The sequence below is a fragment of the Melozone crissalis genome, unplaced genomic scaffold, assembly GCF_028551555.1.
Source record: "Melozone crissalis strain CALT ecotype California unplaced genomic scaffold, PUWL_Pcris_2 ptg000045l_1, whole genome shotgun sequence".
Lineage (NCBI taxonomy): Eukaryota > Metazoa > Chordata > Aves > Passeriformes > Passerellidae > Melozone > Melozone crissalis.
The window spans coordinates 30,603,127-30,888,767 of record NW_026535823.1 but is presented as its reverse complement, the minus strand read 5'-3'; the positions used below and the strand labels follow the sequence as shown (position 1 = coordinate 30,888,767).

The window sequence follows — 285,641 nt, the reverse complement described above, 5'->3', positions numbered from 1 at the left end:
TCTGCAGCTTCCATTGGTTCCCAGAGAGACTTGGGGAAAGTACATCATTCAGACAAATAATTGTTAATATTTGTACCATCACAACATTTACCTAATGAGTTAACAGCTCAGAGGATGGGCATGCATTGGTTATTCCATGCAAATGAGCAGGGAGGGTTCTGAGAGGCTCAGTTGCAGCAGGGCCTCTCTGGATGATTGGAGGTCTGATGAGTTCAAGAGCTGCTGTCAGGGAGTGAGTGATCCATGTGATGAGCATCACCTACAGATGCCTTGGCTGCAGCTCCAGCTCTGCCCTTGTGGCAGTTGCTGCAATTCACTGGTTTAATGTTGTCCTGAGAGCTACTGCAGGGATGCTCAGCATGTGCTTGGCACTGCTAATGTGACCTAATAAAAAAGTGTTTTGTAATCTCAGGCCAAAACCAAAACCCACCCAGAAAGGAACCCAAGAGGGAGGGAGATGTTTTATTGACTCCCAGTCTTGGCAGCAGAGTCTTGGGTAGACCTGGGCAGTGTGACCCACCCAGGCACCCACCCCTGGCTTCTCAGTGACCTCCATGGGTACCTGGAATTCCTGGCTGTGATTCCTGCTCTGATGAGCTTTATTTGGTGGGGGTTTGTCCTCTGAGAGTCAAAGCACATTCTGCTTGGATAAAATCATGGCAGTGCACTGGGCAGAAATGGAAGAGTTGCTGTTGGAACAGGGGAAGAACCCAAAAGCTCAGCTGGGAAGGACTGAATTGTTTTTCAAGTAAGGATGCCAACAATTTCCTCTTAATCCATCCCATTGGAGGGTCCCAAGTCCTCTGGCAGCCTCCAGGGGCACAAACCCCAGCTCTTGGAAGAACTGCTGAACTGACTTGTGACATTCCATCCTTTTCTTCCCCACCCCAGGGGAAATAATCTTTATGTCCATCTCTGCCTCCAGTTTCTTTGTAACCAAAATGTTTTTGAGGCAGAGAAATCCACCCGTTCAGTAATTCCTTTAATGATATTGGAAAGTGATATTGAAAAAAACCCACTAGCATATTCTGATTTCAAGCTTATGGCATAATTTATGTGTGCTAGACTGAGGAAGTCAGGTGTGAATTAGAGATAATTTGCACTTGTTGGTGGAGCTGTGATGGAAATGCAGACATCCAGGTGAGGATTGTACAGATCCTGTTGTTCAGCTCTCAGGAAATACAACCTAGCAAGGAAAATGCATTCCTCCTTTTTTTTCTCTTCCCTTCCTTTATTTGCTGCTAGCATTCTATGATTTTCCCATGTCTGGAGCATCCCTCTGTGGTAACTTTAGTGCCAGGGTATGGTAAGAACAATTAATTCTAGCTGTGATCCCAGGAACTGACTTGGAGTGAGTATTGCAGGGAGCCATGCCTCTACCCATGTGTGTGTGTGTAAATACAGACCTGGTGCCTTTTGGCACCCAAAAATTTGTTAGTCAAAGAGATCTGCTCCTGTCAGCCCAGCAGGCAGCCTGTTCACTTGCAGGAGCTCTCACACTCTGGGGAGCTCTGAGGGCCCCACTTTCCTCACAGAGTTGCTGTGTGAAGACACTTGGTTTAGTCAGGGTTAGAAAATTGTTCTCCAGAGGTGCTCAGGATTGTCCTGAGTTGCTGTTTTGGTTTTCCAGTTAATCATTTTATTACTCCAAGCCAGTTCCTGCTCCAGCAGAACCACTGGCCTTCAGCCCTCGTGTTCCCGGCCTGTTTTTAGCTTGGCATCACAATGGCACATTTTACAGCAGCTTTAATTGGCTCTTGATAATCCTCCTTTTGACATCACCCAGAGTGGCTTTATAGATGAACAGAGTCACATTGTAGTGCTGGAATAGTGGCTGTTGGATGATGCCCCAGCTCCAGTGGAGCTGACTGGAAATTGTGTTTGCAGAGAGCAGCTCCTGCCTCGGGAGCACCCACGCTCACAATGCTGGGTTTGTTCTGGGGTCAGGGTCAAAAGGGCTGCTGAGAACGTGGTTGAAATTCTCTGTTTGCAGATACCACAAGCTGGGAACTGGGTTCAACCCCAACACCTTGGACAAACAGAAGGAGAGGCAAAAAGGGCTCCCCAAACAAGTCTTCGAGTCTGACGATGCTCCTGACGGCAACAGCTACCAGGATGAACAAGTAATGTGCCTTTAAAAAATCCCTGCTGCATAAAACCTAATTTATGGTGCTGCTTTAAAAGTGCAGTCCTTTTCCCATTAGAAGTTGTTTTAATTTGTTGGCTCTCAGGACGACCTGAAGCGCCGCTCAATGTCGATCGACGACACGCCCCGGGGCAGCTGGGCCTGCAGCATCTTCGACCTCAAGAACTCCCAGCCTGATGCCCTGCTCCCCAACCTGCTGGACAGAACCCCCAACGAGGAGATCGACCACCACAACGAGGACCAGAGGAAGTCTGGCAGGCATAAGGAGCTTTTTGCACTACACCCAGCACCCGATGAGGTATTTTTGTGTGAAAGCTGCCAGCCTGCCAGATTTTTAAAGGATTTAAGATCACCTGTGTTTAACATGCAGAACTGCAGCTATTTTGTGTTTTTCAGCATGTTGTGTTGCCCATAGATATTACTTTCTGAAGATTGGGTTTCCCTTCTGGTTATGCAATCCCCAGTAATGTAGGAACATTAAAGGGATTTAATTTAGCATATTTATAGCTGCTGATGAATGCACCGTGCTGGGAAGCCTTGGATTAACTTGGTGCTGTGTCTTAAAAGGAAAAAGTGATAGGTGTGTTTGCCTCCTGGTTCTGCTGGTGGTTTGTACAGGGCTTGTGTCTCTAATTCCAGGAGGAGCCCATAGAGAGACTCAGTGTCCCTGAAGTACCCAAAGAACACTTTGGCCAAAGACTCCTGGTGAAGTGTTTGTCCCTGAAGTAAGTACCACTCCAACAGACACAAATTCAGAATTAAAATCTGCTGCTGTATCCACGTGCATCTGACATAACTCCACTGTCTTCTTTATTGCCCTGGAAGGGTCATTGCATTGTTTGGTCCTGGGCTTCCAGGTTCATTTTGTAAAGCTTGAGTAACACAGTTGTACCTTCGAGACTTCCTGCAGGTTGATGGGACAGGAAATCTCCTCCTCCCTTGGCTTTTCTCCCTGCTGCTTTCCAGCTCTGCCTGTTCCCTGGCACTGGCACATGACATGAGGCTTCACCACGCTCCCCCAGGGCTCTCAAGTTGGCCACTCACTGGTATTCCCCTCCCTAACCAGGAAATGTCAGATTAAATTTAAAGATAAAAAATGCTCGAGCCTTAAACACATAAAGACAGCCAAAGATTTGCCAAAGTTTAGGCTCAACAACCTTGACTGTGTCCCTTTAAGAGTGAAGACTTTATATACTTAGTAAGCATTAACTGGAGGAATAGAAACCTGTTAAACAAGTTTAATGAAGTGGAGCTCCTGAATATAGGGTTACCTGCAGCTGGTTCATTGCCTATAACTCTTCTCTAATAACACAAGGTAAAATTTTACTGTTATTCCCTTGGAGAAATAAAGTACAAAACTGATTTTCCACACTGCTGTATTCATCTTCTGTGTCCTCAGTTAGGTCAACCCTTCTTATTAGAGAGCTCCAGTTGCTGCTCATAACTGAGATATATGTGTGGGACATTTCTCCTGCTCGTAGAGTACTCCAGGACCTAATATAGCCATAGAGATGAACTGATTTTGCAGCCTTTTATGAACTGGAACAACATAATATGCAGTAGCAGTGCAGCTTTCCCTCCAAAGCAGGGTGTCTTTAGCATAAATAAGTTAGATGCTGGAAATTAATGTTTTCTGCTCTTTAAGCATCTCTTGCTGACTGCAAATTTATAGCAAATCTGCCCAGCTCCATGTTTACTTGTGTACCTGGGAATCTGTGAGCCTGTGCTTGAGATGTAATCCAGGATTGTGCCATCTCAGTGGCACAAAACAAGGACATTTTCCCCAGGGAGGAAGCTCAGATGACCTAAGCAGGGTTATTTCCAGGTTAATCTCAGCTTTGTGGCAAAACTGGAGAAAACACCTGTTTGGTTGTGTTGTCCCTGCTGACAGGAGGAGTTCCAGGCTGAAGCTGAGAGTTCCTGCAAGGACTGGGTGTGGATGGGACATGGGTTTTGTGAGGAGGACAAAAGTGGCAGACAAAAATGGCATTTCAGCCACTGCTCACTGCGGGGCAGGGACAGGTTTTGAATGTTTTTAAATTCCTGTAACTCCCCAGGTGTTCTGACAACAGGTTCCGCTCTGTTTGGTGGGTCAGTGTTCCTGTTGGGAGTGTTGGAATTTGCATAAACACTGGATAACAGCCTCTGTGAAGAGCTGGCACATTTCTAAGGGGGGTTGGCTCAGTGCCCATCTCCCAGGGAGGATCTGGGGACAGGGTTGGTCATTCCTTCTGACAAAATGCAAGTCAAACTGATTCTGTGTTTCCTTCTTTCAAGATTTGAAATAGAAATTGAGCCCATTTTTGCAAGTTTGGCTTTGTATGATGTCAAAGAAAAGAAGAAGGTAGGTTTTTAATTACTTGAGTGTGACATTTCCACTGAAATTTAAACACAAGAAATGGAGGAATTAATTGTGGTGGCAGAGCTTTAAGAGGACAGTGACGTAGAGGTTGGAAGAATGATGAAGGCATTTCATGAACCATCTTGTGTTCTCCTTGGTAAAGCAGTTGAGGTATAAAAATTTCCTAAAAATACTATCTAATATGTGATTTAATACATTCCTAAAAATGTTATCTAATATGTGAGTGCCTGAAATAAGAATATATATATATTCTTTTATATATATATATATTCATATATATATGAAAGAATATATATATGTGTGTATATATATAAAAGAATATATATGTGTATGTATACATACATACATACATATCTTTACATATATATTTCTATATATATTTATTTTATATATATGTCTATATAAAAAGAAATATATGTATGTATATACATATATATTTTTATGTATGTATATAAATAAATACATGTATATACATACATATAAATACATATATGTATGTATATGTATGTATATATATGTATATTTATTATATAAATAATATATAATATATATAATATATAAATATAAATATATAAATATAATACATATATATGTAAATATATATATTTATATAATATATATAAATATATAAATTAAAAAATATATTTATATAAATATAATACATATATAAATATATAAATATAATACAAAATCAAATGAATATATAAATAATAAACTAATACATATTAATATAAATTTATATTTATATTATATAAAGATATAATAATATATTTTATATAAAATATGTATGTATTTATATGTGTGTATATACATATATATTTTAATATATGTGTATATACATACATATTTTTATATATATACATACACATACATTTTTTATATTTATATACACACATATACATACACATATCTATATGTATGTACACACACACACACACATATATATACATATAAATGTATGTATGTATGTATGTATGCATATATGTATGTATGTAGTCCAATTTTGGCTTTCAAAAGTCTTTTCCCCAGAGAGAACTTAGGTAACTGAAACCTTTTATTTGGATTAGGTTTTTATGACTTTCTTAATCTCTTTTTGGCGATTCAGCATGGCATGGGTCCAAGCAACACTTCAATAATGCACAGAAAGTCACACATGCTAAAATTGCTAAAATCAAAACAAAACCGAGGAGTCTTTTCAAGATCTAAGTTATAGGAAATGGAAAATACATTTGTTCACCTATTTATGTTCTGTATTTAATATTTAAAGACTCTCTTAGTTTTCCTTGTTCAAGATATTAGCAGTAGTGGAGAGAAAAATGTTAAAAATATGCATTTTGACATTTATCTCTTTGGGACTTGAATTTAATGCATTGAGATTTAAGTTATGTAGATGAGAGTATGTGGAATATTATGTGAACTTTGTTTAATATTTAAATCACATTTCATAAGCCAATTTTATCATCTCATTACTCCTTTTTTTGGCTCTAATGTAGTAAGTTCTTTAGTGACCTCTGGTGTTGGTAACCTGCTCACATCTTTTTTGGCTCTGAAGCTTTGCAGGCAAGGATTTGCTGTTTCAGGGTAGAAGGCTCAGTGTTTGTATTCCAAGGGGTGTCATTTTGTCTTTTTTGTTTATATTTTGATATTTTGATGTTTTCAGTTTAGCTAACAGTGGTAATTTCTAATCCTGTGATGGAGCTGCACACCTTAGAGGAGCTGGAGGAAATTTTATAATTTTATTTGTGGTGTTTCCTCCATTTCCTTTCTCACTGTCCTGCCTTGGTTTTTAATGAAAAAGGCTTTTCTTTTCTATCCATACATGGTTTAACACAAGGAGTTTTTAACATGTATTTAGAAACAATTTTAAATTATTCATGAAGAATTTACAAAAAAATAAAGGTATAACTAATGCTTGAAACTACCCTTTCTTAAAATTTTTCATACATGGTTTGACATGAGGAGTTTTTAACATGTATTTAGAAACAATTTAAAATTGTTCATGAAGAATTTACAAAAAAATAAAGGTATAACTAATGCTTGAAACTACCCTTTTTTTTTTTTTTATTTTTCATACATGGTTTGACATGAGGAGTTTTTAACATGTATTTAGAAACAATTTAAAATTGTTCATGAAGAATTTACAAAAAAATAAAGGTATAACTAATGCTTGAAACTACCCTTTTTTTTTTTTTATTTTTCATACATGGTTTGACATGAGGAGTTTTTAACATGTATTTTAAAAAACTTTAAAATTGTTTATGAAGAATATACAAAAAAAAAAGATAAAACTAATGCTTGAAATTACACAAATTTTTTTCTTATTTTTCCTACATGGTTTGACATGAGGAGTTTTTAACATGTATTTTAAACAATTTAAAATTGTTCAGGAAGAATTTAAAGAAAAATAAAGATATAACTAATGCTTGCAACTACCCAATTTCTCCCTCAGATTTCAGAGAATTTCTACTTTGATTTAAACTCTGAGCAAATGAAGGGAATGCTTCGGCCTCATGTGCCCCCTGCTGCTATTTCCACCCTGGCCAGATCTGCCATCTTTTCTATCACCTACCCATCCCAAGATGTCTTTCTAGTAATAAAGGTAAGAAATGTCAGGGAAATTGAAATTATGAAATTATTGTGGTCTCTTGTTTTTTATTTAAAGTAAAATAGAAATTCTGTTCTCAAAAGTGTAAACAGTGCTGCTTTATTTCCAATATTCTCACTTCAGTTCCTTTGTAAGAACCAATTCAGTGCACTGAAGCTGGAGAGAGCACAAAGGTTTGCTTGGTGATATAAATCAGTTTTCTGGGGCTTGACCTTGGTTTTCATATCAAACAATGTGCTGACTCCTTAAAATGACAGATAAGTCAGTGATTTAAAAATATCTATTGATCTGAATCTCATTTCAAAAAGGATACACGCCCCTCAGCCAGATTTTCAGATGTGTTTAAGGGCAGAAATTGCCGAGAGAGTGAGATCCATAACTGAAATAAAATGCAACATTGGTCCCTCCTGGGATAAAGTACACAAAGATAAAAGTTATTTTCTGTTCTCTCCTTTGGTTCAACGAGTGCACAAATGCTGCTCCTTCAGGTGGGTGTTTGAGTCAAGATTTTTGGCTGGACCCTGGGTAAAAATCACCCTGTGGTCAGAAGGGGAGTTGAAAGCAGATTTTCAGATCACGGGCATTGTGAAGGTTCTGCAGGAAATGCTTCTTACACAAGGAATCATCAGGCTGCAGCTCTTGTGGAAGAATTTTATTCCTTCCTTGTGCTTGTTGAGTTTATTAATCCTTGCTGGATCCACGTCCTTATAATGGTTCATTTTCCCTTCTCAGCTGGAAAAAGTGTTACAGCAGGGAGATATTGGGGAGTGTGCAGAGCCTTACATGATTTTTAAAGAATCTGATGCAGCAAAGGTAAGAATTTTTTTGGTGTTTGGCTAAAAAAATTAAATGTATTTTGTTTTACCTTGGATGGTTTATACTGTTCCTGTCTTTAAAAGGATCCATTTTAAATTAGGAGTTTAATCCCACTCTAAAGGCCAAAAAAGAACCAAAGACCTTTGAGTCTTGATGCCTTATTGGGGTGGGGTAGTTAAAGGTCAGCAGATTTTGAGGCTGTCAGGGGAGATTTGTGGCTCCCATCAAACTCAGTCATCTGTGATTCCCTGTCCCAAAGGATCAGCTGGGTCAGGGAAAGGCAGCCTTGGATGGGAATCTGCAGTGAAAAATTCAACTTTTCCACTGCTTTTGCAGTTTAACCCCATCCCTTCTGCCTGGTTCTAAAAGCACCTCCAGAGTGGTTCCTAATTTGGTGTGCAGGTGGGCTGGGCCAGGTGGGGATCAAAGGGTGATGGTGAGGGCTGGGTGAAGGGCAGAGCAGAGGCTCCAGCCCTGCCTCTCCATTTCCCAAAAGCTTGGATCATTTGTTAATTTTAATCAACCTCTTAATAAATTATTTCCTCCCTAAAGCTCTAAAAATTGCTCTTTAATATGCAAAGCTATGGAAAAATCCTCTTTTATTCCCTTTTTTCCTTGACAAAATGAGAATGAGTATGATAGTACTTATTTGAGGAGTGTTTTGAGTTTCCCACACAACTCCAGATGATCTGAGCACCTCCTGCATAAAATCACATCAGGAAAGGTCCTTTCAGTCTTCAAGGGGAAAATTCAGATTTTCTTAAAGGATCACTGTGGTTTGCCAGGCTGTTCAGGAGGGTTAGGAGCATAAAAGACTGTTCTGACTGTCCTCTGGTGGCCTCTTTTGGGAAGCAGAAGTTGCATTATCCCAACACTTGGTGCTTCTCCTCTGGAAGGTGCTACAGAAACACAAATCATTGGGAGTTAGAAAGGACACCATCATCCCTCACTGATTTACTGAATGAACCTCTGACCTTGTTCCTCTCCTTTTAACCTCTTGGAGTGAATATTTTCTTCACAGAACAAGGAGAAGTTGGAAAAGCTGAAGGGCCAGGCAGAGCAGTTTTGCCAAAGACTGGGGAAGTACCGGATGCCTTTTGCCTGGACAGCCATTCACCTCATGAACATTGTCAGCAGTGCTGGCAGCTTGGAAAGAGATTCCACAGAAGTTGAAGTTGGCACAGGAGGTACTGGACTAGGAGGGAATGTGCAGGAGGGAACCAATGTGGGCAAATCCAGAGGTTTTGATTCATGTCCTGTAGCTGCTGTTGCTCCTTTTATTGCTTTCCTCCCCCTACTCTGATGGTCTGGGGTCATGGTTGAACTAAACCAGAAAAGTCCATGATGACAAATGGATTTATCTTTCAAGGATTTTACTAGCAAACCATCTGTTATATTATTTAAAACCAGGCTTGTGAGACTGAGGGAGCATTACAGGCTGATGAACATTTTCCAAAGGAGTGGATTAATCTTTGCGAGCCACATAGCTCATCCGAAACTGCTCTTCAGCATCCCCAAAACTGCCAACTTCATCATCTTTCAGAGCAAGGGAAATACATAAATCTCAGCATGATAAAGACTTCTATAACAGCAGGAAGGCACTGGGGTGAGGTGGCTGGGAGGGGAGCAGGATCAGCTGTGCTCCACAGCCTCCGGAGCGGGATTGCCTGAGCAGAACCCCCTCTTGTGTCACCTCATGGCATCATTCCCTCTCTGCTCTGTAGGAAGGAGTTCTCCTTCCCCAGGAATTCTGCTGGGAAGCAAAGTAGGCTCTTGGACTGTAGTTTTCCTGCTTTATTTTTGATTCCTTCTCACTGTTGTGTTTGGCAGAGCGCAAAGGGTCGTGGTCGGAGCGGCGCAACTCCAGCATTGTCGGGAGGCGCTCCCTGGAGAGGACCACGAGTGGGGACGAGGCTTGCAACCTGAGCAGCTTCAGGCCAGCCACCCTGACAGTGACCAACTTCTTCAAACAGGTCTGGCAGGGCAGTGTCCCACCTAGGAGTTATTTCTGCGACAGGAGGATTGGATGGTGTGAGGTCACTGGGTGATTAATTCGTGATTAATTCGATTTCTGCTCCCCAGTCACAGGGGGACTTTAAGCAGCATTGAGTTTGTTATGTTATTTATCAATCGTCATGGAATAACAGGCTGGTTTGGGTTGGGAGGGAGATTAAAACCCATCCAGTGCCACCCTGCCATGGCAGGGACACCTTCACTGTCCCAGGGTGCTCCAGCCTGGCCTTGGGCACTGCCAGGGATCCAGGGCAGCCACAGCTGCTCTGGGCACCCTGTGCCAGGGCCTGCCCACCCTCCCATGGAACAACTTCTCCCTAATATCTAATCTAAATCTCCTCTAAATTGTATATTGCATAATTCTATATAATGTATATTAATTCTGGTAGTAGTGACTCCAATTCCTAAGTTATACATTACATAATATTATATAATATATTAATTCTGGTAGTAGTGACTCCAGTTCCTCAGAGTGATTTAAGGTTGACATCAGTTCCCTGAACACATCCAGGGATCCCTGAGGAGAACAAAGCATTCTGCTTCTGATGCTGCTTTGCTGAGTGGCAGCTCCCCTTAGCCAGAGCTTGGGATTTTTCTGATCAGTGGAAAACATGAATAAAGGGAACAAATTTTTAGTTAAGCTTAGCAAAAAGTAATGAGCTGAAAATTTTCTAATATTTGCTCAATGTCACACCTAGTTAAGGAAAAGCTGGTCGCTAAGTTAGTAATGATTTACAAAGGATGTATTTATTTACTTTGTTGAGGTTATTTTTACTTTGAAGCAGCTCATTTTATTTAATTTGTCCTTTAAAAACTGCCAAACATTAAATTAAGATTTAAAATTTCAGATTCTTTATTATCTTCCTTTTCTCCTGTTCAGTATAATTAATTGAACACTACCCAGTGTTTTTCTCCTTCCATTAGCTTCTTTGTTTTCCTTTATGTTGTGGTTTCTTAGCTTTAAAATCAGGTATCTTCTGCTTTTGGGTGGCAGAGTCCCATTTTCTGTAATATTTCCAAAATTAGCAAAACTCTGAGCTATTAGAGGGGGCATGAGGAAGACTGACAACAGACTCCTTGCACTTCCTACTTTTCCTGAAAAACAAGGCTGTTGTGGGCTCATCCCAAAGGAAGGCAGAGGAGAAGGATTGAGCATCACCTCCTTCCTGAGTGACAGATACTTTTTCAAACCATTACACTTGCTAAAAAATGGGTATTTTTGGGAAATCTCTTAGCAGCCATTTCCAGTTTGGAAAAAGATAATATTGATGGGGAGAGAAAAGGCTTTCAATTAAAAGTTCCTGCAGCTGTCAGGGTGATGAATAAGGGATGAAGGAAGGGGAAAGGAGGGAGAAATGAAGTCTGATTTAACACGTTAATGGTAACACCTCGTTCTGGGAGGGCACAGGTGGGTGCCAGAGGGAAGAGCCTGTGGGGTGGGAGGCTTTGCTCACTCTGGCAGCCCTGGAGGGTGTGTGGGTGACCAAATCTTACCCCTGAGCAGGAGGGGGATCGCCTGAGCGACGAGGACCTGTACAAGTTCCTGGCTGACATGAGACGCCCCTCGTCGGTGCTGCGCAGGCTCAGGCCCATCACAGGTACCCAGCTGCCACTGCCTCTGCTTCTAGTGAGGGAATGGGGCCACCGTGGGGCTAAGAACCATTTACTGCCCAGATAAACATCAGCCTCACAGCTGTGAGACTTTAAAGGAGCAAGCTGTTTGCCATAGCTCAAAGTAGTCACAAGTTCTTTGTTACAAGGCAATAAATAACTTTCTAACCCAATGGACAGTTGCCACAGGGTGTATTTTGCTTTTCTAACCTATCACCTTTACTTACTTCTACTGCACTGAAGTACTTCTACTTTTACCCAATGGGCTGCTATCTGTACACACAAATACTTCTGTTATATCTTCTAAACTCTGCTTACTCTGTACAAGCACACCCCTGCATTATAAACCCTTCACCATCTTATCATTACAATTTCTTACTTAAGGCATATTCTTTCTTACAACTGTAGAAACGTAAGTCCATGAATTTTCCATTTAATGTCTTGTGTGTTGTAGCTTCGCATCAATCCAAGCTTCTCCCAAGGCTGCAAGGACACAGTCTCAAGCTGTGTCAAGGGAAATACAGGTTGGATAGCAGGAAAAAGCTTTTTCCAGAAAGGTGATAAAGTTCTGGAATGGCTGCCCAGGGTGGTGGTGCAGTGCCCATCCCTGGGTGTGTTTAACAAAGCCTGGATGTGGCACTGGGGGCCGGGATTTCGGGCTGGGGCTGGGTTGGACTCGATGGTCTTGGAGGTCTCTTCCAGCCCAGTGATTCTGTGATTCTGTGTAAATCAAACCCTTCAGTGTCTGAGGAAGTTTCTGGTTTCCAGTTCCCACAGAGCCAGCCCTTCTGGGCTCAGAAGTTGAGGTGTTTGGTTAGTTCCTCCCCAGGCATCCCAAGGGAATCCTTGAGCACAATCCGTGGGCAGCAGGAGCACGGAAGGTGGGATGGGGCAGGTTTGTCACTGGCACACTCAGGGTGGTGTCTGTGAGGGGGGATGCAAACCCCAAACCCCCAAACACAGGAACCTCTGTTTCTCACTCTATCCCAAAGGAGATCTCTCTCCTGGGTAACAGGAACAGGCTCCACCTCTGTTTGAGAAGGGGGAATGGGCACCCTGGCACACCTCAGTGGAGCTGGTCCCTGACCTGTGCTATCCTGACAATATTTACTTTACTTAACCTGCTCTTAAAGCTCTCCAGGGACAGCAGTCCTGCCTCTTCCTTGGATCATCTCCCCAGCTCTCAGTTTGCCTTGCAGCCAGGTTAGGTTTTAACAAAACTCTGCAAAATTAACATGCTGCAAATTAATGTGACTGGGGCACGTGACCACAACCTTCCAAGCACTTGAGTGTTGTGATCAGTTCACCCAGTTCACCTCTGGTTTGTAGCCTGACCAATCTCAGGGTTTTTCAGCCTTTCCTCTGATGGAGTTTTGTGTGTAACAATAGCTGGGCCTCACAGGAGATTTATCTGGACTGCATTTCGCCAGTTTTCTTATGAAAAAAAATCTATGCCTGTTAAAGTGCATATTTTCTGTTGGTTCTTATTATCCGGTCCCCAGTGGCCTTAGATACCAGCTGGATCCACTGACACTTGCTAACAAATCCACTTCAGCTGTAATTTATCATTTGTTGATTCATTAAATTCATATATAGGATGTCAATGAATGAATATATAGGATATTAACCTGAAGAAACAAAGCGCAATTATGCTTTTAAAAATTAATTTCTATTTATGAATGAATAAAACCCCTTTCTTCTTGCAGCTCAGTTGAAGATAGACATCTCTCCAGCTCCAGAGAACCCCCACTACTGCCTAACCCCAGAGCTGCTGCAGGTCAAGCTTTACCCAGACAGCAGAGTCAGACCTACACGAGAAATCCTGGAGTTCCCTGCCAGGGATGTCTACGTCCCCAACACCACATACAGGTCAGAGTTTTGAAATCCATTTCACTTTCCAGGGCCGGACACTGGCAAGTGTAGAAATTCCTGCCTTATCAGCAGGCTTGTTGCAAAATCTGGTGGATGGGCAGAGGAGCTGTGCCAGAGGCATGGGAAGGGTTCAGGCTGACACAGGGAAAAGGCTCAGCTGGGAGGGACAAACAGGTTTGCATCAAACTTGGCTGTGAATAAGAACACAGGACAGGTTTCTCTATTTGGTTAAATTCTTTCCAGTTGTATGTAGTCTTTTTTTTTCTTTGTTAAAGTCACCATTCTCCTACTGGCTTTATTAATTTATGTCACTTTCAGTGACTTGTTTTTTCCTTAAAGTGAGGGATAGAAATAGAGAAAATATATAATCCTTTTGTTCATATTTCCATTTTGGTTGCCAAGCAATTTCTTTGTTTACAATACTTGACAAAAAATCCCCTGAAGCCCTGAAAAATAGGAAATTTCTCTAAATATTTTGGGAAACAATAATCTTTCTATAACAAAATCCAGGCTGGAACCAGATTTCTTTTCATTATGTGCCATTATTAATTTGAAGCTTTTTCACAGTATCTTTGAGGACATTACATGGCTGGGTGGAATTGTCTTCATCAGCTGAGTGATTTCACCAACTTAGCAAATCCTTTATTTAAATTTAGATACAAACCAGGTTTTTACAAATCAAAGCTTATAAGAAGGGTTTGGTTGAGTTCCATATCCTGTATTTTGAAAAGTCTCAGCTATTTATTTATTGGATAGGTAATTTAACATTACAGGAAACAAGTACAAATAAGCAACACTGCACGATCTCATCTCTGTTACAAACCCACGAGAAGGAAAAGGATTTTTATTGTAGAATTTCTGTAATTAACACATTCTGTTCATGGGGTTTCACTCTGATAAATGACAACCAAAACCATTTCCTGTGCTGAGATAAAAAGCCCACACTGTACAAGGGTTGGGGAAGATAAACAAGTCAATATGACTCAGGGGAGCTGCAGGACTGGGGCTTTGTCAGTCAGCACTTGCAGGGCCAGCCCAAGGCTGGCACTCTGTGTTCTGCAGCTGAAGTTCAAGCTGTGAGTGTCCCCAGGAGCTGGAGCAGCCCTGTGCCATGGGTTGTGCCTACTGGGTTTGTGGGCTGCCACCCTTGACCCCATTGGAGCAGCTGTTCCCTAAGTGAAAGGTGTTTTGGTGTGTGCTCACTTGCTTGTTTATTTAATTCCGTAGCTGGTTGGACTGAAAGGTCACAGGGCTTGGCTGTGATTCATTTCAGGTGAGGAGAGCAGATCTCTTCCTCCTTTCAGTGAGTTTGGCTCCTCACTTGCAGTGGGCAGCCCCAGCTGTGCAGTTCCCTGTGGGATCCAGGGGAGCAGGGCTGCTCTGACCCCCTGTGTGCACACACCTGCACAGAGCTCCAAAGAGCATGGACTGGCCTCAGCTACACTCCTGGAAATACCCAGAGCCCTAAAACAAGGAATTACCCATCTTTCATTTGCTCCTGAAACATTCCACAACAAAAACATGAACCAAACATTCAATTAGTTACTTCAAGAAACAAAATTTCTTTTTTTTTTCTTTCCCTAAATGTTTTCAGTAGGGTTTTGCCAGCCCTTTGTTCCCAGAAAACACTTTTTTGTTTTCCCTACTACACAACCCAGAAAGGAATGCACAGTCTGAAAATCCATTCCCCCAAACAATATTAACCAATATGTGACAGGTTGGCTCCTGGGCATTAGAATTTCACTGTGGGGAAGGAAAAGCTCCACAAAAAGTTGCAGCATGTTGACATTGGGGCTTGAGGGAATGACAATACTCACCAGACATTTTGTAAGACCATCTCAGATGCCTCAGGTTTATGTTTTAGAGGAATTCCATGCAGGGCATGGATTGGCACTTGGCATCTGTTGGTAAACACAGCATCAAGTCCTTTGGTGTGGTGAAGTTCATTGTGTTTGTTCTGAGTTCCAATGCAGCAGGTTGAGCACTCAGTCAAAGCTTTTTAAGTCTGTTGGGTGGATCATTATTTTGGTTGACTTGAGCAGGTAGTATCTTCCTTTCTTAGGCTTCCAGTAGAGACCTTTTCCTCTGTCCAGCCTCCCCCTGGACCGTGGTGTGACGTAGTTCCCGTTCAGGTTGGTTTCCTCACACTCACTGTGCCACCAGCCTCCTGAGGAGAAACGTGGGCATGTCAGTCTGGGCAGAGTAAACAGCTCCTCTTTGCAGCATAAATCTGCTTCAGACCCTAAATTCCAGCCCAATTGGCATCTACCCAGGATTCCCAAATCACTGAGTTGTTTGGGTTGGGAAAGTCCTCCAAAGTCACTGAGTGCAGCCATTCCCCAGCACTGCCAAGGCCACCACTGATCTATGTCACCAAATGCCACACCTGCCTGGATTTTAAATCCTTCCAGGGATGGGGACTCTGCCACCAAAGGCTGGACAACCCTTTCCATGAAGAAATTTTCCCAAATATCCAATCTAAAGATCCTCTGGTGTAACTTGGGGCCGTTCCCTCTGTTCCTGTCCCTGTTCCCTGGAGCACAACCTGGATCCCCCCTGGCTGTGCCCTCCTGTCAGGAGCTGTGCAGAGCCACAAGGGCCCCTGAGCCTCCTTTGCTCCAGGCTGAGCCCCTGCCCAGCTCCTCAGGGATTCTGCAGCCCCTGCCCAGCTCCTCAGGGATTCTGCAGCACCTGCCCAGCTCCCTCAGGGATTCTGCAGCACCTGCCCAGCTCCCTCAGGGATTCTGCAGCCCCTGCCCAGCTCCTCAGGGATTCTCCAACCCCTCCCCAGCTCCCTCAGCTGCTCCAGATCCTTCCCAGCCCCATTCCCTTCCCTGGCCATGCTCCAGCCCCTCAGTGTCCTTGTCCTGAGGGGCCCTTCCCTGGACACAAGATGCTCCTCTTGGCATTCTTTGAGGCATCCACAATTTTTAAGAATGCCTAGGATGATGTACAAAGTGTTTCTTGCATGAAGCAGGTGGCTGGAGGACAATTTTGTCTCCTGTGGTTCAATCATTTAATTGCTTCTTCAGTTGTTTGCTTTCTGCTATAAACTGGCAAACATAAAAGCTTTGTAAATCAGAGATTTACAAAGGGTTTAAGGGTTCTTAATTAAGAACCCTTTAACCAAATTATCTCCAAAGAGAAACCGCCTCAGCCTTGCCTCTCTCGCTCTTTTGGGAGTGATTATATTATATGGATATGACAAGCAGCTAAAATCTGCCTTTGAATGGAAACTCACTCATTATTAGCTTTAGGATTGTAGCCTAAATGGAGTTAGAAGTCAGTTTGTCTTTAAGTTTTTTGCAAAAAGGATCAAACAACCCAAACTGGGGCTGCCACACCAGACCAGGCATCAGAGGAGGGCCAGCCCTTTGCTTTAGAGTTTGGAGTCTCATCCGGGGGTTATTTCATCCTGGGCTGTCTGTTCTGTTTCTGGTGTTGGTCGTTTGCACAGGAGGGCAGGATTAGATGGGATATTGGGAAGAAATTAGATTGGGAAGAAGTTCTTCCCTGTGAGGGTGGTGAGGGGCTGGCAGAGGTTATCTGGATAGAATGTGGATTCCCCATCGCTGGAAGTGTCCAAGGCCAGGCTGGATGGGGCTTGGAACGCCCTGGGATAGTGGAAGGCATCAGGGTTTCACAGAATCACAGAATGACTGGGTTGGAAGAGACCTCCAAGATCATGGAGTCCAACCCAGCCCCAGCACCCCAACCAAACCCTGGCCCCCAGTGCCACATCCAGGCTCTGTTAAACACCCCCAGGGATGGGCACTGCACCACCTTCCTGGGCAGCCATTCCAGAGCTTTATCAGCTTTCTGGAAAAGCTTTTCCCTGCTGTCCAGCCTGTATTTCCCTTGGTGCAGCTCGAGGCTGTGTGCTCTGGTTGTGTCAGTGCTGCTGCAGACAGAGCCCAGCCCCAGCTGAGCTCAGGCACCTTTCAGGAGCTGTGAGAGTGATGGGGACACCCCTGAGTCTCCTTTTCTCAGGCTGAGCCCCCCAGGATGAGCTTTAGGCCCCCTTCCCAGCAGAGCAGAGAGCTGCCATGCCCTGGGCTGTACCTGGGTGCCTCTGGGGGCAGCTGGGGCCCCCGGCCGTGTCCCCGATGGAGAAGCGGAGCCGGGCGTGCTCGGGCAGCGCGTTGGGAATGCTGCCCGACGTCCTGGCCAGCTGCAGGGTGAAGTTGGTGCTGGGGCCCCCCAGGCTGAAGCTGTACTCGATGTGCCTCCTGTTCCCCCTCCAGTCCTGCAGCTCGATGCGCAGCAGGTAATTCCCCTGCTGGGTGATGGAGTAGATCTTCTTCAGGCCCAGCCAGAATTCCTCTGCAAAGTTGGAGGGAAGAGATGGTTTTAGGTAGTGTGTGTGAAGATACAGTATTTAAAAGGCTTTATTAATTGCTTTAATTAACTCAGTGATTTGAGTCTTGGGGACCGTTGATCTTTGCAGAGGTCTGCTGCTACATTCTTTTTGTTTACCTCTGCTTAATTGCACACTGATGATCAATAAAAGCAGGAGTTCTAAATGAACTGGAGCTTCCCCCTTTTAAGTTTCCCACCTCGTGTGGAACTCTGAGAGGGAGCTGGAGACATTTAAGAGGTGTGTAATTGGAATGTGTGACAAATGAAACCGGTGACATACATAAAACCTAATGGCAATTGTTGCATTTTGGGAGGAAAGAGCTGCAGAACCAAACTGACTTCCTGTACAAAGGGAATTTTTCTTTTGCTGGAATTTCTGATCATTAGTTTAATTGGTTCCATATATTATATTCATTAAGTAGCTTCTAATCAGCACAGGTAATTGCCACATGTACAAAGTGGGGCTGAATGTGAGTGCCATCCACACAGCTGGCATTTAAAGCCATAGAGCACAAGATGCTTGAAGAAAATACTCCCTAATTTCCAGGTTAGGAGCTGTAACCTGGTTTATTTTATCTCCTCAGAAGAGCACTGAATAGGACATAGCTGAGAGCAGTGAAATTCTCTGTAAAATCCAACACTGAAAACATTTTGCTGCTTTTTGGTGCAGTATTTGGGAATTGGGAAACCAATCAAGGAGCCACTAAAGCATCCAGCAGGATCAGATAAACTTTACAGCTGGGAACTTCTATCCCAAAGCTGAGGGGAAGGTTGAGATCCAGCAGCTCTTTATTATAAAAGAAATGGAAATAAGTCAATATTGCTGCTCGCCTTAGTGAGGTTTAGATCTGTGCTATGCTTAGAAAGTCAGACTATTTCCCAAACAAGAGGTCACTCATTTTGGACAAGAAGAACACGGAGAAGATTCTGGATGAGGAGGCTGTTGGGCAGCACTTGGTGCTACAAATTCTTTGGAGTTGATGATTAACAGGGGAACGTGGGTGTTTCCTCACCCTATCCAGCCATGGAGGGGATTGGCCACTCTGGAGAAGCCTGAGGTGTTTGCTCAGGGGAGCACACACAGCCTTGGGCTCTCCTGAGGCTGCAAAAATTGATGTGGTTTTAAGGGTAGCAGGATTGCAGGAAGGCTCAGAGAAAGTAGTGACAGCAGCTTCATGAAGTTTTGCCTTTGTGTGTATTTGAAATGCTTTGGGAGATGCTTTTATAAGTAGCAAAATCTTGGTGAAATAGTGTTTAAAGCATTCTGCCTTTGATTCAGTTTCTAAACACACATTTGAAGGGATGTCTTTGAGAATTTCACAAGCTATGTGTTCTAGTAAGCACTTCCTGCTATTTCCAATAAATCAGTTAGCTGCTATTTGCAGGTTTAGTCTGCTTTCCTTTCCATAAGAAGATCCAGCTTCTCAAATCAATTGGTACACACAAAAAAAAGGAGTATTTACCATTGAGGTCACCAAAACCATTTGTGTAGGCATCCCAGGTTTGGTTGAAGTCCAGCGATCCGTCCACTCTCTTCTGGATTACAGTCCAGGATGTGCCTGTGAAAAGGGAAATAAGTCACAGCTGGGCCTTGGCCTCATTCCCTGTCCCTGAGTGTGCTCTGGGGTGCTCCCATTTTGAGGTAGAATGAGTTAATGGAGGTCTTGATGAAGGGAATTCAAATGAGCCCAACTGGAGAGAGCCCAGGGCCCCTCAGGCGTCCTTGGCCACACCCGGGGTGCCTCCTCTCACAGAGTTATTCTGTCAGGCTGCCTCAACTGGGTTTCACTTGTTTATGAGGGCTGAGAGACAGAGAAGCTGATAAAGAAGAGATAAGAGCCGCAGACGCTGGCTCAGAGGGTCAGAGTGCTGATAGTGGCTGGCAGGGCAGGGCAGGGCTGAGTGCTGGGGCTGTGTCCAGCTGCAGCTCCAGGAGGGGCTTCCCTGGCCAGGTCATGACACCCTCAGTGCAGCTGTGCAGCAAATGGCAGCAGAGCAGCTTTGTGCAGAGGGCAGCCCTGGGAGCTGTGTGTGCTCACCCAGACACGTGAGGCGGCCCCACACGCTCCCCAGCTCTCTGAGGGCATGGAAGGGATGGGGGCAGGCACAGAGCAGCTCTGGGGGTGCAGAGCAACCAGGGAACGAGGGAACTGGCCAAGCTGTGCGTGGCAAAAGGAACAAATTTGGGTTCCTTTAGGAAGGTGACATGGCAGTTGTGTTCCTGGCTGCTGAGCCACCCAATGGCACAGGAATCCCATCCCAGGACTCTCTTCTTGGGTTCAGTTTGGCTCAGCTCAGTCTAAAGCTCGGCCTGTTAATGAACAAAATGTTACTTTTGTGAAGGCAAATTGTTTGCTATTTGCTTTTCTTTGGGAAATGCATTCATGTTTGCTCTGCAATGGGTTTTATAATGACCATTTTCATTGACTACAGCTAAAGGGGCTTGGAATTTGGATATCCTTAATTTATGTCACACGATTGAATTTCATTTCCTCAGTATAAATAGGAGGGGAGTAAAGAATGGGAGCAGTGATAAGAGATTGCAGGATATGGGAAACCTGATTTAGAGCAGACAGGCCACGAAGAGAAATCAAGAAGATACATGAATGATAAGTTTTTGTGTACTTTGGGAGGACACAAAGTTGTTTGGCTTAGAGGAAGATACTTGTGTGAAAATTAGACTGTTGCTGGCACAGCTCTTACCAAATTTCGTTTCACAGTAGACATTGAAAGCTTCTGAGCCATTGGGCTGAATAGTGTAGACCCCACTGGTCTGCACCCCAGTGTGGTAGAGGGCAGTGCAGTCAGCAGCAGAACCTGAGGAGCAAACAGCCTGTTAGAAATCCTGCTTGGGATGTGCTGAGCTGCGAGATAAAGGAAAAAATGGGAATGATCATAATGGTAATTGTATTTTACAATAAACATCATGGAATGGACAAACTGCTTTGGACATAATAGTGCAGCTGCCAAGGTGTGCATAGGTTGTGGTTTTTAAGTTAGGCAGGGCTTCAGTTTGGAGGATTTTGGAAAGTTTCTAAGGCCTAAGACTAGACTCTGGCAAATGGGCTTTCCTACCCCTTGTAAAGCTCCTAGTAAATACCATGCTCACTGCTACACTTCATCAGTGCCTTTCAACTTCAAAGAAAGGACTCCTAAATCTTGTAATTAGCCAATGTGGAGTAAATGAGTTCTCTGCTCAGGCTCCACAAGAGAGACATGGGTAAAAGCATGGCCACAGCATGTTTACAAGAGGGGAATGGATCCTGTTACTGCATTCTTGGACATTGTTCCTGTGTGTCACCCCAAAGAGACAAGCACAGCTGGAGTGGGCCTAAATAGATAATGACATTTTTTCCAAAGAAGGAAATCTAATTCCTTCCCACAGCCCAGTGCATAACATAAAAATCTTCTCCTTTTAGTCTTTGGCTCCTACAAAGCAACCCAGGGCTGTCCCAGGGGTGGTGGGAATCAGCACATGCTGCAGTCAGTCTCAGATGGGGTCTCACCAGCAGCTCTGTATGTCCCAGCCGTGGGCCTGTGCACAGCAGAGGGGATGGGCTCTGCCTCCTGCTGCTCCTCCAGGAAGGAATTCTCCAGCAGCTCCAGGAGCTCGATGTGGTTTAGCTGGAAGAGCCACAATTACACTGTTAGCTTCCCAAGGCTCTGGAATGATGAGGTGCATGGATCAAGGCAGTGTCATGCAGAGAATAATTTTTCTTGTGAGTGTAACCCTGTGGAATGCCGAATTTACCACATAAAAATAGCTGCAGCTCCATGCTGGTGGATTTTAGGTGTGAGAATGCCAGCTGTGCCACTGCTCTGGCAGGATGCATGGAGGGAGGAAATGACCCCTTCTCTTGTGGTGCACCTTAATGGCCAAACAGATTTAACTTATTTAATAATAATAATTAATGGGCAAACAGATTAGCTTATTTCCTCAGGTGACATCACTTAGACAAATAATGCCAACAGCTGAGGAGGACAGAACCCACAGTTCCTCAGGCTGAAATGCATTTTCCTCTCAGAATAAATTAAACCTGATCATGCTGGTTGTACTGTATTACAGTGATGCAAACTTCCACTCTGGGAGTGGATTTTGGAAATTAAGAAAGAGGTGGAGAGCAATGAGACTTCCAGACCAATGGAAGAGCAATAATGTGGTAAATAATAAGAGGAGAAAACCCCAAATGAGCAGTCAGAAATGCAGCAGCCTGGTGTTGAGAGACAAGGTCTCAAAGCTGTTGTTGGCCACAGCTCCAGCCTGGCAGCACTGCAGGCTCTGCCCAGAGCAGGTACCTCAGAATGGTGCCACCTTCCTCTGCACCCCAAACTCAACAAGGGGTGCCCGACCCCAGGGTGGGAGCTCAGCTCCCTCAGTGCCAGAGAGATGGAAGGGGAAGCAGGCTGGCTCCTGTACCTTGTCCTCCAGCTCCATGATCTGGTTGTGCTGCCTGTCCAGCTGCTCGTGCTGGTCCTCCACGATCCTCAGGAGCTGCTTGATGTCGTTGTCCTGCTGCTCCACAAAAGCCTGAGGGCAGGATGGAGGAGGGTTAGGAGCAGCAGAAAACCTTCAGCAGTGGTGCTGCCTCTGTAACTCCTGTCCTGGAGCCAGTCAAACCACTGAACCTTCCCTTCCCCCCTTCCCTTTCCAGAGAATCCTAGAATGTCCCTAGCTGGAAGGGACCCACAAGGATCATCAAAGTCCAGCTCCAGAGGTTTGCATGCTTTGCCTCTAAAATGACAAAATGCTTTGCTTCTGGAGTGAACACCCATTTTATGGAGAGAAACTATTGGCAGCTTTGTAGACTCCTTTTTTAAATTGCTCTTTTCTTTTCCATTTCACATCCAGAACAATTATGTTCTGTGGAATCAGCCCTTGAATCAAACTGGATCAAAAAAGAGAAAAATTCCCAGCGTTAAGGGTATCAGCTTGGGATTTGAGAGATCAGAATTAATTTTTTTGCTTTGACACAAACATCTAGTATTTTCCCATACAAATTGCTTGGCCTTTTTATACTCCTGCAAAATACAGTTAATATTTCCTTTTCTATAAAAAACCTTATACCCACCTAACTGCTTGCATGATTAACATATTGATTTTATAAACACCTGTAAGGTTCTTTGGTTCTGGAGGTCCTACAGGTGCTATAAATGCCCTTCTCTTAAATGTTTAAGCTCCCTGTTTCTGCACTGGGCAGGCAGTTCCCACTGCATTGGTTTGGGATGAGCTGATGATGTACAAACCCATGGGCTTGGGAATCTCATGATTTTCCCAATTGCAAAACTTTTTTATCATTGTGATGACAAAATTCCTTAAAATCAATTTGCAAATCAATACTGAAAATAATACAGAGCTGTATAATTTCACAGTTTTTCACTGATTTCTCTGGGGAATTTTACAGCAAAATTAACGCTGTATCAGAGTAAGGCAGTGATTTTTTTTGAGGTTATTACAGTGATTTCTTCCTCAAAAAATCAGACTAGTACTGCAGCAAGGAGCAAGGGGAAGCAGGAGCTTCTGTTGCACAATTTCTGGTGATGGCATTGCAGTGTATTTTGGCTCAGTGTGTCAGGGCCTTTCACAAGTCACTTACTTTGAGTGAAGAAATTTCTTTTGTCTCTTGCACCGAAGGCTGGAAAATGGCCAGTTTGGTGACCTTGTCCTCCAGTCCCCACACTTGCTCCTGCAGCTGGATTTTGTTTTGGATGAGGTCTTCAATCTTGAGGTTCATCTCCTGTGAGAGGTTCTTTATCTCCTCGTTGTTGATTTGCAGCCTGGCCGTGGTTTGCCGGAGCTGTTCCTCTTCCTCCTTGATTTCGCTGGTTTGCAGGGAGAGCTCATAAAAGGACCTGTCAAAGATGTAGAGCTTCTGAAAGATGTCATTGATCTGCCCCTTGGTCTTGTGGACAAAGTCTTTGAGGCCGTGGCCCAGCTGGAGGAGCCCGTTGGCCAAGATTCGGACGTCGTCCAACATCGCAAATCGCGATTTCGTTTCGGGAGATGCCGCGGAACCCACAGAGAAAAAATCCTTGTCAGCTGCAGCTGGGAGAGCCAGCGGGGCCAGGAGCAGTAAAACTGCAATGATCTTCATCATTCCTACTCCTGGCTCTCTTTGCTCAGGATGCAGAGGCTTTTCCCAGTGACAGCTCGTGCTCCGTGGCTGCTCTGGGTTGCAGAGCTTGATCTATTTATACTCCTCTTCATTTTAGGAGAGGCAGAGCACGGGTTGATCATTAAGCTGTGTGTGTTTGAACGAGTGTAACCCCTCCTGAATGTAGGTTGGCACCTGGGAAGATAAAATTGAGAGACGGGCACGTTGCTGATTAAACTGGTTCTGAACTTTTCCATCTGCCAGGCCTTCTGGTGTAAAATGTTATTGATGACGCGGTGTTTTTCACACAACTCTTTCTAATAGGTTAATTTTGGGTCATAATCTGGGTAAGGGCTTAAAGTGCTCCTTGTTTGTGTTGTTTGGTTCGCTTTATTGCCTCAGGAGTGTGAAAGGATTTTTCCCTGTTTGAGAGCAGTGGATGTTCAGGTTGTGAAGCTCCTTGATGAGCTGTGGAAGGGCAGAATATTCCCAGATGATTCACACAACTTGATTTTCATCTCAGGCCGTTTTCTGATGTAACTCATTGTGCTGCAGTGGATTTACTTGTCATCGAGCCCAGATTAAGTGAGAAAGAGGGAATTAGGTCCAGAGATTGCCTGGATGTGATTCTGCTGTGTTAAGGTTTGTGCAGTAATTTACACCATATAAAACTTATTTTTTAAGAGCTGCTTTGCAGAGGTGGGTGAGATAAATAATACCTCGCTTGCATTTCTCACCTTAGCATTCTTTTTGCTGCTTAAGATTCATACTGCATAAAGAAAGGCTGCAAGTGCTCTGAAATAAATGCCCAGTTCTGCACTGGGTCTCTGCATGAAAACAAGGAGTTTTTTGGGTAGTATTTCAGTGTGAGTCAAAGGTATTTCTCTTTCTGGACTCATTCATAGCAATCCAAGAAATCAAAATCAAATATTGCACAATATGCTTTGGAGAGTTTTCAGGTTTTTGCCAAATTGTTGTGTGTTTAGAAATTCTTCCCCTGGACTTCTTGTTATGTTGTTGATGTACACATGCATGTATGATATGAAGCATCCATAGAAAAAATGTTTGAAAAATGAAATTTTTACTTCATATGTTAGATTTTTTGTATGCTTAGGAGTTGGTAATATCCAGATGACCTTCCCATTCACAGTTAAATACTGTGAAAGTATTTTAGATCTCAGATTGATTGCTGGGGAATATTTTGTGCCAGTATGATTGGGATCAGAGTTACTGGAGTACCTGGAGTTTGGAAAAAGAGCAGAAACAGGGAGATGATCAGGCCCAGCTCTGGGCAGAATAGGGAGTCCTTCAAAAAAACCAATTCTGAATTGTTTCTCTGACACACGGATTTTGGGCTGCAAAACTTGAAGAACTGGTTGTAAAATTAAAAAAAAACAAAAAACAAACCAAAACCAATGTATAGGCATTCTTCAGTCCACTTCACAGTCCTTAAGTGGCTCTGGTTTTGTGTGGTTTCAAATGAACCATTTTCTTTTCTAACTATTTAAGGTAAGAAATCTTTCTGGTTTATTTTGAATTCTTCCTAACCCCATCACCCCCCAAAAATCTTTCTTCTTGGCTTAGTCTTTCTAAAAATGTAGGGAGTTACTGAAGAAATAGCAATGACCAAACAACTGAGGATCAGACATTGTACCAGGTTTCTGCAGCTTGTGTCCCTGTGCTGGTCAGGCATGACACTACCTGAGAAAGGTTTGTTTTCTAAAGGGAAAAGGCAGCCAAAGGCCCTGATGTCAAATATTAATGAAGCACTAATTAGCTGCCAAGCACGTTTCCATATTAATGCCAAGGCCATGAAGTCAGACAGTGCTAAACTCACTGCAGAGCCCCCCTAGATGTCACAACAGTCCCAGAGTCCAGAAGAAAAGTGGGACACAGGAAAGCAGAGAGGAGAAAAGCTTCTGGCATGACTAAACCATAAAATTCAAGAGCCTTGGAAACCCTGAGAGGGAATCCTGCCTCTGAGAGTTGTCAGGAAAAGATGTATGTAACAAACATGATCCTGAAGATCTTTCATGCACCTGGGTGACCCTGATTATATGGGCTTTAAATGATTTTTATAGTAGGAATAAAGCAAGGAAAAAGGTCTCTGGGTTTTACTGAAAAGGGAAATTTTCATAATAAGAAAATTCATTTATAGAAAGTTTCATTGTAAGAGTTAGGAGCAGCTCTTAATGTTTTAATACCTTTGTGAAGGATTTTGGAAAAGGGCTGCAATGATATTGCATAAATATTTAGAGGAGTGCCTGGTGCCATTATGTCCATGGCTTGGGAAGCCTTTGCACTTGAGCAATTTATTTTATGGAAGTAGAAGTACTTTTGAGATCTGTTTGAGATAATAGGATAAGCTTTGCATATATTTGGCGTGGCATTTTAGTAAAAGCTCCAAACACAAGCCCTTGGGTTTACAGCTCCTGCCTGAAACTTTTATTGATGGAAATCAAGACATTTATAATGTTCTGTCACTTTTTCAGCCTCAGTCCCTTTCCATGGCTGTGTGTAGATGGGAAGATCTGAGGTTTTTAGTGATGTGGGGTAGAAGAGAGGCTGGGAGAGCTGGGGATGGAGAAGAGAAGGCTCTGGGGGGATCTTAGAGCTCCTTCCAGGGCCTAAAGGGGCTCAAGGACAGCTGGAAAGGGACTTGGGACAATGGCCTGGAGTGACAGGACAAGAGGTGATGGTTTTAACCTGAAAGAGTAGGTTTAGATGAGATTAGATATTGGGAGTAAATGAATTTCTGTGTGGGCGGTGAGGCCCTGGCCCAGTTTGCCCAGAGCAGCTGTGGCTGCCCCATCCCAGGAAGTGTCCAAGGCCAGTGGGACAGGGTTTGGAGCAGTTTGGGACAGTGGTACGTGTTCCTGCACACACAGGGGGTGGGATGAGGTGATCTTTACCTCACTTCCAGCCCAAACCAGGGTTCCAACCCAAGTTGACCAGTGGTAAGGTCAAGCAGGATTTTTCCATTTGGGGTCACGTTCTGATTTGCTAGCTGGTCTCTTTTTCCCCTTTTTCCATGTAAGTTTTCCACAAAGGGAAGATGGCTGTAATAGGAAACCCTCTGGAGGGAGGCTGCCTGAACAGGGGGAACATCCCCTATCCCCTGTTGCAGTGGGATCTGTGCATCTCAAATCCCATAAGCACCAAGAGCTTCTTCCCAGTGAAATGCCCTTAATGAGGGCTTGAAAAGCAGTGGAGAGGGGAGCAACCTGTCCCTTTCCTCAGCATAAATCAATCCTTTGCATAAGCCTGCCTTTAATATAGGGATCCTGTAGCCTGGCTTCACAAATACCTTAAATCTTTCTCTTAAGCACTAATAATACTTAATAAAAGTTTTATGAGCAAGGTACATTTTAGAGTAAATTTTCATATCCATTTTCATTTTAAAAGAACATCAAGCAGCAAATGTATTCATGGCAGAACAAAGTAATTTAGGAGAGTCACAAAAATGGCCCTGGCCTCCTCTGAAATAGTAGGAGAGCGTTGATTTGGCAAAGTGACCAGTGGGGATGGGATTCCAAAACTTAATTCACCATGAAGGACTTGAGAGGGAAGAAATTCCCACTTGCCTGCTAAGATTATTCCTCTGCCTGCAGGGGTGAAGCAGAGCCTGGTTCATGAGGCTGCCCCAGATGTCCCTGGAGCTGCACTGCTCTTAGGGAGTTCCTTAGGATCAGCATTAGCTGGGCTGTGTAGATGGGGCTGTTGGGGGAGCAGATTTGAGGAATTGCCATCAGAACCAAGGCCTTGGGTGGGGTCCATTGGCCAAAATCTTATCAGTAGTGCCATTTCAGGCAGGCAGGGGCAGCCTCCCTTTGCAGCTGCTCCTCCAGGAGTGTGTCCCACCAGTGCAGGTGTTTTGGAAACTCCTGGCATCTCAAAGGCACCAGGTACCTTCCCTGAGTTACTGCCCTCCTGAGAACTCAAAAAAGTCTTTTTGTTACCAACCTCCTGCTGCCAGCGCTCGACAGCAGCTGCTTTATTACCCCTTCAAAGTTGTCCTGCTGTGCTCCTCGCTTCGCTTCTGAGCCCATCTGGCATCTGCTGTCTCTGTGGGACAAGGAACAGTTGGAAACCACTCACAAATTGTGTTCAGACCCACGGAACAGTTCCCAGAGGGAAGGGAACCTCTTTTGCCTCTTGCCTCACAAGCCAGGGCTGCCAGAGGGCTGGTTCTGCAGTGTTTGGCCAGAATGCAGCGTGCCAGTCCTTGAAGCACTTGAAGCCCTCCCTGAGCTCCCATGGAACCATCCCTGCTGGAGCCCCTGGTTGACCAAGGAGGATGATGCTGGTGTGCTGGGCAGGGCCGGGTGGGAGATGGAATGGGGATTGCCAGGCTGGTTTTTTAAAGATGTGCAACAATTCATACATTTAGACTTGTTTACCAGCAAAAGAATGTTCATTTCCTCTGAATAACTGAGTGTTGAGCTGGAAAAGTCTGCTTTTTTTTGTCTTTAAAAGAACATCAAGGAGGTTTGTGTGGATTTAAGTTGCTTGCACAAAGGACAGGTAGGGGTTTGTAGTAGACAGTTTTGCTGATGAAGTGTGAATCCAACTTTCACCTTGTTGGCAAGGGCCCAGCAGGGCTCAGAGGACAGAAAATACTGCAGAATTTTGCATTTCTCATGGCTATGAAAGTATTCAGGGACTTGGAGAAATGGGACTGGAAGGGTTTTCTAGAAAGTGTCCCCTGCCCAGCAAAGCTTGAGGTTGTCTTTAAACCCCGCTGGAGAGTGTCTGCCTCACCTGGCCTGAGAAACCACCAGAAAATGGAGGTTTCACACCCTCCAAGGCAATTTGTTCTACTGCTTTAGCTCTCCTTACAGCCAGAACATTTTCCCTTGTGCCTCACCTAAATCTCCTGTGCTGCAATTTCCTCCCGTTAGGCCCTGCCACACTCCCTGTGGATGTGATGAGCACTTGACTACTTCAGCCTTTGAAACAGTTCTTTAGCTACCTGGGAGTGCTGTCATTACCTGAAGCTACATGTATCCATGCAGTTTAATCCATTCTCAGAGGAGAAATGGAACCTGAAGTTATCCTGATGTCAGGAGATTTAAAAAAGAAAAGAAAGAAAAAAAAAGAAAGAAGGTATTTAACAGAAACCAGCTGCTCTGTGTTGAGCAAATAAAGTATATGAAATAGAAGTAAATAAAACTTTTGCATCAAAGGTTTCTTTCCGCTTGAACTTAGATTGTAGAATCACTAGGAAATTTTTGGATGGATTTTACAAGTACTCTTCCAAACAAGAACTGTTTCAAAATGTGATGAGAGTGTAAAAATTATGTCTTTTGATGTCTGCAATAAGAGGTCATTACTAAAGACAAATTGTTTGTCTGGGTGTGCACTGCATCTCATGGAACAGAAAATGTCAAACCCTTCACTGTTTGCCTTTCCACAGAGGTTTAAATAAGAGCATTAATGAAGGTGTGAGCCCTCTCATCAGCTGCTGCCTTTGTCTCTTGCAGGAATCTCCTTTATGTGTACCCACAGAGCCTTAACTTTGCCAACCGGCAGGGATCTGCCAGGAACATCACAGTGAAAGTGCAGTTCATGTATGGAGAGGATCCCAGCAATGCCATGCCGGTGAGGGGGCCCTGTGCTCCACGGGAGGGAGCAGTTAGAGCTCCTGTCAGGCTGTTCAAACCTCACTGAAATGCATTTCAAAATAACAGCTTGAGAGGAATCAAAAATTATATTTCAGAGCAAAGAGTGCGGTTGTGTAGAGTTTGCAAGGTGACAGTGGAGCAGCTGAATTTTAACGTGAGATTATTGATTATAAGGGTGGTGAGGTCCTGGCAGAGGTTGTCCAGAGAGATTCTCCATCCCTGGAAGTGTCCAAGGCCAGGTTGGATGGGGCTTGGAGGAACCTGGGATAGTGGAAGCTTTCCCTGTCTCATTCCTGAGGTGGGATTTAAATTCCCTTCCAACCCAACCCATTCTGGGATTCTGGAATTCTGGGATTCTGTGTTTGCAGCAGGCACTGCTCGTGGTTGGAACAGAAGTTTTGCTTCCATGACAAAGGATTAAAGGTGACAGCTTTGTTCAGGGCCAGCAGTGATCCCCACTCAGAGGATCTGTGTAGGGATGGTTCCATCCATCAGTTCTTCTGCCATGTCTGTGTCCATGTGTCACTGGAGTTGTTAAAATTGTGCCTTTTCAGTGACTGGGTGAAGTGCTGCCTGTAAGGGAAGGGGCAGAGAACAAGGAGCAGATGTAACTGTACAGGTGCACAATAAACAGAGCTCTGAATGTCTCTGCAGGATTATGGAACAGATCTTGGCACAGTTTTATAGGGGGGTTCCTGTGTTTTTTTCCTCTTTTTGCAGGTCATCTTTGGCAAATCCAGCTGTCCTGAGTTTTCCAAGGAAGCATACACAGCTGTGGTGTATCACAACAGGTAAACACAGTGTGGAAGTGCAGTTACCAGTGATTAATTATGGTGTTAATTATTTAACAATCAGTGTCTGGACAGCACTCACAGTGACTGCAGTGCCAGTTGATGCTGTCCTTAGAGTTTTGTGACAACTGGGAGACAGAGTCTTTGTTTGCTGTGGTACAGATGAGCTTTGTGTGATCCTGAGCACGTAGCCCAGCTGAGCAGATGCTCCAAGCACAGCTCCAGTCAGCACTCATGAAGATTTATGTTCCAAACTCACGGGAGCAGGTGCCCCCATTGTTTTCTTGGAGCCTTTTACACATTAGGTACAAATTGGAGCTACTTGGTCTTGAAAATAATTCCATTGCAGCTGGGGTGAGGGGTGCTGAATCCAGCAGGAAACGTTTTCCTGGCTTTGCAGCTGTGCCAAGGGAGATTCCTGTCCTGCAGGTCAGGCTTGTGGCAGTGTCCACATTGAGACAGGAGTTTATTGCTCATGTGGTTCAGAGTGCCTGTGTGAGGAGGAGGAGGAGGCTGCTGCCCATTTTTTTTGTGGAGTAGAAGTTTTTCCAGCCTTTGGTGATCAGAAAGTGAGCTTTAATCCCTTGGGGTAGCCCATACACTCCCTTCCCTGCAGATCCTTTAACTCAGAGGGTTCAGTCTGGAGCACAAGGTAGCAAACCACAGTGGGTGACTCAGCTGAGGCTCTGCTCTCTGCACAGATCTCCTGATTTTCACGAGGAAATCAAGATTAAGCTTCCAGCCACTCTGACAGACCACCACCACCTGCTTTTTACTTTCTACCACGTCAGTTGCCAACAAAAACAAAACACACCCCTGGAGACTCCAGTCGGCTACACCGTGAGTGTCTTTCCGTCCTTACATTTCTCAGGATTCATTCAAATGCATTTGCTGGCTCTTTGTTTAGCATCCCTGTGAACTCGTATCCCATTGGAGAGCTTTGGAAATTGGCAAAAGCTCCAAGAAAGCCTTAAGAAATGAGTGGTTTTGTTGTTTTCCTCTCTTTGCAGTGGATCCCGATGCTGCAGAACGGCCGGTTAAAGACGGGTCAGTTCTGCCTGCCTGTGTCATTGGAAAAGCCACCCCAGGCTTATTCAGTGCTTTCTCCAGAGGTGAGCTGAGTTCTGCCTGCTGGAAACCAGCACAATACATGGGAGAAAAAATGAGAGGATGTATGTGTACACATCTCTGTGTGTACATTTATTTATTTCCTAAATACCATTACATTTAGAATTTTAGTGTTTGTGTGTGGCTATGTGCATGTGATCCGGCCAAAATAAATGTAATTAGCAGAGCCTAAGCTCTGCTCTGTGTCACATCCTCTCTGATTCTTCCTCAACCTGCAGGTTCCTCTCCCTGGGATGAAGTGGGTGGACAACCACAAAGGGGTTTTCAATGTGGAAGTTGTTGCTGTGTCATCTCTCCACACTCAGGTGGGTGTTGAGAGCAGTCACTGGAATAAAATAATCTTCTGACAGTTAACACTGTCAGAGTTGATGCTGTGTGTGACAATCCCTTGTAGTGAAATTACAATCTCATTTTCAGTTCTGAGCCAGCACACCCGTTTTTCCACATTCTGCTGTGAGTATATTTGAGAAGTTCTGCTTAAATATATGAGTGGTTTGGCCTTAATTCACAGGGGGGTGAATGGCCAACAGTGTTTTCAGCCTGTTGTGTTTGATACAACAGCTCTAACACAGCCCAGGCAAATGATGTTTTCTTGTTCTTGTTTTCTTGTTTTCTTGTTTTCTTGTTCTTCCCTTTCCCCTCCTCCTCTTTTGTTTCTTCCCTGTATTTTCCCTCTATTTGCCTTTGATCTGAAAATAAAGATGACAATCACTTTGTTTAATCATTTGAGCTTTTGTTTTATTAATTCCCACTGTGTCATTTTGATGGGCTGTGTGTATTTTATTTGTGCTGTAAGTAGTAATGTGATTTTAGTGCATTTTTGTCTGGTTTGTCTAAGAATACACAGTCTGTGGGTCCTCTAGTTTTGCCTTGATAACTTTGAAACTAGAATTAGAATTAAATATGGACAAATCTCTCAAAGATGTTGAATTTCTACTAATTTTGTGGGATTAAATGACCAGATAGAAAAATGAGGGTGAGAACCCATCCATGAGACACAAGTCCATAGAAAATGAAGATATTTTGGGGATTCTTGCTGATTATTGGATTTTTTTGCTTGTTGTAGGACCCTTACCTCGACAAGTTCTTTGCACTTGTCCATGCTCTGGATGAGCACATGTTCCCTGTGCGAATAGGAGACATGAGAATTATGGAGAACAACTTGGAAAATGAACTGAAGAGCAGCATTTCAGCTTTAAATTCCTCTCAACTGGAGCCGGTAGTGCGATTTCTTCATCTCCTGCTTGACAAACTGATCCTTCTGGTAGTAAGACCTCCTGTCATTGCAGGCCAAATAGGTATTTTATTTAAGTTTTATAGAGAATTACATAGCTGAAAGTTTGACACTTCCAATTTTATCATATTTATGTAGAAGTAAAAAAGTCCATTTTTATGCTTTATTTTAGTGCCACTAATATACCAAGTGTCTCCCAAATAAAACATGCTGGCATCCAGATCTGGGGTGATATACACAGGAGCAGTATTTAATATTTAATGGAAAACTTCTAAAAGGACTGGGAATTTGGTGTCCAAATTGAGCCAGCAGAAAAAGAGCCTGATTTTCCTGGATGCTCAGCATGTTTTAGCACTGGAGCTTGTTAAGGTGTCTCCATCCTGACAGAAAATAGGGGTTTCAGCCTTATTGGTCACCTTGGAAAATCTGGTGAAGTAGGAAATTACAGATGCTGCATGTTCCTGTTGTGGATCTGATACTGCCAGCATGAATAATCCCTTCTTTTGCTCCCTGTGAAGGGCTAAGATCTGGCAGTACAGAAAATGTCAAGTTTAAGTCAGGATTAGATCCTTACTATTTAAAGTAGCAGTTTTTGCTGATTTTCTTTTGTAGGAAACCTGAGTTTGGACATAGTGGAATATAAGGATCTAAGACTGCTTTAAAAATACTTCTAAAAGTATTTTCTTAGCTGTATCATTTATTTGTTTAATCTTTCTAGAAAAGAATTTACCTGCATTTTAATTTTATATTTTAATGTTCTTTCACTCTTTCAGTGTTCTGAATTGGTTTAGTTGGTTTGTATGGAATATTATGGACATTAATGACTGGATTTATTTAAAATAAAATTTTAATTTTCTAGCTCCTGTCTTCTTCATCCTTAATTTTTCAAGTGTGTAGTTTTTTTGTGCTCATTTTCTGAGCAGCTTTTTTCTCTCAGCAGAATGAAATTGTTCATTTGATACAGTTTGTATTTTGGCTAAGGCTTAACTAAAGGAAATAATTAACTGCAATAAAGCATGATAAAAATCCAAAGGGTATTACCCATCAGTTAAACAAAGACTTGCTCTTGTTACCATTGCAGTTGATGACAAAAGTTGGGCTGGTTCCAGAAATGGAGCTTAAATTCATTAAGTTTATTATTAATAAAAGTGGCAGCAGATCACTGGAGAGCTCTCCTGCTCTCAGGCTGGTCAGACCTGGTTCAAACTCGAGGCTGTTTGGGATGAGAAAAGCTTGCTGGGCACCTGTAGGAGGTGGATGAACAGCACATTTAGGATTTTCCCTGGGTCCTGCTGCCCTCTAAACCAAACTCCTCCCTTTTTGCTTTCAGTGAACCTGGGCCAAGCATCTTTTGAGGCGATGGCATCGATCATAAACAGACTTCACAAGAACCTGGATGGCAACCAGGACCAGCATGGCAGGAACAGCCTGCTTGCTTCCTATATTTATTATGTTTTTCGCCTGCCCAACACCTACCCCAACTCACCATCACCAGGTAGCTCTTTTGTTTTTTCATTTTATTTCAAGTTTGGTAAAAGAAGGCAGAAGCCACTTGCTGGCAGGTGCTCCTGAGCTCCAGCTGTGTGACTGCTTCCCTACAGGGCTCTGTTTTTAATTTGCCAGTGTAGCCCCTTAAAAGATGAGTTTAATTGCTGTTGTTCAGAGATTTAATCATTTGATGATTTTAAATAAGTGTCACTGTTGAAGGATCGTGAATTAAGGCAAAAAAATGGATTTTAGGGTTTTTCTATGAGACAGGTGTGATGCACTCCTGGGCTGTCGTGTTTCCCAGTCTCCTTGACATGAACTTTTATACTTTAATCCAGTTCTAGCAAAAGTTTAAACACTGGTTGGGTGGAATAGATATCCAAAGGGTATTATCCATCAATTATCAATATCCAATTGCAATTTATGACCAAAGTTGGGCTGATTCCTGAAATAGAGCCTAAATTCATTGAATTTATAATTTATATAATATTCTACATATTTTAATGTGTATATATATACATATATATATGACATGGTTTTATTTCTATGTATACCTATAAAATATAGACATTATGTATTTAAGGCAGGAGTGCAAAATACTAGAAAACACATGTCTGGGTGCAGGAGGGAAATAAATAAATAAATAATATTAATAAATAAATTAATCCTAGCTAAGAGCAAGGGATGGGAAAGAGGCGGTGTGAGTGACAGCCATGGAAAACCAAGTTTTGGAAAGAATGTTCATGCACAGAGTGGGGGACCTCTGAGAGGTGTTGGGAAGGTTTTGTACCTAAAACTGTGCCCACCTTGGGTGGGTTTTGAGTGTGAGGTCTGGAAAACATCCTGTTAGCTAAAGACAATCCCACAGGGAGCCTTGTGCTTCCCAGTGGGTAAAACAGCTTTTAATTCCCACGCTGGAGTGACTGGGCAGGGCTGGGTGTTCTGAGGGGGTCTGGGTGATGGAGGATGGCCAGAGTGACCAGGCAGGGGAGGCCTGAGTGTCCTGAGGGTGAGGGGTGGCCGCGCTGACCTGGCAGGAGAGGCCTGGGTGTCCTGAGGGGGCTGTGGGTGATGGAGGATGGCCCGGCAGGGCTGGTTGTCCTGAGGGAGCCTGGGTGATAGAGATGGCCAGAGTGACCAGGCAGGAGAGGGCCTGGGTGTCCTGAGGAGCTCTGGGTGAGGGATGGCCGGGCTGACCAGGCAGGGCTGGGTGTCCTGAGGGTCTTTGGGTGAGGGATGACCGGGCAGGGCTGTCCTGAGGGCTCTGGGTGAGGGATAGCTGCACTGACTGGGCAGGGCTGTCCTGAGGGTGAGGGGTGACCACACTGACCAGACAGGGCTGTCCTGAGGGGGAGGGATGCCTACACTGACCAGGCAGGGCTGGGTGTCCTGAGGGCTCTGGGTGAGGGATGACCAGGCAGATCTGTCCTGAGGGGCTCTGTGTGAGGGGTGGCCACACTGACTGGGCAAGGCTGGGTGTCCTGAGGGGTCTGGGTGAGGGGTGGCTGAGCTGACCAGGCAGGGCTGTCCTGAGGGTGAGGGGTGGCCGGGCTGACCAGACATCCCTGCAGGTCCCGGCGGCCTGGGCGGCTCGGTGCACTACGCCACCATGGCCAGATCGGCCGTGCGCCCCGCCAGCCTCAACCTGAACCGCTCGCGCAGCCTCAGCAACAGCAACCCCGACATCTCCGGCACCCCCACGTCGCCCGACGATGAGGTGCGCTCCATCATCGGCACCAAGGTACAGCTGTCCTGCCCTGTCCTCTCCTGTCCTGCCCTGTCCTGCCCTGCCAGGGACCCCTCGGAGCCCCAGCACCTCCCACGCCTTCCTGAATACCAGGGAAACCCTTGGGGGTGTCCCAGCCCCTCAGCCCTCTCCCGGTAGTTTTTGTTAGCACCACAGGAATGCTGCTCCTTAGAAACGTCTCTGACTTTGGAGCCATCCTGGATGGCCTTTCACAACTGTGAGGGCTGAGGGCAGGAGCCCTTCTGGATTTGTCTCCCCCTCACTTTTTGCATGGCCAGCAGCTGAATCCTGAGCCCAGCTCTGTTGTGTCTCCTCAAACCTTGCAGCCTCTTACCCCATTCTTCCCTCCTAGCCCCAAACTCCCTCCTCTCCTCTGCATTCAGCTGCTCAGGTTTCTCTGCTCCTCGTGTCTAGAGTGGATGTCCTGCACACAGCAGGAATATTCCTGCTCCCTATGTGGCCCAGAGAGGATTTGGGATGCTTGATGAGAGGCACAGTCTGGCCAACTGAGCACAGGGGCACTGACTCCCACTGACTGTCCACCACAGAAATGACATTCCAGTGTGGGTGCAGAGCATCCAGCATGGCTGTACTCTGGCTCTTGAGTAAAGAGTAAATGCAGTAAATTTCAGTAAATCCATCTCCTCCTGCTGACTTCTAGCTACACAGGACCACCACAGTCTCAATCTGAGCCCTTCATTTTGTGCCTAAAATAGGTGGGATGAGCCAGGACGAAGCAGTGTTGGTAATTCCTTCCCTTGAGAGGGGTGCCTGAGCTGCTTTGGGGTTTTCTCTTTTCTTTTATTTTTTTTTTTATTCCTCAAACTGTGATAACTTCACCAGGGTGAGACTCTTTCCCACCATGACCTTTCATTCTTCCAGCAGAGGTGAATTCCTGAGCCCTTCAGGGAGCTGTTAAATTCCTTTGGAAGTTTAGGGAGCAAGGTTGTTACCAAAGCCACCCCCCTGACCAGGCAGGTTGATGTGGCTGATGCTGGGTTTTGTAAGAGCAAGAAAAACACAGTTTGAGGAAGAGGTTACCAATTTTAAATTAATAACATCATTTACTGACCAAATAAGAGGCTGAAGAATTGTGGGTAGGCAAATGACTATTTCTTACATCAAAGTCCGGACTTAGAAGTCTTGAAATATTTTAAAGACCACTTCAGTATCTTGCTAATTAAACAAGCCTGACCTTTTGTGAAATGCCACAGGCACTGATGTGCATATGGAATTTACCCAGGCTATCAGAAGTTTAACGTGTGCTGGCTTGGTGAATAATGTCACAGTACAAAATGGAGAGAGATTTTCTTCCAGAGGTGTACTCCAGGCTTTAAAGGAAAACCTGTTCTGCGGAGGGAAAAGTTTCCTTTAGGGTAGTCTAAGCATCAGGAATTAACCTCAGTCTGGCTATACAGACTTTTGGTTGAGTGTAATTATTTCTGTTTCTTAATAGACAAAAGTAAGACACTTCCTGAGATGCTGACATGAGTAAAAGGGTGCAGAAATCCCTGTTGTTTCTCCAAGTAATGCCTTAAGGAATAGATAGATTCTAATTTCAAGTGCAGATTCCCTATCACAGGAAGTTTTCTGATTTAAAACAACTCAAATTGTGAGGTTTTTTGTTGTTTGAGGGAGGTCTTCAACGTCCAGTCTAGTGTTATTTTTAATTTAAGGTATTTAGAGGTGTGGTGTAAGTAATCTTGTTTTGCTTAATTTTGAAAACTCTTTACAGGATTTGGAAGATTTCTGTTTATTGTCACAGCAGAGGAGGTCTTAGGTCTGTCATTTGTTTTGCCATCCTTTTTGAATTGAAACCATGTAAATTTTATTCCCTACTGAAGAAAATGTATGAAATGTCTAAAAAGACATGTTTAAAGTGATCCTGGAATGCTGGAGATGTGCTGGGAAAAGCCCAGAAGACATTGTGGGGTTTCATTGTTCTGCCAGTGGATTTTCCCAGGTGTGGGTTATGTTCCTGCACAGACTCAGCTGCAGGTTGAACCCCAGGGGCAGCACAGAATTCAACAACAGCTCTGTGAACTTTGGAGTGACTCTGCCAAGCAGTAAGGAGCTCCTGTACTCTTTTGTTTTCTGAAGAGGAAAGAATCCTTCCCTTTCTACATTTTTGCAAAATGACTTTTGCTTCTGCAAACACAGCGTGTGTCTAATTGTTGTCCTCAGAACCAGAATGTCAAGATTAGGAAACCCTGAGAGAGAAATGTGAGGAGGATAAAAGTATTTTCAAAATTAGTCCTGATTTTACAAAACAAGAGCTTAGTTCAGCATTCTGCAGAGCCCTCTCGACTTTAAATCACTGTGAGCAAAATAAAGCATGTTTATGGGGCTGAGCAGGGCACAGGGCTTTGATTTATTCCTGCCAAAAAGTAATTGAGATTAAAACACTCTCCTTATGTGTTCAGTATTTTTTTTATTGGACATCTTAAGCAAAATTACAGCACTGCTGAGCTCTGCCTCAAGGAGCTCGGTGGATTAATGGTTTGAATCCCAGGTTACAGCTCTCACGCCAGGTTCAACCTTGAGGTGCATTTTAGTTTGCTGAGAGAAATAGATGATTTAGCTTGGTGAATTTTGTAGCTGATGCTGATCACTGGGATGAAATGGGCTGCACCTTTGCTTTGTGTGTTGGGAAAAAGCCCTAAGTTGGAGCAGAAGTGGGGATGGAAGCTCTCGCTCAGGTGAGGGTTGGCAAAATCAATGTGTGCTATTTAGAAGGAATTGTGTCTGTCAGAGCTGCTTCCTGGGACCCAGGGAAGTCCACTCCATCCCCCTGACTGTTCCTGATTTGAGAGCAGCCTGGGTAACAGCACAAGTTTGAATTTTTCCTTCTTTCTGAGTGTCCCAAGGAAAAGAAAGCAGAGAGAGGAGGGATCCACAGTAATTTTGCAAAAAATGATCCATTGCAGTAGAATTTGGAGTACAGGCTAGATTGAGGTTTTGAAAAGCAGGATGGTTTTTCAACTGTTTTGCTTGGAAAATAGGTTGATTCCAGAAGAGGTACGTGCTCTTCCCTCCCTTTGCCACAGTGCCCAGAGGAAATGGCCAAGCGAAATCCTGTCCACAGTTACTCTGCCAGCAGTGCTGCACTTTCATTCCATAGGCTGGGAACTCTGTGGGGATTGACAGTCAGCCTCTTCAGTTTCTCAGCATTTCTGTAAGAATTTAGAGTTTATAAACTCTGGGCTACCCTGAAGGTGCTGGAAACCTCAGAGAGCATCCTCACATCTCAGCACCAGTTTTCCTCTGTCACAGTGTAAATCTCACCTGGCTCCATGGGAATGGGTTTAAACTGAACAAAGTGGGATTTTTCAGGAGGAGGAGAGTTTTTGAATGTCAAGCATTCCAGACAGGACAAGCCAGACCAGAGCTGTTGACAGGATTAATGTTCTGTATGTATGTGAGATATAAAATAATCCTCTGGACTCGATGTCTCGACAGGCACCCGAGAGCTCAGGTTCTAAGTTCTGATGTGTTTGCAGTGTACCCACTTTGATTGCTTGTAAGCACTGAACTTTGACTACTGTATGGCATGCAACATGTAATATTTCTTTCCTTTCCCAACTGCTTTCTGTCACATGCCCAGGGCTTGGACCGCTCCAATTCCTGGGTAAACACTGGTGGTCCAAAAGCAGCCCCATGGGGATCCAACCCCAGCCCAAGTGCAGAGTCAACACAGGTGGTGTCTTCGGTAGAGGTTTTTCTGCCTTTGTTTTCCCTGATGTTTCCCTGTAGAATATCTTCCTTTCAGTGCATATTCCAGTTTTGGTGGTTTCTTTTTTTTTTTTTTTTTTTGAAAACTTTTCAGTTTGGTTTTATAAATTCTCATCTTATCCCCCACCACCCCACCACACTGCATGAAAAACCTCCGATCGCGTGAACGTGTCCCCTCCTCTCATTTCAGTGGTTGCTGGTCTGTGAAATGTAAATGCTGTGACTGCTTTTGTTTTCTTTTTTTTCTCTTTCTCTCACACTAGTTTCAGCTTCAGGTGGAGCACATTTCTAAGTGGGAACATTAATCACAGCTTCATAGTTTTGTCCATGTTTGCCATTCGTTTCGATGTCGTGATCCATTTTGCCATTCTCATCAAGCATTTAGTGCTCATCGTCCAGTAATCCTTCATGACTTGTTTGAGTGGAGTATTGTGAACCCAAATTGATTGCCACATATGAAATTCTCTCTTAAAACATGTCAATTTGAGTGCTGGAGGCAGTGATTTGCCAGGGCCAATTGTATTGTTCTGTGTTGCAAAGTATGAAAACTTTACAGCAGCTTCAGTCAGGAAGAGTTTATTTAGCCCCTGTTGCCTGCTGCTCTGCACTGCATGGTTGCCTTGAACGTACCTCTCAACTGCTCCTCATTCCCAGTTTATCAGCCTTCCCAAAATATTCAGTCCAATTCACTTGCTCTCGTGGCAAATTATTTCCATCAGAAGCAGAACTTGAATGATTTTCCCCTTGCCCATGGCAGCAGCAGCGTGGCTGTGGGTACATCCCCCCACGCTTGGCCTCTGGTAGATTGAGAGGTATGGGCTGAAATTCCAGATATTACCTGTGCATGTTGATGAAATGCAACAATGGAAAAGTTTCATGCTTTGCAGCATTGTCTTTGTGCATCAGAACATGCAGTTCTTTAAATAACCTCTATGTCTTAAAACCAATCAGAATTGCTGTCGTTTTGTTTAGACCCAATCTGTAAATGCCTAAGTGTTTGAGAATGCTTAAAAAGCTGTAAAAACCCTACAGTTGGAAGAGTATTTTTGTAAACGTTCGTTGTCCTTGAGCTGCAAAACCCATCCACGGCAAACTTTAATGTCCTGTCATCATTCATTCATCTCCACTCCGTAGGCTACGGATCGAAGTTGTAATCGTATGTCTTCGCACACTGAGACGTCAAGTTTCTTACAAACATTAACAGGACGATTACCAACCAAAAAGGTAGATTTCAGTGGAGACAATTGATATTGTGGGGCAGGGAGGTCAAGTCATTCTGAAAACGTGATGCAATTTATTCTTTTATTTATAGCCTGATTATTTTTTTTTTTCCCTCCCGAGGTCATTAGGAACTGCTGGTGCTTAACACCTCTGAATATCCAGGCTGTAGGGAATGTGAAGTATTTGGAGTTGAATTGGGAAGAACTAAATGATCAGGAGTTGCTTGTCTGATTTAATGGCCATAGTGTTTGGGGCCAGTTTATTACTGGCTTTCAAAAAATATGAATAGCACTGTCTAGACACGTAAATGATGCATTTTGTGTGCAAAATGAAAATGTGTTGGATGGCTCAGTGTGCTGAGCTCACTTATCCAGGTGTTAATCCAGAGAGACTCCAGAAAGGGAATGGGAGTCACTTTGAAAGTGAACTCCCTTAGAGGAAATGAGGTAAACAATGTCAGAAAGGCAAAATGCCAGAGCTTTTGTGTAAAGAAAACGTGGCCACTGCCACCGTCAGTCTGTGGGTTGGTCTTTTCCGAGAAAAGAAATCCAAGAGTTGTTTGAGCCCCGTGTTTCTTTCTTATTGTTTTAAGTCCTTTCTCACAGTAAATATACATCTTTGTACAAATCACTTTATATGTCCACTTTTTACTCCTTTTTCCTGCGAAAATCAGACCAGGCAGAAAGGTAGACTTTTTAAACTAAACTAATTTGAGCACCAACCTTTTCTTTAATTATAATTTCTTGGGGGCGGGCAGAAAATTCTTTTGACACTCGAGATTCAGTCCTGGAGCGAGATGCTGTGAAACATTTCTCACATCACATGTCATAACCTCATCCCTCATTGTTAGCTGGGGATTTCTTTATGGGATGCCACCACTGCTGTCATGTCCTCAGTTATTTAGTTTGCTTAACTCATTGTTTGCCACACTTGCCGCGGACCGTGCTGTCATTTCTCATGGGGGCTGTGCTGGGAGCTGCTCTGGAGGCTCGAGCTGACTCTGGGTTTGACTCTGTAGCTTTTCCATGAGGAGCTGGCCCTGCAGTGGGTTGTGTGCAGCGGCAGCGTGCGGGAGGCGGCCCTGCAGCAGGCCTGGTTCTTCTTCGAGCTGATGGTGAGCAAACACCTCCCTCATCTCTCCCAGCCCCTGCTTTCAAACAGAGCCAGCCACAGCTGCAAGTGGCTCTGCTGTAATTTATATCCCCGTAGGTGAAGAGCATGGTGCATCATCTGTATTTTGCTGACAAACTGGAAGCAACGAGGAAGAATCGTTTCCCGGAGCGCTTCATGGATGACGTGTCTGCACTGGTCAGCACAATCGCTGGTGATATAGTCTCCCGCTTCCAGAAGGTGATGGCAAACAATTACACTGAGCCCAGCTCAGCCACCAGCCCTCCTGCCTCTTGTTTGCTTGAAAACACACAGGGCTCTTCATCTGCTTTCTGGTTTTTCTCTTCCTTCTCTCCAGGACACGGAAATGGTGGAGCGGCTCAACACCAGCCTCGCGTTTTTCCTCAATGATTTGTTGTCCATCATGGACAGAGGATTTGTTTTTGGTCTTATTAAGACCTGCTACAAACAGGTGAATGCAGATAAACATTGTGGCTTAACTGAAGCGTGGCAGAGCCTGTTACTGTTAGATTTCTCTGGACAGACAGTAAAATATGGACACAGAGTTCCGCTGTTCAGGTCTTAGAGCAAGGCATTCTCAGAGGTGATTTAGGGTTTACGCCTCTCTGATTACTCTCTTAACTGTTAATTAGGAATCACTCCCTGGAGTGAATGGACAGGCAGCAGGAAGGGAGAATTATTCCCTCTGCTCACCACGTTCAGAGTAATTGAACCAAAAATTAGTGGGAGGTTCTGTGAGGGAGCTCAGACTGTCATGGTCTCTTAAGGACACGGTGACCCTGGATGATCATGTTGTTCACTGAGCTCCTTTTCCATCCTTTGGGGCATGCAGGGTGTCCTTTCCCATAAGGAGGACTCCTCCCACATTTGCAGTGTGACTGGGAAATCAGCCTACACCACAAAGTTTTGTTTGACTACAAACATCCATTCTGATGCTGTGTACAGAGGAGATAACAGGGGATCAAGGAGAAGTGGGCTAAGCTTAGACTCATTTTCCCTGTAGAGTCTACAACATTCTCTGTAAGGGGCAGAAAAACAGCAAGAGCTTTTAAGATTTTATGCTGCCTGCTGTATATTACATATATTATGTGTCATTAATTATATTTTTATATATAAAAGATATATGTGTAAAAAACAACCTGCATCTTGCAGCTATTAGTGCATCACACTGGTTCTCACAACTGCCTGCTGAAATCAATAGGATGTGGGAATTATAGGATCAAAGAATGGTTTGGGTTGGAAAGGACCTTAAAGATCATCTTGTTCCAGCCCCCCAACAGGTGTAGCTCACAGTTCTTCATTTGGTTATTTGAATACTACTGATGTATAGATCATGGATTGAGAGATACGTCTGGGATGTGTGTGGCTCCTGCAAATCAGGAACGGAATTTGTGGCACAAAAAAAGTGCTGTGGATGTGGGTGGGCCAGGGGGGCTCACCTTGCAGTTACACTCTCTTTGGTGCTGACTGCAATGCTGTGGCTGGATTTTCCAGGTGTCTGCAAAGGTGTATTCCTTAACAAATCCCAGCAACCTGGCATCTCTGAAGCTGGACTTCCTGCGCATCATTTGCAGCCACGAGCACTATGTCACCTTGAACTTACCCTGCAGCTTGCTCACACCACCTGCATCTCCATCACCATCTGTGTCTTCAGCCACTTCCCAGGTACTGAGAAATTTGGGAAATACAAGTTGAGCTCGGAGCTGAGAATGAATCCCTCTGAGGCAGTTGTGTCACTGTACCTTCAGTCCCCCTTGGTAATATTTTTGGAAGTGTTTAGTTAGAAATCAGTTTTTCCTGCCACAGAGGTTCTGATTTCTTTTGAGCTTTTATTATTGAGGAAAGAGTGCCCATATCTCTCTCCTGGTAGTGACCACACACTGTCCTTAGGGACCTGGTCCCCTCTTGTGTTGGACAAACACAAATATGCCATAAAAGAAAATACTTTGTAAAGTGTTACCCTTTTCTGGCAACACAAGGGACTTCAGAGCTCTCTGCAGCTTAGTCCTGGCCTGCTCAGAAAAAGTAATTTGAATTAGTGTGTCATTCAGGTGGATTAATTAGTTGCAAAATCACATGAACTAAATCAATTAAAGCCTTCTCCAGCCTGGATAAGAGCATCTTTGAGTTAAAAATTTAACCAATCCACTTTAAAGGTTATTTGGTTTAACTTTCCTAACAGGGGAAGACAGTAACAACAAACAGAATTAATGGAAGGGTTACTGAGCTGGGATGGAATTTAAGTGTAGATGTGCCTTGATCCAAACAGAAAAGGGAAAAGGCATGAGATTGTCTTTAATTCTGAAAACTGCTTCATGTGTGTTTCCTAAGCTTTGACTCTGTTCATTATACAGCTTCTGAAACTTGATTTTTTCAGAGTTCTGGGTTCTCCACAAATGTCCAAGACCAGAAGATTGCAAATATGTTTGAGTTGTCTGTGCCTTTCCGCCAGCAGCATTACCTGGCCGGGCTGGTGCTCACAGAACTGGCTGTCATCCTAGATCCTGATGCAGAAGGGTAAATCTTCACAAAGTTTCATTTTTCAAAGAGCTTTCTGTAATTCCAAGCAAATGGTGGATGCAGAGCAAGTCCTGGCATGACCAGAATTTACATAAATTAGTGAGCTATGATAAGAAAACAGTGGTTTAAGAATCTTCTTTCTTCTTATCCCTTCTGTTTCTTCCTTATCCCAGACTCTGTAAATCTGATTTCAATCACATTTTTCCTGCTGAGAAGAGGGAAAGAGGTTCCTGCTGGAGCCCCCAGATGCCACAGGGGCACTGCTGGAGCTCTGAAAGGAAAATAGCTTTTCTCAAATGTAACAGGAAAATAATTTCCAACATTTAGGAAGCCTCTCTTACTGGTGGTTTTAAATGTTACAATATATTTTGCCTGTGGTTCTCCCAGCTCTTTTTAACTGTAAATTATGCATTGATGAGGCCCCTGTGGGTTACACAAATAGACAAATAGAGTCAAGCATGCAGAGTTTGTCAGTGACTCGCCTGGCTTGTGCAGCAAATAATTTTCTGCTCTAGTCCTGACACCCAGCCTGTTCCTTGTGTTATTTAGGGCTGTTTTCTGCCTTGCCTCTTTAAAATGGGTTGCAATGGAAATTATTGATTGCTTCCACAGTCCTGAGTTCCCTCACAGACATTTTTCTCAAGGTGGACTCAGAAATATCAGCCGAGTCGACAAATGCTGATGATTCATGGTTAATTCTGCCCCTTTGCCAAGAGGTCTCTGGAGTTAAACATTCATTCTGTTTCCTCTTGGAGAAGAAAGTGATGCCATAAACTGGAATATTTTCCTGTATATATACATAACACACTGCAGTCCCATTTGTTTGGCCTGAAATGGAAAAAGCAGCAAGTCTTTACCCATATGTGCTGTCTGCAGAAATCTTTTTTGTGCCAGAGGAACATCCTGCTCACTGATTAGAAGTCAGGCCCTGTCTCTGAGTGGGTCTGCCCTTGCTCTTCACAAACTTTCTGTTCTCTACCTGCCTACCCAGCCCCTAAGCCTGGCCCAGGATGGTAATCTGTGCACAGAGGAGCTTGCTGGTGACCCCTGGGGACACAACTCCTCTCTCAAACCTTGTCTGGCCAAAAAAGGGCCCCTGGTACCAGTTCAGCACTGGAGATGCATTTGGATCCAAGCTCCTGAATTTGGGGGCAGATGTATACCTGTAAAACATTTACTTTTTACTGCTTTCCAGAAAAACCTGGAGTTTCAGGTTTGTTGATTTCTCAAGCTCAAACCCCCTGCATTTCTCCTGGTAGATCTATCAGATAAAGTAAACCAAGTGTGTTCAGATCTGCTCTTGCCATGCTGTGAAGACTTTTAACAGTCATACATGATCACCAGGAGAGAGTGCTGGCACTTGCCTTCCATAAAATATTGTGGCCACCCCTGGAGAAAGCTCAGGATTGCTCTCAGTTCATTATCCTGCAGCAGGAGTGGAAAGGGCTGTTCATCTAATTGCTGTTGTGTTAGAAACCTGCTTTAGGCCTTGATAGGTGATCCAGAGCCTTAAATGTGTTCTGGCCTTGCTCTTTTTGCTCCTTTAGCAGGATATGTTTGATTTTAGCTCATTTTATAAGAACTCTGTGGATTGAGTTGGACAGAGAAGGAGTCAGCTCCCTGGTACCTGGAGGTGTGTGTTGGATGCATCCCTCAGTGTGACAGGGTGCAGAGTGACAGGGCGCAGAGTGACAGGGTGCAGAGCAGCCCTGCAGAGCACCTGCAGCCTGAAACCCAGGACAAACAAAGCGTGCAGGGGAAGGGATTCAGCTGAACGTGACAGTCCCAGCAGCTGGGCCCTGCACAGTTGGCTCTGCAAACACTGCAGGGGTGCTTTGGCCATCACACACAGTGCCCACGCTGCCCATCTTGGCTGAGGGTGCAGGCCAGAAGTGAGAAAATGAGAATTCAGCCCTCAGAGTTCGGTGTCAGATTCGGTTTTGCACAAGAGTGGGTGGGTGTTGACAGAAATCCAGGCCAGGGCTGAGATAAGGGAGGGGAGGGAGGCGAGATCGATTCGCTGCCTTATCAGGCAGGAGGAGCAGGGGGCTGCATTTCCTCCTCTCCACCAGGGATTGATCCACCACAGCGCCCAGCCAGCTCTGGGAAAGTGACAAAGAAATCCATGAATCCCTAGGTTGGAATGACACAGCCTTGCTTGGATGTTTTCCCCATCTGCAGTTTTATGGCCTCTGGGATAGTTTCCCTTGAATTTTTAAAAACACAATTTAGGTGCCACTCCTTCAAAATAATACAAAGACTTTTCTTTATCCTTAATCTGAAGGAACCAGTCACTTAAATAAGTGTTTCCTTCCTAGTTGTTAAGGCTCTCACTAATTACACAAACAAGCAATTGTAGGATCTCATTATGGCTTGATTAAAAGCCACAGGGAGGACCTGCAGCTCCAGTAGCTGATGTCCTCCCAAGCTGTACTGCTGCCTTATAGTCAACTTCAAACCCCCAAAAATCCAGTCAAAGGCTCTTTTTTTAACCAGAACTCACCTCTACTTTTCAGGTAAAGTGGATACTGCCTGAAATTCAGCACTTGTTTTAATACCTCAGGTCTGAACATTGCAGCTTATGTTTTGCTACTGCCTAATGTCTGAGCTTCCTTGGCTGCTTCATGCATGGGGTAAAGTGTCTTCTTGGCTGGTTTGCCTACAGAAGCAAATAGCTGCAGAGAGAACCTGCTATTTGCTCTGGGAGAGTTTTGCCTCTGCGTGGTGGCTGAGGGGATTGAAAGGAGCAGAGTCCTTGAGAGATTCAGGGGAGGTTTTGTGTTTTCAAGGAGGGTCACACATGGTGCTCTATAGAAGGGCTCTGCCAGTGTTTGCATCTGAATAATGACAGAAGCCATTTTGGCTATTTTTCCTTCTATCCCTTCATGTCTTTGCCACTTTTTGTATTCAGAATTTTGGATCTGTAGTCTCCAGTTTTGGTTTAATATTTGCATGGGGTAGGGTGGGGAGCTGAAGTAGAAACTTCCTGATCATTTGATTAAAGCAATGTTCTGGTTTAGGAGGGTTTGTCTCTCTGTAAATAGTGTTTAATAATGACAAAAAAAGAATACAATGAATAGTTTTACTGAACCCTCTGTCCTCTCAAGTTTCTCTCCCTGTTTTCCATATTCCCTAAGTTTTTCTAAGAGATTTAAGTAGATTCAATGCGTCAGCATAGCAGTAACTGGGACTTTGGGGGTTTTAATGGAATATATGAGAGTGTTCACATTATATGGGTGTGCATTCCATGAGATATTTTTGCCCATTTTACAAGGCCCAGTGAAAAACCAGCCAACCATCTGTAAAATCCATGGGAGATCAAAAAAACCCCTGCAGCAGCAGTTCGCCTGAAGTTAAAAATAAAAAACGGGATTTTTTTTTTTCCTTTTTGAAGCCCCTTAGTTACAAAAGAGAGTTTGCTTTGAAGATATTAACTAATGTGCATGACCCAACTGTCTTTTAACAGATTATTTGGATTGCATAAGAAGGTCATCAACATGGTACACAACCTGCTGTCCAGCCACGACTCGGACCCGCGGTACGCTGACCCCCAGGTAAAGGCCCGGGTGGCAATGCTGTATCTACCTCTGATTGGCGTGATCATGGAAACTGTGCCTCAGCTCTATGACTTCACAGGTATTTGATATTCTCTGCCTTGCCTGTCTGCTCACCAGGCTTGGGTGTTTGGGTTCTGAATTGAGTTATGAATGCCTTTGCTGTCGGACGAAGTTGTTTCTGAATTGCAATGTTGGCATGTTTTCGTGTTTGTTTTCACTTGCAAAATGTGCCTTCAGTGCCTGTTAACACTCAAAAGTTGCATTTGCCCACCTGTTGGCATGCAATTAAAAAAAAAAAAAAAAAGCAGTGCACTTTAGTTTACATCCCACTGGCTGATGTAAATGCAGAGCCAGCTTCCATCTATGTCTCTGACCTGCTTAAAAAGTCACCCCACACTGTACCAGAGTCCCTAAATCCAAAGGATAAGCAGAGTTCCTAAATCCAAAGGATCCAGATTTCCTAATTCCAAAGGATAAGCAGAGTTCCTCTTCTTTCTCCTATCATGTGCTTCATCAGCAGTTCATTTTCAGGGGTGCTTTGCAAAGTGTCCCAAAGAGCAGCAGAGGTGGTTTCAAATCAGGGCAGGAGTCCAGTCAGGAATAGTTTGGAATTTAGAGTTCTCCTCTCCATCCTCTGAGCTTCATGACACAATTAAGCTGCAAGAAGGGATTTGGAGTATTCAAAGGGACAAAAGGTCTGTTGTCCCTTGTTAGAAGGGTTTTAGGCACTAAGGTTGTGTAGGTTGCATTTGGGAATTGCTTTATTTGCTTTCATGGCCTCAAATCATTGTCCTGTTCTTTGCAGGACCCCTCGAGTGGGATGGTTTTCAGTTTGAATTCTCATTCCAGTGAGACCAGCACTGTGGATGGAGTCTGGGGGGTGAAGCCTTGATGTGGGGTCTGACTAAAATCCTGTATTTCTCTGCAGAGAGCCACAACCAGCGGGGGAGGCCGAGCTGTGTCGCCGTGGACGATTACGAGAGCGAGGGTGGCAGCATGATCAGCCAGACAGTGGCCATGGCCATTGCAGGGACTTCTGTCCCCCAGCTCACCAGGCCCAGCAGTTTCCTACTCCCTTCTTCGGTATAAATCCATTTCCCGACCCTCAGTCTATGTCAACCACCAAATATCCAGCAGGTTCTGTGGGGACCCACATCAGTTTGTAGTTGGGTGTGCAGAGGGGCAACAAGGGGGGACAAAGCACATTGGCATGTTGCTGTGTGTGTATCACATAAGGGGCATAAGAAAATGCCAAGGAGGGATAGGAATCAATAAACCTCACAAAGTGGGAGAATTCTCTTTCCTGATAAATAACCAATCTTATAAAAGCTCTGTGAAGTGCAGTAATCACTATGAGCTTTAAACCCTAAGAACAAATTCTACTCCAGGTAAATCCCACCTGTCTGGAGACAAGGAGGGGCATTTTCCCTGTTCTCTGCACAGAGAGGGAATCCTGATCCTGGTAGCAGGCAGACTCTCCCATTTCTGCCTTCTCTTGCCTTTACTCCAGGACTGTGACCCCATTTTGCTGGGGTTTAGGTGCACTCTCAGTGAGACCCTGATAGATGCATGAGATATTGTGCAGCCCCTCTGCCTAACCCCTGAGCTGCTGAGGTTATTGCAGTTATCTCAAGGGAAGAAACTCCCTCTGTGGTGATGGGAATGTGAGCCCTGTCCTGACCTGTGTTTCAGGGTGGCAGGCAGCACTCCACCTTCTCAACAGAGTCCAGCCGCAGCCTCCTCATCTGCCTGCTGTGGGTGCTGAAGAACGCGGACGAGAGCGTCCTGCAGAAGTGGTTCACTGACCTGTCAGTGCTGCAGCTCAACCGCCTGCTGGACCTGCTCTACCTCTGTGTCTCCTGCTTTGAGTACAAGGTACTGCCCAGCTGGAGCCCCTGCAGTCCCTCCTGGGCCCTGCTGAGGACCTTTATGCTCCCATCCTTTACACGACTGCAGAAAGGCATTTCCTGCCCTCTCCAAAGTGTTTCCTGTATTCACAAACCCAAGGCCAGGCTTTTCCCATGTTTACTTCCCGGCCATGTGAGTGTCTGTGCCTTGTTCCACTTCTCAAGCAGTTTGTGCTGCTTGCCCCTCATCTGGGAACTGCTACAGTGCCACTTTGAAAAGAGGGTTTTCTGTAGCAGTGCTGGAATTTGAGTGTTTTATCTACCTACCAGCTTAATCTGTATTCCTTTCTTACTGCATGTCTTCACATATTTTGAGTTGTTAACTCTTAGCAAATATCCCAAACTGAAGGAGTCTTCCCTCATGGTTTTGTTTGTAACTTGCAGGGTAAGAAAGTGTTTGAAAGAATGAACAGTCTGACATTTAAGAAGTCAAAAGACATGAGAGCCAAACTTGAAGAAGCAATTTTGGGCAGCATAGGGGCAAGGCAGGAAATGGTCCGAAGAAGTAGAGGACAGCTGGGTAAGTAAAGGAGTCCTCTGAGCCATCCCTTTTCTTCCAAAAGCTGCTCCTCCCATCCCCAACAATTATTTGCACCCACCTGTGGCGTGGGATACAAAGAGGCCCTTAAGAAAGCTGTTTACAGCATCATTCCCTGGGTCTGCAAAATCTCAACACCTTTCCTAAATTGCAGGCACTTCATTTGCTACTTGATTGCCTTTTTAAGTGACATCACATCTCATTTATGGGGTGTTCTTGCTTTAATTTTTTCCAGTGTAGCATCTTCTAGAGTGTCCTGGAAAACAAACTGCCTGATCTTGCTGACAGTTCTGAAAGTTCCTGGGCATTTCTGCTGACTTAAGGAGACCTGAAGTAGCTGTAGTTGGGCTAACAGGCTCCTTCTGATGATTTCTACTGTTTGTAAAACCCAGTAGTTTTTAGGAGCACCCAAAATTCAAAGGGTGGCCCAGGGAACAAGAATCAGAGCTGTGGTTTTGTCTCCTGCTCTGCCACACGAGCCTGTCCTTGTGGGCTAAGGTGGAAAAGTAGTTTAGAGCCATAATGAAGGAATCACTTCAGAGATGGGAACTTTTATTTTTTTTCTTAATGTGGCCAGATTACTTTTATTACCTGAAATTTCCCTGCCCTCCCAGCAATGAGAATAATTGTGAGGTGGAAAGGGGGGTCTTGGCACCACCCTGAGAACATTCCTGGGTGCCAGTCAAGGACAGCAGTGTTGGAATGCTGAGGGTTGGCACTCTCAGGCTCCTTGTGCAGTCCAAGGAAGGGACTGCTCTCACCAGTGAGTGCCTCAGCTGCCTCTCTGTGTCTCATGCCACTCAGCAGTGACAGAACTGGGGCCATGTAAACATCCTGGGTGAGTGCCACAGAGCCTCAGGCTCCAGAAAATCATCTTTGTTGCCACCTGCCACTTGTGAGCAGATCTGAAGCTGCTGCTCGTGCAGCTGAAGTGAGCACCAGCTGACTGCTGTTGTTTTGCTGTTTCCCTGCAGAGAGGAGCCCTTCTGGGAGTGCCTTTGGAAGTCAAGAGAACCTGAGGTGGAGAAAGGATATGACTCACTGGCGGCAGAACACCGAGAAGCTTGACAAGTAACTCTGCCTTTTCCTTCTGCTCTGCCCCTGTGCCAGGCCTGTGAGAGCAGGGTTCCCCTCCCCTCAGAAGGTCACTGCCAGCTCAGCTTTGAGCCCTCAGATGCACAGGGCTGGCAGTGCAAAAAAAAAAAGCAAATAGCTTTTACTCCAACACTGCCCTCCCCACTCTTTGCCTTTCTGCTGTTCCTTGCTTCCTTAGACTTCCAAATCAGATTTGAAGAGATTTATACGATCCATTACTGTCTTAAAACCCTGCCCTAAGCTGTAATTTAGAGGGAAGATCCATTAAGAGTTTCCACAGATAGCATTTATATCTCATGTCATATTTCCTTTATTCCATAAGAGCATTCTGGAGTTCTCAAAGCTCGCTTTCCTTTCCTGTCCTAATCCATCACTTTGATTGTTTTTCCACATGTGCTGTGCTTTTAGAAGCCACAAACCAGCCAGGTACTGTAGCATTGGTGTGCAGTTCTTACAAATTGCCATTTTGTACATCTGCAGACTCAATCATCACAGCATTGTTTGTGATGCTTGACAGAACTTCTCAGTGTGTGTGTGCAACTTGGAATGAGCTCTTTTGCCTTATTACACCCATTTCCTTGAAAATTCCCTCTCTTGGTGTGGTTTAATCCAGAGGGCTCAGGAATTGTGTTTGAGCTTTGCTGTGCACATTTTCTGTCTCCTCAAATTGCAGCCTATAGTCTGCAAAAGAATTGTTCCTTATCCTAGGGAAGCAACCTCAGCCCAAGTGAAGCTCTGAAGAAACTGAGGAATGGGATCCTCAGAGCCAACATGGAGATCAGGCCAAATTTTATCCTTGCAGACATTGACTCTTCCTGGACTAGAAAGCAATTCTTCACAGCCTTTAGTTGTTTTGTCCCACAAAAAATATAATTTCTCCTTATGACAAGTAGTGGCTTTTTGTCCAAGGCTCCAGTCCTGTTGAGTCATTGGGAAAGCCAAATGCCCAGGGTATATTTCACCCTGCTGATGAAGTGATGTAGACAGAAATTCTAGAGTCACATCAGATTAGAATTTGGCCTGAAAGACTCAGCAGCTCACTGGCAGCACTGGGTCTGAGTCCTGTCCTTCCCAGAAGGACCTCAAGTACACATCTAACAACTGTGGAATTCCTTGATGGTCAAAGGATGGTGTCTCACCTCACATAATGAGCTGCTTTGATAAAATAAAACTCTCTAGAGCTGCTTTCTAACCCCTGCTTGCTGTGACTGGCTCTGCTGTGTCCTGTGTGTGTAGGTAGAGCCTGGCCCTTTGAAACCCCATAAACAAGACTTTTCACTCCAAGGGTTGTGCACAGCTGTCTTTTTATGCAGATGGTATTATTTTATGGGGGATCAGGTTCCTGGAGATGTGAGCCAGCTCCCAGAGGACGTGGAGTGTGGCAGGGAAGGGCTGCTGCAATACAGCTCCAAGAGCCAAATAGTTTCTCCCTCTTTTCTGTGTGTTTTTCTGGGATTTTGGTCACCCTGCTGCTGGGATTTGGCCTGGCACAGTGTGTCAGTGATGGCTCCTGAGGCAGGGCAGGCCAGGGTTGGGCTCTTTGAGTGCAGCCCTGGCTCTGTGCCCAGTGCAGCTGGTGCCACTGGAAGGGGCTGGGTGTGCTGAATTCCTGGAGCCACAGGTGTGAGTGGGTGTCTGGACCCTGCAAGACTTTCCAGGAAAACAAGTGCCTGGCATGGAACAGCAAAACCTTGTCCTTCAGCTGAGAGGGGAAGCTGTGCTTCAAGGATTAAACGCAGTGTAGCTTGGAGAGATGAGATTGCAGCCTGGCAGGCTGCAGTGTGCTGCTCCCAGGGGGAGTGCAGGTTCCCAGCTCGTGTAGCACCACCGTGTGTCCACAGCATAAAGCCACATGTCCTGTTCCTGGTCGTGCTGTCGCATGCCTGACAATGCTGCTGAGCCAGTTTGGAGTTGGACTGGGCTTCTAAACTGTTGTTGTGTTGCTGGGAGAGTAGTGAAGTGTCAGAGAGCAGTGTGGGCTCTCCAAGCATGATGAACGTGAAGCCTCTGTAAGTCTGTACTTGTAAAAAAACTGAGTTTTCCTTCCTGTCCTCTCAAGGGGTGCATTGGAATATCTTTGTGGTGTTGTCCAGTGATAAATATGCAAACTGTAACTGGGAGTTTCCTGCTAGTGAGAGAACATTTTTGACTGGAAAATATGTAGGTCTGTTCCTAAATCAGGAAGTAATTTTATTTCTTTGTTTTCTCTGATCAGGTCAAGGGCAGAGATAGAACACGAAGCACTCATTGATGGGAATCTTGCAACAGAAGCCAACCTGATAATTTTGGATACTCTGGAGATAGTTGTACAGGTGAGGCTGATAAGAAAATGGAGATGTAATGGCATTGCAGTCACCTGGCCAGGCAGCACTTTGTTAAACAGAACTGCCTCAGTGCTGAGAGAACTGTTCAGCTGCAGCAGCAAGGGGGTGATGCCTCTCCAAATCCCAGCCTAGAACAATCTGGTTTTACATTGCAATACCTTCCTTCAGTCTTGAAATTGAGAATTTAAAGATTCTCCCTTCCTTGTAGTATAAGAAATAGTTATTCAGGAATGAACTGTAAAAATCTCCAAATCTTGCCCTATTCCTAACATTTCCTCCAGTTCTTCCCAAACCTGCCTCAAATCACTGGGATCCAGGTCAGCCTCCTGGACCTGTACTCAATTTGTCCCCTGATTTCTGTACAGATGAACCTGGGCACGGGCTGGGAGCAGGCAGGACCATGCTTCCCAAAGCCACCTTTGATCTGCAGAGAGACCCAGGAATCCCAGGGATTGAATTTGTGCCTGAATAACCCAGCTAGAGCCCACCTATGGGCTTTCCCTCTAGCAGAACAATGTCCCCAAATGCCTCACTGGGGACAAAGAATCCCCATTCCGCCTGCTTTATCCATGGATCAGGTGTTCCTCATCTGGGGGCTGCCTCAGAACGGGGCTGTGTGGCAGGCCCAGCTAAGTGGGTCATTTCCCCATGCAAAGGGCTTTTGGTCACAACTATTTGCTCTCTCCCACATGGACAGGCACACAGGAGGTTCATTTTTCTCGTGGAATCTCTGTTCCCATTTTTCTCATGGAATCTCTGTTTCCCATTTTTCTCATGGAGCCTTGGTTTCCCAGTTTTCTTATGGAATCTTGGTTTCCCTTTTTCTCATGGAGCCTTGGTTTCCCATTTTTCTCATGGTATCTTGTTTTCCCTGTTCCTCATGAAGCCTTGTTTTCCCTGTTTCTCATGGAGCCTTGTTTCCCTTTGCAGACCGTGTCGGTGACGGAGTCCAAGGAGAGCATCCTCGGCGGGGTGCTCAAGGTGCTGCTGCACAGCATGGCCTGCAACCAAAGTGCCCTTTACCTCCAGCACTGCTTTGCCACACAGAGAGCTTTGGTCTCAAAGGTGAATCCCCTGTGGGGGCACAAATCCCCCCTGAGCAGCACTGAGGGAGGACCGTGCTGTTCCTTCCTTTGTATGGGGCCACTTCCCCAAGCAATTATTATTTTGTGCAGTGTGAATTTTCTGGCAGCATAGCCTGGCCTGGTTTTCATGGGCAGTACCTGCATTTCTGCATTTTGGGCTTGGCTGCACCAAAAAGTGCAGCTGACACACCATGGATGGGATTTGGGTTCCTGCTGGCTGGCATTGAGTGGGAAGGGGGGAGCTCAAGGCACAGGTGGGTTTAAGCTGGACAAATCTCACTTTAAATGGATTTGTTTCCCAGTTTCTGTAGGTGTGTGGGGAGAAGCTCAGAGTTTTAAGCCTGAGATTTCGGGAGATTTCGGGAGTGATGTAAATCAGTGTGAGGGTGTAGATGTGGGAGCAAGTTGGAGGGGAAGGTAAAATGAGTTGCCTTCCAGTGCTGCCAGTTTTGTAAAGTGATTGAAATGAGCATCATTCCCCCAAAACAGAGGGTTGGGCTCCCTCTCATTGCAGTGCACCCTCACTGCTGCCTGTTTGTCTGAGTGCTCCTTCCTGCCTGCTCCAATTTCCTCCCCTGCTGTTTTCCAGTTCCCTGAGCTGCTGTTTGAGGAGGAGACAGAGCAGTGTGCAGACCTGTGCCTGAGGCTCCTGAGGCACTGCAGCAGCAGCATTGGCCCCATCAGGTCCCACGCCAGTGCCTCCCTGTACCTCCTCATGAGGCAGAACTTCGAGATCGGGAACGTGAGTCCTGCTGCTCTCCCTGGGTTCTTGCAGACAGTGGGGTTGGGGCTGCTGGCTGTGGGTGCAGTCCCCCACAGAAAGGGGGGACACCCTGCTTCTGGCCAGGGCCTGTGAGGGGACTGACAGCACAGATAAGGGATTCCAGATTTTAAGGCTTGACCAAACCAAAACCATCTGGGATCAAGGATGTTTCATGAGAGTGTCCTCCTGTTCAGGGTGTGTGAGAGGAGACCATGTGCAAACAGACAACATTAATATTTTTGCAGGAGAGCCTTTATCTGGAATTAAATAATCATCAGATTTTGATGTTTGGCTGCACCAGGTTGATTCTAATCACTGCTCTGAGACAGCCTTTCTTGAAAAGCTTCAGTTTTCTGTTCTCTGTCATGTCAGGAGGAGGGTGTCATGACCAAAGCACTGTCTCCAGGCTGCTGAAATACCATAACAACATCTCTGTTGCAGAACTTTGCCAGAGTGAAGATGCAGGTGACCATGTCCCTGTCATCCCTGGTGGGGACATCCCAGAACTTCAATGAAGAATTCCTGCGGCGTTCCCTCAAGACTATTCTGACATATGCTGAGGAGGATCTGGAACTTAGGGAGACAACATTTCCTGACCAGGTAAAAGACAGAAACCACAAGACAAGCAATGAGTAATTCATTAACAGGCTGTGCCTAAACCTCCATCTAGAACTGGAATTTGCAGGCATTCCCTGGAAAGGGTTTGGGTTTCATTTTTTTAATCTTTAAATCACATAAAACTCAGGTCTTTGATTAGTTCTGACAAGATGCAAAGATTCAGAGTGCCTGTGTTCCTCACATAACAATGTGTAGCTCAATTCCCATTGCCAGTTCTTTACAACAGCTTACTTTTCACAGGTCCAGGATTTAGTGTTCAACCTCCATATGATCCTGTCAGACACAGTTAAAATGAAGGAGCACCAGGAAGATCCAGAAATGCTGATTGACCTGATGTACAGGTAGAGTTGGCACTGTAGGGACAGGAGATGTCAGTGCTCCACGTGGGTTTGGGCTCAGATGCTGCACGTGTGGTCACTTGCAGGACTTGATTGTGGAGCAGGTTGGGTCTCACTGCTCACAGACCAATCTGTGCCTGTCTGCTGTGTTTGGCTGTGGTGCTGAGAGGTTTTGTTTGGCATTTGGGCACCTTATCTTGGATAAAAGTAGTTTTCATTCCCCAGCCATCCCTGGAAATCTCATCTTTCACCTGAGTAGGGAACTCTCCCTGCTTGCTTTAGGGAAAGCTTGAGGGTCTTCCAGCACCTGCTTGCCCAAAAGGTTTTTTGGTGGTACATACAATGGTGTCCATAGAAGATATTCCAGAGCCAGGTTAGGCTCCCAAGTGCCAGATTTCATGGTGCTGTCTGCACAAACGGCCCTGAGGGCTTCTGAGTGGCCGGCAGAGGTTTTGTTGTAGGGAGCCAGGCAGTTGTGCTCTGATTGTGCCACACCTTTGGATTGCCACCAGTCTCAGGTGAAACATGGGCTTTGGGCAGGAGCTTCAGCATCACCCACTGCTCACCCACCACTACCTGGCTCAGAAATCTGTAGCTCAGGGTGACTTCCCATCTCAACAGCTTGTCTCAGGGATTTCCACACAGCACCAAGGGGGTTGGTGTTTAAGCAGAAGTGACTAAACACAGTGTGAAAAAGCCATGCTGAAGGGCTGTGCTGGTTCAGAAGGAAAGGACATGGAAGCACAGATGTTTTGTCTCCCTTCAGGATTGCCAAGGGCTACCAGAATTCCCCTGACCTGAGGCTGACGTGGCTGCAGAACATGGCAGGGAAACATTCTGAGAGGAGCAACCACGCCGAGTCTGCCCAGTGCCTGGTGCACTCTGCAGCCCTGGTGGCCGAGTACCTGAGCATGCTGGAGGACAGGAAGTACCTCCCTGTGGGCTGTGTGACATTCCAGGTGGGCATCACCCTCCCTAAGGGGTGTTTGGGCTTTGCTGCTGAGCTACAAAGTGTTTCCATGTGCTGGGAGTTCTGTGCCTACATCCTCAGACCATGCTCGCTGTTTGTTGCATGAATGAGATGCTGCTCTGTGAGGAAATGTGTGTTTTATACAGATCCTCTACAAAAATAGATGTATTTTATATATGCACTACAAAAATAGCAATGTTTTACACATATACTCTACAAAAATAGATATATTTTATGTATACACTACAAAAATAGCACTATTTTACATATATACTCTATAAAAATAGAAAGCCGTATTTTACATATATACTCCATAAAAATAGAAAGCCATATTTTACGTATATACTCCACAAATATAGAAAGCTATATTTTATATATGCATGTATATACTCTACAAAAATAGAAAGCCACCTCTACAGAAATTCCAGGATTTGACTGCAAATCAACTGCCTTTCAAAGTATTGAAAGTGTTGGGTGTTGTTTGAATTGAGTAAATGTATTTTTATCTCTTGTATCTCCCCAGAACATATCTTCCAATGTTTTGGAAGAGTCAGCAGTTTCTGATGATGTTGTGTCCCCAGATGAAGAAGGAATCTGTTCTGGGAAGTATTTTACAGAAGCTGGTCTGGTGGGATTGCTGGAACAGGCTGCAGCATCTTTCTCCATGGTAGAAGACTTTCATTTCTTTACCTCCCTTCTCCAGTAACCTCACACTGCTGGGCAGTAGGAAGAAAAATGTTTTCTCTCTGAGTGTATAATTCTATTGTAAATGCTTAATTTGCACAGAACAATTGGAGTTTTAATTGTTTAAGACAGCTTGGCTTGCCCTCTGGACTAAACCAAGGAAAAGGAGTGAATTAATTCCCAAGACACAGCATGAAGTGTTATTCAGTGGGGTTAAGCAGAGGTAGCAATAAATCCAGAGCAAAACCCTGGAGTTCCTGCTCAGCCCCTCTGTGCAGTGACTGCCCATGGTGGGCTGGACCCTCTCCATGAGAGAGATCCTGAGGATATTCCCAAGTCCATCTCCATTTCTGTTCTGTCCAGATGTGCTGAACAGAAAAAGCTGAAATGTGCACTTCAGCTTTTCCATATTTAATGCCCATAGGTTTGGTTAGGATCCTGTTTAGCTTGTTCTGCTCTTGTGCCTGTGTCCATCCAGAATATCCCAGGGTTGGTTATGTTAATGATCCTAATTACTGACAGCAAGGTGTAATGCACCAGGCTCTTGATTTCAGGGGTAACTGGGGATTTTATTCCATTTATCTCTGGGTACATTTCAAGAAATGATGTGATTATCCCACAGTGGAGTCTCAGCCACCTTTTCATTTTGCAGTTTTATCATTTAAATGCTGTGTGTGTAATTCTGGCTGTTGAATTGATGGAGCAATCTGATGGGCCTTATTTTTGTAGGCTGGCATGTATGAAGCAGTTAATGAGGTTTACAAAGTCCTTATTCCTATTCATGAAGCCAACAGAGATGCCAAGAAGTTGTCTACTATTCATGGTAAACTGCAGGAAGCATTCAGCAAGATTGTTCACCAGGTAATGGTTTGAATTTTCAGCTGCAGGGTGAATTGTGAAGAAACTTCAAATGCTCAGTGCAAGGAAAATGAAAAACCATTATTCTCAGATTCCAGAGAATTGTCAAATGATGATCCACAGTAAATACAAGGATCATTAACAGGGTTTTTTCCCTGGAATTTAATATGAGAGAACATGACAAACCAAGATTTGTTGTAACTTCAGAACTATCCAAGACTTAAAAATTCCAGTTTACCCCTTCAGATGTTCTTTTAAACTGTGTTTTGCATGCTGGGAAAACCCACTGTAGCTTGCCTTTAGCCTGGTAGGTAACATCCAGAAATGCTGGGGGGTTTATTTGTTCATTCATGTGGTGGTTAAAGAATTGAAGGAACCTTTCCAAACTTGGATGGTGCAAAAGCCACCAGCTAAATTAAGGGCTGTAGGGCCTGGCTGTGCCAGGCCAGAGGAGGCTGCTTTGGCTGCATGATGACTTAGAACCATTGAAACCATTGCAGGCTTATTGCTGGTCATGTTTTGGCCTTTGAAACTCTTTTTTTTTGGTTTCTGTGACATGCCCTTTTTACTTTTTATCACACAGAGTACTGGCTGGGAGGTAGGTAACTCCATCTTAGTTAGCAAAGAACACTAATTGAGTTTCCAGATGACTCACGCCAACGCTTGCCCACATGTGCTAGCTGTGGGTGTTTCTGTTGCTGTCTGCTGTTTAAAACAATTCATTAACCAAAGAAATCCCAATAAACCGTGGTTGTAGTAGGAATTTCTTCATAAGCAGCTGTAGGTAGTGCATGGATGCTGACGTGTTCCACTAATGAGGTTCTTTGGTGAATGAGCCACTGTATCATCACTAGTTTGTTTTTATAATTTGTTTATATTTCTTTCCATCAGCATTGACACAGAAAATCATCCCTCCATACCATATTTTCTTTCACCCCACCCACAGGGGTCGATTTAAGCACCAATGCTCAGAGGTACCAAACACAAACCTGGTTTGCTGCAGGTGCACCTTTGATCTCAGAGGAGAAACTGCTTCCTTTTGTTCTCACTCAATTTATGTAGGGCTTTATCTGGCAGTAAAAGGGCTCAGTTGTGTTAACTGGGGCCAGTTTTGCTGCCTGGGTTTTTGAGGAGGCTGTGTGCTCACAGTTCTGCAACACACACCACGAGAACCACGCTTTTGGGTTAAAAATGGACAAAGCAATTGAATGATCTGCAGGGCCACTTTGACTCCAGCCCCAGTCCAGTTGGCACAGTGGGTGCATGAGCATGGAGAAGTCTCAGAAAGCACTAAAAAGCTCTGTGAATATGATGTTCTTTGTTTAGGCTTCATCTTTCCAGTTTATTTTTGCTTTTCTGTGGATCAGGCAGCTCATTTTGGGCCACCTCCCTCCAGGTTTCCACTACACATTTACTGAACCGAGGCTGAGACAAAAAAACCTTTGGTGTTGTGGGACATAATTAAGGCTGGTGATGTCTGAATGTCAGCTTCAATTCCAGCCTGGCAAAAAATGGAAATTGAGCAGCTTAAAATAAACCCTGACACTTCAGGGCTGGCCCTGGAAATCATCCCCTTGTCCCCATGGAAGGTCCAGGCAGACACAGCCCAGCAGAGAACCTGTGCTAGGTGTGGAAATTATGTAAATGTGTTCAACAAGGCCTGTGAGCATCTGTTTTATTATTCTGCCCCTAAATCGACCCCTGGAGAGACTCCTGCCATTGGTTATGATTCTAACACCACTTGGTCATGTTTTACTGCATGGTAAAAGACACCGTGGGTTCAGCTCTCGTCTGTCATCGTGCTCCTTCATTGCCACACTTTTTCTGACCTTTGTGCTTTGTAGCTTTCAGGTTTGTTGCATGTTTTGCCCTTTTTTCCCCTCCCCTTATTTTAAATATTTTAATGGATGCTTGCCCCCCCCCTTTTTTTTTTTTAATTTAAAATTTATTTGCTGCCAATTTGCTGCTTGTTTGTTTTATGGAATTTCCCTAATTAAATACTTTCTGTTTTCTCCTCTATCGCCCTGGTTGCTGACCCTCCTCCCCACTCTTACTATTGTCTGTTGTGGTAAGTTCCTACTTGTGGAATTTTTTTTCCCTTTCTCTGCCCCTTTTCCCCCACCTCCCCTGTTTGTTTTTGGTTTGGTTTTTTTTTTTGTTTTACACTGTGGAACCCCCAATTTCATTTTAGCAAAGAGCTATGCCAACAGCAGCACCCCCCTCATGGCACAAGGAATGTGGTGTTGCCAACTACAAGCATTGCTGTGTCCTGGGTCTGGCACCAGAGCACTCCTGAGCTCTCCTTAAACACACCAGCTGGTGGGCTTTGTGTGTTTATTCATAGAATAAATGTTGAATTAATTCTATTTGTTTTATTTCCAATTAGGAAAATTAATAAAAAATCATTTCATGCTGTGCCGCAAGAATGTAAAACTCTTTTAAAGCTGTGCATGGGGAGGTTGCCAGTGGATAACAGGGCTCCAGGAGCTGATTCTTTCCCAGAAAATCAATAAAGGAAGACTTGGAGTAGTTGGCAACACTGCAAAGGACCTTGGGTTAAAATTGAGCAGGAAAATAACAGTGCTGGGTTTGGTAAAGATGGGTTGGGTTCTGCATTTTGAAGGAGTTGCTTTGCTCCTGCACCCTTCAGGCAGCTGCTGCTGTCCTGGAGGAAGAAGTAATGATCCCTCTTGCATCTGATTTATGTTTTATTTCCCCCCAAATCTTGTTGGCAAAGCTTTTTGTGTGCGTGCAAGAGATAACCCCAAAACTTTATTCCCAGCAATTTGGAAAGGTATTTACCATGCATAATAACAAATCATGAACCTTCATAAGTCATGGTGGCTGTTACCTGCTCTGCCAGTTGTGTGATGGCTATTCAGTGTTCACCTTCATTCTCTTCTTCTCCCAAAATCCTATTATTTTTTGATAAAATAATAGGAGATATGATGCTTTTAATAATTCCTCCCTCATATCTGCATTTTTAGCTCTTGCCAGAAACAAGACCACAGAGCATTTAACGATTTGTTCAGTTTTCCCTGCAGTGGCTGGGAAGTGGTTTGGTGTTGGCTGAGTTTGAGATGCCAGTGCAGAGCCATCCCCTGTCCCCAGTGCCAGGCATGGAGCTGATCCCAGGGAGGTGGCAGCTCCTGAATGTCCCTGGCAGGCCTGGAGTGGTCTGGAAGGGTTCCCCCAAAGGGATTTGCTCCATTCCCTTGTCTCCAGGCACAGATTCCCAGCCCCAACATCAGGGGCTCCTCACTGCTGTCTCTGGGGTCCCTCTAACTGGGATCCAGCATCTGGATTGACCAGGGAGAGCCAGAGCAGCACGGGGATGAGCTGGGAGCTGTCCTCACACAGGGACAGGGAATCTCACCAGGCTTCCCTGGACCTCTGCCACTCCTGGGCTCCCCAAAACTCTGATTTTATGCATTTAGTAAATGCCAGCAGGACTGCTCAGGGATTTATGCTGACCAACAGGCAGCATTCTCTTCCTCCCTTATCATTTTTACCCTGCCTGTAACAAGGAGCTGCCTGGGCAGGTGTCCATGGCAAAAACTCACTTGTAGAAATCTGGTTCTGCAAATGCTTCCCACCCTGGAAACCCCTGGCCAGGTGATTAATTAGAAATCAGTGTGTCCTCAACCACCCAGTGCCAGGGCTGGGGCAGGATCCCACAAACTTTGGCTCTGGGGAGCTGATCCATGTGGCAGCTCCCCCCAGGCAGAGTCATGGAATGGTTTGGGTTGGAAAGGACCTTAAAGAGATCAGGTTCCAACCCCACCTTGCCCCAGGTGCTCCTTGGGAAGGACTTTGAGAAAGGAGCCCTGGAGTCAGAGCCTCCTGTCTGTGACAGTGAGGTGGAAGCTGGAAATGCTGAATATTGAGGGATTTTAGTGTGGATGATGTTACCCAAAACTGTGGCTTTGAAAAGGTTCAGTAGCTCAGTCCTGCATGGATCCAGAGGGCACTGCACAAAGGCAGGGAGTCCAGGGAAATGCAACCTCCAGTGAAACAGCAGCAGCTCTGCAGCTCGAGTTCCCACCCTGGGAGGGCTCCTGGGTGTGCTGAGAGCCCTGGGCTTCCAGTGGGGCTGGAGAAGAGCCCCTCTCTGCAGCAGGATTCCCAGAGGGACAGGCTCTAGAGCAGGGTCCAGGGAGCCTGGGCACAACCAGGTGTTGCTTTGAAGTGGAAGTTTTTGGCCCTCAGGCACCTCCAGGGGGGTGCTCCAGAGTTTCCTCCAGCCAGGAGAAGGCAGTGGCCACGCCAGTGATTTTTGCAGACTGGAGTTTGCCTGAAGGGTTTTTTATTTTAGTTTGGCTTATTTATCCTCTTTGCCTTCCGTAGATCGTGTTCACTATCACCACAAGAGATCAGTTTTGCCATAGCAAAGTACTAAAATAAAACCTGGCAGCCAGGACACCTGTAAGGGCTGTTTGAAACCAAACCCTAACCCAGCTCAGGGACCCTGAGTGTCCTTAACTGCATCACATTTGTCACGAGAGTAAAGGTGAACATTTTGGAGTTTCTTGCTGAAAGGCACCCCTGGTTTGTGCATGCAGCGTGAGTTCTTTAACACAAGCAAGGTGTGTTTAATTTTTAAAGCATTTTTCTTCTCTCTCTCTCTCTTTTTTAATCAGATTTTCTCCGTTGCCTTTCCAGCAAAAAATCTTTCTTGTTTCTCTCCTTTTGTTGCGTTTCGGGGCCAAATTCACCACTGGCTCCCCTGGAAGCAGGTACACGGCACAGGATTGCATCTGCTTTCACCAGGAGTGACTTTGGCCCTCTCTCCTAGGCAGTTCCTAGAGAGTGTAACACTCCCAGCTGGAATGCTGGTTCAAGAGCACTGTGTGTGTGTGTGAGTGAACTGGACATTGACTTGGGCCCAACCCTGCAATTCCTGGAGGGTGGATTTGGGGGGAATCCATGCTGGGTGATTCCAGGGGTGTCTGACCCTGCGCAGGCTTTGGAGAGCCTCAGATAATGATCCCAGCAAAGGGATTTATTTGCCTTTGGCTGCCTCTCAGAGATCTGATGCTTCTTAAGCTGAAAGAGAGTAGATTTAGGTGTGATGTTGGTAAGGAATTGATCCCTGTGACGGTGGTGAGTCTCCAGTTCCCAGAGCAGCTGTGAATCCCTGGAAGTGTCCCAGGCCAGGCTGGACAGGGCTTGGAGCACCTGGGACAGTGGGAGGTGTCCCTGCCCATGGCAGGGGTGGCACTGGATGGGCTCTGAGGTCCCTCCCAACCCAAACCATTCCATAATTCCATGCTGGCACCTCCAGGCTCCTCCTGGGCTGGGAGAAGTCATTGCAGGGTTGGGCCAATGGTCGTAACTGATCCATAGAATTCCATGTTAGTTTATAATTCCATTGTGGTGTTTGCTGCTAAATGCATCCATGCTGAGTTCCAGGTGTGTTTATTTTTCTTTCTCTTCTTTCTTTCTAATTTTTTCCCTTGTTTTTGAATTTCTTTTCATTTTTTGCATAAATTCAGGAGCCTGCCTGCAGCTGTGCTTGGGGGTGTGGATGTCTCCACCCTGAAATAACCTCTTGTTTCTCCATCCCTAGGATGGAAAGAGGATGTTTGGCACCTACTTCCGAGTTGGTTTTTATGGCACCAAGTTTGGAGACCTGGATGAGCAAGAGTTTGTTTACAAGGAGCCTGCAATAACCAAGCTGGCTGAAATCTCCCATCGGCTGGAGGTGAGAGGGTCCCACTGGAAGTTTGACTTCCCATCAGTTATTGCACAGGAACAGCCCCTCAGAAAAGCAGTTTGGGTGTCTGAGAGCTGGGGCTGGTGTCCCCTGCCCTCCTGCTGGTGCCACCAGCAGCAATTCCCTGATCAGAGGCTCTCCCTGAAAATTTGTGGTGTTCCCATTATCTTTCTCCTCCAGCAGGGTCTTCCCAAGGCATAGACTGAGTCTTTGTTCGTCTCTTCTTTGTCTTCTGGTTTCTCCAAGGTGTCCTTGTGGTCCATAAGTTCTGCATTCCCGATGTCCAACCTCAACAGTCCATCTCTCTCCCCCAGCCTTTGTTCATTGAAGCACAGCAGAGTTGGTTGAACAAAACTTAAAGCTCCATTAATTTTTCCAGGCTGTGCTCCCACAAAAGTAGGTTATGACAATGTTGCTAAATGCTGGCTAAGAGTAATTTAGGAATATCACAGTATTTATAATTTGTATACCTATATAGGTTATGATTAAAACAGTTAATTTAAATGTTGATTAAAATAAATAACTGAAATTCAGACATTCTGTTTCCAACACCAGTGGATCCCAAACTGACCTGTTTTAGTTGCACACAGACACAAAACAAACCCAAATGCCTTGTTCAGAACCAGGCGCTGTTGGAAGGCTCTCCTGCTTTCCAGGGCTTGTTTCTTCCCATTGCCCTGGAATGTGACTGTTGGAATTCTCCTGGGTTCAGCAGATCACATTCTGCCAAAGGCATGTGGAGCTTCACATGCCCTGAACGTGCCTTTGCCCCCCAGCCCCCACCAGGGCTGCATTTGATGTTTTTTTCCTTTCTCCTTGGTTGTAGGGGTTTTATGGAGAACGGTTTGGGGAAGATGTGCTGGAAGTGATCAAGGACTCAAACCCTGTGGACAAATGTAAACTTGATCCCAACAAGGTAAGGGCACAAGTGCAGGTGTAGAGATACTCCGGGTGGAGTGGGGCAAATTCTGCCCTGAATTTTACTATGTAGGCAACAAAATCCATGTACTGAGCATCTTGTGGCTGCTTGGGACGAGAGTTTGGGAAAATAATTCCAGCAAGGGATGCAGGATTGGCCATTCCCTTCCCTGGCCTGGTAGTGGTGGGTGGGAAGGGAGGAGGTGAAAGGACAGAGGCTGTGCTGGCCTTGCTCTGCTGGGTGCAAGGCAGGAGGGGCTGGGCCATTCCCTGCAGCATTTTGTCACCTTTGTGCCACGTCCTTTAAGAGCAGCAGAAAGAGCAGGAGCAGGCCTGGGAAACAGGGCAGGGCATGACCTGCAAGGAAGGGTTTAGATTGGGTACTGGGGAGAAATTCATTGTGAGGTGGTGGACACCCAGAGAAACTGTGGCTGCCCCTGGATCCCTGGAAGTGTCCAAGGCCAGGTTGGAGCCACCTGGTTTAGGGGAAGGTGTCCCTGCTTGTGGATCCCTGGCAGTGTTGGAGCAGGTTGGAGCCCCCTGGTTTAGAGGAAGGTGTCGCTGCCTGTGCTAGGGGTGGGCTGGATGGACTTTAAGCTCCCTCCCACACAAGACATTGCGTGATTCCATGATGTGAAAGGCATGAGAAGGGAAGGACAGCGAGCTGTGCTTTACCCAGCCCACAAACCAGTGGCAGCACCTCAGTCCCTCCGGTGTGAGCGGGATTTCTGAAGGCAAAGCCCAGCCCCAGTTTGTGCAGTGGTGTTGGGAGGACACAGCTCCAGCTGAGGAGCACATTCCCTGCTGCAGGCCTACATCCAGATCACCTACGTGGAGCCCTACTTCGACACGTACGAGATGAAGGACAGGATCACCTACTTTGACAAGAACTACAACCTGCGGCGCTTCATGTACTGCACGCCCTTCACGCTGGACGGGCGCGCCCACGGCGACCTGCACGAGCAGTTCAAGCGCAAGACCATCCTCACCACCTCCCACGCCTTCCCCTACATCAAAACCAGGATCAACGTCATCCACAAGGAGGAGGTGAGCCTGGGGATGGGGGGAATGGGGCCTGGTGGTGCAGGAGGCTCCTTCAGCTCCATTCCAGCTCAGTGCGGGAATTTCCTCACTCGGGGTCACCACATGTGGTGGTGTGTCGCAGACATTTTTTCATAGAAATTCTTTCTTTGGGACTTGTTCATCTTCTGGGAAGCTGAGGCCCCAGAAAGAGAATGTAAACAATGATTATCAGCTGCTGTGCAATGCAATAGGATGCACCTGTGATTGGCTCATGTTCCATGAGTACAATTAAGGGCCAATCACAGGGCAAGCTCTCTGGAACACAGTGACACAGAACTCTCTTGTTTTTAGATTCTTTTCTATTCTATTCTTAGCTTAGCAGCCTCTGCAACTTCTCTCCTTATTCTTTTTAGTATAGTTATAATGTATTATATATCATATATCAATAAATCCAGCCTTCTGATCATCAAACAAGATTCTCATCCTTCTCTCACCCTGGAGACCTCATCAGGTCGCTGTAATAGTGGTGTTCACAGGGGTCCCAGGATGAGAATCTTGACTCTTACATTTCAGAAGGTTGATTTATTATTTTATCATATATATTATATTAAAAGAAAATTATATCCTAAAAAGAATAGAAGAAAAGATTTCATCAGAAGAGTAGCAAAGGAATGGAATGATAATAAAATCTTGCGCTTGTACTGCTTACAGCTTCAACACAGGTGGCTGTCATTGGTCATCAAGTAAAAAACAATTTCACATGCTGGGTAAACAATTTTTTAAATCACATTCTAAAGCAGCAAAACATGGAGAAGCTGAAGCTTCTCAGCTTCTCAGGAGAAAAGATCTTAACAGAAAAAAATTTCATGAAATATGTTCGTGACAGCTTTGGAGTTCCCAGGGGCTTCTCCCTGTTGCCATTCAACCCAAAGTAAGCCCAGACTGATTGAGGGATGTGTCTGCCCCACCACCTCCACACCTGGTACAAGGAGGGGTGCTTGGAGAGCTCTGCAGGCTGGGCTGGGTTGGTGTTGGAGCAGCCTGGTCTTAGTTTTATAAATGATGAGTTTTATAGTATTTTAATAAATTAAAAATGGAGTTTGATTTTTTAATAGTTTTTAAGGATAAATTGTTTAATTAAAAATGACATTTAAATAGTTTTTAAGTTAATAATTATTTATTTGTGGTTTGTAATGTGAATTTTTTATTTAATTATATAATATTTAAATTTATGAAGAAAGTGAAGAAGGATTAGTTTTTGTTTTATATATATTATTTATATATATAACAAAATTTTTATATAGTTTCATATATTATTGTATTTTAAATTTTTAAATTCTAAGATATTATATTATATTATATTATATACTTTAAATTATATATTTATGATCTGAATTATATATTTATAATCTTAGTTTTATTATTTAATTTTGGAACCTTTTTTTATGGTTTTAGGTCAAATGTAATGTTCTCTTGGGGGTTAGTGTCTGTCAGCACAGAAAGTCTGAAATTCTCAGTAAGCAGGCTTCCAACACCATCCCACTGACCTGGGTGTTGCTGAAGGTCTGTGCCTGGCTGCCAAGCTCAGCCATAACAAAAATCCTCTTCTGGCTCTTTGCTTAGATCATTTTGACCCCCATCGAGGTCGCCATCGAGGACATGCAGAAGAAAACCCAGGAATTGGCTTTTGCCACCCACCAGGACCCTGCAGACCCCAAGATGCTGCAGATGGTGCTGCAGGGATCAGTAGGTACCACAGTGAATCAGGTGAGCATCACTGTCCCAGCTGGGCTCTGCAGTGCACAGCCCTTGTCTCTCAATCCCCTGGAATTTGTGCAGTCTGTGGGATGTGTTTAGGGTCACTTAGGGTAGGGCTAGGCCAGCTGTTCCCAGGGATTTTGCTGTTTGAGTAAGAGTCTTGAAAATGTGAAAACTGGGAAGAAACATCCGTCCCTCAGTTACTGCTCCTCCCTGGCACTTGCAGATGTTTCTGCTTGCTCCTCTTCCCTAAACTTTCCCTTTGTTAGCCAGGCTCTGCAGGATTGTGTCCTGCTGTGGATTCTCAACAAAATGGAAAGCAGTGGAGAAAAACTGAGGAAAAGCTGAAGGAAAGCACAGTGCACAAGCTGGAAAAAAGTCAGCTGGAGTTCTGAGGGCTGGGTTGAGTTTGTGGTGCTGGCAAACACTCCCTGGCTTCCATCTGCGTTGTTTAAACTTTGCCTCAGTTGTGAGTTGAGCAAACTTTGTCAGGACTCCTTATAAAGGAAAACAAATGGAGAATCTGTGCAGTTTCTCACACTGTTTTCCAAAAGCAGAGTTTTAAATAAAACAAAGCAAGGCCTAAAGGCGACTCAGTTGTCACTGAGGTTGGTGATGTACACCAGATTTCCCAGCTGCAGCTCTTCAGGATGCTTTGTGTAAGGAAATGTTGTGTTTTGGGGATGTTTTCTATGTGGCTGAACTTTCTCCAGTGATTGGATGTGACAGACAGTTCCCAGAAGCTCACTGTGCCCCTTCTCTCCTAAAGGGACCATTAGAAGTTGCACAAGTTTTCTTGTCTGAAATCCCCAACGATCCAAAGCTCTTCAGACACCACAACAAACTCCGCCTCTGCTTCAAGGACTTCACCAAAAGGTAAGGAAAGGGTCCCCAGGGCACTGCCAGGTGCAGAGGCTGCTGCTGCCACCCCAGCAGGGCACTGCAGTGACCCAGGGCTGTCCTGCTGTCCCTCCACCTCCCAGCTTCCATGTGCAGCTCCTTCCTCTCCTGCCAGCCCTTCCCTGGTGGTGCTGCTGCTCCCTGGCTTCGTGGCCTTGCTGTTCAGCAGGGAGGAATTGATCAGGGAGGAATTGATCCCAGCTCAGCTGTGAAATGTCCCAGAAAAATCACAACAGGCCAGAGCTCCCAGCCTGGCAGGGTCAGGTGGAACTGCTGCACTGGCCAGGAGATGAAATTTCCTTCTGAAGTGAATTTCTCCAAGTAGAGTGGAGGGCTGCTGGCACAATTCCCTAGAGAAATGTGCTGGCTGCTCTACTTTCCTTGAGTCATGCAAAGTGCAGCATCTTTTACAGCACCAAGAGATTTTTAAAACCACCAAAATAATTGAAATGAAAAAGCTGTGAGCAAATAGATCCAGTGGAAGTATAGCTTTCCCTTGTGAAATAAATGGATTTACTGATACAGTTGTTTTCCTACCCTTTATTTAAATTACATCTTTGCAAGCGGAAGAGTTCTTGATGAACATCCCAGGCTGCTATTTGTTAATCTCCCCTGATTCTATCCATCTTTAAATCCTCTGGGACTGGAAGTGGCTCTGTGGAAATTAGCTTTTCATTTCTTTTCAGAGAGGATAAATGTAACTGGAGGGTAAATGACAATAAAGAAGTTGTCACTCTGGAAATGGGAGATGTGACACCCTCTCCTTGTCCCCTGGACACCAGGTGGTTCAGCTGAGCCCTGATGACCAAAAGACAGGACAAAGGGTATTCCCTGTGATCCCAGAGGGACAGAGTGGCTGTGTTTGTGCTGTTGGATGGACAAACCTGCAGCCAGGGGCTGTGTCCGCGTGCCCAGCCCTCTCTCAGAGGGTTTGTGTTGCAGGTGTGAGGATGCCCTGAGGAAGAACAAGAGCCTGATCGGGCCGGACCAGAAGGAATATCAGCGCGAGCTGGAGCGCAACTACCACCGCCTCAAGGAGGCCCTGCAGCCCCTGATCAACAGGAAGATCCCACAGCTCTACAAGGCAGTGCTGCCTGTCACGTGCCACAGGTGCATATTTGGGTTCCTCTCGGGGCACAGGGTGTGAAACTGAGGGCTCTGAGCTTCCCTGGATCCTGTGCCATCCATTTGTCCTGGCTCTCCTGGCTGAGCCCGTCCCTGCTCCCTTCTGTCCCTCCTGAGAGCACATTCCCTTCCCAGCAGCTGTGGTAGGTGGTGTTTGCAATACTCCTTTTGTTCCTCAGCTAGGACAGTCGGTTTTTTGTTTGTTTCCATCCTGCATCCCATTCCTTTTAGATGCAAAACCACCCTCAGCATGGCAGGACTTTATTCCCAATGAAAAATGGGATCAGGTGCTCCAGTGGGGGGGAAATTGTTGCTGGAAGACCAGGAAGCTGGAGATTGGGTTTGTGTGAGACAGGACATAAAAATCCCAATGGGAATCACAGGATCACAGAAGGGTTTGGGTTGGAAAGATCTTAAACACCATCCAGTCCCACCCCTGCCAGAGCAGGCTGCTCCAACCTGGTCTGGAACAATTCCAGGTTTGGGGTGACCAAAACCTCCATGTGCAGCTCATGGATGAGCAGGGGGATTTGGGGTACAGCCACTTTCCAGCCAGGCTGTGGCTCCCAGAACAGGGCCAGGAGAGGTTCCCAGCAGGAATCTGGGATTTCTGTGGAGTTCCCTGGCAGCAGGGCAAGGCTGGATGTTCCTGCAGCTGAACTCAGGGGTTTCTGGCTGGGAGTGCTGCAGGAAGGTCCCTTCCCTCCCTGCCCAGCTTTGGGATGCTTCCCAAGGTTCCTTCCCTCCCTGCCCAGCTTTGGGATGCTGCAGCTCTCCCCAGCTGTGTCCCAGCCGTTCCCTGGCAAATTTTCCTGGCTGGCATGGTGGGAACACCAGAGCTTCCCTCCCCACCCAGCCAGGCACCCTACAAATGCTCTTGGTGTGGTAATTATTGTCTGATCAGATAATCAGCCTAATACAGGTATGACATGAAATACCCTGAAAAACATAGAATATCCTGAGTTGGAAGGATCCCACAAGGATCAGAGTCCAACTCCAAGTATTCCTGGCAAATTCCACTCTGGGGATGTGTTTGAAGGATTTAAATAAGGTTTCAGTTGTGCAGGTGTTTGTGCTGCTTCTGTGTGTACACAGGAATTAAACTTTCTGTCAGTGCTCTGGATGATACAAACACCAAACCCTTGGAAAAGCAACGAGTTTTAATGCCAGTGGATTTAATTTTTGTTGTAACCAGCTCTAGGAAATACTGGAAATCAATTCAGAGTCATTCATCTGGTGAGGCTTCTTATTTCACCATGGAAAATCTGAGCTCATCATTGTATTTTCTCTCCCTCAGAGACTCCTTCAGCAGGATGAGCCTTCGCAAAATGGAAATCTAAACGAGTTAAAAACCAAAATAAAAAAAAAAGCACTTAAAAAAATTAAGGTTTTGAAAAGAAAAAGAGCCTTGTTATCAGCGCTGGGAATCAAAGAAGTTTTATTGTGAAATAAAACTTGGACTTCATCCTGGACATCCCACACACCTCTTCCTCCATCAAAGTGTTCAGTGGCCAAAAAATCATTCTGAAATGTCAAATGTAGACTTCTCAATGTTTGAACAGAAAAAACAACCATCATGGCAGTGGTATCCAGAGTATTGGTGATGAGCTGTAAACTTCCCTGTTTTTTAAGGCATTTTTATGACTCAAAGGTACACTAAACGCATTTACCTTTATTTATAGCATTACCTAATGTTAAATTTATTTTACTTTTAGTTCCTATATTTAATTTATATTAGGACCATACGCAAATGCATTTTGGAAGTTTTTAATGTAGTGATGATGCTGATGGTTATTTTGATGGTACTATTAAATATGTGAATGTTTACACTTTAATTCCCTGTGCATTGGACTTCAGGGCTCAGCATCCTTGGGGAAAAGGTTCAGAGCAAGGTAAGTCATGGTAACATTAATTAACAGAGTGCTGATTGTTGATTATCCCTGTTCTTTTGCTGCAAAAAAAACCCAAAACAATAATTCCACCTGTAGCCAGCAGCAGATGGAGGCACAGCTTGGTACCCCCTCACCCCCTTCAGTCCAGCAGGGGAGGTTTCAGCTTCACTTGTGTGTGGTCATGGGCATCTCCACCAGCTGGGAGGTGCCAGCATCTCCTCACCCCTGGGAGGAGCAGTGTCCATGCAACTGAACTCATTTTATGTAATTTTTTAATTAGAGCCTTATTTAGGGCAAAAAAACCTAAAATGGTATCATAGTTTAAAAGGGTACAAAGCATTCTTTGCATTGCTGTTTATGTTTTACAGCAGATACTTTGGGGTCTAACACTGCACTTTGAGGAAACATCAGATTTGGAGCTGAGTCCACAACTCCTAAATCTTGTCCTTAATAGTTTTCCTCTCTGTGGTGGACAAATTCCCCTGGAAGAGGTGGTGTGTGATTAAACACATTTATTCTCTGTCCATAAATACCTAAATATGCATAAAAACCAGATATACACACAAAACCTGAATTTTATATATATATATATATATATATATATATATAGAGTATAAACATACTCTTTATATATATATATATATATAAATAGAAGGAAAAATGAGTTTATACATGAAGTGTCCCCTTCTGCAGCAGCACTGGAGTTTAGGGTGGGGAGAGTCTTTTTTTCCTTTTTTGATAATTAATTTTTAGGTTATTGGAGACTTCTCCCATGCTCTGGTATCCCAGCAGCTGCACAGGGGGGTGCTTTGTGTGCCAGGCCCTGCAAGGTTCCCTGAACGGAATAATCCTGAATTTGTTGTGTCACACCTGCATGGCGTTCCCTGCAGAAGGAAAATTCCAAACTTTCCATGGATATTCCAAGGCTCTTGCAAAGCCCAGGGGTGCTGACAAGGCCCTGGAGGTGCTCCAGGAGTCAGGGAATCTCAGAATGGAAAATATGAAGGAAGGAGGGAAGGGCTTCGGAAGAGATTTACAGGAAGAGGCATTAAAAATATTTACACAGTGCAGACAAATCCCAGGAGCCATCAAAGGATGAAACTTTAATTTACAGCAGTCCTGCTCCAGGACAGGAGTTACAAGCAACAAGTTCAGGGGGTGGCAAGTGGTGCTTGAATGAACATCCCAAAAATCCACCCCCAGTCCCTCTCCCTGTGCCAGAGGAGGGGTTTGCATTCAGCATCTTCCAGCTGAGGCTGTTTTCTCTTCAGCTGCCACAAAGAATCTCCTCCCAGGCTGTGCTGGATGATGGAAGGCAGCTGGGTCTTCCTGACATCCTATTTTGGTGTAAATAATGGTTATTTTGTTTCCTTGCAACATTCCTGATGCTGCAGTTGAGTGAAAAAGATCAAGTCTTGCACCAGGTGTGGAAAAATAAACTTTCATTTGCAGGCTGAAATTCAGCAAAGCCTAAAAAATTGCATTCTCTAATGGGATTGGGCTGCCCTTGCAAGGTAAGATTACTGATATTTTTGTAATGTAGCTTTTTCTTGGTTTAGACTCTGAAATTATTTATTATTATGGTGCAATGCTTTGGAAAAGGGAAGGTGTATTTTGTCATTGCAGATTTTTAATGCTGCAAAATCAAGGCCTGTACAACAATCAGAGGTCAAACCTAACATGGAAAATGCACTAAAAGAGATTTTTCCTGAGTTACCTCCATGTTTATACAACATTATAATAAAAGACAGTAAAAATTAAGTATTGCAGAATTAACTAGGCAGAGGTTTTTAGGGGTCTTCCTGTAAGTAAATTAATTTGTAGTGGAAAAAGGTGAAATATATCCAGGGCTTTGCAGTGACACTTGATGTCATTCCATCCATCCTGGGACAGACTGAACAATCCCCCTTTTTTTGAGTCAGATTTGTTAAGATCTTAATGACCAGTGTATAGGAGTCACCTTCAAGTCTCTGACAGACAGTTTGGGATTTTCACCTCTAGTATTTAGTGCAAATATTTATGTTTTGCAATGTTTCCCCTTAACCTCACAACTGTAGTCAGAAAGTACCTTCAAATTAGGAGGTACTGTCCAAGAACCAGCTAAAACCACAGAATGTATTCTAGAAGCACTTTAATTCTTTAAGATAACTTCCCAGCCTTTTGTAACTGTTCCCAAAGCCCTTTCCCTTTCTGCTTTCCCCTCTCCAAACACAACAGGCTGCTCTGCTTGTCTCAGATGCGGATCATAACTTTTTTATTTCATATGTACATTCTTAACAAAGCATCAAAGCCAAATGCTCTCCTTTCCCCCCAGTCTCAGTGAGCTCCAGGTACAAATTAACTTCAGTTAGAAGGTCACCACTAAGCTCCCAACCACCCCAAACAGATGCAGATTTGAGGGCTTCACTCTTCAAAGTACAAAATTATTTTAATTACACTACACTCTGCCCTTGGTTTGAAGTATTAATCACACCTATTTACACTTTGCTCATTAACACCTATGCACCAAGATGCAAATTAGACCAAACACTTGCATGAATTCAGTTCCCTCCAATGCTCTGGACAAGGTTCCCAGACTTTTCCTTGTGCTTCAAGTTGCAAGGAGCAGGAAAAAACGGGAGCAGGAGAATAAACCACGTCCATTACCCAAAGACTAAATATGAAATGTTACTTCCCAAGTTACAAAAATACACAACTTCTGATGAAATTTGCTAGTTAATATACATTTACTCCAGGGTATGAATACAAATAACTTTTATTTAAAAAAAAACAACCAAAAACCAAACAAAAATAGGGGGAAAAAAAGGAAAAAAAAACCAGAAAAAAAAAAGAGAAAAAAGGAAAAAAAAAGCTAATAATACAACAGGCATGTCTGAGACCTAGAGCTGCATTAAAACCACTACTGGGTGCTGTAGGCATCGTTTAGAATCTATACAAACTGGTATTTCTAAAAGGTCAGAGCACTATTTTCCAGCAGAAAAGTTACGGTGTGAGTAAAGTCCTGTGTCATGTTTTGTTAATTCAAATCGAGCCACTGGACACCGAAGGAAAAAAAAGACCAGAAAGATGAAGAATCAGTAGCTTCAAAAAACAAACAGCCATTGCTTCCAGGTAGTTTGGATGCAAATCAGAGCCAGAGGTGTATGCAAATCCCAAATATTTACAGTCCAAGTACAGCATCACTCTACAATTTTCTTATAAAACAGTAGGTAAGGAGTCGATGTGGATGACGACGTCGGAGAAAGAGAATTCAGGAAGTCCTTTTCCTCTGTGACCTTCACTTCGGAGTCATCGAAGAGCAGCCACTTGCCCTCGTACTCCTTGAGGCTCTGGAGCACGTAGAGAGCTTTGTTCTCCAGAGCTTTGTTCTCCAGAGCTTTGTTCTCCAGTCCGTTGGCCGCCAGCGCCGGGGGCTGGCCCTGCTGGGCGCGGGGCTCGGCGCGCGGCTCGGGCGCCACGCTCGGCGGCTTCTCGGGGTTGGGCTGTTTGCTGGCACACAGCTCACAGTCAGCCTTGCTCTTCTGCCCCCCCAGCAGCCCCACGGCCTCCACGTTCTTCTTGCCCAGCACCTTGAGCCTGAAGGAGACCTCGCCGTCGTCGTAGTCCTCGGCCACGGCGCGCGCCTCCTCCTCGGTCAGCGGCTCCGGCTTGAGCGCGGCGTAGGCCGGCTCGGGGAGGAAGGTGCCCCTGTCCAGCTCCAGGCTCTGCAGGTCCGTCACCTTCACCGAGGCCGTGTAGTGGCCGCTGCTGATGGTGATGCCGCTGTGCATGACCACGGCGAAGAGCCCGTAGGTGTCGTTGGTGGGCCGCGTGCTCCACTCCTCCAGCGACAGCCGCAGCGGCGTCAGCAGCGGCGTGTTGATCTTGGACAGGCCCCCGTAGCAGTCAAACCTGCCGAGGACACGGGGCTGTCACCTGCTGCCACAGCACCTCCCAAACACCACTGCAGGGGCCCAGAGCTGCAGCCATAGCCTTGCTCCTCAAGGATATGGATGGTGGGAACTGCTCCCTGCTGCCCCGGCCCAGCACCAGCATCCCAGGTCAGGAAAGGCATTTTTATGACTAATGTTAAATCTTACAGCCCAGAAACTGTAAATTTTAACTATTTCTGAGATCCCATTTTTCTAAAGTATCAGCTAAAGATAATGATGATACAGGTTCAGCTGATTGTTACCACTCCTGCTCTTATTTCTGCACAAACACCCCCTTCTCTCTCTCACCATCCTGTTCAAAACAAACCAAAAACCTTTTCAACAGCAGGGTTGGGTTTGTTTTTTTCTCCTCCTGAAAGAGTCATTTACTAAATAAAGCATTACTTATTTTACTTTCAAGGAGCTTTAATATCACTCAGAGATGGTGACTAATTTTCCTCAGCTCCCCTCAGTGCACTGTAGCTGTGCCAGTGGTGCTCATCGGGATTGTTCACTAGCTATTCTAATTTTTCAAACAATTCTGTGGCTAATTTACTTTGGAAAAGCCTCTAGTATTCCATAAATATTCAGTATTTTGTTCACAGCACACAAATTTACCAGGAGGGGAAAAAATATCCTTTCGTTATAAGGATCTTGTACAGAGTTTGAAGAGAAAGTCAGTGTTGGGATTTCACTGTGCATCAGCCTCCTTGAATGATTGTGCTCTTGATGACTTGCACATTGCATCAGCCCAGATCAATTAACCCCTTTATTTAACAATAGGCTGTGATGTCCTAATAAATTCCAGGGATGACTCAAAGTCTTACTCAACTGTGAGGGTGTTGCAGGGAAAAATACTGGGGAGTACAGACAAGCCCTGTAAAACTGAGGTTTCCAAGAGCTCACTGCTCTTACCATAGGAAAAAATAACTTAAATCCAAGGAAACTGCAGCCATGGCATAACTGCAGCTATGATTATTGTTTTCCTGGATTTAGTTTTGGTTCTGCTTCACTCCTGTTCAGAGCATGAACCCTGAGACACAGAAATAAACACAGTGACACACACAGATCCTCAGTCACTCCAGTTCAGTGAAACCTCACTGCAGACCTCTCTCACCATCACATTTCACTCCACCAAAAGGAACACAGAAGAGCACAGAATCAGAACTAATAAATCTTCTGAAAATCCCTATTAGCAGCAGCCAGAAATAGAGATATTCAGAAGAGAATCAAGAAACACAGAACTGCTGGCTGATACCCTGGATTGCAAATCCAGTTCCACTCAAGCACACTGGGACAATCAAATTCACAGAAAACAGGAAAAAGCAGGCTCTACCTTTCTTCTCAATGAATCCAGCATCAGAAAGATTTGGAGAGGAGGAAATAAGAGAGGAAATCTTTTCCTATTAGCTTTTTGTTCTTCTTAATGATAAGAATCTGAAGACAGAAAAATTGCATGCCAAGTACTCTGCCTGCTCTGACTGATGCACTTCAAACACATCAAACCTGATTTCTGCAGCCACATCTTTGGAGACCACAAATTAGTGACATTTTACCCACTGCACTGAATTTCATGAGACAAAAAGCTGATTTTCTCACAGATTGTTAAACTTCTATAGTGGAAATGCTTAATTACATGTTACCAGTTAACAAATTCCTCCTAAACAGCTTCACAGCCTGCTCACACATGGCCTGGCATTTTCCCCCACACACACACTTGCCAAAGAGAATGACTCCTCCCCAGGCAAGGAGATTTTCACACTGGCTGCTTTATTTTAAAACAGAACACTTTGCAAAGCAGCATCTAGAAAAGATGAATAAAATCCCTATTAACTGCAAATATTTACAGTACCCTTCATTTCTCATTTATTTACAACTCAGTCACCAGAGAACTCAGTAGAGCACAACTGAGCAGACCAGATTCCCAAATTTTTGTGGGAGCTAAAAGTTGTCTGAAGATTCTTATCTTAATTTTTTTTTTTTTTGCTTAAAGCCAGTAGAAGTTTGCTTTTTTAGCAATGACAGGGTTTTGCCCAAGAGAAAACATTCAACCCAAAAATCAAGAAACTCTTCTAAAGAGTTTCAGCTTCATCACAGGTTTCTCTGTCAGGTTTTCCACTCTGACTTCTTAATTTCTGACTGGTAGCCCTTGGCAGAAAATTTATGGAAGGACTGAGAGGACACATGAGGAAAACCACAAGAGACTGGATTCACTCTGACCTGGAAATTGGTCTGAGTGTTTTGGAGCAAGGAGCTGAAGCTGGCCAGGACAGAAGAGGTGAGTGAGGCAGGAGAGGACTGGTTAACTGCAGCTCCTTCCTCATGGAAACAGGAAATACAGGAGCAAATGGAGGATAATTTTCATGTTTTTCACTCAACTGTGATGATTTTTAAGTGCGCAGCTCTAAGTCAGTATATACAAATCAGTATTTAAGTAAATATGTGGAGATCAATGAAAAGACAATTTTTTATGTTAGAATTCTGAACTTGTATGGAAAGATAGTGCAGAGACAGAGGAAATTTCCTTTCTGCTTTGTCAGAAACCTGGTTATTCCTGTACAGTGCTGCAGGGATGGATTTTTCTTTGTTTCCTCTCATCCCAAAGAAAATCCCTAAATTCTTAAGTATTAAAAAAAAAAAAAAGATAAGGAACACTCTCACAACTTCTTTCAAAATATAAGGATTGCTACAATTACAGTACCAAACTGATTGCTCTGTAATTGAATATCAATGATGCTGGTACTATTGTGTTTATAAAGTAATTGATTTTTTTTTTTAAATATTAGCTCTTTAAAATGTTTACCTGATTATTTTTTCCCCAAAAATTTCAGTGTTTACATTCAGGTCGAGACCAAAGTCTGCTTAAAGGAATTGGTCAATTTTGGGGTAACGGCTGTTGGCTCTTTAAAGTGTGTTAACTCCTGATTACATTTTTTTTCCCCTGCTAACATTCATCTTTTTAATACTCACATTCAGGCAGAGACAACATCAGACCATAAAATGCAGGTTTGTTCTCATTACTTGTTCTGGTAAAGCAGTTAAAGCTGCCTCTGAACTCAGAGTTTATTTACTTAAAACTTAACTATCCCTTTAAATAGGGGGATATTTAAAGTAAATAAAGTTTTAAGAAATATAAGGCTGTTCTAAGAGTAGAGCTAAAAATTTTTGTTAAGGAGTCTCCTGAAAGTCAATTTTTCTGGAAGTAATTTGTGCCACTACCTGGAACAACACAAAGCCTTTATGGCTTTGGGGGCTTCATCCCAGCAATTTAATTCCAATCTGGGAATCTTTTGGAAACACTCCAAAGCATTTCCAGCTCTGGGGGCAGGACCTCCCTTGCTGCAGGACCCTGTTTGGTAGGACAGGCAATGCATACTCACTCCAGGCCACTGGCAGCAAAGCACTTCAAGTGAATCGTGATCACTTCGGGCATTTTATCGAACAGGAGGCTGCGCTCCGCTTCCGTGTAGTGGTGGCAGTTCTCACAGAAATATTTGTCCTCTCCCACAATCCTCTCCACTGAGGCAAACTGGGAAATTGCCCATTTCAGAGTCTTCATTTCTGTTTTTGGCTCTGGAGAAACTAGAAAAGAAATCGCTGCATTCAGGGATATGCCAATATTTACATTTCCAACTCATCCCGCCAGAAGAGCAACAAAACAAAATACGCCAAGTTCAGACCACTCCAAACCTGCAACAGTGCAAAGAACACTCAGTATGTGTGAAATATGTGATATATTCCCATCTTTGGAGCATTTCAGGAAGGGATGAAAACATCCCTTAATGGATGTCGTTACTCAAAATTAGGATTTTCCCAAAGCTCCTTCCAGATCACACAATTTTGTTGCCATGTCTGGAAATGGAGAGCTTGGATGAGACCAGAATTTCACTTATTAAGGCAAATCCCCAAAATAACCAGAAAGTTCCCTCTCACTTCTTGCATTTTGCCTCCCCTGCCACCCTCACACTGCTGACAGGATCACTTCACATACGAACACCACCCCACACATTTTCCTTTCAATCCTTCAGCAAAATGGGGAGCAAAAGCAGGAAAAGCTGCTCCAAATTAAGTCAGTGGCAACTAAAATTAATTCCCTTAAAATCCTCAATTTCAAGATGTGTTTTTGGCACGCTTCCTTTTGAAAATAGCTAAAAAACTGCATATAGATCAATAAAATTTGTGAAAGAGACCACATGACTAACATTTACAAACACAATACGACTGTTATTAAAATAACAATCTAAAATACTAAAATTTTTTTTGAGTAACTGAGGAAAAAAAAAGCTGGATTCTTGTTTATTTCTAAGAAAAAATGTAAATTTTTCTTAGAAATAAAAGAAGAAAAAGCAAAAAGAGAAAGCAAAATTTCTTATTCAGGAAGAAAAAAGAAGACTCAAATCGAAGGAAATACCTACTCATAAGTAGGAAAGCAGGTGCCTAAGTGACAGATTGTAGGCAGTCCAAGCTATGTGTTAAGATCTGGAACAATTTGAATATTATCTGGATCTGCCAACATTATCAGCACCATGTTTCCAAAGTCTAAAGTTAATCAGGACAGGAGATAACAGCCTCTAATTTTAGCCAGCACAAACAGGAGCCGTGCTCCTTCCCAACTGCAGCACTGTCCTTCCCCACGGCTGGCTGAGGCAGGAACTCACCTCACAACCTTTTTTTTTTTGAGGGAATTACTTACTTTCAGAACTCTCTTCAGTTTTAGAAAGCTCATCTTCTTGCACTGGCACACTGATGTCCTGAAAATCCTCCCTCCTTTCCGTGAAGCACTCGCACTCCAAGCACCGGGTCCTCAGCACTAACTGGCCCTGGAAGAGTTTCTCCACCAGCTCGAAGACAGCCAGCTCTGTACCTGCAGAGAGCACATGGCACACCCCTGAGCAAGGGCCACTTCACTCCAGAGACCCTTCAGAGCCTGCTTATCCTCACAAAAAAATCACTGTTACACCTTTAGGGAGCTCAGAGAGGAATTCAAAAGCAGAACAAATCACGAGCAGTTTGCATGGTATCATCTGCTTGTAAGTAAATAAGGACCCTCTGTCTCTTGGGCCTCAAACTTTAATTTCTGTTCTAAATTGGGTTCTTGTTTTGTGCTTTAAGTGTGACAGTGTCACATTCTGGAATATTTGATTGTCATCAATGCTCTGATGCCTCAGCATGGACTGCTGAGCTCCTCAAGGAGCACCACACTGGGTTTGCCTGGTTTCTGTTCATTCTCAGTCCTCTCCTCCTTCCTAAATTTACTGGCCAGTTTTGGCCAAATCTGCAGAGAAAATGCAGAATTCAAAAGACTCTTCATTCCTTCAATTTTTTTATAAAAAAATGGTGGGTGGAAAGTTCCAAATTATTAAGTACTGGATTCATACTGCGGCCCTTCCCTCAACATGTATCTTGTGTTTCATTGACATCAACAAAACCCAGACCTGCCAGCCAATTAGAATTTCTAATTGGTATCTATTAGATCTAAATAGATTAGATCTTTAATACATCCTGAGTCCTTCCTCGTTCTTGGGAAGGTTGTGAATATGGAAAGATTAAGGGAAAAAAAGGATACTGTGTGTAAAACCATAGCTACTGGTGTTTGCTTCTGTTTGCTCCTGCCAGAACTCCCTTTACATCTCAAATCCACTTGCTCTCTCTATGGATGACAAAATTAGTGGTAAATACAAACCTGGTAATATTCAGCCTTTTTTATACATATTGTACAACGATTACAGAATGTTAAGAGAAATGCCTCGATATCTAAGCCTAACAGGTCAAGTTCTAAAAGAAAAAAAATTACAAACACCTATAAAAATAAATTCTCTTTCCTAAAAATTATCTTCAATTCCTGAAAAATCTAATTTTGTGTTTAGAGCTCTGCAGGCTGTGCAGTTTGAAGGCTGACTTCCCACGCATCGTACTTTCTTAATCCTACTAATTTTAAGCCCATCCACTTGTGCACCAACCTTCCCTTTTTGGTTCTTTTTCAGTTCCTTTTCCATGATGGCTTTCCACAGGAGACGCTGGTTCATGATATTCTTCTTTACTGTCACCATTTTCACACTTGACAGCTGACTCTTCGAACTCACAGTCATATTCTTTCCCTGGCTCTTTGGATCCCAAGTTTGTAGTTAACTTTCCTAGACTGTAAAATTTGGACAGAATACTGGGCTGTTTGCAGGAAGATTTTAACCAGTTTAACCTAAGGCGCGACTTTTTCTGCGTGGGCTTGGCGCTCTCGCTCTCCCCGGAGCACTTGGCGATGGCATCCGTTTGGTTTTCCATCTTTTCTCCCGTGGCTTTCCTCTTGGACCTGGTTTGTCTTTGATTCTCTTCTGCTGCAATTTGCTCTTTTGATACTTTGGATTTTTTCTTAGCGTTGCCGCCCTCGGCGTCGCTTTTCCTTTTCCCGTTTCCCTTGAGCAGCTTCTCCTTGGCCGCGTCTCCGCCGTGGCTGCCCGGGCTGGGATCCTCCTCCTCAGCAGGGCTCACACAACCATTGCTCTCAGGGTTTTGGCTGGGTTTCTCCTCCAGTTTAGCTGCAGGCTCTTCCACAGGCAGTTTGTTCAGCTCTTCCTTCTTCAGCAGCTGGCAGGTTTCCTGGATGTTGCCCAGGATACACTGCAGCACCTCCTGGGCATCGTGCTGCAGGTACCCTTCGTACATGGGGTTCAGCTCTCTGTGAAAGAAAAGAGCAAAAATGAGGGTTTGGTGTCCTCTGCTAACTGGGGAATGTGATTGGAGACTGAAACCAGGGATTTAGAAGCCATGGAGGATCAGGTGTCCCCTGTCACAGAGCTGGGGGAAGGTTCTCCCTTAAGGATTTACACACACCCAGAGTGGAGCTCCTCAGCTCCAAGGGGATCCTGCCCATCCCTGAAGTGTCCCAGGCCAGGCTGGACAGGGCTTGGAGCACCCTGGGATTGTGGGAAGTGTCCCTGCCCATGGCTTTAAGGTCCCTTCCAACCCAAACCTCTCTGTAATTTAATAACACTTCTGTACCTAAGCACTGTTTAAAACCCCTTCTGCATTACAGTCTTACAATTTATTTTCAAATTTCCAACGCCGTGGTGCCAACAATAAGCACAGAAATCTTGCTGCCTGCAAGGCCACCCCAAATTTAAGGCCATCCACCTTGCACCAGCCTCTAAGGCTGGGGAGTGCAATGGCCTGGAAATGCCAGGACAGAATTCTGGCAGCATTTGGGGGATTTGTACCTGAGGGTGTTCAGCAGCCTCCGGGGCTGCGTGGCCAATTCATCCGTGTATTTCTCTGGGTTCAGCAGAAAACTGGCTTGAAGCTGCTCAACTGAAAGGATCAAGGAGTGCAAACTGCAGATGAGTTCATAACTTGCCAAGGGATCTTCTTTACAGCCTCCCTGCAATGACAATGTAAAAGGAATAACAACACTTGCAACAGGTACATCGGTCACAAATTAACATTTTTCTTTCCTCCACTCCCTTGGTTTTCTGTATTTGGCTGAATTTTTTGTCTGCTATGGGAGGCAGGTGGATTTCAGACAATATTTTGTTTTTTTTCAAGTAGGAAACAAACATAAAAGCCCAATGAACCACTGGTTTAAAATCCCAAACCATCCTTGCCCAAACTCCCATCTCCCTCAGCACCAAGCACTGTTTTATAATTATCTTTGTGCCAGAAGCATGGTTGGGTATCTTCCTCAAATTTCTTCTGTTAGACTTCAAAACTTGTGCTAAAGTTCAAAACAACTTAAATACATCTTCACCTGAAGTAACAGTGCAGAAAACAGTGCTGAAAAGCTTCTTAAGAACAGAAACCAGTTCTTTTTTTTCAATTTTCCCTGCATTCAGGACAGCCTGGCTTGCAAGGTTACAAACAAAGAACACGTGGGGATTTGTTACCTTTTCTGCCTTTTGCTCTCCTTCATCCTTTGAAGATTCTCTCTTCTTTGAAATAATGTTATATAAATGTTTTACTCCAGTTTTAAAACCAGGACAAAAATATAATACCTGAAAGCAACAGTTGAAAACATGAGAATAACTGGAATAAGAAGTTATTCCACACATAAATGCACATTTATAATCCACAGAGCCCACACCTCCCCAGGCACACAAAGATGCAGGATTTGTCACAGCAGGGAGGAGCCCTGAGTATGGAAACTGAAGAATTTCCCAATCAGGACAACCACAGGGCACACATTTCCTGCAGCAGCATCTTTATTTCCCTGCTGTAATGAGCTGCCCTTTTCACTGCACCCAGAATAAACCAATTTCCCCATTTGTGCTGGGCCAAATGTCCCTTTTGGAGCCCCCTGGCCGTGGCCTCACCTGCAGGACACTGTTCAGGTAGCAGGTGTTGCCCAGGTTGTTCAAGCCCACAAAAGGCAGCATGTTGTCTTTTTTCTCACAGCTGACAAGGGAGGGGGGCTGTGCTGCAGGAACCACCTGGTCACTGAGAAACAGAGAATTGGGGTAAGAGACACTCTGGAAAAAGCACTCCTTCATCCCTCCCCACCTCAGGATTCAGCACTGAGAAATGCAGATCTAAACCCTGCAAAAGTGTCTGAATTCACTCTGACTCCTCAGCAACCCACCCAAAACCACACAGGAGGAAAACCTGCTCTGAGTTCCAACACGTCAACTAGCAGGACACTGATTTAATGGAACAAAAACTTCATATATAGATACTTTTGTATGTTCTTTTTTCAATCATAAGGCAGAAAAAATGTGCCTAGAATGTATTTTTACATTGTCCCCTGCTCCAGTCACATCATTTCTGGATGCAAAGTCAAAGCATAAAACCAGAGAAAAAAAATCTAAATAAAGAAACCAATAAACCTGACACACTATACAGTAATTATCATTACAATTAATTACTGATAGAAGTGATTAATACACTGTAATGGCACAAAGGAAAGTCTCCAACTATTTCTAACTCACCATAATTTTCTTTTTCCCACTTAAATCCCCTCACCATCAATGAAATAGATTTCAGGCTCAGGGCCTGAAAAACCCCAATGAATGACAGCCAATTCCACAAATAAAGATCCTAAATATTTCCATTAAAGCTCACCTTGCAAAGAATTAAATTTTAATATAAATAGTTCAGTGACACAGTAACTAGTTATATTAAATTGAAACAAAATAAGTTTTTCGACCGATCCCAAAGTTTGTGCCAACTAAACACCCAAAGAAAAAATCCAAAATATCCAATGAGCGAATTGCAGCAGAAAAAAAACTTGTTTTCTTAGAAGAGTTATTAGAAGTTGGTTACAGCGACTAAATAGGTTTCGAGAACTAACTTCAGCACGCGATGCCGAAGTTTGTGCCAGCTGAACATCCCGGGTGCGGCAGAGCCGCTTTCCCAGCACAGGCTCGGTCCCAGCCGTGAGCTGGCTCAGCGTGCCGAGCCCGCCGGACGTTAATTTAACGAAAGCGCACGGTAATTCACTTAATTAAAGCGCTCGTTAATTCACGGCATGGAGCGCGTGCTGCAGCGCGTTACTGCTGCGGGAACACGAAAGTGAAAGGAGCGGGGAAGGCAGGAAGGCAGGATGGATGGAGGGAAGGCAGGATGGAGGGAAGGGATGAAGGATGGACGAGCCCGAGCCCGCGGCGCCGCCTCACAACTTCTCCCGCGCGGCACTCACATCTCGGCGCCTCGGAACTCCGCGCCCTTCGGCTCATTTTCCTGCGCCTCGATGAAATCCAGCACTCGCTTCGCTTCCTTCTTCTGAAAGAGCTTCAGCGACAGCCTGTTCTTCTTGGAGGGGCTGGCCCTGGCGCTGTCGCCGGGCAGGACGCCGGGCATGGTTCCTGCGGGGCGCGGCCGGGGCGCTCACACCTGGCGCGCACACACACACACACGCGCACACCAGGCGCCATTTACTCCCCGAGGGGGCCGAGCGCGGACCCGCCGCCCCCCGCCCCGGGCTCGGGCCGCCCCCCCGCGCCCCCCGCATGTTCCCCGCGGCCGGCGGGGCCCGAGGCCGCGGTGCGGCCGCTCCCCCTCACTCACCGCTACATGCCGGCCCCGCTCCCGCTCGCCGTTGCCATGGAGACCGCGGGGACACCGTCAGCGAACTTGGCGCGTTTTTTTCCGCGCGCCGACGAGGACCCCCCCGCCCCGCGCGCGCCCCGCCTCGCGCCGCAACCCCCCCGCCCCGCCGGCGGCCGCCCGGCGAGAACGCCGGAAAACCGAGCGTGCCTCGCCGGGGCAGGCCGGCGGGTAAAAGCCATGACGAGCGGCGGCGGGGCGTCTGCCGGGAGCCTGCGGACAGAGCGGCGGCGGCTGGAAGTCGTAGCTACGCCGCCACCGGCCCCGCAAGGCCGCTGCCGCATCAGGCAGCGCGGCGGGCAGCCCGCTGTGGGTCCTTCCTGGGCGCGCGCGGGCGCTGGTAACGGCCCGGCCAAAGGGCTCGGGTTCGGGCTGTACCATTTACGCGGGGAGAGCCCTCACCTCCCCCCGCCGGCGGGAGGTGGATTGGTCCCGCTCTGACCACGCCCCCTGCGCGGCTCGACCAATCAGAGACGGCGGCTCCGTTTCCCCTCACGCCCTGAGGGCCCGGTCCGCAGTGCCCTGAGCGGAGCCTTCCCGCGCTTTGCCATAAAAGCCGGACATGCCTACGGCAATTCCCAGCGCTGCCCGGCCCTGAGGGCCCACCGGCACAGCTGTGCACCCCGTAGTGAATTGTGGTTATCACCGAGGCTGATAGGGCTGCAAAACTGGCGATTTAGGGGTCTGAAATGTGGGAAATGCTGTAGATTACTGCGTTCTGCTCTTTAAACTGGCCCCTGCAGGACCTGCTGAACTTCCCCAGAACCAGCTGCTGCTGCCTTCCCTGAGTGTGACATTCCTGTTAAGCATTAAAGCAAACTGAACTCCACAAAAATCACCTTTTTTCTTTGCAGTCCTGCAACATTTTCAGGTTTTTTTGCTGCTGCACAAATTAATTATTACAGCTAATTATTATCAATTATTACACTATCCCTAAATACTCATATGAATTATGGAAGGAATTGTTCTATTCCAACTGCGTATATTCCAACAGTGATGGCCATGCTCCTGCACAGGTTTTCATTTCTCTTACAGATAAAATATCCACATGTACCTGCACATGCAGGGTTCATATTCCCAAGATGAATGTATTGATTTATTTCCTTGGTCTGTGGGATGCCCAGAGCTCCCCAGAAGCTGCTGGGACTCTGCATTCCCACTGAGCATGGATGGATGGATGGATGGATTTCCCCACAGCTCTGCCATGTGAACTTCAGCTCCACTCAGCAAACACTGCCTGAGGTCCCTGCAGTTAATGGACACTCAGGACTACAGAGGCTCTTTTGTGTGAGACAAGAATCTTATCCCGGTGGGTGGTGCCCCAAGGTCCTGGAAGTGCTTGGCTGATTAATAAAGTGATTAATTAAGTCTGTGTGACGCTGCTGGTGATGCCTTGTGCAGGCTGCCCTGGAGCAGAGGCTGGATAGAGTTCCAGAATAAAGCAGGGATTTATTCCAAGGATCCCCTCCATGGATCCACCTTGGGCAGCACCAGAGCCCAGCCAGGGCTGCACCCAAGATGAACCAAAATGGCCCCAAAATGCACGGCCGGGCACGGGGTCTGTCCCTGGGATCACTTCTGCTCCATTTGCACCTTGCAGTTCATTGTCCCATTGCAGCTTTAGCCCCCGCAGTGCCACCCTGCTTGTTTTTCTCTCTCCAGCCCACGGTGTTTGTGCTCCTGGGCTGAGATTGGGATCATTTGTCCTTGGTGCCCAGCTGGAGCAGGAATTGTTTTGTCTCCCTGCTCTGTGCACAGAGCTCAGCATCCCTGAATGTGAACCCAGCCCCACACACTAAAGCAGCACAGAGTGTGAAAATAGAAAAGCCAAACCCTGAGGCATCAGTGGTTTGAGGCACTGACTGAGGAGTCACTTTGGTGGCAGCTGGAAGGTGCTGGGCAGTCAAACCTGGGGCTGGAATGAGAAAATCTGGGAGTGTTTGGTTCCAGGCTGGAACAAGCTCTGGGGACTGGTGTGATACAGAGGTGCCCTGACCCTGCTGCTCACCTCAGCCAGGGCCTGCCCTGCCAAGCTGTGCTGTGCAATCTGCTTCAGCAAACAGGAGAAAAGACTTTTTATACCCAAGGGTTTTACAGGCTCACTCTAAGTCCTCGTTAGGTAATTCCTCATTCCATGTGTTAGCTGAACTCCAGGAGTGCTGTGCCTAGGAATGCCGTCAGTGACATCAGAAGGCCGAGATCTGGGGTAAAGTCAGGCTTGGGGACATTGCCAGCTCATGGTTTGACTTTTCAGGGGCAGTATCTGAGTGAAGGACAGAAGGGAGATGTTTGCAGAGCAAATTTGGGGGACTGGAAGTGCCCACAGCATTTCTCATGGTGGTGATGGGGCTTTGGTCTCTGATACATTTTTTTTTTTTGGCTAATAAAGCAGCCAGCTCAGTTTCCATAGGTATAATCATTAATACACAAATGCAGTACATGGGTGAGCCCAACACCTCTCAGAACACTCTCAGCACTCATTTGGAACAACTTTTCCTGCTCCCAGTGTGCAGAACAATTCCCAAATTCTCCCTTTAAAGAGGTCTGAGCTGAGCTCTTGTGCAGCCCAGCAGGGCTCAGGGTCAGGTCTGCTTCCTGGATTTTTAAAATTAAAATGAAAACTTCCTGTTTTACTTTTTCTGCTGGTAATTTCATCTGATTACATATAACCCTCAGCCTGCTGTAAATAATTTCTCTCCCTTAACTTACTCACAAATTGCTCCCTAATTCCCCATCATCATTATTTTAACCAAACCATGCTTATGTCATTTTTAATTTCCACTCTAAATTAGTTCTCCCTGGCTTTGAGAGACAAAGCCAACACATTCTGAGTGATATTTAAGCTTCCCCTCTGCCACCTGCAGGTCTGTCAGTTGATTGATTTCTTTTAATTAGGCAACACAGTCACACTTCTGCCTCTTGTTTCTTCCCTCTCACCTTTCACTGATGAGTTCATCAGCTGCAATCCCAGTCCAGGTCGTTGTTGGATCCAAAGTTTGGGGCACAGGGAGGAATCCAGGCAGTGCCAAGCCCTGGATGCCAGGACAGCAACAATTACAAAATGCCTCTGAAGCCATGATTTATTTTCAGGAAGCAGGAGCTGCCCTGCTTGGGAAGAAGCTTCACCCACCATCCTGACAGGGAGCTGTGCTGCCTCAGAGACACCCACACAGCTCCATCTCCAACCTGCCATCCCTCAGCTCCCTCAAATCTCCTCTTCACCAGCCTCTCACTCTCTCAGATTTTTATGCCCCCTCTTAAAATACAGCTCTCTGTCAGTGCCTAATGTGGGGAATTTTTTCCAGCAGGAAAAGGTTCTGTTTAAATGTAAGGAAATGGGGATTACTTTTTTCTGTATCTCTCCAAAGCCACAGTAACACCTAATTAAATATTGATGGCAGCTTAGCAGGCTCCATAAAGGAGCTGTTGTCTCATGAAGCCTCACTCCATGCAGTAAAGGAGTGTTTCAGGCACAGGCCAAAGGAGGAGCAGGTGCAGGAGGCAGTGATTCCTTATGTAGGGCCCAATGTGCAAAATCAAATTCTGTCCAATACTATGGGCTTCACAGCCATGTGTTACAAAAATAGCTGTGCTGGGAGACCAGAAATCTTCACAGGCACAGCCAAAAATAACCACATGAAATGCCTGGAAGGAGCAGATTCCCCAGAGATGGGATTGCTGGAGTCCTGGGGGCAGCCTGGAGTACAGAGCGCGATTCCCAGCAGGGGAGAACCTCCCCAACCTTTGGCTGTTGCTGAATCCTATAAATCTATTTCCAGAGCCTGCAGCCATATCAGTGATAGGCCTATAAATCTGTCAGGGCTCTGGTATTGTTAGAGTTATTCTGTGAGTTTTGGTGCAGATTGTGTGCGCACAATGTGCTCTTTCAGCAGCCTTGGATCACACGGGGACCTCGGGGTGGGCAGTTCTGCAGCCCACACTGGGTAAAATTCATTTTATTCCTGAGGAATGGGACTCTTGGTCAAAGTCCCCACACAGAAAAGGTAAGAAACCATTCAGACTAATGAGAATACTGGCTATAAAATGTCAGGACAGGACTGGCTTCAGGCACAAGGAATAGAAAGGAATATTTAGGGATTTTATTGTATATTTAGGGATTTTATTGTTTCGTGATCCCCACAGTTCATGCAGACTCTGTGTCCTTTCACAGCCAGAAACAGGAACAAATTGTCTGACTTTCTTTACTCCACAGGAAAGGAAATCTGACTCTTCCCACAGCAAGCAGCCTGGGAACGTCACAATCCCTGAATTATGCCTGCTTGACGAGCTACATCTGCTTTGAGAGCATCTCAGATCATTTCATAACCCTTCCTTTCACTGTGCTGCTGCCTCGGGGCACGTGGGAACAACTTGGCCACTGCAGAACTCCAGTCCCTGTGAGAGCAGCACCTCTGCAGGGCTGTGCCTGGCTCTGGCAGCCAAACAGGATGAGTTTGGGCAGTTTGATGTCAGACTGAGGGGTGAGGCAGCAGCAGAGCCCCTGTCTTCTGTCAGGGGTCAGATCCAAGCTTGGGCCACAGAGCAGCTCATCCCCACCTGGGCCTTACAGCAGCTCCAGCCTCTGCCAAGTAAAACCTGGCCCAAAACCTTGACCTCTGGGGCCAGCTGTTTTCTGGCATCCATAAAGATTCAGATTTTAGGGGAGGCAGGAAAGAATAAATCAGGAATTGCTACAGTTGTGTAAACTCCACGGACAGCCTGCAAGGAGCTCCTTTACTTTCAGCTGCAGAAGGCAAATGTCAGCCACAAACCATGAGCTTGTCTAAGCACAAACCATAACAAGTTCCTCCATGTGGGAGAGTTTATAGGTTTGGAGGTCAAGGTATTTAGCCACTGATAGCACAGCCTTGGCTCTTGTTTATCTCCCTCCTAGGAGAAAACAGTGGGATGTGATCTGTGAACTTCCTAGAGCTACACATGCGTGGGTGATATCTCAGAAAATGGCAATAATTGCACCCATAATGTAGAGATAAAGTAGACTAATTAGTTCATAATGATATAAATGTGTGCTTCTGAAAATCTGCCAAGGGCAAGAGGCTTCTGTGGCCAGGTCTGAAACAGAGCATTTCTCCTCAGATCTCTCTGAAAGCAAAGCTGCAGACAAAAAGAGGATGTTTTGTATGTGGTGCTGTTGCATCCTAAGGGTGTTTTCCCCAGTTTTTGCCTGGCTGTGCATATTTTCTTCCCCAGCTCACAGTCTGCTGCTCTGTTTGATATAAAAACAGATCCAGAGCTTCTCTGGTAGCAGGGGCAGTTTGCTACCAGGGGCTGGAATCCACATCAGAAGGCAGTGCTGCACTGCAAACCATAACCAAAATAAAAATGCACACCAAATCCCTCCCCATCTCCGTTCTCAGGTCGGAATGACATCGCACAGAGCTGTTACTCACTCCTGGAAGCACAGGAAGGAGCGAGCCCGACCTGCACATGCTTGCACCATCTGCTGGCAGCATCTCCACTGACACATTCCTAGAAGGGATTCTGGAATTCCTCATCCACACCCAGGGACACGAGGCCACCGTTATAAAGGTTTAAGATTCAGGTGAGTGTTGGAGCCCTGGATGCTGAGAATTTCGGATTTCTGTGCTGCCAGGCACTGACCCCCAAGAGAACACTGCACTGAGCTGAGGTGTGGAGAAGCTGCCAAAATTAAATGACAGAACTGGGATTGTGGGTGTGCAGTTTGAATAGAAGTGTGTAACATCACATGGTGGGAAATTAGAGTTTAAGGGTTTAGAATACAGTAATAGATATATAAAGCAAGAAGGAAGTTTTAGGGCAGAGGCTGGTCCATCTTCTTCACCTTATTCTTCTCCTTCTTCTCCAGTGGTTTTGTGGGTTTGGGTGATTTTGTGTAATTGGATTAAAAAGTCCCCATTGCAGGCACGGGTGGTCAGTTATTGGGTTAAAAGTAATTTAGTTGTCATTGCTTAATTGGACAGTTTATCCTTGAAAGGCCTTGCAGAGGGAGATGGGGCTCCATTTTCAGTTTGTTGAAGTGCTGCAGAACTCAGGGTTGGTCAGGCTGTGACAGAGATAAGAACTAACAAACATCTGAGTCCTAAGAAGAAATTCCATCCTGTGCATTTAATCCCCACCTTGGCAGGAGAAAAAAGAAAGCAAAAGAATCAACAGGTGAGTACTTGTTTTTCTCCATAGCAGAGCCATTTTTTGCCAGGTTTTAAGGAATTACACAGCAAAGTGACCCCAACACAGCCACCTCAGAGGGAGCTGCAGATCCTGTGCTGGCCTCATCCAGAACTGTGCCAGGTGTTGTCCCCACCACAGAGCCATCCCCTTGGGAATTTCTGAACTCCCTGCTGGAATCCCAGCTGGAGAATGGGATCCTGTCAGATTCCTTGCCTATCCCACAGCCTTGATATACATACTGATGAAACACAACCCTTTGTTACAGCCACAAACATCATCCTGTGAGTGAATGAATGGCTCAAGTGAAAGTGAAACTTGATGGAAGCATTGGTGCTGTTGAGGTGTGCAGGGGTAGATCAGTTCCTCCTCCTGCCCCACCCCTTGGTACAAGAAGAGGCTGTAAGTGGATCCAGGAGGGAGGTGCAGCAAAACCAACTTCTCCTGCAGTTCTCTCCTGTGGAGTTCACAGCACCAAGAACATCACCAGATGCCCTTGCTTGGCTTTTAAAGAGAACTGGCAGTTTCCTAGCAGGTAACATCTTCATCCCTGCAAAGCCAACACGTCACACGTGGCCCTTCAGCCTGGGGGATGGAACTGGAGGATCTCTGGGGCTTCTCCAGGTGCAGCTCCTGGGGAGGATTGCTGAGGACTTGGCCCCTGAGTCACCAGGCACTGAAGCAGTGCTGAAGAGCAGGAGCTCCCAGCGTGGTGACTCAGTGGGAACCAGACCATGGAGCAGGGGACAAATGACACATGAGTGAAAATCCAGGAAACCAAAGCTAAGGCAGGGAACAGCTGAGCCTCTCTGTGATGGGAATGGCTGCCCTCTCCTAAGGGGAGCAGCTTCACAGCAAGCCCGGGGTCATGAGCACACACCTGTCCACGAGAGATTTATGGAAAAATGAGAACCCCTTCACAAGGGACAACTGAGCAAAGAAATTCCCTTTGGGTAGATTTGGAGTCTGTCAATGGATGTGTGAATTCCAGCTGTGGCTGTGCCACCTGAGCTATGAGCAGCAGCATTTCTTGTTCATTGCAAAATCCCAGACTGGTTTGGGTTGGGAGGGACTTTAAAGTTCATCCCATTCCACCCCTTGCCATGGGCAGGGACTCCTCCCACTATTCCAGGGTGCTCCAGCCCTGTCCAACCTGGCCTTGAACACTTCCAGGGATCCAGGGGCAGCCACAACTTCTCTAGACAACCCAAATACTTGAAGGACATAACAATTTCTTTTGGGGAACACAACTACAGCAAATGTATTTTGTGGTTCGATGTGAACATCACAAGGCTGATCTGTGTGCCATAAGCAAATGAAGTCTTTTACATATCACTTTGGGGATCCCAGGATGTGGCACAGGGCTGAAAGAGCAGCAGGTTGGTTCCTGGGGGCTGTTTCTTCTCCCGGACACAGAGGTTGTGTCTACACTCCACAATTTTTCCTGCCTGCCTCCAGCTGGCTGGGATGTGTGGGGAAGCTCTGGGTTTGGGGTGTGAAAGGGGATGCACAGTCAAGTTTCACAATAATCCTGGTTTGATCCATGAAACCCTCCCAAATGGAGCTGCTTTGGAGGGTTGATATTTGTATTCCTGCAGCACCCAGATACTGGCAGGAGCATTTTGCCCCTTTCATGCTGCCAGCCAAAAGGGGAAGGCCACAGGCCTGGCAGGTGGATGGGGCAGGCTTTTGGCATTCCCACACCATACAAGGCAGCTCCGTGAGCACAGCACACGTTTGCGGAGAATCTACAAAAATGGTTGTTGGCACAAACGTGACATTCTATACAACAGTAGTGATTCTGTACTGCCTTTCCAAAGGGGCTGCATCACATCAGCCCCTGCCCTGGCACTGCAGGCTCTGGGCACAACGTCAACTCTGTTTTCCTCCCAGCACAGGGCAGGAGCCTCTCCCTGCTCCTGCCTGGCTGCTCTTGGCAGCTGCAGGGCCTCCAGGAGGGTCCAATCCCACCCCTGTGGGGAAACCTTCTTCTCCAGGGAGTCCCACATCCAAGCCACCACCCACCCTCCCAGGCATTTGCCAGCCAGAAAAGCCCAGTGCCTCTCAAAAAACACACACATAAAAGCTAAATCAGGTGGTGAGAGGCTGTAGGAAACCACATTCTTCTTGTTGTCCTTTTCCCCCCTTATAGTGACCTTTGAGAAGGAGCCCTTGGGCGGATCTGGCGCGCAGCGTTCCGGGCTGAGCTCCCGCCTGGAATTTCACCTAGTAATTTCTGTGGCACACACAAGTCCTTGGAGGGGCTTGTCTGGCTTCAGAAGTAAATCTAAGTGCCTGTGGCTTGACAAATAAACAATCTGAAAGCGCTTAATGACTCACAACCTCGCCTAAGAATAGCTGAACTCTGCAGGATGGAAATTCAGCGCGGGGAGTGCGGCCCCGACGCTGCCCGAGCGGGGAGTGCAGGACACAGGGGGAGATGATGGGCAGGGAGAGGCTGTGGCTGCATTCCTGGTGTCCTCTCCCAGCTCCTGGCAAGCAGCATCTCAGAGGATTCTTGGATATTGGTGTGTGTGAGCCACCTTGGAGCGCTCCCCAGATTCACCTAATCCGCTTTTAAACAAATGATCGGGTTTCGTTTGTGCAGACAGCAAAGTTCTCCTTGTTTGTCCCGGATTGTTTGAAAGCTCCATTTATTCTCTGGGGTTAAAGAGGGGTTACACAAGTTAGCCACATCTCTGTATACATTTCCAAGCACCTACAGCTCATGGAAAAGTCTCTTTTTTCCTCTGGCTGTTGAGCAAGTAGAACTTCAGTGAGTGAAAAGGGGAAATGGGTTTGGCTGTTTCCTCCAAAATGGGGTTTTTGGTAGTTGGTGCTTTTCTGAGGCACGCTTACAGAAATGTGTGCTGTGAGCTGCCACCACAGCTTCTTACCCCACACACACACACCTTTGAGCACTTTAATCTAACCTTGGGGAAAAAAGAACAAAACCAAGTTCAGCTGAATATCTGCGACCACAAGAGCTTCCTGTTGGTACCCAAAGTTCCTGCTGCAAAAACCTCGTTGTTGTCATTGGGGCTCAGGGATCATGATGGCTTTGGGATGAGCACAGGGGATGGGTAATGGATAAGGTGCACAGTCCCAGGAGCAGCAGGAGAGGTGCTGTGTCTCTGAGGCCATGGCTACACATCAAAGTTGGCTTGTTGGTCAGGATTGAGAGAAGAAAATAATGCCAGATTTACAACCCACCTCCACCAGCAAAAAAAAAACCAACTCAGTACCCTGGTCCCTCTCTTTCAGGCACTGCCAGAATACCCCGAGCAGCAGAGGCAGGGGCTGTCCTGGGAAGCCTGAAGGATCCCATGCTTTCCCCTTAGTTCTCTGATTTGTTGTTAGACTCCTCAGGAAATGTGTTCCTCCCACTCAGCACCTGAACCCCCTCACATGGAAATGAGAGCAGAGCCCTGCTCACTCCTGAGCTGGGTAATGGGATATTTTATTCCTCCCTGTTTACCAGGAGCCTGGGCACTGCCAGGAGGACTCTGGAATTGCTGGGTGGTTGGGCAGCAGCCAGAGCCCAACCCTCAGATCTGCCCCTGTGACGTTCCCAGTCAGAGTTTAAAGGTCTTTGGGTTCTTCTGGAAGGAAGGGGGGATCCCAGTGGGCCACATCCATCCCCATGGATGCTGAGTTCCTGGCCCAGATGGAGATCATGTGCTCTCCCACGCTCTGGAACAGCCGGAGCAGGGCTGGGATTTGCCCCTGTGTCTCAAAGACAAGGAAAATCAAAAGCTTTACCTAGTGCTGAAGGAATTATTTGGCATCACTAAACTGATTTCTGCCTGTCCTCACTTGGTGCAGCTGGATGAGCACATGGGATTGGGCACATGGGGAAGTTCAAAGCCTAAAACCCAGATTGCCTTTTCTCTGCATTTTCCATGTGATTGCATTGAGGAACAAGGGCCCGAAGCGAACCGGGCGGGGCTGAAGGGCCGAGCCAGGGAACAGCTGGTGCAAAAACATTCAACTTCTGCATCCCGAGCCCATCCCCGCAGATTTCCCTTCCTTCCCACCGCTCTCGATCCGCATCTGTGCAAACAGGATGAGCTACAAAAGTATAAATTCAGCGGGCATGAGGGAAAGTTTAAAAAAAAATAAAATTCTAAAAAGCGGCCTCCCACAGCCGGCGCTGCCCGGGCCCCGCTGTCCCGCCCGCAGCCCATTCGGGCCGCCCCCGGCCCCGCTGCCCGGGGGAGGGCACCGGGTCCCGCCCCGCCCCCGGGCCCGCCTCGGCTCCCGCCCGGAGGAGCAGCGGGAGCGCCGCGCTGGCTCTGCCCGGGCAGGTACGGCCGCGCCGGACAGCGGGACAGCGGGCACGGGACAGGGACAGCGGGCACCGGGCAGGGGCAGGGACAGCGGGCGGGACAGCGGGCACCGGGCAGGGACAGCGGGCACCGGGCGGGACAGCGGGCACCGGGCGGGACAGCGGGCACCGGGTCGGTTCTGTGCCTGGGGCTGCCCGGGGGAGGGCTGGAGGTGCCTCGGAGGGTGCGCTGGAGGATGGTCAGAGGGGTGTTTGGGAAGTGCTCAGGGATGCTCCAGGGTACCCAGGAAATGGGTGGGAGCGCTTTGGAGGGTGCTCCAAGGGTGCTCTTGAGTCTGCTCCAAGAGTGCTCCTGGGTCTGCTCCAGGGATGCTCCAAGGGTGCTCACGGCGTGCTCCTGGGTTTGCTCCAAGGGTGCTCTTGGGTCTGCTCCAAGGGTGCCCCGGGAGTGCTCGGGGGGTGCTCCAAGGATGCTCCAAAGATGCTCCGGGGATGCTCAGGGCTCTTGGCCCCTGGCGTAGCTGCCCGGGGCAGCATCAGCCGTGGCTCTCTCGGGACGGGAGCGTTTCCAGAGCACGCCTGGCTCCGGGATGGGGGCAATGAGCGTGGGAGAGGGCAGGAAAGCTCCGAGCCCTGCTGGACCCCCAGAGGTCACCGTGCGAGGGCTGGGAATGGCCCCCAGGCCCTGAGTATTGCAGTGAAGTCCCCGGAGCTGTGTTTAGCCTCAAAGCCGAGCCATAAACCCTGCCTAGCCTCGAGGATGTGGCTCAGCCAAGCCCCAGCCCAGCCTCCGGGCTGAGCGCGGTCCCGGGGCCTCTCCCCGTTCCCTTGCCCGCGTTCCTGCCTGCTCCAGGACCGAGCAGCTCCTGGCACGGAAGCTCATGTCTGGCTGTGGCCGGGGCTGTGCCGGGTTCCCTGTGTCCCAGAGGGGCAGGAGGGCCGGGCAGCATCGCCGTTCCCCGGCCGTGCTCGCTGCCCGGGCATTGTGAGCAGCCCAGCTCTGCCGGAGCAGCCGTGCCCCGGACAGCTTCCCTCCACTGCTCTTGCCCTTTCCTCAAGTGCAGCTTGCTCCCAGTGGCTGCTGATTCCAGCCGGCCTGAGAGCTCGGGCTGTGCTCCCGGAGAAACCAGGAGCTGCTGCTCACATCGCTGAGCTGGAGGAGAGGCTGGGTGGTCCATGAGGAAGCAGAACGTGGGCTGGATAATGTCAGCTGGAAGTTCACGTGGGTTCAGGATGGAGGAAGTCGTGGTCTGGATGCTCTGGGTGTGATGTTCGCCGTGCAGGGGTGGGAGTGGGTCTGGGCTCTTCAGGGATATCTCATTTTCCTGACAGCTCTGGGATGTGACACCAGCAGGAAGGGCTTCCCTTGTCCAGAGCCTCCCCAGATATTGAATATTTCAGCTGTGTTGCCCAAATGAAATTGGTGAACACCCAAAAGCATTGCTCATGTAGGGCAAGGGTAGCAAACCACAGCAATGTGAACAAAAATCAGCATTTGCCTTTGGACGTGTTTTGCAGTCTTCCAGGTGGTTTGTGTTTGATTTTGGATGGGCTAAATGGGAAAAGCTGAGATTTCTGGGATGATACCTGAGATGGCAAAGGAGGAGGGGAAACCTGTAACCTCACGTTAATCATTGGTTATTTGTCACTTAGATTGTAAGATTTAAGAAATAAATATATCTGCTGAAATGACAGTGTGGTGAGCAGGGATCAGGCTGGGGAATCTATGGTTGAGGAGGGATCAGTGAATGGACTCATTTAAACAGCCCTGGAGCTGGAAGATGAGGTGTCAGGGAACTTGTTGCTGCTGTGGGCTCTGTCAGAGTCCTGATGCAGTTTCTTGGGAATAGGAAAATTCTGGTCACATCCTGCTCCTCTCCAGAAAATCCTGGTGTGAAGAAGGTTTTGTCTCCCAGGTATCATCCCCTCATGCAGTGCTGGGTCTGTCCCATTCCCACAGATTTCTTTGCCACCAACATGACATTGCTTCCCACCAAAGAACCTCTGGAATGGGAACCTTTTGGGAGGGAGAGGTTTGCTCTCAAAGCATTCCTTGAATCAGGAGCGGTGTTGAGATCCTGGGACACGGCTGCTGGATGAACACAGGCTCATTCACCAGCTCAGTGCCAATTCAGGTCCCTCCCTTGGTGGTTTTACAGCTGCCAAATATTTTAAAAGTCGCATTTTCATCGCTGTGCGTTGCAGCCCAACTCATCAAATCTTGGGTCTTTTTAAGGAAGCTTTGGGAGCAGCCACAGGGATGAGTGTGGCCCCATTGATGAGGGGAAAAAAGTCAATATGGGAAGTTATTGTATTTTCCATTTGGTGCCCCACTTGACGGGGGTTATGTGACTCTGCCTGGCTCCAGAGCAGCGGGATGCAGATTTTGGTCAATAAAACCCTGAGCCCAGCTCCAGGGGTGTGAAGGAGCCCTTGGCTTGGGGCAGAATCCTCACAGTGATGCCAGGGGAGAGCAGTGGGGAGGAACCGGCTGCAGGGAGCTCCTGCTTCAACCTTGTTTACTTTAAACCTCAGGGGAATTCGTGTTTTGGGAAGCCTCGAGTCCTGCCCATCCCAGGTTTAAACAGCACTTGGAAAAGAAGGTGGTGTCATCATTAAGAAAATACCAAATGTCCACCCAAATGGACAGTTTGATGGAGTCAGAAATGTGAAATATGGTGAAAAACCTATCCAGACACAGAAGTCTCCATCTTCAAAATGAGAATATCTTAAATTCATCTCTGCAGCTGGTTCCTCTGCCCATCAGGGTGGAATGTGGTGTGAGAAAGCTGAAACAACACCAGCAATATGTGGTGTAGGGCTGAGGCTTTGTCAAAAACCTGGAGGAAAATCCCCATTTCCTAAATGGGTGAGAGGTGGGAAATGCTGCCCCAGGGCTCCCAGCTCCCCTTATCCTCACAGAAATCTCCAGCAGAGGAGGAAGGCGGCACATCCTCCCTCTCTGCAGCCCCAGTCTGTGAGGAGAGTGGTTTCAGGTGGCCTGAACAAGGAATGTTCCAGTGTGAGGAGGATTTTGAACTTGTCAGGAGTGTGATCAATGCGAGTCTCGTTGGCTGGGGTCAGAAATCGATGGAAATGGCTCCGTGGCTCCATGGGGGATTGCAGTGGTTGCCCAGGGAGGAGGAGAGAAATGCAGACAACAGGGTTTTCCTAAAAGCACCTAAAATTTCCCACTTTGACCACATGGGAGTTACTCAGTAACAGTGGCAGCAAAGCTTGACTTGTCCCAAGGTCAAGGAGGGACAGACCAGCAGGATTCCATTGTTTTCCCTCAAAACTTGTGGGATTCAGGAAAAGAGAAGAGTAAACCTTGGAAACGAGGCACCTCAGATTTTTGTCTGCCTTCTGACTGTGGAGCACTTTTGTTTCAGGGCTTTGGGTGCTTTTTTGTGCTCGCCTGGCTCTGGAAAAGAAGACTTTAGGGAAAACACCACAGCTTTCAAGGCACGGGATAAAATCACAAGAATTGACCAAGGCTTTTGTGAGTCTGTGGCTGGAATGAGCTGAAGGTCAGTCAGAAAAGAGGTTATCAGAGGAGGGGGTGAATGTGATCGTTTTCCCCTCCTGGTAAGCCAGAGAGGAGGGAGAGAGTTTGGATATCTGATACCTCCAGGTCTGACCCGTCTCTAATGGAAATGCTGGCAGGAAGCTCATAACATTTATTAGACAGCAACGAGCAGCTTTAATAAAATCAGAATGCACACAGCTTTATTACAGACTTTGGGAAGGAAAAGGCCTGAAATGGCTGGTTAAGTACCAGGGGTTGCACACCCAGGGGCTGCTGAAAGGGATCCCCTCCTTTGTGGAGTGGTGCAGGGTTGATTATTCAGCTTCCTTGTGAACCCTCCGGTTCAGACCCCGGGGAGGCCCCACACGCCTCCAGGATGTTTTCCATGTGCACAGCCCCCAGCTCCAGCCCCAGCTGCTCCTCCTCCCTGCTTTTTGTGCAGAGGGGGTGGGAGCCAGCCTGGACCTCTCCATCATCAGCCTCGAGCTGATGGGTTGCAGGGAGAGCTCGTCCCTCTCCAGCACTCCCAAATTGCTTCCAGCTCCCAGCTCTGCTCTGGAGATGCCCCGGGCAGGCAGCAGCTGAGGGAGGTTCCTCTTGGGGTGCAATAAGGTCCCATTGTCATCACCATCCACTGGCCCCAGGCTGAAGGCTCTTCCCATAAGCAACAGGTTTTGCATCCTAAATCCAGTGCTGCTGTGCCTCAGCACAGAGGGAGGCCTGCCCAGCTCTGTGGCTGCAGGCTGGGATGGATCCAGCTTGGGAACTTTCCCTCCTGGTGCTGCTGGGTTTGTAGCAGCGCCTCAGGCATTGTCTGGTGTCCCCACTTTAATTCTGGGTCTGCTCAGCTGCCTTCTGTCCCCTCAAGCTGCTGTTCCAAGGGGTGCTGTGGGGCACAGGACCACTGGCAGTGGTGATTTTGTGATGCCAGACACCCATGGGAAGGTGGCTGGTGGGCTCCCAGGATTCAGATCTCATCCAGCAGCAACCCTGTTTGCTCTCACTTAGGGAAACCTCATGACAACTCCTTGCAGTGCAAACCAGGACTTTAAACTGCTTTTATTTAACTAGGTATTTATTTAATCCCACAAAGTTTTCAAATCTCCTTTTTCTTTTCTCCTGGAGGGAAACTCCTTCCCGTGGCTGTGCCAGCGGGCAGAGGATCACAGCAGAGATCCCACCCGTGTGCACGTCCCCAGCAGACTGGAAGTGGCTTATTTTTCTTCCTTTGCAGTGAAAACAGAATTGAAAAATCCCTACAACAAATATTCCCCGAGAGGCCATTTTTATTCCTGGTATGTCCATTTGCAGCCGGGGCTGTTGTGCAATCCAGACCGCCCGGATGGAGCAGGTTTGGGTGTAACCCTTTGGGTGCCAGCTCTGTCTGTGGGTCACCCTGGGGTGATCCTGCCTCTCTGCTCAGCCCTGTGGGGCACATCTGGAGTGCTGTGTCCGGCTCTGGGCTTCTCAGGACGAGAGAGAGCTCCCGAGTGGAGGCTGTGGAGATGAGGAAGGGCCTGGAGCATCTCCAGGAAAGGCTCTGAGAGTTGGGCCTGGTCTATCTCGAGAAGAGATGAGTGGGAAGGGACCCCATCCATGGGTATAAGTATCCAGAGGGAGGTGTCAGATGGACAAGGATGGACCAGGCTCTGCTCAGTGGTGCCCAGCAATGGGACAAGAGGAATGGGCAGAAAATGATGCCCGGGAATTTCCACTTGAACGTGAGGCAGAGCTTCTTCCCTGGGCAGGTTGTCCAGAGAGGCTGTGGAGTCTCTCCCTCACTGGGGATATTCCAGACCCCTCTGGACACACTCCTGAGCAGGGTGCTCTGGGGTGACCCTGCTGGAGCAGGGAGGTGGCCCTGGATGATCTAATTGTCCCTTCCAACCTGAATGGACCCGTGGTGGAGAGGAGAGGGGGTGAAGCCCAACCCTGCCGTCCCACAGGGGTTCTCTGTGGGGAGGGAGGGCAGCAGCCCTGCCAGCATCAGGGAGGCAGCAGGGGTGGCCAGGGGGGTGGATGGGATGGCTCTTGAGCCGCTTCAGAGCCGTCTGGTTCCTCTCATCCATGGGAGCAGAGCAAACCCCCCGGCAGCTGCGGTGCCTGATGTGAAGCAGCAGCAGCAGCAGCACTTGCAGGCCATGACCTCAGTTCTCATGCTTGGGGGACAGTCTTGGTGAGCCCCTTCCCCATTTCCCATCCTGCAGCAACCCCCTTGGGCAAAGCTATCAGAGGCTGGATGTAAATCCATCAAGCACCAGCCCATAATTAATTAATTTGCGTGTTTTGACTCCTTCCCCTCGTAGCTCCCGATTAAAAGCTTATTTAAGGGGTCACAGACTTCTTCAGTTCCGGAGGGATTAAATGTGGGAACAACTGTAGCTCGTATGTGGGTAATTGCAATGAGGAAATGCTCCAAATTAAAGCTTCCTGCTAGCTCTGTCCAGTGGGAAAACCCAACAATTCTCTCAGAGTGCCTTTAAAATCAGCACCATATAGAAATACGTGTGTTTTCCTGTTGTGCTGCTTTGCCTGGAGAACACAAGCGGCTCAGAAGAGACACACGAGCGTAACTAAAGCAGAGGAATTCAGCAGAAAAGGGAAAAGGAGCCAGCGTGCCCTGGAGCTGGTTTGGAAGCTGAGGCTCAGTAATTGCTTGTGAAAGCAGAAAGCCACGGCCCCGCGCGGGGTGGGACGGAGCCGCGTGGGAAAGGCAGAGTTTGGGAAAGGCAGAGTTTGGGAAAGGCGGAATTTCAATGATTCCTCATTCCTCGGGTAGGAAGTTTAACCCATCCGCGCCTCGGGGAGGGGCTGGCAAAAGGACAAACCCTGCTGGCTCTCTGTGCCTCCAGATACTCTGCTTCCTGCACAGGCAAAACTTGTCTGCTTTTCTTCAAAGTTAATGTGTTAAAGTCCCGGCTGGGGAGTGCAGGGAGCTGGAGCAGCGCCAGCAGCTCTGCTCTCACACACCACAAGATGCGGTTTTCCTCCCCAGCATGAGGTTGGGGCTGTGCTGCTCGTTCTGCCATGGGAAAGGTGCTGGGGCTGCTCTGTGATGGGAGTCCCTGGTGAGAGCCCCCAGCAGAGCCCCCAGCTCCCAGGGGATGCCTCCACTTCCCAGGATTTGCTTTCCCAGCCCTGGAAGAGTTTTGCAGCCCTGAAGCCCTTGGCCTTTGCAAGCATGAGGCTGTGGCGAGTTCAGTGCAGAGACTGAGGGATTTGTCCCTGCTGCCAGCCTGGAGGGGCAGCAATCCAGGATGCCCGAGGGGAATGCCAATGCAGGAGCTCAGGACAGGCTTGGGACGGGCACTCTGCCCATCACTGAGCCACCCTGCCCGAAATCACAGAATCCCAGACTGGTTTGGGTTGGGAGGGACCTTAAAGCCCTTAAATCTCGTTCCACCCCTTGCCATGGGCAGGGACACCTTCCACTACCCCAGGCTGCTCCAAGCCCCATCCAACCTGGTCTGGGCACTTCCAGGGATCCAGGGACAGCCACAGCTTCTCGGGGCAGCCTGTGCCAGTGTCTGCCAGTTGGCAGTTGGGATGGATAACCCCAGAGCCGAGGGCTGGAGAGTTTGATGCGGAGAGTGCCACTGTCCACACCGGGACACCCCTGCCCGCGCCGCCCATCCCGGGGCGCTGCGGATGGATGGACACGGCGACAGGGACAGGGGGCTGTGCCTGCTCCGCACGGGGGATCTGGGGACACGGAGCCCTCCTGCAGCTCCCCCAGGCTGCCGCCGGCGAGTCGCGGCTGCGTTTCCTCGGGAGAGGCGCTCCTGGAATTGCTAATGCTCCAGCCCGGAGGTGCGGCATGCGGAGCGCTGCAGCCGCAGCATCAGGTACAGCAGCAACGCCGTTAATTATTGACTCTCTCTTCAGTTATCAGCCCTGATAAGGCAGCACCCCCCTCGACAGCCTGGGCAGCGCTTGGTGCTCGATGTTTTCTGGGAAAAAGAACTATTCCATGGAAAAGTAACTCGTTTTGTGCACCGGGATTGAACTGTCCTCGCAAAGGTCATCCGAGAGCCGTGGGCTGCTCTGCTGGAAAATCAATCCCTCTTTTGTGCTTCTTGGTTTAAACTTGTGTTTGCTTTCTGAGCAAGGTCACAGCTCAGCTGACCAAGTTTGTGGCTGCTGGAGCAGGCTGGGGTCCAGCCGCGCTGCGCTCGCTGCTCCGAGCCCTGCGCATGGGAGAAGATGCTGTGGAGGGAGGCGAGAGCTGCTGCTCCCCGGGGGGTTTGTGGGTGCCCGCCTGAGCAGGTAACCTGACAAAATGCTTTGCTAACCAGTTTTTCCTTTCACCACCAAGTGCTGGGGCTGCTGCTGCAGTGCAGGAGAACAGACAGGCAGAGCTCAGATCGCGTTGTGTTACAGCTAACCAGACTGTGCTAACGTGCTGGTGGGTTATCTTGTTGTTTATAGGCTCAGGGTTAACTGTCTCCCAGTTAAAATTACTAGCAAGACGTTCTGGGAGAATGGATTTTGTGGGGATTTGTGGTATGTGGTTGAGTTCATTTGTAATTTAAATGTTTGGGGGTGTTGTGGTGCTCTCCTTCCTGCTGGCTGGGGTGGACGGGGGAGCTGCTCACATTGCCTGGCAAGTGGGATGGAGTGAGAGAGGGGTTAAATGTGAGTGTAAAGAGCCAGTGCTTGAGTCCAGGCTGGTTAAAAAGACAGTGCATTGTCCCTGCCCCCGGGAATAATACCACTCTGCTCTGTGATGTTGCCTTCTCACATATTTGGCTTCTCCATTTCCATTTCTGTATGCACTTATTCCTGCCTTGAGAAAAACAGCCTAATTCCAATCTGGATTAATCCTCCCCACTGTGTAGCAAAGGTAAGGATCAGCGATGCATGGGCAGAAAAAGAAATGTTCTTCAATTTCATTTACTAGAGAAAACTCAGCAAGTGTAGAACCTGGCAGAGGGTCAGGCTAACAGGTTTCAGCAGGATGGGGATGCACCTAAAACTATTACCCTGCCTCAAATTATGGACCCTGGGTGTAGGGGTCTGCTACTTCTGGCAGATGATTTTTCATATTTTAATCTCATTTTTCTTGGGGGCAGGCATGGGAGAGCAGCTGTGGGGTCCAAAGAGGCACATTTTTGGCTCTAAGCCATCCTCTCCATGCCTGAGCTGCCCCGGAGGGGGCAGGAGAACATCAGCAAGCTGGTTGGGGACATCCAGCATCCTTTTACGAGGCGATTTTGAAGTAGATTGGTCAAAGGAGAGTAGTCGTAGTATCAATTTGGGCCGCAGAGCTGGGACCCAGCCAGCTCATAAATGATCCAAATGCAATTATCCAGATATTAAAAACCATCCTATTCACTGGCTTCCCCCCCCTCCTTCTGAATAAATGACCTAGAAGAGTGGAGTGTAGCTGGTCAGGCTGGAATTGGCTGCAGTCGGAAAATTAAGGGGAAGAAACAACATTTGAGAAAGAGGTTGGTGTTTGTTTTGGCACGTGCTGTTCTCTGGCAGGAGGAGACAGAAGGAGTTGTCCTTTGTAGAAGGAGTGTGGTTTATTGGAGAGCACTTGAGCAGCTTTCCAGGAGCTCACAAGGTGCTGGGTGGGCACCAGCGTGACCCTGCAGGAGCTTTGGGGAGCTTTGGTGTTCTCCTTGGGCTGGGACCTTCCTGACTTCTCATCAAGGCTCTACATTGACCACAAACGTGCCCATGGGATTGACAATTGATTGTTTCTTTAAAAGGTTTTGATCTTTCAAAGTATTCATTGTAGAATCATAGAATGGCTTGGGTTGGAAGGGTTGGCAATTAAGATCACCTCATTCCATGGGCAGGGACACCTCCCACCATCCCAGGGTGCTCAGAGCCCTGTCCAAACCGGCTTTGGACACTTCCAGGGACGTGGCAATGTCCTGTGGTAACAATACAGCAGGATTTGACTTCATTTTTAGCTGGTCTTAGGTAAGGGTCAGCTGGAGCCCCTTCCTGGGGAGCTCCGGGTCTGTGGTCAGTGCTGAAACTCCTGCTGAGGCAAAGCTCTGCACACAGAAAATGAGTTCAGACTCTGTTGTTTTGGTCCATGAGATGGGTGTGAGCTTGGGCTGGCTCAGCACAGGCTCTGTGCTGCTGGTCCTGCCCTGAGGGTGTTGTGTAGCTCAGGGATGCACTGGAGGAGCAGGGATGGACTTCCAAGCAGCTGTGGGGCCGTCTCTGGCCAGGAACCAAACCAGATACTGTAAGGAGAATCATCAACAAACAACCTACTGTTCAGGAAACTCCCCCGTCATCCTCTGTAGCAGAAATTGAAACCAGATCTTCTCACTTGGAGCGTTGTTGTCCTTCTCACACAAGCCAGGGAGCCTCAAGCTGTGATGTCCAACTGCTCCAACCTCCTTCACCCTTCCCTGCCTTCTCCCTGGGCCTTTCTAAAGGATCTGGAGGTGAGAAGTTTCACCCAGGACCTTTCTTGGACGTTCCCAGCCTTAATTCCTCGTGCTCCAGGAGGGTCTCATCTGTGTCCATGTGATGGGAAGGAGCTGGAAATGTGTTACCATTTCTGGTACCCAGAAATGATGTGAAGATCTCACTGTTGGCTGTGGTAGATCCCCTGAAGTTGTTCCCTGAGCTGAAAGCAATTTGTCTGTGGTCCAGTGCAATTTGGTGAAGCACATCCCTACTTTTAAACAGTAGGGACGTGCTCTGAAGTAATGGCTATCATTTGAGCGAGATTCAACATAAATTTTGATTGTTATGGATTTTAAAATAAAGGCAAACCAGTCATTTCTGTGTGTAGTTTATATCCCTGTTGACAGGGAGCTTTTATCAAGTTGGATATCTCCACTCTCAGGAGTCTGTGCCATCGATCTCAAGCCATCCCACATGTCTGTCTGTCCTTGCTGGCACTCAAACCCTCTGTAATGCAGGGGATGTTTTACCAGGACCAGCTCCCTGGGATGTGTCTGTCAAGCACAAGTTGTTGCCTCTGGAAAAGGAGCTATTGATTTTAGCAGCTTCAAAGCCTTGGACACCACTGGGCTGCAGAGGATGGGAAGTGGGAGGGGGGTGGCCTTTGAAGGTTTGTAAGGCTTTAAGGAGAGATTAAGTTCACATGGCTTTGTTATTTTTTTCAATTAGAAGTATCCATTTCTTTTTTTCAAGGGTGAAGCGACTCCTCAGTCCTTGTCAGAAGATGCTTAAGTGACAGCCCAGTTAGATCCCACCATGGAGAGGACAGAAGGTATGGAACCTACAGGATGTTTATTTCTTCATTTATTCCTCTAGAAAGACCCCCAACCAAGCCCTGGAGTAATTTCCTTACCAGAAATGCTGTAAATAACCTGTTCTGTAGGTGTGGGGCCAAGAGGTGAAAAATGCATCATTCATCATCATGCAGATTTCTTAAAAACCACAGCAAAGCAGGTCCCAGCTCTAGATCAGCACATATTTGTCCTCCCATGCCCTGTGACAGATCCCTGCTCCCACCCTCCAGCTGTGCTCCCGTGCCCTGGGATGACCCCAGTGGTGTCTTTCCTCTGTCCTTCCTCTGCCTTCCACGTGCTGCTCCCCACCCAGGCAGCCCCTCAGCATCTCAGTGATGCTCTGTGCTGAGCAGCACCACAATCTGCTCCCAGTTGTCCTGGTCCTCTCCAGCTGTCTCCAGGGTGGAGACAAAGGGGTCAGCCATGGGCCCTGCTGCCTCCTCCTCCTCCTCACTGAGCCCAACTCGTGTGCTCAGAGGTGCAGAGCAGCCCACACCACTGTGATTTCAGGGACTTGCTCCATAAAGTGCAGAAATTTACCTGTTAACCCCCTCAAGGTGGAAATTTGGGGGCTGTGACTGTTTGCAGGCTGGAGATGGCTGTGTTAAAGTGGGAGACTGGTGGAGAGCTGTTGTTTGTCTGTGCTGGCTGGGTGGGCAGACACAGTGACACCCATTTAGTGGTGATTTGCCTCAGTTAGGAGCTGTGCTGGAGCCGAGCAGGTCACCTTGGGATGCGTGTTCTGCATGGCTGCGGCTCCGAGCAGCAGCCTCTGCCCAGAGCCGTCATTTTCAAGGAATAATTTGTGACCTGGTGGCTGCAGGTGAAGCGAGGCAATGATTTTCCTGCTTGGTGTGCGCTGCTTATGCCGCTGAAAAGTTCGAACCAAACCAAATGCCTTGAAGAATGTCATTGTCATAGATTGATCCCACATTCTATTATTGAGCTGGATTTATTATCCACCAGGCAGCTCTCTGTACCTACACAGACACGTAGCTCTGCCTGCAGAGCCTGCTGTTTGCTTAATTGCCAATTAGAGCCATGATTTCAGGAAATTTTTGGCTTCCTCAGTGCAACAATTACCTGATGCACCTCTGGAAAACCAGATCAGAGCTTGGTGCGTGTCACTGTGTCTGCACAGCTTCACCACGATAATGAGCTGCCTGCCCAAAACTGAGATGAAAAGAGAAAAAACATCTCCCCCCTGCTCTAAACAATTTTTTTTTTTCAAAATTGGATAATTTCTTCTTTTTCCGGGGGGGGTGTTTCAGCAGATGGCCAGCCGCCCAAACCCGACGGGGACCGGGAGCAGCCCCGCAGCCTCCCCTACTCGCTGGAGACACCCTACGGCTTCCACTTGGACCTGGACTTCCTCAAGTACGTGGACGACATCGAGAAAGGCAACACCATCAGGCGGGTGCACATCCACCGCAGAGCCAAGCAGCCCAAATTCAACACCCTGCCCCGAAACTTCAGCCTGCCCGAGAGCGGCTCCCGCGGCTGCTCCACCGCCGCTCCCAGCAAGAGCTGGACCTCCACCTGCTCCTTCCCTCAGCGAAAGGCGTCCCTGGGCGAGGAGCCGCCGCGGGCCCTCCTGCCGGCCGGGGCAGCTCCCGAGGAGCCGAGCTACCGGAGGAAGGCGCTGCTGGCGGAGGCGCGGCGGCAGGCGGAGCTGGGCTGGCCTCAGGCGGAGCTGGGCTGGCCTCAGGCGGAGCTGGCCCGGCCGCAGGACGCGCTGAGGGCGCGGCCGCAGCTGCTGCGAGCCTCCAGCATGCCCGAGGCGCTGCCCCCCGGCCACAGCCCCCCGGCCGCACCCTCGCCCCTCCGGAGCCCTCCGCAAGCCTGCCACGGCACCCAGAGCGCCTCCCGGCCCAGCTCGGAGGGCAGCGGCTCAGCCCCGCCGCGGGAGATGGAGCGGGACGGCTCCGTGGGGCAGCCCGGCGGGGCTCTGCCCCTGCAGCCCCCCTGGCAGAGCCAGCAGCTGCAGGTGCTGGTGGAGAGCGGGGCCGAGGAGGGCGATGCCGCCGATGGCTCCGACCTGGCCACGGCTGAGGCAGCGGCACCGGCTGCCCTCCGGCTGGCGGAGGAGAGCGTGAGCCCTGCGGAAAGGGGGCTCAGTGTGAGCGAGATGGATCTGAACGTGCTGAAGGAAAGTGAGGAGAGGAATGTCCAAGCTGGAGGGGACAAGGAGAGCAGTGCTCCCCAGGCCCCTGAGCATGGAGAGCCCGGCGGGGTCACGGCGCTGAAGCAGCAGGTCGCTGAGCTGGAGGAGCAGCTGGCCAAGAAGAAAGAGGAGCTCCAGCAGGTCAGGGCAGTGCTGGAGCAGCAGGATCGTGAGATCCAGGAGAAGGAGAAGAGCATTAAGCTGCTGGCCAGCTCCAAAGCTGAGCTGGAAGAGCAGCTGTGGCAGGAGAAGGCCAGGGAGGCTGAGCTGCAGAGGCGGCGGGGCAGCGGGGCCTTGCAGCACCTCGACGCCGCCGTGAACACTGAGCTCTCCCAGGGGACGGGGCTCCGGCAGACCCAGGACAAGAGCATCAACGTCAACATCCTACTCTCCACCAGATCCGTCGGCTGTGGCACCCTCCGGGCAGAGAGCACCAGCGCCCAGGCCGGGGAGGCATGCAGGGAGCAGGGCCCGGTGGGCGCTCTGGCACAGGGACGTGCTGGTGAGGCCAGCGTGGAGGCCGGACCTCCTGCTCCCTGCCTCAGCCAGCTGCAGATCCACGAGCACCCCGGAGACCACAACCAGAACCACCAGAACTCCCTCGGCCCCAGCGCGGCCCAGAGCAAGGCGGGCTTTGGAGAAGATGAACCTCAGGAAGGGCTGCAGGAGGAAGGGGCTCCTGGCCATGAGGAGCTCCCGGCTGTTGACCCCATTGGCCAATATGTGAAAAAGATCCAGGAGCTCCTGCAGGAGCAGTGGCTGTGCTTGGAGCACAGCTACCCCGAGCTGGCCAGCGCCATCAAGCAGCCGGCCTCCAAGCTCAGCTCCATCCAGAACCAATTAGTTAATTCCCTGAACTCCCTGCTCTCTGCCTACTCCTCACAAGGCCCTGTGGATAAGGAGAATTCCAACACGCACTATCAACAGTTGGGTAAATAATACTGGCACAGGCTTCGATGTGTCCAGGCCAAATGTTTTCCCATTTATTCCAGCGTGGAGCAGGGGGGATGTGGTGGAACAGTTGTTGTCAGTCAGATCAGGAATAGTCTCGACAAAGCATGATGAGAGAGGCAAATCTCTGCACAGCACGGGTTATGGATCTGACATGGAAAAAAGCAAACAAAATGACGTAGGAGCTCATAAAGCAGTGGCTCGTTTATATGCAGGATCAGCTTCCAAAAGCTGCCACACTGGTGGCTGTTCCATCAAATAAACATTCTTTTTATTCGGGTTGCACATCTCAGTTTGCAAGAATATGAGGTTGGTGCTTATCTGGGGTAAATCAGTGTGGAGTTCTCCAGAACCTAAACCAGTCAAAAAAACTGAGCAACCAGGCTGGGAAAAGACCTATCCCCACTGACAGATCTTCATCTAAAATAATTTTAGCTTATATGAAGATGGGAATCCAATGCCTGTTCTCTGGGGGAGGGAGGGAAGGGACTTGCAAATAGATAAGTGACTTATTCCTTAATATATAGACACTATTCAAAGTCCAATGGAAAAACTCATCCATGTAGTATTATAGCAGATTTATGTAGGAATTTTCCAATACATAGCTCCTGGGGAAAAAAAACCCAAAAACCAAACCAGTAAAATCTACATATATTCATAGGACAAATACATAATTCCCAGTCACTTCCTTTATATTCCCAGTGACCTGGAGATGTTTGAGACATGTATTAAGGGTGGCAGGGCAGGTTCAGGTTGTAGCCAGCTGCCTCTGTAGTTTTGCAAGACATCAAAAGACTCTCATAAGATGAAGTAAGATGCTTACAATTATGATTTGTGGCTTGTTGCTGAGGTTGGGAATAATGATTGCTAATTATGGCACGTCTGCTTAATTAATCTATTATTTTGTATTTTGGTAGAAAACTCTCCAACCACAAGTCTTAAATCCATCATGAAAAAGAAAGGTTATGGTTTCCATGCAGGAGGCAATGGGACCAAAAAGAATCTCCAGTTTGTTGGGGTAAATGGTGGGTAAGCATCCATTCAGAAGACAAAAGCTGCCTTTTCACGTGGAATATCCTCTGTATTGCTGGAGAAGTCATTCTTTTCCCCCTCTTTTCCCCTCCTGATTAAAAGGCCAGTTGAAACAGAGCCTCTTTTCTCCCTTCTTTAATGCAGCACTGATAACCCGTGAGTAACCCTGTTAAGGAAGGGTGGTGCAGTGTTCAGGGCAGCGGGGACACGCTGGGGGCTGACACTCTCTGCACACCTTCTCGTGGGGCCTCATCCCAAACCCAGCTGGGGAAGGTGAGAATATTCCATGGGAAGATTCCCTGGGAAGATTGCCACTGCCCTTGGTGGGTTTTGGAGGAGGCCAGCACTGCCTGGTGAGCACGCTGCACTAACCTGCCCCCATGCTCCAGCAAAGCCAACAGCATTTGGTGCAGGGCCTGGGAAGAGACTGTTTTGGTAAATTAGGAATTACCTTGGGGTGAAGGAGGCTTTAGGTTGTGCTCCCCATTCCAGGTGTGTCCAGTATCCAACTCCTTGGCCTGTGAGCTGAGCAGAGGCAGCAGCTCCTGCTGAGGTGAATGTGTGCTGGAATAGAGAGTGCAGGACACGTGTCACTGTCCCTGGGTGGGCAGGCAGCTGTGTGTGCCAGCCTGGGTGCTGCTTTCTGCTCACACCCTGCTGCCCTGACGTCTCATCTGCTGGGAAATGCCAAATGGGTACCACTTGTAGGGACTGGAGGAGTCTTGGTTCCTTTGAAGAAAGTTATGGGGTCCATCCGAGTGAACATTCTATTTTGTGGAAGACATTATTAATATTAATGCTTTTAGAGAACCAGAGGAGAGATCTCCATCAGGGCTGCTGGAATGATGGATTCAGCCCAAAAGACTTCAGCCCAAAAGCTGTGCAAACACAGCTTTTGTCTCGTGCTCCTCGAGGCTGCCGATGCCACCTCGAGTCCCTCCTTGCCAGGGGGGCCGTGCTGCTGCCACCCTGCCACCGTGCCAGCAGCTCCCAGCAGGGAGGCAGCTCTCAGCCCCTGCCCAGGCTGCAGATCCACGAGGGATGTGATGGACATCCCTCCAAACCCTGCAGTAACCTTGCCTGCTGCTCATTAACTGCTTCTGCCACCCTCCTGCTGCTTGAGGAGCCAAAGACAGACTAACCCCGACTTCGGCTGCGGCTCACACCTTGTAACTTGCTGCTTGTCACTCTGTGCTTCACCCAACGCCCACTGGGGGCAATGAGCCTCGGTCAGGCCCGTGGCTGTGGCTGGGGAAGGAGGGAGTAACCTGTGGTGTCCTCAAATAGCTACGAGACAACGTCAAGTGAAGAGGACACGAGCTGTGAGGACAGTGACACCGAGACCGAGGACAGAGCCGGGGACGTGGAGCCTGAGCAGGATGGAAGGGAAAGCAGAGGGCCTTCCTCAGGGGAGAAGCATGAGGATGATGATGATGATGAAGAGCAGGAGGCATCAGCAGGAGCAGCTCCCTGCTCTCAGCACCAGGCTCACAGGTAACCAGGACACCAGGTGGTGACTGACCCATGGTAGCCACAGGACACGGGACTGCAGGGCTGGGCTGGGGCTTCTTCTGGTGGAACAGCATTGGGACCTCTGCAGGAAAGGGAGAAGGCTTTAAAGAGATAAATATTTTCTGACTTACCACAGAATCTAATGGGGATTGATTCAGACCCTACACTGAGTCATGTCTGGTGAGTTAGCTCATTCTCCCCTCTCATGGAAAGTTTTTTGGTAAAGTTCTTTGCAGGTTCAGGAATAAGATTTTTTTTTAGCCACCTTAAGGATTTTTGTAATAGATGAAATTGGCCATATAAATCTGTGATTCTGGGCTCAAACCTCTGCTTAAGTGCTTGGCTTTGTACCTAAAATCTGTGTCAAGTCAATGGGACAACTTGTGTCCAATAATTTAAACACTTAAATGTGTTGAACATATTCCAACCTAATCTGCTTGTGTTGTCCTACTTGGTTCAATATCTCCTGTCCCATGGTGGATTTACAAAAGTCTTTTCCCTTTAGATGCAAACCCTCCGAAGATTTCCTTGCTGCCTGCCAGCTCCTCAGTGAACACCTCCCAGAAATCAGCAGCAGAAGCAACCAGCATCTGGTACAGATATTTCCCAGTCCCTTTTCGGACACGGTTCATGCTCTCTGTTCATGTTTTAATGGATGAGATTATCCCTGTGGCACATTGCAGGCTGTGCTCTGGGACAGCTTTGTGAGGAGAGGGGGGTGAGGTGACATCTGAGTCAGTTTTACAACAGCCAAAAAGAAAGGAAGAGAGGAGGGAAAAAATAAAAAAGAAAGAGGAAGGCTTTGCCTGGTTACTCATCCAAGTTACCACAGGAAATTCCTTTCCCCCTCAAGTTGTAGCAGCAATCACAAACCCACAGGCTGAGTGCTGCCGGGGTGGGGCCAGGAGCTGGGGCAGCCACGCTCTGCAGGGACAGTGACAGTGACAGTGACACTTTGTGTTTGCAGCAGCCTGTGCTGGGCTCCATCTCCCAGGAGTGGTTCCAGGTGTCCAGCCACAAGGCTTCCAGGCCGGAGGTGGTGGCAGCGTACCTGGAGGCGCTGGGGGACATCCAGCCCCAGCTCCTGGAGACCGTGGTGAACCTGCCTGACAGGAATGGCAACACAGCTCTCCACTACAGTGTGTCCCACTCCAACTTCCAGGTCGCAAAGCTCCTGCTGGACACGGGTAGGAACGGCCACTCTGCTCAGCCACGCCTTCTGCCACGGGGTCGTGGTCCCATGAGGGTTGGCTGCACGGGGAACAGGGGGACATGGACAGTCCCAGACATGGCAAACACTGAAGGAGGGCCAGGGTCCTCCCAGAGAACTCAGGCAGGAGCTAAAGGAGATGGGACAGAGGTGGGGCTGAGGACCAGCAGCCACCTACCTGCAAGGGCCCCATCCAGGAGGCAAACATGGAGGCAGGGTCCATCCAGGAGGAAAACAGGGGCCCAGGATCCATCCAAAGTGCAAGGATGGGGCTGAGGTCCATCCAGGAGGAAAACAGGGGCCCAGGATCCATCCAAAGTGCAAGGATGGGGCTGAGGTCCATCCAGGAGGAAAACAGGGGCCCAGGATCCATCCAAAGTGCAAGGATGGGGCTGAGGTCCATCCAGGAGAAAAACAGGGGCCCAGGATCCATCCAAAGTGCAAGGATGGGGCTGAGGTCCATCCAGGAGACCTGGCTGACCTCAAGACCAGCATCCTCCCCCATAGCTCAGCTCTGGGCCTGTGGATGTGGTTGGGGGTCCCAGCTGTCATGAAGGCTCATCAGTGCCCTCACACATCTTGAGGGCTTTGCAGCCTGACTTGGGGATGGCTCAGCGTTGCTGGATCCGAAGGCATGTCCCTCATGGCCCTAGTCCAGGTGGGATGGGGTGGCTCCCCAGCTTCTTGCAGCAGCCAAAGCCACATAATAGCTTGGGGCAGGAGGATCAGACCCCTGAGAGCATAAAAAATCCCTCAGCACCGCAGAAAAACTCCCATGGTAAACTATTGAACTTTCAGCTTGTGTTGCAATGAAAGAACAAAAATCTCAGCTGAGCCTGTACAGGGCAAAAATGTGCTCGTGGTCTGAGAGAATAGAGGCACTTTGGCCTTTTCTCATGGGCCAGACAATCCATGAAATGTTTGGGAAATGGCAGATTATCATACCCATCTATAACCCGATTGTTGCCGCAGAGGCGCGGGGAGGGAAGGGCTTGAGGCAGGGAAGGGTTTGAGGCAGCTGCTTCCTCAGGGTGAGGCTGGAGCCGAGCCCTCACCCTCAGCCACGGCTCATTCCTCGTGGAGGAGCTGGAAATGGGCTCTTTGAAGTGAAAACTGAGTGAAACGAGGCCAGGATGTTTTCCAAGCCCGTTGGGTGATGGGCGTCTCTCTGCTGCTCCCTTGCCACGGGAGCCAAAGCAAACAGCCCACAGCTCCAACCAGCATGTGCTTGAGGCATTAATTATCCCCCTTTAATTTCTATTTGTTGTGGTCTTCAAAGTTAATTGAGTTGACCTCAACAGTTGTAATTAACTGTAGCACCAGGGGCTGTTTAATGCTGTGCTCACGAGCCTTGATATTCAAAACAGATAAATCCCCGTCCTGTATCATTATGGAATAACTCCTTTTCTGGGAATATGTCACATGTTGTATGAGTCCCTCTCTCCTTCCTGTTCCCTCTGGGTGATCCCCCCCGGGTCCATCCCCGGCAGGGAAGTGCTGCCTGGACCTGCAGAACCGTGCTGGCTACACGGCCGTGATGCTGACGCCGCTGGCGGCCCCCGAGACCCGCCAGGACATGGAGGTGGTGATGAGGCTGCTGCAGGAGGGGGATGTCAACCTGAGAGCTGCCCAGGTGTGTGACAGGAACTGCTGGGGGTGTGATTGGGGTTCCTTACCTTCTGTGGCAGCGCCAGGCTGAGGCTCGGCAGCAGGAATGGGGTGGGAGTTGCTGCTACCCAAACGTTCCAAAATAAACTTTATCTGAGTGTGGCCACCCAGCAGCTCCCTGGGAAGGGGTGTGACAGCTGGGGCAAATGGAGAAATTAAAAAAAAGGCTGGAAAGTTTGCAAACAAGTTTTTCTGAGGCAAAAATCAGAAATGAGAAGCGAGGGGTGAACCCCAGGGCGTGGGAGCCCCAGGTTTGCTGGTGAGCTTCATCAGAGTCACACATTTTGGTTTAGGGATGAGAGTGCCCTCACCCATCTCTGCTCCCACACTGCTGTGAAAGTTAGTCCAGACCTGAATAAACTGCCCAGGAGGATTTGGGGGGAGCCACATTTGGGGGCAGCTGGACAGTTTGGCCAGGCTACTGCAAGGACCTTCCACAAGTGAACAGGTGCCTCTCACAACACCTGCTGAGGAGCCACAGGGTAATTTGATAATAACATGCAATAGGATGCGATATTAATAGGAATTATTATCATATATGTACCATGCAATAATAACATGCAATGTTGTGATACCTGGTTATGGGACGTGGGTTAGGGGTGGGCTTGGCAGGGCTGGGTTAATGGTTGGACTTGGTGATCTTAGAGAGCTTTGACAAATCTAAATTATTCAATTATTCTATATGTGCAATAGTAATAATAATAGTCATAGTAATAGTAGTAGTAGTAGTAGTAGTAGTAGGAGTAGTAGTAATAATAATAATAATAATAATATATAATAATAATACCAATACAAAATAATATATAATAATTAGAATATTATTATAGTTATTATATTATTATAATTATTATATAGTAATATATAATATATTATATAATATATTATAATAATATATTATACAATTATATATACTATTATATTATATATACCATATATATAATATAATACATATACCATTATATATATGAATAATAATAATTATAGATTATACTATTATTATATTATTGTAAACATCAGATCACAATATATATTAATTATAATGATTATGAATTAATAAGAATTATATATTATACAACTGTTATAATAATTATTATAACTTATATATAATATAACATATATTATAACAATATATTATACTATTATATATACTATACTATTATATATTATATATACCATTATATATAAAATAATTATATATAGTACTATTATTATATTTTTGTAAATATTATCAGACTATATATACTACTATATACTATACTATATATACTACTACTACTATTACTACCACTTGTTGTTGTTGTTGTTGTTGTCGTTACTACTACTACTACTACTACTACTACTACGATGATGATGATGATGATGATGTCCCGTGGCCCTGCAGGGCGGCCAGACCGCGCTGATGCTGGGGGTGAGCCACGACAGGGACGACATGGTGCGGGCGCTGCTGGCCTGCCGGGCCGATGTCAACCTGCAGGACGAGGAGGGCAGCACGGCGCTGATGGTGGCCTGTCGCCAGGGCAACGCCGACATCGTGCGGCTGCTGCTGGCGCAGCCCGGCTGCCTGGTGACCCTCACGGACAAGGTGCGGCTCCTCAGCATCGCTGCTCCGGGGCAGGGCGAACTCCGCTGGGATCTCCAGGCAGCATCCCCCGGGGGTGGGCTTGAAGGGAAGAAGTGCCGATTTCAGTCCATTTTCTGAACCAAACCCCCTGGTTTTGGTGCTGAGCTGTGCATGGGGTGGTTGTGACAGCCATAAACTGGACTGGTGTAACCCTAAAAAAGCCCAGATGAACTCCTGGGCATGTGGAATCAGCAGAACTTCTGCTCCAAGAAATTAGCAGCAGTAAACTCTTCCTTGAGAATGCAGCCTCTCCATGGGATGTGTGGGATGGGGCTGGGCTGGGAGTGGGTGGAAATTCCTGCTGGGCCACAGGGCTGCGTTTGGAATTATGGAATTATTTTCTAATTAAACTATAATTTTATCTGAGGCGTGCAGGAGGGCACAGGGGCCGGGCAGAGGCACAGCTGGGCCGAGTTTGGAGTGGTTGAGGCCCAAAGGGGGGTTTGGGATGGTGACTCACTGTGAGGCAGGGAGGAACGGAGGGAGGGAGGGGCTGGGGAGGGAGCAGGAATTCACTCTGTGGCGGTGATGTGTCCCCTCTGTGTCCTGCAGGGCGGGAACTCGGCGCTGTCACTGGCCCACGGGGACATCGCTGCGCTCCTGCGAGCCCACATCGAGCTCAGCCCCTCCCTCCCGTTGTGAGCTGGGAGCCAGCGCTCCTCCCTGAGCATCCCTGCTGGGGCAGGGCCGGGCAGCGGGGCACAGGGCAGCAACTCCCTGCACCTCTGAATAATGCTCCCTGTGCCTCATTCTCCTCCTTCAGCCCTGATCTGCACCACTAACAACTCTCCTCTCCTCTCCTCTCCTCTCCTCTCCTCTCCTCTCCTCTCCTCTCCCTCAGCACATTAAAAAACCAATACTTAGTTTTTTGTAACCTGTTATGGGTGTCCTTTTAATCGACTACTTAACTGTATCTCATTTAACTTGTAAGTTTGTGTCCTAATATTTATTATCAGCTCTTCTGTAAGTAGTGGCAGGCAGCGATGGCTCAGTGTATGTAACAACAAACACAAGCTGGATGGATTATGGAAAGCATAAAATCCTATTTATGTTTGCTTATGCGGGTTTGATGCAAGAATTAAAAATTAATGCTGTAGGAAAATATTTGAGCATGCCAGACCCAAACAGGCAGACATTGTTGTGCCTGGGTCTGGAATTACCATATGGCTGTTATTTTTCCCTAATTAAGTTGGAACTGATGGGAAGTGCAGCCCAATGACAGGCTCTGCATCTCGGTGGGGTGGGGCAGGGCATTGCAGGCACTGAATCCCAGCAGATTCCCAGCCCAGGGTGTGGTGGTGTTGTCCAAGAGCTCTGTGCAGTGCCTTTGCTGGCAGAAGCATTTTGTGTTTGCTCCTTGCTTTGCCTCTGCTCAGTTTTCATATTCCCAAACTGCTCCTGCAAAGCCAAGCTGTGATTTAAGTGCTGGGACTGGGTCTCCCCCACCACGGAGCACCCACAGGGTCCAGCATCACCCCAAATCTGGGTTTTTCCTTAAATCCCTCTGCTGACAGAGGGGGAGGCAGGGCTCAGGCCCCACTTTTCTTGTTCTGCTGCGTCAGGACCCACTGGGTACTGTCCCTTGGCTTTGGTGGAGCACACCCACATCTCCCTGATCAGCTAATTACTCTTTTTTCTGTAAGCAGAAGTAAATTCTGGCCCACTCTGGTTGTGGTTCAGTCAGTTCACATCCTGACAAAATTCTCTTGAGCTGCCTTGTGCCCCCATCCTTGCAGGGAGGGGAGAACAGCCCTGACCTCTGTTTGCCATGGAGATCTGCCATCTGCTCATTTTCTTCACACTTTTAGTCCAGGCATTCACTATCTCAAACTTCTATCTGCCTTATTTTTTTTTTTAATCTATAACCCAAAATGCCTCCTTTATGTACAAATAAAATGAATTAAACCTTTCCCTGTGTGTGTTCCTGTCCCCATTGGCTGTGACTTTTCTGAGTGACTTCCCACACCTGCACAGCACCAAACCAGCCATTTTTGAGGTTTTTCTTCACATCAGTGACATCCCCCACATCTCCAGAGGGGTCTCTGCACAGATATGACAAGGTGGAATATTTTTTGCAGGAATTCCCTCAATTTGTGTGAAAAAGCCAGCATGGGCATCTCTGCCAGGCCCAGCTGCAAAGAAGAAGAGCCATAACACAATTTTTTTAGAGTTTTCATTGTTTTCTTTCCCTGCCAGCTCTGGATCCACACTTGCAGAGAGGAACTTCCCTTAGGAAGGTGAAAGTTCCAATTTCAGCACAATAAATGTGGGAGATTTTCTGCTAATCATTGGGATGGCTTTGGGAGGTGCCTGCCTCCCCTTGATTTGGGGACAGGGAAGTTCATTTTGGGGTGAGCTGCAGGGAGGCACCCCAGAGTTTGCTGCCTTCCCCTTCCCCTTTCCCTCCTGTTCCCATCCCTGCAGCGCAGGCTGGTTAATGCATCCCAGGATGTTGATTTTCATTCCTGTTCCTCATAATTCCTCTTTCCCTTCCAACCATCTCCCCAGGGAGGAGCAGCTCCTCTGTGGACCCTGAGGGATCATGGATGGGTTGGTGCTGCCCCTGGCACCTCCCAGCGCCCAAAATTCCTCCTGTCAAAGTTCCAGACTGCACAAAAAACCATCTCAGTGCCACAAAGAGCCAGAGCCAGCCTCAATTTATATATTCCAGTATCACTGTAGAGATCAAACTAAATATAGGCAAGGAGAAGCACACCCCCAGTGCGAGCACTGCGCAGGACAAATGGAGACAATTAAGTCACAGCAAGAAAAGGAATTAATCTAATGATCTTAACAGGCTCAGCATCCAGCAGCCCATCAGCTGGGAGGGGAAAGAATGATGAGGAGCTTGGCTGAGCACGATTTTTCCACTCTCCTTATGGGCATTTCCAGTGTGTATTCCCTTTCTTTTGCTGCAAGGAGAGCAGAGGGGACTCTGGGGGTCTCAGCTGAAGCAGCTCAGTGCTCAGGCAAATCCACTTGGCTCAGCCTTGACAGGGTGAGAGGGCTGGGGATGGAGAGGAAAAGGCTTCAGGGGGACCTCAGAGCTCCTTCCAGGGCCTAAAGGGGCTCCAGGAGAGCTGGAGAGGGACTGGGGACAAGGGACAGCACACAGGGAATGGTTTCCACTGCCAGAGGGCAGGGATGGATCAGAGATCAGGGATAAATTCCCTGTGAGGGTGGGCAGGCCCTGGCACAGGGTGCCCAGAGCACCTGTGGCTGCCCCTGGATCCCTGAAGTGTCCAGGCCAGGCTGGAACAACCTGGGACAGTGGGAACTGATGGAACTTGAAGATCTTTTAACCATTCCAGGATCCATCCAAAGACAAACATCTCCTCTTGAGATGAGATCAGCCAGAACCTGCCTCACCAGCAGCTTGGACAGGGTCAGTGCAGCAGCTCTCAGCAGAGTTTAATGTTCTTAGAAGAAACAAAGCTATTACATATACCATTATATATATAAATAATAGTATAATTATATATTATACTATTATTATGTTATTGTAAATATTATCTAATAACAACAACAACAACAACAACAATAATAATAATAATAATAATAATAATAATCCTTCAGTAATAATAATTATATCTTCTACAACTGTTATAACAATTGTATTATAACTATTATATAATAATATATGCTCTCAGCAGCAAAGGCAGATTTCTTTCTGCAGGGGCAGGTTACTGACTGCCCCTTTGCTCTGGGGTCTGTGGGGCCAAGCTGGCCCTGTCCTGTCCCCACAGCTCGGTGTGGAAGGGCCAGTTTCCCCTGATTTTGCCAGGATGGAAGGCATATATCAGCAGGAGTGGGACATGATTCCCCTTCCTAGAAAGCTCCTGTCACTGTACCCAGGTGTGTTCTCTTTGCAGCTCTCCCTGTTCCCATGGAAGCAGCCAGCTCAGTCTGGGAGTTTGTCTGTCCTGCGCTGTGCTCAGAGCATCCCTGGGGGCAGCAACTCCTCTGCCCGGGCTCCAGCCCTGCAAGAAGGCTGCAGAAATGCAATATTTTGTCAACTGCTCCATCTAGTGCCATTTCAGCAGAAAAAGCACCCAGAGCACAACGCTCAGAGCCGTGCTGGGCTGGGCAGCTCTCCCTGCCTGGGCTCATCCATGGGGATGTGCCAGCAGCCAGCCCTGGCCCTGTGCTCACCCTGCAGAGCCAGAACCAGGAATCTTTACCCTGATTTTCTCATTCTTCTAAAATGGGACTATAAACCTTGCTATGGAAATATCTGCCCTGGAAAACACAACATTCCTCATGAGCTCTTCAACTGCTCAGGAATCCCTTAGGTTGGATCAGGCCTGGAGCAACCTGGGGTGGTGGAAGTCCCTGTCTGTTGTGGAATGGGATGAGCTTTAAGGTTGGTCCCAACCCAAAACAGTCTGGGATTCTGTGATCCTAAATAAAGAGGGAATAAAGAGTTTATGCTACCACTGCATTTTTTCCCTTTTTGTGCAGGAATTGGGAGTAAACTCTGCTTCACCCCCACCAGGCTTGGGAAGGCAGCAGAGCCCTCAGAGCCCACCTGGAAAAGGCTAAAAGCAAAGTCAGGGTGACCCTTGTTCCTTTTCCATTTGGAATGCTGCAGAACATGGATCTCTCTGATTTGCTGCCATCCTAGAAGGTGCAGCTATCACAGGAAGGGGCATTTTTGGGAACAAACTCCACTAAGAGGGGTAACAGTGACCATGGCAGTGTTTAACCAGGACATCAAACCAGATATCCAGACGTGTGACCCTGTGGGGAAAGATGATAATGGGATTATGCATCCACACTGAGCACAACTGATGTTATATAAATATAAACATTTTATATAAATATTTCTTTATATTAAATATTATAATATAAATATAACTGATGTTTTATACATGTGTGACACCAAATTAATTCTCTCCAGTGCTTTCAGGCAGAGGGACATTGACTGCTCCACCCTGGCATAATCACTTTACCTCCACAGGCCCTCCCAGGGGGTAATTGCCATGGGATTAATTACAGGGAATTTAGGGGCATTACAGTGATTCCTCATTGCAGGATAATGAGGTGGAGTTCCTCACCCCTCCAGGCTGACCTGCTGGCCCCACCAGCCCTGGCACCACCACCACATCATAACCTACTCATGAGTTGGCCAAGAAATGCCAACATCCCTGAGGAGGCTCCTGGTGCTGTCACTGCCCAGAGCAGGAAATTCCAGGTCTCTCCAGGTGAGGAAGCTGATGGAAGGACTGTGAACAGCACATGGCCCTTCTAAAGTAAAGGCTCTGCCCCCAAGTCCTCAAAGCAAGGCAGGAGAACCCTTAAAACAACAGGAAGCAGAGGAAAATTTCTGCCAGAGCAGGTTTAAATTGGATATCAGGGCATGCAACAGTGCCTTTTAACACTGACTTAAATTAAAATACAGAATAAAACAAATGCACAACTACTTATGCAACTGAGCTTTATTTAGAACCTTTGAAGTCATAAAACGTCTCCTTGTACTGATCTACGTAAACATCCAATCAGGAGGTTTAATTGCTTTTTCCCTTGCACAGAAATGAAGTTTTAAACAAACCAGAACACCCCCACCCAGACAAGCGTGGAGCAAACTGAATTCTCTGCCTTGGCCCTGCACGTGGAGCATGGTCACTGGTTTATCAGTTAGTTGCAATATAATTGTTTAATTTTTTTTGGCAGTAATATATTCGAACACACAAAGTGCAAATTACAAGAAGCAGAAAATGTTCTCTCTCCTTCTGAGCAACGAGAAGTGCAAAATGTCTCATCAGCCCATAAATTCTATTGTTTATGTCTATGAACTGCATGTGCATCACAGGCTGATAAACAGCCATGGATTAAACAACTTCATGGATTAAATGTGGCAACGTCTCAGGGTGGGTACAAAAACACAGGACAGAAGAATCATTCCCTTTGGTTGATAAATCCCACACCCTGCTGCTGAGGGTACCTCCTCACAGCTCACCCTCAACTCCTGTGCAAGCAGAGCAGTCTGTCCAGAATTCTCCAGTTTTCTACACCTGGAGAGATCCCTGTGCTCTGCAGTCAGGATTCCACTCACACCTCACCTGGCAAATCAAACAGGACACTGGGAGCCCACTGAAAATGAGAAGTCTCTTCCAGGCACTATTAAGGGAATACCCACCAATGGTTGCAGCAGGCTAAATGCACTTTGTGATTACCTAAAGTTATGGAAAACTTTCCAAGGAAATAAGGAAAAACCTTTTCCATGAGAACTTATCACAGCATTCCTGTCTCAATGTAGTTCACCTCGCTTCAGGACTGGTTCCTGTATGTGAAATGGGGAAAATTCCACTCAATCACACCCAACAGCTGTACCTTTAACACCTCCCTGCACTGCTCAGCTATTATACTGCAGATTTTCAACCTTCTTTCCATTCAATTCCTGGAATTTTTCACACAAAATGAGCAGTCAATTCCGACCCCACCCCTCTTTCATTTCTCCCAGCTACATCACCATTATAAATTATGACAAACAGTTCCAAATCAGACTGGGCTGCTTCCTCCAAACCCCTCCTGCTCCTCTGGATAGGAAGATTAACCCCCAATGCCTTGCACTGCCAGGAACCTGCCTGCCAATTCATCTGCTAAATCACCAAGGCCACACTCACACCATCACTGCTTGAGGGCTGGGACATGGAATGAGGTTGGGAACTTGTGGCTCCTGCACCCCACCCCCAGAGTGGGACCAGCCTTGGGAAGGATTCAGACCCCAAAAAACTGTCTGGGGGATTCAACTGAGCTGGAGGAGTTTGAGGAGCCTCATCCAAAGTACTGCACCTGGCTGTGGGAGAGCATCCCAGCCCTGCCTGGTGTTACCCAAAATTGGCTCTGGCAGCCCCAAGAGAGGAGCATCCTCCAGGATCCATGGAAGCCCCTTCCTGCACTGCCTGATCCTGGGGAGACTCTTGGAAATGTGCATCAGTTTGGTGGTTAGGGTGAATCCATCAAGCTGGAGGGACTGCTCACCATCACTCCTAGAATTACAGGATCACATTCCCAAAGCAAACTTTCTGTCTTCATTAAAGTTTCAGGATGAACAATTATGCTGCAGCTTGGCACGACAACAAGTGCCTTTGTATGCGACATGCCTGGCATATATCAGCACATTTCTTCTTAAAAAATAGAATTAGAACAGAATGAGCTACGCTGTTGTTGTTCATGCTGCCTAAATATCTGAAAAGGCTCAAACATTTTAAAAGCCTAAAAAAATAAATTTCCCTCTCCCCTCGTTTATTTTTCATGCTAAAGGCTGCAAATTGACACATCACAGTAATTACCTCTGACTAACTTCCACAGACCTACCCAAAGAGATAAACATGAGAAGTTCACATTTGACTATCAGACTTACTGTGCCGAGCACAAATAATTTCCCAGAGGAGAATTTGATATTTCATCATTTGGAACAGTGGTAATTTAATTACATTGCTAATGTTTTCTGGCATACTTGAAAGAACAATTAGCATAAGTAAATCACGAGTGAGATGACAAGTCACTCAGCATTTATTTCTGCCCCTCAGATGAGATCGGTTGATGATCTGAAATTCTCTTTTGTGCGCGAATTGACTCCAGGTTCAGCAGTCGAGGTTCAGAGCAGCGGGGACAAACCGAGGTGTCAAATAAAGCGCAATGAGTCCTGTCCTTTGAAGTTCCTTAATTAAACCTTGTCCAGGGGAACCTCTGAAGTCGTGGAGGGCGGGGAGGAAGGCTGGAAAGTCGTGGGAGGCTGGATGAAGCTGGAGACGCGCCTGGAGCGGCGGGAGCGCGGGTCCGGGCTCTGCTGGGGCTGGGCAGTGTTTGACAGCTCTGCTGACGGCCTGAAGGGCTCAGCGTGTCTCAGGACAGCACTGTCAGGGTCACTGTCCCCTTCTGGCGCTTCAGGATGGCCACGGCCTGGTCGTGGGTGACGCCTTCCAGGGCCTCCCCGTTGACGGCCACGATCTGGTCCCCGCGCTTCAGCCGGCCGTCGTCGGCCGCCGCGCCCTGAAACGGCAACACGGGATCAGTGTGGGACCCCCGGGGTTCCTGCAGCCTGGAATGAGGCCTGGAGTGGGGGATGGAGCTCTGGGGATCCCTCAGAGGGGATGGAGCTCTGGGGATCCCTCAGGGCCGGGGGAAATGGAGCTCTGGGAACCCCTCATGGCCAGGAGAAATGGGGGATGGAGCTCTGGGGATCCCTCAGGGCCTGGAGAAATGAGGGATGGAGCTCTGGGGATCCCTCAGGGCCTGGAGAAATGGGGGATGGAGCTCTGGGGATCCCTCAGGGCAGGAGAAATGGGGGATGGAGCTCTGGGAATGCCTCAGGGCCAGGAGAAATGGGGGATGGAGCTCTGGGAATCCCTGAGGGGGGATGGAGCTCTGGGAGTGCCTCAGGGACAGGAGAAATGGGGGATAGAGCTCTGGGAATCCCTGAGGGGGGATGGAGCTCTGGGGATCCCTCAGGGCAGGAGAAATGGGGGATGGAGCTCTGGGGATCCCTCAGGGGGGATGGAGCTTTGGGAACCCCTCAGGGCAGGAGAAATGGCAGCTCTGAGCTGCCCCCGAGCGCTGCCGCCCATCACTGCCCACCCTGCCAGGGTATGTGCCCAGGAAGGGAGAGTTGGCTCTTCCCTGGAAAAAGGCCTGGGGAGAGGCTGGTTCTGGATTTTATGGTAATGGAGAAGCTTGCTAAAGCAGCATTTAAATGTACTCCATGCCTCATGGCTGAGAAACAGCTGAAAAAGTGGGGAGGGAAAAGGAACCAACCTAGGCACTGCTCCCAGCCCCAGCAGAGATGGAGAAATGGCCTCGGGTCGTTTAGGTTGAACATCAGGATCATTTTGGTCACCAAAAGGTGCCAAGCACCTTGGAGCAGACTGCCCAGGGGAGCCCCCATCCTTGGAGGGATTTAAAAGCCATGGGGATGTGGCACTTGGGGACATTGGTTGGCAATGGTTGACATTGACATTGGCTGGGGGCACGGCTGGACTGCGTGATCTCAGAGGGTTTTCTAATCTAAAAAGTTCTGTGACAGTCCTGAAAGCTTCCACAGAGCTTTAGAAATGGCTCCTCTCCTCCAGACATCTCAGGGAAGTTCTGTTACTAAATCCCAAGCCCTGCCTGCCCTCTGTTGGCCCACAGTGCCTCCTTCTGCCCCACCTGCAGGAACTTCAGGCTCCATTTAGGATTTCTCAGTCATGCTCACATCTAGAAACTTGCAGCCCTAAGCACCACTTAAGAGGCACAATATTTTAATAATTTCAAATTGTAAAAATCCCTGATATTTGTGGTTTGAGCCCCAGAAGAGCAGGAGATTTGGCTCCTACTTCACCATCACCTACCCTGGCACAAGTGACACCAGGTAGGCACAGGGCATGTGACAGACTTCACAATTATTTTATGGCAAGTATCTCTAATTCCCACTGCTTTTCTTCCCTCCCCTTCCATTTCCACAGCTCCCCTGGTGTGGCCATGCCTGACAAGCCTTGCTGGCTCATTTTTAGCAGGGATGGCTGGGAACGGGGGCATATCTCCCTCCTGTAAAATGCTGCATTATGATTCTTCCCCAGCCTCAGAGGCTGGAGCTCTCTGTACCTGGCAGGGACCCCCCAATCCCCCCAGACACCCAGGGCTGGGATCAGAGATGGGCTAATTCCTGTTTGTTCATCAGGACACAGCATCTCTGCAATTTCCTCACTCCTCACAGTGGGGAGAAAAGATGCCTTCAATACCTCCTGCAAATCTCTTGGAGATTTACAGATGGGAAACTGCCTTATAAATATTTTAATGTACAAAGCCAAGTTTCCCAAGTACACAGAGCAATTTTGCTGAGACAAAGTGTCTTGTTTCAGCCATCAGAAATATGAAATATAAACTGAGAAGCCAGCTATGAGTTCTGGGTCCACTAACTCACAGCAGCCTACTCAGACAGTACATTTTGCTTTTTGCTACATAATATATTAACCAAGCCAAATCTTAGGTTTATTTTTAAAGATAATACAGAAAAAAAAAGGAGAGAAAGCAAAAAATAAAAGATACCTTGGCAAATATAGTCTTGACATAAATGGGCAGGTCTCCATGGGGACTTCCATACCCCCCTACAATGCTAAATCCCAGTCCATCAGAGCCTTTCTCCAAGGTAATAATCTTAGGCTGAGGTGCTCTGAAAACACAATAAATATCACTCAGATAAGCAGTGTCTGTCTCAGGAACACACTTACACAGACATTTATCTACCATGAGGTTCTTTCACACAGTCACAATCCATGACCTTTGCACTGGAACATTCCTGCAGAGCCCAGAGTTCAAAGGCTGCTCCGTGTGCTCCAGCTCCTCACTTGGAAAAAATTATTTTAAAATATTGTATTATACTCACATGTCTGTGCTCATAACTCCAGAGCTCATTAGCTGGAGCCTGAACTCTTCAGGGGTTTCCTCTGCCAACACTGAGCAAAGGAAGATTTTTTTTGGTGGAATTTAGACCACTCATATGAATTTATCTATCTCATATTTGAAATTACATGTAATTTATAATGATTTTAAAATAATTATTTAAAATGTATTTAAAATAAATTTATTAAAAAATAAATTTTATTTTATTTTATTATTTAAATAAATTTTATTTATTTTAAAAATAATTAGGTGTGTAGAAAGAGCTGCTGTGGACAGAAGGTGGTGGCACAGCTGCCCAGGGCAGTGGTGGAGTGCCCAGCCCTGTGTGGATGTGGCACTTGGGGACATGGGGCACTGGTGGCTTTGGCAGTTGGACTCCATGATCTGAGAGGGCTTTTCCAACCTAAACCATTCCATGATTCCATGGAATCCTTTTGGCATCTTACACCTCTCTAAAGGTGCAGCCCAAGCGGAGTAATATCTGTGCGTTTTTTAGGATATAAATCCCTAATTCTGCTTCATATTTTCACCTCCAAATTTCCCTGCTGCTTTGATACGAAAAAAGAATTGAAATCCTTTAGTAAAGCAAGCAGTTCTCCTTTGGGAGCAGCAATAAAACCAGTATCTCACATTGTAAGACCACAGAATGCAGCACAAGGAGCTCAACTTTTACACTCAACCCTCCTGAGGTAGGGCAGCAAAATAAACAGAGTGAACCCCAGAATGAAAATGGAGAGCATAATGAAAATGATGAGCTGAAATGGAGAATAAATGGATTTCAAAATGGTAACTGGAATGCTGCAGTGAGAAAAGCACATGATGGAGAATGATGCATGGCGGGGCTGGACCTCCAGCTTCCATCACCACACAGAAGTGTGCAAGCAGGAATGATTTTAATTGGATTTTTTGACTCATAAAGCAATAAAGATGGAAAAGACAAAGTCTTGTTTTGTAAGGTGTCGTTAGCACCCCTGGCATCAGTCTGCCAATACCAAATGATTTCAAATTGCTATGATCAGAACTCCTTCCAGACGAGGAAGCCAATGGCCAAGGGCAGAAATACCATGTCAGCACAACATTAAGGAAAAAAAGAGATACTTTTCCCTTGAAAAACACCCAGAAATAGTGATTGGAAACACATTTTTGTGCTTATTTACTCAAACAATTTCTGCCACCAGGCGAAGACAGACAGGAGCCCACCATCAGCCTGGGGAAGGTCACAGAGCTTTCATTTTAAAGGTGATGGAAAATCAGAGAAAGAAGCACTGGGAGAGACCTCCCTGCACCTTTCCCAGCCCAGGAATCCACCCCAGCCCTGCAGGAACTCACTCAGGGTCCTCGGAGGGGTGCTCGGAGGGCAGGCTGAGGCTGCAGCCCGTGGACATGCTCTCCAGCTGGCTGGCAATGGCACTGATGTTGGTGTCTGCCACCACCTGGGCAACAGGGAGGCAAGGAAACACAGGTTGGAAAATCAGCTGCTGGCTTTTACCCCAAGCAAAACCCAAATTCTACTCTTAAATCTCCACACTTTCAGGTAAGGGCAGCCACTTTTCTGGGGTTCAATGCCAATTTTGCTCTGAAGCTTCTCCTGCCCTCACAAGGCCATCACTCAGGCTCTGAGCAAAGGGGAAGAGTCTTATCTGGGTAATCCAAAGAAAAAAGCAGCTTTTCCAAGGAAAGAGCACCAACACAAGGGGTGCAGGATTGCTCTTGAAAGAAACTACCACAACCTTTAAGAGAACCCCAAGACCCAAGGGAACATTGGGCAAAACCCTGAAATGCCTCAGACTGGTTTCATTGATGAGTAGGGGACAAATTGATCCTTGGTTTTGATTTCTCTGAATTTTTAGGCTGAAAACAAACTGGATTGTTCAACTTCCCAATTCTGGGTCCTCTCTTATTCTGAAAACATCCTGAGGGCTGGAGCACCTTTCTATGGAAAAGGTTTCTATGGAAAAGGTTTCCATGGAAAAGGGTTCCATGGAAAGCTCAGAGCCCTTTCCAGAGCCCAAAGGGGCTCCAGGAGAGCTGCAGAGGGACTGGGGACAAGGATGGAGGGACAGGACACAGGGAATCAGGGAATGGCTCCCACTGCCAGAGGGCAGGGCTGGATGGGATATTGGGAAGGAATCCCTTCTGTGAGAGTAGTGAGGGCCCTGGTATTAACTTTATTTTTAATTAATTGATGCTGATTTTTTATTTACTTTTTTTTTTTCTGGAAAATTTTCAAAGAAACCACCACAAAGTGGTTTGGGTTTGAGGTATTTACAGCTGAAAGGACATCAATTTCCCAACAGGTCCACGCTGTGGTTATCCCCTAACTCCATCTCCCTCTGAGGGGATATTCCTCTCTGCCTGACATTTAGTGCAGCACAGGAGTTCAGCTCACACACAGTGAGGAACAGCCAGGAAGCACAATTCCAATATTTCCTCCAGCTATGGCCCTATTTTATCAAAGTCAGCAGGTACTTCTTCCACTCATTGCTGTGAACGTGGCTTTAAGGAAAACTTCCCTTTTCAAAGTAAGAAATGTGTTCTATAAATCTGTTTCAAATGAGTGCTCACAATTCTCCCATAGCAACATTTCCCTCTTTCCCAGCCACCTGGAGCCAAGAGGGTGATGGAGCCAGGAGGCTTCCATGCAAATTCTGCATCCCAGGACTGGGGTTCCAGGGTGCCCCAAAGGAAAGGGGTCCAGGAGGTGAGAACAGCTCCTGGCTCAGCCAGCACAGACCCCACCAAGGCTCCCTTCCTGTGGCACCACAGGAAGGAATTCCAGCCAGGATTTGTCTTTTTTTTTTGTTGTTGCTCAATAAAATGAGGGTAAAACCAAATCTGTATTCAAAAATCTTCAGCTGGCAGCAAGAACACATCAGAGTTCAACAACCTTGTGAAAAAGCTCCCCCTTATCTCATTACTACACCTGCAGAAAAGAAATTAAATTAAACCAAGGCATCAAAACAGCTGAGAGGGATGATTGTTCCCCTGAGACCTTAATCTGCCATTTGCAAACAGCATTTGCAAACCCCTTCTTCCCCAGGACGTGCCCACAATAAGCCTTTCCAGCCCACTGAACACAATTATCTGACCCCTCAGAGCAGTGGCCCACCCTGATAATAAACAGAATTATTAATGGCACCCCACTCGTGATGATCACAGTGATAGGGCTGCTCCTTTTGGAGGGTTTTGGTTAAAAAGGAGCAGTTTGATGCTGGAGAGGTTGCTGGGGAAGGGAACCACGACCAGGCTTTGACACCACCCCAGGTGTTAAACACAACACCCCACCTTCCTAGAGCAGGTTTCTGATAGAGGCAAACTGCCTCTATTCTATCCCAACAAACTCCATCATCTGAGAACAGCACCAAGCTCATTGTAACGAGGCAGAATGCTCAGAAGAAGGAAAAGAGCCAACTGACAGCCCCAAAGGCACTTCCAGAAGCAGCTCTTTGACCCAGTGGCACTTCTAGAAGCAGCTCTTTGTTCGTGGGAGCCACCCAGTGCCAGGGTGCCCCATCAGGAATATTTTTAAATCCATCATGAGGTGCAATATTGAGCTGTATTACAGCTTTCAAAGATGAGCAATTTTGGGTTCTGCAGCAAGCTTTCATTTTCTATTCAGGGAACACTGTTGACATGAAAAGTGAAATTGCTCAACGTTGGTAACAATATGATAACTATAATTTAACAGAGAATCCTCAGCTGGTGTGAATCTGTGTGTTTCCTCTGACTTCAATGGAACTACACAAAACACCATCTGCTCTGGAACTGGCTCATCACTTACTGGGTCAGCAGTTCATGGACAGACAAAACAAAGAATGAGCAAGTCTCAAACTAAGTTTATTATCATTTCATTGCCTCTTTTTTCTTCCCCCCCATACCCCTGTTTTTTATAGTCTCATTTGTGTCATAATACAAGCAAGAAGCTTGCAAAAGTCCCTCAGGATGAGTTCCAATCCAAAATGCTGTGATGAAAAAGGGAGTTAAGAGCAGATTTTAGTGGTGCCTTCAGCTTGTTTTCCAATTGTTGCAATAATTCTGCAAACGAGGAGAATTTTGAATTCTTACTGGCAAGTATTTCCCCCATTTCTTTGTGTAAACATAAAAATAAACTATGGATCAGCACAGTGGCAGGCAGCAATCAGAAGCAATGTGGCAGAATTTGTCCTTTTTAGCTCCCAGAGAAACACAGCAGTGACAGCTCTGTTTTCTCTCTTCACTGTTTTTATCCTTTACCTGATGAATAATCAGTTCCAGGCAGCTCTGTCTCAGTGATGATTCCATCATTTTTCCTAAATTCTGCTAGAATTTCTTTCAGGGACAAGGAATCCACCCTGTGGGTCCCTGTTTCATTACATCTCAAGCACACACACACACATTTTCTTGTTCCTAGTTAACTTCCAATTAAAAAAAAACAAACCCCACAACTTGGAAGCTTGTTGATTTATCACGTGTGGCAACAAGTTATTTTGTTCCCTTTGTTGTGCTTTTACAGAGCCACGCTCACAGCCTGTGTGAATGGCAATAAAGAATTTTTGAATGGAAATGATTTCTTGCTCTCCTTCTGTGTAATTCCCACCAGCAAAGCACCCTGCAATTCTGTGATGCCTTATGCCAGGGATGCTCAGGGATTTTTGTTGGTTTTTTTTCCCTTCCTGAATGCCATTTATCTACCCTGCTGCAGCTGCATGTTCAATTTATCACCATACCTGCAGGATAATGCTCCCATAAGCATTCTTTAGTAGATTAACTGCATCTGCATGAGACAGCCCATCCAAAGGTTGCCCATTAATGCTGACAATCCGATCTCCAACCTGAAAGTACAACAGCAATGGAAAATTACCAGCATTAGGGAAAATTAAAAATTAAGAATGCTTAAAATTCCTCATGAACTTGGCACTGCACAGTCATGCTTCTCTTTTGCAGGATCCCTTTTGTGAGGATTCTGCACTGCCAGTGATCATTTCCCATTCTTTTTTTAACACTAACAATATGATCAGAGAAAACAAAGATGGGTTGTGTTTTGCTCTTTGTATTTGCAAGCAGAGAGGGAGGGGGATTTTCTCTGCTGTCCTCCCATCCAGAAAGGATTCATTTGTGCCTGAATGTGCAGACAAGTTCACATTCTTCCAGACCTTGTAAGCACGTGCTGAATGTTGTAGGGGAGAGAAGGAACTTCTGATATTAATCCAATTAACCTGGATGATTTCTTCTTCCTATACACAAAAATGATGTCGACCCTGCCATTGTTTAATTCCATCAGAGACAAGGCAGGAGTGTAGCAGCATGTCCTAATGAATCTCATGGGCCAAAGCACGTGGATCTGCATAATAAATTCTTCTCAATCCTCCTGATTCCTTGAGACTCTCTCCAAAACTGGAAGTGTTCACCATGGCCATGCCTGGAAACCCACACGAGCTGTGGGTCTGACACAAGCGCCTTGTTTTGCTGTTTATTTAAGATCAAACAACTAATTTCTGACCTGGTTTCTTCTTTCTTTCTTTCATTTCTGGTCGAGCTCTAAAGATGCCCAGTCTGGAGTTCCCAAAATACCTGTGGTTTCCAGAGGGCCTCTTGCTGCCCTGCCTGGCTCTGGATGAACACAGACATCCCATGACCACTATAAATGCATTTAAGCTCTTTCTCTTTACATCACTTTTCCAATGTGGGCAGCAATTGCCAAGATGGGAAGAGAAGGGCAGATTTGTTTTTTTGGGGTGGCTTTTGTGTGTTTTTTTGTTTGTTTGTTTGTGGTTTTCTTTGTTTTGTTGTTGTTGTTGTTGTTTTGCTTTTATATAAATAGAGGCAGAGAAGTCTAGGAGATTATCACTGACAGCAGATGCACAAGTTCTTGAGGCTTCAAGGGACAGGTGGGAGATGAAACAGGAAATATTAGGGGTCTAATATTTTCTAATATGAGGAAGTATCAGGAGATAGCAGGGCCCCTGTACTCACTCTGAGCCTCTGCGTGCGAGCGGCCACTCCGCTGGCCTGGATCATGGCGATGAAGATGGGGATGTCCCCCAGGGGACTGCCCTTCCCTCCTGCTATGCTGACACCCAGGGCATCATATGGGCCCTGGAACACAGCAAAAAACCCATCTGCAGCAGGGGAACTGGCAGAGTGCAGGGTATGGCAGTGCTGACTGCTTAGATTGGTAAAACAGGGAGAAAACGGGTCTGACACACACATCTCCTCACCCAAAGCACAGGCACACATCCAACCCTGAGTGCACACACAGATCATGCAGCCTGACTCGAGAGAAATGCTGCAAAAATGAACAGTTTCAGTGGAAGGAGATGGCTTTGTGAATGGGCAGAAAACAACTCACTGACCCTTGTTATCTCCACAGTCCTCGGGCCCGTATCGGCGCCTCCTAATAAAGAAACAAACAATTAGCTTCTGTAATTAAGAGATAATATAATTAAGAGATAACACTGTCAGGTGACAACGGTCCCTTGCTGCCTAGGCAGAGTTATCACCAGGCAGGAGTGGAGCCTTCCTGTGCCAAGGCAGGCAGTGAGGAGGAGGAGGAGGAGGAGGAGGAAGGATGAATGTGGTGCAATCCCTCCCCGGTGTCACCCTGACTCCCATTGTAGCCCAGGCACAATCTGTGGCACTGCAGCACTCTGCCAGCCTGCAGAGCAGCCCTATTGTGCCCTCACTCAATTAAAGATTGGATTATTATTCCTAAATCACAGCGTCCTTGCACAAAGGGCTCTGGGAATGGAGCAGTTCCAGGGATCTCCTCCTCTTCCCCTTTGGGCTGTGTTGGAAAATAATGGACAGGCAGGAAGTCTGGATGGTGTGCATCCAGTAAAAGGGTGTGAAAAAGTACTCAAAATACTGGGAAAAGGGAGGGAAAGGGGAAGGAAAAAGGGAAAGAAAAGAGGAAGGGAAAGGGGAAAGGAAAGGGGAAAAAGGAGAAGGGAAAGGGAAAGAAAAGGGGAAAGGAAAGGGGAAGGGAAAGGGGAAGGAAAAGGGGGAAGGAAAGGGGAAGGGAAAGGGGAAGAGAAAGGGGACGGGAATAAGGACAAGGGGAAGAAAAAGGGGAAGGCAATAAAAGTGAGAGGGAAAGGAAAAGGGGAAGAGGAAAGGGGGAAAAGGAAAGGGAGAAGAGGAAAAAAGGAACAGGGAAAAGAGAAGGAGGAAGGTGGGAAAGGGAGAAGGGAGGAGAGGAAAATGGAAAGTAAAGGAAAAAGGAAAAAGGCACAGAGACACTTCAGAGTTCAGTTCAAACTGCAATTTTTTCAGCCCAGCAAGCTGATGGGGTAGTCAGGTCCTGAGCTCTGCTACACCCACCCCTAATTGAATCAGCTTTAATGAAACTAGAAGGCTGGCAGAGTAAATCTCCTCCAAAATTCCACAATTCCTACTCCCCAGACCAGCCTTCCCCACATCCATGCACGTGTGCCTGGGCAGGAGCTCCAGGACAGCTGAGCTCTGTGGCACTGGGAGCCCAGCCCTGGGACCCCAAAGCAGGGTCAGGAAATGCCCAAAAGCCACCAGGCTCCTGCAGACCAGCAGAAATGTCTTCTCCTCCTGCCCATGGTCAGATGTGAGCAGAGATTTGGGAATCTCTGGAACCACTCTCCCCAGGCTGCTGCAAGTGTTGGATTTTTAACACTCTCTAAACCTGCAAACTGGGCATTGTGAGTCTCTCATTCCAAAACACCCCTTTATGCACTCAAGAGCAACAGAGATATAAATGAGGTGGTGGCAGCTTTATTCCCTGAGAAAACCATTCCTAATGTGAGAGCCATGCCTGTGCTAAGGCTCTGACAAGGGGAATGGCAGGGCACAGGAATTCTGCACTTAAAACAGAGGGGCCACTCCTCCTCCAGCAGAAATAAAAATAATAAAAATAATGTCATCTTCTGGGAAGTGTTTGGGTCTAAAAACATCTGTGGGGCATCTTTGGGGAGGCGGGGCAGGAAAGGCAGATTTGAGTGCTCAGTTTGGCTTTCAAAGCAGCAGGGTACAAAGCAAACCCCATCAGCTGTTCTGACAGCTGCCCAGTTTGTACCTGAGCCTCTCTGGGCTGTGTCTGCTGAGGATCTCTTGGTGCTGACAAAGTTCTGCAGGCTGGAGAGGACGGGGGCAAGCGCGGGGTGGAAGTGGCTGTGGGCACTCTGCTGGCTCGCCTGAGGGTGAAAATAGAGAACAAAAACCCATGAGTAAAACCCCAAAGTGAACTTTAAACCAGACCCTGTGACAGATGGGAGCAGCTGTGCTCCGTGCTAGCTGGAAATGCCACATTGGCCACGCCAGTGCAAACCCCTCTGCGAGAGGAACTGACCAAAATCCCCCCATGGAGGTGACGTCACCAGCCCTGCAGGGATGGAACAGATGTGTGGATGTGGCACTCAGCACAGGAGTTAGTGCTGGGCTTGGCAGTGCTGGGGAATGGTTGGATTTAATGGCCTCAGAGGGGTTTTCCAACCTCAGTGATCCTGTGGTGCTGCTCACAGTGCTACACACACTTATTCCACATTTATGTGTTGCTCAGGTCAGCTTCAGACAGTGCTCCCCTCTCTCAGCTGCTCCCTGGGTGTCCCACACCTCAGGAGAAGGGGAAATGATGGGCACCTTCCCTGTGGTGCCCCTGCATGCACGAGCACCCAGGAGGACAAGGAGCTGCTCTCTCACATGAGGGATAACAGGGACACCCATCCTGTCACTGGCAGGAATCTTTGCTGGTTTAACTGAATACACTGCAATTGCTCCTGCTCCTTCTATCTGCCCAAGAACCTCCTCTCATTTCCAGAAGAACATGGGGATGACACAGGAGAGCCTCCAAAGGGAGAAGCTCACTCATGCCCTTTCCATTTCCCTCTTTTCCCTTTCCCCTTTTCTGCTTTTATCTTTGATGCCTTGTGCAGGCTGCCCTGGAGCAGAGGCTGGGCACAGTTCCAGAATAAAGCAGGGATTGATTCCAAGGATTTCCTCTATGGATCCACCCTGGGCAGCACCAGAGCCCAGCCAGGGCTGCACCCAAGATGAACCAAAATGGCCCCAAAATGCACGAGGGGCACGGGGTCTGTCCCTGGGATCACTTCTGCTCCATTTGCACCTTGCAGTTCATTGTCCCATTCCAGCTTTAGCCCCTGCAGTCCCACCCTGCTTGTTTTTCTCTCTCCAGCCCACGGGGTTTGTGCTCCTGGGCTGAGATTGGGATCATTTGTCCTTGGTGCCCAGCTGGAGCAGGAATTGTTTTGTCTCCCTGCTCTGTGCGCAGAGCTCACCATCTCCTGATGTGAATCTCAGAATTGCACCCTAAAGCAGCACAGAGTCTGAATATTATAAAATTTAAAACCTGAGGCATCATCTTCAGGCTCTGCCCCTTGAGGAAACCCCACCATCAATTTAGGAAGTGCATCTGAACAGGTTCCACCAAGGGCCAGACCTTTCCATCTGGGCTGCATTGTCCAAAGCAAAGATCTGCTCCATCCTTGTCCATGCACAGCAGAGATTTCTCCCCAAACCCACCAGCTGGTGACTCAAGATCCCTGACACATTTATCCCACTGGCCAGAGTGCAGCTGTCAGTGACAAACACCAGGCACAGCACAGCTCCCACCCCTGGGTGCCAACCCATGGCCCAGTTAACAACATTTGCAATGCCTGTCAAAGAAACCCCTGTTTCTATTTCCAGGGCTCAAGGGATGCAGTGGGCCCAGAAAAAAGCCAAGTGAGGACAAAAGGTCTGGATGCTCTTGGCCAGCACCTTCTAAAGCAGCGCTTGCAGTTGTGCAAATCACTCAGGCTGGTTTGCTGCATCATCTGCCAAGATTTTTATAACTCTTGGAAGGGTTTTGGTGAGAAACATTTATTCAGTTTTCAAAATCACCAAGTCACTTCAGAGCAGGGAGATGAAGGCTCTCAATCGACTCTGCATCAAGGAGATTAGGATTTCTTGTGTTAAAAGAAAGGCAGGATTTACCAGGTTCCTGCAAAAGCCTCTTATGCTACAAAATAGGGAGATGATGTCACTGGATCTGAATTTTTACCTAAACTCACATTAGATATTATGGTATTTTGCTTCCCTTTCAGCTTGAGCTTCACATGGTAAAACCAGGTGGGCAATTTTTAGCTGTCACTTTTTGATTACCTTGCTCATGTTGATACAACAGCCAAAACAAAATCTAATACCTGGCTGCTGACTTAATGCAATCAGTGCAGTTTCCCTCTGTTCCTTCACCTCTCCCTGCCTGCTACATGCAATGCAGATGTTTCTCCAGAGCCAGTATTTTTAAATCTGGGCTCAGCCCAGCTGTTCCCATGTGGATTCAGCCCCTCCTGGTTCCTCAGCAGCTCCAGCCAGCCAGGGCCACTGCTGGCCCTCAGGAAGTGAAGAAATCCCACCATGCTGTGATAATTTTGGCACCTTTTTGGGGCTGTGAAGAAATCCCACCATGCTGTGATAATTTTGGCACCTTTTTGGGGCTGCTCATGGACAGACCTCCTTAAAAACATTCCTGCTTTAACTCACATCTCCCCTAAGCCTCCTATGGCTCCTCCTCCCTGCTTCCAAAATACAAATCCTCCTTTTAGCAGTGCTGGATCCCCTCATGTGCAGCTTCCCCATGGCCAAAGCCCCCCACAGCCTCTTCCTGCTGTGATCCCCTCTTTTAGACATTGACACCCTAAATAGAATGGCAAAGCAATTGATTTTCAGAAGGAAAACCCATTAAGAAGAAGTTTTCCAAGTCACTGCGCCTTGTTTCTCCCCCCTGCAATGCTCCAGGTTTAACACCAAGAATTGGAGTCTGAGCAGAATGGGGGGCACAGGGAGAGGGGAAAGGCCCTGCTCTGATTGAGAAATGAATTGTAGTCCTCGCTTCAGGTAAAGAGCAAGTGAAGCAGGAAATTGCTCTGTGTTTTCTTGGAGGGGAAAGCAGCTCTCCTGTGGTTCTGCTGGAAGATGGGCAGAGATACAGTTTGGTTTCATTAGCTGGTTTTGATAGACAAAACAGCTGCACAAAATACATTCAAGCAGTTTTTGCAAGTCTTCAAACCAAAAATTTCTGGGCATCATCACTTGGGAAAGATATTCCAGATTTTTGGTGTGTCTTGGGAAGACACTCCTCCAGCAATAAATACATTAACCAGCTCTTCTGCTCTGTCAGCATTTCAGCACTGAAAATGATGGGGATAAAATGTTGTGTTCCCCACCCTCAGCAGTGTCTGTGGGAGGATGAGCTCCATGTGCACATCTGTGCACCATCCCCGTGCTCTGCCCCTCACAGCTCCACTTTAAACAGAGGAATTTGTCACTAACCTGACTGTTCTGGGATGTTTTCCTTGATGACAGCCATGACCCAGCTCTCAATCTCCCAAGCTCAAGATGCACCAGGCCTTGGGCACACTTGGAAAAAAACCAAAAAAACAAAAAGCAGCCCACAACGTACAATTTAAGTAGACATATAATATTTCATGCTCTCCTGGAGAGAATTATGTTTATATTCAGCACCACAAGTCCGTGAAGAAAGCCACAAGGAATGTTCAAAACATGAACACTTGTATTTAGACAATACAAAAAGTGGATTTAGGCTTGTCCTGAAGGTTCCTCCTGGTTGCTGAATTTAGTATGAATGTCCCCCTTGCAAACTGATGGGCAATTTACTCAGGAAAAAGAAACAAAAAGCCCCAAACTCTTTGTGAGACATTTGAAAAACCCTTCAGAGGCAAAATGCTGCAGAAAAGGGTGAATTTAACCCAAGGGGTGAATTTAACCCATATGGATCCAACTTAACAAAATACCCTCGCACCACCGGTTCCCAATTCTTAAATAGGTAAACCTTTGGCAAGGCACCAGCCCTGAATGGAAAAAGCAAGGAAATAATTAGCCTTTCCCCTGAAGAATGAAAGAAATCATGTGCAGAAACAGTGGTGGGGATGGCAGGGGGAAAGCCCTGGGGGCAGATGCAGTTTGGAACAGAAATGGGTCTTGAGCATGCACTGATGGCACTCGTGGCCATCCCACCCCTGCCCATGGAAAAAGGCAACTTCTCCCAGAATTTCAGGGTAAAATCCCTCCCGGAGGATGGGAAGCTGTGCAGGAACAGATTTAAGCTGTTATTTTAGGTCAGCACAGCAAAGCCAAAGATTTATTTCAGTTTTGGTTTGTGTTGCCTCTCTTGTTTCCAAGTGTTTTTCTAACACAGTTGCATTTTGAAATAAATGCCTAAATACTAAATGTGCCTTTGTGTTCCTGCTTCATATCATCCAATTCCTAGAAATACACAGAGAAGTGACTTTAAATGAAACTCCTAGTTATTTCCAATGAAATTCCTGTCCCAGTAATCAGCTGGAGCTGTCCTGTGTATGGTAAATAGCACTTCAGGATAATTACCTTGCACAGTGTCAGTAACTGCAATTCAGTATCTCAGAATGTATTCTGTACTCACCTTAAGTGTAGTGGCAACAGTCTCTTGTGAGGCATTTCTCATATCCTCCCCATTTACAGACAAAATCTGATCTCCTTGAATTAATCTTCCATCTAGGTCTGCAGCTCCTCCTTTAACAATGTCAGAGATAAACACTCCACTTCCATTTCTAACAATGCAAGAAGCATATGGCTAATTACACAATCCAATATTCTTTGGGAGACCAATTTAGATTACTTGCATTTAAGAGACATTAAAAGAAACCTGTGAGCAGAGGAAGAACCAGTTTTACACCCCATTCAGCTGTGTAAAAAATCGATGACTTTTAAAACAACGGCATGTTTTGCTAATATTTAATGCTGTCCTTCCCCTTGAACTGCTACTTCTGACTGTAGGATACAGAAAGATTTATGGAAAACACCATTTATATGAATAGGATTGGTCTATAATGGAGTTAAACTATCTCCTGATGGGTTAGTGGTGGAGCTGGCAGGGTTAGGTTAAAGGTTGGACTCAGTGATCTTGGTGGGCTTTTCCACCCTGAATGATTCTGTGGTGTGAGCTGGTGCCAGAGCTGGCCTTTTTTCATCTTTCACCTGAAGCACACAACATTTCCCACCCTGAATTATACCTGGGCACCATTTAACAAATTTCAGCAGTTGGGCTCTTTCTAAGGAGGGGATCCCCACCATGAAGAATTCAGGGGCAGCACAGGAAGTTCAGCTCAGAAGCAAAGGGAGGAGGGCTGGAAACTGTGATTACCATCTGCAGGGTAATTTACATAATCTAAATTAATTACCCACCCCACAATCTGCTCACAACACCTGGGTTAAACACTGCCACCCAAAAACTGCTGCGGAAACTCTGCTGACCACAGGCAGTCAGGATGATGACATGGTGCTTTGTAATTGCAGAAGTAAATTATTTTTGGCAATGCAGGATGGCAACTCCAACACTGAACAAGTGTCATGCCATAAATCTCTTTTAGCAAAGGAAGATTAAAACTATCAGTGCTCTGGTTTGAGTGATGTAATAGCAGTGGTTTAGAGATGTATCAGGAAAAAGCCACATTTTATTAGGCTGCTGTTACTTCCCACTCTATTCCTCTCCATAACTCCCTGACACAAGGGTGGAACCAGGACAGGACAAGAGGAAACGGCCTCAGGGGAGGTTTGGGCTGGACATCAGGAGGAATTTCTTCATGCAAAGGGTGATTAGACATTGGCAGGGGCTGCCCAGGGAGGTTTGGAGTGCCCAACCCTGCAGGTGTCCAGGGAAGGACTGGAGGTGGCACTCAGAGCTCTGGGTGGGTGACATTGGTCAGAGGTTGGGCTGGATGACCTTGGAGGGCTTTTCCAGTCTCAGTGGTTCTGTATCTCAGGCTCTGCTCTGCAGAGTGGCACAGTGCCCTGAGCTGCTCAGGGCTTGGGTCTAACTCAGCCTCCCACCCTCCACTGGCCTCGGTCCCTTTGAACTGAGCATGAGCTCAATCCAACTCACAAATCCTTCTGCAAAGGGGTAGGGTAGGTTTATCCCCCAGTTCAGAAACCAGAAGAGCCATGGTTAGGGCCTGCAAAGCCCTGAGACACAGCTACCCTGATGGCACAGGAGAGTGAGCCCCCAGTTCTGCAGGGGATCCCCTCTCTGTGCCCGGAGCATCCCTGGGCAGCCACAGCCTCCAGTTCTCAGCTCTGTTCTGACACAGCAGCCATAACCATGACCCCATCCCATCCTAGGAGACATTTACATATAAAATTCTGCTCCTTATGGAGTTTTTCCCCTTTATTTCACATTCCATAATGTCTACAGTCGTTTCACACATCAAAATCCCAAATATTCCCCACTGGGAGCGCTGTCAGACCAGAGACACTCTTACCGTTTCCCAGCTATGCTGAGCCCCAGCCCTCTGCCCGTTTTCTTCTGGATATCCACAGAGAAAATCTCCAGGTTTTCCTCATCCTTGTAGTGTGCCTCGTTCCTGTACACCACCAGCTGCACCTTCTGGGGCGTCTGCCGGAGGGCAGTGATGGCCTCCTCGTGGCTGGCGCTGCGCAGATCGATCCCGTTCACCTGCAACCAGCAGCGTTTGCTTTCCCCATGACACGGATAAATGATCCTTTCATCACACCCTGCCCCTGGGTGACAGCCCACATTTGTCAATCTGACGCCCCTTGGTGCTCTAATTGAGAGTTCCCATTCCCAGAGGGAGATCCTGGGTTTCCTGTGGAGTGTGAGCTCGGAGCTTTGTGCCACTGCCTGCAGTAAATCCCAACAATCAGAACATTTGGGATTGGAAGTTTTGGGTGCTCTTCCCTTCTTTTTAACCTCAGGCCTTTGGAACCTCAAGCAATGCTTCTTTCTCCAGCTACACAAAGTGAGACATGCTCCTTTGAGCTCCCTGTGTATCTCAGTACTCAGATCCCTTCTCCCTCAGCTCTGTAACAACATCAAGATGAAAACAGAGGGGATCAGAAACACTAGCAAATAAATGGCCACAGAGAATCCCAGCAAATAAATGGCCACAGAGAATCCCAGGCAGGATGTATTCAGTGGTGATTTTCCTTTTTTCCCAATAGATGGCACACCAGACCGCTGCTGGAGCAGCCAGCTAACACTTCTCTTACCAAAACCTGAGGTGGTTTCATCATTTTAGCAATGTCAGAACAAGAAGTTCTGCTTAAATGTTCCATTAAAAAAACCCTATTGCAATGAGAAACTTAATCTGATTTTGCCAAGCCTGATCCACAAGTGCCGTTTAAGGTGTTTGCCAATATTTTGTCAACTAAATCATCTTTTATTTCTTCATACCAAAACATATCAATACTTAGACATTTTTGAAGTCTCTTTAGGAAGCAGCATGAACTGCAACAGAATAACCACAAATGTAAATCTACTTCCATGAGTTTTAAGGCTATGAAAATATTTCTCAGAATTTCTAGGTATGCAAAACTACAATCATATCTAATTATACATTAAGATAATTAAGGCTAATCTTTATTCCCTATATTCTTTTGTACCAACTTTGCACACATTAATTTATAAGTGCATTGATATTCTTTCCTTGACACAGGCATCAACGTGTGCTTTATCACCCTAATCTGAAACTAATTCAGCCATCTTTTTGATTAATACAGCTTTTAAAAGCTGAAATAATAACAATATTATGGCTCACAAACATTAGCACTTTCCTGTTTGGCCAGAGAAGAATTAATTAACCTGCTCCATTCTTACCCCCTAATTACTGTGCTCTGTTAATACCCCGTTATTTATAAAACCAAAACAACACCGGGCCTCCACGCTAACAAAAATATTTGCAGTGCAAGAGCTGTAAAGACAACTCCCCAAGTACCCCTTGCTATTTTCCTAACCCTACACACCGAGGCTTTAATGGCCATGCTGGGAATTTGTCCTGAGCTGACAGCAGAGCTGCAAAGCAGCTGCTCTGAACCCCTGCCTGACGCAGGTTTCATTTGCAGACCAGCACTTCTCTCTTAACCCTTTCCCTCCACATTTTCCCTGCTTGTCTGGGGGAAAAACACCACATTTAATCCCAGCAGCCATTCCCAAGCTGAATGGAGTGTGGCCTGGGGGAGCTGGGAGGGATGCAGGGACGCTGGGAGGGATGCAGGGAGGGATGCAGGGATGCTCATAGGGATGCAGGGCGGGATGCAGGGATTCAGGGATGCTGGGAGGGATGCAGGGATGCTGGGAGGGATGCAGGGAGGGATGCAGGGATGCTCACAGGGATGCAGGGAGGGATGCTCACAGAAAACTCAAGCCCCAGCCCAGGGGGCTCAAAGATCTCAGCACAGAACCCAAGGCCCCTGTGCCTTTGATTTAGCCCTTAGAAAAAACAATTACCAACATTATATAAAGAATTACAAACCATGAAAGGTTAAGTAGAATGACAGTGAATTTATCACAGAGTGAAAAAATAGATTTTTAAAGTTTTTAGAATGAAGGTTCAAAAAGCAAGATTGAGGAATCTAAGTGTGTCCAGCCTTTCTCCTTCTTCTTGGCCTCCATCTTCTGCTGATGTTGGCACTTTTAGATTGGTTTAGAGTAGAAGCTCACTGCCCAACATAAGTGATAAGTATTAAAAAGTAATTGTAAATATTGTACACGTAGTTTTTAGTATAAAAAGATAACACCACCCCAAAAGCAAGACTTGAGCAGACCTGAGCAAGACTGAGCAGACTTCAGCAAGACAAGAGAAAGAATTTTATAAATAAAATACAATAAACAACCTTAAAACCGAAAATGAAAAGCTCTGACTCCTTTTTCGAGTGCCAAGCAAAGAAAAGAAACTTTCTAATGTTTCTCAGAGTCTGTGGGGTGATGCTGACAGGGATGCTGGGGGGTGATGCTGACAGGGATACTGGCAGGGATGCTGCAGCCACCTTCTCCTGCTCACCCCACATTATCCCAGCTCAATATTTGGATTTCAGGCAGAGCAGAGATACAGGAGTGGTGCTGGAAGAGCAGGGCTCCGAATGAAAGATTAAAGAGATGAATAATACCAAGCTATTGGACATGACAGCTGAACTATGTAATTCAAGAACTGCCTTGCTCAATTAAATTTAATGTATTCTCAATTTGTACCTTCAGTTTATATGAACATATAAGGAAATATGAATTTTTCAGGACGTTCTTGGTGACAGAAGGGAAGCCTTGAGAACGGATCCTATTCAACCTACAAGGGAGCTCTGTTGAACTGGAAACAAGTCTCCACAACCAAACACAGACACAGAGAATGTCATTTACCTCCAGAATCTGATCACCAGCCCACAGTCTGCCATCTCGAGCTGCTGCCCCTTCTTCATAAACTTCGTGGATCACTATGGCATCCTGTGGGAAGAAGACAGAGGCATGAATCCTGCTTCCCCATCAGCCCCAAACTGGCCACCATGACCCACCCCACACTCCCCACCAGCTCCACAGGCAAAAACACAGCACTCCAAGCCAGGAGAAGCAAGACTGTAACACAGGTTTTTCAAATTTTCAGTGTTTTGGGATAAGAAAGCGACTCCTGTAATCAAAAACTGGTATAAAGGTACAAATGATTTTGTTCCCCACTTCAGGGCAGTCTTGTTTAGAGCTTCTTCCATCATTTTTATGCATTGGCACCAGCAGCACATGAACTCAGTGTGAACTGTAGTATTAATATAGTCTACTTTTAATGATATTATTTAAAACCAGATTCTTTGGAGCTATGAATATTTTTAGGGACTTGGCATAGACCTCGGCTTTAAGCAAGAGCTGAATGCCTTGTGGTAAACAGCACTGGTTAAATCTGTAAGAAATGAAATCCAGAAGAAAGGAACAATGGCAAATGTTAGTTTATTACTGAGGTTGGAAAATGTAGGCAGCGGCAGATGTAGCTTCAGGGAAGGTTTCAGTGATTTAATCTTACTGCCAGCAATAGATGTCCCCAAAGAAAAAGCATTACAAAGAACACACTGTTCTCTTGCTGGTGCTTTCCCTTTGCATTGTTCTGGTTTGTTTGTTTCTTTTTTTTTTCTTTTTCTTTAAAAAATATATATATAGGTGAGCATCCTGTTACAGTGCTTCAGCTTGCGGGATGGGATGCTCCTGTTTGTGTGCCAAACCTGCTCCTCTCTCAGCAGCACCAGCAAACCCTCAGCCTCAGAGCTGGCTCTGGGCAAACACCTGGTGAGTTTTAATTCCACAAGTAGGTCCTGGAAAACCCAGGCTCAAATATCCCAACAGGAGCAAGCCAAAGAGGAGCTTTCCCACAGAGCTCCCAAGGAAAGCTGGAGCATGGGAATCCTGCTGTGGGATGGAGCAGGGGCAGGGAATTGCTGCTGGGGTGGGAAAAGTTTGGAGCTCTCCAAGTCTGGAGAACACTCTTGGGTACATCTCTCATCACCAATTCTCCCCTTGCCCCATGATCCTTTCCCAGCACAGAAACAAAAACCAGAACAAAACTCCAGTGCCCTTCAGGTAACGCTCAGATCACGACACTCAGATCACAATTCCCTTTCATTCCCACTACAGCTTATTTAAGGATGGGATCTTGCTGGAGTATAGCACCACTGCCACAGGTTCCCTCTGATCCATGGACACCAGTCCCTGAAAAAAGCCTGGGGGACTGCAAACACAAATGGATTACAGCTGATACAAGAGTTCCAGATGGGGGAGAAGGAGATTTCAATCTGCACAAATGAAGGGGAAACACTGTGAGCTGTGTAGCAAGTAATTACAAAAATCAAAAGGGTGGTTTGATTAAAAAATAAAATAAAATACAGATATATACACACAACCCTGGTAACTGCAGGGTTTTTTTGCAGTAACTGAAGCAACAAATACTAACAGAATAGAGCAACACAGGCATGTGCATCTTCTTCCTGTTGTGGGGTTTGGGTTGCTGTGGGGCTTCGGTTGGTTGGTTTGGGGTTCAGGTATTTTTCACCTTTGTTTTACAAATGATGGTGTTACTCCAAAGCAGTGCAAGAGACTTTAGGCTGGGAGAAGTGGCCAATGACAGAACACAAAATATTGACCAGCTTGTGAAGGCACATCATTCACACCAGGGCAGTGGATGGCCAGGAGGTTTGGCAGAAAACTGACAGAAAATCATGGAATAGCACACTGGGCATGTACACAGGGCGGTCAAATTAAACCTTTTCAGACTGGATTTAATCTCATGTTTCCTAACCTCTGAGCAAGAACCCTTCAATCACATTTCTTTAAGTTTGTTTTCCATCTGTGGTTGCTTTTAAAACATCCACCAACCTGGAGTTAGCAGCTTTTCCCAGCACTGCTTTATTAAATGTAAAACTGCACATACCGAAGGCTCAGACCCAGGAACCACCAAGTGTTATCAGCTTGGATAATCTGCATCATCTATTTGAAAAGGCAACACTTCAGTGCTACACTGTGGTTCCTGCATGTGTGAGAAGCCAGACCCAGGACTAAAAATACACATGGCATGAAAAGGTACATTCCTGCTCGCTCTGTGCCTACCCTGCAGAAGGAAACATCTCGTTGATCTGCCAAAACACTGTTTTTCTTAAGCAGTTTTTTTTTTTTTTTAAAGTAGTGTAGTTGAACCAGGCTTATCAAATCGATTAAAAACAGAACTGGGCAACGTGTCCATGATGCACTGTAAAGATTTCTGAATAGTCCATAGGCATAAATGTCAGTTTTAGTTTTCCTGAGCTTATGAAGCATGGCAAACATCTCTTTCCTCTGATACTCCTGGGATCAGCTCAAAGCACTTAACCCAGAAGTAATTTTTTTTCCACTGGATCTAGTGGGATCTGGATAAGACTCTGTTAATTTTGATCATCCATGACAAATCACTAAAACCAAACTACTGATGCTAGTGAATGTTTTAAATCATTATCAATATTTTAAAGGAGTTTATGCTGTGATGAGATGTGATACTCATCTAACCAAGCTGCAATGACTCTATCAACAGGCATGGATTGAAGCTGGAACACACCTCTCAATCCCTTAGAAAAAACCCAGAATCTATTATGACTGAAACAATACATTTATTTAAAGGATAGCTTTTGGTTTCTGGACATCTGCAGCTCCTGTTCAAATTAAATGTGTGTTTGATATTAAAGCCTACATAGCTCAAAATCAATCAATCAAGAGGAATGGAGAGAAAGTGGCATCAATGTTCAGCTAGAGGCTGTGAATTCATGGTGGCTCTGGACAGATTTCCCCTTCCCTCCCCACCTCCTTTCACCACCAGTTTCATACAGATTATGGCTCTCCATGGTAGAGCTTGGCAGAGTCACAAAAACCCTTCGTGCAGGAGGGGAAATAAAAACACTCCCGTATCAAGAACACACTTGTTTAAAAAAAGATACCCAGCTGCTGAAAGCACATACTTCATAAAGTTTACAAATCCATTCAACAAACTGGGGCTTTAATCTTTGTATATTTTGACAGAGCACAGTCTGGGAGCATTACACAAATGGGGAATTAATGCAGAGCTGAGCAGCTCTTGTCTGGGATGGAAGGATGCGGAATATGAGCTGGGCCATGCAAACTGTGCTTCTCCATGCTAAACAAAGTCCACCCTGGCAGGTGTAAACTGAGACTGCCCAACCATGAAAACACTGAAAAAACCACAGATGTGAAGGGAATTTCCCTGTTCTGCTGAAATGACCATCCTGGGCTCGAAAGTGTTGGTGCTGAAGGGCCTGCAGCCCAAGGAAATGGACTGAATGCACTGACACAGCACTGCATGGCCACAAACATCACCTGCAAGCCAGAAATATTGCAAATATTTCCCAAATATTGCAAAAGCACAGCTGGCTGGGGTATGATGTGCCCCAAACCTGGCAAGAAGCAGAAATGGTCACCAAAGAGAAGGGATTCAGCAGGGTTCAGGCTGGAGCTGTGGGACAGGCACAGCCCTCAGCAGCAGAGCATTGCTGTGACTGAGAACTGCACAGCTGTGGGGCAAAGAGAAGGCACAGGGGGCAGAAAATGAGGGTTTGGCTGTGGAAGTGAAGGCAGAGAAGCAGGAGAAGCTCATGGAGCCTCTTGGTCAACACCTCCAAGAGCGAAGCTGGTGCAGAGTGAACAACAGACAGTGAGGGCAAGGGGCCTGACAGAAATTAGCACCCACCTCTGGAAAATAAAGCACAGCATGGTCTGCACTGCACTGCCCTTCATCTGAGGAGAGGAAGAACCCTGAGCTCGCAGGGAGATGGATCTCAACTCCTCCCCCAGGCCGAGGATGTTTTTCTGCTTGATTTGTAACGATGCAGAGACCCGTGAGGGGAAGAATATCACACTCAGCCCTCAGCAAAGGGCACAGACAGACATGTTAACTCTGAGCATTAAATTCAGCCAGATTGACAGCTTAATCTTTGTATCTTAAATGTCAAGAACTGGTATGGCAGAGACCCCAGGCAAGGACCACGGAGCACTGCCCTGGCTGAGCCTTTGGGAGGAAGGTGGTGAAGTCAGCATCCTGCTCAGGAAAATCACTGACCAAGTGATCCTTAAAAGCCTGCAGGAGCATAAACCATGGTGAGAAAGCCTCACAAACTGCTGGCTTTAGGCTTGGGCTGCTCACATGTTTCCTGCAAGTTTGCAGCTCCTGAGCCAGTATGTCGCAGACAACTTTTATAAAAAAATCCTTTCCTTAGGATTTTTCCTCCTGAGAAGCTGAGAGGCCTCAGGAACAAAATGCAAACAATGGTTATCTGCTGCTGTGGAATGCAACAGGTGCATCTGTGATTGGTCTCATGTGGTTGTTCCTAATTAATGGCCAATCACAGTGAGCTGGCTTGGGCTCTCTGTCTGAGACAGAAGCCTTTGTTATCATTACTTTCTATTCTTACCTAGCCTTCTGATGAAAACCTTTTCTTCTATTCTTTTAGTATAGTTTTAATATAATATATATCATAAAATAATAAATCAGCCTTCTGAAACATGGAGTCAGATCCTCATCTCTTCCCTCATCCAAGAACCCCTGTGAACACCATCACACCAGTCTGTCCTGTGTTTCTTTCCTACTGTGCAGCTGCTCTTCATCAGGACAAGAAGTAGCTTTCAACTGGAAAGCCACTGAAAATCAACCCCCAGGATGTTACTGGGAATGCTGGGCATGGAGGGTGAGGGAGGAACAGGACACAGACGTGCAGGAGGCACAAATATTAAGTGCCAAGGGTATTTTGATGAAGTTGCATTATGTGGATAAAGATGGATCAGGGTGCAAAAGGGGTGATTTCAAAAGAGGTGGAGCAGAGAGATCTCCATATGCCTGGTGCTGGCTGGATTTGACAAGGAAGGAAGGTCTAGATTGTGGTAAAGAGATTTCCTGCAGAGCCCTGAACACACCAAATCCTACTGCTTGAACTGAGCTGAACTTTGGGCTTGTCTTTGTTGCTGTTTCAGTCCCTGAGCTCCAGCCATGACCTGGGCAGGACCAAAGGCACCTGGAAAAGGGAGGTGAACCATTCCCCACTGAGGACTGCAACAACCAGCACAGAATGAACCCTACACCAACCATAACCACACATTTGGTGCAGGGAATGGAGATTTCTGCACTTCTCCTGAGGAAGACAAAAAGTAAACTACACATAAAACCACACGCTGGAAAAGATGTTTTTCTGATTTAGTTGACAAGCTGTGTTTTCCCAAGCTAATACATTTCCAAATGATTTCCTACATAGCTACAAATGTTACACTAAATTAGCATTATTGAGGGTAATAACACTGCAAGGGGTTTTGCTAAGTGCAGGATCAGGGATTTATCTCTTTTCCAAGGCAAGCACAATACTGTTGGTTATTTCCTTTTCAACTTCTTCAATACTTTGTCCAGAGTAGTCAAATTGTAAAAATTTCATTTTTTACAGCCTGGTTCCCAGATAAAAGCAGAAATTAACTGCTTGCACAGTGAGTTCCACTGGAGAATTAACCCCACGCAGGAGCCTCTCAGTAGTTAAAATAAACTCAGCTGCTGGTTACTTGCAGGCAGAGGAAATGACAACAGCAATGTTGTGATCTCTGATCTTCCATTTGCAGCTCCAAATGGAATCTCCAAGATAACTTTCCAGCAAGGGAGGGTGAAGGTCAGGCCCAAGCAAAGCACCTGACATCTCCTCAGAGGGGTTTATCTCATGCAAACTCCTCCTCCTGGCACCGCAGGGTTTTGCCACTGCTGGCCAGCACAAACCATTAGCAGGCACCCCAAATCCTCAGGCAAACAGTGCTGCAGTAAAACAGGCTGCAGAATGTAAAAACCTATTACTGTGTTAATGTAGAAATGCTCCACGTTGCACGAGACCCAGAGCCTGCCCTGCTCAAGGTCACAGCAAAGGGTCTGTTTCGCATTTAAGAACAAGCCCCTGCAAGAGGTGGTGTTCACTTGCCAACTTTCATAAAAAAGATTAATCCACAATATCAATATGAATATAATTTTTCATACTAAAATACAGATTTATTTTAAGGAAGTGGATAGTATTTGTATTACATTTTATAGGCCCCTATAGTTACATCTGGTCCTTATTTATTTAAATTTTATTCAGCTTGCATAATATTTTTGCTTACAGTTATATTCTCTAAGATCAGAAAAGCTAAAACCTGAAAATTCAATGGCACTATTCATTAACATTCCTTCGCTCTGCAGTCATAGACATTTGCAAGCTCTCCTTTGATTCTGAAATAATAAAACTAAGGTAATAAGATGTTTAGTGTAAAAATATATGACTTAAGTCAGAATGATAGAAAGAGCTATGTTCCTGTGAATCACATGCCAAAGCAAACCAAAGTTTTTCAAAAAGTATACATGCTCATTTTAGAGGGAATAATAAAGCACAGAATGACATATTAAAACCTTAACTCTCTCACTCTCATTATTTTATTAAGTTACCAAAAAAAAAAAAAAAAAAGAAAAAAAAAGGAGAGTTTGCAGTGTACAGAGCACAGCACAGGTTATAAAGAATGCATGAGGTCCAGGAAGCCAAGAGCCAGGGGTTTCACCCAGCAGCAGCCAGGATCCTCCTGAAGCCCATCCTGACAGGTCCTGCTGCTTTTGGATATTGTCAGCCTCGATTTTATGCTTGATTTCCATTCCTGGAAGGCAGCAGCTCCTCCAAGTAAGGCCCTGCTACTCAAGCAAGCCCTACCATCAGCTAAACCCTTGCCAAAGAGCCATCAAAGACATGATTTGCAGAACTTAGTGCCCTAATTCCCTTTTGTGACAGCTCATGTACAGAGCAGCTTGGGTTTGTCATGCCCCTGTGAGCCAGTGTCCTCCTGGAACGATGATGGATCCACCAGCTCCACCTGAGCATCACCCAGGCAGGAGTCAGAGCCATCCCTCACAACCTCAGGCTAACTGCATTTACCACCCTGCCATTAAAAAATTGCCTTTTGGTTTAGGAGGGGTTGCATTTCTGCCTCTCTCTCTGTGATACCCAAACCACGATTAAACACCCAGGGCTGCCATTCCCCTTTCTCATCCCACTGCTCCATGCACTGTGTGGGGGATTGAACAGCAGCAGCATCTTACATCCCTCATATTGCTGGAGCCTCCCCAGAGGCCAATATCCCCCTTCTCATTTGTAGCTACAAGGTGAGCACATTTCAGCAGAACGCTCCCAGTCCTCGCTGCACTGAGCAATCACTCAGAGCTGTCTGGCTGTACTGATAAAGATATTTTTGCCTGGATTTAAACATAGCTGAGGTGGGGAGGGTGGGATGAAAGCTCAGCCGAGGGAGGAGCTGCTCAGTGACACACAGCAGCCCCAGAGCCCTCGTGCTCAGGTAGGGCCCCACAAAGCTGAGCACAAAGCTGAGCTCTAGGCTTGGCTTTGGAGCAGGAGCAGCCTGGGTTTGGCAGCACGGAGCCCTCGCAGGTTAATTAGCCCTCACAGGGTAATTATCCCTCTCAGCTCCAGGGGCAAACACCGGGGCTTGAACAGCTGCAGCTCCAAGTCACAGTTTTCCTGATTATTCCCTTGCCCTTCCTGAACAGATGGGGTTTATTCAAGGGATGACTCACCTGGACTGACAGAATGAATCTAAATATTCTTCTGTCAAACTGCAGCCCACCCTCAGGAAGCTCCCAGAAAAGCCTCTGGGCTCACCCAGGTGATCAGGGAACCTTTTTGCTCCCCAGCTCTCACCAGCTCCTGTTAGCTGAGCACAGGAATACTCTGGTGTTTTTAATGTTCCAGCTTCGTGGATCACTTTATTTTACAGATGGAGTACCTTAAAGTTTCTTAATTGCCTTAAAAATGCTTTTTATTAAAGTCAGCTGAAAGCAAAAGTACAAAAAGAAAATCTACCACGTTCAAAGCAGACCAGCCAGTATAAAAAATCCTGCATAAGAGGTTTGATGTTGTTTACAACAAACACCACACAGCACAAAGTACATTTTTCTTCCTTTCTGTATGTAAGGCTGAGATAATGACCATCTCCACCTCCAGAGAGCCCTAAGTTACAGGCCCTGCAATCTCCTTTTATACCTCTTCAGCAATTAGCTGGAGTGATTTCCAGCCCCAGCTGAGCCCCTGAGCCCTCCTCTCTCCCAAGTTCTCCAACCCTGCCTGGAGGAACATCCCCAAACCAGCCTGGAAACTGCTGCATGCCCTCTGGCATGTCTGAGTGTCTCAATCACCCGGGCAGAGTCAATAACCACCAGCAATCAACTCGACCATCACTGAATTATTCAGCTGGCAGCAGAGCAGGGCCCCCACCCTGCACAGAAAATGTCTGTCTCAGAGCAGTGCCTCTTCCATGTGCTGCCAGGAGTCAAATCCCTGAAAATTCACTATTCTAGATGACAGAAAATCAGTGCAAGTTGTTAAGTGGGCAGCACTCACCCACTCTGGGGTGATAATTTCAGAGAATCTGGGGTGGTTTGGGTTGGGAGGGACCTCAGGGCCCATCTCCTGCCATGGGACACCTTCCACAAGGCCAGGCTGATCTAACCCTGCCCAACACCCAGAGCCTCTCTGGACACAGCCCTCATCCCATCTGCATGAGCACAATTTAAAACAATCCCCTGATGCCCTGTTCTCTGAGGATTCAGGATGAAAATCTCCTGGGGAGCCTCAAACCTCATTTTGGGGATGTTTCTGAAAACATTTCTTTTTTTTTCCTCCCCTGTTTTAAATTCCCACTCTGAGGTTACTTTTACAAGTTTGATTGGACTACAACCAAAAAAAAAAAAAGAATAAAAATCACAAACTGAAAGGCCTGTGGTCCAGCCAGCTCCACTCTGCACTTTAATTGCTTTAAAGCAGAGGCCATGTGTTGTGTTCTCTCAGGGGTATGTGGGAAGGTGAAATGAAAGTGAGTGAAGAGAAAAAAATACTTTATAAAACATCAGCACTTAGAGGGAAATGAAATAGAGCTGCTCCAGAGAAGATCAACAACATGAAGACAACTCCCAAGGACAACCTTTCCTGCAAGCAAATCCTTCCAGCAGAGCCCTGGTTCACAATACATCACTGAGAGGGTTTGCAGCTTCAGGGGATGGACATCTCCTCACCAAAAAACCTTTCACAGGGGTTAAGACATCACTTTCCAACCTCCTGGACAAATTAACCTCCCTGCTCACAGCCTGTATTTTTCAAGTCTCTACTTGGTGATTCCTGATGAGATTCCTGAGGTTATGACTTAAAAGTTGCACTCCATATTTCATTTCCAAGCAGCCTGTCCCTGGCTGCCAGATTTATTATTCCAAAAGCTGGGCCTGTACATCTTGTGCTCAAGGAAGATATAAAATATTCTGAGAGAGCTTTCCCATCCCCTGTGAGCTGCTGTTGAGTACCCTCAGCTCTGCTTTTTTAGATCAAGAACATTTTAGTGCAACATGGGTGAGGCCCTTACAGGCTTTGCCATGTCCATTTCAGACTTTACATGTTCTGAGCAGCATTCCTGGCTTTCCTCATGCTGATAAATTCTTTTTCAGATCCCAGGATCTGGGGTTCATGTCCTTCAGGGGTTTGTGGGCACTTCTGCTGAAGCCAATGACAGGTCATGCTAATTCCTCTGCACTGCACCAAACAGTGAATCCTGGACACAGAATTTCTGCCACACGAGACCTCCAGGAGCGACGGACTCCTTTGATCCTGCCTTTTTTAAAACACAGAAGATGCCCCTGTGTGTAGCTGAGCTGAACCCAAATGACAGAGAGCGAGACACATCCATCCCATCACTCAGCCCCACGGAGCTCTTTTGTAACATTTTCTCTCCAAGCCATGAAACTCAGAGAGACGGGAACTTTCCAACAGCCCTGAGCAGTATTTGCTTTTACTGCTCGTTATGTCACGTGAACTTGGTTTCAACTCTTTACAGAAGGTTTTCTGACTCCAGGGCAACAAAAAATATTAAAAAAAAAAAAAGAGAAAAAAAAAAGAAGAAAAAAAAAGGAAGGCATCAAAGTAATTTGGAGAAGATCAGAAGACAGAAAAATGGGAGGGGGATGCAAGTGGAGGATCTTTAAGGTTTCCAACCCAAACTCTCCCAGGATTCTGGGATCCCACATCCCGTGGAGGAAAAGGGGCTGTTTTGGAGCAGGAAGAAGTGATGGAGAATCCCAGAGAGGGTCTGTGCACATGGCAAAGCACCAGGTTAGGTTAAACTGTGGTTTCCCAAAAGCACCTTGTTTCCTATGAAACACCATTCCTTGCCTTTCAATGAGTAGATCCAGAATTATGAGAAGAAACAGGGACTCATTTTGGGTAAGTTGAGGATCTGAAAATGGAGAGTTGGGCCGCCCTCCCTCCATGGTTTGTTACTGCACTCCAGTGCACAGACGTTTAAAATCAACTCCTAGGAGGACACTTTAATGAATAAACTAATGAAAGCATAATACTTAACCAAAACCATTTACTCAATTTAAAGACTAAAACCCTCTGCATTTTTCTCATCTGCTCTGTACAGCAGTTATTTACAATTTTCATTTATTTATATTAAAACCTCATTAAAGACACACACCATATTGGACCTGACAGACTGCCATGTATTATTTCCAAATTCCACTTAAATGAAAAAGCAGGGAGATGACTTAACACTGAGCAACTTATTTGAATTTACTCAACACTGAGGAGCTTGACAAAAAAAGGGGGACTGGGGACACAAAGCTGTGCATGGCTGGAAAGAGTGAACACTAACCCAGCTCCATCTCCATGGGAAACAAAGGAATTCATCCCAGCTCTACACAACTGGAGACTGGGACCAAAACCTGAACTTTTTCCAATTCCAGCTTTAATGCTGTAAAAGATCCAGCCCACCCTCTGCAACAGAAAAGTTTCGTTTTCCTTTTGACTTCCTTTCTTTATTTTTTTTTTACTTCATTTTCTTCTGACTTTCCTTTCAAATATTTTTTTTATTTTTATTTTTTTTCCACAGAAGAAGACTGCTACATTTCAACTGTCTGTACCTGCTAACATTTTCATGCTTTGTGATGCACCACTTGATATTTTGGGCAAAACCTGCATGTACCAGAGCAGTTCCACAGCCTGAAGAGTCCCAGTGTCAGGGAATTCGGGAGACCCCAGCACAGACACCTCTGCAACAGAGACTTCTTTACTGAAAGGGCTGAATTTGACATTTAAAAAACCCAATCTGGCTTCTCTTACACTGCAGCAAAGTCTCTCAGATGGGAAGTGGAGAGGAGAGAGCCAGGGCAGAGGCAGGGAGGGGTTTATGGGCTTTAGCATCACCAATTTGCTGAGCTCATGCTCAAACTAATATATTTTAATTCATCTGAAGATATTTTTTTTCCAAAAAACAGCATATCCAGGAGGCAGATCAAGCCAAAAGGCAGAGAAAGCAATAAAAGATTACCTTTGGTTTACCCCTGTTCTGCAAGGGCTTTTGCTGGCAGGCAGATAAATCACAGTTTGTTTAAAGAGCTACTGAGCATTCCTGCTCTCAGGACAGAGCTGTTATCCTTGCTGAGACAGCTCCACCCCTGCAACATTAATTTCAGCCACTCCAGCTCATGATTCACAATAGTTAAATAAAAGAAAACACATTTGCAGCCTCTGATCACAGCAGCAAAACTACTGAAACACCAACAATTTAAACAGGAGCATCACCTGATGTGACACAAGGCAAAATCACCAAGTTTTTATTGGAGCTTATAGTTGGCTTGTCCTCCCTGTCCTCAATAATTTATCAGAGCAATTACCCATTAAGGGCATTGCTATTTTCCACGTTTTCTCTGTCTCTGTCTGCATTAAACATGATTTTATAACAAACTCACCAGGGGAGTGTCCTTGCCCCCGACGATGCTGAGCCCGAGCCCTGAGCGCCCCTTGGAGATCTCTATGGTCATCTCCTGCCCTGGCACTATGGCACAGGTGGCTGGATCCACAAGCAGAGCAGCTGGGAAGACACCTGGGAACATCACAAGGGCAAGGAATCAGTCACACAGCGCAGCAAGAAAATGAGAACCACCAAAGGAATGGTGCCACAACAGCTGATTTAGCTTTTTGTTTTTGCTCTTCGCCTTCACAAAATTGAACTAGAGGGCCACTCTGAGTCACTTCTGAAGTCTCTAAACCGGAGTGACTTCAGTTCTGGGAATAAATGCTGCCACTAAAAGCCAGTGAGGACACCTAATTCAGTTTTCACCTGTGCAATTCAGATCATGGTGGAAAGGGGCATTCCTTTCAGGAGAGGTAAAACCACATTCCAGCACCATGGAATGAAGAGCATGTCCCAAACTGTCTATTCTTCTACTTCAATTGAAAACAAGATCATCTTTGCATGTAAAAGTCGAGAAAAACAAGCTAAGACAACTCCAAAAACTGTGATCTCCATTTCCTCTCAAAAATTGTGACAGGAGAGAAAAATACAAACATGTTATAAGATGACCGAGAATAGGTCACTGAATGCTCAAAAAAACAAAACTTCAGCAGAAGTTATGAGGAAAACAAAATGAAAACACCCATTTTGGGTCAGGGTAGTAAAAATACACCACATTATGGCAAAATGTCTGGTTCCTACCACGGCTGGGGGCTTCTGGCTCTGGAGGAAGGTGAGGAGGTGCTGGCTCCAGGGGTGACTCCTGGCAGCTCCCTGGGGCTGCTGTGGAAGATTTGGGTTGTTTGACCTGGCTGAGGACCTAAAGGCAAAGCAGAAGCAAGAGAGATCAGTCATCAGTCCCCATGATGGGGTGAGGGCACCGTCATCAGCTGTTGATCATTAAATCCTCCAAACCAACAGGAGGACAACAAGCAAAATCCCCACACATTTAAAGAGGAGCCAGCCATTTTTTACATTTCCATCAATGAAATAATTTTAATGTCTTCCCAGTTAATCCCTTCCCCTCAAGAATCACTCAGTCTTTACCCAAACCAAGCCCTCAGAACCCTCCCTTGCTGGTTAACACAAAGACACAGACATTTTCCTGGACACACATTTTCCTGAACACTCCAGGAAAACACTCCACGTACATTTTCTGGGAGCTGCTCCTCTGCCTCCTGCTCATCTGCCACCACTGGTGTCTCAGCTTTACACTTCACATCCTAAAAGGTCAAAAAAGAAAACAGGATGTATTGGAAATGTCTCATTAGCTTCAATAAAATACCCTCCAAAACTCAGAATGATGATTCTAGGGAAGTGCAGGGATGTTTTGGAGAGACAGGACACAGGGAATGGCTTCCAGAGGGATGGATGGGATATTGGGAAGGAATTCCTGGCTGGGCTGGAATTCCCAGATTTGCTGTGGCTGCCCCATCCCTGGCAGTGCCCAAGGCCAGGTTGGACACCCTGGGACAATGGAAGGTGTCCTTGCCATGGCAGGCGTGGCACTGGGTGGGATTTAAAGTCTCTCCCAACCCAAACCAGTCTGGGATTCCAGGATTTCTCCATGTAAATCCATTTGTACCACCAAGCAAAGCTGAAGCCCAAACCCTAAATGAGGCAAAGCTGCTGTGAGCCCAGGGAGTACCAGGAGTTAGTTATTAAAATATCAGGAGTTATTAAAATCCCAGCCCTCAGCTCTGAGGGCATGCAGGGCACAGCAGGGATTATCACAGATGCTCTGGAATGGCTGGGACAGCAATTCCCAGGCTGTGTGCAGGGACCCCTCAGTGCCCACAGCAGGAGGGGTCCCAGTCATCTGCTCTCTCTTCCCCCTCATTTTTTGGCTCTCCTAAATAAAGCAACTGCTTGAAATGCATCCTCCAGCCGCATTAAGATCTCCAACAATGGTACTTCAATCATTGGCTCCACTTGTAGCCTAACTTATTTCTCTTCCTTTGCTATACACAAAAATATATTTTAATATCCTACTTTTACAACTGCTTCCAGACAGGTGAAGTGCCCTCCCTTATTAGCTCTTCATTTTGATCGAAGTGATAGTTATTTTTTTAACCCTTATTAAAAACTTCTGATCAACAGCCTAGCTTGCAGAAAAACTAAGTGCCAACCTCCAAAGATTACCTCAAATATTTTTCAGATATTTAAAAGTTACTTTGCATCTCAGAAAGAATTTATATTTCAAATTACAAATTCTACATAAAAAAAAGCAGACAGAATTGTTTCAGCTTGGAGGTACTGGCCTTGTTTGCTGGAGTTTTATTATGCTAAAAGATCCCAACCCCCACAGGATCTTTTCTTTCTCCCCTTGATTTTTTTCTCCAAGCTTGCTGTAACTCTACAACTGCAACTATTATCCAAAAGGATAACAGGAAAAAAAGATAAAGGGGTGATCTCATTGTATTATCAGAGGTGTCAGGGGAGGAATGGGAGACTGCTCTGTCATTTTCTGAGAGATTGTTTTAATGAGCAATGAAAAATTACTTCATACTTCCCTTTTTCACTGAGATATGTGACTAAAATCTGAGGATTCATCTTGCACCACAAGCAAGCACCACCTTCACATCTCCCTGATCTTTTAACTGTGCTAGAGGAACCAGAACAAAATGAGCACCAAATACACTCAGCATTTGTCAAAAGCCTGCAGCCCAACTGGTTTAATCAAATTCAAACCCTCAGCTCCATCCAAAAGCACTTTTACACAGCCTCTCCTCTTTGCCAGGGTTTCAAGGATTTGTTTTCTGTTTTTTTGTGATTCAGATTATTGTTCCAAGTTCAAACCTTTAAAGGCAAATGAATCCATTCTCACAAACCATTTTCACTTTGTCAGATTAAATCTTCCAAAAGCATCTCAAAGCCCCCTCCACCAATTCTTTTCAAAGCACACCTTATAGAAAATCAGATTTCTTCTTCAACCTTCCAGGAGGCCACCTAAACCTCAGCTAACAAACACACAGACTGTGCCTCACACTTCCACTGGCTCCAGTTCAGAAACAAAGTTGTTTTCCTTCCCCCTTCTTATCATCCAAGCCCACAATGATGTCCATTACAGAACTTTATAGCTTTTAAAGTGATGAAGTGACAACAAAGACTATGTTGTGAGAGACTGACAAATTTATCAGCAACAGATGAACAGAGAACGATGTGAATTTTTTAACTTTCCTTTTATTACAGCTGTCACTTGGTGAGACATCCTGCCCGTGCTTTGAGCTGTACATACTTGTGGAAGATCTCTGCTGATAAGCACACACTTTTTATTTACTCAGCGAACTTGATCTTACTTGTTGACTTTCACATTCCTGATTTCTCCTGACATGTTCCTGAGAAATTCAGTAACAATGGTGAAGCAGCACTGAGGCTCTGGTAGCAGCACCATGATGTGAAAAACAAGGCACTGCTTTCTTTTGCTTCACTAGAAGAGTGCAAGACAAATCTCCCTTCCCAAAACCACCAATTTCTGTTGTGCTGCACTGCAGAGTCAAAGTCTTAAAGCCAGTCAAGAAAAACCCTTTGGGCCAGAACCATCAGGACACTCCCAAAATCAGATCCACTCAGAAATATTCCCCATGAAGTTTTAAAATCCTGACTGAAAGAACACTCTGAAATTATGAAACTGGCTTTTGCCATTATTTTTAAAATCCATTTATTCCCCTAAACCAAGGGCTGGCCCAACAGAAGGCATTGTGGAATGAGCAGTTGGGTCTATTCCAACTGCTAGGAATTCCAACATTTTTCAGTGTAGGCCTTTGCATTCTCTTACCTCTCTGCTCTGTTTGGAACAACTCTTTTTCTTTCTTTTTACCTGGCTCCACAGTTCCCTTCTTTCTTGCTGCCAATATATTCTGGGTTTCCTGTGGTTCCAGAGGCATCTTCCCTCCACACCTGCCTGGGATTGCTGCCATTTCTTTTTCCTGTTAAATTCACCCCTCCTCTAACACCACTCAAGGAGCTGCACAGCACCATGGCCTACACCAAAAGTTCACTTTTGTGTAACATATTTTGTATGTTTTTATCTGCTTCTTCTCCCATTACCTTGCAATCCCTCTAAAATTGCTTGCCAAGCTGAGCAAGAACTCCAATAAAACCAGGTGAGTGACACCTGCAAATACATCCAGGGAAAATCTGATTCCTTTTTATTCCAGCCCATCAGAGAAATCTGCACTGGCCTACCAAACAGCAATAACTCAACCTTTCAGTGATCCATTAGGGACATAAATCAATCCATGGCTGATTAATTCTGATGCTTGAATAGCACATAACACTTCCTAACTCTTGGAATCTGCAGACTCATTAATTAAACACTTACTAGCTGCAGAGCATTATGTATACTCAATTTATATCTGCAAACCCCAAGACACTCCTTGCAAGAGACATGATGGAGCAGGAAGAAGACATCTAAGAGGAAAAACACCCAGAAATGTCAGGTTTCCTTAGCTGAGGACACACAGCAAGTCCTGCGCTCCTTGAGACTGCAGCAGGCAGCAAAAAACTCTCTCAGCAAATTCTGAGGCACCCCCAGCTTAGTCATGCTTAATGTTTTCCATTTTAAATTTCTAACACAGTGTCCAAAAAGAAGAAATCAGAGCTGCACCCTGAAGGACTTTCAGATTCCTGATAATGCATGATCCTGAAACCTATCAAACAACAAAAATCTCCATCTGTGCCAATGAGAAGTTCAGTATTTATTACAGTGCACACTGACAGAACCACATTAAAGCACAAGTTATGGCCTTAATGCAGAAATCACTGAGAGCAACTCCATAGCTGTGCTGTTCAGGAGGCAAGACTAGATTATGATAATAGACATCTTGGCCTTAGAATTTATGAAGCTATGAATAGAAATGAGAATATGATTTACAGACCAGGCTTTTTCTAAAGTTTGTCACACATGGATGGCAGGAGCGGAAACACAATCCCCTCGCTCACCAAGAACCCCAGAGAGGGCCCAATTGCTATGTGGAAACTCTTATCTTGGTATTTTAACAAGTTTTACTGAGCTCATGAAAATAGGCTGGGTACGTAAAGCTGAGTTTGATTCTGCTTTTACATGTACAGGAGATTATTTGACATAAGTGCTGCAACACTCCAATAAAAAGGCAGAGAAAACCAATCAAGCCCAGTGAGCCTCCACATTCTGAACTCTAATCAACATTAAGTATTGCCTCAAGTCACTCACAGCTTTGCTGGATTCCTCATCAGTCAAGCTTTTCATGACAACTTCCAAACTTGGGTCTTCCTCACCACCTGCAGGTTCAGTGCCAGTGTGGTCCTGGAGAAAGGATTGACAACAACTTTTAAACAGAGCTCTTGGGCCCCAAAACAGCTAAACAGAAAAATCTGACAGTTTTGCCCTTTTTTGTTGTATTTTTTAGACAAGGAGCAGCATGACAAGGTAGAAAGATCCACAACTAAAGCTTCCCAATGGGCAAATGAGGGATGTAAGTCGGGGAAGGCAGACCTTGGTCCCACTTGGCTGACAAAAACCGCCACAAGATATTCCCAAAACTGCCCTTAGGGGCAGCTCTGGAGGCCAGACTAATCCCTGGCAGCTGTGAAAGCTGTGCACTTGGTATGGAGAGCTTTTCTCCACACCTCAGCACGTTAAAGGAGTCCCAGTTTCCATCACACAGCCTGAGCAGCTTGGGAAAACCATGGAATGGTTTGGGTGGAAAGGGAGCTTAAAGCCCATCCAGTGCCACCCCTGGATCCTTCTCCTCTCCAGGTGAGCACCCCCAGCTCTCCCAGCCTGGCTCCAGCCCTGTGGCCTCCCCTGGACTCTTCAGGCCCAGAAACAAAACTATTTCTGAATTTTCATTAGGCATTTTTCATTTAAGTAAATGTGAACTCAAATGTCTCGGCCCCCACTGGAGAGGACAAAGCACCTCTGTTCACTGTTGCAAAAAAATACCTCATTCTGTGGTTTTCTGGTGATTGAAACTTCTAAAAACATACTTTACAGCAATTAATATTTAATAGACTCTGTTTCTGGTGGCTTGCCCACAGTATCACAGCACAACACAAGACCCTGATTTAAGGTGTATTTACTGTTTATCACTTCTCATGTAACACAGACAAAGAGATAAGCTGCAGATAAAGAGATAAGATAAAGATCAAGAGATGAGCTGAAGAAAACTAACACAATAATCCATGGTAACTATGGCACCCTGATATTCCATTCCACATCCAGGATGTTTAATGTGATCTGACAAGTTACATGTAGGGTGCATGTAAGACACAATGTTAAATATTTATGTGGTATTTCAAAGATATTTGAAGATATCATTTCAAGACATAAGGCTATTTTTTTCTTTATTTAAAGAGAGGAAGAGCTGCCAAAGAAAGCAATGTAAACTTCTGTATAACATCACCATATTTGGTTGTGTTGATTTTATATAATAAAAAGACACCAGCTAGAAGTAAAAACCCGTATTTACTTATAAAACATAATGTAAATAGTCAGAACTTGCCATTAATGCATGAAACTCAACCCACAAGCATCTACCTCTACAGGCAAACAGAGACACACTTGGGTAAGAGTCTAATTACAGCCAGTTGACCAGAATGTGCCTAAACAAAGCTTTGTGCTTCCTCCTGAAGGCACAAGTATTAAACAAAGCTGGGAACAAATGCAGGTATTAAAGATAAAATGAATTCTGTGAATTGCTGAGCAATTTATAAAGCACCAGCTGCACCTGGGATGTGCTGCTGGTGTGGGGGGAAGAGAAGGAAAAGCCAAAAATGACTGAGATCCAAACAAAACATGAGCAGTTCTTGCTCTGTGCAGCACCAGGCCTGCACGGAGCAGCCAGCAGAGGTAAGAGAAGGTGGAAAACAACAGCAAGAGGGCAAACAGGAGATGGATGCATCCAGCCTTACCTCCCGTGGCCCCTGCTGAGGGATCCCAGCCACGCTCCTGGAAATACCAGGAGTTCAATGCACATGGATTTATTGAGGCAAGACCAAACCCCAATTGAATTACAAAACATCTTTTGCTTTATTAGCTCAGATAGAAATAGAATTAAAAAGCAGCAGCGAGGCTAACCGTGTAGTTTATCTAGAAAATTTAGTTACACCGCATTGAGATGTCAAAATGATAACGAGTGTGGTGACTGCAGGGATTCCTGGTGCACAGGGGAGCAATCAGTCTGCACTGGGGCTGAGGGAGCAGCAGAAATCACAGAAAACACTGGCAACATCACCACACTGAGACTGCTTTTGCATTTAGGATTACTCCAGGCAGAGCTGCCTCAGCACAACCAGCTGAAAGAGGAGCAGGACAAGGTTTAAATTTGGCAAGGTTTTAGTTTGGAGCCTCTTCTTCCTCCTGTACAGTATTGCCCTGTTTAAGAGCTGCTGTTAAAGCCATGCAGGTCTGTCAGGAACAACCAGATCAATAAAAAAGAGACAGGGCAAAATAAGCTTATTAGGCCAAGTCTCTACCCAACGCATTTTACGACCCCGGGTTTAATTACACAAGGTGCTCAAACTTATCAGGAGCTGCTAATTATGATTAATCTATCCAATTCAGCAGTCTCTAATTAAAAACAACAGCCCACAAACCTTACCTCAATGGCAGAGTGGGAGCCTGAAGGCAGTGGGAAGGGAGTGACAGCCATCTGGTTGACTGCATCTTCACTTCTGCACAACAAAACAGAACAAAACAAAACAAAAACACCACGTTACACACCAAACCAGGGTGGGCAAACTTCTCTTTGGAGTTGGTTCTGCCCATTGAAAAGACACCTTCAACACCATGACAACTGTTTTTTATAATTTTTGCTTTGGTTCCTTGCCCCCCAGCAGATCCCATCCCTCATGTGGGACACACTGACATCCTGTCCTTTGGAAATCCAATTTTGTGTGGATTATCAGAGGATGCAGTTGGATTTTATGGTCCCCACACACCCACAGATGAGCTCACACTTAGTTAGCCCCTTTTAATGGTCTCTACATCTGTAAACTGCTTGTTTATAGTTTCACATTCATGTTACTGAAATACCTGTTATAATGTAACAGATTGCTTTTTCTTTTTTTGTTCATTTTTGCTGCAGTCTTTTCAATGTAAAAACTTGGAAAAGATGTTATAAAATGCAGGGAGAAGAGGAGATGAACACTGATTCTCCCTACATATAAAGTGAGTTGTTTTTCCAAAATGCTTATGATGTATGGCATCTTTTTCTCTCTCTTTAAAACGCCTCTGAAGTTGACATCTGATTAATTTGTTTTTTTTTGTATTTAACAGCATTCTGCCTTGCTGATGTTTTTCCTCAACTGCCATTTAAACTGATTTGTTTTCTGGAATTAGCTCTGTGTTTTTTTGGCCTCTGTAAAACGAAGCCAGGTAACAGATGACTTCAGTGATATCATTTAAGGCAAATAATCACAGAATCACAGTTTGGGTGGGAAGGGACTTTAAAACTCATCCAGTGCCACTCCTGCCATGGCAGTGACACCTTCACTGTCCCAGGGGGCTCCAGCCTGGCCTTGGGCACTGCCAGGGATCCAGGGGCAGCCACAGCTGCTTTGGGTATCTATGCCAGGGCCTGCCCACCCTCACAGGGAGGAATTTCTTCCCAAAATCCAACCTAAATACCCCAGGCAGGTTACAGCCATTCCCCCCTGTCCTCTCACTTTGTGCCTTTTCACAAAGCTCCTTCTCCAGCCTTTTTGCAGGAGGGATCAGTGATGCTGCTGCTCCACAGGTACAGCTCTTAGATGAAGGGAAGTGACTTCTCCTGGCTCTTCCAGGTTTGATTTTCTCTCTACTACGCTCCATGCTACTGTGACACGAGCAGAATCTCTTCCTCTTTAATTTATGGAATAAACTATTAGACTATTATGTGTTTTAAACACATTTTATGGAAGTGCCTGAAAGAAAAAAAGTCTCATTTCCCCCCTGAAGGGTTAAAAGACATGGAGCTAGCATGTTCTGATCACTGAGAAATAACTCTGTGAATCAACAGCTCTGAGCACAGCAGCAAATGGGAGTCACAGGCATCCGAAATGATAAATCCTGCAGGCAAAGGCTGGGGAATTCATTCCCTTATCTGCAAGCTCACAGGCACAGCATCCAGAGGAGCTGGCTGGGTGCTCCCAGAGCTGTCCTGGCTGCAGCCTCTGCTCTCAGAGCCCCGCAGGAGGGAGAGCCCAGCCTGGGAGAGGCACCAGGACACGCACCCAGCCCTGGATTCCATCAGCATTTCACAGTTCCCAAGCGCATCTCACCCCACAGGGCATATTGGGCAAGGATGTTTTCCCTGCTCTTATCTTGGTGAGACATCGATCTCCTTATGGTTGGTGCTTTTCTAACCCACACGAGTAAATCCTGTGATTTTGTGATTTTGTGATTTTGCCTTGACTGCAGAGCTTTTCCTGACAATAGTTTATGTGAAGTACAATCAGCATGAAAACCAACCCCACTCTGCAGCTCACAATGCAGGATCCATGCTGTGCAATTAGGAGCAAACATGGAAATAAAGATAGATATAGATATATAGATATATATATATAAAAATATATAGAAATATAGAAATATAGATATAGATATATTAAAAAAAGAATAGAAATAAAATATATTAAATTATATATAAAATATAAATAGACAAAATATAAAATTATATGAACATATAATTATAGAAAATATTAATATAGAAAATTATATCAATTACTAAAAATAGATATATAAAGTATATATATTTTGTATATATAATATATACATGTATTTTTATATATATTATATATTTAAAATAGAAATAAGTAAATAAATATATATTTATATATAAGAATATATTTTTATTTACTTATTTATATATTTAATATAAATAAGTTAATAAATACATTATTATATGTAATGTAATAATAATTACATTATATATTTCAATATAAATAAATAAGTAAATGCATTATTATATATAATGTAATAATAATTACATTATATATAAATTTTTTTTGTAAGAAATACCCTAAAAATTGCTAGACACAATCTTCATGACAAACTGGGGTAAAATGAATTATCCAAACTAGTTTTCACTTCATACACAAACACCTTTGTATTTTTTTCCACCAGTGGGGAAAAAATATCTTTATGTAGCTTTAAGTGGATGGCCATTTTTATTCCAAACAATAAAAAACCACTTATGTTAATATCCCTGGGAAAACAAAAAGCAAAAATATAAAAACCCCCAAGGTCACACAGTGTCACAACTTGTAATCTCCCCCTGCTAGGACTCGTACATATTTAAATACTTTAATGCTGCTTCAAAGGAGAATGCTTCAAAGCAGAATCAAAGTGGGAATATATTTTAAAGTGACAGATCTAATAAGAAATTGCTGTTTCTGCTCTCCACTTCCACAAGTGTCCTCAACTAAAAAGTGAATTTATTTACGACTAAAAGGAGCAATCATTTTCTTTTGATGCAGGGGCAGACATCTCAGAAGTCTGAACATCACATTCAAATTACAGTGACCGCAGAGGAGCATTCCCCAGAACCACCTCCAAAAAAGCTGCTCCCAGTTGCTGCTGCTCAATTCTGCTTGGGGTTAAGGTGTCCAAACCTTCACACTCAAGATAAAGGCTTCATTCCTTACTTCATTCATACCTTACTTAATTCCTTACATTTTACTTCTTTCTAGTCTAAACAGGGCTCCTGGACATTCCTCATCCTGTCTTGTAGATCAAAAAAGTAAAACTCCTGATGTTCTGCTCCATCTGCACCTTTGCAGCTTAAGCCAAGGCAAATAGAATTGTTACTGACTTAAATATCACAAAAACTGGGTACAAAAGAAGCCTGAAGAGAGCCACAGGCAAAGATAAATCCAAAGGGAGCACCCAGGAAGGTGCAGGAAGGTATGAAGGGAAGCTGAAGTTGGGTGCTGAAAATGTGTATGTAAATAATAGTGTAAAAAATGCAATAATAGTGAAAATAAATGTAGAACAAGGGAATAAATGTTTCCTCTGCAAAGTGACACCAGGACATAAAGAATGGCAGATTATTGGAACTTTATAAATGTATGTGCAAATAATAGTGTAAATAAATGCAATAATAGTGAAAATAAATGTAGAACAAGGGAAAAAATGTTTCTTCCATAAGGTGACACCAGGATATAAAGTCTTGCAGATTGTTGAAAGCTTATAAATATGTATGTAAATAATAGTGTAAATAAATGCAATAATAGTGTAAATAAATGAAGAACAAGGGAATAAATGTTTCCTCTGCAAAATGACACCAGGACATAAAGAATGGCAGAATATTGAAAGCTTATAAATATATATGTAAATAATAGTGTAAACAAATGCAATAATAGTGTAAAATGTAATAGTGTAAACGTAGAACAAGGGAATAAATGTTTTCTCTGCAAGGTAACACTAGGATATAAAGTCTTGCAGATTGTTGGAAGTTTATAAATGCATATGTAAATAAACGCAATAATAGTGCAAAATGTAAATGTGTAAATGTAGAACAAGGGAATCAATGTTTCCTCTGCAAGGCGACACCAGGACATAAAGAATGGCAGATTATTGAAAGCTTATAAATGTATATGTAAATAATACTGTAAATAAATGTAGAACAAGGGAATAAATGTTTCGTCTGCAAGGTGACACCAGGATATAAAGTCTTGCACATTGTTGAAAGCTTTTAAATGTATATGCAAATAATAGTGTCAATAAATGCAATAATAGTGTAAACAAATGTAGAACAAGGGAATAAATGTTCCCTCTGCAAGGTGACACCAGGGCATAAAGTCTTGCAGATTGTCAGAAGCTTATATTGTCCACATCCTGCTTGTTAAAATAAAATAAAAATAAAATAGAAATCAAGATCTTGTATTTTCTCATCTTTGTCTTCCCTTTGGAAGAGAGGAGCTGCAGGAGAGCTGCACCCTGAGCACACTCACTGGGTTTCTCCTCCAAGCAGGACCTTTGTGCATCCTCCTGAACAACCTCTGCCACAGCAGCAAGAGAGTCTTGTTCTGCACTTGCTCTCCTCCCACCCCCAGTTAACGGGAGCCGCGGGCACAGGGGTGTTCTAAATGAACAACTCATGTTCTTATAAACTGCAGCTCAGGTCATCAAAGGTTTTGGAGCAGCCCAAATCCCTGAACTTCCTGAGCCATTCCTGAGCCTGTTCCCACACGTGTATGACGGAGAGGAGGAAACAGCTCTGGAGAAAACAGGAAAGGTTCAAACTTGCACACACACAGGGCCTGGCAAGGGCTTAGGTTTAAACTTTCCCACATGAAAGAACCTCAGCAATCAAAGCAAGTAAAAACAGGAGTTTATGCCCTTAAAATATGGGCAATTATGTAGGTTTGAACAAACTTAAAAATTATTTCTAATTCTAATTATTTCTAATTATTATAGAAATAATTTTCTAATTATTCGAGAAATAATTCCTAATAATTTCCCAATAATTACAGAAATAATTACTAATAATTTTCTAATTATAATAGAAATTATTTCTAATAATTTCCTAATTATTAGAGAAATAATTTCTAATAATTTCTAAAGCATGGCAGTGTTTGAGAGTGGCACTAAACATATAAGACATCACTTCTAGAGGCTCTGAAAGAAGAGTCAAAGTCACAGCAGTGGGGTCTATGTAGGTTTGAACAAACGTAAAAATAATTTATAATTCTAATTATTATAGAAATAATACCTAATAATTTCCTAATTATTATAGAAATAATTTCGAATAATTTTCTAATTATTATAGAAATTATTTTGAATTATTTTCTAATTATTATAGAAATAATTTCAAATAATTCCTAAAGCATGGCAGTGTTTGAGTGGCACTAAACATAAGAAGTCACTTCTAGAGGATCTGAAAGAAGAGTCAAAGTCACAGCAGTGGGGTTTATGTAGGTTTGAACAAACGTAAAAATCATTTCTAATTCTAATTATTTCTAATTATTATAGAAATAATTTCAAATAATTTGCTAATTAGTATAGAAATAATTTCAATTAATTTTCTAATTATTATAGAAATAATTTCTAATATTTTTCCTAGTTATTACAGGAATATTTTCTAATAATTTTCTAATTATTATAGAAATAATTTCTAATATTTTCCTAACTATTACAGAAATAATTTCTAATAATTTCTAAAGCATGGCAGTGTTTGAGAGTGGCACTAAACATAAGAAGTCACTTCTAGAGGATCTGAAAGAAGAGTCAAAGTCACAGTAGTGGGGAGTGTTGAATAGCCCAGACACTCCCCAGTCCTTGGAGCAGAAGGATCTCTCTCTGCACATAAATAACACCATAAATAAGAGGAGATTACACCTGGAAATGAAGGAGGGCTTGGGTGACAGATTTGTGGGCTGCACAATGCCACCAGCAGGAAGCAGCAATATCAGAGCAGGGGCTGCAGTGTGGGAGGGCTCAGGACAGACGACAGATGGAATTTAAATCAGAAAAATCCCTCACTGTTAAAGCATTTCTCATGGCTCATCACTGCAAAAGGCAATTTTCTTTTAAGGGATAAAGGTAGAGCAAGGAGTGACTCACAGGACTGAGCACAATGGGAGGATGGTTTGAAATCCGTGGAATTCTCTTTGATTCAAGCACTCAGCTATATTTGATCAGCTTATTATACCAGCACTGAAGCACCAAACCAGATTAAAGGCAGTTAATTGAGCATTGGAAAAACACTGAATTTGCTGAATCATAAAATTCGCACTGTAAAAGAGCATTCTGATGTAAACTGGATTTCCTACTCCAGATGTAAAATTTAATGATATTGTTTCATTATGCACGTTACAGGGATGGACTTACAACACATGACCAAAACCCACAATGGGTAGAAACTCATCTTATTCTGGAAACTGGGGCACAGACACTCCAAACAGAAGCAAGTCCCTCTTTTTATTATTTTATAATAATAAATTACTTACTTATCTAATAAAATAATTACATAATAAAAATTAAAAATAAAATCAATAAATAAAACAAATAATAAAATCATAATGATAAAATAAATAATTTTATTACTTTATAATAAAAATACTTAATAATTAGGTAATTATTTTATTAAATATTTGCCTAATAAATAAATAATAAAACAAATAATAAAATAATAATAAAATAAATAATTTTATTACTTTATAATGATAAATTACTTAATAATCAGGTAATTATTATTACCTAATTCCTGTTGGAGAATCAGAGCAAAAATTTCAAAAGGCAACAAAGACATGACATCCCTTATTGCCCCCTAAAAAAAAGGAAAGTGACACTCTAACTGCAAATCTTTTAGATGCTCTTAGAAGCTCAAGTAATTAATGAGACCACTGGGAAACAGGGCTGTGTTAAGACTTATATTTTGGAATCTGGCCAAAATCAACTGTTTTAAATAATCACCGTCAACTTAATTGAGGAAAAGATGCTCATGAAGCAGAGTGAGAAGCCTTCAGACATAAGGGGGTGTCTGTGGTTCTCACAGCAGCTACTGAGCTGTGTCTCATCAGCAGAAATTCCAGGAAAGGGTGGGAATGCAATTGTAACACTACCTGGGTGTAAAAATGTGTGAACAGACTTTTATAGCACACGTGGTGGTAAGTCAGGATTTCAGCAAAAAGTCCAAAAGGCTGAGGACACCTTTTATCCTTTATCTTTGTCTAGAAAAAGAAATAAACCTGGGGCTGGAGCTGGATGATCTTGAAGGTTCCTTCCAAGCCAAACCATTCTGTGATTCTCTAAAGTTATTTAATGATAGTTATTACAGCTCTCCCAGAAAGGCTTTTCTGTGCCCAGGAATTTCTGGGCTTCTTTCACAACTGATTAAGGAGTTTATGGAAACATCCCCCTGCCCTGCACATGAACCAAAACACCAGGAATAGGAAAACCTGGATGCTGTTTCCTGCTTCCAAGGGGATAGCAGCATGCTTATCACTCAGCATCCTGCATCCCAGGGAAAAAAGGCCTCAGGGTATCAGAGAGGGCATTGGAACAGCCCAAAAATTCCTCCAGCTCGGCCTTTATGCCCTGAGTCAGCTCAGTCAGGACCTTTTCAGGCTGTGGATTGATGCATTTCTACAAAATTATAATCTCCTCAGGTTTTTCACTGGTGAAGTGAGGATATTTGTATTTGGATGAACATGAAGACCAAATTAATTTCTCTCAGAGCTCCTGCAGTCTGTGCCATTTCGCTGTGGTGAGCTGTGGTGTAACACAGCCAAAACACATCCAGAGGCACAGAAAGGCCACAGCTCATGTTTTCACTCAGCACCATCCACTGGGTTTGTGGTCTGAGCTGGAGGAATGGGGAGCACCAAGACACACTGGGCTCATGGAACAGGGTTTGCATGAGAAGAGCAAATAATTCTTGTTTGTCCTTAAAATCCACATTTAAGAGAGACAGTCTAATTTGTCTTTGCTAGAACTCGAGCAGACATCAAAAAACAAGGGACACTGGTTTTCTCCCCACGTTTGGGGCAGTGCTCCAGGTGCTGAGAACATCCTCTCAGTGTGAAAATTCCCTTTTATTGCTGCTCCAGAGCCTGCCTGGGCTGAGCACACAAACTCAGCAGCTGCCAGGGTAAGGCCAAGAGTTGTGCTCTTGGCAAGATGGAAGTTTACACCCTCAGCAGCAGCATTTAAAAGCAGAAATTTGGTTTCTTAAAAAAAATCTGTGAGATAGAAACAAGAATCACCCAATGGTATTTCCAGTATATATTTCTAGTGTCTCGAATATTTGAGATGAATTTTTGCCTTGAAGATAACAATTAGAAAAGGAGAATTTTAGGTAAGAATCTACATGGCCTTTGTGTCTCAAAGGGCAGAAGACACACCACGGACATAAAAGAGAAACCAAGGATCCAGAAGACAAACCAAGGACCCAAAAGACAAATCAAGGACCCAAAAGACACACCAAGGATCCAAAAGACAAACCAAGGATCCAGAAGACAAACCAAGGACCCAAAAGACACACCAAGGATCCAAAAGACACAACAAGGATCCAGAAGACAAACCAAGGACCCAAAAGACAAACCAAGGACCCAAAAGACAAACCAAGGATCCAAAAGACAAACCAAGGATCCAGAAGACAAACCAAGGATCCAAAGGACACACCAAGGATCCAAAAGACAAACCAAGGATCCAAAGGACACACCAAGGATCCAAAAGACAAACCAAGGATCCAAAGGACAAACCAAGGATCCAAAAGACAAACCAAGGATCCAAAGGACAAACCAAGGATCCAAAAGACAAACCAAGGATCCAAAAGACAAACCAAGGACCCAAACAATGCACCAAGGACCTGCAGCCCATGGAAGCGGCTCTGCCGGGGCCCATTCCCTGGAGTTCTGCTTGGAGCACCAGGGAAGGAGCTCCACTCTTGGCCTGGGCTCCCACAAGTGGGGGTTTTGCCTCTGGAACCTCCACATTTTCCACAGGCAATTAAATAACGGTGAGTGAGCTGTGGGACGTGACGTTGAATTCTCAGTGGCCGGGGAAAGTAACACAGGAGCTGCAGGCAGGAGCATTAATCTCCTTCAGATCCTCAGAGCTGCCAAGGACAGCAACTCATTCCTCACAGTGCTAATGCTGCTCCTCCATCACTCCTGGGCACGCTGCAGCAGGCAGAGCCGTGGCAGTAAATGTAAACATTTATATGCATTCAACCACAGATTATGACATTGTTCACAGGGAGCCTGTGGATGAGCCAGGAATGTAAAACAATAGCCAGGATGATGTAGGTGTTGGTGGGAAGAGCACCTTATAAAATGGCACGGGGGTGAAGTGCCCAGCAAAAGTCACAGCTGGGATTTATTCATAAATGCACATCTGTGAAATCCCAGCCTGTTGGAGCATGTTTGAGTCCTGGGAAAGAGGCAGCTTTTTCCCAGACCTCCTGCCCAGGGTCAGGAGAGCAACACTTCCTGAACTACTGAGGGAACGCACGCAGGTGTCTTTAATTCATGTACAAAGAGGAAAAATTTTCATGCTCGGAGCGAAAGAAAAATGCCCACATGTAATTTTTATGCAGATGAAAGGGTGTTTTAGCATATTCCCTCCCACACAATCCATCCCAGCTCTCCTTGGCAAAGCCAGCCTTCCCCTCTGTACGAACAAGCCCTTGCTCACTTCCAAAATCCCCTTTTGATGCCCACACAAAGGTGTCCTCCAGGCTTCCAGCCAGTTCCTGCTCCTTGTGCTCCATCCCTGCTCCTCTCCAGCAATCCCAAGCCTCTGCACCATCCCCACTCCCTCCTGGCTGGATGAACAAGCTGCCCTCTCCAACCCATCCCAAAGCACTTCAGGAAGCTGTGGGAGAAGCAGCTCCCAAGCCCAAGAGGAATAGCTCAAGTTTTCAGCAGACACCCCTAAAATAAGCATTCATTTCCATTAGGTATTTTCTTTTTTTTTTTTTTTTTACATTATTATGGAGAACTCTTGAACTGTTCCAAGAAGAATAGTCAGGGAAAAGATTTATTCAGCTTCAAAGAGAATTGGGAAAGTTCAGCATGTGCAAAGCAGGCTAAATATGTAAATATGTCATGGCATAGGCTAAAGTGCAGCAAATGTTTTGATGTGAATGGTTCTTACCGTATGAAAACCAGCTTGACCTTGGATGGGGCAGTTTTAATGATTGCAGAAGCATTCTGGTGGCTTCTTCCATACAATATCTGATTGTTTATCTGTTAAAAGAAAATGATTTTCATGTAAGTGGAGGAGTACACCTTGTTCTAATTTATACCACCGAGACTTCCAAGTTTACTGTGGGATAAGGAGATAAGACTCAAAGAAAATGTGGTCTCCAAATCTTGATCTATATAAAACAGGAACCAATGCAGAGCTAATTTACTGTTATTAGTAAACCACAAATGAGAGATTTTTTTTTTCCCCCCACAGATCCCTTGAATGGATTTCAAGGATTATTCCCAGATTTTTGGAAAGCAACTTGATCTGAGGAGAATCATACAGATGTGACAGCAGCACAGATGTTTAGATGTTGAGACTTTGCCTGCAGGCTCTGGCCATTGAGGAGAACTGGTTGCTAAGACTGTGCTGACTCCTCAGCTCTGCTGAAGGAGGAGGAGTGGGAGTTAGGGGGATGAAGGACATTTTAAGGACATGATGCTGCATCCCTTTTGCTGGGATGGATCCACACCTGAGCACAGCAGCAGCACCAAGCCCTGCTCTGGACACAGGGAAATGGGAAAGGCAGGGGAAACAGCCTGGCCAGGACATCCCCCAGGTGGGCAGCAGGGCCAGGGCACCTGTCCTGGTCACCAGTGCTGTGGCCACACCAGCAGGGCAGTGACCAAACCCTGTGAGCAACCTCCAGCCCTGGGGGCACTGCTGGGGTCCCCAGCCACAGAAAGAAGGACATGGAGGGGATGGAGCAGGTCCAGGGCAGGGAATGGAACTGGGAAGGGGCTGGAGAATCCCTGAGGAGCTGGGCAGGGGCTGCAGAATCCCTGAGGGAGCTGGGCAGGGGCTGCAGAATCCCTGAGGAGCTGGGCAGGGGCTGCAGAATCCCTGAGGAGCTGGGCAGGAGCTGCAGAATCCCTGAGGAGCTGGGCAGGGGCTCAGCCTGGAGCAAAGGAGGCTCAGGGGCCCTCGTGGCTCTGCACAGCTCCTGACAGGAGGGGACAGCCAGGGGGCTGTGCTCCCAAATAACAAGAGACAGGACAAGAAGAAATGGCTTCAAGCTGTGCCAAGGAAAGTTTAGATTGGATATCTGGGAAAATTTCTTCATGGAAAGGGTTGTCCTGCCCAGGGCAGTGCCCATCCCTGGAGGGGTTTAACATCCCTGTGGATGTGGCACCTGGGGACATTGGGGCAGTGCTGGCCTTGGCAGTGCTGGGGCATGGCTGCACTCTGTGTCCTAAAGGACTTTTCCAACCTAAACACTCCTGTGCTTCAATGCTGCAGGTTTTTCCTCCCACTCTAAATTTACAACATAATATTTACATTCACATTTGATACACCAATGCTGCTTAAAACAATAAGGAACACGGAGCCCAGGAACAATTCGGTGGTGATTACAGAAGGAATTTTTGTTACTGCAGATGTTTGTATTGGATCCTGGGTTTGTGATCTTAGAAGGATTTATTTTTTTTTTTTTTTCCATTCAGACAAGAAGTAACAGGCCAAGTCTTCCAGCCTGGTGTGATATGGGCTAGTCAGATACATTTGGAATATTCACAAATCTTATTTTCAGTGGGTCAAAACATGATGCAAGTTCATCAGTTAAATAAGGACAATGCAAGGACAAGAATAATCCCCCTAACAATTGGTTACTGACTGGGATTGAAGTGCAGAACTTTCACCTACCAAGCCTTTTATTGTACAAAAGCAGGAGCTAAAAGGAAATACTATCACTTTCCCAAAGAGTTAATATGGTTCTGTCTGCAGCTGCCATGGAAAAACCAGGGTGAGAAGCACCATCCTGGGCCATGCTTCATTAATCAACCATCAATTTAAATATCCAGTGGCAAAAATGGATGAATGCTCAGCTGCATTCTGCCTTCAAGCTCAACTTGAAATTTTCAGTGAGTTTGTTGACTTAATTTCTCTAAGTCTGAGAATAAATTGTTCACTGGGAATACTGTATGCTTTACAAATTGTTTGGATTTAGTTAAATTACCATCAATTTTCCTAAACAGCAGACTTCTTAGATTAAAATTTATAGGCTTTACTCTGGCTAAATTAATCCTACTCACTACATGTATCAAATAGTCTAAAATTTAATTAGCTGTGAGCTGGGTCTCTAAGTTATAATTATTTAATTACTCTAAAATGAAAGCATAATCAAAGCAATATATCTCCACAAGGTTTTGGACTGTCCTACAGAGTTATTATGCCCAGTATTAATTTTTTTTTTGAAGTACACTTTCTTTTGCAAAATAAATTAATGCTCTGTTAGCTGCAGATACCACAGTGATGAGCAAAACACCAAAGCCTACTTAAATAAAACAAAACAGAGAGCATCTAGGATTTCGGAAGAAACATCACTTTAAATATTTCAAATTAAGTAAAGTAACATGTCAGATTAACCAAATAGTGCTCTGGGAGTCAAAGCCTACAAATCTGTGCTTTACTTTTTGCATTAGAGATTAGAAAAGAAAAGCAAAGCCTGGGCTAAGCAAAAGAAATAAACTGATCTAAATCAACATCAACTCTTCTCATGGAAATGCCTCTTTCCATAACTCCTTGGAAAGTCAGCAGAGCTCAGAGAGAGATAAAAACTTGCTGCAGGTACGAGGTCAGGTCAGCCTCCAAGTTCAGCCTTTAAAGTGATCCCACATTGCTTTGTGGCAGATTTAATCTCAGATCCCAAATGTACTGCTGCCTTCACCTACAGAAGTTTTGGTTTACAGTTTCATGCACTAAAGTAGCAGAAAGTACAAACTCACTGAAATCCGAGCTCTGGGGTTCAGAGAGAAAAATCTCCAGGATTGTTTGCTTCTCAAACTTTAATTTGCAGAAGAGAAACATTAGATATGGATATTAAAAAAAAACCAAAACCCAACCCACACTGTTTTTACTACGTGGCAGTAATGGAAATCCATAAAATTAGTATCATCTGATTTTTATGAAAATCAAGTTAAATGATACCCCAAAGCTAGTAAAAATACTGGCTTAGCTTTCTGTAATAATTATTTCTTTGTACAATGCACTGGGTTCCTTCTTACCACAGGAATTGTAGCATTCCAAGACACAACCAGGCTCTCTGAAACAATGGGGGAAGTTTCAAAGCCTTTTTTTTATCAGTCAAATTTTATATACTGAAACCCCATAAAGCACACCAAGCTCCCAAAGCTTGGGGAGAAAAACTAATTAGAATGTGAATTTCCCTCACCAAAATCCTTGCTGGGCACATGTTTAAACATGTGCATCACCTGAAGTGATCAACAGAGCATGAAATCTGTAAGGACAGAAAATATCCTGCTCTGAGCTGGCAGCTGATGCCTGCGGCTCCCACCTGGGGATGTGGAGGAAGGACATTGGGAAGGGACAGATCCCTGTGCCCTCCCCTGCCAGCCCTGCCTGCTGCCAGCCTGGAAATCACCACCAAAAACCCAAAAACAACACAAAGCACACCAAAAAACGCCCTGCATACTCCTCTGCAAGGGACACTGGAGCAGTTTGTGCAGAGAAGCTCCATCCCTGCCAGGCTGGACAGGGTTTGGAGCACCCTGGGATTGTGGAAGGGGTCCCTGCACAAGGAATGAGATGAATTTTAAGGTTCCTCCCAACCCAAACCATTCTGTGATTCTGTTCTGTGATCCCACAGCAAATAAACTGAGAATTGAATGCCAATCCCCCATACCTCAGGACAGAAATGCCATTGTGAGTTTGGCTGGGGAGCTCATTTACTTGGGCAAAATACTGCTGTATCTATTGTATTATTACAGCATAACTTCTATTTATCCAAGCACCTCAAAATAAAACAGCAATAAAAATGCATTTAGCACAAAAGCTCCCTGGCTTTGAGCTGTGGCAAAAATGTCATAAAGAAATAAAATGTAATAATTGACACCTGGGCAACAGTCCAGAATGGACAACAGGCAAACTCCTACAGTGATTTTGGTCTGAAGAGTCAAAAAAAAGTAAAAAAAAAAAAAAAAAGAGCTTTTACTCTTTCAAGAGGTGCTGTGGCCTCAGAGAATAAAACACAGAAAGGGTTGGGTGGGAAAGAAGCTGAAAGCTCAGCTCATGGGTAGGGAAAACTCCACACCCAAAGGAGCAGGTTCTTTCCAAACCCTGCCCCATCTTCAGCAAGGGAAGGGGAGATGGCAGAACATCCCAACATCAGAAATTCAGCATGAGAGGGCTCTGACAGCCTGGTTTATTATAGAATATAAATATATTTATATAAATATAAAACAGCCTGGTTTATTACAGAACTCAGCTGACTCTCTCCTGGGGAGATGATTAGGAGGAGAAGGAGGAGAAGGAGGAGGAGGAGGAGAAGGAGGAGAAGGAGAAGGAGGAGAAGAGTATTATTATTATTATTATTATTATTAATAATAATAATAATAATAATGGTAATTATGCTAATGGGGAGCAGCAGGATTCAAGGCACAGGTGCAGCTCCAGGTGACCCTGCTGAGGGCCATGCTGGGCACCACCAGCCCCAGCACTGAGCCCAGCCCAACAAGACACCAAGCAGGGCAGACACCTGCACTAAACCAGCACGAGAGCCAGGCAGGAGCACCACAGATGGCTCCTCTGCTTGGAAAAAGAATGGAAAAGCACAACTTGTGTCCTGTAAAAAAAAACCCACTTTTCTGTGCAAGGACAAAATTCTGACCCAAGTGGTTTTCCCACATGTATAAAAGTAGGATGAAAGGATCTTCTTCCCCCAAAAAGCTGTTTTCTCCAGCCACGCAGCCATCCAAAATACATCACTGAAGAGGAATTAAAAAATAACCATCACATGAAGGTTTTTGATGTGACCTGCATTTCCCTCCATGTCAGCTTGTGAAAACAAGCCAGGATCATGCCCCCACAAGGCTACTGTTGTTTGCAGAAGCTAAAATGAGCTGGTATTTCATTAGTTCAGCAATGAAAGATTTTATGAATAAGGAGCTGAGGGAGCCTGGCAGCATCCCACACCCTCCAACTGAATCCGATCAAACCCCAGTTCAAAAGGAAAATGAACAGGTAACATCTGTCTGTCTAAATGGCCACCCCATCAACCTGAACTCCAGCAAAACCCACAGGGAATAATCTGCACACCCTGCAGGGGCATCCTCTGCTTTAATGGAGCAAGACTGTCCAAATGGGCAGCCCAGAAATGCCAGAGGCTTCCCAAATGTGAATCCCTTCTCTTGCTGAGGTGTTCCACTACTGAAAACTGAGGTGTAATTAAAGATGCAGATGCAAATGCACCTTAAACATGCAGTTAGGTGAGAACCAGGTGTGAGTTTTGTCATCTCAGTGCACATGGCCAATGCACAACCCAGCCTTTTGTAATGCAGATGTTTGAATTTGTCCTTTCCTGTAAGGAATTGCACTCCTGCCCACTGGTGGCACACCTTAAGCTGGATTGCAAGGATAAACAAGGTACTTAGTGAAGTCTCCTTGGATTTTTATTTGAATCTGGGCATTTTTGAGATGGAGGATCTCACTTTCCTTCTACTGAAGGGAAAAAAACCCCATTTTATTTCCAGCTTAACAGGGAGAGGAATGAGGGCAACACCATCACTTTGGGAAATGCTTCCTTATAACGTGGCTCATCCATGCAAAACCCAGCCTTGTGATTAATCCCACATGGTGCCTCTTTCAAGTATTTAACTTCAGATCCTTTGCTCTACCTATGATATGCAGAGAACAGTGCCACGAGTTCTTTCAACACACCCAAAATTTAATGATTTCCCCCTTTTTTACCATTAGAATTCAGTGTCAGGGACAGAAAAAAACATCATTCTGAAGGAGAAAGCAATTTTCCAACCCTACTCCATTATGGTCCAGACCTTCATACCTTTTCTCACATTTAAAATGAAATCAACTTCAGATGATGGTGTTTCTACAGCCAAAAAAAAGATCTTTCTTGCAGTATGTGTATTGAAACCCCCTAATTACAGAACTGTTAGACAATGACAAATGCTTGGACAATTCTGACTATTCCCAGGGTACCCCCAGGCAGCCAAACTGCTCTTTCTCAAGTCAAGAAATGTGAAAAAATAGGTGGTTTCCTGGTTGCACAGAGAGCTGCTGGAAGTTCAGAGCATCACCACTCACGGCGAGCAGCAGGTCAGCAAATCCCTGCTCCCCTCTCCAAGGGCAAGATCCCCAGGGAGGAGGGATGATTTTTATAAACCACTGAAGCAATCACCACGTGGGGAATCTCTGCAGGTACAGCAGCAAAATGTCATTTTGCAAGAGCCCAAAAGGCAGATGAAGTGAAGGGAAAGCTGTGTTTGCAGGCTGAAGGTGAGGCAAGGAGACTGGAGAGAAAGTGAAGACAAAATACTCCACGTGCTAACGAGCTCTCTTGCCTCGTGGGTGAACCCGTGCCAGACACAACTACAGAAAATAAGCATTTAAAGTTGCGACAGATCAAAACAGATTACAGCATGAAATTTATTTTCAGGATGGGGAATATCCCTGTCATCTGTAAAAACACATATGGCAACGTTGAGGGGGTTTTGGCTTTTTTTTTAAAGAAAAGTGTGAATTTCCCTGCAAACCACACATGCACTCCAAGGATTGATTTACTGTCCCCTTCCTGCCTTCCAGCAGCCCCTCCCCACGCAGAGCTTGTGAACATGCTGAGAGCACAGACTTTGCTGACAAGACATTGCTTTTCACAGGCCAGTGATTTTTGTTTCACTGCAAACACATTTACCTGCCAAAGGCCAAGTTCTCAGTTGGCATAAATCAGCACAGCTCCTTGCTCAGCCACCTCATTCCACTTCCAGGCTTTATTTAAAGGTTCAAGATGCCTCTCCCTCCCTGCACACGCTAAAGGGAACAATTACCTCGAGGAGTTCATCCCCAAATTGCATCCAGGGAAGAGTTTTACCTAGAGGAGTTCATCCCTGAGGTGTATCCAGGGAAGAATTTTACCTAGAGGAGCTCATCCCTAAATTACATCCAGGGAAAAGTTTTACCTAGAGGAGTTCATCCCTAAATTGCATCCAGGGAAGAATTTTACCTCCATCCCCAAAGTGCATGCAGGGAAGAGTTTTACCTCCACCTTCAAAGTGCATGCAGGGAAGGGTTTTACTTCTAGGAATAAACTTTCATCCCCAAACTGCATACAGGGAAGACTTTTACCTAGAGGAACTCATCCCCAAAGTGCATCCAGGGAAGAGTTTTACCTCCATCCCCAAACTGCATTCAGGGAAGAGTTTTACCTCCAGGAGTTCATCCCCAAATTGCATTCAGGGAAGAGTTTTACCTCCATTCCCAAAGTGCATTCAGGGAAGAATTTCACCTAGAGGAACTCATTCCCAAAGTGCATCCAGGGAAGAGTTAGACCTCCATGCCCAAAGTGATCCAGGGAAGGGTTTTACCTCCAGGAGTTCATTCCCAAAGTGCATCCATGGAAGAGTTTTACCTCCATCCCCAAAGTGCATCCAGGGATGGATTTTACCTCCAGGAGTTCATCCCCAAATTGCATCTAGGGAAGAATTTTACTTAGAGGAGTTCATCCCTGAGGTGTATCCAGGGAAGAGTTTTAACCTCAAGGAGTTGATCCCCAAAGTGCATCCAGGGAAGGATTTTACTTCCAGGAGCTTATCCCCAAAGTGCATCCATGGAAGAGTTTTACCTCCATCCCCAAAGTGCATCCAGGGATGGATTTTACCTCCATCCTCAAGGTCTATCCAGGGAAGGGTTTTACCTCGAGGATTTCATCCCCAAACTGCATTCAGGGCAGGGTTTTACCTCCAGGAGCTCATCCCTAATTTGCACCCAGGGAAGGGTTTTACCTCCAGAAACTCATCCCCAAAGTGCATCCATGGAAGAGTTTTACCTCCATCCCCAAGTGATCCAGGGAAGGGTTTTACCTCCAGGAGTTCATCGCCAAAGTGATCCAGGGAAGAGTTTTACCTCCATCCCCATGGTCTATCCAGGGAAGGGCTTTACCTCCAGGATTTCATCCCCAAACTACATTCAGGGCAGGGTTTTACCTCCAGGAGCTCATCCCCATGGTGTATCCAGGGAACTTTTACCTCCAGGAGCTCATCCCCGATGTGCATGCGCCCGTCCCGTCCCGCGGGGCCGTCGGGGTTGATCCCCACCACGAAGATGCTCATCCTGGAGCGGTCCTTGTTGCCAGCCAGGCTGAGCCCCAGCCCATTCTTGTCTTTCTCCAGCTCAATGATGTGCAATTCTCCCGGGAGATCTGCATATCTCTGCCTGATTTTTTCTGGGAAGGCCAAAACATAAAGGGAGTTAGAACATGGAAGTGAGTTACGTGCAGATGTTCAACAACAGGCACAAATATGCCAGAAATTTATGGCTCCTCAGCAAATAAGTGTTTTTAACAGAGGTCTTTTCAGCACAGACTCTAAAATAACATTTGCTCTGTGTGTATCAGTCACACAGCAAAGTGCAGCATCAGCTGCAAATACTGTTCACACGAAACCTACGCTATTTTTAATTATTTGTACAACAGCCTGGTTCCAAACCAAAACTTTTCTGAAAGGCGGGTAAACAAGGAAATTCCAGAGGCACCTTTACCTTACAAAACCTATCAAATCCAGGAAACTCTCGTAAAGTTTGAGCTGGTTAATTAACCACGGTGGGAAAGTGAAGCCCTTAATGGCTCAGACATTACTGCAAGCTCACATCTCAAGGTAAAACCTTCTGCATCCTCCTGGTGACTCAGGAATCTTCCCAGCACTGCTCTGCTGAACTCCACGGGCTGATTAGGCAGAGCAGATGTCAGGGACAATGGAGATGAGTGACTGCATTTTTAAATGCAGCCTCACCTGATATTCAGGTAGCTATTTGTCTTTCATCTGCATTTCAAGCATTCCTGCGACAGAGCTCGATGTATTTACAAAGTTACTGGGAGCACACAGCGTGGCTGGGGATGCTGACAGGTTAATCTGAGTGTGTTTTCACCACTGGCACACAAACATCCATCACCACTGCTGGGGAGGGCAGCTCTGTCCTGTCTGCTTTCCCTCTGCAGATTTCAGTTTAAAGCACCACCTGCACCCTTCAGCTGGGCCACACATCTGAAAGAGCAAGTCAAAGCACACCCCTGTGGCTGGGTGTCACCTTAGCACAGAGCCCAAGGTGAGAGAAACTGCTGCATTATGCATGAAAGGCAGAAATAAGGGATATTATATGTTCAGCCGTATCCCTGAGTCAGCAGCAGGAGCTAGATCAATATTAGCTACCAGCACTCTCCTGGGGAAGCACATTTTAATAGCATGATTTAACTGCTGTAGTGAATGTTCCCATGACAACAAGGAAGAGGGAAAAGAGCTGGGGAAGGTGAGAGGGAGGCAACCAAAAGTGAACAAAAACTGCTGAGAAGAAGGAAGATGAGGCAGAGATGCTCCTTCCACAGCCCCTGTGCTGTGAATCAGGGTGATGCAGCTGAACATGGGACATTCCCAGTGGTTCCCCTCTCCAAGGGTCCTTCCTGAGTAATTGCTCCAGCTGCAGCAGCCCCTTGTGCCTTGGCAGAGCCCACTGGGACATGGAGAGCAGCTCCCATCTCCAGCCCCAGCTGCACACAAGAGAATTACCCCACTGAGAGCAACCAGCTCTCCCCTTGCTGCATTTACAGGCTGAATTTTCCTGCCATGCTCAAAACCCCAGAGTGTACAGCCAGGGTGGGATGTTATCCCTGGAAAGCTGCTAAAGCCCCACAGAGCTCTGCACAAAATCAGAGTATCACCAAAAAAAGTTAGAAAGCTCATTTGTTACAATTACATGCCCCCAAAAATTCATGTAACTGTATTAAATAAACGGCAATCCATGTAGCTGCATGGTTTTTAATGTATTTCTTAACTAATGGGGTCAGCTTGTAATTAGAGGTGTGGTTTGCTACATGGATTTGGAAACTGTTTTGTCTTTTTAGTGTCAGAACAGCAAGAGAGGAAGGGTCTCAAAAATGGAGTTTCTGAAAGCAAAGGAGATGCAGCCACACCTGTCTTGGTCACAGCACTGAGGTTTAATTTCTCTGCCCACGAGGCCAAGTCCAGACCTGAAGAGCTCCAAGGCATTTGCTGCCCACCACAATTAGACCAATAACTCATTACAGCACAGCAAGGAGCTGCAGCACACCCCAGAGCTGGGCACCAGCAGAAAAGGGCTTTTTTTCTTACTGATTGCACTTTTGTGGCTAAAAGCAAGAACTGGAGCTGTAGGGCTGCTGTCCATCACCTCCTGCCACAGCTCCCTGCACTGCTGGTTGTACATGGGTAACACATCTCAGTGCTGCTTGCCAGGAGCAAGGAACTCGTGTAAAGCATCACTTGAACAACTCACAGCTGGGTGCACAGACAGGAGCTGTGCCCACACACACACACACAAAAACACGTTTAAATGCAGTGCAGATGGAGCTGCACATCTTCAAACTCATTCCTGCCTTGTGACACTCAGCCCTGTGACACTGCAAGCACACACTGCTCCAGCCTCTGCCTGCAGACACAGTGCCTCTGTGAATAAGTCTGTAATTCCATGGTGTTTCCTCCCCAAAATGAGTTTTCTCACATGGGGAGAAATGCTGGCAGTCCAGAAACACATATGTATTCCTTTCTGAGCTGGGCTGGAACTAAAAGTGAGCTTTAGTCCTTCAAAAATCTGTAGTTTGGGCAATTGCCTGGGATGGGACAAAGCCCCACTAAAATTCCTGTGTTGGGCCAGGTCTGGAAGCCTGGTGATTGAACCCCAGCTCTGTGCTCCAGAAATGCCAAAATTCCCCATTGTGGGAACAAATCTTTGGGTAAAGAAAAATCTGGGCAAAGGATGACTCCAGAATTGGCTGCTTTATTTGTTAAGGGGTTGGGTTGTTTTCTTTTGGGTTTTTTTTTAAAGTGTCTTCCCCATTGTGTTATTTGCTGGAAGAAATCCTTACTTACAACAGAAGGAAATCTCTGTGTGGACTAAGCCCTTGATTCTAAATTACCACATTCATTTCCAAAGCAACTATTCCGTGGTTTGAGATGGCTGGGGTGACTAAGAGGTACAACAGAGGGAGGGAGGCAGAGGATGCTCTGAGCCAGCCCCATTTCCACCCTGGCAGGAGGCACCGCTGTCCTGGAGAAGGGACATAGCAGAGACACCCTGTCACAGACATCTTTTATGAGAAATCCTTCCCTTAGGATTTTTCCTCCTGAGAAGCTGGGAGGCCTCAGGAACAAAATGCAAACAATGATTATCTGCTGCTGTGGAATGCAACAGGTGCATCTGTGATTGGTCTCATGTGGTTGTTTCTAATTAATGGCCAATCACAGTCAGCTGGCTCAGACTCTCATTTTTTATTTTTCTATTCTTAGCTAGCATTCTGATGAAATTCTTTCTTCTATTCTCTTAGTATCGTCTTAATGTAATATATATCATAAAATAATAAATCAGCCTTGTGAAACACGGAGTCAGATCCTCGTCTCTTCCCTCATCCTCAGACCCCTGTGAACACTGTCACAACACCCCTGGTTCTAAACCAACCCTGTGCTAGCTCAGGCTGCCTCCTCCCTGGCCAGCAGAAGGTTCTGGCTCTCCCCAGTGCCACCTCCTGCAGCTCAGCCCTGCAAGGGCTGTCCTGGCCAGGCAATAATAAATGACAGCAGACTCCCAGCGGTGCTGCCTCACTCATCCAATCTGCACACAAATATCCTCTGGGCATCCAGCTGACTTCCTACAGCACTGTCACGGTTAGCCTCAGCTTGCCTCTTAATAAGGATCTCACAAAATCATTTTAAACAAGTATTTACTGCTTAAACAAACCTGCATCTAAGGCATCTTCCCCTGAATGCCTTTTTCAGCTGTTTTTTCTCCCCTCCAGCTGGTATCGGTTTTCAGCTGGCTGCCTAGGGTTGGGGAGCCAGTTAGCATCTGCTTTTGCAAAGAATTCCATTATCTGCCTTCATTACCAGATATTTTACACGAGGCAATTGTAATTCTGTTGTTGCTGCCTCACACATGGGACTCGGTGTCTCTCTTGTTTTGGCACCGCTCGGGGCTGTTTCCACATTCGGTGACAATATGCCCATCACAACTTCTGCAAACACATCTCACCAAGGATATTTCACCAGCTAATACTGCAGCCAGCTCCTCTTAAAAAAACACCATACAGATGTAGCACGAGCCAAAAGCAGGAGTGAACGCTGTAGTGATCACTCCTGCAATGATATTTCCCTGTTATATTAGCAGACAATTACATTTCAAAGGGAAGCCCTGGAAATGGAAGGCAACTGCTCCCAAACAATTTACTATTATGCTGCTGCATATGTTTCCCTGCCTCAGCCACTATTCCTATTATATTAAACAGAGAGATAAAAGAAATAAATGGGGACAATATGGTCGGGATATTGGAGCTTGCATGATCTAGTACTGCAACAAACACACAATTTATCTGCAACACCAGACCCAGGCACCACTTCTCAGGAAGGCTCTTTAAATGACAGATATATAAAAGCAAAGGGCTGAGGAGCCTGTTTCCCAAAGCTGCTGAAATCTCCAGGTAAATGAGCTGAAAGGAAAGAGGGGTTGCTTTGGAAAATGGTGTGTCTGCGTGATGAAAATGAGAGTCCATCCAGAAAAGGTAAAAAGAGGAAAGAAAAGGCTCTGGGTGACTCAGCAAGGTGATTTGGTTTAATACCAAATGCTCGATATTAAAAATGTGAAGGCAAAAGATAAAGAAAAGAAAAGGGGGAAAACACCAGAAAGAGAGACAGCAGCTGATATCTGAATATAGAAGGTGATGCTGAGGATTTTCCATCCCTCTTGTGTCACCTCAGATCTCTGTTAGCAGCATGTGCTGGCTTTTGGAGATCCCATTTATCAGCCTGGGCTCGTTCCAGTGCATTTATCTCTGATTTTTACCCCACAGCACAAAAGCAGCTCCAGCCCTGGCCCTGCCCAGCAGAGCTCAGGCAGTGCTGCAGCACCCCTGCTCCTCACTGGGCAGTGCCACATCAGCATGCAGGCAGCATCCCCTGCAACAGCCAGCCCTGCATACCAAGCAACCAATTCCCTTCTTCATCTCACTGCAAACATTAAAAAAAATTAATGTAGGAAGTCCCCTGAAAGCTAACCCTAGAGCTGTGAGGGCAGCACGTCTAATTTACTGATTACAATTTACAAGAACCTAAATAAGCATATTGAAGGGACCATAATTGAACAAATGGGGTTTAGAATTCTCCCACTACTAATAATATAATAAGCTTATTGTTTTAATCTTCCCACTAGCCCTCTATTCAGCTCCAAGGAGGCAGACAGTTCTTCAAACCTTATCTCAAAAGTGATGCACTCATCTGTTTTCATAAGCTTTCAAGAAAAAAATGAGTATTTCTGTAAAGCTTTTCTGAATTCCATTAAATAGCTGCAATTCTTCCCTCAGTGATCAGCAAGCATGAGAAAAACAGGGCAGTTGTATTCAAAAATCAAAATGGAAGGGCCAGAGATGCTGTTGTCAGCATTCCCCTCCCTCAGGTGATGAGAGGTACATCCTTGTGAGTGCTGTTATCTCCAAACCTGGGGGCAGAGAGAGCTCCCCACCTGACCCAGAGACTCAGCATCCCCTCCAAGGTTCCTCTGACATCCCTTTGGCAGCACTCTGCTCCATCTACACCATTTGGAAATCATTTCCCAAACATGAAGTGATGATTTGCAGAGAAAAACAAAACTCAGCATTCCTGTTCTCCCTTTGGCAGACTTCAATTAATTCTCCCAGTTAAGGAAAAGAGCTCCATGGCCCCTTCTTCTCCAAAATACTGCCAGCCAGAATACTCTGACATTACTTTAAATCCCCTGAGGGAGAGGGCAGGTGCCACAAACAGCCCAGGTGTGGGCTACCCTGACAAATACAGCTCACCCAACCTCAAGTGCAAAACAAGCAGGAATTAAACTCTCCCGAGACAATATTCTTACCCTAAGCTGAAGGTTCCCCTTTTTCCTCTTGTTTTGTAGGATTCAGGCTCTTATTTGGGATCTCCAAGTTTCTTCTCACTGCTCCCTCCAGCTCAGGCTCCAATTGTGTTTTGCTCTTTCACTCCCAGCTCACAAAAGGAAACTTCCCTTCTCTCCTCAAATCCCACCTGTCCCCCACATCACTTTTTCCAACAGAAAGTGGCAATTCCTGCTGGTGCTTGTTAACTCATCCAGGAAGAAGGGGATAATGAGAGCCTCCACACTCTGATTCAAGCACCATTTCAGCCTTTAGGAACTGTTAACCATTAATTACTTCTTCCTATAATCAAGGGAACCATCATACCCCCAAAGACAACAGCAGGGAGAAAAGTGACTGAAAACCAGGGAAACTGTGCTCCATAACACCAGAGAGCACCTCCAATGCTTGCACCATTTCACAGCAACATTTTACACAAATGAAATTTTTACCAAGAAATTTTTTACTTATTCAGGCCCAAAGCTTCACTCTAAGGCTGCACTTCCACCACACAACATTTAAATCCTCTGAGGAAGAGATATAGTATGCTTTCCTTTTTTTAATTAGATGAGAAGGCCATGATGAGTCTATTCACACCCATGTTTATCTTTTAAAAGGAGATTTAGTGCAAGTGTGGTAAATAGAGCATCCCATGCTAATAATTGGTGATTATAAGGGAATCTGCCTTCCCCTGCACACAATCCTTCCACTCGTTTGCCTTTCCAATGATGCATTAACCCCCAGGAAAGCACTTGGCTTTCCCCAGAAGTGACCTCTGGGTGCAGTGCTGTGGCAATCAGTGGCTCACTGGAGCTGAGCTGGGAGTGCCCCTGCTCCAGCTGGAGCTCCTGAGGTCCTGCAGGAAAGCACTGGCACTTCTGGGACTCTGGGTGCATCCACCAGACAGGAGATGTGGTGCAGGCAACTTTTATGAGAAATCCTTTCCTTAGGATTTTTCCTCCTGAGAAGCTGAGAAGCCTCAGGAACAAAATGCAAACATTGATTATCTGCTGCTGTGGAATGCAACAGGTGCATCTGGGATTGGTCTCATGTGGTTGTTTCTAATTAATGGCCAATCACAGTCAGCTGGCTTGGACAGAGTCCGAGCCACAAACCTTTGTTATCATTATTTCCTATTCTATTCCTTGCTAGCCTTCTGATGAAATCCTTTCTTCTATTCTTTTAGTAAAGTCTTAATGTAATATATTTCATAAAATAATAAATCAAGCCTTCTGAAGCATGGAGTCAGATCCTGGTCTCTTCCCCAATCCAAGAACCCCTATGAACACGGTCACACTCCTGGAGCAGCCTGATTAAACACAATCAAACAGCAACCAAGACTTTGATAAAATCCACTGTGAGGATACAAATGGCGATGTGTAAAAATAAATCACGCCGTGGTTATGCCTGGGCCACGAAATGCCAGACTGAAGGCACTTTTGGATTAATTAAATCCTTAAAATGTGAGGTAGGCTGCAATGGCAGCTGCTGTACGTCATGTTTTTAAGAGAAAAATCCCACAGAAACACTCTAATGTGAATGTCCCAGTGTATTTTGTGGCACTGTGCAGCTGTGCCAACACTCAAAGCCAACACCCTGCACTCTCCCAGCTCGGGAGCATCCTGGAGATAAGGCTCAGTTATCTCTGAGGAAAGCTGCCCTGAGGAAAGCAGCCCTGCTGCTGCCTCCCACAGCTCCCAGGGAAGGCTGGGTGTGAGAACAGGGCAGAACATCAGCTAAGATTGCAACATCCCAGGGAAATTCCAGCTGTGCAACAGGGATCCTTAAGGATCCACCAGACTCCAGCTGCTTTAAGGTCCCTTTTAACACCTCAGTTTTGGAGAACATCTCCCAACTGGGACAGAAATGTCTTTCCTAACTCCTCTCACAGGATCCCAGGAGGTGGGAGGGACCCACAAGGCTCACCCAGCTCCTGGCAGGATCAGTTTTTCTGCCCTGCTCCTGCTCACTTTGCCCTGCTAGGATCTATGACCCATTCCCTACATTTGGATTTGAGAGCTGCTCCTTCGTTTGATGTGCCTGAAAATTGGGAATTCTAATCCAGGGCTTTCCCCACTTGGTCTCAATGCAAACAAATGAAAACTGTGAACATTTAAATTCTCCCTCCCCTGACAGGAACAATGTAAGCTGGTCCTGACAGTGTTTTATCGCTAATGATGGTGTGCCCACAAAGCCACGGGCACAGGCATTATCTTGGAATCTTTCTGCATGGAGTCTAATTAGAGAGAACCATGTCAGACTCTAGTCAGAAACTGAGAGTTTGTTACCTAATGAAGACTTTTAGGGGACCAGTGCTAAGTAACTGCAAGAGGCAGCACACACAACACCTCTCAGAAGTCGAGGTGAGGAGACATTTTTCACTTAGTGATTAATTTAATTCCATTAATTTAAGAACCTGCAGTAAGAGCCTGAACCTCCTCCCTCTAGAGCGAGACTGAGGAAGTTTAGATTTAATAATAAAGACTTTTTGAGCAGCAAACACAGCCTGTGTTGATGAGTCCAAAGATCCTCCAAGGAAGGTCTCCAGGGGAACCACCAGGCATTGTGAGAAATGTAGGGAAAAACTCCAACAGTGTAAAACTTCACATAAAATCAGAACAGCAGCACTAACAAGCCATAAAAATAAAAAAAAGACTAGGGAGCTGGTTGTGGGAGAGCAGGTGAAGAGGAGGAAATGACACTGGGATGAGAGATGGTGGAGAGTCCCAACCTCCCCTTGCTGTGGCAGCAGAGCCCTGTGACACAACAAAGCCACGTCACAGTGAACACATGAAACTTTTGGATTAAAAACCCCCACCCCAGAAGCCTTAACTTTGCTTGCACAGCAGTTTTTAAATGTGCTGTGACAGTGATTAAACAGATTAGAGCTGGATGAATCACTGGGACTGTAAAGCCCAGGAAAATATCCATGGAGCTGGGCTGGGAATTGCAGAGAGAGCCTCAACAGCAAGAAGCCCCACAGAAGATTGATCATGACCAGCTACTTCAGCTGGGAATTAATTCAATGGCAATCTTAATGATACATTTTAATCCTCTTTTCTATTTTTAGGTTTTAGTTGTTTTGCTGAAGATTGATTGTAACTGTCAAGCTAGTTACTACAAAAATAGATTTACTTGCACCAAAATATTGTATTCACATTGCATGTTCCTTTTTTAGGCCTACTATGGCGATCCAAGTACTTTAAGTATATGTAAAAGCTACATAAACATTTAAGGAAATATAAAATTTACTATAATTTGGTTAATTAATAAATCATGTCAGATATTGTGAAGAGCTTTCCTTCTATACTTTATATTTTTCCTAACAACATATACTGTTTGCATTTGGAGAGACATGAGAATGTAATTAAAACACAAACAACAGCTTTGTAATAAAAACCCTGCACACAAACACACCAATTATAATTAATACAAGCAAAAATATCCTCCCTGCCACGTTTTCCTTTAAAACTGGGGTATTTAACAGAAGCATTGTTATTCTCCTGGCAGATAATGGCAGGTCTGTGGTGATCAAACCTGGTTTTAACAGCCCAATTTCCACTTTGCCAAGGGTTCTGTCTCTGGGTTTCACACACAGCTCGTTGTGCAGAGCCCTCAGAGGAGGCTCTGCCACCCCACAAACACTTCCACAATTCTCCAGCTGACAACTCTCAGCTTCACACCCCCAGCTTTTATTCGCAGGCCAGCAAAGAAAAATATCCTCTCTCAGCCCCTAACAAGTTGCTCAGGTTTGATAAGCTGTTTTCATTCCCTCTGAAGGGGCTGTGGAGAGAAAAAGCTCTTTGTTTCAGGCTGCTGAGGAAAAAGGCAAAAGCTGGGTTTTTACTACAGTCAGTGCTGGGTCCAGATTCCTCTCAATTCTCTGGGTGCACACATACTTTAAATGAAAAAAGCTATTCAGGAAAATTATGCTAATGGGTCAGAGCATGCTCAGATCTCCATGCAGATTGCCTTTTAAAACTTCCAGTGTGTGTTAAAAGCAGAAAATGTTCCATTTAAACGAAATGCAAAGCCAATTTAAATTAAAAAGCAGCTAAATATTAAAAAAGCTGGATATCTAGCTTTTAGAGGACATGAGGTGACAGTGAGTTCCCTTATGGAAAAGACCTGGCAATGCTGCTCAGGTGGTTTAGCTCCTCTTATTTTTTCAAATTTAGGCAGTATATCATTATTATTATTATTATTATTATTATTATTATTATTATTACTAGTACTACTAGTAGTAGTATTATTACTACTACTATTATTATTACTACCACTACTACTACTACTACTACTACTATATTTTATCAGTATTATTATTATATTTTATCAGTATCATTATTTATTTTATCAGTATTTTGTTGGGTTCATACCTGCTCTGTCTTCCATCAAACTACTTACAGCTCCTCAAACGATTAGAAACTACTTGAGCACTTTTGAGTTTTGGGCTACCAAACCGTACTTGAGTCATCAGGCTCTGTCCAGGTACAAACCTGAGTGTCCCAATGTCACAACCTGCCTCTGATTGCTGAGGTAAAATGAAACATGAGAAGTGAAGAATGACTGTGACACCCAGGCACTGCTGCAGATTTCTGCACCTTGGAGCAAACAAATGCACCCCTACAATTCCACTGTGAGGCCTCTCCTGCTCATAAATACACAATAGTCGTTCTTTTGCTATGTATTTCCATTTATTCAGCTATCCTGTCCCAGTTTATGGTGTCTGATGTGTTAATTACAGCCCAGCACTCTGATTTTGGATCCTGTTTTAGCCCAGGAGAAGTGGAGATGAAGGAGAAGGTCCTTCCTCCCTCCTCTGTCCAACTCAGCTCTCCTGCCAGACTCCTCCAAATCCACTCCTCCTTCCTGGAGGAATTTTTCCTTAGAGAGGATGACAAAGTGAACACTTCTCATGTAGATAAACCCCTAAAACACAAACTTCCAGGCTGAAAACACACTGCTGGGCTATGGCTGCTATTCCAAAAGAGAAAGGCACCAACTAAGTACAGAATTCATTCAAAGGTCTCTTCCTAAAATGAGACAGCAAGAGTTTTAGGAAGAATTTTCAACTGTCTCATGTGACATGAACTGAAAATCAGTGGGTGCCCAGGGCTCATGAGAACACAGATCTTTTTCCAGTGTTACTCAGGCAGCAACTTCTGCATTTACAGCTGCCAAATTCCTGTCCCATCAGGTGAGGCAGGGGAACCCGGACTGAGGGAGGGATAACAATTCCTCTCCACACAAATCCCCACTGAATAATCCCGTGAGATCATACAGCAGTTGCATGCTCTCCCTAAATAAGCCATAAACCTTATTTAATCAGCTGTCTTGAGAGTCCATTGGAGAAGTTAATCAGGTTTGTGCTGCACTTATGACATCATAACACTTGACAGATTTGATTAAATAAAACAATATTTTGTATTAGAAATTCTATTCTGATTATTTTTAAGCTCTCCAAAGGATAGAGCCTGGCAGATCTGTTTTCTCTTCCACAAAAGAGTAAAGTAAAAGTGCCAGGGTCAGACACCTTTCTTTCAAAGAGGTGCTAAGCAAGGCATTCATTTTTCTGCAGGAGAAAAACTGTACCACAAAGAAGTGAACAGAGTATTTGAAAATATGATTTCCTTTTTTTTTTTTTAGTACCAAAATATGTTATTAGACAACAAATAGCTTTTCTTGTAATGTATTTAATGAAATAAAGATATTAATGCATGGAGCTTTGGGCATTTTTGAAATGAACCAAATTATAATCAGGAAATTGATGATTTATGTGAGCAGAGACTTGCAATATGTCAAGCACTCTCTCTTCTTCCTTCTGGCAAAAGAAATCCATCTCCAAGGATTAATCCAGGAGGAAGAGCTAAATGGATAAACTTTACTATATTAAATACTCACTTTTTCCACTCTGACTGGAGGAGGAAATCAACTAAGAGAAAGTTAAAAAATAAATGCCTGAGGGAAAAGTAAGAGTGGGGTATGGTAATTTTGACTGTAATTCTTTTGGCTTGATATACAATTGAATTTTTCCCCCCTTCTTATGGAATTCAGCCTTCAAATAAGATGATTCAGATGCATCCATGACTTACTCTTCAGTAATAAACACTGTCTTTAGGGTAAGCTGGAGCTCGATGGATCCTGCTTTCTATTTTATTTTATTTTTAAATTTACATGGCCACCTGACCTCTGGGAACTGAGGTGTGGAGCTCCACAGGTCTCAAGATGCTTCGTGTCTCTTATGACAGATGGCCAAGCAAGACATCCAACAGATGGCAACCCACCCAAGAGATGCCAGGTCTTCCCAATGGCTGTCCAGGGGTCATGCTCCAGTGTTTATTAATTATATTTTAGCCTCTTATTAGAAATTAAGCTCAGGTCTAATAGAGTAGCTAATTTTAGTCTGTTTTTCTACAGGAACACAGCAATGTAGGAAAGCACAGTGCAATCCAAGCTCCTGCCCCAAACCTCTGGACTGGCAGCAAATCTCAGGGTGGAGCAGGGGTCTCAAAGGTGCTGTAAAAGTTCATGAAAATAGGCAGGAGAGAAACCTGATAAATACCCTGACTGGGGGAAAGGCTTCAGTGTGAGCTCACACTTAATAAAGCCAGAGAATTCTCTCAAGGGAAGGCCTCAGGAAGGCTCCAGGCACAGGAAAAGCTCCAAGTGGAGCTCACACCTTCCTGGACAATCAAGCCAGGTGAATTTCCTACACAAATCTGTAGGAATCCAACTTCATTAACTGCAGTAATCACAGCACCACTCATTAAAACCCTCACAACCTTCCCCATCCCTGTGTCCCTGTGCAAGGCCTGTCCATCCCCATGTCCTGTGCGAGGCCTGCCCATCCCCATTCCCATCCCACAGATCCCTCCTGCACGCACAAACAGCCACATCCTTAAAATTCTTAGAGCTTTGGCCCCAAAAGGCTCTGCTGGGCTCCCCATTCCTCACAAAATCCCTTCCCACCTCTTTCCCAGCCCTCACTCACAAGCTGCCTGTGCTCAACCTTGCACAGAGCTCTCCTGGCTCCCTCACGCACCACATAATGCCTCAGGTTTGGCTTTTCCATTTTCACATTCTGTGCTGCTTTAGTGTGTAATTCTGAGATTCATATGAGGGGATGCTGAGCTCTGTGCACAGAGCAGGGAGACAAAACAATTCCTGCTCCAGCTGGGCACCAAGGACAAATGATCCCAATCTCAGCCCAGGAGCACAAACACCGTGGGCTGGAGAGAGAAAAACAAGCAGGGTGGGACTGCAGGGGCTAAAGCTGCAATGGGACAATGAACTGCAAGGTGCAAATGGAGCAGAACTGATCAAAGTGAGAGACTTTGAGAGGGTTTTCTATTTTTTTCTGAAAATAGAAATCCTAAAACCTGAGGCATCACTTCCACTGTCCCAGGCTGCTCCAAGCCCTGTCCAACCTGGCCATGGACACTTCAGGGATCCAGGGGCAACCTCAGATTACAACATTTCCTCCAACAACTTTTTGGGGAAGCAGAGAGAGGGAAGCACAAGCCATGATCTCCAAGCAGCGATGAAGAAAACAGACATGCACATCATCACACTGATTATAACAGGCTCATTATTGCTTCTGGGGCAGCAGAAAGAACCACCTGCCCTTCAGCCAGCTGCCACATCTCCCCGAAAGCCAATATGGCAAAAGTGCTGTGAATTTGGTGATAAAATAGAGATGCTCATCTGATGCAGCCAGCACACACACACAAATATATCTGCATATGGATTTCCTTCCTAATGTCTTTAGTTTGCAATCAGTTTTCAATACACACGTGGCCATTACCAGGCATACAGCAAATTTTCACTGGTCTGTCACAGTGCACTGTAGCCAGCACACCTAGAGATAAATACTCTGGATTGCTCTTTAAATGCCACCTACCCTGATAAAGAGCAATTACACACCTGCTCAAAGTGATGACACGACAGGGAATAAGGGAGAATCAAGTCTTCAGACTGAGAAGCAAAAAATGATTTCAACTTTCTCCTGACAGTTCAAGAAGTGATTCTGGACAGCTGCCTCAATTGCTGCAATACTGTGCAAAACTAGGTAATGTCCGTAAAGAATAAAATTATTGTCATTTCGCGTTTTTTATATTTCCCTTCTGTTAGAGCCTTACTTCCACTACATACTGGGAGCAGCTACTGCTTAAACCAAGCAGATCATTTTGTTACAGAGCTATTATGCAAATAATCTGCTCTGTATTCTAACTAGAAGCAATTCTGTGCTAGTCCGGGCAAGACATGAGGCACTGTGGAGTTTTCTTTTTAATTTTTTTTTTTCTCTGTGCACTGGAGCAACATCATTTACAGTGGTAATGATGAAAGGTATCTTCCCATCTAAAAATCAGGTTATTAGTCAAGAATATAAACACATAACCACCTTTTACGAGCTGGTGTCTGCCTTTCATTTACCTATTTAAATATTTACCTCCTTTTAACATATTTTTAGTTGCAAGTCATTGCAGTGATATTAAAGAGAACTTTGGTGAGAGCAATACATAAAGACCTACTTGGATCATCCTCTCTTAGCAAGTCTGCGCCTGTGTTTACAGATTTACAGCACAGACATTATCTCCTATCTGAAATTACTTATCTGTAGCACCTGAGCGAGATCAAAGATCCCAAACAACATCAGCCACCTGCACCCAGCCCCAGACAATGTAATAACCTTCCAACATCAAATCTGGGTATTTCATGCTCAGCATCTCAGTGCTATTCTCTGGGTACCTGGCTGGCGTTGGAAGAAAAGATCTTACCTAAGAACAAATGCAATCTCAGGCAATATTTAAAGATTAGATTATCCTTCACTGCAAATAGCTCATTTGTTTACTATCACATTGCTTTATTCTTGCTCTGCCTCCTTCAACCACGGAAATGCTGAATATTCAGTTTAGATTCCCAGCAGCTTTTTATTTTAGTCTAAAAACATTTACCTAACACATTCTTAACAAGCAAAGTGAAGAAAATTCAGCCATCTGTCTCTGCATTACAATAACAGTTATGGAAGAGTAGATTATTCTATACAGCAAGAAATTTAATGCTACGAATTCTTATACTTTAAGCACTGTGTGCTCCAGTCAGTTCTGTATACAAGGATGTTGAGCACTGGCACACACAGAAGCAATGATTTATAAGCAAAAACACAAGAGAAAATATTTTAAAGATGTTAAATGCATTCAATATTCTAATCATGCTATATGTCCATGCTTCAAACTGAAGGAAAGAAAAAAAAAATAAAAAAAAGATCCCTGCTGTTATTTTCTTTCTCCAGCACTTCACTAGTTCTAAATTATCACTAAAAATGCTCCAAAAATGACTTGCTGGAAACAAACACGACATAGAGATAGATGTGAATCCTTACCTGGGAAACCCCCTTGTACCATTGCTGTACCAGCATGTACTCAGGAAATCTGCATTCCTGACAAACATTCAGGGCTGTAAAGCAGCTCAAATCCTCATCACACACAGGCTCAGGGCTTGTCTTTCTTCTGACGACCTTGGGCCTATTTTGCTGAGATTTTTCCCTCCTTAAGGGCAAACCGTCTGTCTGTTCCTATTACGAGATGCCATCAATTCTATTAATTTCGGGCTGCCCGCGAGCTCCCAGTCACATCTGCCGGCAGAGGAGAGCTGCCTGTGGAAGCACACGGGGAGCAGCAGATCCCTGGATTCCCACATCTGACCCACGGATGCTCCCAGCTGCTGCTTGTGCTCTGCCAGCATCCGAATGACATCTCCATCCCCAAACACGAGTCACCCCCAGCCTGTGTGCCTGTGTGCCTGGCAGCTGCAGGTGCCTTCCTGCTTAATGACCCACTGCATGGCAAAGCAGCGGTTAATAATCTTATTTATCTGAGCATCCTCCTTCCTGCGAGCTACAGGGGTTAAAAATTAATTTCTCTCCCACAAACGGCTTCATTAAATCCCTTCTTCCCCGACGCTGCAGTTTCCCAACGCTGATTTCTGCTCGTGGCACAGGGTTTGCTTGTTTTGTTTTGGGGTTTTTTTAATGTCAGGAAACAAAACCAATCTGTCATTATAAGCATAAAAAGGCTCAAACTTCATCATAACTTGTGTTTTGTTGAAACCCCAAACAAGCAATATTAGTTTCGCTGCAATGAATGCTGAACTGACAACACTGAAAAGACTCAAAATCCTTCATTTAGTAATTAAAAAAAAAGCAAAGATAAAATCTCTCTCTGAATTTATAAACATACTTAGTTATTTTGGGAAGTCCTACTAATCCTCTCTTCAAAAAGCTACATTTAAAACAACTCAAAATACTCAGTTATTTCGTTAATATCATTAATTTGTTCATTTTTAAAGTTCATTGTCCTTCCTTTAGAATATGTCTCACAGCACACACACAGCCATCTGTTCAGTGCATTATGTCAAGCACACAGTAAAAAACCACAAGAAGTCCCAGCTGCAATTTTACTATTACTTCATCAAAAATGTAATTTCCTCTCGCAATACTTCATCAGATGATAACTGTGCGTGTGACTCACAAAGAGAGTGAAGAAACCAGCCCAACAACAAAACCCCAAACGAACCCACAGCCTCAAAGGGCAGGGACAGCACCTCCCTCACCCATCCCAGTGTGCCAGGGCAGCTCTGTGGCTCGTTCTGGATCTGATCTCAGGGCTGGTTTTAAACTCCATGTATTTGAGCTAATTATGGGTCAGGACAAGAATGGGGAAAGAAGATTAGCAGCACAGAGTCACATTAAATAGAGATTAACACAGAGCTGAAAAATGAAAGTCTCTGCTCTATTTGTCTAATCCTGGCTCTTGCCTGATCTAAGAAAATCCACTGTATTTAACACACTTGGTGCTATATTTAAGAACATTAAATCTTGCAATTACTACTTTTGCAATGTTTTGTTTTCATAAAGCTTGAAACCTTTTTCCCAGCTACATCTTCCCCTCTGAGCATCATCTGTGTTTGCTGTTGATTGCAGTGACATCTATTGGAGAGGCAGTGCTTGGCTGCACGAGCTCCTCCACTGGAGATCCACACTTTCAGCTGATCCCCCCCAAAATGAAAAGTAAAAGTTAGGACTGCTTTTCCCTTGTTTCAGCACAACTTTGCATACACCAGACTCCAAACAATGAGATGCCCAGGGATTATGAGTGGGTTGGCTTTTATGTAGTCATTTGTTAATAATCCTGGCATTTTCCACATTGATGCTCACATTGTCATCCTCGCCCACAGCAGTGCACAGACACTTCCAGAGATCCTGTTCCTGCCCACCCCATCAATGTGACCACACTCTCCTCATACTCTCAACTGACCTGCATTCCTTTGTTTCCATCTTTTATTTTTCTGCTTTCACTAATCACAGGCATCTCTGGCACCTGGATGCTGCCAGGATCCTCAGGTGTGTTAAGAGCTGCCCAATCCCAACTCAACCCTCCTGCACACACAGATTCATCAGAACCATGGGGGGATCACAGAAACATGGAAGGGACCTTAAAGCTCACCCAACCTGGCTTTGGACACTTCCAGGGATGGGGAATCCACAACTCCTCCATGCCAGGGCCTCCCCACCCTCTGAGTCAAGAATGCAAAGTCAAAATTCCAGAGAAGTTTTAAAATCTCTTGCTTTAGCAGAGAAACCACTGTTCCTCAAAAAGGCATCTCAGGAAGATAAATCGTTATGCTTTCTTAGAGCTTCATTGATTTCTACATTACCTGGAGACAAAATAAGAGGAAGGGGGCATTATTATCCCCTTATTAGATACAGTTAAATATCCTTGCAGACAGGAAGTCTGAGCACAGCAGTAGCTTAGTCCATTATCCAAGCCACCTTCCACAAATTTTTTATTACCATCCATTTTTATTATTTTGGACTTTTTTGAAACCAACCAGATCGATTCCAGTCAACCAACTGACAAAAGATTCCACAAAAGACAGAACAGCAGTTGAAATTAAGGATTTCAAGTTCTTTCAGTTGCCCTTTCAGTTTTTTCTAGAAGAGTTTTTCAGCTCTCTCCTGTCCAATTCACATTTGCTGCAACTCGGTCACGAAAGCACATCCAAAGTGCACAGCCAGGAATTCCCCCAAGGAAAACCTCACCAAAAATTCCATCACAAACTGCTCTGCCCATCCATTTCCTCTGCTTCTTTTCGCTACCAAGCCCTCATTATGGCAGTGAGCCACCCCAGGGTGCACACAGGTCCATCAGCAGGTTCTTGGGGCACACCTCCAGCCATCCCCACTGCAGGAAAACACACCAGTGCCTGCTGCTGCCTGCAGCACAGCTGCTCACAGGCACAAACAGCTCCTTTGTGTGCCTTCCCCTCCTTGCACTTGTTTTGATTTAAAAAAAAAAAGAAAAAAAGAAAAAAAAAATCCATTCACAACTTGGTGTTTTTGAGATTTGGGCAGTCTAATAAAAAAACCTCTTTCTCCAAAACAGGTCATGGGCAAGCAAATGATGGGAGAACTCCAAAATATTTCACGTCTGGAGGATGAAACATTTTGAAAGCTCCTTTTGCAGCAGGATGGATGGACACGCTGCAAGTTGTGCAAAACTGTTTCCAGGCATTTAAAAAAAAATAAAAAAATAAAGCCTTGAAACAGCAACCTCAAAGCAAAGAGAAAACAAAACCCACACACAGGGTTAGAGCTGGGTACAGATAAAGATTTGGCAGTGCCACCAGAAAAAGGAATAAAAGAAGAGGAAATACAACTTTCAACTTGCCTTCAAAGTCAAGGAAAAGCCATCCAAGAACTTGGGAAATGATGTTGGAAACTCTGGAGGCATGAAGCAAAGGAGAAGCAGATCTGAAACTAAAGGGTCTTGGGTGCAAGAGTCACATTTGGAAAAAAAAACCCAAAATCAAACAACTAAACACCTGGAACTTTAAACTTCTTAAACCACAGAAACATGGAGGACACGTCTGGGGTTTCTCTAAACCAAAAACTACCTCACAGTTCTATTCCCAAAAAGGATTTGCCCTCTTTGGATCAAAACCAACCCTTGGAAAGAAAAGGGAGAACACGCACAAGAAATGACTGTTTGTTCCAAACAGGAATTCAGGCTCCAGGTCGGCAATGAGAGCTCCAGTTTCAGCAGTGGGAAAGCAGAAATAAAAGGGAGCATTGCCAAAAGGCAAGTGGGTTTAGACTTTAGGGGAAATTAAATCAACACCAAAAGGTTATTCAGCCACTTTAAGGGGAAAACAGACAAAACATGGGGACTCTGAGGCCATGTGGATGGGACAGGAAGGCAAGAAAAATTCTCAAATATGGCAGGAAGACTAACAATGCTCTGCTTTTTCAGTCTGGGGAATGATGGAGGATGTGGAGACAAAAGATGAGAGGGAGGGTTGAAAGAATTGATAAGCAAGGACAAAAAATGTCAAGCAGAGCAAATAAAGTATTTCTGGAGTTTGAAAGAAATTGATGAGCAGGTTCCTGACACTGCAGCTGTGTTAATAAGAATGCTAAAAAATAAAGTAAAATCCATCAGGAGCAAAACAAGAGGACAGGTTTAACAGCTGTCCCACCTCAAAATGCCCTCCAAAGCTTTCCATGCTGTGACAGAGATTGAGAACTCCAGGAAGCAAATAAAGGAGAGGTTATGATGTGAATTTACCACATCTTCCTTTTGGAAGGAACCTTATCTTCTAAATAAGGAAGACAATAAATCCAGCTCACCTGTTGATGTATTTTTCAAGTTCCAAACCCAGTAGAATGAGTTGGATAAGTGGGTAAGGAACAGAGCAATATGAACATACAAATGGACATTTCAGAAAGAAAAGTTTTGTCTGGGTTGGGATTTATGGGAAAGCTGCTCAAGAACCTGGAAAGAGTTATGAGCATCAAACAGTTCACAGAAACATCCCTGTACTGGAATTTGCAGAGAAAACTTTGTTTTTCATGATCACAGAACAGGGACTCTGTAAAAGACCATTCCACAGCTGCCAAGATGCTTAATGCCATTAAGTACACTTGGATCATTTCTAACATGCTTTTTACTGCAAGGGCTGAGGCACAAACTTAGTTTAAGCTTCCTTGGCCTGTTCTTAATTTTTAAAGGAACAGAATGAGGTGAGGAAGAATATATCTCTGTTTCCCAAGATTCATGGAAAAGATGGCTACAGCAAAACACTCAACTTCAGTCAGGAGAAAGGGAAGAGAGGAGATTCCCCTGAACAGATCTGTGTGCTGCTGCCAAGTCTGGGAGGATTGATGAATTTAATATCAGCAGCAGCTTTACCTTTTCAGCTTCCAGCCTCAGCCAGCAATATCATTAGGGATGGCAGCAGAGCTAAAAAATGACCAAGCCCATGAATAAGGAATTACTTCTGTGCAAAGTATTAACTCAGGCCCAGCAAGCACTTGGATTGAGGCATATCCTAATTAGATAACTCAGGTGTCAGCCTACTTATCACCCCTACCCTTTAACTGGGAATTAGAACTTCAATAACTGGAGCTGGAATGAGTTTGTTACAATTGGAGATTTATCCAGTCTGTTTGAGAGCTCAGGATGATGAGAAAATCACTGTAGCAAAAAAAAAAAAACCAAACTAAACCCCAACAACAGCTCACACAGAATCACAGAATGTTATAGGGATAGATGGAACATTAAAGATCATCTCATTCCACCTCCTGCCATGGGCAGGGGCACCTTCACTAGACCAGCTGGAGCAAGGCCTCATCTCACCTTATGCTGATTTGGCACAAAAAAGCATGAAGATTTTTTTAAAAAAAAGGTAACTGATTTTAGAAAGTAATTTAGGAGTCCTAATTGCAAGTTCAGTATTCCTAAATATTTTACTGCAAGATAAGCTATGGATAACAATATTCCATTTAACCAAAGCTGTGATTCCAAAGCAGTTGGAATCTATATCATGCTGCCAGGAGCTCTCCACTTGCACTGCTTCCTGCTCCTCAGGTCCCTGCTCCTCCACAGAGTGAGCACCACCACAAACCACTGCCAAACCCAAAATGGGACAACTGCAGAACCCTTCCCATGCAGGGTGCTACAAAGCCAGGGGATCCTTTCTTCAGCAGAGAACCAAAACAAACAAACCAGCAGATTTTTCTTTTTAAAGGAGCCCATCTTGCTTGAACAGCATTGCCTGGGATCAGCTCCAGGATTTCTGGGGTTTTTTTTGCACCAGTGGTCCTCAAGCTACAAGTGCTTGACTACCACTGAAATCAGGGCAGTAACACAGAACATCCCCAGTCACTGCTGACATCTCTGCCCCAGCAACTCCTCCAGACACAGCCTGGATGTTCAGGGGCTGAAAATAAACTCAGCCCTTCCTGTATCTCCTCAGAAGAGCTGAGCTCTGGGGCCTGGCTGGGGAGAAGAACCATCTAAGTTACAAACCAGGCTGAGGAGTGATGCTGCGGCCACACTGAGCACCGCTTCCCACAAGCAATAAAAGGTTTATCAGCAGCTGACTGTGCACCACAAACGTGATCTGATGCGGTGATTGGAGCACTACTCACCCTCTGCACAAGCATCCTCATCCTCCTCTTCACCCAGAGCAGCCTCCCCTGCGTGGTGCCTTTCGAGGGCTCTGTAAGGAGGTGGCAGCTTCATGGGAGGTGGAGCCCCATATTTCCTCTGGTGGATTCAAAGACAATGAGTTACATGTTTTGTAACCTCTGAGAACGTAAAAAAAAATCCCATTGTCTGTTGCACTGCATGTGCACAGACACAGCACTTAATTATAATGCTAAATTCTGCAGCAAAGGCTTTTTGTGCAAGAAAGCAGAGCAAGAAGTGACACTGAACAGCAAGAAAAACAAAACTAAAACACAATTGTGCATGCACATTTACTTGCTGATAAAATACACGTGTATTGTCATAAGCATCAAAGTGTGAACATTAATCAAGGGTTAAAAACAAACATTGACTTATACCCTGCTTCTTATAAGCCTCCATAACAAAACTGTCTGGTGCTGATAAACATCAATTTTTAAAAAATACATAAAATAAGAACTCAATCCTCTTAGTCCACACATGAATATTTAAACATCGCAGTGTGTCCGTGTTTTGGCGTAAATTTAATAAAGGTTTTGAATTATATCTCCCAATAAAATTCTATTACCTCACATAAATACAGGCAGCTCCTATAATGATGCATATAGCGGCGCATGGCAGGAATACAGAGCAGGCTCTGAGGCTGGAGAGGCTCTGGCTCAGCTCAGCAATTGTTTCTCAGCTCCAGGGAACCGAGTCCTGCCCTGGTGTGCACCAGGACTCCACTGAAGGATGCTCAGCTGCATCCCCTGCAAGCCCACTGCTAAGAGCAGGATGCACTTTAGAGAGGGAACACCAGGGAGCAGATGCCATTAGAGCACCCAGAATTCCTGTAATTAATTCCTTCTGTGGCTGGGAAATATGACACAACACCCAAACACATCAAGCCCAGGGTAATATTTCATTTTTTCAGCAATGAAAGCTGAACCTGTGTATTGATTTTTTAAATTCTTCAAGCTGAATTTGTATAGAACGGTGCAAGTAGTGAGCTGCAATATGTGGAAAATTTGGAGAGGTAAAAAATATCTGTCATCTCATCCATTTAAAAAATTAACAGGAAAGCACTGCACTGAACACAGAACACAATAATAAATGGAATTAATTCAATTCACCAGTAGCAAAAGTGTGTAGTGAGAGCACTTGGAAGCACAACAGCTGTTTTCCAAGAGGATGTAACACACCCAATGGTGCCTCCTACTTTTTTCTTGAAGCTAGCACAGACAGAACTGTGCAAAATCCAGATGATCCAGGAAGCAAGGGAGGACTTGGGTTCTGCTTTCCTGAGCAGGTAAAGATGGAAAATCTGCAGCCTTGCTCTCAGCTGCCTATGACAAATGAGTCACTTTATTATGGCTGTAATTTAGTAATAACTTACAGTCTAAATGTTGACCCTTTGGCTTTTAAAGACCTTAAACGTTTGTTAGAAAGTCTGTGTGAAATTACACGAGGCACCCAGGCTTACCCAGCAGCTTTCCAGGGCTCAGAGGGACAAATATCTCTTATCCCTCCTGTCCCACTGAAAAGCCAGATGAGAAAATTGTGCCTGGCTCCTCCACTGCACCACGCTTTTGTACCAACACAGGGGCAAAGGCAGAGTTCACACAGCCAACCAGCAAAATAATGAAAACATCTGACTCGTCCACTATTGTTTTAAATGGTTTTATATAAATTAAAGTGGTCATTTTGAAACAAGCAGATCAATAGAGGAGGATAAATGCCAACAAATCAGAGAAAAACCTCCAGCATTTGAAAAGATACAGGAAAAGGCAGGTTTTCCAGCAGGATGTGGCTGCTTTCAAGCCAAACTCTTTTGTGACTATCTGAAGACTGGACTAGAAATATCAGTGATTCCCCACAGGGATGTGGACTAATAATCCACTAATAGCAACTCTTCCCAACTCCGAGACGGCCCCACAGAAGTGCACTGCCACTGCTTTGTGAGCCCACGTTCAAAGCCCAAAAGGAGCTACATATTCATGCACTGGAGCTCTTCTATATTCCACCCACCAGTTTACAGCAGCAATAGATGAAAAAGGCCTGCAAAAGACGAGGCTCCCTCTTTAACCTCGGAACGCCGCAGAACGCGGCGCACCGGAGTGCTGCAGATTAAAGGCAGCACGTTGCCAGAGGATGAGAGCTTTGGAGATTAGAAATGCAGATAAAAAAGACACAAGAAAAGGGGATTGTAAGTGCTTCATTGGAAGTATTATCCTCTGGCATGAAAGCATGTCTTCCAACACCTTTTCTGATAAGTGAGCCTCGCCGCTGCTGTCCCTGACAGGATCTGAAAGGAGCCTTTACAAAAACTTTTGGAGGTAAAAGGGTCCTCTCAAGTGCCCAACAAACACCAGAGCTCTGGGTAGGATCAAATGGAAACTTCATCCTATTTGTAGTTAAACTGCACCAGGCAAAACTTACTGTCTGCATTAATTCTGTCTCTGCTCCTGCTGCTCTCACACCCTCAAAGTACCTGAACTACACTCCTCAGTCAGGGCAAATCCCACAGGAAAACACCAAGGCCATGGGAGTGATACAGCTGAAAACGAAAAATTGCATTTTTCCCTTATTCCCTTATTAACACAAATTCTCTGTTTTCCACCAAACAGAGTTTTTTCTCTTTTAAAGCTGCTGTGAAGTAGTTTGGAAGTCACTGTGCAGTAACTGCCTCACAATTATCTGAGCAGCCACAGACCCCTCAGTCATTTCCTCATTTTACACAGCTGGGAAATGCAGGAGACTCTGTGGATGTCATCATCCCATGAGGTGATTTCACTGGCTTGCAGGCAGCCTCACACTGAGGATATTATTTGTGTACGTGTTGCCATTGCTCTGTTTCTGCTGAACAAAGGGAATCAATTTGCCTCCACACGGAGCAAACCAGGTACTTCAGAGAGCTGACAGTGAGGAGCTGTGCTAAGTACAGGGTTTCAGCACCCAGCAGACACCCACAGAATGAATGTCAGATTATTTGGCAGGAATTTGGCAAAAAGTCGCAGAATCAAAGGTATTTCAACAAAACACTTCAAATTTAATTTCAGACTTGGGAGGAAGCTTATCATAGAGTTAGAACACATGCTATTATACCATTTGATTTAGTAAAACCTGGGTACAGCACTGAATGGAATAAATACCTTATCACTCTTATTTTCTTTGTCTGCATCCTCATCTTTGCTGACTTTGATTCCCTTAGGCTGGGCAGGAGAAACCACCTGAAAACCAATGTACATTACCCACATTAGAGAGAGGATTATATCTGCAAAACAAACATCCAAAATCAGCTCCTGACAACAGCAAAGCTCCCCAGTGCACTCTGCACTTTGCCCAGTGTAGAAGGGCACTGCAGTGCAGTCTATAAATTACATTCTTTCACTGGACTTGCTGAATTACATTCTTACATCAAAAGTTTGGAGTTTCTGTGTGGACTTTAGGCAGGTAGAATTGTATGTCAGCACTTTAAAGGCTTTAAAAATTTTCTTGCCTTGGCCTCAAAGATGAGGAGATGCCTCAAATCTCTTGGGAATTAATCCCTTGCTCCCAGGGAAGTGTTTCAGGTCCCTCTGGTGACACATTTCACAAGGAACTGCTGGTGTGAATCTGACTCATTTTTATTCCAGCTTTGCTCCTCTGGATAACAGATTTTATTTCTAGATTATAAAATATGGGCAAATTAAAATGCACAGGGCCAGACTCTTACTACACAGGTATGAGAGTTGAATTAACACCTAGTCAACAGATTTACATCTACTCCATGTAAATTACACAAATGAGGTTTTCAGTTAGGCCAGAGAAATAATCAATCAATCAATTGGTCTGTAACTGACTGAAAGGATCCATCCTTGGACACAAAAATTGACAGAAATGGCTGAAAGGAGTTTAGCCAAGTTTAAAATAAGATGCATGTTATGCATTTACTAAGTTCTGGAATAAAAATAGAAATAAACTTACTTTTGGTACATTAGCCAAGCTCTGGACTACAAACACCACAGGATTTGCTGCATTCTTGATGGCATCTACTGCTTCCTTGTGGGTGGCATTCTGTAGGTCTACCCCAGAAACCTGACAAACAGAGTTTATTTTTATTAGCCACAGAGTCATTACAAGGCATCACACACACTTGCAGCAGATTAGTGTATCTGAGGAAGGCATCAGAAACAGTCAAGAGTAATTATTTGTAAAGTATGATTTGATGATGGTTTAAAGAAAAGCATATTACTTGGTATTCATAATTAAAAGATGGCCATATGTTGCCCAAACCAATCCTTCTAGATAAAAACATAAGAAATGAGACTGGCAGAGTGTTACATAACATTAGATCTAACTCTTTCAGGCTGTACCTGTTTGTAAACTAAATCTGAACAGCACTATCAGCTTGGCACCCCAGATCCTGAAGTATTAATTTGGAGAAAAATGAGTAAGAAAAACCAACCAGAGGTGAGAGGCAGGAATGACATTTTCCCCCCCAGCACCTGCCAGAATCAGGGATTTATCCCAAACAGTGGTTATCAGTTAACCACTCTAAATCCACACACACAAAATAACAGCCCATAATTCAGTATGAACACTCTGTGTCCTTGTATATATTAAATTTATGCTCACAGATAGGCTGTAACTTATTCCCCATTTGTACAGGAGGAGGACACTCCCATTTTTTTCATTTCCACCTCAGACACCAGGACAGATCTTTTCTTAAATACAGAGGAGAAAGTTAAAAGAGCTCCATAGTCAGACCTTAAAAAAAAAACACCACCAGAGCTTTCCTTTGGTTTTCAAAACAAAGTGTTGCCAATACCTCATGAAGTGGTGGCAGTATTTTGTTCCTCTCTCCACCCAAAGCCGTTTGAGACAATTTTTATTTCTCAGACTAAAAAGGAAGGTTTATCTCCATTTACCTCAAGTATTTTATCTCCAGTTTTTAAAGCCCTTGTTCTTCCTGCTGGGCTGTCTTCCAGAACTTGTTTGATAAAGATCCCTTTAAGTTCTTCTCCATTCTTCAGGCGCTTTATGACAGTTTGTCCACCAACAATGCTGATTCCAAGAGACACCTCAGGGTCTCTGAAGATCTCAACACTGAAAAAAAAATGTGTGGTAGTTTCAAGAGCTTCAAATAGTTTGGGTTTTTTTTAACTACAAATGCAAAGCCTTAAATAAATGTAAGCTCCTGGTCTTTCAAAAAGATTTAACAGAGTAAAGGGATGAAGTCAGAACGCTGAGATTGCTCTCAACAGAGTTGAGTTTTCACCCTGAGCAGATCTCACCCCACAAAAAGAGCAAAATTCTGTTGCCAATCCCTGCCCACTGGGCAGAGGCTTTTATTTCAGAGAAAGTCAGATCTTCAAGTAAATACTCATCCCCTTTCAGCCTGAGCAAAGTGCCTGGGAATGGGAAGCCCCGCAAGTGGCACGTTGGAAAAATAATGAAGTATTTCATACAACTTTCTGAACACTGACTTCAGTGCATATTCATCAGCTCAAGCAGGAACTTTCTGATCATATTTTACTTGGGACCATAAAAACAATTCACCTAAAAACGTTCACAATACAACAAGGATGTGGCTAAAAAAAGGTTGGCTTGCCAATTTGGAATCCTGCCATGGGGGTTTAGCAGGGAACCCCTGGAAAGGGAGACAGCCCAGCACTGTGTGCATTGTTCACACCTAATAGTTATTAAATGAGCAAGAACTTGCAGGTCATCCACAGCCTAAACCAGCCAAGCTCTCCCAAGTCAGCTGTATAAATAGAAGGCAGAATTCTGCTGAACATCTGTTAAAAATTCCCTGTCTTCAGGAAAGCCCAAGGTACACAGGTACCCTAAAGTTATTGGCACAGGAGGAGAGGAAGAAAAAAAACCCAAGAAGAACTAATGTGGCTCAGAGAAAAAAAAGACATGAGGTAAATGGGAAGGAAAAATGTGAACATACATCCGTGGTGGTCCCCAGTGGCTGAAGTTTGGAGTTTCTTCTCCTTCTCCTTCTTCTCTCTCGGGTAATTCACTAATTTGGGGCAAAGGAATAAAAAATAAAAGAGGCATCACCCATGCCAGGTCACAATTCCTCACATATTTTGTATCTGGCAGAGAGACAGCAACACCTTCTCACACTGCCCAGTTTAAAGCAAATGTACAGAGTCAACAGACCAGACAGGAATTTTTGTATTTAGGTTTAAATGTACTTAAGGAATGCTCCAGAAATAAACATGATGGGCAGACCAAATTTATAAGCTGCTCTGTGATACACAAATCTGCACTGCATTTACTCACTGGAAATGACTACTTAAGCAATTAACATTTACTTTCTGATAAATATGCTGTGATGCTTGGAGAGGGATATAAACATGCCAAAAGCAGTAAGCAGATCATGATCCAAGTGGGAGAACAGATCCTGTGTGTGTTCCATTAAACCCTACAGAATAATCCTCTCCACCTTATTGTGGAGCTGCTTTTCCTCTGAGAGAGGATTTCAGATGAAATTAGGGGAGTTCTGAGGATTGGAATCAAAGGCCCCAAAAGCTCCACCACCCAAACTGGTGGGGGAAGATTGGGACAGATAAAGCAAATATCCACAGCAATGCCAGCTCAAGGTTTCTCAGCACCATTAAAGTTTCCTGCAGAGGCCTGAGAATCTGAATTCTGCTCCTCCCAAAAGGAAGAAAAAAGGGAAGGGAAAAGCAGGAGGAGAGTGCCTGAAGGAGCCATGAGTAAAGGCTCCTCCACACTGCCCTCACTGCAGTGCTGCACATTTCTGTCCCAATATCCAAGGGAGGAAACATGGGAAGTTTTCAGGTTTTAAGCCTAACTCCATCTCCTGTGAAAGCTACAGAGCTCTGTGTCTGTCTGAGCATTCCACACAGCATTTAATCATGATTCAGCTGAGTAAAGAGGACTGTTAAGATTATAAAATTAATGTCTTTAAAAGCCTGAAATCTTCCTCCATACCTGCCTGATGCTGCTCTAGGCTGAGCCAGGGTGGTTACTCTCCCAGATTCCTGGCTCTTGGGAAGGACATAGCTCTCCTCTTTCAGGGCTTCCTTTCCAGCTGCTTCTGAATCAGCAGCAAGCTCAGCTCCTTTGGAGTCACTCTGAAGCTTTGTCCCTGAAGAAGAAAAGGGAGAAGATGTGAGGAAAGGGGAAAGATGTGAAAAAGGGGGAAGATGTGAACTTTTGATTCCTCTGTCCAGGCACCCACCAATTATTTCACCCTTGGAATTAAACGCTGTATCCCACCAGGTTCCCAACGTGTTCAAGGTCAGTCTGGACAGGGCTTGGAGCTCCTTCCTCCCAAGCAGGGAGTGCCACTCCAGCCAGGATGATAAATTTATTTCTCTGATAAATCCATCAAATCCCAACCATCCATCTGTGGCCATCTGACAAGGAGAAATCTGAGCCCAGATCCAAAACCCAGGATTTGGGGCAATTTTCTACCACACAGATCACCTGTAGATTTCTGGTTGTGCTAGAGCCACCTCTAGAGCCTGTCACTTTATTTCTGTATTCATTTATCACTGGTCAGATTTGGAGGAGGAAGCAAGATTATAAAGCTGAGACTCATTTAATGCCAGACTGTCTTGAGCCTGCAGAACTCTTGATTTGAATATTTTCTCATTTGAAAGTATTTTTGTTTTGGTAAAAAAACTGAAATTTGTAAATACGAAATGATGAGATAAAGAGAAACCTTCTTACAAACCTGAATTCATCTCAGTTTTCACTTCTGCCTGGATAGTTTCAGTATCAAATATGTCTTTTTGGTGGCTGCTGGGAGATGTGGTTCCAGAAATGTGTGACCTTAAAGCAGCATTCTCTTCACACTTCAGAGAGGAGAAAAGAAGTAATTAAAGTTAGAAAGCAATGGTATTAACTTACACAGGGCTGTTTGACAGGAACATTAATTTTTACAGCAAGCACACACATTTCCTCAGCTACATTCATATTTATTCAGGTAACTATGAAATACTAACTGCACATTTAAATACTAACTGCTCATTTATGCACTGCATTAAGAAGAGGCATGAGCAATGTTATATGCAATTGAAATATACAGCAACTGTATCTTTCTCCTCACCTGTAATTCAGACAAAAATTTCTTTACTCTTGCCCATTTGTTTTTTTATAAGTAACAAACAAATAAATTTAATATTGTGCACTCTGGTATAAAACTGTCAGTAGAAACTTCTTTTTATCTGTTTATACACATACTGCTTAAGGGGACAAGCCAAACAAAACCTGAAATTCTCTGTGGCTGTGATGCCAAATCCTTTTCCACTCCATTTTTTTTCATGTAAAAGCACACACACCTCAGAAACTGGTGCATGGGAGGCTGATAATATCAGCTTTTTGTTTGGTGAGGGGATGAACAAAGAATCAGAAGGAAAAAATAATTCTTAGTACTTGAGAAAGATGTGCAAATAAGAGTTTTGCAATTTACCTGAACCTGTCTCCTCCCACTCCTTAATCCACCACCATCCTCGCCACAATTCCTTCCACCTTATCATTTTGTACTCAAATACACAATCTGGCTGAAGGAACTGATTTGGGTTTAAAAGAATAAGGAAAAGAGGGAGTTCCTTTCACTGAACCCTCCGGACTCTCAAACCCATGAAGTGACATTCTGCTACATGCCCCATATCAGCACAGCTTCCAAAAAAACCCCAAACCCACAAGTTTTTGGGTAAAAAGACAAATTTAGGATGCCTGTAGATATACCAAGCACATATTTCACTTCAGCAGGTAAATATACAGAGAATAAGTTACCTAAAAAATCTCCAAAATGTACAGAAGGATAGACTGGTGTCTGCTAGAGGTACACAAGTCAATAAATCTAATTTATAAGTTTAATTTATTGAAGTATAGTAATTAAACTAAATTTAATAAATTAAATTCTGGTAATTAACACCCCAGAGAGAGTCCTGAGGGTTCAGTTTTGGAGTCTGCCCTGAGGGACCTGAGCTCAGCACAGCATTCCTTACCACTTGATCTTTCCTGAATGGATATTCCAGGGACTCTTTGGCACTCAGGCTAACACTGGATCTTAAATCTTGTGTTTCCTCAGCCTCCAGTTGCTCTGCCCATGGTTCAGTGTCCAGGTTCCTGTCTGAGGCTGCCTCCTCTGCACCTGATGCATCATCCCCCTTCAGGAAGTCGGGATCCTCCTCGTACTCCTCATCCACCAGCATCTCCCGTTCCTGCTCCACGCCCTGCGCTCCGACTGTCAGGAACTCACACATCTCCCAGGACTCCTGCCCATACTCCTCATCCTTCTGAGAAAGCTGAAATGACCTTCCCAAGTCCACATGGGGCTCATCAACCAGTTCTTCTTTGAAAGGCACCTCGTCCCTGAAACCCTGCAAAGATCATTAAAAGAAAACAGATTTTACACCATGTTTCCACCCTTTTAAAGCTATGCTTCATTTTCTGTTAAAACTATATCCTGATTTTTAAAATCTTCTACCTTTTGCATTTTCTAAAAGAAAACGGACTCTCTGACTTATGATTTTAACACCAAAAGTAGACAGTGCAATTATTTTTTTTCAAGATAAAGAAATTTAAGTGGCACAGCTTAGATGCTGCTGCAGCCATTTGGAAAAACCAATCTGGCCTGAAGTTAGGGAATGAAATTATTAATTAACACTGAAACAGCCATAGGAAAGAGTACATATAAATCTAGTTAAAGTATCTCTGTGCTCTAGACTTATCTGCTGTTGCTTTATGAATGCATGAACGTTTCTTAAAATGCCATCAGCTAAATAAACAGCACAAGAGTTTGATTATGCAACAGTGTCAGCAACTTAAACACCCCAAATTAAAGCCATACTTGCTTGCTCCTACCTTGGATATCTCATCCAACTTTTAACCTGGGGCAGAGGGGAAATGGAAGACACACATACCCCAAAAAAAAGGACATAAATGACTGTTTATTACCTTCCAGTGCTCAAACCACAGAGCAACCAACCAAAAAACAACAAAACCGAGGGAAAAGGTATAAAACCCCACTCTGAAAGATCTCACTCAGAGGTTCTTTCTCTGGGATTTGTCACGGGCTCCCCCAACTCCCAACAACTCCTGTTTGTCCCAGATGGAATTGGGGTGCTGTTCACTGGCTCTCAGTGAGGCTGCACAGGCAGCTGGGATTTCATGCCCTGCACTTATCCCAGAATTTTGCCACACACTGAGAGCTTTTCCCCTCTTTTCCATCAGGCCACCAAGTCCCTGTGGCCCACAGAACCCCCAACCCCAACTTCAACACCCCGAGCCCCCAGACTCCAAAAGCAATGGGCAGACCCAGGGCTCCTTCCTCCAAATGTTTTTGTTTCTGCTTCCTGCCCCTTCCCAGGCTCCCCATGGCTCTGCAGCACTTCTGACCTTCGGTGTCAGGATCCTGTTTGGTTACATTTGTACAAATACAGAAGGAAAGCCCCAGACACTGCCAAGATGCTTGTACAGCTCAAGTGAGGGGCAGGAGAGAAAACAGGAGAGAGGCAGGAGCATAAGGAAACAATGCAGCCAATAGCTGGCACCAGAGCAGAACACCAGCAACCCAGAAATCAGCCCGTTTTATTAATTTAATTAGCATTAAATGTCCCTTTAATCCATCTGATCTGTGTACCTCTTGCTCACAAAACCCCCAGGCTGAAGAGATCCTGATTCTCTCCATGTTCACTCCATTCCCCTCGGCTCCTGCAGCGCCGTTCTCCCAACACTTCCCCAGGTCCAGGGCACATAAATCAGCTGTGTCTGCCCAGAACCACACAGGGTTTGTGTCCCTGACCCAGCAGTTTGCTCTGCATCCTCCCTGACTGCTGCACTGCAGCACCAGACAGCACCAACACCACAGGGAATGCTGCAAACACGACACTGGAGCAAACAAAATCCTCAAATTCCGTCATTTTGGGGCTGAAATTCTGGCTGCCAGTGCCTCAGAGTGGGAGCCAGCAGAACACACCACTCCTGGCTACCTGTGTACGCAGGTAAGATAATAAAAAATAATTTTGGCTACTACCAAAGCTGTCATACATGAGGAAAAACAAGATGCAAGTAAATTCCCCTGCGGGTGTTTTGTCCAAATTGATCGTTCCACTTTCAGGACTTTAAGGTAAAATATTTTCTTTAAAAATACTTAATGACATTGGTTTTATTTAGGAAGTAGAAAACCAATCTGGGCTGGCAGAGGATAAATTCTCTGCAACCCTTCTCATGCCCTCAGAAAACAACAAATGCCATTTTACATTGTGAAAATCAGTAAATACCATTTATCATCATTCAGGCTAATTTCTTCACAGTGTACCCACATCTACCCTCTGATACTTCTCCTTTTGGTGCTTCTAATCTACCATTTCAGCATTAAACACGGTTTTGCATCCAGAGACAGGTACACATGTTCAGCTACAAGAAAATCTGGAGTTTATTTTTCTTCCTGTGTTGCAGTTCTGCATGATCCTTTATGTGTTATATTTTCTGGTGTAAAAAGAATACATTTACCAGCATGAATTCTGCAAAGCACTTGAGAACAGATGAAAGTTACAAGATATCCACATCTCTCCAGCTCTGCACTGGTGAGAACTGCAATATTATTGCCTATTACCCTGGCATCTGAGTTTCTCACTATCTTTAATGCCACATCCTCCCACAATAAACAGAATTATTTCTCAGATAGTAGGGATGAGGAGAGTTGAGGCAAGAGTAAAGAAATCACTCCAGAGAACATTAGAAGGCTATGAAGAAGAAAGTATTTCAAGAGTGCCTTATACTCTGAACTATTTTTTTGTTTTGCTTCATGATAATTAAAAGCATTCTGCTTCCATACTTTACTTTCTGAGCCCACCACTTCTGATTATAATAACAACACAGCATTCCTATTTCATATCCAAGGTAACCCAAGGTATTTTAATGACATAATAAATTTGATAAGGCAGTCTGGAAGCAGCATTGGTAAGTGCTCCCAATGCACTTGGCACAGTTTGCTGTTAGAGGGAATCCAATACTTTCAGCCTTATCTGAAAAACGTACTGCATTTTTTTACTTTAAAACATCATTTCCTGTCTGTATAAACTGGAGTTGAACCAAAAAAGTCTCCAAATACCTGTGGAGCTTCAAGTATTACTGAGAAATTTGTGTTATCTATTGGTTCTGGAGACCCAGGGCTGCTTTTGATGCTGCTGGTTTCCACACCGTGCATTCTCTCCTCCTCTCTGCTGTCTCCCTGAAAAAGGTAATCCAAACAATGAGTCAGGAAAATGACAAAAAAAAAAAAATCTCACATCTCTCAATAAATTAACAGGGAGAAGGAGAACCAACCACTGGAAAAGAATTATAAAAATAGAAATTCAAGAATGGAGAAGTCAACAGCTTTTATTCTTTGAACATACTGGTTCAGATGCACTGAGACCTAAAGAGATGAGTAGGAAGGCAAGACAAATACAAGGTTATGAACAATGAAATACCAATTTTTAGGAAAGGAAATAATATATTTAACAGCTTTCCTACACTCCTATTTCACAACTCCTCTACCACTTTGAATTACAAGCACTTTCTGTTAACTGGGGCTTTAATTAATTTTGCCTGGGTGCCCTTGATGAACAATACTGCAGCATTCCCCAGTAAACTACTGTTCCAAAGCCTTGATTCCAGAAAAGGGAAATTCTGCCTGAATTTACAGTCTTGACTTCAAACAGAGCAGCTTTCTTTGATGTCAATGGAGCTCAAGCAAGCCCTCAGTAGTGTCTGAGAGAGAAATGCGCTCCAGCACACGTTTAACTGGGTTGCTGAAGTGCTGGAACCTGTGCACAGTGCACGTGGGTCTGCCCAGGCACATCTCCCAGCTCCACGTGGACGTTCTTGAAGGAGGAACTTGAGGAAGCTGGTTTTGGATACATTTGCCAGGATTTTTGGCCCTCTCAAGACACAGCAGCTCAGCTGTTTCCCAAACGCACACGTGCGCTACGCCGAATTCTCCCCACAAACCCCATGGGATGAAACAAGAAAAAAAAAAATAATTAAAGCCAGTTCTTACCACTAAAGGCTTGCAGATCCCAAGGGAAACAGTCCCTGGGGGCACAGATTTCAGCACTTCCACTGCCTCTGCCAGGGTGGCTCCATCCAGGTGTTTCTCATTGACGAACACCAAGCGGTCGCCCGGCAAAACCTGCCCGCCGCGCTCGGCCACGCCACCAGGCACCAGGGAGCTGATCACTATGGCTGTTCCCGCTGGATCCAAGGGGTCCTGGGGGGGAAATAACATAAAACACCCCCAGGTGAAGGCCTTGAAAGGTGGTGTTTGTTTGGGTGTGTAAGGAGCACTCAAGCACGTTCATCCTCTGGTGCTACGGGACTGAAGATGTTCAAAAAGCGCTGTCTGCCAACACTGCCAAGGTTTAGATTGTGCAAAAAGGAAGATATTCCATCACCTGCCTAATCCATTAAGAAATGTTAAGATCTGAAAGGTGACTGATACGCTGCCTGTCCTCTCCTCACACACACAGGCACAGCCAGGCCAAGCCGCAAATAGAACAACAACACTGGCAGCCTTCCACCAGCCTCCATCCAGCCTGGGACGCGCTAATGTCACAGAAAATAAACACTTTGCACGTCACCCAAGAGCTCCAGAGCAGCAGAAATGATGGCAGAAGGAACCACTGCAACGTCAGAAATGCAATTCAAAACATGAAGCTCAAATGGAAGCCCCAAATATTGAAGAATTAGCAGCTGATGTGGGGTGTGGGACTGCAGCGTTTCTGCTCTGTCGACTCCACGTGACAACTCAGAAGTGACATTTTCTCCACCTTAACAGGGAACAGGAGACAGCAACAGAAGAGTAACCAAGATTATTACTGAAGGCAAGGAACACTGTAGTGGTGGATACAGAGAGTGTCAAGCACAAAATATTATACACACTGTAAACTGATGCAAAGGTATCTACTTCACTTAATATTTTATCCTGTATTAGCCTTTGCTTTGTCTCCTGTTCTATTTCTATCATGCCTTCACTCATTAAAAAAATTATTCTTAATCCAATAAAATAATAAATTATTATATACTGGCAGAAAGATATACAAAAAAAACCCATATGGGGTTTTAATTGTTTTATGTATTTTTTGTTTCCTCATTTGTTTTTTTAAGATTGCAATTATAGCCTTCCTCCCCCTTGCTAAGGGCTCATAAAGTTCAGAAATGCTCCTTGCGTGCACTGGGCCTCCAAATACACAATCATGGACTATTTTTCCCTCAGGACCTGCATCTTATTCAGGGCATGGGAGGGATAAAAAAAGGGCAAAATTCAAATCACAAAGACCACCACGAATTCAGCACCTCAGTGTTAATTTGAAAACAGGAATGCTTTTTAAGCTCTTTATTTTTATATGACTATACGCTGCTTTCCAAGCGCACATGTTTTTTAAGGTATGTGCAAACATATGAGGCAATGCCTGTAATATCTGTAAAAGGCTGGAATTAGAGAAGTGAAATTAGAGTTCAGCAGGAAGAGCCACGCAGGGGCTGGATTCGAGTAAATAAAGATCAGCAACAATTCTCTCCTGTTCTGCTGCTCGGTGATCCTGCCCTTTTACAATTTTATAATTTCACGATTTATCCGCAGTGCACACAAGACGTTTCCTCCTGAGTGTCAGGTCCTGGCAGCCAAGCCCAGCAGGCTCCCTGTGCTCACCTCCTGTGCCAAGGTGCCCGAGCTGTCTGTGCCCAAACCTGCTGCACCTGGTGCTCAGGGAGGATTCCCTGGGCTTCCAGCAGCATCCCCTCAGGAGATTTCCAGGAACAAACCAAAGCCCAGCAAGTTCAGAAGAGGAATCCAAAGGGATTCCAAAATATGAAGGGAAAAAAAGGGCTTTGAGTGTTGGATGTGGAAAACTGAAGTTACTGCTGCCCTTTGTTCTTCCAGCAAACCCCAACCACCCTGGAACCAGCACAGACTTGTAAATTGGTTTTAATCTGGGGGTTTGCTCCACTGCAAATCAGAAATAACCTTCTGGAAATTAGGAATAACCTTCTGGACACCTCAGCAGACCCAGGATCCAGAGAGGCCCTTCCCAGCAAGCAAGGCACTGCTCACATCAGGGAGGCTTTGCTGCAGAACCAAACCAGAGAGTTTTCCTGCCATGGGCTCATTTTGCCGTGGCCAGGGAGGTTTGTGCTGGTTCCCTGAATGGGTGAATGCTCTCTCAGCAAAACAACACCTCTGCTGACACAATAGCTTTTATAATATGACTTTTGCTAGCTTAGCTCTATTGATAAAAAGTGAACGAAACAAACCCAGCACTCACCCCCACCCATGCAGAAAAGCTGACAAAATTCTGTGAGTGAAGGACTGGCCCAGTGATGTTGGTGCTGGCTGAGGATGGGGCAGAACCACGTTCAAACTCCTGCCCTGTCTGATCTAAATCAGTTCTTTCTGGGTTCTGGATCAGAACCACTTTAGCAGGACATGGGACTCTCACCATCAGCTGCTTCTGTGCAGGGTCAGTGGCCCAACTACCACATCTCTGATGAGAAGCAGTCCTGCTTCAACTCACCACTGAAATAAAAACAGTTTTGCTCAATAAATCATCTTGTTTTGGTAGGAGATAATTTAGCTGAAAGAAGTGTTCCAAAGGGAAGAGAGATCCTGCAAAGCAGCAGCTTGAGGCAGAGCAGTTTTGAGGACAATGTGGTTTTTTCCCTGCTTCACAACACACACCATGCACTGGAATTGCTCCATGAAGAGCAGCAGAGACCTTAAAAAAGGGGGCCCACGTTAAAAACTGCTGTGCAGGCAAGCAGGAAACAATTCCACTGCTGATTTCAAGCAGAGGGAGCTGTTGCACAGGGAGAGAGCAGCGGGATGAGCAGCACAGGGAGCGCTCAGCAGCAGCACCAGCAGTGCCAGAACCTCAGGGCTCACCAGTTCCTGAACCACCATGGGATTGCCACGAGGAGTGCAACAAAAGCTGCACAAGAAAGGCACAGACCCACTGAGCTGCAAGGTGTAATCATGTATATCCATATTCTCTCTGTAATTTAATATTCTACCACAACCGTGGATTGCACTGTGCTTTCCTTATCTAAACCAAAGGAACCCTGGGCTTCTTTTTGAAACCTTGCCTTATGATTTACCCTCGACCCCAAGCACACCCTAAAGAAGCACCTGCTAAAACAACACAGCAAACACCAAATTCACATTTTCTAAATGCTGAGTGCAACTGGGCCGTGAGGGCTGTTGTCTTGTTTTGGAAAGAAAGCAGTGCTTGCAGCAGGATGAAAAACAGATCCTCTCCTTCCATACTGAGAGCAAAAGGTACAGTTTGTATATAGTTAGTGTAGTTAAAAGGCAAGTTCACCCCCACAGTGGGATTTCAGGGCTGCCTCCACGTTAACAGAGCAGCTAGAACCATTCCAAGTTACCACAGAGCACCAGTGTGAGTGACTGCACACCTACCCCGAGGCTCTACACTCACTTCACTTGGCTCAAAGTGATTTTTAGTCACCAGCAGGCAGGAGCAGGTTTCAGCCTCCACTTTAAAGTGAAGGGTCATTTAATGGGATGGAGTTTGCAACTCTCTCCCCAAACACAGAAGCGATACAATTTCAGTATTTCAAGAAATTATCACATGGCTTTGTATCAGGGCACAAGGGGAGTGCGATGGACAATCCCATGTGAACTGGCCATGTTGAAATGAGCACAAATCACACAAATATTAAGTCTGGAAAAGACCTCCAAGATCGTCCTGAACAGGGCTTGGCACATTTAAAGAGGAACTTTTACCTTTCCTGAAGGATTCCTTTACACCAATAAATCATTAATGAGCAATGAGGAGAAGACTCAGACTGCAAAGCAGTGAGAAGACAAAGCCCCTGAAGCCAAAAAGCTCGTTTTTAAGAGAAAACTCACACGTTGGAAGGTTTGCCACTTGTGCCACATGCAGCAGCAGCAGCCCAGGACAGTGGCCCCCAGGTAACCCTTGGAGAACTCCTGTGCTGTAGCTGCTGCCCTCCCCTCTGTGCCAAGGATTCTAGGAACTTGTTTAAAATGGCCACAATTTATTCACAGTTAGCACACCATATATTTAACTATGCTGAACCATAGGTTTTCCCTTCTCTCCCCCACCCCGCTCCTCATCAAAACCCACAAACTTTCCCAGAGTCCAGGTGTCAAATGTTTCTCCTTATTTTCAGAGCCCCGTTTGTTCTGGACCCATTCAGCAGCGGAGAGTCAGGCAGGGGCCACGGCAGTTGCTGCCTCTGGGATGCCTGGGTTTGGGGCAGTGTGAAATCTCTTAAAAACCTGAGCTCTGCTAAAATGTTAGGAGCCCCAGGAGTTCAGAGAGTCCTGCGTGCAACCCCGGAGCTGCAGCTTTATTGTGGCTTTAACTACCAAAATGGGCACCAAAAACCCACACTCAGAAAGCAAACCTGGGGCAGAAGCAGCGCTGCTGACCTGTGGGAAGGAAAAGTGATAAACCAGGCTGGCTGTTGGCTCGTCCCTGCCAAAAGTGAGGTGTGCAGCAGCCAAGAGAGGGCACTCCAGGCCAGCCCAGCTCCCAGCACCGCAGGCATTCATTCCCTGCTCTCATCCCATCCCCATCCACCCATCCAGCCCCTCCCTGGGCTGAGGATGAGGAGCACTGAAACCGCAGCTCCACTGGATGGGAGCAGCTCCCACGTTTGCCGGGCCTCTGTTCGTGTTTTGCCTTTTTTTTTTAAAGGCTCCTATGAAAATGTAAGACAAAGCTGCGGGTGACTGACATTCCCTGTGCAAAGTCACTCTCACTTAGTTACAGGCTATATTAGTTTTGGCATCACTTGAGATCTAAATCCAGCTAGCCCCGACTTCCTAGAATATTTCAGCTTTCTTCAAGCAACAAACCGCCTGCTGCCACAAAAACACACATCCAAAATAGCATGGCCAAGGATCCCAGAAGAAACAGTTTGAAACTTTTTTTCCCCCCCGTGCCATTTTTTGATTTATCTGAACATTTTTACAAGTGCCAATTTGTATACTGCAGGTTTCTGTGAGGGAGCCAAAACAAACGCCTTGGAGCTCAGGGGTCAGAGCAGCCCAGCTTCATTACATTTTGCATGGGACCACTTCCAGGTCTAACACACATATATCCATATTTAAAACCCTTCAGTGAATAAGATACCAGGCTGGAAGACTCTTAGACACAACACTTTTGATGCTGAACAAGGAAAAGACACCCATCAACAGTGAAAAGAAGCAGAGGCATTTTATGTTTGCCTCACTGTTATGCAGAACAAAGGTAGAAGTGCACATGAGTAATGTACCTGCACGCTCAGTGTTGTGAAATTACTCATAATATTCATCCATGCTCTCATTTTGTGAAGTGTCTGTGGCTCCCTTTGCAGAGCCACCCTCCACAGTGACCCCAACAATGCCAATGGGACGCAAGAGCCAGGAGTGACCAGAACCCTTTTTTGTGCCTTTCTCAGCACAAAGTGCCTCCAACAGACAGGGGAGAGAGGGAGAGCCAGCTGTGAGTGAGGTCTGACTCCCTCCTTAAGGTGGCCTCACTTTAGGGCTGAGGCTCCAGGTCCAGACCCTCTGTTCACTCACTCCAACATGTTTACAGCAGTTGGAACTGCCAAAGGCACTCCAAGGCCTGGAAAAACATCCCCGAGGAAGTGCTCCACTGGTTTTCCTTAGATCCACTGCATCTGAGTGAAATTCGAGGCATTTCAGACCTGTTTCTGCCTCTTCCACCCGGGCTGCAGTCAGCAGGGCTGCTCAGGAAGGAGATTACACAACGCACAGCCTCTGGCTGTACCAGGGAAATAAACTGCAGGCTGATGTGCTGAAGCAACACAAACTTAAATACAGAGCAGCATTCAAGGAGGAACGCTGAACTTTGCTGTGATGTAAGGCAAAGCACTGGAAATAAAACATTACTATTTATTGATCTGCAGTGAGGGAATAAAGCAATGAATTTCAGAAGCTCTGGTGTGCAGCCGGCATTAATCAAAACTTCTGTTGTGGGAAATGTCAGCAAAGAAACGGGAATTCGCAGGGAAGGGGGGAAAAAACAGCAACAAACCACACAGAGCCCCACCCAAAGGAGGAGAGGGAACAGCAAAATAAACAGGAGGAGGTGGCACAATGGGTTTCCCACAGCAGGCTTTCATCATGTGGGATGTGAAATCCTATCGGCCTTGCCCAGCAAGAAGCAACACGGTGGCCGTGGGTGACTCAGCTGGGCCTGGAGAGCTGAGCACAGCTCCCTCCCCTCTGCTGAGGAGCTGGGACCCCAGGGAGCAGACCTCACACACTACTGCTCTTCCCAAACAAAAAGATGAAAGATAGGCCCTGGCTCTGGGCACTCTCAGTGTCACCCTGCACTGGACTCAGGTGCCTGCTGCTATCTTTTAATTTATCAAACTTCTCAATCCATCCAAGGCCTTATCCGCCTTTCATATTTGCTCTCGACAGAGCTAAAGTCTCAGGGATTACATTCATTAGACTCTCTTAATATCTTAGACTTTCAGACTTTCCAGCTCCAGAAAAAACACACTGAGTGCTGACTACAGGGAAAAGCCACGGAGATAAGGAAAAAAATAATCCCTGAACTCATAAGGAAGTGGAGGAAAGCCACTGTGTGATGAGATAAAGAAGGGATAGAGATGTGTGGGAAAGAAGAAAAAAACACCAACAAGCCAAGGGAAAAAAGTATAAATGGTATCACCTACACAGCCTGTGCTCAGCAGGCCTTAACACAGGCTGTGGTTTGATCAGCTCTCAGATTCAAAGGATTCCTGAACTCCAAATCCAAGCACAGAGCCCAGCAGTGCTTGCACCAGTGAGGTGAGCCAGCCTCAGCACTGGTAAAAGTCTCTGGAAGTGCAGGATGTGTTTTTACACAAACCAGAGCTCTCCTCTGCATGAGAACCTTGCCTCACAAACAGCAAACACATGAATTATGGAAGACTTGCTGCAGAAAAAGCTGCAAAACAGAAGTGGGGACAGAGGACAGGCTGGGTTTTATCCAACAAGGATCTGCGAACAGTGATTTGGCCCAAAGAATCACAGAATCCCAGACTGGGCTGGGTTGAAAGGGAACTTAGAGCCCATCTCATTCCACACCTTCCACTCTCCCAGGGTGTCAGAATGCCATCCAGCCTGGCCCTGAACACCACCAGGGATGGGAACAGGGTGGACCAGGGAGCAGACAGAAGGCTTGGCAGAAAGGCTGCAGAGAATTTTAAGGCTACAGTGAATCACATTGAGAACTGACATAAAATTCCAAGTGCAACAGGATTCCTTGGATTTGGGGAGCAGCATCTTCCAGCAGGGTGAGGTACTAAGAAAACAGAACACCTCATAAGTTCCATGAGTTCTCAGGATGCTTCATGCTTATCCATCAGCACCACCATCCACCTCAAATCTCATCATTTCAGGACGAATTCTGAGCTGTCTGGGCTGAGCTCCTCCACACCCACTGCTCCATCATCTCCACATGCCCACTGCCAGGCCTCATCCACATTATCCCAGCTTGGCTGAGATTTACCAAGTGGTTAACAGAAAATCCAGCCACAGTTTTGTCCCTTTAAATTCTCGCCTTCTCTCGCAGGCAGAAGACATCTGTGGAATAATAATGAATTTCTTTGGTTTGGGCTTTTTTTTGTTTTTATTAAAAGCTATTCTTTCTAGCAGGAAATGAAAAAGAACAACCAGATTGGAGAATTTGGGGGAAGAAGGGAAAACATTTCTAAAGGTTAATAGTAATAATACTGCTCAGCATTTATTTCGTGGATATGCGACAAAGCAAAGAAAAACAGATGTTTTCAGTAATGCTCCAGTTTCTCTGCAAACTCAGGTATTGTCCAGAGCTGCTGCAGCTCACAGGGACAGGAGGGATGCTCCTACAGCTTGCTCTACAAGACAGAAAAAGGAGGGATGAGGAAAATCTCTGTCCTTTACTGGATGCTGGACAATCTGGGGATCAGCACAGCTCTGTGAGAGGCAGGTCCTGCTCAGCCAAAACCCATGGCTGAGAGAAGAACACTTTATTAACTGAATAAAGCCAAAGATAACAGCAGTGCTAATGCTAATAAATATAATAAAAAAGGACATAACAAGAAGAGAGAGAGAGGAATAAAACCTGAGGAAAACAAGTGTGCACAAATCCTGATGCCCAGCCTGTTCCTGAGCAGTGATGCACCCCTCCTGGCTGACTCTCCCCATTCATAGATCACATAAATCATGTATCATGAGCATGATATCCTATGGAATAGCCCTCTGGCTAGCTCAGATCACCTCTCCTGGCTTCTGGTGCTGCTCCTCACTGGCAGAGCATGGGAAACTGAGAAGTCCTTGACTCAGAGTAATCGCTACTTAGCAACAACTAAAACATTACCCTGTTATCAACATTGTTCTCATGCTAAATCCAAAACACAGCGCTGCACCAGCTACTGAGGAGGGAAATTAACTCTATCCCAGCCAAAACCACAACACCTGCATAGTGTGGATGGGGGAAAGGCCGTGGAAATGGCTACCTGGAATTCTATGAAGCCTTTGACGCTGTTTCCCACAGGATTCTCCTAGAAAACCTGGCTGTGCGTGGCAAGGATGGCCAAGAAGGCCAAGGGAACCTGGCTTTTGCCAGCACTGGTGTGGCAGCAGGACGAGGGGACAGTCTGTCCCCTGTGCTGGGCACTGCGAGGTGCCTGGAATTCTGAGGTCACAAAAAGAAGGACATGGAGGGGCTGGAGCAGGTCCAGGGAAGGGAATGATCTGGGTAAGGGGCTGCAGCTCCAGGAGGGACTGAGGGAGCTGGGAAGGGGCTGCAGAATCCCTGAGGAGCTGGGCAGGGGCTGCAGAATCCCTGAGGAGCTGGGCAGGGGCTGCAGAATCCCTGAGGGAGCTGGGCAGGGGCTGCAGAATCCCTGAGGAGCTGGGCAGGGGCTCAGCCTGGAGCAAAGGAGGCTCAGGGGCCCTTGTGGCTCTGCACAGCTCCTGACAGGAGGGCACAGCCGGTGTCCGGCCTGTGTCCATATCCAGGCTGTGCTCCAGGGAACAGGGACAGGAGGAGAGGGAATGGCCAAATTGCACCAGGGGAGGTTCAGGTTGGGTACAAAGAAAAATTCCTTCCCCAAAAAGGCTGTGCAGCCCTGGCACAGCTGCCCAGGGCAGTGCCCATCCCTGGAGGGATTGAAAAGCCCTGTGGATGTGGCACTTGGGGACAGAGGGCAGTGCTGGCCTGGGCAGTGCTGATGGGAACTGAAAGGTTTAAGGACTTTCTCAACCTGAGTAATTCTATGAGATTCCTTGAGTGCCTTTCCCAATCTGAATAATTCTATGAGATTCCTCCCTAACTTGTCATTTAGAGTGCTACTGATGGCCCCCTCCAGCCCAGTGCTAGGGAACACCCAGCCCCTAATGTGACCTCTAGGTTTTCCAGATCTCTTCCTGTGGGTCTGTCTGTATCTTGGTGTGAGACACACAGAAATCTCTTTGATTTCTTATTAAAGTGGTCTCTACTCTCCCAAAGCATTAGTGGTGCAGGTTTTGGAATCCACTAATCGTGAACACCTCAGAAACTTCTCCAGGAATGTGCCCAACTGCATTCACCCAGCTCTGAGGTCCTGGAAAGTGGTTTTAAAGCTGAACTCCAAGAGAATTTTTCAAAAAGCTACACTGAATTCAATTCATGACACACTATTAAGAATTATTTTACACATGAAGCAGCTTAATATGATTTAAAGGATGTAGAACTTTCCCATAGGGGGAGAGAAGCAAATCCTCCGTGAGATGAGTACCAACACAGCTGGTACTGAGGCTTACAGAACTTTGATGTTAATGAATGTGGATGGGTTGTAGAGATGGGAGAAAAGCTGCCTTTATCAGTTTTCCCAGTACCAAGCTGATAGCCATTGTAAAACTGCTTTTTAATACAGCTGTGCAGCTTTTGCCAGTAAGCCACAGGTTTCCATCACATGATCAGGTGAAAATGTGTTTAACAAAGACATGAATATGCTTCTTTGTTCATAACAAACTTATCACAAGAATAGACAAAGCTCAAATTATCACAAGAGGGCAAACGTTTAGCCAGCAACTTGTCAAAGCATTCCAGTCTGCATCTCACCGCTGAACAGACCAAGAAAGTAAAAAAAAAGAAAAATATAATCTACATGAATACCACCTTCTACAAACAAGAAGTCAGTTTGCTTTTTTTTTTTTTTTTTTTTTTTTTGGTAACTCTACATCTGGAGCCTGTTTGGGGCATAAAGAAAAGAGGAAAGATATTTGGAGACACTTAAATTGCTTCACTTCCTGCCGTGAATGACTATGCAGTGATTTTGTTAGAAAAGAGAAAACAATTGTTTCCCATGCTCCCTGGGAGAAGGACAAAACAGAACCTGCTGAATGTGCAGCAAAAGAGAGACTTCAGCTCTGCAGCACGAAAAACTGCTACCAATAATAAAGGGAAGCCAGGAATAAGGCAGCTGTGGGGTCCCTATTGCCAGAGCACAGGAAAATCCCTGGAGCACTGACCCAGGCGGGCACAACTCACACAATTCAGGGCAACCTGGAGCTCCTGAGGGCTGCAATGCCTCTTTCTGCTCCTGTGGATCACTTGGAGCTCCTGAGGGCTGCAATGCCTCTTTCTGCTCCCGTGGATCACCTGGAGCAGGTGAGTCCATGGGTTCCTCCTCCAGCCACCTCTCCAGGGCAGGTGGGTTTGCCAAAGCAAGCAGGCACTGGGGACTCATCTCTGAGCACAGACAGGGAGAAACAGCATCTCCCAGTCCTTCCCAGGAGCTGTTGTAAAATGCCAAACCTCCCCACTGCACCCCTCAGCCTCTCCAGTTTCATGCACTCTGAAACAGCTGCTCTAAAAAGACTCTGACTTCAAAGCACAGTAAATTAAGCTCCACATAAAGTCCATTCAGCTTTCTGTTTAATTTGATAAAAGCTCATCAGACCATTCAAGTTACCTTCTGGTCAATAGTGCCTCAAGAAATCTGCAATTCAGCTACCTGTGGTTTTTCCAATATTACTGTGAAACATTACTGACAGAATCTGTTGGCCTGCAATGCATCAGGTCTTTGCTAAATGCTGTTCCAGGGCTCAAAGAACCTGCTGGGATCTCTTCATTTTCTCTATAATTCTTTTGGGATTTTTCTTTCCTCTTGCTCTAATGCCCGGGGGTCACAGTTGTTTTTAGACAGCATTTCTTCTCTGTTTTAACCTGATAATGTATCTTTCCATTTCTTTCTAAGGAAGAGGGATTGGTCTCAAAAACAATGGCTCAGCTCTGCCAGGAGGCTGGATGGGGCTTGGAGGGTCTGGTGGAAGGTGCAGGGTTTGGAACTGGATGAGAGTTGAGATCCCTCCCAACCCAAACCATTCTGGGATTCTGAGATCAGCTCCAGGCCAGACAGATTTACTGTTAAGCCGGACACTTTCAGTTCTGCTGACAAAGAGCACAAAATGCACCGACTGCAGCCCCTTTCCACCCCAAACCCTCCACCAGCAGCTCCTGGGTCTCTCCTCCCCAGCGGAGCTCACTTGGCACCGCCTGTGCCAGCAGCACCACATAAAGGGTGGTGAGGAGGTGAGAGGCAGAGCAGCCTCTCCAAGTGAAGGAAAGGGAAATGAGGGGAGCAGAGTGTGCTGCTCCATGCAGGAGCTGGCCACGAGGCTGAGCAGCACGGATTTTATATGGCCAGGAGACCTCTGCAGCCTTCCCACCACAGCACCAGCAAGGAAACGCTGTGCCTGGCCTAGGGGCTTTCACCAGCTCCCAACACAGTGATGACAAGAGAAAAAAAACTCAGAAGATTTCATTTTAAGATGTCCTCAGTGTTTCTTATTTAAAGAAAAGAAAAAAAAAAAATCCATCATTTCGGGAATCCACAGGATCAGCTTCCCATCCACCTCCCCTCTCGCCAAATACTAACCATGCTGCCAGCAGAGCAGTGCTCACAAAAATTTTACATTTCCTACAACATAATTACAAATTACAACATTCAAAGGGGAAACACCCGACTTTTTTTAGTACACAGAGACCACAGGAAAATGAAGAATATCCTATATAAATACTATCCTGCCATAGCAAAAGGGGTAACTCTACCCCAAAGTTTAATGAACCTTATTAAAAAAAAGAAGTTTTAAGCTCTGTTTTAAGCCCTTAAATCCCTAAAGACAATCAAAAGAAAACACAGGACAAAGTAGAAATACTATTGATTATGCATAATTGGTATAATTAATTTGTAATTAGTTCATTAAAATATATAGGCATTGGAATTATGCTTGTACATTTCTGGGAATATCCTGCAAGTCACTTGGGATGTGCTTATCATTTATTTGATAGATGAAACATTATTAGAAAGACAGCCCATTAAAAATTAATATGCCAGAGTAATAATTTTCTCGATCTCAGCATTCAGTTTTCCACGTACTCAGACTCCTATTCTGCCTCACAAAGAATTTTTATTAATTCTGTTTTGCAGAGCATGACTTGGGAAGCGCAGCACTTAGGACAACTGAGGCACAGCAGCCTTTATGCTGAGCATGCAGCCAGTTTTGAGGGACAAAATGGCAAATATTATAAATTATATACCACAGGAGTGTTCAGCACAAGATCTAATTCTACAACTCAGTTTAGGATGGGAAGGTAAAAAGCTTTGCGGTTGCAAGCACTTTGGAAGAAACCTGCAGAGCACTGGGAGCAGGCTGGTGTGTAACTGCTGAGCATTCCTGTGCTCCTGCAGTGTTCTGGCATCTCTCACTGTCAGCAATGGGTGAGCAGCACTCCAGAGCTCCCTGAACTCTGCAGGGAACAGCCCCAGTCCCACCCTGGGCTGGGATCCACTGGGATCCAGCATTTCAGAGGTGCTGCTCCACTTCTGTGTGGGGCAAAGTCAGGTGGGGCAATGGAGCATCACCACTTTTTAACCCTGATGCCACTCCTCTATTCCCACTGAGCTTCCTGAAATCCCTCCAGTATTTCTAAAGTGCCATTTCAGCCAACAGCTACAGAAATCACTAGATCTGAAAAACCCAGGACAGTCACATCACCTCCTCCAAGCTGGGTGTGCAACACCAAACTTTCCTTGAGTTTCTGTAATGGATGGACAGAGCCACTCCTTGTGTGTTAACTGCCAACAAAATCTCCCCTCCAAAAGCATTTTCCTCCCCACCCGACCTCCACCAGCACTGTGGCAGCCTAGAAAGGCTGGTCACTCACTCAGGATGAAGATGGGCCATGGCAAGACCCATCTTCATTGAAAAACACCTAAAAAATATTTAAAACTCATATTCTTCAAATGGAGCAAAATCAGCAGTGGATACACAGCACAAGCAGTATCATTTGCCATTATAAAGCTTGAATTTTCTCTTGTAAAACAAAGAGCATGTGCCTAAAAAAACACCTTTCATGTTTTAAAGAAGGGTCTCCAGGTCCTTTAAGGCACAATTAAACTCTGCTGTAATTCTGTGCTTCCCAGCAAATGTGTGTTAAGAATTCCAAACACTCTCCCAGGAACCACACACAGGTTTTTTTTGGTTTTGTTTCTTTTTTTTTCTCCTTTGCCTCCATTGCAGCATGGACAATTATTTATTTTCTTTGCCTTGCACTCAAGGATGTGATGGATGTATTTACATAAACACACACACAGCCACAGATATCTCTCTATAAAAATTAATCTGCAGATGATGAAAAGTGTAAAAGATCTAAGAGGCAAATCCCAAACAAAAGAACACACTTTATACACTTTATACATAAATATCTTGAAATTATAAAGATCTGAGATTAAGTGGTTTACCACTCATTTAGAATTGATTAGAATGTATTTAAATTTAGCTGAAAGTACCACAACATTGCTCGTGTATTTGCATCTGCGAATAAGTAAATAAAAAGCCTGCTATTAAAGCCTTCATTAATTCTGATTATATGAGAACTTAAAAGCAAATCTGTGTATTACTGCTCTGTAAAGACTCCCAGCAACTCTAGAGTAGAGCTGGCACTGCAACACAACATGTGTCAGCTAAAATGACTAACAGGATCTATTTTCAGTAATCTTAAATCGCACTGCTAAAATATAGAATTAATGGGTTTGCATAATACTTCAAATATTTTTTTCCCTTCTAATTCATTCCCAATTCCTGCCTTATTGTATCAAAAAGTGAATTTTATATCACTTGACATTTATGTACAACAGTTGAACACATTTCATTAAACTACAATGTTTAGGCAGCACTCAGATATGATGTGTATATTATTATAAAGAGTGATCCAGCTATTTTATTTCCTTATAAATATGATGACTGGAGGTTTAAAAAAATATATCATGTTGACTGGAAACATGAAGAACGTTTCATTCTGACTACAGATCTTGAGAGTTTCTACATATATAATTGAAGACAGGGTTTTTGAAAGAAGGATTCATTAATTTTAGTAGCATTTCCTTCCAACTAAAGACTTGTCTGTTAATTTCTAAGGAGTTTAACAATTAAGAATATAATAATCTCCAACTAATACCCAAGAACCTTCACTTGCCACTCTGACAGCTGAAAAGCCATTCTAAGATAAAACAAAATACAACAAAAAAAAACCCAACCTTGCCCAACATTTGGTCATTAAACTCAGAGTTATGGGGTGCAGCTTGATTAAAGGTTTTGTACTTTATCATGTCCAATAATCAGAGGTGTAGAACAGTCCACACTTTACAGAGTTGGCCCCAAAATATATTACTTTTCCCTACAGTTCCTAGGCCCAAGTGTCAAGTCCATTATTCAGATATCAACATCACAAAACATATTAAGGCACCGTGCAAGACAAGGGATCAAAGGGATTTTCAGCATTTAGTTATACAGAAAAATATACCTGATAGTCCAAAATGCTGAATCCCAAACCATTTTTGTCTTTCTCCAGCTCAATAACCTTCACATCAGGAGACCATAATGCCAATTCCCCTTCTTCCTCCTCAGGATTAAAGTCTTCCTCGGGTTTCACCTGGAAAAGAAAAGCTCTGGCTCAAATACCATTCTCGGAGTTCTTTACAAACACTATTCCTTCAATATTTTGATTATTAATGATGCATACATGCCCTAAAATGTGACCTTTTATGGAATTAAAACTTCACCGAGCATTATGAATGGAGTTTTCTCCAGCTTGCTGCCTTGAGTACTCCCCTGGGCACAGGCCTCCATGTTTGGAGCATCAGAGCCCAACCTGGCACACAAATACCCGCGTATTAGTCTAATTAATTGTTAGAATATTACTAACCTGTTACACGCTGATGAACTTCAGCTGTCCCATTAGATGCATAAAGGAAAAAATAAATAGCATGAAAGATTTAACCACAGACAGCTAATAGAAAGGCCAGGCAATCAGAAAAGATGAGAAGCCAAGCTCTAAACACTTTTGCAAACAGGAGCAACCACAAGTGTCAGGCTTTGCTTTGAGACTCCAAAGCTCCTGCGATGGAAAGAAACTTCTAAGTTTCAATTTTATTTTTTTTTCCCCCCCCAGTTCTATAAAAACCCACTCAGAACACGGAAGCAATCAGCTAATGGTGGCAAGGACGTGATTTAGTGTAATTCAGAGCTCTCACTCACCTATTAAGTGTGGGCATGATGGATGGGATGTGCAGTCAGCAAAGCGGCGCCGTGATTTACCCACCTTGTCTTCCCGGGACAATGAACCTCCTCAACACCAGCCCCTGCAAACCCAGGGGTTTTCCCACAGAATTTACTGTCCTTCTGCTCACAGGGGGGCAGGGGAAGGTTACCTGTGGCTCTGGAGGGGACACTGCCACCACGGGGGGCTCGTCCACCCAGGACTCGGTGCCGTCGCTGCAGAGCCGCCGGCAGCACACCAGCGTGAAGGGGGGAGGCACCTCCTTGAGGAAGGTGACAGCCTCCCGCCGGGACCTGCCACACAGCTGCACCCCGTTCACCTGCCGAGAGACAATTCAAGGATTATTTCTTTTTTTTAATATTTTTTCTTTTTTTTTCTTTTTTTTTGCGTACATTTTTTTCCCCACCCGAGCCTCAAAGTCTGATTTTACCTGGGGGTTCTGGCACAGCTTGCACAGTTTTATTACCATATGCTTCTGAACAATATACACATTATTGTAAAACTTCATCTCCAAGATCTTGTGACTACTGACTGCTGCATCGTGTCTCTAAAGCTTCCTCTAACTTATCTGCTCACTGCTTCTCCAAGGCTAAACCTTTCCTAGAATTCTTATTGTTTTCTCACCTCTTTCTCTCTTGGGGATCTTTTTTCAGTGCTAGGCTTATGTATTTGAATTTTAAAAGATAAAAGAAATAATTTTCCCACAATATTCTTCCCAGTATTTCCCCAATATTTTAAGCAAACACAGGTCCTGAGCTCTGATCAAAAAACTTGAAGTCAGAACCACAATTAGTTAAAAAGTTTGGCTCAATGACCTTAGAGGTATTTTCCAACCTTAATGATTCTCTGGTTCTAACTTTGCCAGTTTAAAATGTGACAAAATAACAAAGTGACTGAAACTAAAACAGATCCTACAGAAAACAGGTGAGAACATTTGTACAGTCAGAAAGAAACCAATTACAGTAAGCAATTAACCAGAAAGGCCTGGCAAAGGTCAGGCTTACTATACCATAAACTCAAGATTGTGAGTGATAACAGATCATTTTAATAGCTGTTCTAATCCACAGACTTTGAAAAAGGAAAAAAAAGAGAGAGAGATAAGATAGAGCGATAAGATGATAAGATAGGCAGGGAGGTAGGTGGGTGGGAGGGTAGATAGATAGATAGATAGATAGATAGATAAGGGTGCTTTAAAAATGGGAACTTTTTTTGCAGCTGTCCCATCTCTGGAAATGTCCAAGGCCAGGCTGGACAGGGCTTGGAGCACCTGGGATAATGGAATATGTCCCAGGGTTGGGACTGGATGGGCTTCAATGTCCCTTCCAACCCAAACTATTCTGTCACTCTGTGACTCCACTTCTGCAGGAAAACAAGAGGGATTCATCCCCTTTTACCTATTTTATAACCTTTTATATCCTGAGGGTTCCTCTCTGCACCACAGGGGTGTCTCTAAATAGGAGGACAGCAGGTGCCATAAATCCCCTGTGTTAGCCAGCACTGCAGCCCCAAAAGAGCAGGGCTTTAACCCAGTTATTGCTGTGGACTCAACCCCAACACCTCGTGTCCTCCAGGGATTTCTTTCAGGCTGCCTCAAGCCTCTCTCACAACCAAATGCCCTCAGGGCTGGAGTGCAGGCACTGGTTTGGGAATCCAAGCCAGTCCCCAGCAGGAACCAAGGCACAGCAAGTGGGGATTACCTTCAGCCCTTCCCTCCATGCCCACACTGCAAAGGAGCCCACACCTGATCCAAGAAAACAGAGCATGGAATGTTCACCAGACATGGACACACCTTTGTGTGTGTGCACTTGAGGCAGAGCCTCTCCATAAACCTCCCACATCTCCCTTCAATCTTATTCCAGGCTCCACATCAATCCCACTTTAGCCAACATCTGCTTCCTGATCACTTCTATTTTTTCCTGATCACTTCTATTTTCCCCCCCACTTTGTGCTTTTTGCAGTGTCAATACAGTTTGGGCTGCTGGGAAGCACAGAGCTCCTCTCCCACTCCACATCCCAGCCAAGCAGAAAACCTGAGGGTGGTGGAGCCGGCCTCCACCACGGCAAGACAAACTGCTCTGGGCTCCTTCTGCAAGAATTACAGCAAGTGCTGAGCTATCAGCCTCGTCCATTAGTTAATTATTTAAGCAGAAGGATCCACACGTAAGGATTTTTTAATGCCTGGAGAGTGGCAGCGTGGTGGAAAGCTCCCAGCGCTTCTCAGCACCCCGTGATGGATGGGGAGAGCTGCTGAGCACCCCCAGCACACCTGGGGACTCCCATTTCTCCTCCTGAGCAGGCAACGTGCTCTACACCCACCCATGCAGCACATCAGCCCTCAAACAGCAGGGAAACGCTACAACAAAAGGGCACCAAAAAAGCAATTTACTCCTCAAAAAGAACGCAGTGGAATTAGCTGAAATGAAGGGCAGGGGAGGGGCATTGTGCTGTTGTCATAATTCAAACATATCGTTAAAAATAATCAACATTCAACCTCGCTGTACATTAAAAAAAAAAAAAAAAAAAGAAAATCCTTGCTGATCATATTTTAATCCCAAATGTATCAGGGCCAGGTAAGGCTGCTTGTTTGGGGAATGGGCTGTCACTTTTTCCACTGCAAACCCCTATTTAAGGGGATTTATAACTTGGCTGCAAAAACACAGTTTGGGCTAAACCTGGCACTTACAGCTTTAGCCCCAGAGCACATTTTTATTTTCTTGGGGTTTTTTTCCCCAACTCCAGAGCAGCAAAAAATTTACACTCACTAGGTCTGGGCATACCTGTGAAGTTAATTCTGAGTACAGAGTAATACATAAAGCTGTTAAATATACACAATTAAAATTTCCTAAGTTACTCTACAGCACTGCATTATTGCTTTTTCTATAAATTTTTTTTTTTTGTTTAGTGGCCAAGCAATTTAAATGACACTTCCAGCATTCCATTAATCCCTTCCTTCAGGAATCAAGGTTTCCTCCATTAAGCAATAAGAAAATGTTTTAGGTCTTAGTGATATCAGTATGAATTTTTGATGTTAGGGGGTGAAGAAGTAAAAGCAGAATAGCTGTACACCTAACAAATCAATCTTTCAGAACGCCTAATTCTGTTTCCATTAAATGTTCTTTGCATCCACTAAAAAAAGGCTCAAATATCAAAATATTCCACAAGGAGTAAGCATGCAATAAGAAATAATTGTCTTTTCACTTGCAGGCTGAGATACCAATGGACACATGTACACACACACAAACAGGAATTGTTTTAATTTTATAAAATAATTATTTTTCTGAGAAAATAGGTCTGGTGTGACTCTGATAACTCCAAAGCTGCCCCAATACCTCCTTACACACATTTAAACAAACTGATGTGTTTGCTCATACACACAAATATCTTTCACCACTCCACAAAAAAGTTTTATTGTGTAACTGAAACCACTGTTCCTAAGACTGCTGTAAATGTTTTAGGGGTGAGAAATATTCAGAAAGATTATCCACCACAAAAGCAAAAGCCACAGCACCACAAATAATTCAACACAAATATTATCCCTGCCCTTGTAACTCTTGACACTGATATTAAAACATTTCAGAAAAAAATACCCATGAAGTCACTGAGAGGTCACAAGAATTTAACATTTTTTCCATAAATGTTGAAGGGAACAGTGAAGACAATGAACGTGAAATCCAAAGCAAAACTCTGCTTCCACAACTAATCTGGAATAATTCTATTGCACACACAGCAGCCAAGCTAGAACTGAAGAGAAGAATTTTAAGAAGGCCAAACAAACAGGAAATACATAATTTTTATTTTCTGTTTTATTTTTTTACCTCCAGAAGTTCATCCTCCAGTTGCAGAAGACCAAGAGCTGCAGCTGGGCCATCTGAAGCAATGGATGAGATATAATGATGTCCATCAAAAGTGTCCAGCTCAACTCCCAATCTCAGAGTGTGGATGGGTAACAGCTGCCAAAAGATAAATATAAATATGTATTTAAGTCTAAATCTTTATCTACCAGGATAAAAACAGATTTAGGATTCAGCAGCTCACCAAATGGAACCAAGATGATTAAATGTTCACAGTGACCTCTCCTGTGTTACTGTCCATAACTTCTCTTTGCAAACTGTTTGCACAAATAAAAACAACCAGTCTGTTCCTTGGGGGGGAAGGCAATTTGAACTGTATTCTCAAATAATTAAACTTAATGGGAAAAACACAAAGAGAGGAGTAACATCCAAAAGGTGAGCTGTCAACAAATCACAGAATGGTTTGGGTTGGAAGGGACCTTAAACATCATCCAGTTCCCACCCCTCTTCCATGGGGTTGGAGCAAAACAAAAACAAAAGAAATAGAAATAAAAGATTAAAATAAATTGCATAATTGCCTTAAAATCTCACCACAATTGCAGCTGTCTTACTCCTCTGGGAGCTACACTACTTTGAGACAAAAAAAATATCCCTGAAGTGTCCTCTGTAAGTAGTTACTAAAACTGATATCCTTTTTTCTGCAGGGGGAAATCACTGATTTTGTGTCAGCCTTTTCCCACTGGGACTCCCTAATTTGGAATTTTTCTCTAGGGAAGCTCCAACCCTCAGTGCGTTAAATCTGCTAATATCAGGAAAAGCAGAATAAAAGTGCTACACTATTCAGAAAAGGCAGGAGAAATCATGGCAACCTGGAGAGGAGAGATGATCAGCAGGATCTGCTCCTTCAGTTTGGACATTTTCTGGCTTTTTATTATTGGAGTTCAAACACTGAACTGGCCTGCTTCCCAAAATATTATGGATATTCAAATAAAAGGAGCAATCCACTGATCCACAGCATTCCTTCACAGCCACGCCCAATCATGACTTTTCGGCCCTTCCCCACTGAGGTGTCCCCACAAATACATAAATGCATCCCCTCTAAAAACCTCTTCTCCACAATACTAACACAGCTATCTTGAAAATCTCTTGGAAGTGAAATTCATTTAAGATCTGACAATTTAAATGAATCACACATCCCTTTGCCTGAGCCAGGATCACTACAGCAAAATCCTCTGTGGGACAAAAAAGTTGTTCAGCAGAGTTTCAACCTCTGCTCCATTCTGTGCAATTAAATACCCCAAAATTCAGGGTTTGAGGGTGCATTTTTTTGCTTGGGGGTTTGGTAATGAACTGTTAAAAGGTTCATTTGCCTGTGCTATGAAAAGGTATTGGATCAGTCCAGCAGATAAGCAGAATACTGGCAGCCTTTTTTTGGAAAATACAGAGCCACAAAACCACTGAATTCCTGAGCCACATCTGGAATTGTGTCCGGCCCTCCCAGGATTACTCTGCCAACATACACCAGGAAGGAAACCATCATGTAAACCCTACCTTTGAGTACTTCTGGAGCTCTGAATCGTCTTTAAAGGGCATATCCACATTCACAACCTAAAAATTGGACATCGGAACATTTTTCAACAGCGGGACAATAAAGACTTTACCAGAACTATGAAATTCTGGCAAAAAACCCCCAACTCACGAGTAAAATAAACTGTACTTAAACAATGTCACATTGATGCAAAATAATTTTAAACAAATGTTAGAAAAATCTTTCGGGCACAGAACATTTCCAAGTAGGAATGTGGTGATTATGCACCATTAGCAGACTCCAATATTATCCTATTCCCGGAGCCCAAATGCCAATTTTAGTCAAGTTCAGTAATCCTGTGTAAGCACAAAATGCCATTATGTTTGACACAAATACCCACACGGCCTTGCCAGTCAGAATTTGAAAGTATGACAGCTTAAGTTGTTACCTCAGGCTATAGTGCAGCCATCTCCCATCCAGACTAACCACCAACTTCTGGCTTGAAATGCATAACTTTAATTACCAAATGGGAATGGAAAGTGGGTTATTTAAACCAGGGACAGGAAATCCTTTCAGTGTCTTTTTTTAAAGATTAATAAAATGACTACGCTCGCCACCAGTTTTCTTGTACTGTCCCTCCTTAACAGAACAGATTTATCTGTAATATTAGAAGGTTATTTACTTCAATTTTAAATGTAATTAAGACAAAATCATAGAATGGTTTGGGTTGGAAGAGATCTTAAAGATCATTTAGTCCCAATCTAGGGCTGGAATCTGGGACACTGAAGTTGAATGTTAAAAGGAAAGCTACACTTGGTAGATCTCAAAAAAACCCAGAGCCTTGCAAAAAAAACCAGGTAACTTTTCTTTGAAAACTTCTAGTTTAATAAAGATTAGACTTTTCTTTCGGATTAGTTTTAAACAGTGCTTCCAGCATGTTGTTTTGCAGTACTCAGGGTGTTTTTCCTGACAGACAGAACCCATTTCAAGTCCATGCATGTAACTAAATGGATTTATGACTGGCAGCTCCCCAACCTGACTGACACCACACGGTCCCTGCTCAGGATCTCAGCTCCTTCCATTGCACCAAAAAGGACCAGAAGGCACCAGGGCCACCAACTCCTCTCTTCAAACAGCTATTTTCTCCCAAGATAAATATTCCTGAGAGAACTCTGTAGGCACCTTAGTTCTGGGGACTGAGCAAGGATGGTGTGATACAGGACTGGGGTGCACTCAAAATGGACGTTGCTGCTGAACACAGGAGGCAGGCACAGGCAACCAGAACCAAAAAATGACTTTCAGAATGGGATGCCAGGAGAGCTCTCTTCTGTCACTGAAGAGTTTGTGATATGATGGAGCTCCTTTCTATCACTGAAATGTTAACCCCCATGGTTAACACTGTCACTGCTGACATTTCACCACCGGCGGGGCTGGAGGAGGATTTGGAATGGTTGGATTCACCAACCAAGCAGGATTTCATCCTCTGTGGGAAGTGTGATGGTGCTCAGGGAGGTAATAGCAGCCCCTGGAAATGTAAGGGTGGGAATAGCAAGCAACTGAAGTGGGCAGCCAAGCAGATTTATTGCATCATGTACATAATCTCACGCGGGCTCCAGATCTTACAGGAGCGCTAATGGAAGGAGGGGAAGCGAGTTTCTCAAGGCAATTCTTAAAGCTACTTTAAATCTCCCAGAGAGTGACTGCAACGATGGCTACTCCAAGTAGTAAAAATAAGTGTCTCTAAATCAACTGGACAAGCATTGCAAAGACAAACAGGGCATTTTCTTGGTGGTGGTGAGAATTTTTTAAGGCTTGGGGAAGAACGCTGTCCCGAGTCTTTTATCTGTACTGAAAAGCACAAGTGAATTACAATTTCCATCAACTCCTCGTGACAATTCATCAAAACAATCTTTTGCTAGGCAATTATTTAATATGAAGTGAAGAAATATCTACTAGACACTGGCACCACAAAGTTACACCATTGAGAATTACTTTGTATTTTCCCAGCATGTTTGAAAATCATTCTTTCATTCTTCAGATAAAATTGTAAGATTCTTCTGAAAACGGAAGCTCTATCCCGAGCCCTTTTATTATTCAGTGCCCAGTAAAACAAATAGATCATGAATGAAATAATAAAAATGCCATATATTTTAAGTGGCTCCTGTGATGCAGATTTAACAGGACAGCTGATTTCCTTAAATCACTGTTCCTGTCTCGTATTTGTATAACAATAATATCTATATAAACGGAAAAAAATAAAAGGGCAACACATCCCCCAACTCATTATAACATACATTTCAGCCCTGATGTTAGAGGGAAGAAAATCTGATGTTACTGATCTGTTCCAAGCACTGAACTGTTCTATAAACAGCCTGTGATGCTAAGCTCACAGATCTGTAATTTAAAGAAATAACATTCATGAATGTAGTTTATTGAAATAAAACATACCATAACTTCGTATTCTGGTCCCAGCAGGTTTTCCCATTTGGATTTCAGCTCATGTGCTGGAGGGAGTGGGACTCTTCCTAAGTATGAAAGTGAATATTAAATTTACAAGCATATTGTACATTCAGAAGTACATTTACTTCTAAATACTCCAATAAAAATTCAGTGTAAATAAAAGATTAGAGGGAATAATCCCCAAAAGGGAAGCGCATTAAGCCGAGTCTATCAAACAGCGCAAATCAAAAATGTCTTTCTTAGGAAAACAATGCAAAATGTCAGCTCCTGTAAAAGTGTGATTTATTCAGCTGAGAGGCAGAAGAGGTGATGCTTGGTGATGAGATGTGAGTTCTGTACCATGCAGCACTGTAAATAAATCATTCTTTCAGGCTGCAAAACAAATTTCACACGACTTCATCGTTTGTTGCCGTAAAAACGCTTCCCACTCCAGGGAAACATCATCTCCCACCCAAACGAGCCCCCTGAAGAAGGAAAACACCTGACAAGATATTGCTGTTATCGAGGGGCTGTGTCAGCACAATGCAGGCACAGACTTTATTTATACACTTGGCAGGTATAAAGCCTTGTCTGCTTTAATTAGGCCAGTAAGTAACATGAGCTTTAATATAAGCTCCAGTTCTGAACCAGTCTTCCGTGGGAACTTGGCTATCTTGACATTTATATCTTTTCAGCTTTCTTACTTATGCAACCAAGGCAGTTGGTTACAGTCCTGTAAGACAATTTGACAGAGCTAGACAGCAGAAAATGACTGGCTGCCCCGTGTTTGACCTCAGCCAGAAGCTCAGCTCACATATAAAGTTCCAAGCTGGAGCAATGTGTGACTGGTAAGAATCAAGCTCTACAGCAAATTCCATCCAGCAGCGACAGCAGCAGCATCTGGGGGCCGAATTACCAAAAACTAGGAGGTTTTTTTTCCCCCCCTGAATGACTTCAGTAGTTTGTCAGATGTCTAGACAAGGCACAGACCACTCAGTGTTGCTGCTGCGTCGCCCTGAAATTCAGAATGTAAAGCACAATTCAGGCTCTGCACACAACCAGTGAGTAAAATACTCACTGGGGGAACTGTGAGGACACCACGAGGAGCTCAGAGCCCAGCAAGAGCAAAACCCTGCACAAATGGCATTGTCAGGCTGCCTCTGCTTTCAGCACCTCTGCAGACTGCAAAGATAGAGCTCTGCAATACAATCCTCATTACACACTTCTGTAACTTTGAAGTTTTCCACTCAATAAAAACGAAGATTGGAGTTTACTTCTATGACAGCACAGCCCACCCCTGTTCTCTCCTGCTCCCTTTCAGCCATGCCAGACAGGCAAATTCTGTCTGAGAAACCACACTGCTCAGAGCCTAAAAACTGAGGTGTCACTGGAAATATCCAGAGGATTTTCAACCTACAGGCTCAAGCAGACACAGATATCTGAGAATTCCAGCAATCCTGATAACTATTTTCTGCTACCAAAACGACACCCCACCAAGATTAAAAACTTGGGTTTGTAAATACAGCCCACAGTTGTCTCTGAAATAAATTATCTCCTTAAAAAGTAATGGGAAGACCAATTGTGCTAAAATTCTCATCTGCTAGTTAAGGGTTTTTAACTTCATTAAAAATTAAAGTTTCTAATGTGTGACTTATGATCAAGCACACTGTCTTTACTTCTGAGCTGTATCCAAACCAGAACACCAGTGCATTCTTCTGCTCCTTCCATCTGCAGAAAAACAGAGGGGCAGAAATTCCTGAGTCTCTTTTTCTGCTGTTACAGAGTTACAACAGTGTGAACACACAGCACCTGAAATCCACTGTGCAGCCAAATATAGATTTCAAGGTTCACCAGGAGTAATGAATCCCAGGGTCAAGCTCAAAGTTCAGTTCAGCAACTGTAAGCTGTGTTCAGCTGGCGGAATACGGATTTTTTTGTCACTTCCAAAACACATTACCAAAATCTGCAAGTTGTTCAGAGCAGGTGCTGATGCACATCTCCATTTGAAGTTTTCCCCTTTCTTTCTTTCAAATACACTTTGAAGTCTCTGCTTGTGACTTCCTTAGAGCTGTGGAAATGTGGGCTGAAGGGATTTGGATTGAATATATTCAATTCCAGTGGCATCACTCAATTCGCTTACAATGTTCCTTTTTCCCCCAACAGCTTTTTCCACATGGCAGCTAATAGGAAATTTCTTTCTAGTCTCTCATCCAGCTGAATTCCTCATGACCTAACATATGTACCATGTCTTCTATAATGTGCAAGGCCTCAGAAATGAAAACACTTCCAGGGACAGCTTTCATTAGCAACAACTTTCCAACATATTTAGCCTGTCCTTCTGCCTGCGCTCCCAGGCAGTTTTTCATTTCTAATTAGCAAGCACAAAGCAGAAACCACAAACCTATTGTAAAAATCATCTTTTCTGGTCAAAACTGTCAGCTTCTTCAAAACTGGGGTCTTTTTTTTCTTGCAGCTTCCTCCTGCTCTCACAAAGTTTCTACACAAGGGTGCTTTTCATTAAAGCCCTTCCTTTACCTGCCCTGCTGCTGGGGCTTTTTCCCCAGATATCTCTTAAGCCCCTGACTGCCAGCATTGTCTCTCTGGGTTCTGAGAACTCCTGCAAGGCAGGATGGAGCAGTTCTGCCCATTCTGCAGCCTTGCAGAGGTTGCATCTGTTAAATTCATTGCCTGCACTCTGCTAGCACAGAGTTTCAGCTCGTGCACATTGCAGCCCAAACCCTGCTGCCTTTGTACCAGAACTGCTTCAGCATGGCTTTGCCTGGCCAGAATTAGTGTTTAATACCTCCCCAGGAAACACAATTTAATAAGAATTTCACACAACTGGGCTTAAAGGGAAGTAATACGCCTTTTATAAAACATACCTTTCGCATTAAACTTCTAAAAGCATTTCCAGAGTTTAGTCAGAGCCTTAAATTAGCAGTATTTACTTTAGCACCATTATAATGAAGTGCCCATCACCCACATCCAAAATAAGCACCTATCTTTGGCATTTAAACTCTTGGAATTTACTTGGCCATGAAACTCTGTTCCAAGGTGAAATCTCATACATCGTATTTCTGCAGGAGTAAAATATGCATGCAAGTCCCACAGTAAAAAAAAAACCAAAAAGTGACACAGGACAGACAAAGTGCTGCTCTTTTCCAGCCTCTGTCATAGCAAAACAATGCTTGAGAACCTCAACTCTCAGCTACTCAACCACCTCTGTTCTGGCTTCCTATTTCTGGGAACATGCAAAAGTCACAACAAAGGATGTCTGGTTACAAGGCTTGGACAGAAAAGTAAAACAGAATGGAATATAGGAACTGCTACATTTCTCTCGTTTCCAGGTTGTCTTTAATACTGACAGATCTTCAACAATCACAGCAAAATTGCTATTCATTGACAGCCGTAATTTAGAATCCTCTATTACATCTACATGTCTCAGAAACTACAAGGCATAAGGATAATTTATGCTGACTTTAACACAAGCTGTATAAATTCACCCAGAATTCCTGTAGAGGAGCCCAGAAATCTGTGGGGGAATGGAAGGTTCTGGAAAGACCTGCAGCCAAAGTCAGCCAAACCCCAGAGCAGCCCATGCCTTTGTGACCTGCCCCTGTGCCTGAATGCCATTTGCTAAAAAAAATGCCTTTTCTGAACTCCAGCTATTGGGTCTTTACACCCAAAACACGAGTTCTGATGAAGCTACTGCAGTGCCAAGACAGGAAACTGCAGCATGAACAGATTATGGAAACCAGAAGAATATTATAAAAATACTCTGCAGGAGTCTTAAGATGTGTGAGGGCAGGAAGATCACAGAATCATTAAGGCAGGAAAAGATCTCTAAGATTACTGAAGATGGGTGTGACTGAGGTAACACTGATGAGGAAATAAATCTGAATTCCCTGCAGGTCCATCTCGTGGTGCTGCTCACCCAGCAGGCCCTGGCAGCAGAGGAGGATGATAAATAAAATTTCTCCCAGGAGAAAACTGCGTACCTCAGGTCACCAGTGCAGGACCAGGAGCACAAAGAGGAATCACTGAGCTGGAGGCTTTCAGCTCTGCAGAGTTAATGAGAGCCATTCCTGAGTACCAAAAAAACTGCACCTCCATTGACTGTAGCCTTAAAAAATCCCTCCCTAAACAAAGGGACCACTGCTGCCTGGAAAAGGACAAATTTTATGCAAAGAAGAAGATCCAGAGAATTACAGACCCTGAGATATCACAGAACCCACTCCCAGCAGACCTGTGGACTGTGGGAAGAGTTGGTTAGATCCAAGAGGCAGATCTTTGCTTCAGAAAGATATTTTGAGCCAACCCATCAGTGTTGAAAATGGAGTTACTAGGGTAGCCTTTAACCAGGCCCAGAAGAGGCACTGCAAGGTGCCCTATCTACCTGCTTGATGCAGACTCTGCTGCTTCTCATTGTGAAGATTATCCTTCTCTTCTTGTTTTCCCTCATTCCTAGGGGCCACACTAATTTCAGGCCCTACAAAGATTGGAACAAATGGCTGCACTCTAAAAACAGATTAAAAAAACCCAAATCATATGCTGCAAAATATAAGAAGTATTAACACCACCTCACTAATTCCTTCTTTTTTTTGGTGGGGTGACTACACAGAAGTTTTGCATTGAATTTTCCTCATTTTAGTTTCTTTCCATTCCTCCTTTAAGCATCTTCATTTTCTACAGTGCACCATTAAAAAAAACTGAGGATCGTGTGGTGTCCAGAACTGAACTGTTAAATGAGGTAACTGCAAACTGAGTGAAAAATAAAATCAGTGGCTAGAAAACCAGAATTACCTCTCCCTGAAGGTGTTTCTGAGGGAAGAGCAAAGGAAGGTCTCCTTCTCAGCAAGGTGAGACGCACAGTCTGCCCGGTGTTCCGCAGCGCCTCCACCACCTCTTGGTTGGTAAAACCCTCTATGTTGACTCCATCAACCTGAAACAAGAAAATTGTACCAAATAACTTTAATTGTGCTGCATTCTCAGGCTGTGTTGTGGAGTATCACAGGCTGTAAGCAACAGCCACGTTATTTAGTGCAGGAATTACAGGGTTACTCTCCCAAGACAGCAGTAATTGCAAAACAATCTCATTAAATCTGTTACATTTCACTGATGAGAATTTATTTCCAAAATGCATTCTAAAAGGAAACACAGCAGTAATTTCTTCTTTCTGCTTTCGTGGGGACAACCACAAAACAGAATTTACTAATCTGATACAAGTATGCACAGATTTTTCCTTATATTTTTTACCTTACTAAAACCAGCTTGACAAGGACTCTGGATGAAAGTTCCAAGCAGAGTATCCAACCTGGAACTCTGTTCAGTTCATTATCACTGCTGACTTTCTCATGGATTTCTAACATGTCTCTACAAACAACTGTCTGTATAATCCCCCCTAAACGGCCCAATTCTTATAATATCAGATATTTTAATTTACACCCAAAATACTCTGTTCAGCTCACTGTCAGACCATGCACCAATAGGGCCTTTCCTGCAGATAAAAGGTTATATTAATTTTTGCTCCCACAGAGGAGAAGCTGACTTTGGAAGGTCTGGCATGGCACACATTTTAAAAGTAATTTAAAATCATATCTCTATAAATATTATCTCTTAAAACAAAAAGACTGTGGAATTCATTCCGGCTTGTGCTGTGAATGCAAAATTGGCTATTATTCAATCCACTGTTATTCAATGGTTTTTCCATTTTTCCACACATAAAGCTTGGGCTTTTAAACCTAAATTGTGACCATTAACATTTTGATTGTATCCACACTCCAGAGCCATTAAGGAACACAAACAATGTGCCACATCTTGCAGAATCTTAATAATCCTTGAGTCCCATTCAATTCAAGTAGAAGTTAATGCTGCTCATCTTTACTGCAGGCCAAAAGCCAAGATTCTCCACTCTGAAACACTTTAATCCAAAATGCTTGCCTCTTTCACAGTTAACTACTATTTACTATTTCTTTGAATATAAAATAATACTTTAACCACAGCAAGCCAAAGCTCATTTCTGTCACAAGTCTACCTAAATAAACACGAACCTCCAAATTATTTCTTCTGCAAAGCAGAGGAGGTTTAATTAATTTCAGAAAGTCTTTACTATGTTGTTCTTTTAACAGAGATGTGAAATCTATTAGGTCTACAGCAATATATAAGCAGAGTATTCTACTTACAGCAACAATTTTGTCATGAACATGAATTTGGCCATTGTGGTCAGCAGCACTCCCAGGAATGATACTTTTCACAAAAATGCCTGAAGGTTCTGTTGGGGAGGGAATAGAAACAAGTCACTGCATTAACCTAATTTGCTTCTTTTCTTATTAAGGTTTTTAATTCCAGCCTTTTTCACACACTTCCTTCTGCCCATGAAGTGATGATTCTGTAAACCATCACCATCTGCACGCTACCACTCCCACAGCCTGACACAAAACTGAGGATTTCTGGTGGAAAAAAACCCAGCACTGACACAACCACCTGTACCCTGACCTCAAATATTTCCCTTAAAATGGCTCACAAAAGGCCACCTCCTCCGTGGATTCATCCTTGTGCTTACCCAGGCTTTAAACCACAATCACTTAAATCCATGCTGCGTTTGATTTCAATAGGACTAACTAAGCTAAAAGTAAAGTATGTGCTTAAGGACTTTGATCAGGACTTCAATCATCTTACAGCTAAAGAATTTAGTACTTTAAATCTTAATGAAAAAGGATTTTTCCTTAAAAAAAAAAAGAAAAGAGAAACATGGAAATCAGAAAAGCTGTCCTTTGTCATGTTTGCAGTTTGATTATTAGTTCTAACTGCCAATGAGAACAAGGAAATAAAAACAAAGAAAAAAAAATAAAAAACCCCCGAAACACTAACACTTCCCTTTCACAAACTCCCACTAAATACAAGATGCTGATCTGTAATTCCAGTGAATTTCATGTCTCCATACCCTAGCACAGGCATGAGCCATTCATTTTCCCCATGGTCAATAAAGGGTATTTGAGAAGCCCCTGATCAACATTTTCCTAAATCCTGTACAACTCACCTAGATCACATGTGCCAGCATATCCAACAATTGTTATTCCCAGGCTTTGCCCATTCTTTTTTATAAGTTCAACGTCATAGGTGTCAAAGAAATTGTCATTATCCTATAAATAAAGCACAAGTTAGTAAAAAATTCTCATAATTTCCCATGCCATTACAATATTGCAGGTTAATTAAGACCTTCAGAAGTGAGAAGTGATTTTGTTTTTCCTTTTGTTTAAATGCCATGTAAATTCATTTGTAAAGTCCCCACAAAGCTGGCCCTGGGATGTCTGTGCAACTCTCCTGTGAGCAGTAAAAATCAGAACTGCAAGGCAAGAGTTCAAACAGGGAACAGTAAAGACACTGGTGAGACCAAAAGAGAAAAACAATCAAGCACATAAATCTGGGATTGCAAGGGATAAATTGAAATACATAGAGTTGTTTTCTTTCTGTAATCAGATACAGAGCAATGAGATCAAAAAGAAGACGATGAGAGTAAGGTCTGTTAAAGTGATGAAATCAAGAGGGATCCCGCCGCTGCCAACAGCAAAAAAGGGACTGGGAAAATGGAAAACATTTCATAAGGGAGTGAAAAAAGAGAAGTTCAATCAAATGCTTGCCAAGCATCAGCTTTGGAAGGACCCCTATGAAAAGCAGCCATACCCATTTCACTCCTCAATGGAGGGAAATCGATGGGCACTTTCTCCTTATCACACACACCTCCCTCCACCAGCACAGTCATTAAGCTCATTAAATGCCTTCCAACTGCCTTGCTCCATAGGAGGCTGATGGAGATGAAGATAAGTTTGGGTGCTGTCACTTATCTACAGCAAACAAGCCCAGAGCAGCCCCTGGAATGGAGCTGTGGCCTTGAGAGCCTGGAGGAGCTGTTTTCACCATCAAAAACTCCTCAGAGTCACTGCTCTGGCTACAAACATCTCTCTCTAAGTGACACTCCTGCTAGCATGCAAAATAATTGAAATGAAGTCCAGAAAAATCAAAGTGCAAAGTCCTAAATACAGTCAGCACAAGCTGGCTGCACTCTGCTGTCACTGTCTTGGACAGTACAAATAATAAGATTGTTTTCTTGTGCCCACACACAGAAGTGGTTTCAGTTATTCTCTACCACAGGAAATTCAAAGAAAATTAAATATGAACATAAAACTGAAAATAACTGACCACCTATTAAAAACGGCTTTCTGCTGGTCCGCACAAAAAAGAGGAAAGGAAAATATTTTCCACTCCAAAGCTCACAGCTAGTGAAAGCACTCATAAACCAGAGAAAAACTAGATTACAGGGATAAGTTCCATTATAAATCTGACACAAACTGAATGGTGGATCATTGAAATCATCACTAAATTAATAAGTACATTCAGATTAACAACTAATCCTGTCTTTGCAAATTTCTCCTGGCACCAGGAAGAGGAGTTTCTTCAGATCTACACATGAAGGCACTATTTAGTTCAGAAAATGAATTTTTCCCCCTCTAAACTGCATAGCAGGAACACGAAGGACGCTGAAAAGACACTGAGAAAGAATCACATTTTAGAAAAGCTGCAGCATTTACAGGGCTCAGGGCTGATCAGTGGCAACAGGAAGAGAGAAAAACAGAATTGTGTGGAGGAAACAAAACTATGACCACTATGACCAAAAAAATAAATTTATTTTGCCCCTAATATGTGCCCTGGAAAATATGATCCAGTCAGGAAAGAAGGGCCTCATAACAATGCTGATTCCCTTGGAGAGTCTCTTGTGAAATATTGGAGAATCCCAGTGTTCAGACTGCAGCCTTAGGGATGCAGATACCCCTCCCATCTCCTGGACCCTGCACTGATCCCTCCTGGGGAACCCTGGGGGGAAAAGGAGCTCGAGAAGGACCCAAAATCCTTGCCTGACACAGCCACAGCACTTTCCCAGGGGTGTAAAACACAAATCTGCCTCTGCAGTGACTGTGCCCAGTGAGCAAAGGGGCGAGTTCGGAGCAAAGTGACTTCTACTCTGACCTTTAAAAACAGTGCTTAAAAAAAAAAAAAAAAAAAACCAAATAAAAAAAAAAAACAGCCCAGCTCTCTCCACTCATATTCAAGAAACTAAACAAGAAAGAAAAGGCTACTCAGATTCTACACCTAAATCTAAGCAGCACAGTAGCAGCAGATGGTACACAAGCACAGCTTTGTTTATGTTTCGAGACCTACTGTACACTTAGTGTAGCATTTGTTGATTTTAATTACTCAAAACTGAAAAGAATGACTTCAAAAACAAGAGACTTTGATATGACCATGATAAGATTTGCTAAAACAAGTTTCAAAATTTTTAGATATATTTCCTATCACAGGCAGTAGCGTAGACTATGAAAACATTACACTTATGTTTCATAAAAAGATGATTGTGCTGAATAATTCTGGTGTGGCTCTCTGGATTTCAGACTTAGGGAAATTCACAGTCCAGTTTTAAATCCACTTACAAATGATTGATTAGAAAAAATGCAACGAGCTAAGAAGAAGAACTTCAAGTACCACTTATCGATAACGTTTATGGTCTTGGTAATTAAATCAGCCACTCTGAAATAAATTCTCTAAAGCTGGTCATTCCAATCCCAAGATTATAGGTATTAATAAGACAGAGGAAAAGGGGGAAAATTATAGAAGGCAGGGCTGTAATAATGACCACTTAAACACAAGCATATATCTGGAAACTCAAGAGAGGAGAAGCACTTTAGGGCTCAAGAACTCTCTGTTCTCTCCTTCCTTTCTGATCACAAGCCACAAACACACTTAAAAAACGTCCCAAGGAAGCAGCAGGTACTCACATTTCCATTTGGAAGGGAAGGCAGTGTGCTGACGGGCCAGCTGAGGGGAGCTGGGGGAGCCTCCATGAATTCACACTTGGGCTCCCTGGCCACGATCATCCTGACAGAATTCCCACAGTTCCTGAGCACTTGGGCCACCTGCTCACTGCTCATGCCCTGCACGTTGGTCCCTCCAATCTGCAGGATGTGGTCTCCTGTCCGCAGCCTCCCGTCCTTCAAAGGCAAACCAAATGGCAGAAAGTGTTTCCAGTGCGTGCACAAAGTATCTGTTCCATCACAAAGCTGGAACTGTGCACAGGGGCATCCTCACGGCCATGAGAACCAATGTGAGAAAAGGCCAGGAAAAATGACCACCGTGGCAACATTTTAAACAACTCAAGGACTCGTTTGCGCAGTTATGGGCTGTTTTTCCCACTGTTTCGCTCATTTAGGAGAAAACAGGCAGCAACAATGTTTTATAGTCTCACAGATTGCTGTGTGTTCTGTTTCACAGAATACTCCTCGTCAGGTAGGAGTTAGAATATAAGCACAGCATTTTGATTTAGGAGTTTTTTACAGAGTTCTTCCCTCATACTTCTATATTCTCCAACTTCAGTGAGTAAATCCACTGAAGGTAACAAGACTCCACACAATCCATTTTTTACCTGATAATTATGAATCATGACCTACATCACCGTTCCCATCACAAGCAGGAACTTCTAGCACCAAATTCTCAGCTGGTATTGATCAGCACAGCTCCACCACCTTTGGTGCACTGATTTATACAGCAATCTCAGAGTTATTCTCAGAACCAACTCACACTCATTTACAAACTCATCCAATTTTAACATGTACATGCCTCATTATTTCACATGTTCTTAATGATGTCTCATTCAGCTGAGAATGATGTGGTGAGTTCTTAGCTTATATGCTTCATTGGTAGCCAAAACACTTTATTCCTTACAGCAAAACAGGTGCTAGACAAAAAATTAAAATATACTCATTTATACATGGCAGGTTCAGAGCGAGATGGTTGAGAAAAAGCCAACATTTTCCAATAAAGCTCTCCAAATTCCCAGCTTTTATTCCATCCTGTACTAGAGGAGCTACTTTTGCCTCTCTCTTTTGTCTGCAGGGGTTCTGGTCCTCAGATATTTTAACTTATCAGGACCAAATTTGATTGAAAAATCTGAATCTGTTTGGTTACTGCAAGTGTTCTAGTCCTGAAATGCAGCAATACTTAGCACTGAATTTCTAAAGACAAACAATCAGGGGTGCAAACTGTACAACTTCAAAAGGATCTGCACCAAACCTAAGCGTGTCCTTGAACTGGTCATGCTGCAAGGAAGGGATCAAACCCCTCTCCACTGAAAATATTAAAAATATTTTCAATCTCTAAACTGAATCTTGCATTGCAGTGACCTTGGTTGGGCAGATTTTCTTGCCTGAGAATTCACTTGGAGAGTTTGTCCCCATGGGGTGTTGCAAAATGTGCCAAGTTCTACAGAGAATTCATCCTGCCCCAGACTGACCAAGGGCTGAAAATACCAAATATCAGGCAACTTTTCAGAATTTTTGCATGTTCAACCATGTCGCAAAAGCCAAATCTTGAAACCCACTGAAAATAGGACATTTTCAATCTCTAAACTGAATCCTGCATTGCAGTGACTTTGGGAGGGCAGATTTTCTTGCCTGACAATTCACTGGAAGAGTTTGTCCCCATAGATGTTGCAAACTGTGCCAAATATCAGGCAACTTCTCAGAATTTTTGCACGTTCAACAATGTTGCAAAAGCCAAATCTTGTCTGAGGAACAACTTAATTTATATCAGGTGCTGACTTTTTCCTCAATCATACCTTCAACCTTTATTTATTTATGAAGCACGTGCTGGCATTCAGACTTTGATGCTACCAGCTTCCTTTTGTTGAAGTATATTAGTTTATTTTAAGACTGTCAGAAGCGGTTAATTACACTTTGCAATCAAACAAGAAGTGACATAATATAACAAATTACCCGATCTGCTAATCCCCCAGGAACAATTGTTCTTACAACTACTCCACTCGACTTTCCTCCTACAATTCCAAAGCCTAATCCCGAGCCATCGTTAATCAGCTCAACGTCTTCGACGTGGCCCCAGTGAATCTGCAATTAATAAAAACAGGAGATTTTAATTTTGACCATTTGATTGTTAACGTTTCACGTGCAGCGGGGAGGAGGAGGAGAATTAATCAGAGCAGTTTTCTGTCTCCACCCCACAGGCTGGAGGATCTGTGGGATTCTGTTCACTCGGCTCCATTTCCTCATAAACACGCAGTGGGATTTCTCTCATCTGTTTTTGAACACGCATTTCTTTCTGTCCTCCACTCTCAGGGTAACAGGATACCAGGAAAAAAAAAAAAAGCTTGACTAAGAAAAAGCAATTTTAAGGTTTTCCTGCCAAAATGAAAAGCATCCTTTTGGTTTTTCATAAATCCAGAGTACTGCAAACAAGAGGGAAAAACAGAGGCAAGGAGCTTGCGCTGGCCCGGTTTTCACTCAGCCTTGCCCAAATTCTCATTTCTGTTACTTCACTTACACACTCTGAACACCCCCATTCAGCACTGAATTAATAGCACAGCACAATATTCTGCCATACTGGATTGGAAGCAAATTTCTAAGCTACACTCCACCATGACCTTATGTTCTACAAGAAAATCTGAAAATAACAAAGCTGTTAAGCAACCCAAACTCAGCCAATGTTTCTGTCAGATTAATATCTCATACAGGCCCAAATGGAGCAAAGTAGGCAGATTTAAGTCTTCTGCGAATAAAGGATTTATTAGCATACTGAAAATCTTTGCCAAAGCCAGTTAAATATCATAAAAGAAGTTTAAAGACCCCCTGCAGAGATATATATTTGTATTTTATTTTGTTAGTCTGTTCAGTGCAGATCTTTCAATGAAAAAGCAGTTAAAATTTAATTCTTTAAAATTTTCAGCGCAATAAACAATATTGATTATCCACTAAAACCTTCAGATTTCACTACCTCTGTAATAATCATGAGGGAAATAATTGCTAAGAATAAGGGAAAACACTGCTTTTACCCAGATTTTCATCAGAATCTACTGGCATAATAAATTCAGATTCCAATATTGCAATCCCTGGATTTAGGTGAGCAGTTTGTCTGAATTCAGGGAAGCCACCTGGACCATATGGGTGGAACACAGATGGAAGTTCAGCCCTGGTTTATTACATGTCCCAGTGACAAGCTCTCCTTTGTCACAAAAACAAAAGTCTTCCCAATCACTGAAATTTGCAGATGGAAAAAACCAAAAAAGCAAAAAAATCCAATCTGATAAATAAACAGGGATTGAGAGGTTCTTTAACAGATAAATTGTGTTTGTTTTTTAAAACAAAGACAAGGCTTTTTTGGTGCGAGCAGTGCCAGTTTAAATTGCTTGGGCTGTTCCAAGCAGTGCTCATGGCAGGTTATGTTTACTCTCTTTTAAGAGGTAATCAGAGCATCTTTAATTGCTGAGCACAAGTAGGTTTCAGCTGGGTATTCTCATAAAATGCTCCAATCAGCCTGTGCTGAACAGACCCTGCTGATAAGAATATGGTGATCCACTAAAGCTTCTGCTATCCCATAAAAACCCAGGATCTGTTTTATAACAACTCCACCACGCAGCTTTGCAATGGAAGCTTTGTGCTTACTGCACGGTGACTCTAAATGCAATGTCATCACACACAAAATCTGATTAAAGGAAAAAAATCCCTCTATGTAAAACTTGCTAACACAAACCCTTCAGAGCCACGGGGGGGGAAAAAAAAATAATTAAAAAAATAAAAATGCAGCCCAGCTCGAAATCTGATTTGGACAGTATTGCAAGAACTCACAGTCTCAGGTGGATTTACATCACTGAACAAGGCAGCTCTGCTGTTCCCTTGAAGTGGCTCCCGAGCCACCACCAGATGCAGGGATCCTGTGGATTGCTGGAGGAGGGCAATGGCGTGCTGATGGGAAATGTTCTGATCCAGTGGCGTGCAATTAATGGCCAGTATGTGGTCATTTTCCCTCAGTCTTTGATCCCTTAACAAAACATTGAAAGTAATTTTTTAATGCAGCACAGTGACCTCACGTCAGGCTCCTGCGACTGAAATGTGAACAGGAAAAACACGCAGTCCTGCAAGGTTAAATGTTTATGTGCTTTAAAAATCTGCTTATTAGGGTGCCTTCACCAGCTTACACACTCTATTCCACCCACACTGCTCCAAAATGCCCAGCCACATTTTGCTCCAGCTTTGCCAAGGTACAGAAATTTGCTCAGTTCTTTACTTTGCTTCTGTGCAAAATTTATTTGCAATTCCCTTATACTTTCTTGATGATGTTGAACTACAAAGCAGAAAAAAGCATTTCTGTAGTTACACAATAAAGTAGGAACTATTCTTCATTATGTTTAGCACTACATGATGCCATCTCTAAGAACCCACAACTCAGGCTTTGATGCTGTTTTGTATCACTATTTATTCTAAAGATTGATGTGCTGCATATTTATATTTTACTTAAAATTTATAGTATCAAGCTTCAGATGTGAAACTTTCTTGGAGCAACACGCAGTTCAGTTGCTACCTTGAGATAATATAAATTTCACAGTTAATTCACCCCAGTGATGAATTTAGATTGGTGACAAGAGAGAAACCATCACTCATCTCCTTTGTTAAATATTCATTCTGAGCACGAGACCAAACTGTTACATAGACAGACACTGCCTTCAAAGCTCTGTAGGAATCCAAAAAAGTCTCCAGGAGATCTTGTCTCAGAAGCAAAATGGGAAGCATGCTGGGGAAATTTATAAACTCCCAAACAATGTAACTGCACATCTTAACTAAGGCATTTGAAACTTCCTTTCTGTCGCGCCACGTTTAAGACGCTTCCCAGAAATCACTTTCTTCGAGCACTAACCATATTTCAGATTTTCTCATCAAAGAAAGTGAGCAGCAGGTCATCAAATCCTAAAGTGAGATATTCACCCTCCTCTGACATCCGGATCAGTCCATCTGTCTCCACTCTGAAAGAGCCTTAATATGCTTTTCTTTAAGTGTTCTCTGGTGTGTTCTCCGCGGGCCCATCGCCATTATCATTCCAACCTCTCCCCACTCTTTTTGTCATCCTGCGTTGGCACTTCCTGACATGTGTTATTTAAAAAGTGACACCAATGACTTGAAATCTAGACACATTTTTCTTGAGACATAATTCCAAGCACTGCGTTTGTCTCATGCCAACTCTTGTGGTTTTACAATCGCGTTTTATTTTTAAAGGATTGCTCTGTCTTTTGTTGTTGGGTGAAAACCCACAGACAATACAGGAAGAAACTGCCCGAAGCCTCGATTCTATGATGACATCTGTGCAGGGATCTGTTGGGAGGAGTGGATCTAAATTTACACAGGAAACAAACAGTAAAACCAACTATAAATAGGGCATTGTCAGAGGCACATAAATAAAGGGGGAAAAAAATAAAATCTTTCAGGGACACAATGCATAAAAATGAAAACGGAATCTAATTTTTATTTTCTTTGTATTATTTTCTGAGTTTTCTTTTGGTTTTTTAATCAGGACTCAAGATTCTCCAAAGTGAGTCATGATTTCTGGAAATTCCATTTACGAACGGCTCGGAAATTTAAAACTTATCTGAATACCTGATCCTCAAAACATGAGTCCCTTTCAGCTGAAAAGCCAGAATTCAAGATACCACCACCAAAATATCCCACCAGATAACCCAGACAAACATGTTATTCTGACTGAGTTTTCAACCTGAAGGTCATGACTTTTCCCTCCACGGAAAATACAATTTTCCAGCACAATTATGAAGATCTCACCTGTCAGCTATGCTTCCTGGCTGGACTTCCTTGACAAAGATACCAACTTCTCCCAGGCTGGGATTTTTAAGGGCAACCACACTGAATCCAAGCCCTCCAACAGAAGGTTTATCAATCGTTATTGATTCTATTTGTCTCCCCTAATAAAACAGAAGATAAAATGATTTACTAATTTTCAATGCAACAGAATGAGCTAGTTGAAAATTTATGAACACTGGGAGAATTATTCCCCTCCTAAGACTAAACAAAGGCAAAATACTGAATATGCTATTTCTATAAAAGCTCCTCCATTTATTATTTTTAATATGGCAACGTATTGGATATGCAAGCACTCTGAGGTTCTGAAACCTCAGGGAATTTAAGAGCTGCTTTCACACTTCATTCACATTATGAGATGAATTCCAAACTGGATGAAAACTATGAACGAAGTGCTGTCTAGAGCAATATATTTGGGATTTCTGGAAATGCTGTATGGCTAAACTAAATTACTTGTCTTTTGGCTCCCCTTGCTTTTAATGCTGATTTTTAGGTGTGCATTCAAAAGGCTGCAGCTTTTAAATAAAGAAATTAATTTCCTCGCCCTCCCTGCAGCTTCACACTTAATGCTAAAAAAAGTTTGCTTTTGCAACTGCCTGTTTTTCAGTTCTAATACAAAATTGGTGGGGTTGTTTACTGGGAAATATTACTGGGAGAATGCACTGCTATCACAGCTCTTTTATTCCAAATAAGGTGCAGCCTTTACTGCTAAATCTTATCTCTGATGAGTTAATGACACACTAATGAGAAGAGTAATGCTCAAAATATTACAGCTACATTAAGGTAGTCAATTAGCAACAGTTACTTAATACAGAAAGGCATGACTAAGCAATTAAATTAATGGCTCAAAATAACACAGAACAATACATTTGTGGTGTAAATGCCAATCCCACATGGGTAGATGTCTGCACCTGCACAAATTCCTAGGGAATTTGGTACATCTGCATCTGCCTGGCAATGTTAAGACATTACAAATAAAGAGTTAAATAAAATATTGCATGCTAGGTTTTTTTAATCCTTTGCACTGTTCATAAAGTTGGTACATTTCCAATTTAAAATGTACTTGATAAACAAGTGCCTCCATCAAAACAACTTTCTGCTGAAAATGTCCACTTTCAATTAAGTGTCATCAAATACCAAAAATGTTTTCTGGCAGCTGAAACTTCCTTACTACGTTGGTGTGTTCGGTAGAAAGTAAAACAGAAAATTGGCAATGGAAGTCAAAAAAACAAAACAAGCCACCAAGCCACTTCCTACTGCTGACATTATCTTCCAGAGCGAAAAGTCCTCAACACTTCTACTCTCTCCTGGTTAGGAGGCACCACGCTTCCAGACACACAACAAAAAAAGCAGATGCTCCAAAATGCTCCAAAGTGAAGAAAAGTTTGGTTCACTAAGCCTTAGAGCCTTACCTTTGCCATTTGCTGGATGATCATGTTAAATTCATTAACTGGCAGGTTTGGAGTGAAGGCTGATGCTCTGGGTGCAGGTGACGTGCAAGGTGTCCCAGCAGTGACTGATTTGTCAGCAAACACCAACAGCCCCCTCTTGGTAAAATCGAAATCCACCGAGCGGTCGGGAGGCATGTAATTGAGCTGCAGAAAATGAGCAGAGGTGTGGAAAAGCTGAAAACAAAAGAAGGGTTTTCCACAAATACCATTTTATGTGCAGGCTGCCCAAGGAGCAAAAAAATCTGTGTTCATATTTGCCCATTCACACAAATATAGTCACCTGTATAAATCAGGCAGTGTTAATACATAATCTCTAACCAAGCTACCATATGAAATTTAAATGTTTTTCAGGAGTTCCCTGAATGTTTCAGCTGTGCTTCATTTTTCTTTGTTTCTTTCATGCTTCTCCTCTGCCCTTTACCCTCTTTTCACCCTGGTATTCCAGAAACAACACATGCAAAAGCACCAAACCCTAAAGAGGCTCTCAAGCACGGCTGAAACTGTTAGGGAAACCTGTATAAAACTTTTGGCACAAAAATTCAAGTGTTTTGAGTCATTCAGGAGCCTGAGGCTTGGTTTGTATTATCCCCTCCCCAAGGAGAGCTAGGGTACAAACTACCACTGAACATGTTATCTCTGCTGGAACTCGCACTTCTAGTCCTCACTGATAATGAAGAAATGAAAAATATTTCCAGTGTGACAAAACAAACTGGAAAATCCCATCCTGAATGAAGCTGCCCATGCTTATACAGAATTTCAAGAAAACCCAAATTTTCTAGATACGAGAATCCTGAACATTCCAAACACAAACCCCACTATGCCACAGCCACTTCTTGGATAAATTTGAATTTTCATACATTTGTTTAACAGCTTGTAGAGATGCATCCAAGCCTTGGAAGGAAGGGATGCAGCACCTCTGGGAACTCAGGAAGGATGGATAATCAATGGCACAGCCACCACCAGGCCAGGCAGGCAGGAACACCTGCAGTACACCTGGCAAGGGACACCTTTGTCCCCCTGACACCCACCCTGCTGGTCACTCCCTGGTTTTGAGTTTGCTGATGATTTTAACTTAGCTGCAGGGTGAGACCTGTCCATGCCCATGTGCACAAAATCAAGTGTCACCTGGCTTCACAAACCAAACCACACGAGTTCCAACCTCTGCTGAAGCCAAGTCATTTCAAAACTTGCTTGGGCACAGCTGCATCAGAGCCTGGCAAATCTTCAGGCTGGGTTTTCTACACTTTACTTGCCAAAGCAGGTTAAGCATTCTTGTAAAAATTAGCAGGAACGAAGTGGTGCTGTCTTTTAGGGAGGAAAAAATGCTGCCAGTGGGCTGATAAACAGCACTTAGCTGCAGTGAAAAACAAAGGATCCCAGTTCCAGCACTGCTCAGGACTCCAACTCTGGAGCTGATGTCTTTTGCAGATGTTTTTTTCCAACACAACCCCGCCTGTCCTGCATCCCTTTCAAAGCACGTTGCCCCATGACCTCCTGGTTGCAAAACCACTTCTCATTTCAGCAGTGCCTCTGCAGACACAGAATAAAAAAAAAGGCCCAACACTCACTGGCACCAGGTTACAGCTTATTAACGAGGGCGCCCTCGTTAACACACGCCTACACACACCGATCCAAGCTCCCCTGGCCCAGAGTCACCACCACACCAACTGCAGTAATTTCACACTCACTTGCTCCTTCAGCTGCTTGATGGACTGCTGGAGAGTCAGGATCTGGTTGAACAGGGGGCTCCTGAGGGTGTTCCTGAGGACAGCCAGGTTCTCCTGGTGCTGGGAATCCCTTTTCTCCTGCAGCTTCGCCTGCAGCCGATCCAGGATCTGCAGCACCTGCTGCTTATCTGCACCACAGACAAGGCCAGGTTAGGGACGGAGCTGCTTGGCTCAGTGCTCAGCAAAAAGAATCATTTTCAGACCACCTACCTGCTGCTGGATTTTCTGGCATGTTGAGGGGTGGTTTTGGGATTGATCAGAATAACCTGGCTGAGGTTAAAAAAAAAAAAATCAAATTAATTAATGATAGATCTAAACACATCAGTAACAGTTGATAAATGCAATCATACCACGCTAACTACAAGAAATTTCATTAAAAAATACTACTACCCCTGTTGTTTACCCCAAGTATTTAACAAAGCTCTCGACATAGCCTCAGCACATCCAAAAATTTTCCTTGTTCCACATGCTTTTCCTTTCACGCACAGGAAGGAATACGAACAACTCTTCCAAACATGAATAAAAATGCAGGTTATGAAAAAAAAACTGAAAAGGAAAACTGAAAACTGAGACAGACATGTTCAAGCAAATTATTTTGAATATTGACATTAAAGTTGTGATCTTCACAGATATGCACAGAGCTAAAATCTACCTAAAATTTAGAAGATATTTTCTACCTGATCATTTGTAGACAGTATTCGTCAGATCATTTGTAGAGAGTTTTCCAACATTCTGGATAGCAATATAGGTGAAACTTCATGTTTCCCCATGAAACAGTGAAGTTCACTCATGGGACAGCACAGAATTAAAGCCCAAAATTTGGCATATTAATCCCTGTTCCAACACATTCCCGAGGAAGACCTGTTCTAATCACAGCCTGATTTCAAACAGGTGAAGGAAGCCTGTTCTCCTGCAGGTGTTTGCCTTTCTCTTTTCTACACACATGAACAGCAAAATATCCTTTATTAAGCTTTTAAGGAGCAGAATATCCTTTATCAAGCCCCTCCACAGTGCCAAACAGAACAGGTCTCCAACAGGGGCTGAGGCCTAGATGGCAGTATAAAAACAACAGACTTGCAATTAGCAGAGATGATAAATTTGTACCCTTGCTTGCATGTTATTAAGTTGATGTGGAGCCTGTCATTCTGAAATCTATCAAGGCAGCTCTACCAAACAAGTTTCCTTCACTTAGTAAAAAGTCAGCCATTTAACAGCACAATTTACATAATTTTAATTCTATCCAGTATATAAGTGTGTAATTTCAGAATAATATATTTGGAATTATTTTGGAAGTAGACTAGCCATACTTCTCTCTCTATATAAAAGCTTTTAGTTTATTTTTTAGTCTTGCAGCTCAAGAGGAGCAAGGGGCACGTGGTGAACGTGACACCAGGGTCAGCACATTCCAGGGGCTCTCTCCCAGCAGGACCTCTGACCCTTTCAGCCCTGACACTCTCTCTGCTTTCACTGAAAACACCTGGAATGCTGGGAGGACACTGCTCTATTTACCGAAATATTAATCATGCAGGTGAGCGGCATTCCTTCTCCTGCAGAGCCAGGTTAAGTTGATTTACCTAATTGGAAAAAAAGAAGTGGATGGAGGCATGTCACAAACCACAATTTCAGATTTATGCACCCTTTCCTGTGCACATGCCAGCAGCTCTGGCTCCTGCAGGAATTCCTGCAGAGCTGGGTGCCTTTGTGTGGTTTCCACCCAGGGCCAGGCAGAACGAGCCTCTTTGCAAGACTCCTAACAGATTTAGGAGGTCATTTTAAATCAAACTCGTAGCAAGAGTTGAAGCAGCAGAGCCACACAACCCCCTGAAAGATTTTCAGGAATGCATCTGCACTTTTGGAAGTGCTGCAGCTTTCTTTTCTTTTCCATTCGAAGTGAAACACTTCTGAGAGCACAGCAGCCTTTGATTCTGTGCTGAGAGCTGATTGTGAGGAGCAGATGAAAACACCATTTCCTTACACACTCCTGAGCCTTCATCAAACCCAGAAGACAAAACTTAACCTCCTCCACTGAAAATACAGCATGAACCTTAACAAATCAGGACAAAGAATATGGAAATTTGTTCTTTCTTCCCTGTTAACTTCCTTAACTTTGCTTTCCTCCTCTGTTTTTCTACCTCTCATCACCAGTTAAAAGAGGAAAGCGAGCGAACCAAAAGGAGAAAGGCAAGGAAAATAACTCCTGTGAGGAAAAGTGGCTTGAAACACCTCTAAACCAGCAGTGGGGAGAGGAAGAGATTAAACCCAGAGAAGAAATCCAGCATGGCAGGAAATAACAACGACCTGACAGCACCATGCCCACCCAAGAGCCAAAGCCAAGAGGCCGGTCCAGCTCCCCAGCCCTCTTTTGTGCATTTATTCTTCCCTTTCCATTTTCCACCTGATCCCACATGGAGCTAAACACTCAGAAAGAATCCTTCACGGTTTGGTGGGGTGAGCTTTGTGCCCAGTCAGCACTGGCAGGAGGGGGGGACAAGAGGGGACAGGGTGATGTGTCCACACCTCACAGCAGCACCAAACTGCACCACCAGACACATCCATCCCCAGACCAAAACAGCCTCCAAGTGCTGAGCTAACCATCACCAAAATTAATATTTTTTTCCTTTGCTGAGGGTGTAACAACAGCAGTTATCCAATGGGGAACGGCCTGAGAAAACCGGAGATTTACATTTAAGGAGAAGAATTATAGGTGAGAGATCTTGGCTCCATCAAGGCAGAAGTTCCCCAGAGAAGGAGGTACAAAACAGGAGACCAAAAAAACCAAAGTAAATTTTAAAAAATTAAAGAAAGTTTCAGCTTCTTGCTTGAGCCGCTCCAAGAAGTGTCCCCAAGAGCCACTTGTGCCAGTGGATGCCCAAGTGGGTCTCAGCTGATATAACTGAATAACAGTTCAAGTTTACACAGCACTTTGGGGTTCCTCGTGATCAGAGCTGGCCTCCAGACAGCTTGCAATGCTTTTTCGTGATTATTTTTTTGGTACAATATGTTAAAACCACACTCGGTATTTCTTTATTCTCCTTTCTTCCATAAGAGAGTGGGGAGGAAAAAATTAAAGCAAACAGCTCCTTCTGGTGTGAAGGGATCCCTGAAAATCCAAACTAATTTAGAGTTTTCAAGTAATGGATAGCTGAGGACTGGTCTCTAATACCTGCTTTTGGGTACCAGAGAAACTCACAACTCCAGGTATTATTGATCTCTCTGTTTAACAGCCCAAACAATTTATCACAAAACACTTTCCAAATGCACTCTGAGTCCAGGCAGAGTGTCAGCAAACAGTTGATATATTAGAAAGTCCATTCCTAGGCATTAATTTTGAAGAATGATGCAAAACACTTTGGTTTGTCCTGTTAAAATCAGTTAGTGCACTCCACATCCCAGCTCCAGTCTCTAACTCCTATGGATGCTTATTCATCCTACTGGAAACCTCAGTTCAACATTTATGTCACAACTTCCAGCATAACCATAAAATCATCAAGAAAATGATGAATTTCAGGAGGTTGAGGGCTTTGTAACCCCAGGACAGCATCCAACTGGGGTTCCACTGTGCTCACTTCTGAGAGCTGACCCCAACGCATCCGAGGGAGTGGGAAAGCTTCAGAAGGGTTTGTACGGAATCCCAAGACTTGGATCTTCTTCAAAAGCAGCACAAGGAAAGAGGAATTCCCCCATGCTGGTGCCAGCAGAGGGTCATCAGAAGAGCTGAAAGGTTTCAGTCTTCCATTGCCATCACTCCCCTGCCACTTGCACGGAGACACTCAGCCCTGGCACATCCCAGAGCCAGAGGGGAGCACGGCATCCCAACATCCCACAGCAGCCTTGACAAACAGCTGCCCTCCACAAAGGGCTGCTGGAAGCTGCAAATTGAGGCTTTGCTGCTGGAGGAGGGCACAGTTCAGCCAGCAGAGCTTCTTCTGCCCCCTTTTCCCCACCCATCCACAGCCACCTCTGCCCCACATCCTTTAACTGAGCCTCCAACAAACTGCATCCCTCCAGGAAAAGTCCAGCCTTATGGGATGCTCTCCCCACTCAGCCTGGCTGGAACCTTTGGGGATATTAAAGCCCACAAGTGCCTGACCAACTGCTGCTGCTTCTCAAAGGCTTCTAACACCACCAGCCTCAGCAGCCAAAGGGCTCATCCCGATCCAAAGTCACCTTTCTGCACTAATGCAGTTGGAATTTTTCCTGGCCCTGTTATCATGAGTGACTAATTCAGTGCGTATCATCCTCCTCATCACAGAGGCCTCTGACTCGGAAAATTTCAGTTTAAAAGTTCATAAAAGCAAAAGCAAGGGGAACCAGCATTTGTTAGTGTGATCTTAATCCTAAGTTGTCCTAACATGCCATGAGCTGAACTTCAGATCGCCAACATTTTATAGTTTACACGCCATCAAGTGACTCCATACTGTGAAAAACCACTATTCTAACATGTTTTGCTCAGTTTTACTTATACTGTACAGAAAAATTCAGTCAGACCAAGCACAGCACATACACACCTTTCCTCTGAAACCACCTGTACTCTGTGCAATGCTGCAGGATTTACAAAAATGCTGTTGAGCACACACTGAGTGCTCCAGGCACTTGACAGAAGGAAAAAATTGAATACTTTTGTGAGTACCTGAACGCTGATACACCACATATCTCCATGGTGTAGTGGGTCACAGCTAAATATTATTGAAAATATTTAGGAGGAGGAAAAGGAAGAAAACACAGCACTGTGCACCTGTGATTACCAGTCTCGGTGCAGATCAAGAGGAGCCTCACTCTCCAGGCATGGGAGCTTTAGCAAGCAGAACCTGAATTCCTGTGGACTTCAGCCTCCAGGGAAGCGCCGGTGTGGGTTCTCTGCTGTCTGACAGAAGTTAGAGCTCATGCCAAAGCTGCCCTCCACCAGGCAGAAACATGGTCTCAGAAGCCTGTTCTCGTGGAAAACTCATTCCCAGTACCTAAATGTTGTCATTCTCAATAAATCCTAGGTACTGTGGTGACAGTGTACACAACTAACAAATCACTTCACAGGGAACAGAGCTGTTAGACCTGGAACCACGCTGAACTTCCAAGGGTCACAAATCACAAAGGAATGCGGAAGAACTGTGTTCCCATTAACCACCCATAAACAAAGTAAAAACCTGCTCTGCTAAGAATCCCTGGGCTGACAGGCCCTGCATGGGAAGTGTTGCAACAGGTGTGTGTTACTGCCCTGCTCTCCTCCCCATGGGCCAGCCTTTCTGAGCAATGGGAACTGTTTGCACAACACCACCGCACCAGGATGGCTCCAGTGCCATGGAGAGCCCTTGGCTGCCATGGGCAGTCACAAAGCCCTGCCCTGTCTGTACCAGGCTCTCAGGGACTTGTTGAGGTCCCCAGTGCCAGAAGAGTTTTCACATGGGAGCCCTGGATGAGGGCAGGCTGGTATCCTGGCCATGGCTAGACTGGCCAAGCTGCTGTTCACAGGGCTGGCTCTGGAAGCAGGAGATGGTTGGAAACCCTTTGAGAATTCCAGGATGGGTCAGGTTGGAAGGAAACACAGCTGGGTCATCTGGTCCAACCTCCCTGCTCAAGCAGGGCCGTCCCAGAGCACAAGGCACAGGATTGAGTCCAGATGGTTATGGAATGCCCCCAGTGAGGGAAACTCCACACCCGCACTGGACAATCAATTCCAGTGCTCTGCCATCCTCACAGGAAAAAAGTTCATCCTCACATCCAGCAGAACTTCCTGAGCATCAGTTCCTACCCACCGCCTCTTGTACTATTGCTTGGCACCAGCGGGCAGAGCCCAGCTCCATCCTCTTGGCAGGTCGCAATACTTGTGACACACAAACACAGGTTTTATCCCCTTTATATTTTCACGCACACATATCACCCGGTGATCCAAAGGGGAATTCACCCCTAGACCACGCCGACTGCCCATGCCCCCCTCCCACCCCATCCCACCCCAGCCCAGCCGTGCCATGCCCGGGGCGGCCGCGGTACCTGCGGGCGGGCTGCGGGGAGCTCGGGGAGCGGGGATGGCCGGCGGCGCTCACCTGGGCGGAAGGGGAAGCGAGGGGCGATCCCGGCTCACCTGCGGCGCAGGAAGCCGGGGCGGCGCGGCAGGAGAGCCGCCTCCCGAGGGACGGCCGGGCCCGGCCCCTCCCGGCCCCGCGCTCCGCCGGGACACGGGCTCCGGCCGCCGCGGGAAGTGCAGCGCTTGCGGGTCACAGCCGAAATTCACTTTCTAGTCTGTTTCCAGGTGAGCCTGACCCGCCGTAGCTTGGATCTGCCTCCAGCCTCCCCCGTGAGGGCGAACCGCGTGTGTAAATGTTGAAGAAAAGCTTATTTTTCACACACATTTGCAGCACATCGGTGTCCAGACTCAGTGATAGTCTGTGATTCTGTGTTTTGAACTCCCTACAGAGCCGGCTTGGTGTGAGGGCTCTGCTCCGTTGGACACCGGGGTATAGATCCTCGGTGAAGTGTGTACAATAATATGGGTGTAATAATATTTTTATAATAATATGCCCTGCTCAGCCTCAGCAGCGCAGCCCCCACCACTTCACAAAAAGGAATGGCAAAAAAACATAGAAAAACTCGGATGGAGTAAAGGGATTCTGCCACAGCACCCCAAAGCACACACACAACATCAGTGTGGCTTCCAAGACACAGAACACTGCCCAGGATAGCAATGGTCACAAAATAGTGAGCAGGCACCATTTTAGCTGAAATTAATTGTGTAACTGTGTGTGCTTTCTGAAACCTGTACATTAGTCTGCTTTCTGACTTACTAAAATTATATATACAAACATAAAATAGTCAAAGTTGATAAATACAATTTTTATTCTGCTACACAGTTTCATGAGCCCATCTGGTGACCTTACACGGCCCCGTTGGTTGAATGGGGTAACAAGAGGCTTGGAAATCAATTTCTCATGAGTTCAGATTGATTTCCCCCTGTTCTGGCACCCGTTTGGTTTCACTGAGCGGTGTTTTGCTAAGAACACACCACTCCATCCCCCTTCCGAAGGATCCCGAGCGCTCAGCTGCCCGGCCCCAACTCTCACTTTTAATTAATGTGGCACTCGTGAGAAGTGACAATTTCCCTGACAGTGATGAACAGCGAGCGGTGTATTTATCCACGCCAGGGACGCGCCGCAGACAGAAGAGCCGGGCACTTTCCCCATCAGTGCACCTCCATCTCCATCTCTGAGCGCTGAGTTCATCCCGGAGCGCGCTCCGGCCCTGCCCTTTCGCTGCCAGTCGCTGAGAAGAGTATCAATTTCCATTTGCATGCTTTGCCCGCTGAACTCCAGGCTGCCAATTCAGTTTATGCAAAATCTCCCCAAAAGCTGTTAGATGGCAATATTTCACATCGCTGGCTGAGCTCTTTGTCAGCCATCCACACGTTTTAAATCCGCGTTTCCACGGATTCTTGGAATATCTGGTACCTTCTTTGGTACTGACAGGCTTCAGACAAGTCACCACCCACCAAAATAATGCCCAGAAAACCTAAAAGACTTCCAGAAAGGATGTTCTCCTCAGTGCAATTTCAAAGCTGCTTTCCCAGCTTTTTAAGTTCAGTTTTCCAGTCTTTAGGCCCCTACTTGTTTTTCAGGAAACGCTTCTTGAGCAGATGTAAACTTGGGACAGTGATGTTGCCTTTCCTGGGTGTGTTTAATCCAAAGGACCTCTCCATCTCCTGTAAACACTCCAGGATCCCTTAGCAGTTCGTAAGTGGAAAACTGATGCCTTCAAACACCAGAGAAACCTGAAAGAACTGCAATAGAAAAACAATTAATAACTGTCATGTTAGTGAGAATAGGCAAAGGTTTGTAATCACCACAAAATACCTTGTGAAGAGCAAATGCTGATGAAAGCTTCCCTGCTCCAGGAATTCAGTATTCATTTAAAACTTGAAAAAAAGAGCATTTTAAACAATGCAGTTTTATGTGAAAACAGGTTAAGATTTTAAATTTATTTCTTTAATCCGACTGTAGTGGGTGTGCTGGACACAGTGTCAGCACACCAGGCCCACCTGGATGACAGGGGATGTGCCAGTCTGGGTTAACCAGGTTTGGCAGGTCAGACCTTTAACTTCTGCTGGGCTTTTTCAACACATTATTCAAGTTCTCAGCAAACTCCAGACACCAGCAGGGACACTCAGAGGTGCGATTTCGCTGGGTGGACCACTGCTATAGCGTGGATGTTTGGAAGAGCGGGGAGGGTTCACCTCACCCGGCCCCGCCGCTCCGTTCAGGGCGAGTCCTGCCCGCGGTGCCAGCACCCGGAGCGGCCCCAGCCCCGCTGCGGGAACCCCCTCAGGGCTCCTCACGGCTCCCCTCAGTCCCGGGGCCGTCCCACCCGACATTTTTAGTGCGGGCAGGCGCAGGGCTGTGCCGGAGGCGGGTGGGCGCGGCCATCTTTATTCGGGGCGCGACCCCGCCCGTCCCAGCGTCCTGCCCTGCCAGCGCCATCTTGAGTGAGGGCGCGCCCTGCCCTCAGCGCGGCCTCGCCCGCCATATTTAATGAGGTCACCCTCCGCCACTCAAAAAACCCCTAAGGTCCCCAAAAAGCCCAACCCGTACCCTCAGCAAGCTACGAACACCTCGGGATTCCCTCTGTTTCTCCCCGCAGCCATCGCGGGCTCTCCCCGCGGCAGGGCCGCTCCGCTCCTCCCCGGGTCAGCTGACGGCGGCGGCGGTCCCGTCATGGCCGCCCAGAGCGGCGCGGCTGAGGCGCTGGTCCTGCTTCTCCTCTGCTTCGCAGCCCTGGAGGGAGCAGCGGGCTCGGAGCCCCCGCCTAAGTGCGAGGAGCTGCGGCTGGGGCAATATCCTGAGCGGGGCCGGGGTCGGATCGGGGGCGGTTGTTGTGGCGGTGGGCCCGGTGTGAGGGGGGCAGCGCTTGTGCGGAGGGGAAGGGGCGGTGGGGACCGTGAGGGGCCGCGCAGGGCCGGGGGGTCGGGGAGAGCTCAGGGTGGGAGCCCCGAGGGGGTCTCGGCTGGCAGGAGCGGGACCGGGCTCCTCAGGGTGCGGGAATTGAGGACACGGCCTCAAGCTGCGCCAGGTATTGTTCAGGTTGGACATCAGGAGGAATTTATTCACAAAAAGGTGATTAGGCATTGGAAGGGGTGCCCAGGGATGTGGCGGAGTCCCCATCCCTGGAGGAGTCCAAAGAACGACCGACTGTGGCACTGAGTGCTCTGATCTGGGTGACAAGGAGGGCATCAGTCACAGGCTGGACTCGATGGTCTCAGAGGGCTTTTCCAACCTAATTAATTTTGTGATTTCTGGTGGTACTGTGTGTGCCCCAGTGCGTACTTGAGGTGTCCTTCAAAGAGATTGCCATGGGATGAGAGAGCCCGCTCTGCCACCTTATTTATTATTTGCAGGAGCAAGACGTGGAGACTTTGCCATTTTTTTCACCATTTTTTTCAGGAAATAATGTGTTTCTGTGCCCTGCACAGCTCCGAGGAGCAGGAGGTGCGAGGCTCCTGGCTCTCCAAGGCACCTCTTGCCCTCCCCAGAACATGTTGGTTGATGGCAGCTGACATTTTTTGATGATCAAAAGTGTCAGGAAAGCAAATCTTGGAAAAGCTTGCTTCACCTCCTGCTTTACTTGGCTGTGGGAGTTGAGACCTCTGGAAGTCAGTTCCTCCTCAGTTTGTTCCTGCACCAAATTCCTGCCGTTTCAGATGCTCATTTTTACGTGTTCGTTGAATTTTGCGTGTTCCCGTATATTAAATTTCCTCAACCAAATGCCTCAATTTCAAGGCCCTGTGGTATTTAAATAAGGGAACAGGACCAGATGAGGCGTGTGCTACCTTGTTGCCTCCAAATACAGAGGCTGTGACTGATAAATATTGTAGTTCCTTTAGGTAGTGCTGACTGCAGCACTAATTAAACGTGGGGCTTATGCGATATATTGGTGTATTAAATTGGATTAGCAGATTTGCTGCATGGTAATGTGCTGCTCCTCTTTTGGGGGATGGGTAGGCACCAACATCAAGGTGCATCTTAAATCCTGGGGGTTTGAAGAGGGTGGAATAAATTACTGTTAAACCTGTTGTAGTGTTTGATATGAAAACTGTTTTCCTCAATTACCTGAACATATATGTGTGATGAGCCTAAAATAGACAATAGCACACAAGAACCAATGAATTGCACAAATCACACAGCATATGGTAAGGATTTCTAACTTATATATTGATTAACTAATTTTTTTTCAAGGAAGTGTTCAATTTACCCATTTGTGTATCTACTTGATGAGCTTTCTAAAAGATGGGATTAGTAATATCATTAGTCTGAAAGCCCAAAACACTTGTGTGGATTGGGTGCTTTACTAAACAGGAATAAATGCTCTGTCTGTGATTGGTACTTTTGTAAGTGAGGTTTCTGGTAAATCTCTTCAATGTATGTTACACCCTTTAGGCTCTGTCCTGCACCACTGTGATTAAAACAAACCATTCCTGTCATACTGATTTTGCATAGAATTATTAAAAGAATTGACATGTGACAGAACAGCCTTCAAAATCTTCTAGTTTTTAAGGGTTTTTTTCTTAAGGCAACATTGTGCCTTCCATCATCACCAGGTTTTGGTGCATGAGGCTCTATTTTGAAAGCACATTTATTTGATGTTCAGTTCTGACATACTTCAGAGCACAACAGAAAAATTCATAACTTGATTACTTACTTTCCTACCTGTGCTTAACTTTGATGTTCCCAGGCATTGAAATAAATGGTCTGTGTTTGATGGCACAGCAAGTTCTCTTTATGTGCACCCCTGATTTAAAATCATGGAATTACAAACAAAAGTTGGGGTTGGAAGGGACCTTAAACCTCATCCAGTGTCACCCCTGCCATGGCAGGGACACCTCCCACTGTCCCAGGCTGCTCCAAGCCCTGTCCAGTCTGGCCTGGGACACTTCCAAGGATGGGGAGCCCACAAAATTCATCTGTGTTCATATTTTGCTTCCTATAAGTGCTGAATGACTTTCTTCTGGGACAATGAAGGTTTTCCAAATAATTTCAGACACTGGATGGAAATACTTTGCACAATGGATCCTTTAAATAAAGTTTTTTCAGTTCTTTCCATCACTTTTACATTGTGTCTCTGACTATAAATGGGGAGTCAGAGACCAGAAAAAATACTGCACAGTTTGAGATTGATCATAACTGAAGATTATCAGTTGTTAAACTAATTACCATGGGGTTGTATTTAATACACTGCACTTTTGAACAGGAGATAAGCTTCAGAGTAGAACAAGTGGCTGAATTAATTAACACTGTTCTTTGTGCAGCATTTTTACACACACACACACACACACACACACACCCCCACACACCAGTTTTTAGATTGTCCTCACAGTATTTGAATTGCTTATTTTCAGTATTACCTAAGTAATAAAAAGTTAATTTCTGCATCATGCTTGAAGCGCTACAATTTCTGATCCCTTTCTGTGATCCCTCACCCAGACAAACAGGGGTTCAATTCAAAGCAGCAAAGTTGTGTCACTGAGCAGAAGGTTTGGAGTCTTTGGAGTGACACTGAGAAGAAAACTGTGGCCTTTCCTGTATCAATGTACCTTAACTGTGCTGGGTTTATTCTAACAATGGAAAAAACTTCATTGCTTAATTTACTTTACCAAAAATAATGTTTATTTTTGTAATTGCCTCAGATTAGGCACATTGATCAGTAGTGTCATGGAATGATTTGGGTTGGAAGGGACTTTAAAGATCTTTTCATTTCACCCCCTGCCATGGGCAGGGACAACTTGCACTATCCCAGGCTGCTTAACCTGGCCCTGGACACTTCCAGGGATGGGGTGTAAAATCCATGTAAGATTTTATAGCAGTTAAGTCCACACATAACTCAAATCCTACTTTATTTTTTGGCCCTGTGCAATATGGGTAGGCATTAAAAAAATCCATCTCTTGCCTGTGTGCATTACTGGAAAATCTGGAAGGAATGTTAAACCTGGCTTGCAGTTTTGTTGGAATTAACCAAGAGGACTCACAACTACTGAAAGCTGATAGAAAGTGGGTAAAGGACAGATATTTTTTCCTTTAAAACAGCAGACTACAGCACTGGAGAGTGACTGATATTCTGGTAATGTGTTGCAAACTTTAGCAAGTGTGACTTTCTGCTGTGATTTCCACTTTGGTTCCTCTAAGAGTCAAGAAAAATGGAATAATTTGGGTAGAAAGACCCTTGAGGAAGTTGCATAGTCCAACCTCCTGCTCCAAGCAGTGTTGGCACTGAGTTCCAACCAGGTTGCTCAGGGCTTTGTGCAGTCAGACCTTGCAAACCTCCAGGGATGGTGATGGCATGACTTGTCTGGGCAACTGGTTCCAGTGTTTGACTGTTCTCATGATGAAAATCTTCTCTGTAAGTCAGCTTCAGATTTCTCATTGACTCATATTGAAGCCAGAGTGGAAATTACAGCAGAATTGGGGCAGCAATTAGGTTTGTATATATTGCTTAAAATGTAGCAAAGAAAAACTACAAGTTAGTGGTAGGACTGGCTTAAAAAATATTTTAAACAAGTAATTGTGTGTGAACTGTGCTTTGTATCAAGACTTGTAGAACTTAATTTGTTTCACTTGTGTGTAGTGAGAAAACTGCTCTGAGTGTCAGTTACTGCTTAATATCAAATCATTTTCTGTCCTCAGTTCAATGTCTGCCAGCACCAAACATTACTTGCAGAGATCACCTTGGCATAGAGAAAGTCTTTACAGGACATGAAGTTGGATTTTACAAGCCCATTGAGTGTCGCAATGTGTGAGTACTCTTTGGATCTGAAAAACTCAAGTTTGTCCAAAATTGTATGCTCTGTTGGCAGGAGGAAAATAGAAGTAAGACAGAACCATGCACATTTTGCCCAGTAGTTAATCCTCTAATAAACACTACAAGGATGCAACACGGGGTCATGGCAAGGGTTGGGTTGGGAGGGACCTTAAAGCCCATCTCATTCTGTCCGCCTGCCACGGCCAGGGACACCTCCAGGTTGCTCTAAATGTGCCTGCTCATATGGAAATCTGTCAGTCTGTCCTTTTTTTTGCTGTTGTTCAGTTATGTTTGTGTCTTTGCTTTACCTTATTCTTTTAGCTTTGCTTTACTTTGTGCTTCAGCTTGGCAAAATTTTGCTCCAAATGCTGAGGCCACGTTTCACATGTGTTTAAAATCAGCCCAGTTGCTGGAAGGAGCTGCTGGGGACCCCCTCCATCCCCTTCCCTGACAGACCCCAGGACATCAGGGAGCTGCCCTGGCTTGGAGCTGCCTTGGATCAGTTCCCCAGTTTGAGTCACAGAACAGTGGCTTCAAGTGCTGCTGCCAGCGCAGGGATGAGGGTGACTCCAGGATAAAACAGAGAGGACAAAGGAGGGCTGGACAGGGCTGTGCTGCTCTGTGCTGCTGCATGCCAGTTTAAAGTGTGCCTGTAGCTGCAGCTGAAGTTCTGTGATGCATGAATTGTAGGGGAGCTTCAGGATCTCTGCAGCTCCCCCCAAAATCTATAACAGAAACTGTTTCTATTTTGAAACAACTTTTGTGTTTAATCCAATCCACAGTGCCTGTTTCTGGTACATGAATGATGGACCTGCTTTTTGTAAAGCACATTGTGAGTGATGGAGAGCTCTGGATACCAATAAATGTTCCAACTGGCCAGTGCTAATGATCAGCCAGCACCTGTCACTGCCATTTGTTTCCTCTTTTTCTGGGATTCACACTGGAACCTTTCTCTTTTGTCCTACTGGAATCTTTGGGAATTAGTACAAGATACCTCCCTATCACTCTGCTGGGCAGATAACTCTGATGTGCTACTTGCTGCTCAGTAATTTGCCTAACTCAGAAGTACAGCTCTGCCTCTTAGTTTCATAAATATTTTCTCTGTATTTAGTCTTCTCAGCAGTCAAAGCTCAGCAAACTGAAGAAAACATATTATTACATCTAATCAGATTTAAATGCCAGCAAAGTAGACGTCAGTCACATTTTTGTCCAGAAACAATTGTGTTTCAGTCCCATCTGTGATGGGGGCTGAGGAGAAGATGAGCTATACTAGTTTAGTGAAATTGCTTCCTCTTTAGATTAGATGATAATGTCTATGTTTGGAGGTTTTTTGTATACATATATTTTTGGTTTAGTATATTTTCTAGTAACACTTTTTAAAGGTGCACTTATTTATTAAAATACAGGTCTGTAGGCAGAGAAATGTCTTCCTTCCTACAATATCTGTTACTTGATCATGACTGTTATTTATAATGAAAAATCAATGGTTACACTGCTGAAACAACTGTTTTCCAGTCCCTCAACTGTTGGTATGGCAGAAAGAGAAGAGAACCCTTTTTGGACTGAAAATTCCAGTAAAATACAACTCTGAACGTAGATAGAGTTACACAAGGATGTCCTTCATAATGTCCTAAAACCAGTAAAAAATGGCAGCAAGATTAATATCACCATCCTTCATCTGTACACTTATTTAAAAAGTGGGCCAGTCACTGACAGACCTTTTATGAGGCACTTTAAATGTTACCTAAGTGTTAGAAATATTATTTTAAGCAGGAATCTCCAGCACACTATTACAACAATTGCCCTGCCTTTTCTACTGTTTTTTGGAGATTTTCCAGCATCTTACTGAGTTTTGGTAAAAATTGTAACTGTAGAAATAACTGCACATCATTTAGCCAGAAAATTAGTTTGAGAAGGCATCTTCCTATGGCAGGATTGTCCCAGCATGGGGACAGCAGGTGAATCTCCATCCCCAGCTTTTGTGAAGGACAAATCAGCGAGTTGTCCTTAGCCAAAACTGTAGTTTAGTTTTGTAGTTTAGTTTTGGCTAAGTTCTGGGGTCCAGTTATTTTAGAGCAAGACCAGGAGATGTTCCATGTTTGTGTGAGTGGATGTGTTAAAGTTCAGGTAGCCTAGTAATAATTCAAGGAAGAGCTTGTAAGGTTGTTCCAGCAAAGAAGTACTGGGAGTCAAGGTTGCTTAGGTTTGGCTTTAATCTGATGTTTTGGAGGTAGATGTTATTTTTTGGCCAAATTCTAGAATCCCCCAGATTGGCATTATCATATATTTTATTTAATATGTGCAGGCCCTGATGCTGCAGAGTTAAAATGTCCATTGTTCAAGGGTTGCCATTCCAGGGAAAGAGGCCATGGAATGATGAAATTCTCTGTGAAATTCATGGAGTTCAGTGTGGACAGGTCTTTGAGCAGAGCCAAGAGACCCCGAAAGAGCAACCTACAGCAGCACCTGCTCTTGTCAACTGCTGTGGAAGAGCTGGGAGGAAAAGTTTTTAACTTGGCAAATGGAAGAAATGCATGCAGAAAAGATAAAGGCTGGATGAGGCTGAGGAGCAAGAGAAAATAAAAAGAGGAACTGACAAGAAATTTCATCTTTTTACCCAATTGTTGAAATTCCTTCAGATGCTCAGGATGTGTAATTTTTCTCCTCACTGGTTTACTCTTTGTGCATGTTTTGTCTGAAGGAGTGAGGCAAAGGAAGCAGCAGAGTGGATGCAGCCTTGTTTGTTACAGTGCTCTCTCTCATGCTTCCCCTTCATACTGGATTTCTTCTGCCTGTCAGTTTGATGTTGATGAGGCTGCAGAAACTGTTGTGCTTTCAGAAGCATCTCAGTGCACAGGCAAGGGCTCAGTTTATTGCTAGCTGTGATCAGGAGCAAAATTAAAACGTGTTCCCATTTTTTATGTAACAGCTCTTTTTATGCTTTAGTGTCCTTGGAGGGCTGTTGACACTTTGTAGTTGATAAACAATTTCCAACAGTTTACCTCAAGTTTTAAATAAACCCATTAGTGTTCTTTACAGTGGAAACAGGACAGTTCTAAAGATGATAATTTACGTTACATTGGGTTCCAGGAATGCCCTGTGTGTTCCGTGCTGCTAATAAACACCAAGTAACAAATACTGAGGTAAAAGTCACGATTTAATCACTTAATGTTGCCATTAGGTTTTAAAGTCAGCAAATTTAGATAATAAGCAAAAAAGGTAGGTCTCTGCTTGGCATTGAAAATGCTTAATAAAAGTGCTTGGACTTTTGTCAGCTACTGTCTTTTTGAGACTGTTTTATTCAACTGTCAACCAAGAGTTTAATTTGGGCCTATTAAATAATTGCTGGCACGTAGTTGTGCACGTATCAAAACAGTGAATTACTGAATATTTTTCAGTTCTAATTACATTTGGGTTTGCTGTTCAGGAGCTCGCTGTTGGCCGAGGCAGCAGTTCCAGCATTGAGAGCAATATGTTTTTAGCTCCCTTATTAGTGCAAGGCTCTCCAGCAGGGACTGCACTTACAGGTGGTTTGGTGGCTGCATCGCTCCAGCTGTTGGCAAGAATGGTTCCAATTAGGACAAGTCTGGAAAAGTCTGTTCTATCTGTTTATTTTGTATGACTAACCATGGGAGGCTTAACTTGAGAGCGCCTCTCTGCCCCCGTGCATCTCTGTGCTGTCAACAGTTCTTTTCATTGTGACTTTGTGCCATTTACAGTGTAATGAGTGAATCCAAGACTTACTCTTTTTTGTTGAATCCTTCCTGCAGCTTCTTCAGCCGGTGGCCATGGTTCATTTCTCCTTCAGATCTCGTGGCAATTACTGTCTCTGCTGACATCTCACCTGCCTGTCCTGTTCCTCTCCATTTGGCTGCGTGTGAGACTAATGCCTGCAGACAGTGTTCACACACCTCCTGCCTTCCTGGCCTTGTCTCAGTAGGGCTGAACTGTTAGGAGCTGCTCTGTGGAGCTGGGGATGGATCAGCAACTGAATTATGTCTTGACAAGAAATCATCATTTAGTTTCAGAATAATCTGTATTCTGTAAGAGTACAGTTGAGTTGCAGCAGCTGAGGTTCCTTTATGGAGGATGCCTTCCCAGTTTGAAAGCTTAACATTATCAATTCCGTGGCCGTTAATTGAAGATAAATAACAAGTCTGTTGTTTTTATTTAAAACCAGAGCAGCAGGAAAATGAGTCACTACTTTAACAGTCAAAAGTATGAGTGGATATATTTTGCAGTCATTATCTACATTGCTTGTTTCTTTTGGCAGAAATGGATACTCCTACAAAGTGGCAGTGGCTCTGTCCTTATTTCTTGGATGGTTGGGAGCAGATAGATTTTATCTAGGATATCCTGCATTAGGTAAGTTTATTCCTTAATTTTTTCTTTGAGGTAAATCTTATTCTTATATTCTTACACTTATATGTGTATACTCTTCTTTTAAGTAATGAAGGCTGACAGTCACAGTTTTAATATTTAAAGCTAGAATCCTTACTTCATGGTCAAGTGAGACAAAGTGCTGCATTATCCTCAGCCTGCTCTTCTGCTGGAGTGCTGACAAATGGAGATGCAGTATCCAGCAGATAAAATCCTAATAAGCAAATGTGGTTATTGCTACTCAAAGTTTTGTTTTGCATTGATGTTTTATCACAGCATTTTTTGTGAGGCACTGGAGCACAAATGGCTTTGCCTCATGTGCCAGCCTTAAATGAGACTTGACTTCACCAGGAAAAGAGTGGACAGATTTTACAGTAAACCTGGTGTTTTGGGAGATGGAGTTTATTCTGGCAAATGCACATCTTCAAGATAACTCATGGGATTAATAACAATTCTGCAGAAGCTGGGACTTCTAATAAAACCTCTCTCTGGTTTTTAGGACCTCATTCCCAGGATGATGGTGCCACTGGCTTTTAAGTAATGGAAATACCTTATTATGACAAGACTGCCCTCACAGCCTTGTTTCTGAGCTGGACAAAGGGAGTGAATTTAAGTATAGATAGGATGGAGCAGTGATGTGGAAAAAGCTGTATGTATTGCTGTCACTTCAGCCAGAAATTTTGAGTTTCTGCCCATTAAATGCCAACTCTTTTAAATAACATTATCTGTCCTTTTCTATGATCTTGATTAACATCCATGTCTTTTATCCCTGGGATTCTATAATTAGCATTTACTTTGTCCATCTGTGCCACAAAAAGATACATTTTTGAAAGCAGTCAATCAGGTGCATTATTTATTTGTACCACTGGATTTGGAGTAATATTTGCAGTGATTATTTTTAATATATTGTGGTAATATAGATTCATAAATCCTTAATTCTTTTGTAGAAGTTCTTTATGGCTAATGCTTTAACCCTACTGGATTATACTGTAGCCAGTAGCCAGAGTTAATATTTAAAATTAAACTCTTCCAAAGCCAGATTTTCAATCTTTTGAAAAGCAAATAGGTAAGAGTAGAAAAGAATAAAAATCATCCCATTGGATTCCTTTACAGTGGCTGATTAGGGATTTCTTAGGTCATCTGTGCCTTGGCAAAAAATGGTTAAGAAAGGTTAATGGCACTGAAATCTTTTTTGCAAGTGTAACGAAGACTGTAAATGCTCCTTGGTTTATTTTTTTCCCTTCTCTTTTGTTTAAAGAGCACACAAATACAAACAAGCTATTGAGTATAAAGAAATCAGGAAGGCAACCTCTTCCTCTCCCCCACACTGTGAACCAAACCAGGAGTTATTACTGTAGAACAACACTATTTTTTCTCTCTGTACTTTAGAGCAGTTTATTTTCTCAGTGTGATCTGCTTGTAGGGAGGGAAGTGAGGAGGAAGAGAAAAAGCCAACTTTACCCTGCACTCCAGAAATAAATGCCAGGTTCAGAAACAGTTCCTCCATCCATTCCTTAAGTAAAGGTTCCAGGGACAGGGACACATTCACTGGGTTGGCTTGTGCAGAGCTCCATCCCACCTGGACAATTCCAGGGATTCAGCCACAGCTTCTCTGTGCAGCCCCATACACAGCCCTGGGGGAGAGGAGGTGCTGTAGGGACACGTTGGAGCTTTGGAGAGAGGGGATTAACCAAGATCTTCCTCTGAAATAATACTCATAAATATATAGTTCTCTCTGGATCACATATACATCTATACATCTATACATCTATATTCTCATATATACAGTTCTCTCTGGATTACATTCATTGTACAAGAAACTATCAATATTTTAAAAACCACAAATTTAAGCCAGCCTCTTTTTTCTGAAGGCATTTTCCAAATGAAGTTTGCCTTGCAGGACAATTTCCAATAAAACATTCATCTGTCAGTTGCTATTCCCACATATTTTCTATTAATCTTTCATTTATTGGTATAAAACCAAACATTTTTGAATACAAGTTAAAAAGAAGTGTTTATATATTTTTAATATATATTCAAAAGAAATTCATATTTCAGCAAAAATATAAAAATTATACAAAGGATTGTTTTCCAAAGTTGCATGTTCTGAAAATCAAATCAGTATGTGCTACAACTCATGAAGTGGTAGGAAGTCTCTTTCTATTCAGAAGTAAATTTTTCAGCTCAAATTGGGATTTTTCTGTCTGTGCCTCAGTGAAAAGAATATTTCAGTAACCTGATTATCAAATTCTTTCCTTGTTTAAGAATTTTTAGATGTTAAAAAAATGTTCATATTTAAAATATTTAAAGTGTGTTCAGGATGTAGAAATATGAATATGTGGTTTGTTTTTTTCCCCCTAACAATTAAAGAAGTTTAACTTTAGGTCTGCTTCTAGATAGATGCAGATATATATATAAAAATACACACATTTTGTGGGGTGAGGGGAGAGTTTGGGTGTGATTGCCACCAGTGATGAAATCCCAGGGATTGCTTAAAGCTACATTAAATTTTGCTTTTCTTTTTTAGGTTTGTTAAAGTTCTGCACTGTGGGGTTTTGTGGAATTGGGAGCCTAATTGATTTCATACTTATTTCAATGCAGGTAAGTCAGGGCTTTCAAAACAAGATACAAATCTGTGTTTTTTAAATCTTTGATTTGATTACTAACACTTTGTTAGCATTTTAGCCTTAAGAACCACTGGATATTGAAAAATCAAGGCATTTATTTTGGCCGTGCTTGTAGATTGGCGTTGTAGAATATGGACACAAAATATCAATATATTTGCTGTTGGAATTAAAACTTAGGTTAGCCATCTATAAATAGTGACAGTGAATAGCTTGGAAGCCACAGCACCATAGATTCAGGTGGTCAGAACCTCTTTGTGTGAGGCAGAGTGTTGGACTCAGCATGGGATGCTCCCAGAGCCCTCAGGTTCTGTGTTTGCCTGTGCTTTATGCTGATGAAAGGAGACATTGCCACTTCCATTTCCCACCTCTCCTGCACGCTCAAGTCCCTCACCAGCAGAGAGCTGTGACTGAGGGATTCACGAGGGTGAAATCCCCAGCTGGGGTGACATCTTGTGACATCATGAAATTGCCAAATTGTTTTATTCAGCAGCGCAGCCATTTAGCGTGAATTGCAAATCGGCTGCGATGAGCTCAAAATCCATGGTGGGCATGGGAGTTGTTTCTGTGGGTTTGTAGGGAAATATTTTAAAAGTGTGCACTTTGGATCTGTCTTTTGTGTGCATTCTCAAACTCCTTTCTCTGCTCTGCAGTGATCCTGCCTCAGAGCACTTAACAGATCCAGTTGAGAGTATCTTTCATCTCTCCTTGTTGATCTCCCTGGTGACTCCACATCAATTTAGCACTTCCAGAACAAAAACTCCATGATCTTTCCTCCTCCTCTTCATTCCTTACCTGTTCAGTATTTCAAAGACACTTGTCATCAGCCTAATTCTCTGCTGCCGACCCTCCTTTGTTCAGGAAAAGTGGTTTGGAGCCCACTCATTTGTTAGGCTGGTTTTGTGCCTCAAATCCTGCTCGGATTAGCCGAGTCCCAGTGCCTGCCTGTGTAATTTGGTTGATTAGAAGCCCAGGGGAAATGTTCCTTCTGAGACAGCGCTGGCTAAAACAGTTAAACAGCAGCATAACTTCAAAATAAATCTAGTTTCTGTTTGACTAATTAAGCATGACTAATTTTATGATGGGAAAATTAGCAGTAATTGAGACATTAGCACAAAGTATATATTTCACTTCATATTGAAAAGTCTTGGTTCTTTTTCTCTGTTGCAGATCGTTGGCCCCTCTGATGGCTCCAGCTACATCATCGATTATTACGGGGCCAGGCTGACCCGCCTCAGCATCACCAATGCAACCTTCAGGAAAATGCAGACCTACCCTTAACATCCCTGACTCTGGCAGGGAGTGCCACAAACCCACAGGTGCAGCTGGATTTTACAGCTGGATCCACTGGAATTGCTGAGGATTTGCTGGTCACCCCTCGTCAGAACGGAATATTAATATAAATGCACGGTGAACAAAGATGGTAAAATGTGAAAGTTCCTCACGTTTACCTCAAAGGTGGAACTTTGGGGCTGCTCTGTTTCTGGGAGCAGAGGGTTTTGTTGCTGATTACATCATCTGTGAAACGTGCAGACTGTTGCAATTTGCACTGATCTTGTGTCTGTTTCATTTAGAGTGTTACAGAGAGCTGCAGAGAGAGTTGTTCATAATAAATACGCAGATATTTATTCCATTGAAATTTATAAGAGTTTTAGCATGGATACACCTGGGGGTCTGTCCATGTGGCAGTTTGGAAATTAACTTAAATATCCCCAACCACACAAACTGCCTTTTTTTTCCCCCCTCCTGTTACGACCCAAATCTTAGGCTGCTGTAGCCTGTGAAATTGTGTTAATTAAAACAATTATTTCTAAATTTTAGTCAAGTTGCAAAATTTGGTCAAGTTCTGATCAACACTAGAAATATGGATGTGTAAAAAATAGAACTGTAGATGACATATCACAAAAAAAGAAGGGTGGATGTTGGGGTGCCCTGAGGTTAGAAAAACAAATAATTGTACTGCTTGTTTTGATTTTTTTTCTTTCCTCTCTTGCAACCATCCATAGTGAAATAAATACTTTTTTTCTCCTGAAAATAAATTGGTGTGTGTGTGTTTTACAGCTACTGAGTGTCCAAAGAGTGAATTCCTCATACTACTAAAGCCCTTAAAAGGGTCAGTTGTGTTTCAGTGCAATAAATTCAGTATCTTTCAAAGCAGTTTGACCAAAGTCTTTTGGACAACCAGGATTTCACTGGATGTTTCTTTCAGGAAAAGTATGTACACACAGACAGAAAACATGTCAACAAAATCTTCATGCTATTTGACCAATTTTAAGCATTCTCTTCACCTTCTAATGAAAGCTAGCCCTAACTGAGGGAGAAAGCCATGCCATAGAAATTTCAGTGTAATTTTTTTTTTTTTTACAAAAGTTTGGGCCTTTTTTTTTGTTTGTCAGGTAAAACTTTCAGCCTGTCAATAATATATCCACTAACCGTATTTTTAGCGGAATTCCCAAGAATGAGATTCCTAAGTGGATTTATGAAAGCACAATTTGTGGGGTTTAGGCTCTTTTTAACCCACATTAAGCCCAGTGCCCAGAGAGCTTTGTAAAGAAATCCAGTTTTTAACCCAAATCAGCATAACCTGACATGTCATGTAATGAGAATAAACCACAAGGAATACTTTGTGCTTAACGTTAATTCTTTCCTTCACGCAAGAAAGATGTGGTTTTGGAATCCTTCCTGCCATGCATTTTCCTTGCGGGTTCAAAGAGACAGGAACACTCTGTCAGCTCCATTCCCTTGCCTGATATTTGTTCTGTCTCCCTGTGCTCCCTCTCTCTCTGAATGCTCTTTGTGCTCATCAGTTTTGTTCCCTGAAATACTTTGAAAAACAAGACAGGAAGCGGATGGAAGATGGATGTTTGAATCAAGTAAAATCTCCTGCCTAAGATCATCCTGTGACTTGTCTGCTTTTTGTTTTTCCAACCCCGGAGCTGATAATGAAGCTGTGAAAATAAGAAGATGTCATGGATGTTATAATAAAAAAATAGCCTTGGGCGACTTATCACACAAGATTCCATTCTAAAATGTGTCTCCAGGTGTGCAAGTAGCAGAGGCTCGACTTGGTGATTTCAGAAATCCAGGCTGTGCTTCGTTATCTGTAAAAAAATTCCAAGAGCTGCTTTGTGTGAATCAGGTGAAAATGGGATTTTAGTTCTGAGGTCCATGAGATTCTAATCCCAGAGGCCAAGCAGCCAGCAGAGAGAGAGAGCTGCTGCTCCAAGCTGCAGTGGTTGGGTTGGAAGAGAAGTGTCAGGAAATCAGAGCTGCTCTGGGATCCTTCCATAATGGACACAGCCATGGGTGGCATCTCTTCCCCTCAGAAGGGATTCCATTCCCCTTGTTCCTCTGCCTTGTCCTGACAGGTTCCCACCCCAGCCCCAATCCTCTCCCATATTATAGGAGAGAGTGCCACAGATTGCTTATTAACCTTTGGGAATTTCATGGGCTGCTGCTGGGGTTGTGCTGTCTGTATGAACACGCAATAAATGTTAATATATGTATAATATGTTTCTATCTGCTCCTTTATCTGCTCAGCTGAAGTGGGGAGAGGGTTAACTGAGCAAGCAGATAAAGCTGCAGGGCCAGGAGACAGTTAGTGAGGTCTTTGTTTTCATCTTGTAATTGTCAGATATGGCATGTTTACCATAAGGGCTGTGAAAAGTGTGATGCAAGATGTAAAGCTGTCCCACTGTGTTAATAATAAATTGGCTGCGGTAATATTTATCAAAATGTCTGTCCAATGATGATTTTTTGTGTTGCTGCCTGCTTTAGCCTTCTCCTGTCAATCAAGTTGTCCATCCCAGTCTTTCTGTAGTTCTGATTGCACTGCAATAATCTTCTCTCAGGATTGTTTTCCCCAAAACAGTTGCAAAGCAATGAAAACAATTAGACAATGTAGTATGTCCTCCTCCTGCCTCGTTCCCAGATAAAATGATATCTGCTGGCCTTGCAGATAGTCAGGAATTCTTTCAACATTCCAACTAGGCAGAGAAGTATTATTCTGTATCTGTAAAAATAAAGAACATAAAAAGTAAAGGCCAGAGTTTAAAACAAGAGTTTGAGATGCCCAGCCTTTTAAAACTCAGATAAAACTGTTCACTGGAGATGCTGCAGATCCAGGCCAGGCATTAAACACAGATCTTCCCAAACTACTAGTGCAATTCCAAAATTACTCAAAACTTCATTTCAAAAATGACTCTACAAGCTGTCCTATTTCCCCCTTCATTTTAATGACCAATTTGAGATTTTCTGCAGTGTGCTTAACCGTGACCTGAAGGAGCCGTAGTTGGGAGAAACATCCAGCTTTGGGCAGTCCACATCTGCTCCACAGTGCCAAAGTGCTAGCACTTCACTGTGCTGACTGCACTAATGAATGACTCTGGGTTGCTTTCCTTCAGCTGGGTGAGCCTGTGCATCTCCCACTTGTGCCTAGAGCTCCTTTTCATGGAGTTTTTTCACAACAAACTGGTTATTCCTCCTGGGATTGAAACCACAACTCCGCCACAGCAACTTCCTGTGACAGCATTTTGTTATCCTCACCCTTTCCCTCTCCACCACCACCCACCACTTATTACATGAAGATATCACTGCTGCTTTCAGGACCTGATAACACCTTAAATGTTAGCTTTTCCTCTGTTTCCAAAGATGTATTCCTGTACGTCTGCCAGTAAAACTTCTCAGCTCCACAGGAAGGTCTTTGTGTTTGAAATGCTCCCTTAGACTTTTTTTTTTGGAGAACATCTGTTGTCACCCCATCAAGGATTGTTTCCTTTGTTCCTCAGGAGTATATTCAGTTGTATTTGCTTGCACAGCTCTGTCTATTCAGTCTGCTCCCATCTCCTCTCAGTGTTTTTGAGGGTTTTTTTTTATTTTATTTTTAGATTCATTAGGTGTTTAGGCCATCTCTGCACTACTGCTTGCTCTGCACTTTTCAAACCTGCTTCCTCCTCCTGAAAGTGATGTTAAATACAATAAAGTTGGGTGCTCAAGCACCCAACTGGGGAAATTCCAGAGGCAGGACCATGCATTTCCATTCCCTCACAGGACTGTTGCTAATTGTGTGATTGCTGATTATTTCAGTAACACATCACACAGACTTTCAAACTCAGTGCCATCCCCAACTACCCTGCCATTTTCATTATTATAAGTGGTCACTGTGTGGCTTCTTTAAAAAATGCACCATTTAAATTCATTTAAATCATGCTGTTTAACCAGCTACCTCGTTCTGGGTTCAGCATCAGAGTCTGCCAAAAAGTGAAATATAAGAGATTGTTCCGTTTGCATCTTCTGCCTGAATCCGAGGAGAAAAAATAGCTTAACTTTAGGCATATGCTTAAGTGTTTTGCTAGACTGAAATATGATCAAGACTCTTCCCACTTTCTTCCTCTCAATCCATCTGTGATACCCAGAGAACCTTCCTAATCTCTGGGAATTAGAAGAGAAAATCACATTCTGTAGGGGAGCAGAATGGCTGATGAATGTGAATGGCTGATGGTGTTGGATGCACTCCTGTGGCATCCCATGGACCCCAACTTTTTGTCACCTTGAAAGTGCTTTTTGGTGCTTTTTGGTGCTTTTTGGTGCTTTTTGTCCAAGTACCAGCTCCCTTTGGACATCCTGCCCCAATCCTCCAAGCTCTTCCAGGAAGTGACTCCTCAGAGCTGCATCCCTCATGTGGGAATGTCAGGGCAGCAGATCAGGGATGCTGCGACAAATCCGAGCAGGGACCTTTGTGGGACAGGAGTGATGTCAGGCTCCAGATTCTGCCTGAAACTCAGCCCCGCGCTGTCTCTCTGCCTCCTGTTTCCTGAAGGTGGAGCCAAACCCCCTATCAGATCCCAAATCTTCCCGAGCTGTTCCCTATCTCAGCCAGACCCAGCACTCCGGGGTTTTTCCTTGCACAGCACAGCGAGCTGGAAAGGGGCTGCGAGGATTCTGTCTGGCCAAAATGCGTTTTGCATCGCGGAGCTAAGACTGCAGCAAAAGCAAAGAAATCCAAGGATAAAAAGGACACCCTCAATGCTGTTTGCACCGTGTCTGATGGAGCTCTACTTCCCAACATCCCCAACATAAAATTTTTTAAAAAACGCTGCTTGTCTCGGATACCAGCTCCTTGCTTCTCCCAGGATTTTCTGATTGAAACTCTTTGTGCTTCATAAAAATCCCGGCCA

General features: G+C 44.9%; 6 protein-coding genes across 18 annotated transcripts in view; 3 read left to right on the top strand and 3 right to left on the bottom strand.

Annotated features, from left to right (window-relative positions):
• The window catches only part of DOCK7 (dedicator of cytokinesis 7), a 99,880-nt gene extending 27,376 nt beyond the window's left edge, over positions 1-72,504 (top strand). For 2 of the 11 annotated variants that reach the window (XM_054286367.1, XM_054286358.1), the window contains exons 5-51: positions 1,994-2,123; positions 2,232-2,444; positions 2,786-2,871; positions 4,424-4,490; positions 6,958-7,107; positions 7,846-7,926; positions 8,951-9,116; positions 9,760-9,902; positions 11,447-11,540; positions 13,260-13,422; positions 29,360-29,477; positions 30,221-30,291; positions 30,993-31,131; positions 31,302-31,403; positions 31,638-31,724; positions 32,486-32,717; positions 33,984-34,148; positions 35,713-35,882; positions 39,493-39,597; positions 40,755-40,844; positions 41,860-41,955; positions 42,051-42,191; positions 42,310-42,423; positions 43,467-43,637; positions 44,350-44,489; positions 47,959-48,128; positions 48,978-49,132; positions 49,742-49,924; positions 50,341-50,476; positions 51,469-51,565; positions 51,998-52,015; positions 53,805-53,901; positions 54,844-54,978; positions 55,588-55,740; positions 56,203-56,361; positions 56,620-56,720; positions 57,484-57,676; positions 58,211-58,354; positions 59,101-59,232; positions 59,813-59,827; positions 64,808-64,933; positions 65,772-65,861; positions 66,674-66,910; positions 68,510-68,653; positions 69,414-69,520; positions 70,487-70,654; positions 71,967-72,504. In XM_054286367.1, coding sequence (XP_054142342.1) covers positions 1,994-2,123; positions 2,232-2,444; positions 2,786-2,871; positions 4,424-4,490; positions 6,958-7,107; positions 7,846-7,926; positions 8,951-9,116; positions 9,760-9,902; positions 11,447-11,540; positions 13,260-13,422; positions 29,360-29,477; positions 30,221-30,291; positions 30,993-31,131; positions 31,302-31,403; positions 31,638-31,724; positions 32,486-32,717; positions 33,984-34,148; positions 35,713-35,882; positions 39,493-39,597; positions 40,755-40,844; positions 41,860-41,955; positions 42,051-42,191; positions 42,310-42,423; positions 43,467-43,637; positions 44,350-44,489; positions 47,959-48,128; positions 48,978-49,132; positions 49,742-49,924; positions 50,341-50,476; positions 51,469-51,565; positions 51,998-52,015; positions 53,805-53,901; positions 54,844-54,978; positions 55,588-55,740; positions 56,203-56,361; positions 56,620-56,720; positions 57,484-57,676; positions 58,211-58,354; positions 59,101-59,232; positions 59,813-59,827; positions 64,808-64,933; positions 65,772-65,861; positions 66,674-66,910; positions 68,510-68,653; positions 69,414-69,520; positions 70,487-70,654; positions 71,967-72,009 — 6,037 coding nt within the window. In that variant the 3' untranslated portion in view covers positions 72,010-72,504. Of the gene's footprint in view, positions 1-1,993; positions 2,124-2,231; positions 2,445-2,785; positions 2,872-4,423; positions 4,491-6,957; positions 7,108-7,845; positions 7,927-8,950; positions 9,117-9,759; positions 9,903-11,446; positions 11,541-13,259; positions 13,423-29,359; positions 29,478-30,220; positions 30,292-30,992; positions 31,132-31,301; positions 31,404-31,637; positions 31,725-32,485; positions 32,718-33,983; positions 34,149-35,712; positions 35,883-39,492; positions 39,598-40,754; positions 40,845-41,859; positions 41,956-42,050; positions 42,192-42,309; positions 42,424-43,466; positions 43,638-44,349; positions 44,490-47,958; positions 48,129-48,977; positions 49,133-49,741; positions 49,925-50,340; positions 50,477-51,468; positions 51,566-51,997; positions 52,016-53,804; positions 53,902-54,843; positions 54,979-55,587; positions 55,741-56,202; positions 56,362-56,619; positions 56,721-57,483; positions 57,677-58,210; positions 58,355-59,100; positions 59,233-59,812; positions 59,828-61,302; positions 62,610-64,798; positions 64,934-65,771; positions 65,862-66,673; positions 66,911-68,509; positions 68,654-69,413; positions 69,521-70,486; positions 70,655-71,966 lie in introns of those variants that run through there. The other 9 variants (XM_054286360.1, XM_054286366.1, XM_054286364.1 and 6 more) reach the window with 9 other exon arrangements.
• On the bottom strand, positions 15,411-23,876 carry ANGPTL3 (angiopoietin like 3). The gene is made up of 7 exons (XM_054286370.1): positions 23,379-23,876; positions 22,202-22,312; positions 21,291-21,408; positions 20,488-20,601; positions 19,248-19,343; positions 17,488-17,748; positions 15,411-15,592 (listed from the first exon to the last, which is right to left on the bottom strand). The coding sequence occupies exons 1-7, from the start codon at positions 23,874-23,876 to the stop codon at positions 15,411-15,413; spliced, it is 1,380 nt and encodes a 459-aa protein (XP_054142345.1).
• A 1,140-nt stretch (positions 72,505-73,644) lies between the features above and the next one.
• On the bottom strand, positions 73,645-86,571 carry USP1 (ubiquitin specific peptidase 1). Of its 2 annotated transcripts, none has more exons than XM_054285914.1 (9): positions 86,463-86,571; positions 86,095-86,288; positions 84,773-84,896; positions 84,347-84,454; positions 83,684-83,844; positions 82,433-83,145; positions 81,166-81,336; positions 79,853-80,054; positions 73,645-76,452 (listed from the first exon to the last, which is right to left on the bottom strand). In XM_054285914.1, the coding sequence occupies exons 2-9, from the start codon at positions 86,253-86,255 to the stop codon at positions 75,741-75,743; spliced, it is 2,352 nt and encodes a 783-aa protein (XP_054141889.1). In that variant the 5' UTR covers positions 86,256-86,288; positions 86,463-86,571; the 3' UTR covers positions 73,645-75,740. The 2 variants fall into 2 exon arrangements, with proteins under 2 accessions (XP_054141889.1, XP_054141890.1); XM_054285915.1 differs by having other exon boundaries at positions 86,095-86,260.
• Positions 86,572-104,251: 17,680 nt separating this feature from the next.
• Positions 104,252-118,533, top strand: KANK4 (KN motif and ankyrin repeat domains 4). 2 transcript variants are annotated; one of them, XM_054285815.1, is made up of 10 exons: positions 104,252-104,331; positions 107,618-107,696; positions 108,990-110,813; positions 111,751-111,862; positions 113,153-113,359; positions 113,883-113,970; positions 114,345-114,564; positions 116,078-116,220; positions 117,637-117,837; positions 118,429-118,533. In XM_054285815.1, the coding sequence occupies exons 2-10, from the start codon at positions 107,681-107,683 to the stop codon at positions 118,516-118,518; spliced, it is 2,901 nt and encodes a 966-aa protein (XP_054141790.1). In that variant the 5' UTR covers positions 104,252-104,331; positions 107,618-107,680; the 3' UTR covers positions 118,519-118,533. The 2 variants fall into 2 exon arrangements, with proteins under 2 accessions (XP_054141790.1, XP_054141789.1); XM_054285814.1 differs by having other exon boundaries at positions 104,260-104,752.
• A 7,046-nt stretch (positions 118,534-125,579) lies between these two features.
• PATJ (PATJ crumbs cell polarity complex component) lies at positions 125,580-259,966 on the bottom strand. Its single transcript, XM_054285616.1, has 44 exons — positions 259,901-259,966; positions 259,652-259,818; positions 257,925-258,107; positions 256,477-256,616; positions 254,497-254,689; positions 252,634-252,762; positions 250,642-250,854; positions 247,851-247,953; positions 246,994-247,082; positions 245,615-245,753; positions 245,208-245,327; positions 240,821-240,897; positions 238,396-238,452; positions 236,869-237,003; positions 233,205-233,372; positions 232,298-232,426; positions 217,480-217,689; positions 216,550-216,669; positions 213,440-213,814; positions 212,161-212,281; positions 211,413-211,569; positions 210,400-210,471; positions 209,372-209,549; positions 208,428-208,538; positions 207,614-207,691; positions 204,446-204,563; positions 183,059-183,255; positions 174,972-175,063; positions 164,992-165,064; positions 162,603-162,695; positions 158,560-158,631; positions 158,111-158,228; positions 157,365-157,498; positions 145,412-145,495; positions 142,524-142,717; positions 140,669-140,816; positions 139,540-139,626; positions 136,286-136,403; positions 134,595-134,635; positions 134,215-134,337; positions 132,969-133,073; positions 129,592-129,695; positions 127,909-128,032; positions 125,580-125,874 (listed from the first exon to the last, which is right to left on the bottom strand). The coding sequence occupies exons 1-44, from the start codon at positions 259,920-259,922 to the stop codon at positions 125,728-125,730; spliced, it is 5,658 nt and encodes a 1,885-aa protein (XP_054141591.1). The 5' UTR covers positions 259,923-259,966; the 3' UTR covers positions 125,580-125,727.
• Positions 259,967-268,241: 8,275 nt separating this feature from the next.
• On the top strand, positions 268,242-281,824 carry TM2D1 (TM2 domain containing 1). Its single transcript, XM_054286168.1, has 6 exons — positions 268,242-268,509; positions 269,789-269,858; positions 272,347-272,455; positions 276,735-276,826; positions 279,369-279,442; positions 280,636-281,824. The coding sequence occupies exons 1-6, from the start codon at positions 268,387-268,389 to the stop codon at positions 280,744-280,746; spliced, it is 579 nt and encodes a 192-aa protein (XP_054142143.1). The 5' UTR covers positions 268,242-268,386; the 3' UTR covers positions 280,747-281,824.
• The last annotated feature ends 3,817 nt before the right edge of the window (positions 281,825-285,641 follow it).

Bases quoted from the DNA above. Each gene is read 5' to 3' on its own strand.
- USP1 (XM_054285914.1), bottom strand. From the start codon at position 86,255: ATGCCCGGCGTCCTGCCCGGCGACAGCGCCAGGGCCAGCCCCTCCAAG. The intron at 83,146-83,683 runs GTACAAATCCCC...TTTCTTTCACAG, and splicing joins AGGCTGCTGAACACCCTCAG to AGAGCTGAACCCCATGTACG. The intron at 76,453-79,852 runs GTGAGTATGCAT...TGTCCTCGGCAG, and splicing joins TTTGCTGCCAGTGGCCTGGA to GTTTGACTGCTACGGGGGCC.
- TM2D1 (XM_054286168.1), top strand. From the start codon at position 268,387: ATGGCCGCCCAGAGCGGCGCGGCTGAGGCGCTGGTCCTGCTTCTCCTC. The intron at 269,859-272,346 runs GTAAGGATTTCT...TTCTGTCCTCAG, and splicing joins CACAAATCACACAGCATATG to TTCAATGTCTGCCAGCACCA. The intron at 272,456-276,734 runs GTGAGTACTCTT...TTCTTTTGGCAG, and splicing joins CCCATTGAGTGTCGCAATGT to AAATGGATACTCCTACAAAG.
- PATJ (XM_054285616.1), bottom strand. From the start codon at position 259,922: ATGCCAGAAAATCCAGCAGCAG. The intron at 233,373-236,868 runs GTAAAAAAATAA...GTCTCTCGGCAG, and splicing joins TGGAGGATGAACTTCTGGAG to GTGAACGGGGTGCAGCTGTG. The intron at 158,229-158,559 runs GTACGTGGAGTG...CTTTGCCTTTAG, and splicing joins AGGAGCAGCTCCCAGAAAAT to GTCCTCAGCCAGGTCAAACA.
- KANK4 (XM_054285815.1), top strand. The intron at 114,565-116,077 runs GTAGGAACGGCC...CATCCCCGGCAG, and splicing joins AAAGCTCCTGCTGGACACGG to GGAAGTGCTGCCTGGACCTG. The intron at 116,221-117,636 runs GTGTGTGACAGG...GTGGCCCTGCAG, and splicing joins TCAACCTGAGAGCTGCCCAG to GGCGGCCAGACCGCGCTGAT.
- ANGPTL3 (XM_054286370.1), bottom strand. From the start codon at position 23,876: ATGAAGATCATTGCAGTTTTACTGCTCCTGGCCCCGCTGGCTCTCCCA. The intron at 19,344-20,487 runs GTAAGAGCTGTG...CCCTTTTCACAG, and splicing joins CTACTGTGAAACGAAATTTG to GCACATCCTGGACTGTAATC. The intron at 17,749-19,247 runs GTAAATACTCCT...CCAACTTTGCAG, and splicing joins TGGTTTTGGTGACCTCAATG to AGGAATTCTGGCTGGGCCTG.